The sequence below is a fragment of the Kogia breviceps genome, chromosome 1 (assembly GCF_026419965.1).
Source record: "Kogia breviceps isolate mKogBre1 chromosome 1, mKogBre1 haplotype 1, whole genome shotgun sequence".
Taxonomy (NCBI): Eukaryota; Metazoa; Chordata; class Mammalia; order Artiodactyla; family Physeteridae; genus Kogia; species Kogia breviceps.
The window spans coordinates 90665437-90942300 of NC_081310.1; the positions used below are offsets into that span (position 1 = coordinate 90665437).

General features: G+C 45.6%; 19 protein-coding genes and 10 non-coding genes across 60 annotated transcripts in view; 14 read left to right on the forward strand and 15 right to left on the reverse strand.

Moving 5' to 3' along the window:
- The first annotated feature begins 7521 nt into the window (after positions 1–7521).
- KLHDC9 (kelch domain containing 9) lies at positions 7522–9917 on the forward strand. The gene is made up of 4 exons (XM_059067209.2): positions 7522–8393; positions 8679–8838; positions 8930–9128; positions 9637–9917. The coding sequence occupies exons 1-4, from the start codon at positions 7522–7524 to the stop codon at positions 9801–9803; spliced, it is 1398 nt and encodes a 465-aa protein (XP_058923192.1). The 3' UTR covers positions 9804–9917.
- A 200-nt stretch (positions 9918–10117) lies between these two features.
- On the reverse strand, positions 10118–24512 carry PFDN2 (prefoldin subunit 2). Its single transcript, XM_059067531.2, has 4 exons — positions 24222–24512; positions 11264–11352; positions 11006–11129; positions 10118–10419 (listed from the first exon to the last, which is right to left on the reverse strand). Exons 1-4 carry the CDS (start codon positions 24294–24296, stop codon positions 10243–10245), a joined length of 465 nt encoding a protein of 154 aa, XP_058923514.1. The 5' UTR covers positions 24297–24512; the 3' UTR covers positions 10118–10242.
- NIT1 (nitrilase 1) lies at positions 24204–27274 on the forward strand. 4 transcript variants are annotated; one of them, XM_059067324.2, is made up of 7 exons: positions 24204–24482; positions 24983–25081; positions 25348–25602; positions 25714–25817; positions 26032–26165; positions 26333–26458; positions 26731–27274. In XM_059067324.2, the coding sequence occupies exons 3-7, from the start codon at positions 25358–25360 to the stop codon at positions 26995–26997; spliced, it is 876 nt and encodes a 291-aa protein (XP_058923307.1). In that variant the 5' UTR covers positions 24204–24482; positions 24983–25081; positions 25348–25357; the 3' UTR covers positions 26998–27274. The 4 variants fall into 4 exon arrangements, with proteins under 4 accessions (XP_058923307.1, XP_058923283.1, XP_058923291.1 ...); XM_059067300.2 differs by having other exon boundaries at positions 24361–24772; XM_059067308.2 differs by having other exon boundaries at positions 24379–24451.
- A 286-nt stretch (positions 27275–27560) lies between these two features.
- DEDD (death effector domain containing) lies at positions 27561–39198 on the reverse strand. 5 transcript variants are annotated; one of them, XM_059067355.2, is made up of 6 exons: positions 38706–39198; positions 36962–36994; positions 30066–30454; positions 29755–29862; positions 29303–29449; positions 27561–28754 (listed from the first exon to the last, which is right to left on the reverse strand). In XM_059067355.2, the coding sequence occupies exons 3-6, from the start codon at positions 30388–30390 to the stop codon at positions 28378–28380; spliced, it is 957 nt and encodes a 318-aa protein (XP_058923338.1). In that variant the 5' UTR covers positions 30391–30454; positions 36962–36994; positions 38706–39198; the 3' UTR covers positions 27561–28377. The 5 variants fall into 5 exon arrangements, with proteins under 5 accessions (XP_058923338.1, XP_066895694.1, XP_066895709.1 ...); XM_067039593.1 differs by lacking the exon at positions 38706–39198 and adding an exon at positions 38546–38654; XM_067039608.1 differs by lacking the exon at positions 29303–29449 and having other exon boundaries at positions 38706–38821.
- Positions 39199–39300: 102 nt separating this feature from the next.
- On the forward strand, positions 39301–58560 carry UFC1 (ubiquitin-fold modifier conjugating enzyme 1). 2 transcript variants are annotated; one of them, XM_059067520.2, is made up of 8 exons: positions 39301–39476; positions 39613–39693; positions 54676–54810; positions 56599–56666; positions 56904–56967; positions 57493–57569; positions 57822–57912; positions 58116–58560. In XM_059067520.2, the coding sequence occupies exons 3-8, from the start codon at positions 54688–54690 to the stop codon at positions 58194–58196; spliced, it is 504 nt and encodes a 167-aa protein (XP_058923503.1). In that variant the 5' UTR covers positions 39301–39476; positions 39613–39693; positions 54676–54687; the 3' UTR covers positions 58197–58560. The 2 variants fall into 2 exon arrangements, with proteins under 2 accessions (XP_058923503.1, XP_058923496.1); XM_059067513.2 differs by lacking the exons at positions 39301–39476; positions 39613–39693 and having other exon boundaries at positions 54285–54810.
- Positions 58561–59185: 625 nt separating this feature from the next.
- Positions 59186–65351, forward strand: USP21 (ubiquitin specific peptidase 21). 2 transcript variants are annotated; one of them, XM_059067035.2, is made up of 14 exons: positions 59186–59380; positions 59758–59877; positions 60203–60823; positions 61616–61675; positions 61834–61954; positions 62176–62287; positions 62467–62622; positions 63129–63193; positions 63451–63554; positions 63737–63823; positions 64110–64188; positions 64419–64526; positions 64633–64747; positions 64987–65351. In XM_059067035.2, the coding sequence occupies exons 3-14, from the start codon at positions 60224–60226 to the stop codon at positions 65075–65077; spliced, it is 1698 nt and encodes a 565-aa protein (XP_058923018.1). In that variant the 5' UTR covers positions 59186–59380; positions 59758–59877; positions 60203–60223; the 3' UTR covers positions 65078–65351. The 2 variants fall into 2 exon arrangements, with proteins under 2 accessions (XP_058923018.1, XP_058923008.1); XM_059067025.2 differs by lacking the exon at positions 59758–59877 and having other exon boundaries at positions 59189–59380.
- Positions 65352–65458: 107 nt separating this feature from the next.
- PPOX (protoporphyrinogen oxidase) lies at positions 65459–69971 on the forward strand. Of its 7 annotated transcripts, none has more exons than XM_067039638.1 (13): positions 65459–66132; positions 66604–66698; positions 66848–66982; positions 67116–67231; positions 67414–67546; positions 67845–67989; positions 68096–68286; positions 68714–68774; positions 68958–69076; positions 69154–69264; positions 69364–69513; positions 69627–69669; positions 69753–69971. In XM_067039638.1, exons 1-13 carry the CDS (start codon positions 65949–65951, stop codon positions 69893–69895), a joined length of 1626 nt encoding a protein of 541 aa, XP_066895739.1. In that variant the 5' UTR covers positions 65459–65948; the 3' UTR covers positions 69896–69971. The 7 variants fall into 7 exon arrangements, with proteins under 7 accessions (XP_066895739.1, XP_066895754.1, XP_066895746.1 ...); XM_067039645.1 differs by lacking the exon at positions 65459–66132 and adding an exon at positions 66161–66431; XM_067039646.1 differs by lacking the exon at positions 65459–66132 and adding an exon at positions 66199–66286.
- A 90-nt stretch (positions 69972–70061) lies between these two features.
- B4GALT3 (beta-1,4-galactosyltransferase 3) lies at positions 70062–76116 on the reverse strand. 11 transcript variants are annotated; one of them, XM_059067257.2, is made up of 8 exons: positions 76015–76116; positions 75042–75187; positions 74420–74694; positions 73656–73891; positions 72487–72677; positions 72257–72379; positions 70962–71066; positions 70062–70828 (listed from the first exon to the last, which is right to left on the reverse strand). In XM_059067257.2, exons 3-8 carry the CDS (start codon positions 74679–74681, stop codon positions 70555–70557), a joined length of 1191 nt encoding a protein of 396 aa, XP_058923240.1. In that variant the 5' UTR covers positions 74682–74694; positions 75042–75187; positions 76015–76116; the 3' UTR covers positions 70062–70554. The 11 variants fall into 11 exon arrangements, with proteins under 11 accessions (XP_058923240.1, XP_066895792.1, XP_066895785.1 ...); XM_067039691.1 differs by having other exon boundaries at positions 76020–76115; XM_067039684.1 differs by having other exon boundaries at positions 75042–75266; positions 76015–76108.
- A 7903-nt stretch (positions 76117–84019) lies between these two features.
- On the reverse strand, positions 84020–92275 carry ADAMTS4 (ADAM metallopeptidase with thrombospondin type 1 motif 4). Its single transcript, XM_059066953.2, has 9 exons — positions 91141–92275; positions 89710–90033; positions 89326–89458; positions 88597–88767; positions 87582–87868; positions 87288–87474; positions 86859–87034; positions 85750–85925; positions 84020–85254 (listed from the first exon to the last, which is right to left on the reverse strand). Exons 1-9 carry the CDS (start codon positions 91762–91764, stop codon positions 84828–84830), a joined length of 2505 nt encoding a protein of 834 aa, XP_058922936.1. The 5' UTR covers positions 91765–92275; the 3' UTR covers positions 84020–84827.
- Positions 92276–95198: 2923 nt separating this feature from the next.
- NDUFS2 (NADH:ubiquinone oxidoreductase core subunit S2) lies at positions 95199–105567 on the forward strand. The gene is made up of 14 exons (XM_059067230.2): positions 95199–95638; positions 96442–96548; positions 99777–99967; positions 101493–101613; positions 101793–101905; positions 102161–102235; positions 102406–102483; positions 102628–102713; positions 102918–103037; positions 103745–103874; positions 104558–104653; positions 104833–104916; positions 105060–105117; positions 105310–105567. Exons 1-14 carry the CDS (start codon positions 95544–95546, stop codon positions 105345–105347), a joined length of 1392 nt encoding a protein of 463 aa, XP_058923213.1. The 5' UTR covers positions 95199–95543; the 3' UTR covers positions 105348–105567.
- Positions 105568–105745: 178 nt separating this feature from the next.
- On the forward strand, positions 105746–109390 carry FCER1G (Fc epsilon receptor Ig). The gene is made up of 5 exons (XM_059067674.2): positions 105746–106239; positions 108122–108213; positions 108372–108407; positions 108847–108867; positions 109022–109390. The coding sequence occupies exons 1-5, from the start codon at positions 105927–105929 to the stop codon at positions 109082–109084; spliced, it is 525 nt and encodes a 174-aa protein (XP_058923657.2). The 5' UTR covers positions 105746–105926; the 3' UTR covers positions 109085–109390.
- A 2281-nt stretch (positions 109391–111671) lies between these two features.
- On the reverse strand, positions 111672–112904 carry APOA2 (apolipoprotein A2). The gene is made up of 4 exons (XM_059067661.2): positions 112885–112904; positions 112654–112729; positions 112233–112365; positions 111672–111857 (listed from the first exon to the last, which is right to left on the reverse strand). The coding sequence occupies exons 2-4, from the start codon at positions 112703–112705 to the stop codon at positions 111731–111733; spliced, it is 312 nt and encodes a 103-aa protein (XP_058923644.1). The 5' UTR covers positions 112706–112729; positions 112885–112904; the 3' UTR covers positions 111672–111730.
- A 1867-nt stretch (positions 112905–114771) lies between these two features.
- Positions 114772–119401, forward strand: TOMM40L (translocase of outer mitochondrial membrane 40 like). Of its 6 annotated transcripts, none has more exons than XM_059067418.2 (10): positions 114772–114925; positions 115146–115396; positions 115688–115755; positions 116056–116148; positions 116424–116525; positions 116673–116778; positions 116970–117092; positions 117206–117282; positions 117475–117577; positions 117717–119401. In XM_059067418.2, the coding sequence occupies exons 2-10, from the start codon at positions 115282–115284 to the stop codon at positions 117854–117856; spliced, it is 927 nt and encodes a 308-aa protein (XP_058923401.1). In that variant the 5' UTR covers positions 114772–114925; positions 115146–115281; the 3' UTR covers positions 117857–119401. The 6 variants fall into 6 exon arrangements, with proteins under 6 accessions (XP_058923401.1, XP_066895877.1, XP_066895882.1 ...); XM_067039776.1 differs by having other exon boundaries at positions 114790–114925; positions 115246–115396; XM_067039771.1 differs by having other exon boundaries at positions 114847–114915.
- Positions 118553–122768, reverse strand: NR1I3 (nuclear receptor subfamily 1 group I member 3). Its single transcript, XM_067025373.1, is given in 14 exon segments — positions 118553–118627; positions 118629–118713; positions 119577–119685; positions 119880–119916; positions 119918–119961; positions 119964–119990; positions 120086–120177; positions 120179–120235; positions 120267–120355; positions 120579–120677; positions 120679–120749; positions 122380–122430; positions 122433–122494; positions 122761–122768. Coding segments are annotated over 14 exon segments (876 nt in total). The 3' UTR covers positions 118553–118582.
- Positions 122769–135623: 12855 nt separating this feature from the next.
- PCP4L1 (Purkinje cell protein 4 like 1) lies at positions 135624–159049 on the forward strand. The gene is made up of 3 exons (XM_059067690.2): positions 135624–135874; positions 157250–157304; positions 157921–159049. Exons 1-3 carry the CDS (start codon positions 135866–135868, stop codon positions 158061–158063), a joined length of 207 nt encoding a protein of 68 aa, XP_058923673.1. The 5' UTR covers positions 135624–135865; the 3' UTR covers positions 158064–159049.
- Positions 159050–169681: 10632 nt separating this feature from the next.
- On the reverse strand, positions 169682–173823 carry MPZ (myelin protein zero). The gene is given in 6 exon segments (XM_059067369.2): positions 169682–170065; positions 170167–170227; positions 170376–170511; positions 170753–170966; positions 171210–171376; positions 173711–173823. Coding segments are annotated over 6 exon segments (939 nt in total). The 5' UTR covers positions 173778–173823; the 3' UTR covers positions 169682–169771.
- Positions 173824–177046: 3223 nt separating this feature from the next.
- SDHC (succinate dehydrogenase complex subunit C) lies at positions 177047–205288 on the forward strand. Of its 2 annotated transcripts, XM_059067502.2 has the most exons (6): positions 177047–177113; positions 182180–182236; positions 184476–184577; positions 194399–194460; positions 200834–200997; positions 204420–205288. In XM_059067502.2, the coding sequence occupies exons 1-6, from the start codon at positions 177094–177096 to the stop codon at positions 204522–204524; spliced, it is 510 nt and encodes a 169-aa protein (XP_058923485.1). In that variant the 5' UTR covers positions 177047–177093; the 3' UTR covers positions 204525–205288. The 2 variants fall into 2 exon arrangements, with proteins under 2 accessions (XP_058923485.1, XP_066895917.1); XM_067039816.1 differs by lacking the exon at positions 200834–200997.
- Positions 205289–207088: 1800 nt separating this feature from the next.
- Positions 207089–210120, reverse strand: CFAP126 (cilia and flagella associated protein 126). The gene is made up of 5 exons (XM_067025378.1): positions 210094–210120; positions 208789–208851; positions 208503–208583; positions 207816–207992; positions 207089–207426 (listed from the first exon to the last, which is right to left on the reverse strand). Exons 1-5 carry the CDS (start codon positions 210118–210120, stop codon positions 207154–207156), a joined length of 621 nt encoding a protein of 206 aa, XP_066881479.1. The 3' UTR covers positions 207089–207153.
- A 36078-nt stretch (positions 210121–246198) lies between these two features.
- On the reverse strand, positions 246199–246271 carry TRNAV-CAC (transfer RNA valine (anticodon CAC)). The gene has a single exon. It is a non-coding gene; the product is annotated as a tRNA-Val (tRNA).
- Positions 246272–267087: 20816 nt separating this feature from the next.
- Positions 267088–267159, reverse strand: TRNAE-CUC (transfer RNA glutamic acid (anticodon CUC)). The gene has a single exon. It is a non-coding gene; the product is annotated as a tRNA-Glu (tRNA).
- Positions 267160–267422: 263 nt separating this feature from the next.
- On the reverse strand, positions 267423–267494 carry TRNAG-UCC (transfer RNA glycine (anticodon UCC)). Its single transcript has one exon. It is a non-coding gene; the product is annotated as a tRNA-Gly (tRNA).
- An 840-nt stretch (positions 267495–268334) lies between these two features.
- Positions 268335–268406, reverse strand: TRNAD-GUC (transfer RNA aspartic acid (anticodon GUC)). The gene has a single exon. It is a non-coding gene; the product is annotated as a tRNA-Asp (tRNA).
- A 240-nt stretch (positions 268407–268646) lies between these two features.
- Positions 268647–275853, forward strand: LOC136793542 (uncharacterized protein DKFZp434B061-like). The gene is made up of 5 exons (XM_067025384.1): positions 268647–268704; positions 269692–269872; positions 270166–270572; positions 274213–274562; positions 275503–275853. Exons 1-5 carry the CDS (start codon positions 268647–268649, stop codon positions 275851–275853), a joined length of 1347 nt encoding a protein of 448 aa, XP_066881485.1.
- On the forward strand, positions 269000–269082 carry TRNAL-CAG (transfer RNA leucine (anticodon CAG)). The gene has a single exon. It is a non-coding gene; the product is annotated as a tRNA-Leu (tRNA).
- On the forward strand, positions 270713–270783 carry TRNAG-GCC (transfer RNA glycine (anticodon GCC)). Its single transcript has one exon. It is a non-coding gene; the product is annotated as a tRNA-Gly (tRNA).
- Positions 274902–274973, reverse strand: TRNAE-CUC (transfer RNA glutamic acid (anticodon CUC)). Its single transcript has one exon. It is a non-coding gene; the product is annotated as a tRNA-Glu (tRNA).
- Positions 275237–275308, reverse strand: TRNAG-UCC (transfer RNA glycine (anticodon UCC)). Its single transcript has one exon. It is a non-coding gene; the product is annotated as a tRNA-Gly (tRNA).
- Positions 275854–276158: 305 nt separating the features above from the next.
- TRNAD-GUC (transfer RNA aspartic acid (anticodon GUC)) lies at positions 276159–276230 on the reverse strand. The gene has a single exon. It is a non-coding gene; the product is annotated as a tRNA-Asp (tRNA).
- A 593-nt stretch (positions 276231–276823) lies between these two features.
- The window catches only part of TRNAL-CAG (transfer RNA leucine (anticodon CAG)), an 83-nt gene continuing 42 nt past the window's right edge, over positions 276824–276864 (forward strand). The window contains exon 1 of the tRNA in view: positions 276824–276864. This exon is cut by the window's right edge and continues 42 nt beyond it. This is a non-coding gene — a tRNA (tRNA-Leu).

A 276864-nucleotide genomic window follows, 5' to 3' on the forward strand; every position in this document is an offset into this window, starting at 1 on the left:
CTCACTACCTACCCTCCTCCTACCTGCACTCTGGGGCCTAAGAATGGGAACAATTCAAGTCAAGGCAGCATCCTTAGCATGTAAATTGTCTGAGTGGCACCACTGCATGCATCCCTGCATACCTGAGTTCATTCGACAGACATTAGGTAAGCACCTCTTCGTGCCAGGCTCCAGGGAGAGGACAGAGACACATAATACATGGTCCCTGCCTTCAAAGAGTCCTCAGTTAGGACAGGCAGACACATAAACATTATAACATACTATGTCCCTCCATCATGTGTTCCCTATATGTCTCTGTATGTATATATGCCATGTCCATACCGGGGCTGTCTCTATGTGCATAACCGCAGATGTTCATCACCTGCATGTATCCAAGCATCCGCTTGTAATCTGTGTCTGTCCCCATGGCAGGCTGCACACCTCAGCCAAACCGGTTGGAGTGGGTTGTGCTGAAACTTTTGTTTGTGTCAGTGGGACTTGGAGGTGAGTCAGGGAGGGACAAGGATGGGTGGGGTGTTGTGGGGGAGAAGAAGAGTGAGAATGAGGGTCAGACTGAGTGAGTGGGGGAAGGAGGGAGTGGGTCAAGGTGGAAAGGGCTGGGGGTGGGGCATCAGGAGGACGGGTTGGGGGAAGGAGTAGATGAGAGAGCTTCCTAGCGACTAATATCCTATTTGTCTGCGGTGAGATCCCAGGTCAAAGAGTCAGAGGCTGGCAGGGAGACCCTCGGGCTTTGGGAGAGACAAGAGTGGATAATAAATCAGAGTGGAACTAGTTGGAAGCACAGATGTGGACAAGATGTCTGTAATCCATTTCTGTACAGCTTTGTTTCTCTGTGTGATATTAAGCTATTCTTTTTTTTTTTTTTTTGCGGTACGCGGGCCTCTCACCGTTGTGGCTTCTCCCGTTGAGGAGCACAGGCTCCGGACGCGCAGGCTCAGCGGCCATGGCTCACGGGCCCACCCGCTCCACGGCATGTGGGGTCTTCCCGGACCGGGGCACGAACCCGTGTCCCCTGCATCGGCAGGCGGACTCTCAACCACTGCGCCACCAGGGAAGCCCCTATTAAGCTATTATTGATCTGCTCATTGCCTTGGCTTCTTTGTACAGAGAAGTGTTGGGAGGTTGACTGACATTGTAGTGGAAGATTACTGATAGGGGACTTGATTCCGTCTCCCAGGACCAAGGCTATTTCAGGTAGAAGCTTCAAGGTCCCTCTTCCTGCTCCCCCCTAGGATGCTCCTTACCCACGGAGGGCTGGGAAGCGATCCCCACACAGAAAACAGGGACTCCTGTTTTCTCCACTGTTTTCCTCCACTGAAAATCACATTTGCTCCCCTGCAGCTGGAGCTTCACTGTGCCCAGTATTAGGATGGTGGCATCCTGCTTTCCAAGAGATTCCATCTAAACATTGCCATGTGCTGCGCTGTTCCTATCTGCCTATCCTGCAGGCCCACTGATCCCCAGTACCCAGCCCCATCCCTTAATGACAACCACACTTCCTGGTTGCCTAACAACATCACTTAGAGTTCAGGAGCTGGATTTGCTTGTTCCTAAAGAGTCCTAAAGCTAGAGTGAGGAAGTAGCTGAACATACGGCACATTTGGGCCCTGTATCTCAATAGGCCACTGTGTGCAGAGCCCCCTCCTCCTTGCTGTCACCCCATGGACTCCACAACTTCTGTAAATACATAGTCATAGAATCAGGGACCAGGGCATGGGTAAAGAGAGAGATGCCTTATTCTTTGACCCTGTGGTCTCTGGGTAGGCTAGCACTTTTAGAAGGCTCTAAAAATAGGTCCTGGCTGGCCCAGGACAAGAGTAGGAGCCCTCGTGGAAATCAGTCTTCCAAGTGCTGACAAAAGCAGAGGAAGATACAGTGGTTAGGAGGAGGTAAGAGCAAAGTTTAAGTGGGGTCCTAAGAATTTGATGAGAGAATGGATTCTAGTGAGGAACCCAAGCTGTGCTCCTCTGCATTCTCCCCTTCCCTGTCCCCACCCCTGACCACAGAAAGAGCCAGGCTCCTCCCAGGGAGCCCACCTGTTGAGGAACATGCATGTAGGCAGCCCCCAAGGGCCAGCCCAGCCTGCAGAGCCTGCACCACCAGGGCATTTTCAGGTAACACCTGGCCTCTGTAGTTTCTCGCACTCATCTCCAGGTATCCAGCTTAGATGCTGAGGGTGTGGTTCCTCTCTAAACCAAAGACTGACACTTCCTAGCCATCAGCCTGGGCTCCTGCCACCGCCCAACTTGGCTTCCCTAGGGGAAAGCCTCCTGAGGCTCTGCAATCAAACATCACCCTTGGAACAGGCCCTGGGGGAGGCAAGACGGCTGCAGAGCAGAATATGGGGCCGCGGATGGAGAAAGACACCATGAGACCCAAGGGCTGTGGAAGCCTGGAAGAGGTGGGAGCTTGGGGGAAAGAGCAGGGAAGACCTCGAGGGGAGAGGGCCAGTGTTGAAAGGACTCTGAGGGAAGACATTAGAGGAGAGGGGTAGAAGCTGAGAGGACATGAGCAGCAGTTGAGAATCAGGGGAACCAGGAGGACCTGGGGATTCTCGTAATTCGAGAGTAGATTTTCTTTTGAAATTTGTTAGCAGAGTCCTCCTTCTGTATGGTCCAGGAGTATTCACCTCTCCATCACATCAACTCTAATTCCCTCCTTTCTCTCCACACCAGAACCCCAAGTTACCTCAAACCTGCAGCTCCACCTGTTGTTTCCATTATCAGTGCTCAGCACTCAGCAGGCAGGTGTAGCTGCCCTGGTCAGAGGCCAGGATGTGGTGCAGCTGTAGAGGAGCCCTAGTATCAGTGCCCTGGGCTTTCTCTGCCTCATCCTGGAAAGCAGGGGCTGGGTCTTCAGGTTCCAAGACACCCCCAAAGCCCCAGTGCAGCAGGACTAGTTCTTGGCCTTGCTCTCACTGCACTAAGAGACTTGGACCCTGTTCTGCATCTGTTTTCAGTCCTAGAGATAGCAAAGTTGGGAGCCTTTGAGCTGAGGATGGAGGAGGTAGGTCCCAGGCTGCAGGAGAAGCAGGGATGGAAGCCGAGTAGAGCATGCCCCTGAGTCCCTTCTGAGCATTTTCTCCGCACATCCCAAGATGGACTTCATGCTTTCCTTGCAGGAACCCCTAGTAACTGCCCTCCAGCCTCACCCTGAAGCCTTCCTGAACCTCAATTTTTCCATCAGTTCTAGAAGTAGCATAAAAGAAGAAGGGCTACAGATCAAGACACAGAGCAAGAGTCCCTGGCTAATGATAACTAGTGAGATAACTAACTAGTGATAACTAACTAGTCCCTCGCTCGTGAAAACTATAGCAAGATCAGGAAGCATTGGTCCATGGGCTATAAGGAAAGGTAGAGGAACAAAGACTGGAGTCTAATCTCCCCGTGCCAGCCTGCTTCTCTCCCTGGGCCCAGGCCTCCATGCTCTAAGGTCCTCTGTGGGGAAATCCTACTCCCTGAAAAGGCCCCTTTTGCTGAAGCTCACTCAGGACCTCATCAGTAATCAATACCCTATGACTGTGCCCAGGGACCCCAAACTGGTTCTACAGTTCTAGCATACAGCCAAAGGGGAGAAGCCTGGCCACTCCTAGAAGGTTCCAAAGCTCCTTGCAGAAAAGTCAGATGGTTGGCTCTTTCCAGCAAGAGAGAGAGGGAAGGGGCGACAGAAGGGCAGAGACCCAGAGAGAAAAACACAAAGTAGATATGGTGAGAGAGATCTCAAGGCACCATGAGACAGGTCGAAACCTAGAGATACGGAGAGGGAGAAACACACAGACACACAGATACACACACACACACACACACACACACACACACACACACACGAGTTATTGAGGGGGGGTAATTCAAAGAGATAAGAAGTTGAGACAAAATCTGAAACAGAGACAGAAAGACCTAAAGAGAAATTTCTGGATGCCTACTTGCCCACTGCTGGGATCACTGAGGTACTTCCCTCTTCCACCTTCAATTTCCACCACTCAACAATACTTTCCTACTCAATATTGCCATGTCCCTCAAAAACTCAAGTTTTTCCCCATCCTTATCCCACCTCTCTCATCGTTCTCGAACTCATCTGATTCCCACTCTCCTCCACCCCAAGTCTGCACCCAGTTCTACTTCTCTCACAAACGACTTTCAGCTCACGTCTCAATCACGTCTCAAGATCTGGCCTCTTGAAATCTCGTTTCCTGGTCATTCCTCTGTCCTTCTGTTTGCCCATGTCCTTATTCTGGCTGAGCTGAGAGCAAAAAGCCAAAGTGGGGCCAAGAAGGCATGGAGCCAGGAAATCAGCTAGGCAGAATGAACTGTGGGAAAAATGTAGAAAGCCCAGAGGACAATAAAGGAAGAGCCAGAGACTGCCTGAAGGATGGGACAGCCTGGGAGATGTAGGCAAAGGAAATTGAGAGAGTCTTGAGAGTGTGACCAAGATCCCTAGGGTCCAATTGTTGGCTTTCTGTGTGTACTGAACAATGTTGAGAACCAGGGATGGTTCCAGGTTCAGAAAATGAGGTTAAGGGAAGCAGAAGTTAGACTAAAAGTTTTGTGAAGGTTTGAGACAAGGGTGTATAGATTGGGGGCTGGGACAGACATCTAAGACCAAGAAGCTGAGCTGCAGGGATCCTTCCTTGCCAGAAACAGCCAACTGAGGAAACCAAACTCATAGGATCACATCAGGATTCTGAGACGTTCAGAATGATCAGCCCCCACTCCCACTCCTGGACAGGGGTTGTCCCTGTCCCTTTCAGTTTTTTATCATTGACGGGGTCATTATACACCACTTTTGATGCTGCCCTGGGGTGTCAAGTGTTTGTCAGACAAGTACAAATTGGCTTATTTTCTTCCTCTCTTTTCTTCTCCTTCTTCTTCTCCTTCTCTTCCCCCCGTTTCTTTTCTGCCTCCTCCCAAATATGGGCTTACTTCAGACTAAACAGGGGAGGTAGGATTCCTCCCCCAGGTCTATGTTTGGAGCAGCAATAGATAGACACCTCTAGCTACTAGGTGGAACTGGAGGAGGTGCAGAACTGGGATGGAACAGCCAAGGAGCAATGTGAGGTTCAGGCTCCATGTTCAAGTGAGATGACAACTGCTGAGTACTCAGAGTCACAGTGGCAGCTGGGGAGGAGAAGGAAAACAAAGCTGGGAGAGAGGAGCTGGAAAGGCCCTTGGGGTGGGGAGTTCCCTGTTCTATCCAGGAGAGGCAGAAAATGAGTCTGGCAGAACAGTCAAAGACTTAAGCAAAAGCAAGAGCCTAAAATGGGCATATAAGCCAGTACAGTTAAAGCAAAATGACACCACCCGCCAGGCAGCTCCTCGCTGAAATCCTAGGAGTATGACAGACCTGAATCCAGCGGTTGGGAGGTTAGCCAGTCAGAAGATTTAGGGAAAAGGCTGGCTTTCAGATTTCAGCCAAGGATGTTAGAAGTTAGTGATTTTTTTTTTAACCATGGTCTGGAAAACTGAGGATCCTCTTTGTCAAAATCAGGGAAAGCTATAGTTGGGTGGGCAGAGACTTTTTTTTTTTTTGTGGTACGCGGGCCTCTCACTGTTGTGGCCTCTCCCGTTGCGGAGCACAGGCTCCGGACGCGTAGGCTCAGTGGCCATGGCTCACGGGCCCAGGCGCTCCGCGGCATGTGGGATCTTCCCGGACCGGGGCACGAACCCGTGTCCCCTGCATCGGCAGGCGGATTCTCAACCACTGAGCCACCAGAGAAGCCCTGGGCAGAGACTTTTAAAGCTACTACTGGGTCTCAGCTTTAAGGTAGAGGTGGGGAACAGGTCCTGGTACCTACCAGTCTCTCTAAATGTGCCTTCCTGCCCATGCTATTTTCTCTAAGGACCAAGAGTTAGGATCTGGAATGGGAAAAGCCCTGCCCTGAATTACATGTCCAGCCTCACTGCAGCTCTAGCCACTCTCTATGGCCTCAGTTTCTTGGGCCTGATGGGGATCAAGTTGATGAATAGAAATCAAAGGCAAAAGTAAGCAGTCATCACTCTCATTTACAGACCAGCCCTGGGAGACACAAGTCCTGTTTATGTCCCACCCCAGCTATGCTGGGAGTAGAAATCTGTCTGCATTTTCACCAATAGCTAAAACTAGTCAGCTTGGATCTGGGCCTCTTCATTCTTCACTGGGTCTTGGAGGGATAGAGTTAAGAAGAAGCTCAAGGACCTGGCTTGAATAAATGGAAGATACCAGGGAGGGGCAGGAGTTTGTTTTTCTCACTCCTCGCCTGCTTCACCCCCACACCCCCATCCAGCTTCCAGCTTCTAAGACTAGGCAGCTTCTGCCCTGGATCTTTTTTTTTTTTTTTTTTTTTTTTTGCGGTAAGCGGGCCTCTCACTGTTGTGGCCTCTCCCATTGCGGAGCACAGGCTCCGGACACGCAGGCTCAGTGGCCATGGCTCACGGGCCCAGCTGCTCCGCGGCATGTGGGATCTTCCCGGACCGGGGCACGAACCCGTGTCCCCTGAATCGGCAGGCGGACTCTCAACCACTGCGCCACCAGGGAAGCCCTCTGCCCTGGATCTTATCAGGAGAAACTCCCTGACCTTAATTCTGAGTTCCAGATGCCACGGTACCTCAGTTTCCTCCTGCTGTATGAGCTTATGAGAAAAGAGGAAATAAAGAGTTACTCTTCCTATGACTCAATAGTGAAAAGTTCTCCAAGGTTCAAGTATGCCTAAGGTATTTTCCGTCACCCTCAACCCAATCAATCTCTCTCTCTCTCTCTCTCTCTCTCTCTCTCTCTCTCTCTCTGTCTCTCTCACACACACACACACACACACACACACACACACACTCACACACACACACCCCACACACCACTCACTCACTCACTCTACAATGTGCCCTGAGAGACTGGGTTCTACTACCCTCTAGTGGCCAGAGAGGAAAGGGCTGTCCCACCCAGTCAATCAAGACCTTCAAGACTTTACCACGGTCTTTGTTCTGGAAGACACCTAAGGGATAAGCCAACAGCACATTTAATAAATGAGAAAGAAGAGGCCTGGAGGAAAATAATCACTTTGAGAGTCAGGGTATAGTTGGGACCGGAACTCAAGTCTCCTGACTCCCAGGTCAGTGCTTAATCCACTTGCAGTGCCTCCCCTCTGACTTTTGCCTCCCCCTTCCTAGCTTATCCCTGGGGAGGTCAGACGAATCAGAAAAACGCCCAAAACGCCAAAGCCGGGCTTCCCTGGTGGCTCAGTGGTTGAGAGTCCGCCTGCTGATGCAGGGGAAACGGGTTCGTACCCCAGTCCGGGAAGATCCCACATGCTGCGGAGCAGCTGGGCCCGTAAGCCATGGCCGCTGAGCCTGTGCGTCCGGAGCCTGTGCTCCGCAACGGGAGACGCCACAACAGTGAGAGGCCCGCGTACCTCAAGAAAAAAAAAAACAACAAAAAACCACAAAAACAAAAAAACGCCTAAGCCAAAAAGGATATGGTTCCTCCTCAACCCCTGCAGAGCAACGCCTGCACCTGAAACGTCATAGTCACAAGTGAATTTACATCTTGGATAACATGGGTCCTTCTGAGGAACTGGCTGTCCTCGGACTTTCCGAATTTAACAGACTTTCAAGATTTTTATTGACCTCGCACAGCTCTTGTCGCCATGGTAACAACACTAATTCATGGTGGCTACCCAGGTCTCCTGTCTCCACGGTAACCGGTGCTTTGCGACCTTCAGTTTGCAGCGGTCGTGCTGCAGCCGCTGCAGTGGTTGCTGGGCGACGGCGGAGAGAAGCAGGTGGCTTGAGGTGGGGACCCGGATGGGTTTCCGGTAGGGGTGTAGGGGCGGTTCCGGGGAAGCCTGCGCCCCCAGGTAGGGGTGCTGCGGGCCGCCGGCCCCGCAGCCCGCCCCTCCCGGGGCCCATGGCCGGGGCGGTGGGTGGGACAGGGGGCTCAGGCTGGACTTGGCGACCGGTGGCGCGGGACCCGCTGCTGGCGCGGGCCTTCCATTCATGCACCGAACTGCGGGGACGGTTCTATCTGGTGGGGGGTCTCCTAGCCGGAGGAGCGAGAGAGCCGAGCAGTGATATGGTGGTCTTCGATCCGGATGGGGGCCAGGCCGTGCGGGTGGGAGCCCGGGGCGGCCCGAGGCGCAGCCACCACGACGCGGCGCCAGTGGCGGGGCGCTGGCTCTGTGTGGTGGGCGGCTGGGATGGGTCGCGCCGCCTGGCCACAGTAAGCGCCCTGGACACCGAGTGCGGTGTGTGGGAGGCGTGGACCGCGTCCCCCGGCAGCTGCCCCCCTGCCGGCCTCAGTAGTCACACCTGTACCCGCCTCTCCGACCGAGAGCTGCGGGTGGCAGGCAGGGAGGGCGGGACTCGCACTCAGCGTCGTTATGGAAGCATCTACACGTTAAGGCTGGACCCTGGCGCCCGCACCTATTGGTATGACACCCCTTGCCCAAAACCTTTCATGCTCCCTCACTTACACTCTGGAAAAACAGCTTCGCAGGCAATTTATCTAATATCCTCACCCTAGAACCCTCCTTCCCCGGGAATCTTCCATGTCTAAGATAGCTGAACTATCTTATCAATATTACCCTCCCTCTCAACCGAACTACATATAGCACTGTCCCATGTCTCCTTTCTATCCTTGGCAAGGGGGTTGGGTAATAGGCAGTACAGCACTTACATTTTCCAGAAAACCCAACTCAGGCCTGAATTTCACAGCTATAAGGAAGAAGGCTACCACACAGTCTCACGTTCAGGTCACTGCGCTGCCCTGCTCCAAAGTCCTGGGCCCCACCCAGGTCACCAGCTATTGCTCTTTGGGGGCTGCAACTCAGCTGAACCAGAAGTAGCTGGGCATTGGAGTCATGGGAAGATTAAGGTATTATCTACTCACATCTTGCTAAGGGTGGAAGGGGGCTAAAATTGGGATGCCCAAATCCCTCCAGACAGTCCCTTCTCTCTCCCCCAAGGAGGAACCACCTGTTGCCCCCCGTTTGATGGAACAGCTTGCAAGTCTCGTGAGCAGTGGGCAGGGGTCCCGGCAGGGGCCTCGAGGACTCCGGCATCACTCATGTTCTGTGGTTGGGCCCTTTGCTGTGCTGTTTGGTGGAGAAACTCTGACTAGAGCCCGAGACACCATCTGCAATGACCTCTACATCTATGATACCCGTGAGAAGGGGCTTAATGGTTGAGAAGGGGAAAAGGTGGGAAGATAGGAGAACCTGAAGACTACAGAGAGAAAGAGGATGGAGTAATGGGGTAGGGAGAAGGAAGATTTAGTTGACAAATTAAAGGAATACACAGAGGGCTTCCCTGGTGGCGCAGTGGTTGAGAGTCCGCCTGCCGATGCAGGGGACGTGGGTTCGTGCCCCGGTCCGGGAAGATCCCACGTGCCGCGGAGCGGCTGGGCCCGTGAGCCGTGGCCGCTGAGCCTGCGCGTCCGGAGCCTGTGCTCCGCAATGGGAGAGGCCACAGCAGTGAGAGGCCCGCATACCACAAAAAAAAATAAAAATAAAAAAAATAAATAAATAAAGGAATACACAGAATGTTAAATTTTGAAGAGGCCCACAAATCCAATGAGGAGAAAAATAATGAGCAAGCTTTTGGTCTTGTTAAGAGCCCCATGGGAGCCAAAGTGCTACTGCCTCAATAACCACTCTCTGCCCTTACCCAACAGGAAAGTCTCCTTCTCTGTGGTTCCACTTCCCCTGTGCAGACCACGGGCTAAAACGCGTGGGCCATCGGACCTGCCTTTGGAATGATCAGCTCTACCTGGTTGGGGGTTTTGGTGAGGATGGCAGGACAGCTAGTCCACAGGTTTGCATTCTGGACCTCTTTATCTAAAGAATAGTGCCAAGATACACCACCAAGCCTCTGTTTTGTTGCAGACTCAAAGCGTTATCACCAGAGCTATCTGCCTCATTTAAAATGCTGATTAAATTTCAACCTGACAGTTAACATTTGTTTCTGAATCTTTTGGCGGGGAGGGAAGTAAATAAGGAGATGCATCTTTATTTGCAAGGTAAAGGATAAAATATGGGACCTAGTTTGATATTGTGAGCCATTAACCAGATGGACCCAAAACCACAAATCGTATTCTTGCCCATGCCCCATGCAAATTCTACCCCTAATACTGGGTGAAAGCTTCAGGCTAGAGCTAAGCATTCTGAACAAAACATTTAATTAACAAAACAAAATTACAATAGCAGAGAAAATAATAACAATAAAGAGAAATTAGAAGAAGTGGGAATCAGGGTAGAAAAAAATGCAAAGGCCTTGGTCTCTAGGAGACCAACACTCCAGCTGAGCTGGACTTAGCCCCAGCCCCTTCTGAGTTTTCCTTGGCTGCTGGCTTCTCGTCTTCCCCCATGAGACGAATATTGTGCTTTTCCCGGAATTCATTTAGTTCTTTTCCCTTTGCCTGAAGCTGCTGTGCCAGTGTCTCAATGATCTTCTGTATCTAGAGGGCAAACGACAGGGATTATGTAAGCATTTCAGGACTCCCTTCCCCCATCTGTTACAGACTGGTTGGGGGAAGTGAACGAGTGATGATACCTCTAACCTCAACTTTAACCAAGTATTAACAGTAGAGCCCAGACACAAAAAGTATTCCTTTCTTAAAAACAAGGTTTATAAACTGTAGTATACATAGAATCACCTGGGCTGCTTATTTTTAAAATGCCACTTCATGGCTCCCATCCCCAAAGGTTCTGAATCAGTGGGTACAGGAGAGGGTCCGGGAAGCTGCATTTTTAATTAGTCCTCCAGGTGATTTGGATGCACGTAGCCATGGACTACACTGTGAGAAGCTCCACTCTAACCACCTCCCCTCCCCCAATTCAGCCAGAAAAGAGGCATAGTCAGCAACTCCTTTGTCTAAGTAGTTAGATGTAGCATAGCTAAAGAGCATAGGCTAATAGGCTATTTATGCTGCTTTCAACACAAGTTCCTACCCACACTTTCCTCCCCCACATTCCCTAAAGCCCTGGCCTCCCTTTCCTTACTCCTTGGTTGCCCAGAGCATCTACACAGGGATTCTTGCTCACCTGCTCCTTGTTGTTCTCCAAGGCAGGCAGCACCTCTTTGACAGTCCGCTCCACCAGTACCCCTCCAACCATGCGGTAGCACTTGCGGGTCTCATCTACCTCCTTCAGAGTATCGATCACTAGGCTGAGGTAGGAGGACAAGGCAGGATCTGATAATTCAGTCCCACTCTGCTGCAACCCTCTCTTACAAAATGCCCGCCCCCCCAAAAAAGGGGCCCATCCAACTCTCCTGTTGTTTGCATCTCCTGGCTTCCTCACCTGTGCTCATTCAACTCCATCTCCAGCTCAGCTGCTTTGGATGCCAGGCCCCGCTGTTCCTGCCGAAGGCGGTTGAAGCCAGCAATTACCTAAGAAGGTGAGAAAGAGATAAAGGTGAGAGAGGGGACAGTGGAAATGGCAGAGGGTCAACATAGGATAGCAGGCTTTACAAAGATGCAGTAGTAGACACCTATCTTGGAAAAGGAGTAGAACAGTTTGCAGTTTCTAAATTAAGTCTGTCTGGAATTCCATTCACCCAACACTGAGTGCCTACTAGGTGTGAGATATTTGCTAGGCCATCTCGCAACTTAGTTTGGTGAGGATTAGGCATTTGTTACATAGGAATGGGGGTGGAGAGCTACTGGAGCACCTACAGTGGAGCTTAAACTTGCAGGTAAAGAGGGCTGTCAGGAAAGGCTTTGTAACGAGTAACTTTTAAAAAAAATTTTATTTATTTATTTATTTATGGCTGTGTTGGGTCTTTGTTGCTGCACGCGGGCTTTCTCTAGTTGAGGAGAGCAGGGGCTACTCTTCATTGTGGTGGCTTCTCTTGTTGTGGAGCACGGGCTCTAGTTGTGCAGGCTTCATTACTTGTGGCACATGGGCTTAGTTGCTCCGCGACATGTGGGATCTTCCCGGACCAGGGCCCGAACCCGTGTCCCTTGAATTGGCAGGCAGATTCTTAACCACTGCGCCACCAGGGAAGTCCCATGTAACGAGTAACTCTTGTTTGGGTGTGCCCAGCAGCCCTCCCATTAGGCAAGTGCCCCTCCTAATTCACTGGGGTTCTTGTGAGGGTACTAATCACAGGACCCTTGCTCTTTGACCACAGGGGCAGTGACCTATATTCTATACTATAGGAATTGAATTTTGGGTAGAGACAAACAGGTACAGAAGGCAGCTGGAGCTAAGACACCTATAGTTGTCCTATAAAGATGATCCTCCATTCCTATTCCTGAAATCCCCAAAGCTGCCCTAGTTATTGAACTCTGTGTGGCCTAGTTGTTTAATGTTCCTTTTCACTGTGTTCAATTCTGTGACCTACCACCATCCTTCTAAAACACTCTTTTAAAAAAAATAATAAATAAGTTGCCCAAAGCCTGCATCTGTAGCCTCTAAACCCTAGCTGATACAGGCTTCCTGAGACATAATGCCTTAACTGAAGCATGAAGGATGAGAAACTGGGGGGTGGGGGTGGGTTGGGGAGTGGAACAAAAGAAGCATAATAACACACATAAAAGCCCAGAGAAGTGATTACCACCAGCTTCTTGTTCCCCAGAAACTGAGCAGAGAATTAAACAGTGTGAAAATCAGACAGGGTACTAATACCACCACCAGCATCACTTCTAGTATAGGGCTCTGATGACTGTATTTGGAAAGAAATATCAGATGAAAGACAAAAGACCAGGTTTCAAGTTTTGTCTCTGCCACATATTGGCTTTATGAACTCTGACAGACTTTAAGCCCTGTTCATTCAACCCTGGCTACACATTAGAATCATCAGGGGACCATTTTTAAAATGTGAATAGTGGAGCCTCAGAACAATTACACAATCACTGGGAATGAGGCCCAGGCCTCAGTATTTAAAAAAAGATCTCTGGGCTTCCCTGGTGGCGCAGTGGTTGAGAGTCTGCCTGCCGATGCAGGGGACATGGGTTCGTGCCCCGGTCCGGGAAGATCCCACATGCCGCGGAGCGGCTGGGCCCGTGAGCCATGGCCACTGAGCCTGCGCGTCCGGAGCCTGTGCTCCGCAGCGGGAGAGGCTGCAGCGGTGAGAGGCCCGCGTACTGCAAATAAATAAATAAATAAAAAATGATCTCCCATGAAATTCTGATGTGCAGCCAGAACTGAGAACCACTGGGTTAATCTCTCTGAGCCTTAGTTTTCTCACCTGTAAAAGGCAGATGATACCTACTTCATAGGGCTGTTGTATCACATGAATGAATCAATGTGAAACGGCTTTGTAAGCAGTGAAGTGCATTAATTACTATTATGACCTCTCCAAACCCAAAGTGTACCTTGGACCCTCCTGGTCCACTGAGAGCAGTGAGCCCATTCATTCAAACCACTGCCAAATCTCTCACTCTCATTTACATCATCTCTAGTCTCATTGCCATCACTGACTAACCACCTCATCTTTACTAGGATCCCTTATCTCTAGCTCTTTCTCTCAGCAAGATTCATACACAGTAATATAACAATGACTAACCACTCATCTTTACTAGGATCCCTTATCTCTAGCTCTTTCTCTCCGCAAGATTCATACACAGCTAATATAACAATTGACTAAACCACTCATCTTTACTAGGATTCCTTATCTCTAGCTCTTTCTCTCTGCAAGATTCATATACTGCTAATAAAATCCAAATGACTGTCCTGCACCACCCCTACAGCCCTTCTACTGCCCAATAAATGAAGGAATAAATTTGACTAGGAACTTGTCATTCAGCAACTTGTTTCCTTCTCTCATCCATCATCCTTTCATCTCAATCTGCTTCATCCACTCATTTCAGCAAACGCCTTGGAAATCTCACTCATCTACAAGCTGTTTTTCCTTCACCTTCATTGTCTATATCAAAACTTCCATTTATAATTAGCATTTTCTCCACTGTCAATGTTACAGATCAAAATACTTTCCTCTAAGAAAATTCCACAACTAAACTAGACTCTAGATGTTCTCCTAGCACCCAGATGACATCCACTCTTCTGCATGTATGTCATATTTAACACACATTAATGAACTCAGCTTAAATGTCTAAAATTTCTGAGGCCTGAACTTATTTTCCTTAGTAATTAGTAGGAATCTACTTTCAACCACCAATTTAACACAACTACAGGCAAAAATATTTTAATTCCAACTTTTCTTCAAATACTTTTGCTAATTAACAACCCGTATTTCCTCTTGGTCCAGTTATAGAGTTTATTACAACACCAAACTAAAGTAAATATATCTAAGTGTATGAGTTATCCACAGTTGTTATGGAAAATTTCAGCCACTGATGCACTTGAAGGAAATGAAATCTCTTAGCAGCTAACTGACAACTAACTTTTAGTTAAACGCAAAATAAGCTGATATTAACCTGCCATCTCTGAGGTCTGCCAGGTAATGAAGACAGAGAGGCTGTGCTCTATTCCCACATTCTTCCTCCTAAAATACAACTTACTAGTGGTTTTCTCCCCTATGGCTTGACCTAATTTTCCTTCCCTTTCCCTTATTTCGTGTTCTCCTAAAGCAGTCTGACATGAGTAGGGATGGCCAGGTCACTGTTGACTCTCTCAACCCTATTAAATCATCTAACATATAAACATCCCTGATGAAAAAGAATCCAATTAAAATAGCAACTATTCTTCCTTTTTTTTCTTTTGGCAGTGCGGCACAGCATGTGGGATCTTAGTTTCCCCGACCAGGGATGGAACCCATGACCCCTGCAGTGGAAGCATGGAGTCCTAACCACTGGACTGCCAGGGAATTCCCTATTTTTCCTATTCTAAAGTAACTTCAAGCCTTACAACTATGCAGAGCTCTTTACATTTTCATATTTGGCATGTACAAATAATTTTACACAGGACACGATCATCTTTTTGTTGTTGTTGTTCCCAGTGATTAAGAATCTGCCTGTCAGACATAGAGAATGGACTTGAGGACACGAGAGAATGGACTTGAGGACACGGGGAGGGGGAAGGGTAAGCTGGAACGAAGTGAGAGAGTGGCACTGACATATATACACTACCAAATGTAAAACAGATAGCTAGTGGGAAGCAGCCGAATAGCAAAGAGAGATCAGCTCTGTGCTTTGTGACCACCTAGAGGGGTGAGATATAGAGAGGGTGGGAGGGAAGCTCAAGAGGGAGGGGATATGGGGAAATATGTATATGTATAGCTGATTCACTTGGTTATACAGCAGAAACTAACACAACAATGTAAAGCAATTATACTCCAGTAAAGATGTTAAAAAAAAAAGAATCCACTTGCCAATGCAGGGGACACGGGTTCAAGCCCTGTTCTGGGAAGATCCCACATGCCACAGAGCAACTAATCCCGTGTGCCGCAACTACTGAGCCTGCACTCTAGAGCCTGCGAGCCACAACTACTGAGCCCGAGTGCCACAACTACTGAAGCCCACGTGCCTAGAGCCCATGCTCCGCAACGAGAAGCCACCGCAATGAGAAGCCCATGCACCACAACAAAGAGTAGCCCCCGCTTGCCGCAACTAGAGAAAGCCTGCACACAGAAACAAAACCCAATGCAGCCAAAAATAAATAAATAAATGAATAAATTTATATTAAAAAGATATAACTGAAATATAGCATTGTATAAGTTTAAGGTATACATTATGATTTTATATATATATGGAAATGATTACCACAATAATGTTAGTTAATATATCCATCACCTCACAGTTACTGTTTGTGATGAGAACTTTTAAGATCTATTATCGGGGCTTCCCTGGTGGCGCAGTGGTAAGAATCCGCCTGCCAATGCAGGAGACATGGGTTTGAGCCCTGGTCCGGGAAGATCCCACATGCCTCAGAGCAACTAAGCCCTTGTGCCACAACTACTGAGCCTGCGCTCTAGAGTCCGTGAGGCACAACTACTGAAGCCCACACGCCTGGAGGCCGTGCTCCACAACAAGAGAAGCCACCACAATGAGAAGCCCATGCACTGCAAGGAAGAGTAGCCCCTATTTGCCACAACCAGGGAAAGCCCATGCAGCAATGAGGAAACAGTGCAGCCAAAAATAAATAAATAAAATAAATATTTTTTTTTTTTTAAAAAAAGATCTATTCTCATACCAACTTTCAAGTATACAGTACAGTACTGCTAACCATAGTCACCATGCTATACATTAGATCCCCAGAATTTGTTCATCTTATAACTCCAAGTTTGTACCCTTTCACCCCCTCTAATCATTCCCCCACCTCCCCCTCCAAGCAACCACCAATCTGTTTCTATGAGTTCAGTTTTTGGTTTTTATTCCACATATAAGTGAGATCATACAGTATTTGTCTTTCATTGACTTATTTTCACTTAACCTAATGCCCTCAGGTTTCCTCCATTTTGTCACAAATAGCAGAATCTTTCTTTTTTACAGGTGAATAATATTCTCCTCTGTGTGTGTGTGTGTGACATTTTATCTGTTCACCCACAGAACATGGTTTTCTAATTTTTAAGGCCTATACAGCATTTACACCCTATTGATATATTTTTTAAAGCTAACTATTCTTCTCTTGTTGGGAGATTTAGGTTATTTCCAATTCTTCTGTAATAAATAGCATTGATTTTAAATATCTAGACAAATAGTACAAAAATTTTACAGCCGTTTCTCTTGAATCATATTCCCCAAAGTAAGATTAATGAGTCAAAAGGGTATTAACATTATTATAGTTTCTACTGCATGTTGCTATAAAGTTCTCCAAGATGACCAGATGATTTACAGTGCTACCAGTAATGTCATGATTGTACCTAATGGTAGCTTATATTATCTTTGTTAATTTAATAATTTTTAGAGCAGGAAGAGATCTTAATTCCAGAAACCTTGGAATCATCCTCAACTCACTATCCACACCCAATTAATCTCTAAATCATATCTATTAATACTAAATACCTCAAATCCATCCACTATCATGTCTCACCTGTACTACTGGAGCTTCCTAGCCGAGTTCCACACTTGCCTCCAGATCGGCCCCCTTCAATCCACTCCCTGCACTTCAGCACAAGTAACCTTAAATTTAAATCTAACCATATTATTCCTATGCCTAAACCTTCAATGGTTCCCACTGCTCATGGGATAAAATCCAAGCTCCTGAAGACAGCAGAAAAAAGTCCTATAAGACCTGGTCCTTACTGACCTCTCCCAATCAGTCCTTCTCCCACCTCTTACAGTCAGCACTATTGCCCAGTAGAACCACTTGTAGTTCCTATTCATTTGCCTTCAGGTATTTGCATAGAATCCACACCCTACCTGGCACACTTACCCAAACCTCTCTCATTGCATTTTTCTCTGCCTAACTCTAATTCTTTTTTTTTAAACTTTTTTTTTTAAGTGTTAGGCTTTTTTTGGCTGCATTGGATCTTCCTTGCTGCATGAGGGCTTTTCTCTAGTTGCAGCGAGCAGGGGCTACTCTTCGTTGTGGTGCACGGGCTTCTTATTGTGGTGGTTTCTCTTGTTGTGGAGCACAGGCTCTAGGCACATGGGCTTTAGTTGTGGTGAGCGGGCTCAGTAGTTGTGCCTCACGGGCTTAGTCACTCCGTGGCCTGTGGGATCTTCCTGGACCAGGGATGGAACCTGTGTCCCCTGCATTGGCAGGCGGATTCTCAACCACTGTGCCACCCCCTAACTCTAATTCTTTCTTCAGGTTTCAACTTAGATTCTTCTAGGAAGCAGTTCTTGCCATCCCCAACTCCCATGTTAACTCTTTCTATGGGCTCACATGTAAGCGTATAGAAATTCCTTATATTTTTTGATAGAAAACTTTTTCTATTTTCATGTATTGTGTTCCTTATTTTCCACCATGCATCCTGCCTTCTAATCTTTATTGTTATCTTCTTTGGAAATTTAAAATATGCAAATACAACCTCTTTTAAAATATCTGTATCTGGGCTTCCCTGGTGGCGCAGTGGTTGAGAGTCCGCCTGCCAATGCAGGGGACACGGGTTCGTGCCCCGGTCCGGGAAGATCCCACATGCCGCAGAGCAGCTGGACCCGTGAGTCATGGCCGCTGAGCCTGTGCATCCGAAGCCTATGCTGCGCAACAGGAGAGGCCACAACAGTGAGAGGCCCGCGTACCGAAAAAAAAAAAAAAAAAAAATCTATATCTTTCATAATCCTACAAGAACCTGCCTTCCTTCCACAGTTTGCATAGTAAAGGAGCACTACTATGTGCCAGGTACTGTGCTAGACTTTTTTTTTTGGCTGCGTTGGGTCTTCCTTGCTGCACCACCAGGGAAGTCCTGTGCTAGACTCTTTATTTCATTTAATTCTAAAACAAACAAACAGGCTTCCCTGGTGGCGCAGTGGTTAAGAATCTGCCTGCCAATGCAAGGGACGCAGGTTTGATCCATGGTCCGGGAAGATCCCACATGCCGCGGAGCAACTAAGCCCGTGCGCCACAACTACTGAGCCTGCGATCTAGAACCTGCAAGCCACAACTACTGAAGACTGTGCACCTGGAGTCTGTGCTCTTTAACAATAGAAGCCACCGCAATGAGAAGCCTGGGCACTGCAACGAAGAGCAGCCCCCTCTCACTGCAACTAGAGAAAGCCCGCATGCAGCAACAAAGACCCAATGCAGCCAAAAATAAAATAAATAAGATAAACAAGTTAAATTTTTAAAAGTTCACACACAACTGTAAAAAAAAAAGTCAAACTATTTCCACTTGATTTATTTTGGTTTTCTTTTCTTTCTTTTTTGTTTAATTAATACCATATAATTTTGATAACTTTGGGGAAAATCTACAATCATTACATTTATCCCCAAAAGGTCCTTTGGTCTTCTTATCTACATGATATTTCCTCTTATCGGGTTCAATGGAAGAATAAAAGAGGTAGAGAATTATGACTGGATGCATCTGGAAAAGCATCTTCTGGGCTATTGCTGCACTAAATATCTTCTTTTCAGTTCAGTGCCCCCTTTTCTGACATACTCAACTCTAAAAATTTCTTCGACCTTATCAAATGATGATTTGATCATCGTCAAATGATGATTCTCATCCCTTCTCTTCATCAAATATTTTAGGACTAGTCTACATGCACTGCCTCCACTTCCTCACCTCCCAATTCACTTTATTTTTTTGGCCAGGCCATGAGGCTTGCAGGATCTTAGTTCCCCAACCAGGGACTGAACCTGGGCCATGGCAGAGAAAGCACTGAGTCCTAACCACTGGACCGCCAGGGAATTCCCAAGTTACTTTTTTTTTTTTTGGTTACTTCTTTTTTTAATCTAAGTTTTTTCAAAAAAAATGGAGATATCCGCCGCCTCATAGGATGTTGAGAGGATTCATTAATTACATCAAGGACTTAGGACAATATCCAGCATATAACAGATTGTCAATAAATAGTGCCTGCTATTATTATAAAACAACTCCACCTAAATGTCCTATGGATACCTTAAACTCAGGTCATTCAAAGCTGAATTTTCTTTTACTCCATTTTAAATGGCTCTTCTTGTCTCCCCTATTTCTGCTAATGACATGACTCTAGCCTGGTAGGAAACCCTGGTTTCATCTTTGGACACACCCTTAACCCATCAACTGCCAAATTTATTGCCTCTACCTCAGCAATTTTTCTTAGGCTTACTGACATCACCCTAGTTGAGGCCTTCATTACCTCTTGTCTGAACTACTGCAAAAGTCTTCTAAATTATCTCCCCATTTTTGGACTCTCCAAATCCATACTATACCTTGTTGCTAATTTAATTCTTTTAGCACTTGGGTGACATAGAAAAATATTCGTGATATACTATTAGGCTTAAAAAGCAGATTATGGGGACTTTCCTGGTGGTCCAGTGGTAAAGAATCTGCCTTATAATGCAGGGGCTGGGGGTTAGATCCCTGGTCAGGGAACTGAGATGCCACATGCCAAGGGGCAACTAAGCCTGCGCACCACAACTACTGAGCTCAGGCGCTTCAGCTGGGGACCACGTGTGGCAAACTACACAGCCCACATGCCCTGGAGGCTGCATGCCACAACTAGAGAAGAGAAAACCCACATGCCACAACTAGAGAGAAGCCTGCATGCCACAACAAAGAGCCCGCATGCCACAACTAAGACCCGATGCAGCCTAAAATAAATTAAATAAATAATAAATAAATCTCTTTTTAAGAGAAAAAAGCAGATTATGAAACAGCAAATAGTGTATAATACTAATTTTATAAAATTAAATATGTAAAATATACATGCCCTCTCTTTCCATCTACACACACATACACAAAAACATAAAGGAGGGGGGAACCTCTGAAAGGATATATTTCAAAATGGTAAGAATAGTTACCTCTGGATAGTAGGATCATGGGTAAAGTAGGATCATGGGTAATTTATTTCTTATTTTGTACTTCTTGTGTTTTCTACATTTTCTAAAATGAATGTGTATAATTTTATGTAATAAGAAAAAAAAATCAATAGTATAACATATATCCTTCTATGACTCCCTCACTGCTTACATTAAAAAGTCCTGAATTCTTTGCCATGCAAAGACTCAGCTTGCTTTAAGGACTATATCTTTCTAACTTATAACTCATGATTTAGCTAAACTAGTCACTGCACTTCATGTCAATCTATGCTTTCCTCAGATCTCTTCTTACCCTATTCCCTATATTCTATTTCTACTGCCACCTGTTCAAATTTATACAATCCTTCAGGCTCAGCTCATATATCTCTAATAGGATTATGGTATAAAAAATAGGTCTGTCTGATGCTCAAGCCCCTCCATTAAAAGCCCTGCTCTCCCAGTTACTGACTCTGGGTAAGTTAGCTAAAGCCTCTGAAACTCAAACATCTTGAGGACAATACTGCTACTTCAAATGGCAGTAATTAAGTAACAAGATAAAACAAGTAAAGTGCCTAGCACAATGTGCCACTTGCCTCCATCTTGTCTATATGGGTCAAATTTGCACCAGTGATAAGTATAATATTTTTTACCCAGTGTTCTCTCTGGAACACAAACAAAGGCCAGAGAATGTTAAGCAAGGAAAGCCTCAGAACTCAATTACCACAATTCTAAAGTCTCTTTTGAGAGCTTCTTTTTCTCTACCACCCCTTAACTATTGGTTTCACTCCTGTTCTACTTCTTTTTTCACTTTCTGTACAAACTGTAGGTGATTTCATCCACAGCCATGGCTTTGTCTACCATCCATAAACTTATAATTCTCTAATCTGTATCTCCAGCTCAGATTTCTTTCTGTAACTCAAGATTATAAATCAAACCACCTACTAAATGTCTCTACCTGGATATCCCACAAGAAACCCAAATTCAAACTTGTTTTCTCCCCAAAGCTGTGCATCTTCCTACATTCCCTGTGGCACCATCAAAAACAGAAACCTGAGGGACATCCTAGATTCCTCTTTTATCTCTTTTTCTCCACTTTCAAGTCTTGCAGTCCATCCCAAACTTTAAGTCCACCCGCATCCCAAACATGTCAGGCAGTTTCATGCCACAGTGTTTTTAAACACATTGTTCCCTCTACCTAGAAAATCCTCCATTTCCTTCTTTGCTTGACTAACTTCTCTCATCCTTTAGAACTGAGCTGAAGGATTGTCACTTTTACAAAACAAAGTAATTAACACTTATTAAGCACGTAATATATTCCAATCACTGTGCAAAACACTTTGTATGCGTTGTCTAGCCTAATAATTGAAATACAGTGAAGTAAGCACCATTAGGTTTCCACAGAAGGAGAAGACCAAAAGAAGTAACTCATGGGAGGTCATATATAGGTAGTAAAAAGTAGAAATGTGATTCAAATACAGATCTATCTGAACCCAGTGCACTCATTACACTCTTAGCCACCCCACTATACCACACTTCCCCTTCCCACCCACCCCCCAATCTCATAATCTCCTGCTTAGTTAAAGGTCCCTCCTCTAGCTGCCATTAAGAAGGCCCGTGAGGAACATTATAAAACTTACTGTTTCGGGCTTCCCTGGTGGCGCAGTTGTTGAGAGTCCGCCTGCAGATGCAGGGGACACGGGTTCGTGCCCCGGTCCGGGAAGATCCCACATGCCGCGAAGCGGCTGGGCCCGTGAGCCATGGCCACTGGGCCTGCGCGTCCGGAGCCTGTGCTCCGCAACGGGAGAGGCCACGACAGTGAGAGGCCCGCTACTGTTTGGCAACCTAATCAAAAAATGGGCAGAAGGCCTAAATAGACATTTCTCCAAAGAAGACATACAGATGGCCAAGAAGTACATGAAAGGCTAGCTGCTCAACATTACTAATTATTAGAGAAATGCAAATCAAAACTACAATGAAGTATCACCTCACAGCAGTTAGAATGGGCATCATCAGAAAATCTACAAACAACAGATGGTGGAGAGGGTGTGGAGAAAAGGGAACCCTCTTGCACTGTTGGTGGGCATGTAAACTGATACAGCCACTATGGAGAACAGTATGGAGGTTCCTTAAAAAACTAAAAATAGAACTACCATACCACTCAGCAATCCCACTACTGGGCATATACCCTGAGAAAACCATAATTCAAAAAGACACATGCACCCCAATGTTCATTGCAGCACTATTTACAATAGCCAGGTCATGCAAGCAACCTAAATGCCCATCAACAGATGAATGGATAAAGGAGATGTGGTACATATATACAATAGAATATTACTCAGCCATAAAAAGAAACGAAACTGGGTCATTTGTAGAGACGTGGATGGATCTACAGATTGTCATACAGAGTGAAGTAAGTCAGAAAGAGAAAAACAAATATCGTATATTGACGCATATATGTGGAACCTAGAAAAATAGTACAGATGAACCTGTTTGCAGGGCAGAAATAGAGACACAGATGTAGAGAAACAAATGTATGGACACCTAGAGGGGAAAGTAGCAGGGGAGGGGTGGTGGTGGGATAAACTGGGAGATTGGGATTGACATATATACACTAATATGTATAAAATAGATAACTAATAAGAACCTGCGGTATAAAAAATAAAATTCAAAAAAAAACCTGGTTTGTCTTTTCTCAAATGAGTCTGTGTGTTAACTTGAAAACAAGGTCTATTTCATTTATCTTTTTCCCTGTACCCAGCAGAATGTCTGACACATGGCAGACCCTCAAAAAGTATTAAGTTCCTTCTCCCTTGCCTTTTTCCCCCTAAGTCAGAAACTCTTCTTTCCTCCCCCAAATTCCATAGCACTTCATATCTCTCTTAGATATATTTCTGCCTCACATAAGCATTTTGTATGTCATATTTTTCTCACCAGACTATAAGCTCTTTGACTGTAGGGGTCAGTTTTAAAGATCTTTATGCAAATACCGCTGCCTATAGTAACTGTTCAACAAATAACTGATAAATGAAACTATAATTTAAAAAGCTGTTGTGGGCTTCCCTGGTGGCGCAGTGATTGAGAGTCCGCCTGCCGATGCAGGGGACGCGGGTTCGTGCCCCGGTCCGGGAAGATGCCACATGCCGCGGAGCGGCTGGGCCTGTGAGCCATGGCCGCTGAGCCTGCGCGTCTGGAGCCTGTGCTCCGCAACGGGAGAGGCCACAACAGTGAGAGGCCCGCGTACCGCAAAAAAAAAAAAAAGCTGTTGTTTTGACTACGTTTCCCTATTACGCAGGTTTCTTCCCACCCCTAGTAAACACTAGCCCCACTATTAGCAAACCATGGTTCACAAGCCACAAGGGGCTTTTCTGATTAATTTATCAAACGTTTCCCGGTGCTAGGCACTAGGGGAAATGCATGCTCGGATTTTTAGTAAAGGATTTCTGGTCTCTAAAAAAAATTCAATCAAGTAATGACTCCCGAATCAAAATAGTATGAAACACTAGACTGTTCGAGTATGTGAATCACGTGTCTCTGCAGAGCGATGACGATTTTCAACGTGGTTTCAGGGTCCAGTAACAGACTACACTCCCAGCCATTGACTAATCCCCTGGGGTTCGTTAGGAGCTGCCTTGCCCAGCCATACCCTGTTTGAAGGTGCGGAGGAAAATAGGGAAAGTGACCACCCATCTTTCCTCAGACTTGCGCATCCTCCCAGACACTGCTTCTCAGAGCTTTTCTATCCCCCAGGATCACTCAACACCCCGAGGGGGCGTGGCTTTCAACTACCAATCCGCCTACTCTCTCCCCGGGGGCTCGGCTAGCTTCTCCAAGGACCCTCCCCTCTCTGGATGGCCACACAAATGTGGGACTGGAGTAAAGGTGTGTAAAGGAAGCCACAGGCTTCCCCCCTGTTCTCACATCGACTCCGGACCCAGCCGGGTTGCCCTCCTTCGCGTTCCCTGCTCCCCACCTGCTCTGCTGACACCGTCCCCTTCACCGCGCTGCTCCCGCTGTTCTTCCCGGTGCGACCGCTATTCTCCGCCATCTTCACCGCCTGCTGGGCTTCCGGCCTGCGTAGCTCAGCCCACTCGCCCTGCGTCACGTCCGGTCTCGCAGTTACCGCCCTCTCGCCCCCGGCGCCCCCACCTCCAGGTCGCTCTTCGGTTCGGATCCTACGAATCGTTTTGGCCGTATCTTCATGTAGGACCTACTACCTATCCCAACCGCCGCGGTGACTCTCACCTGCCATGCTTTAACTTGTGCAACAGAGACGCTGCCCGTGGGAGAGGCGGGGAAGGACGGGTTAACTGGAGAGTAGGGCGCGGGTTGGGCCCTGGCTGATGAGGAACGAGGGAGGGTGAACTTCCCCTCAGAGACTCTGGTGGGGGAAATATGCCCTGCGTCAATAAAACTGTGCAGGTGCACAGTCAAGAACAGAGGCTGGGAAAACCAAGGAAGTATCTTGGAGATGACTTGTGAACTGCGGAAACATTTGACTGAGGAAGGAGGCTTCAATTTAATGTGAGATCAAAGCCCTTTCCTCCATCTTCCCACTTTATGAGCTCTTCCGGTAGCCCATAATTACTTATGGTACAGAGTGTTTTGAAGACTTGGGGGGTTTTACAGGCGGGGCCCTGATTCAGCTTCACAGCATGAAGAGAGAAGTCAGAGGATCTTAGAAATTTATTGCTTTAGAGTGGGGTTGGTGTCCTGATTTCTCACCTTCTTCAGGTTGGGCTTCATCATCAGGCCTCCTCACCAGCTCCTGTCCCTTCTTTTGTGTCCTGGACTCCGGATACCTCGACTCTCAGTACTTTGTGCTCAGCCCAGGTAACATGTTTTGTTGTGTTCTCAGTGCCTGGCACATAGTAGATGCTCAATAAATGTTTGTTCAATGTACGGATGGTGGGAAACACTGGGGTGCCAACCATCACAGAACATTTTATCAGTGGGTCATTGTGCCATGGGTCACTGTGCCCTGTAAGAGCAGATTCAAAGGAAAGTCCAGCCTTCCTCCCTCCCCATTTTAGCCTCTTATCATTAAACTTGGGTTTCCCCATGCTAGTCAGTCTGAGTTCTGCCTGTGCCATTCACAGACTCAGAGCCATGTCTGTCTCCTCTTCCTCCTGGGAACTACCCCTGGTCGCTGTGTGCCAGGTAACATCGACACCAGACAAGGAGCAGAACTTTCTAACATGTGCTGAGCTGATTCGGGAGGCTGCCAGACTGGGCGCTTGCCTGGCTTTCCTGCCTGAGGCATTTGACTTCATTGCACGGAACCCTGAAGAGACGCTTCACCTGTCTGAGCCACTGGGTGGGAACCTTTTGGGAGAATATACCCAGCTTGCCAGGTATCAGGGAAAGGGGGAGGGAGAGGTAGTTTCTTCCTGGGTAATGTCCCAGGATTGCCAGATATGAGGGTAGAGCCTTGAGAAGAGTTGTCAGTGTCCCCTCCCCCTCAGGGAATGTGGACTCTGGCTGTCCTTGGGTGGTTTCCATGAGCGTGGCCAAGACTGGGAGCAGACTCAGAAAATCTACAATTGTCATGTGATTCTGAACAACAAGGGTGAGACTCTTGAGCCTGCCTCTTCTCAGGCTCTTCTACCTAAGATTCTCCAGAATTCTGTGTTGTTTCTCAACTCTGTTTCCTTGGCCAAGGGTTTTAAGGGTGTTTGTATTTCTGTTCCTAGCCTATAAGCTATCTCCTCTTTGGGAGGAGAGGAACTAAGCTGGGCTTCTAGAGCACCAGCACTGAGTACTCTTTCTTCCTCTTACTCAAGGGTCAGTAGTGGCCACGTATAGGAAGACGCATCTGTGTGATGTAGAGATTCCAGGGCAGGGGCCTATGCATGAAAGCAACTCTACCATACCTGGGCCCAGTCTTGAGTCTCCTGTCAGCACACCAGCAGGCAAGGTGGGAGTTGTGAAAGGATGAGGGTGGGAGAGGAAAAAGAGGGAGGGGAATAGGAATATTTTGAAGTGGTAGTAGAGGATAGAAAGCCCTACGGAGTGGAGTAGCAGGGTTATGACCAGATGCTGTGACAAACAGGGCTGGGCCTAAATAGGCTGTTTTCATTCCAGATTGGTCTAGCTATCTGCTATGACATGCGATTCCCTGAACTCTCTCTGGCATTGGTTCAGGCTGGAGCAGAAATACTTACCTACCCTTCAGCCTTTGGATCTGTTACAGGCCCAGCCCATTGGGAGGTAAGAGGACACCTTTAGAACATAAGGGCCTTCTCTTTACCTCATTCTCCTTCCTTGGCTCTACCAGTTAAAAGATTTTCTTCTCCTTCCTACCTAGTGGGAAAATTCATTTCCCCAGATTGTTGCCTCTCAGAAGTTAACATAGTAAATCATTCATAGGCAATTATCAGAATGGTCACAGTGGGTAGATTGGCCTGTAATGTCCATGGCCTATCACTTCCCTACTAGCTGCTACCTGTACTTAAGTGAACGCCTATCTCCTCCACCCCCAGGTGTTGCTGCGGGCCCGTGCCATAGAAAGCCAGTGCTACGTAGTGGCGGCAGCACAGTGTGGACGCCACCATGAGAAAAGAGCAAGTTATGGTCATAGCATGGTGGTAGATCCCTGGGGAACAGTGGTGGCCCGCTGCTCTGAAGGACCAGGCCTCTGCCTTGCCCGAATTGACCTCAATTATCTGCGACGGTTGCGCCAACATCTGCCTGTGTTTCAGCATCGTAGGCCTGAACTCTATGGCCATCTGGGTCACCCACTGTCTTAAGACTTTTGACTTCTGTCCGTTGAGGCCCCTAATGTGAGCTGGTGTTGCTGTGACTTGTAGGCAGGACCCAGGTACAGCTCCCCTCACTTGGAGAACCTTGTCTCTCTTGCTGGAATACAGGCTCAGCTTCTTGGGAAAGAAGAAACTTTCACCTGAGCTCGAATTTCAGTTTCAGAAAGGTGGAATTTTATATAGTCACTGTTTATTTCATGAAAACTGTGAAGTTATGCTGAGGGCTGAGCAGCACTGGCAATGAAAAAAATATAATAATCATAAAGTCTGTGTCTGGATATCTCTTTTGGGAGCTGAAAGGGGAGGTGGTTATTGTACCAGCTGGAGTAGACTCCAGTTCTAGGCCTCCTGACTCATTCAACATGCCTCCCTATCTAAATAAAAGTGCGACACTCAGTGCATGTCCCAACCCCATGCTCCCAAGCTTGGGGGTGGGAGTGGGGGGTAGAGGGTGGGGAAAGAAAAAGAAGGAAGGAACTGATATTGAATCATTTCACTTTCACCTATGATGCCCTTTGCCCAAGCCAGAAGAAAGCAAAGGGGAAAAGGGCTGCAGGGTACATTATTTATTTTCTCTTGAACATGGAAAGAAAGTGTCACACTCCCCCTTCCCCTTTTTAGGGGGAGTGTATTTTAATCAGCAACCTCTTCTCCATCTACCCTGTGTATGTGTGTACACACACACCACAGTTGGGAGGGTGCTAGGCTGACCTAGTCCGCTTACCTATTACTCCTTTGAAGAGGGTTTGACAAAGAGGAAAAAGGAAGGAGCCACACCAGGCCGAGGTTTCAAGCCATGGAATGGAGGAAACGAGGCAGAGAGGAGCAGCACCAGAGGCCAGGAGAGAGTGGAAAGGGCCACAGCTTCTTTGTTTTTAAAAAATTCTATAATTTGGGAGAGGGTGGTGATTAATTTCCAAAATACACTTCAGGGTCCCACCTTCCACACACAGCTCCCTACTGACAGCCCTTTGGTTTCTCAGACAAAATTTAAGAGCCCTCATAAAGCCAGAAGTACTGATAACCCCTCAATGCACCCAAAAGCAGTGATCACTTCAATCCCTTACAAAGACTATGTTCTATAGACTTTGCTTCTCCCTATATATTTGTCTTATGGCTCAGTGGCAAGGTGGCTGTAGAGACACACATGAGGGGGGTAAGTGGAAAAGGGAAACAAAGGGAAGCCCAGGCACATGGGTGCAGGGAGGGGTGGGGAACACCACTTCCATTTTTCATTTGTCTTTTCCTTAAAAAAAAAAAGGCAGGGGTGTGATTGGTTGGAAGGGTAGAGAACAAACCCCAGAACGGTATGTAAGCTCCAGAGGTGGGTGGTGAGAAGTCCCCAGAGAAGTGAGAAGGGGAAAAAGGTCAGGGCAATGCTTGCAGCATCAAGTTCCTCAGGAGTTTCTGTCGGCCCAGCTCATAGTCCTCCTCGTCCACATTCACCAGCAGCTTGATGGCCTCATGGCCCACAGCCTGCTTGAGGGAGTCTGTGATGAAGACACCTTTAAGTGCCTCTAGTAACGAGCCATTGATATAGTCGCGCCAGAATGCGTCGAGGTAGGTGAGCTCAGAGAACTTGATGTCACAGATGATGGAGCCCAGGTCCCGGGACTTGAGGATGGTGTTGGCCTGGTTAAAGCGCTCAAACTGGCGCTCAAGTGGGTCCTGCTTGTTAGAGAAGACGTTGCCCTGCAGAGCAGTCTCATGCTGGCAGTATTCAGCCCGAACCCTCAGTCTGATGTCTGTGGGGAAAAGAAGATATGCAGAAGAGGTTGCAGTTTACACCCAAGTTTGAAAGGTTGAATAGAACAGCAGAGTAGCAAAGTTGGGAACATCATCTGAAGAGGTAGCTTCTCTACCTCTTCCCAGGACTAGTTCTTTTCTATGTACCTCTGAAATCCTTGCCTGAACTCAAGAGGTTCCCTTAAATGGGCCATTCTCAGGTCAGATTACTTCCATCACTCACAAGTAGCACCTTGATTCTAGGAGATATTTTCCTAATTAACAGACACAGAATTTCACTTTAATACTCTATCATGACTTGGGTCATCCTACAATAAAGATGTCATAACAGCATCCCTTTCATCTAGTATTACCTAGAAAGAGTTGAAATGTACTCTGCCACAAAAGTAGAGGAATTCTCCTCCCAGAGACTATACCATTCAATCTCACTTTGCAACAGCAATCAAACTGAGCCTTACACTGAATAGAATAACTGCCCAGTATTCCAGCAGTTCTTTGTATTTCCCTTCAAGTCTACTCTACCTCTAGAACCCCTGAACTTCCTCACCGCATGTCTGCTTTTCCTTGGGATCTGGTGTCACTGACTTCCGGCGTTTTCGCTGGCTCCCAAGTGTGGCTCTCCCTCGAGCTGGCCGCTTGCTACACATCTGAGGGCCCGAAGTGGGGCAGCACACCACAGGATAGTGGGGAGGCACTGACCAGAGGGTAAAAAGGGAGACATAGTAGGGTAAAAGCAAAAATTCAAACACTTCACTTGGAATGAGGAAGGATCATTTAGACTTAGCACTAAAAGCATTATCAATAATGTGACCTGAAAGGTGGACACAATGTGGGAACAATTACAGGACCCAGATGAAGCATTAACACCTCATCTGATTTTGGGAGGGCCAGATATGGGGGGGGGAGACACTGTCATTTAGGCTGGCAAAACTGGGAAAAGATGGGTCCAGTGTCCTCTTTCTTGATTATGGAAATGAGGGGGAGTTAATATTGTCTCACCTGTTTTAGGGGGGTGGGGAGGCCTCGGTTCTGGATCGCTGAGGGCTCTGGGTGTCACATAACGAATTGATGTCTCTTCCAGATATTTGTCTACAAGATCAGGGCACACTGTAGGGGGAGAGGGATTCACTCAGGAAAAGATATACCCTGCCCTTCTCCTAGTCCAACCCTCCAATGGGCCTCATAACTTAGTCTCCTCAGTACTCCCCAGCATCAATGCCTCCTTCTGCTTGGACTCCAATGCTGCTCACACAGGGCCGCCCACAGCTCTTCCCTGATTCCAGTGTCCCCAGCCCCCAATGCACCCTCACCAGCCCGTCTCCTCTTGAGGGTGACGTAGGGCAGCAGGTCATGGCGAGTGATGATGCGCAGCAGCTGCAGCACCTGGCGAAAGTTACTCTCATCACAGCGGCCCTGGCGCTCCAGCGCCAATAAGAAGTCACGTCCATTTCGGATGAGGCCACGCTCGTGGTCATCAATGACATCAACAAAGAGGAAGGAAAGAACTCGTACGTCTCTGTGTGTCAGGTGGGTGCCCACGATGTCAAACATGCGATGCAGGCTATACAGCCCATGCTCTTGCTCACCATGCTCTTCGGGCCACACCTGGCTTGCCCTCCGCTTTAGGCCCGCCATGCTGGGGGCTCAGGTGCACAATGCTTTCCAGAATCCCTGCTCAGCAGCTGCAATCCCCACGATACTGTAAGGAAAAGGAAAGATCCTGTGAATCACTCAATGTCAGGAATTAGTCATCCATTCCTATATTCCCAGAGCCCAACACAATGCCTGGCACAGTGTAGTGCTTAATAAGCGCTTATTAACTTTTACAAAGTATTTATTTATTTATTTATTTTGACTGCACCACACGGCATGTGGGATCTTAGTTCCCCGACCCTTGCATTGGAAGCACGGAGTCTTAACTGCTGGACTGCCAGGGAAGTCCCTACAAAGTACTTATTAAAAAATACAGGGCTTCCCTGGTGGCTCAGTGGTTGAGAATCCGCCTGCCAATGCAGGGGACACGGGTTCGTGCCCCGTTCCGGGAAGATCCCACATGCCGCAGAGTGGCTGGGCCTGTGAGCCATGGCCGCTGAGGCTGCGTGTACGGAGCCTGTGCTTCGCAACGGGAGAGGCCCGCGTACCGCAAAAAAAAAAAAAAAAAAAAAAAAAAATAATAATAATAATTTAAAAAATAAAAATAAAAAAATACAGCCTAGGGCTTCCCTGGTGGCTCAGTGGTTGAGAATCCGCCTGCCAATGCAGAGGACACGGGTTCGTGCCCCAGTCCAGGAAGATCCCACATGCCGCGGAGCGGCTGGGCCTGTGAGCCATGGCCGCTGAGCCTGTGCGTCCGGAGCCTGTGCTCCACAACGGGAGAGGCCACAACAGTGAGAGGCCCGCGTACCGCAAAAAAATAAATAAATAAATAAATTTAAAAAAAAAATACAGCCTAGAGCTCTGTATATCCAACAGATGCTGCCCTAAGTCCAGATCCTACTGGAGAAAGATAGTAACTTCTGCTAAGTAAGACTTGTTAACTGCAATTTTAGCACTACATATTCCGCAGAATTTGCTATTAAATATTACCCCAATTGTTCCTCTGGCCTCCAAAATACTGCTTTTGGTCCCTTGTGCTCTCCCTGCCAGCACCACCAATCAATTCATCCCTTAAATGTAGGTGAAATGAGAAGTACAGAATTCGCTCTAAATTCTAATATAGAAGCTGCATCAGATGAACTTAGGGGCTGACAACAGGGAAACTGAAAGCTTTTAGGGTTAGAACTAGTTTTAATTCTGCTATTTCAGGACTTCCCTGGTGGCGCAGTGGTTAAGAATCCGCCTGCCAATGCAAGGGACACAGGTTTGATCCCTGGTCCAGGAAGATCCCACATGCTACGGAGCAACTAAGCCTGCGAGCTCCAACTACTGAAGCCCACACGTCTAGAGCCCGTGCTCCACAACAAGAGAAGCCACCAAAATGAAGTCTGCGCACCACAACAAAGAGTAGCCCCTGCTCGCCGCAACTAGAGAAAAAGACCATGTGCAGCAACAAAGACCCAGCGCAGCCATAAATAACTAAATAAATAGAAAAAAGAAAAATGGGACTTTAAAAAAAAATTCTGCCTATGTAATTAACAAACTGTGTAGCTGTGTGACCTTAAGTCACTTAACTTGAAAGTCTCACTGTCCCCATCTACAAAACAAGGATGAAAGAAACTACTCCTCGGAGTTAAGAACCCAATAAGAAGATGCATGTGAAATCACTGTAAAACTTATCTAAATGGTTATGATATTTCAAAGAGATAAGCATCCTTGGCCTCTGCAGCCCAGACTCATCCCTCCGCAAACCTAACCTCATTTTTCCTACAATCAAACCAAGTCCAGGAGAATAAATGCTAAGAAAGTTAATTAAATATCCAACAAAACTCATGGATTTAAAACAACAAATATCACTAAGCGCCTAGGTTGAGCATTCTTGTAAGTCTCCTATGCCACCTGTACTCGCCTGATGTTCACACACCATTTGGATATGTCACCTTCTAACCTTTCCTCATGGTTGTCATTTACCATTCCCCTGTCAATGACCAATCACAGTCCTACATTTATTATATATTTTGGCATTTAATTCACAAATTTCCTCCATCATCCTGGGTAATATCAGTGACCCAGCCAATAACCAATCCTCAAGTCCAACAACTTTCACCTCCTCTCTAGCCACTCATATTTACTGCCCTGGCAGAGAGTACCATGCAATATTGTTCCACCAGCTGACCACAACCTCCAATCATCCAATCAATTACAAATTCCTGTTGATGCTACTTTCTATTTCTTAAATCTGCCTCACCCTTCCACCTCTACCACCACCATGCTGATTCAGGCCCCAGTAATCTCTCACCTGGATTACTGCAACAGCCTCTCTAAGGCTGTTGCAGCCACCAACCCTAACCTGCCTAAACCAATCCCCCACGTCCAGCTGAATTATCTAAAATGCACAACTAACCACATCACTTTTCGGCTTAAGACCTCGCTACAATCCCCTCCTTACCAATAAGAACATTCCAAACTCCTTACCCAACACACCAAACCTTCCAAGATCAGGCCTTGCCTACTTTGCCAACCTCATAACTCACTTTTTATTCTCTAACATTATCCGTTTGTTTATAGTTCACATACATCATACAATTCATTTCTCTGTAACTTTCTTCAGACTATTCTCTTTGCCTGAATGCCCCTCTCTCTTCTCTTCCACACCCCCCATTACCACCCTTTTTCAGATGGTTAACTCCTACTCATCCTTTAAGAATCAGCTCAGATGCCATCTTCAAATTCATTCTCTACACCCCCATGCTGGTATAAGTAGTCCTCTTCTGTGCTCCTATGGAACACTGTACATATTTCCCTTAAACCATTTATCAAAGTGTACTAAAATTATTTGTGTATTTATTATCCTATTAGATCTTAAGCGACTCGTGTAGAGGGCCTAGGTCATATTCATCTTTATGTCTCTAGTGCCTAGCAATGGATAGAGGCTGGCATATAGTAGGAGTAACCTGTGTTGAACTGAAATGAATCTCTAAGAGATCACCACAAGCAACACCAATTAAGAAAAAAACTCACAAAAATCCAAGAGTGAGAGGACCCCATTAAAAGTACACACAACTCAGGTATCATGCATATGCTCTAACTGGCTATAGCCTCCCCCACATTACAAAACTACCCATACCATAGCACCCTACTCAACAGCGAGACAGGCCGTTCTGTCCATTTTATACTCCAAGAAACTGAGGCTAGGTTAGAAAGAGAATAAAATTATAAACTACTTCAGAAAAGTCAAGTTGTTGGGGGACTCAGAAAATTGAAGAGCAAGTAGGACCTGGTTCTCTCTTTTAATCCTGAAACGTTAGCACAGAGAAACTCATACCCTTAAAAAAAGGGGAGGGCTTCCCTGGTGGCACAGTGGTTAAGAATCCGCCTGCCAATACAGGGGACACGGGTTCAAGCCCTGGTCCGGGAAGGTCTCACATGCTACGGAGCAACTAAGCCCGTGCGCCTCAACTACTGAGCCTGCGCTCTAGAGCCCGCGAGCCACAGCTACTGAGCCCACGTGCCTAGAGCCTATGCTCTCCAACAAGAGAAGCTGCTGCAGTGAGAAGCCCGCGCACTGCTACAAGAAGCAGGCCCCGCCCGACGCAACTAAAGAAAGGCCGTGCTCAGCAACGAAGACCCAACACAGCCAAAAGTAAATAAATAAAGAAAGAAAAGAAAAGGGGAGGGCCACCCTGTAATCACCTAGCCCCATACCATGGGTTTAGATATGTGGACAGGAAATATAGCCCATATCTAGTTATAAGAGCCCAGATGTCCCACCCAAAGCATGGGAAACAACTGGGAAAACAGCGATTCAACTATTGACTGGTTTTCCTTGTCTCTTCCTCTTGTTTCACCTGCTGCAGTCACTGGCTACAAATAGAGGGGACTGAAGGAAAACAAATTCTTGCTCATAGCAGGTAACATGAGAAAACTGAGTCTCCTCAGAGCCCCTACAACTTCTCCTTGTTCCCTATCCCACCTGTTCCCCTTGGCCAGCTGTTCATTATGTGGATCCCATAAAAAACAGATGGGCAGGTTTCACATTCAACCAATCAGAAGAGCAGGCTGCTTCAGAGCTCCCTAATTCAAAGTGTCCTGACTATAAACCCCAGGAAATTAGGAAATATTGTCCCCACATACCTGGTCACTGGAAAATGAAGCAGAATCCAGGAAAGCACTGTGGTCCTAATTATGTATCAATGGATGCAATTCTACAATAGGTCTCAATCCTGAGGGTTAACTCCCTAGATCTGAGGATAAAACAGCCACCTTTAAGTCGTAGATTCTAGGCTGGATCAAAGTGACAGGAATTATCAGAGCTTCTAGGTCAGTGGTTCTCAACCAGGGGCGATTTTGCCCTCCAGGGGAATTCAGCAATGTCTTGACTCATTTTGGATTGTCATGACTGGGAGGGTGGTAAGGGAGGGTGCAACTGGCGTGCAGTGAGTAAATGCGATGGATGATGCTAAACATCCTATAACGCACAGGACAGCCTCTTACAACAAAGAATTATCTGGTCAAAATGTCAATAATGCTAAAGATGAGAAATCCTATTCTAGATGGAGCATGATGAAGGGTCAAAAGGAGAGACAGCGTGTCGCTTCCATCCTATATCTGGAAAAGGAAGTCATTTGGTCCCTCCAACCCAAACCCATCAAACAATATCCCAGAAGAAAAGCCAGTCAGACAAAGACTCATTTAACTTAACTAAGGAGTTCCATCCCACTCCAACCTTGGCTTCTCTATCACCTGCTGTTGCCATTTAGGTGAACAGCAGGTGACAGGACTACACTCCCTTCCGCCCCATCCCAGGAGGTCTAACTTGACCTAGTTCAATCTCAATTTCTGTGCAGATCAGAGAAATGCCATCCTCTGCAAGACAGACAGAAAGGATCCTGCACTTAAACCTTGTAGCCATCTTTAAAGTACCAAAACTAGACCAAAAGCAGACCCTTCCTTGTTAGGCTGCTGATCAGACTTATACTGCTTATGCAATGAAGCAAAATGTAGAAGAGGCAGAAGTTTCCCAAGGCCATGCTTGTCCTTGGGAGAAATGTCAGGAGGCTGGCATGCAGACTAATAGGCAGCCCTCCCCACTTAATTATCATCTAGGATGGTGAGTTCACTCACTCAGCAATCCAGATGGGGGTTCCAAGAATCTATCTAACTTCAGCACTAAAAGAACGTGGCCAACTTCCTCTTAAACCAAAATATACTCAGCTTTCTGTGGCAGTGAATCAAAGGAACTCAGCTTAAATTATACAAGGATCCTAGATGAAAAGTATCAGAGCAGTGAGGAGAATGTACCCCCTCTAAAACTGAAGATTAGAAAGAACTTCAGGATCTTGGTGCCTGAAATATTGCCAGACACCAAGAGAGAAACACTCCAGTAAACAAGAGTCCTGATCCTGCTGGCTGATTTGGGTCTATCTGAGAGCCTACCGTATGGATCGCCCTTAAATAGGTTCCCAAGACTAATTCTTTATTCTGATGAATTGCTGCATTTCCTGGAGCTGCAGGGTTTTTTGTTGTTCGTTTTCTTTTGGGAGGTCCAAGCCAGCCAAGGGCCAACAAACAATCTATATGTATCTACAGGACTTCCTCTTGATTAATCGTTATCTATTATATTTCTACTTCCATGCAAAGTCTAGTCTCATCCCAACCAGGGATGAGATCTTTATTTTTTGAGGTACTTGATTCTCTCAGAAGCCCTTAGGAAGTCATGTGGAAGAAATAAAAAGAGTGATGTCTTGAAATGAAAACAACAGTCTAGTTTCATCCCAAAAGAACTAGAGGTATTTGACTCTCTCAGAAGCCCTGTGAGAGGGAAAGTCATGTGAAAAATCTAAAAGAGAGTGATGTCTTGAAACTTGAAACGTAAAGGACATGGAAAACCTTAAAGATGACTAAGACAACTACATAAAGAGCTTTCTTGCTGGTAGGACCAAGAAAATGTAACCAAATATCTGGAAGTCAGAATTACAAACTGTGTTTTCAAAACGAAGATTCCAGAACAACTAGGAGAAAGAGTAAGCTAGAGGAAAAGCCTTCCCAGGGCAGGTGCCTCAGCAACCCTCCAAGGGCAACATTTAGTAGACACTGTACTAGAGTACAAAGTTCCATATGTTTAAAAATGTTTCTCTGGGCTTCCCTGGTGGCGCAGTGCTTGAGAGTCCGCCTGCCGATGCAGGGGACGTGGGTTCGTGCTCCGGTCCGGGAGGATCCCACATGCCGCGGAGCGGCTGGGCCCGTGAGCCATGGCCACTGAGCCTGCGCGTCCGGAGCCTGTGCTCCGCAACGGGAGAGGCCACAACAGTGAAAGGCCCGCGTACCGCAAAAAAAAAAAAAGTTTCTCTCAGAGCTGACCACGAAGCCTAGATAATAACAAAACAAGGTGGAGTCTTGCCCTAAGACACCTAATTTCTTTTCTCCTTTCCCTCCTATCAATCTCCAGTGACCCAAAGGGACAATGACTGCAACAGATCTTACACACTGAAAACCCATTTTCCCTGTCAGCTACCCCATTACTGAGCTCAACTCCCAATATGCCATTTCCATTTCATGCCATTTCCATTCCCTTCCATTGTTTGAAAACAATAAAAAGTTCCAGACTTACCTTTGCAAGAAACTTAATTTCCCAGGTCTCTTCCTAGCACAAGGTTGAAAGCCAGCAGCAAAGCAAAAACAAATAAGAGGGGGAAGCGTCAATTTTCAAGCTTTATTTTGAAACCTCAAAGAGGTAGTCAATCTCAGCTGCAAAAATATACAGACAACCCTAAAGCCATTTCAATTGAAATGATCCACTCCAAGCTAAATGAGAGCACTCACTCCCATCAAAGTCCCCAGGCTTCCCTAACCTTCTATTACCCAATTCACAACACAATACCAACTCCAAGAATTTCCAGTCTCAGTGGCTTAGGGCAAGAAAGGTCCCAAATTCAACAACTTGTGGGAAAACCAATTATCCTCTGACACCTCACCTGACTCCTCAATTCCTTATGAGGCCCACCTACTTTGTTACAGTATTAACATTGACTTTCATCTAAAGATGAACTAGGAGGAAAGTGGTTACAGCCAAAGAAGGCACTTTCTTCCCATTACTTCACTTATGAGACCAGAACTATCCTCCAAATTCTCACACACAGTGAGAACAAAATATCCACTGGGGCAGCATCCAGTCAAACATCTACATTTCACCAGGGAACATTTTTTATGTATGGATACTGACTCCCACTCCTAGCACTTAAACAGCAAAAGAAGGGTCTGGAAACGAAAGCACTCATTTAATTAGCATGGCTGCCTAGACATCATGCTGTGTTTTCTGTTCCCAGCAAACAGCGTTCCAACATAGCATGGCTGTTTCCCCATTCTGGCATTGCTAATTGTTTAAAACTAGAAAAGTCCTTTACTCCTTCCACACTCCAGCGATACCAGGCTCCCCATTTTCTCTTCTTTTTGTAACCAGGAAAAACAAGGGAGCAATAAGCTAGGCAGCTTTTGGAAATCCAGTTGAACCCTCATCCAACCCCAATTCTCCAAATCCACATGACCATTCCCTTCTGCCCTTCCCACCCTAGTAAAAGCTAAAGGCCTGGCAATTAGAATTGGCTGTAACTGATGCTGCTTAACTCTGCTCTCTCTTCCTTTCTACAGGGGAAAGGGAAACCCCTGAACCTCTATCACTCGTGCAGCTACACTGTCCTATCTCCCATCCCATTCCCCTTCCTCCCAAACTTTCCTCCTAGTCTCTCACTTTCTCCATTGCCTCGTCACACCAACACGCTCTCCATTCCCCAAACCTCCGTCCTCTCCTTTTCCACCCAAATTCTCCCCTAGGCCCTTCCCCCTCCCACCTCCAATTTAACACTTTCAGAACCTCCCCCCAAACGTCTCAAATCCAATCTTCACCTTTTCCCACCTCTCCACAACACCCCTTACAAGAGTCCAGTCCTTCTTCCAACCACATGCCACAAGCCCCCTTCCCCTTCACACCCTCGGCCCCTCCTTCCCGTTCCTACCCCCTCAGCCCGGCGGGACCGCAGCCCTACTCCCCACCTCGGCCTCTCTAATACCCCTAGCCTGGCCCAGCCTCGGCCCTTGTTTACGCCCCTCCCCTGCCCCACTCCTCCGCCTCGACCCTGCCCTCTCCCACAGTTGCCACCTCCCCCGCACGCCCCCCTATGCCACTCCCCTCCCCCACCTTGCAGCGTCCCGTCACCTCCCTCTCTTCAGGTTCTCAGGCTAGACGTCGCCACCGCCTCCCCCTCCACTTTCCTTCCCCAAGCCCTTTGCGGCCCCGCCCGGCCCCGCCCCGTCCCGCTCGACTCCCCCTCCCCACTCCGGCCGCCCCGCAGCCTCACTCTCGGCTCAGGCTCGGCGCCGCCATGTTGGATCCATCCGCGCCGCTCTCCCGGGCTTGTCTCACGGCGCCGCATCCGGGCTCCAGCCTCCGCCGCCGCCGCCGCGGGCGTGGGGGAGGGGAGAAGCGGGCGGGGGTGGCTGCATCCTGAACAGCGCCTCCCGGAACCTGGCCGGTTAGTGGCGGCTTCGAGACCATAGTGAGGCATGAGCCGGAGTAGCCATGCTAGTTGAGGGCAGCCTGGCAGCGGCATTAAACGAGGAGTGGATAGCTTCATTTCGGTAGCGGAGAATAGAGATTGGCAGCCATCTTGCTTTGGGGCAAGCTGGCAACGCAAATTTTTCTTCAGGACGGCTTCACGGCCGTAGTAAGGCATGAGAGAGGGTTGCGTTCTTGAGTGTGGAAACGTTGGTGGGGTCGGAGCTGTCTGGTATCGACCTCAAGATCCATTGAAAGACTGCGACTGGCAGCCATGACGCATAAGGGCGGAATATTACGGGGGTTGGATTGCCCCGCGAACGTGGGGGAAGGTTCATGATCTGGGTTTGACCTTTGCTCTGAGCTTCCTGGTAACCCGGACGTTCCGTAAACTTGGGTCCGGAACAGAAAGTGCTGCCTAGATGCCCTCTCGCATTTCACTTTTTGAGCGTTTGGTTTTTGAGCACCCACTTCCTGAAGGAAGTGTCGCCTGAGCTGAATACTGGACTGATGGGAATTGGGGTGGGGGGCTAGGTACCTTCTGGAGCTGCCAGCAGCCTGGTTTGGTTGAAAGGTAATAGATGAGTCCCGGAGGTTGGGAGGGGCCTGTTTACGCAAGGCCTTGTTAATTAGTTTACTGTATCCTAAGGGTGATGAATAGGTTTTGAAGAGTCTTAGCAGAGGTGTGAACAAATATATTTGCGTTTTAGAAAGATCACTGGTTGCAGTGAGGAAAATGAATTGGAGGTCGTGAAGTTGGAGGCAAGAACAATTGGGAAGCTCTTACCCTGGTTAGAGACTACAGCGGTCTGTCCTCTAGAAGGGGGGAGTGCAGATGGGGAAAAATTGATCGGAAATGGGTATGAGGCTGAGGGAGAATCCAAGGTATTTCCCAGTGTTCTGGCTTGGGCACCTGGGGAATAATGCCATTTTCATTGTTGTTTGGGGTGGGGGAAGAGTGAGTTTTAGGTGCCTGTGGGATATCCATTAGATAATAGAATATTAGATAAGGTGGGTTGGGAGTCCAAAAGGAAAGTTTGGGGGGCGGGGGGGCGCCCTAGATTGTGAATATAGAAGGTTGTTGAAGCCATGGAAGTGACTAAAATGGCCTAGAAAGAGGAATTTGAGATGACATGAGGGAAGAGAGAGGAAAAGAGGACATTGAAAAGGAAAGGAAAGAAGAAACCAGGAGAGAAGTATCAAGGAAACTGGTCAGTGTCAAACATAATAGATCAGGTAAGATGTGGACTAAAATGTGTCCATTGGATTTTGCAACAAGTAAGTCTTTTAGTAATTTTGGAGAAAGCTGTTTCAGAGATACAGTGGGGGTAGAAACAACATTGAGGTAAATTGAGTGACTGGAAAGACACAGTGTGTAAAGAATTTCTTCACGGTGTTGACGGTAGAAAGAGGCTAGCAGTCGGGTATAGCATAAGGGAGAATTACAAAGAAAGGGAAGGAGTTTTAGATATCTGTGGGACAGCCAGATGGAGATGTCCAAATGGCAGGTGAAGGTACAAATCTAACACATGGGAGAAAATTATAGTAAATGGAAAAAAAGCAAGTGCAGAAGAATACTTACATATTTACACAAGCGTTAAAAAATTAACTATGAAGAGTGGGCCTGGGAGGGATGAAACTTATGCTTTTTATTTTAGATTCATCTTTACTGTTTGAATTTGTTTTACTGTGTACATAACATATTACTTCTATAGAAAGCTGCTTTTTAAAAACTCCAATGATGTGTAGGTCAGAATTTCGGGATCATGAACATTTCAGTGGTAGTTGAAGCCATAGATTTGGATAAGCTCCCCAGAGAACAGCAGAGGGCTAAGAAGAGTGCCTTGGTGAATTCTAACATTTAAGGCACAAGTAGGAGAACCCTTGGAGAATCTTTGAAAAGGAACAACCAGTGAGGAAGAAAAACACTGGATCCTAATTGTCACAGAATCAGAAGGAAGAGAGTGTTTCAAGAGAATGGAAGTTATTAAAAGTGTCAGATGTCCCCAGAAAGGCAGCTAACAAGAAAGGTTAAAAACTAGCTCCAGACTCAGGTTTGCTGGGAACTTGGCATAAAGGTCAAATCCAGATCTTGAACCGTCACCAAATATCACGTGGAATTCAACCCCCATGCTGTTCCATCCTTATACGTCATGGTTGCCAGTCCCAGTTTTTCAGTGGTTCTTGAAGTCAACACCAGCCAGTTCTGGCACCAATATTTCCACAGTCAAGAATGCTTCCTCTCCCATTCTTCACTATGGCTCTTAAGCTGCCAGCAAGAAAAACTTGTGTTGCCAGAAATGGTAAAGTTAAGGAATCGAAAGTAGGAGTAGGGACTTCCCTGGTCGTCCAGTGGTAAAGAATCCGCCTTCCAACGCAGGGGACATGGGCTCAGTCCCTGGTTGGGGAACTAAGATTCCCACATGCTGTGGGTCAGCTAAGCTTGCACGCCTCAACTAGAGAGCCTGCATGCTGCACACTACAGAGTCCGTCCGTGTGCTCTGGAGCCTGCATGCCACAAATACAGAGAGAAAACGCGTATGCCACAACTAGAGAGAAGCCCATGTGCACTGCAATGAAAGATCCCATATGCCACAACGAAGACCTGACACAGCCAAAAAATAAAAAATAATAAATTAATTTTTTTAAAAAAAGAAAGTAGGGGGCTTCCCTGGTGGCGCAGTGGTTGAGAATCCGCCTGCCATGCAGGGGACACGGGTTCGAGCCCTGGTCTGGGAAGATCCCACATGCCACGGAGCAACTGGGCCCGTGAGCCACAATTACTGAGCCTGCGCGTCTGAAGCCTGTGCTCTGCAACAAGAGAGGCCGCGACAGTGGGAGGCCCGTGCACCGCGATGAAAAGTGGCCCCCGCTTGCCACAACTAGAGAACCCTCGCACAGAAATGAAGACCCAACACAGCCATAAATAAATAAATAATTAAAAAAAAAAAAAAGTAGGAGTATAAGTTGGAGTTGAGAAGGTCAAAAACTAGCTAATGATCACATGGATTTTCCTAAAACCACCCAGATAGGAAGAGTTGGCACAGAGAGGTTATGTAATGGGCACTGGAGTTCTCAGTAAGCTTGAGGGATAAAGGGTACTAGAGCCAGATGGCATAAGCTTAAAGAAGGAAGAGTTTTTACAAGAGGATGAAAGCACAATCATCTGAAAGTAGCAGTGGATTGCAAAGAGAAGGATGATACCCTGTCACCCTTTCCTACAGGAGTGGAAGAATGAACAACCTCTACTTTACACGGTTGAAGGGAAGAGATATCCATTAGAAAAAGAGAGAGGGGCTTCCCTGGTGGCGCAGTGGTTGAGGGTCCGCCTGCCGATGCAGGGGACACGGGTTCGTGCCCCGGTCCGGGAAGATCCCACATGCCGCGGAGCGGCTGGGCCCGTGAGCCATACCCGCTGAGCCTCCGCGTCCGGAGCCTGTGCTCCGCAGCGGGAGAGGCCACAGCAGTGAGGGGCCCGCGTACTGCAAAAAAAAGAAAAAAAAGAAAAAGCCAGAAATGTCTACTCCTGCTTCACCACCACCCCATACTGGAGCTCTGTTCTTTTGTAAACAACCCCCCCTATATTCTCATTTTCTTCACAGATTACTCCGTAACTTTTCCTAGTGGACAAATCATCAGGACAGAGGTAGCTAGCTGTGATATATGGAAGGGGGATGTGCCCCACCCACATAAGCCCACAAAATAGGCAGACGCAGGCACTACTTCTTAAAATAGAATCATGTTCTCTCCCTACCCATATCCGGAAGTGGTTTGATACCTAGCAATCTTGACATCATGGTAGTAATTCCTTTCCATGAGCCCGTCTTCTAAACTTAACCCAGCCCCATTTAGAAGATTAGAGAGGAGAGTCCATGCTGAGGACTGCCTTCTCTAATAGTATGATGTCCTATCTGCTCATTGCAGCCTCTGGGGAAAAGATAGATAGCCTTCTTCACTCAGAATGGAAAGCTAAAAGAAGGACTGGGATTTTTCTTCATTAGGCCTTCAAAGTAATCCCTCTTCCTCTATAGGACTGGAAGGACCTAATCCTTTTCCCTGGGGCCAAACCTTAACTAAATTTTACAAATTCCAGACATTGGGACAGTTGCCTGGCCAGCTGTTCCTAAGTTAGTCCATTCATGACTGCATTTGTAGGCAAGTTTTCTGTTTGGGGGGCCTTGGAAATTCACTCTAAAACATGAAGCCTTTGGGAATTCCCTGGCAGTCCAGTGGTTAAGACTCCGTGCTTCAACTGCAGGGGGCACAGGTTTGATCCGTGGTCAGGGAACTAAGATCCCACATGCCACGCTGTGTGGCCAAAACAAAAGACAGACAGACAAAAAACATGAAGCCTTGAGATATAATAGGTGCTGAAGAGATCATAATGCCAATAAAGAGAGCTGAGCAGATTTCCTGAGGTGAAATGGGATAAATATTAACTAAACCAAGGAGACGGGCACTCTCATGCCCAGCACTGAGAAAAAATATTTCAAACACTAAGATTTTTTGGTAGTTGTAGCTAAGCAGCTGTTCCCCTTTGGCTTAAACTGTACATCATCTCCGTAGTTAAAGCAAAAACTTCATCTCTTGCCTGATGTTCTTTTTCCATGAGAAAAAGAACTCCTTACTTCAACTAAAAACTCGAGAAAACTCTCAGAAGATTGAGAACCCTATGTAGGATTCTCCTGTTCCTCCGCCTTTCATGTCCCTTCCTTTATATCAGTTCGTCTCTTCCTTGGAGCTTCATCTGAGATATAACATCCCTCCAGCTTTCAAAGATGGGCCCCTCCAACTGGACCCTGAATCCCATTCTTTTCTGCTTCTCAATACACTCTATTCCCACAATTATCTCTTCCTTCACTAGAATCATTAAACTGACATCCTTCAGCTACCTTTCACATGCTCCCATTTCCAGAATGTCCTGCACTTCATTCTCAATTCACTCTAATTTTCAGTCATTAGAAACGCCTTTTTTTTTTTCCTGTACTTAGAAAAATCTCTTTGTTACTTCCATTTATTGGTCCTATTTTTTCCCTCTGGATCAACACATCAGAGCTAAATGTCAGCCCTTCAGATAGCTACTATGTCCCTACTAAATATTTTTTTTCCCAGTCAATGGTACTACCAATTCAAATTATAGTAGATCTCTTATCTTTTTTATCTTTTTTTATGGTATGTGGGCCTCTCCCTGCTGTGGCCTCTCCCGTTGCAGGGCACAGGCGCCGGATGCGCAGGCTCAGCGGCCATGGCTCACGGGCCCAGCCGCTCCGCGGTATGTGGGATCTTCCCGGACCGGGGCACGAACCCGTGTCCCCTGCATCGGCAGGCGGATTCTCAACCACTGCGCCACCAGGGAAGCCCTCTCTTATCTTTTTTAATCTGAATACGCTATTGAGGCTGCTTCTCCCAGTCCATGCTGTTCCCCAGCTCTACCAGCATTAAAATCTTTTTAAACCAGACATTCCCGTAAAGAATTCTATACCATGTTAGCAACCTATTGTCACAAGTATCCTCTTGACTCTTCCAGGCCTACTCTGATCCCTATGTCCCTGCCTGGGCTTTCCTCTTGAACTTTATCCTACAATGACTTGCTGACCTGACAGTCCTCTCTAGGTCTTAGTTTCCCATTAACTCCAAGCTGCTCTAGCTACTCATTTTCACCCAAGCATCATACTTGCTCCTAATTTCAGTTGTACTTCAAACCTAGCTGTAAGCCCTTAGCTAGAACTCCAGTGTCTGCTGGCTCCTGAATAGAAGGGTAGGGACCACAATCAGTCACTGAATCCTAATGATCTGCTGTCCAAAATTTTCCTTAACCTGTTCCCTTCATTTGCCAGCTCTGACCCTCACTAATATGACTTTGGGCAAGTTCCTTCTCTGAGCTTGTTTTCTCATCTGTAAAAAGGGCAAATATAAAATAACATTCATGTCATAGGTCCCTGTTTTAATGATTATATTAAATAATATATGTGCAGTGTCAACACAGGGCCTAGCTCATTGTAAACAGTGGATAAATGTTACCTAATATTTATATATAACAATTTTCACCAGGTTTCAGAAATTCAGGTTCTTGGTTAATGCTCTCTGCTGCCCCCATGGGGATGATTTTTCCAAGTCATTGGTTATCCCACAGGCAGGCCATCACAAAAAACAGCCCTGTCTTACCAACCCCACCAGCTAATTAGAGAATTAATTCTCTTTGGTTGGTTTTTCAGTCAAATAAAAATGATTCTATATTCTAGAAAATTCACTATCTATTTCAAAGAACATATCAGGAAACTGTTTTCCTGAAGTCGAGATGTACTGTCTCTATGATGTTCTAGTCTGTTAATCTAGTAACACTGACAAGGAAAGTCATTCAGTCATTTACTTAATAAATATACGTTAGGCATTTACGAATGTCAAGTACTGTGATAGGCATATAGGATAGGATACACAGTGGTGAACAAAACAGACATGGTCCAGGTCTTCATGGAGTTTACAGTTTACATGGGTAGACTGACACTAAGGAAAGAAAATAGCAAATATATCATTTTAAATTGAGATAGGTGCTATGAAGGAAAAGAACAGAATGCTGTGACAGAAAAATGATCAGGGAAAGCTCTCTCTGAGGAGGTGACATGGAAGCTGAGACCCAAAGGACCCAAAGGAGCCAGACTTCTTGAAGAAAAGGGAGGAGGACTTCCCTGGTGGCGCAGTGGTTGAGAGTCCCCCTGCCAATGCAGGGGACACAGGTTCGTGCCCCGGTCCGGGAAGATCCCACATGCTGCAGAGCGGCTGGGCCCGTGAGCCATGGCCGCTGAGCCTGCACGTCTAGAGCCTGTGCTCCGCAACAGGAGAGGCCACAACAGTGAGAGGCCCGCATACCTCAAAAAAAAAAAAAAAAAAGAGGAATATTCCAGGCTGAGAGGATTCCTGCTAAAGGCCCAAAGGCAAGGAAGAGCCAACACCTTGGGAGACTGAATCACATCGCCATGAACCACTGTAGGCATCTGGGGATCGCTGCTTTCTTTTCTATTCAAAAATACACTTTAATAACTTCTACAGTTTTACTAAGAATCAATAGTCTTAGTTTTTTAATTTCCAGAATTCACCATCTAGAATGTCCCTCTTTGAAAATGTGGACACTTGCTATGTTGTGTATTCCTCAGATGACCTAGACAGAAAACAATTTCACTTACAAATATTTCTGATTTCTAGAATACCATGTGTCCAGGCCCTGAACTCATTTAAAATGCTAAGAATACTGTTACCATTTTAGCTAATCATTAATGAACTTATAACTAACAAAAAGACTTTTCATAACTCATTTTACCTCATTTCTTAATGTTTTCTTCCAAGCTTTAGCTATTTATAAACATTTTATATAGCTAAAATAATGTAATTATCATTATTGCAGATGATAGCTTATTTACATAGATATAATCATGAGAATCAACTTTAAAATTATTACATATAATAGAATTTAGTAAAGTGGTGGTTGGGAGGGGAAGTAACATGTAGAAATAAATATCCCTTATATATAAACAATAAGTTAAAGGTATAATCAAAAAAAGACCCAATAGTGACAAGTCAGATAAAATGCCTAGGAATAATTAACAAGAATGAGCAAGATCTGTAAGAAGGAGAAAAAAAATTTTTTTCCCTGTGCCACATGGCTTGCAGGATCTTAGTTCCCTGACCAGGCATTGAACTTGTGTCCTTGGCAGTGAAAGCACAGACCTCTAACCACTAGACTGCGAGGGAATTCCCAGTATGAATGAAATTTTAAAATGCTACCCACGGGTGGTGCAGTGGTTAAGAATCCTCCTGCCAGTGCAGGGGACACGGGTTTGAGCCCTGGGCCAGGAAGATCCCACATGCCATGGAGCAACTAAGCCCGTGTGCCACAAGTACTGAAGCCCATGTGCCTAGAGCCCCCAGGCTCCGCAACAAAAGTAGCCACCACAATGAGAAGTCCGTGCACCGCAGCGAAGAGTAGCCCACGCTATCAGCAACTAGAAAAAGCCTACGCACAGCAATGAAGACCCAATGCAGCAAAACTAAATAAATAAATGTATAAATAAAATAAAATAAAACGCTACCCACATAAAAGAGAACTTGATCAAACAGAAAATAATATCATGCTCTTGGATAGACCCAAATACGTGAGGAAATTTTGTATTGATAAAGGTGTCACCTTAGATCAGTGGAAAGATTATACATACCCTTTAAAATTACTATCTAAAACGTAATGGAACGGTGCAGGGACTTCCCTGGTGGTGCAGTGGTTAAGAATCCGCCTGCCCATGCAGGGGACATGGGTTCAAGCCCTGGTCCGGGAAGATCCCAAATGCTATGGAGCGACAACTACTGAGCCCACGTGCCACAACTACCGAAGTCCGCGCGCCTAGAGCACGTGCTCCACAACAAGAGAAGCCACCACAATGAGAAGCCCACACATCACAACAAAGAGTAGCCCCAACTCGCCGCAACTAGAGAAAGCCCACATGCAGCAACAAAGACCCAATGCAGCCAAAAATTAATTAATTAATTTAAACATTTTTATTAAAAAATAAATAAAACATAATGGTTCAAAAAGGTTGAAAGTAAAAGAATTGGAAAAGATATACTGTGCAAATATAAACCAAAAGGAAATTATATGATAACAGATACAGTAGACTTGAAAGCAAAAGCGTTACTAGAAATAAACAAGGGCACTTCATATCAACAAGTCCAATTTACCAGGAAGTTTTAAATTTGTGTGCACTTAACTTCAAATTATATAGAGCAACAGAGCTACAAGGAAAAAAATAGACAAATTCACTATCATAATAGGAGATTTAACGTACTGCTGTCATCCACTGATAGAGGATACCTCTTTCAGAACCAGTAGACCCCCCCAAAAAAAAAATTAGTAAGGATATAAAAAACTTAAATAACATGAGCAGCAAATTTGATTCAACAAGCAGATATATAGTCACTGTACTCCAAAACTTTAAATTACAAATTATTTTCAAGCACACTTGGAACATTTTAAAAACTGACCATATTGTGCTATAAGGCAAATTTTAACAAATTTCAAAGTATTAAAATTATACAAAGTGTGTTTCTTGACTTGTAGTTAAGCTACAAATCAGTAACAAAAAAGTAACTAGAAGTTATGAAATACACTACTTCTAAGTAACCCCCCAAAAAATCACAATTGGAGTTAGAAAATAATTTGAACTGAATGATAATAAAAATATTACATACCAAAACTTAGATGTGACTAAAGCTGTGCTTACAGGAAAATGTATAGTCTTAAGTGCACATATTAGGAAAAAAGAAAAGCTGAAAGTTCATAAGCTTTGCATCCATTTCAAGAACCTATATAACACAAAACAACTATACTCCAGTAAAAATTAATTTTAAAAAAAGAACCTATATAACAGTAAATTAAACTCAAAGAAAGTAGAAGAAAGAAAATGTGCACATAGAGATGTCTGGAAGGACGTATACTTAAAATGATAGCAGTTTTTGTCTCTTGGGGTAGGATTTTGAATTAATTTTATTTTTCCGTATTGCTTAAATAAGCTGGAACAAACAAAGCCATTTTCATTTTAAGAGAAAAAGTACTAGAGGAAAACATGGGATAACTTTAAAAAAATAATATAGACTGCTGTGGTGACTCAACACCACAAGTTATAAGGAAAAAGACTGGTAGACTTGACCTCATGTATGAAAAATTTCCACATGGTTAAAAATACTATGAACAGGGCTTCCCTGGTGGCGCAGTGGTTGAGAGTGCGCCTGCCGATGCAAGGGACACGGGTTCGTGCCCCGTCCGGGAAGATCCCACATGCCGCGGAGCGGCTGGGCCCGTGAGCCATGGCCGCTAAGCCTGCGTGTCCGGAGCCTGTGCTCCGCAACGGGGGAGGCCACAACAGTGAGAGGCCTGCGTACCGGAAAAAAAAATATATATATATACTATGAACAAAAACAAAGAGATGACAAACTGGGAAAAATATTTACAACTCATCACAAACGGCTAATCTCTTTACTATATATATTTTTAAAACTCATACAAATCAGTAAGAAAAAAATGAGTGACAATTACAAAGGAGCAAAGGATATAAGAATTTACAGAAAAGGAAATACAAATGGATCCTAAACCTATGAAAAGATATTCAGCCTTACTCATAATAAGAGAAATGGACATTAAAATTGTCTTGAGGGCTTCCCTGGTGGCGCAGTGGTTCAGAGTCCCCCTGCCGATGCAGGGGACACGCGTTCGTGCCCCGGTCTGGGAGGATCCCACATGCCGCGGAGCAGCTGGGCCCGTGAGCCATGGCCGCTGAGCCTGCACGTCCGTAGCCTGTGCTCCGCAACGGGAGAGGCCACAACAGTGAGAGGCCCGCGTACCGGAAAAAAAAAAAAAAAAAAAAAAAAAAAAAAAAAATTGTCTTGAGATTCCATTTCAATCATGAAATTGGCAAAAACAACTCTGTTGTTAACATTGATTTTTTTTGGGGGGGGCAGTGGGGAAACTTGTCATTTCATATATTGCTAATAGTAATACAAATTGGTTTAATCTTCCTAGAGGCAAATTGGCAATATTTAACAAAATTTAAAATACACAAATCTTTTGAGGCAACAGTTCGATATCTAAGTATTTATTACATATGTACTAAATGATGAGTAGGCAAGGCTATTAACTGCAGCACTCTTCGTAATAGCAAAAGACAACCTAAATAAACATCCTGAGGGTCTTGTTGAATAAATTATAGTAGATCCATACAATGGGATGCATCTACAAAAGAAGAACGAGGGGGAGGGGGGAAGAATGAGGTAGTTTTGTATATATTAATATAGAACAGCCTCCAAAATATATTATTCAGTGAAAAAAGCAATGTGCAGAAATGTGAATAGTATGCTATGGTTTCTATAAAATGTTTTAAAATAATGTGTATGTGTGTACATATTGGTAAGTGCATAGAGTATATCTGGAAGGATATACAAAAAACTAGCTGGAGGGGAGAGGCCCCTGGGGAAGGGAACTAAGTAGCCAAGGAATGGGATAAGAGGGAGACAACGTTTCACTCTATATCCTTTTGTATCGTTTGAATTTTGAGCAGGTGTATGTATTACCTATTCAAAAGTAAATATTTTAAAACCACATCTATGTACAATTTTGTGTTCTGATTTTACACTTATTTTATAAATATTTCTCTATAGCATATTCCATATAGTTAATATAACATTAACAGTTTCTAGGAGCTTTCTTCCCTCTTCCGTTATAAATAATGATCTAGATATTTTGTGTCATTAATATAATACTATATTCCCTCATGCCTTCCTGCCTTACACATGTTCTTCTTTCTGCTTAGAATGCCATACTTACCCTGCTCTCTCCTTGCCCGCACATTCAATGTGCTCATCCTAAGAGTTCCAGTTCAAATACTAACAGCCTTACCTGATTCTCTCATGAATACTTACTCAGACAGTACTTTGTATACCTCCAGAATAGAGATTTTTTATTTTATGGTAATTGACTGCTTATTAGTTTTTCCTCCCCAAAGAATGCGTATTTTCATCTTTGTTAACCAAATCCTCTGACACTCCCAGCCCTTGCCAAGATCTTACTAGCTAATAGTTTGCAGTTAAACTCAAAGTCCACAGTTGCAAAATCTCTAGGGATGATACCAACACCTCAGAGGGTCCTGTGCACACATCAGCCCATTCCAGGGAGGGGGTTTGTTATCTCATTTATGTTCCTGCAGCTCTACTGTTTGTTCCTGCAATCTCTCTTTGTGTTTTCAGAAACACAGGTTCATTACTGATAGCCGTCTTCCCTTTTAGGGCCATGAATAGCCCCTGCCACCACCTCCACCCCCTCAGATCACTGGTGCTAATTTCACATTGGCCTGGAAATGGTAGAAAGCTGGTTAAGGATGTGATTTCTAGAGCCAGACTGTGCTTGGGCTTGAATTCCAATTCTACCATTTAGTGGCTGTGTGATATAGGGCTTTCTTTCATTGAACCTGACTGTTCCTCAGTTTCCTCAAATGTAAATGAGGCTAATAACAGTAACTATCTTAAGGTTGTTGCCAGAATTAAAGGATCTAATTTTTAAAAACGTTTAGGACAGTGCCTAGCACACAGTAAGCATTGTATAAATGTTAGTTTTTATCATTCTCTTTACCAAGTTCTCTAAGTGTGAAACTAATTCCCCACAGCATAACAGAGATCATGTTACAGTTTACAAGAATTCTTTGCTGAAGTCTCCAGAATAATTAAAGGCAATAACAAAGGAGAAAATTTTACAAAAGTGGCCACCCATCTACACTGATCCTCTATAACAGGAGTCCCCAACCTTTTTGGCACCAGGGACCGGGTTTCATGGAAGACGATTTTTCTACCGACCGGTGGGGGGGAGGGGGGAGGGAGGGGTTCAGGCGGCAATGCGAGCGATGGGGCGCGGCAGATGAAGCTTTGCTCACTCGCTGCTTACCTCCTGCTGTGCGGCCCCGTTCCTAACAGGCTGCGGACCGGTAACCAGTCCACGGCCCCAGGGGGCTGGGGACCCCTGCTCTATAGGGTGGCTCCCTCCCTGTAGTAGAACCAGAATTTCCCTCACCATTCTGAGTAATATTCCAGAATATCAGAGTCCAGACTAACCCCTTAAAGACCAGAAGGAGGAAACGTTTTAATTCCTTTCCTAATCCAAGGTTTATTTCCCTAACACAACATTTATTTCTCGTTTTGTCCCAGGAGCTACCTTTCTCCATAATGACTGACAATGGGATTTTCAACTACTTTCAGAGGCTCCCTCATGTACTCAACAGTACTATCCCATCAAATCCGTGGTCTGATGTTAGTGTATTTCCCAGAATTGAGTTTTCCAATCAATTTTGTCAGGTTCCTTTTTATAGCTGTTTTAGGACAATTTCCCATGAAGGCAAGGACTCTGCCTGCCTTGTGTACTACTGTTTTTCCAATGCCTGAATGTAGTATGAACTCCATAAACACTTGAATTGTGTATGAATGAACCCTTCCTTTGCAAAAAGATGAAGCTCAGGCTTACACACTCTTCTTTCAGTCTTCTCAACCTTAGCTTCCGATCTCTTGTGAGAATTACTTAAAGCAAGAATCAGCTAAATTGATAATTTAAAAAGAAACTTCTCTAAAATAAATACACTCTCCAGAGATGCAACTATGCTTACAATAGAGACAGCCGTCATGCATTATGATCTCTGCTTTACAAAGTGGTCTAATAAGGTGATTTTCAAAAAAAGAAAAGGTAAGATGCAGATTTAAAGCAACAGCTTGTCTGATGCTTACCTAACTCATCAAGATATTCCTTTATTTTAAAAATATTGATTAAGCACTTACTTTGTGCCAGGCATTACAGTATTAATTTATGAACAAGACCGACACACAGTCTCTACTGTGAGCTTACAGTGTTTCAAGACAATTAAACAATAAAGTGTGATGTGTTGTTACCATAGAGGAAGTATTCTAAGGCTAGAGGTCTTCTGCCTGCACTTGAACAAGAGCAGCTCTGCACTGATCATTTTTATATTTTGAGATTCCAAATGAGATTTTTTGTTGTTGTTAACCTGGCTCCAGTATTACAAAAAAGTTTGAAAATTACTGCTATTTATTTATTTATTTCAATTATTTATTTGTGACTGCATCGGGTCTTTGTTGCTGTGCGCGGGCTTTCTCTAGTTGCGGCGAGCGGGGGCTACTCTTTGTTGCAGTGCGTGGGCATCTCATTGCAGTGTCTTCTCGTTGCGGAGCATGGGCTCTAGGCACGCAGGCTTCAGTAGTTGTGGCACGTGGGCTCAGTAGTTGTGGCTCACGGGCTCTAGAGCACAGGCTCAGTAGTTGTGGCACATGGGCTCAGTAGTTGTGGCTCACAGGCTTAGTTGCTCCACAGCATGTGGGGTCTTCCCGGACCAGGGCTTGAACCTGTGTCTACTGCATTGGCAGGCGGATTCTTAACCACTTAGCCACCAGGGAAGCCCTGCCATATATTTAATGTGAATTTCATCCTGAAAATCTATTATGTGAATGAATGAAGAGACACTGCATATATAGTTAAAATCACCCTATAAGCATTACTATCCTCCTTTTATAGGTGAGAAAATGCAGTTTACAGAGTAACTCTCCAAAGTCTTTTTCCCCTCCAGTTTTATTGAGGAATAGTTGACAAATATAATTGTATAAAGTGATGGTTTGATATACGTCTACATATAAATCAGATACATGTGATAGTTTTATATATATATATATATATATATATATATATATATATATATATATATATATATATATAGGAATGGTTACCAAGATCAATATCCACATCCATCACTTCACATAGTTTACACGTGTGGTTAAGAATGCTTAAGATCTACTCTCAGCAACTTTCAAACATATGATACCATTTTATTAATTATAGTCACCATGCTGTACATTAAATCCTCAGAATTTATTCTTTTTATAACTGAGAGTTCGTATCCTTTGACCTACGTTTCCCCATTTCTCTCTCCTCCGTCTCTAAAGTCTTATGACAATTAAATTGCAAGCCTCATTCCGAATCTCTGCACTCTACCACACCACAGAGCCTACACCCTAAATGGAATAAATCTTTATTTCTCTAGGAGAAAGAACTCTAGTGAGATATTACAAGCTTTGACTTACCCTTATCCAATATCCAATATTTCAAAGAAAGAAATATATAGTATGCAAATAAAAGACAAAAACCACATCATCATCTCAGTGAATAAAGAAAAAGCATTTGGGAAAAAAATCCATATCCATTCATGATAAAAAACCTTCAACACTAGGAAGAGAAGGTAACTTCCTTAACTTGATAAAGGGCATGGAAGAGACAATGCTTTCCCCCCTAAAATCAGAACAAGACAAGGTTGTCTGCTATCAACACTGTACTGGAGTTTTCAGCCATTAGAAATTAAAGTTGTAGATAGACAATAGAATTTGATGATTAATGGGATATGATCCAAAATTACTGCCATGGGTTGGAACGATTAACACTGCAAACAAGATATGTAAGTTAAGGCCAAAAATAATGTGCTTAGGTTTAAAAACCAACTGGAAGATACAAATTTTGCAAAAGGATTACTGGGTACCTACTGTGTGCCATGCACTAGAGATAAGAGACATGATTCCTTCCTAGATGAGTTCATTCCAGACCCAAAAATGCCTAGGCTACACTAAGACAAGTCTTCCCGTGACCTCTAAACTCCTTTAGCATTTATTAAGAATTCTCTAATTCAATTGTGTTAACTGTTCAGGGCTGAGACCGCATATACTTTGATTCTCCGCGGTTCCCAATAATTCTCAGGAGTTTACTACCCTCCTAATGGATCACTGCATTGGCCCCCCGCTATCTCAGCTGAACTACAAGGAAGTTAAAGAAGTTTATTCGAAGCCGAAACATGTGACTCGCGCGTTTTAGGATGACAGCGCCTAGAACTGCCTGAAACTGTAACTCTTCAAGTGTCCGGAAGCGTTTTCTGAGATTACGTCTCTGAGCATGAGCGGAAGTCACCCTTTGAGCAATCTGCGGTTTAATTATATTCAGGACAGAGCCATCCGTTTCCATTCTTTTCTTCTCGTTGCACCCATAAGCAAGTGATCAGGTGACAATTTCTCTTCGTTACTATAAAATAAAGATCGTATTCAAAGAAGTTTCAAGGCAGCCCAACGCCCCATCGTCCAGTAGTAAAGATGGAGGCGCCCTGAATGTAAACTACAGGTAATACCACTTCCGTGTTTCTCTTGAGCCCTGGTCCAAGATGGCGGATGAGGCCACCCGGCGTGTTGTGTCTGAGATCCCAGTGCTGAAGACCAATGCCGGACCTCGAGATCGGGAGTTGTGGGTGCAGAGACTCAAGGAGGAATATCAGTCTCTTATCCGGGTCAGTTGTGCTTCTACTGCCAAGCGCGTCGCAAAAGGGTTGCGGGTAATCAGGTGTCCTTCGGAATAGGCTCCGTGTGGAAGCCGCTTCCGGTTTTAAAGTTTAACTTTACGAATTCATAGATATTGGACGACTGCGGGGCTGGGGGACTTAAGGAGGTGCGGTGGGGAGGAGGTGCTTCCTAAGAGACTCAGGTCGGAGTCACGGTGGGGCCAGACTTTCTGACTGAAAGCAGCAGTTATTTGGGGGATATACCGCCCCGGAGGATGACGTGTCCTGGCCCCAGGTGATTGCTCTCCTGGATGTAGGGGAGGTGGTCAAAAGGAATTCCTGGAGCCCTAAGTCCCGGTCCGCGTCTCTCCGCTCCCTCTTTCACTTGTCCTGAGGGAGGAATACACGTTAGAGCTAAAAATTCAAGTAGATATTAGTTGCAGAGAGACAAGGAGCTGAGCTTAGGTTTAGGAACGAGCCATCTTCTGAGCTAATCTCCCTTCTGTGGAAGGAGAAGAAAATTTGACTTTCTTGCGGTGGTCTCTGTTTCAAAGGCTAGCAGCTTTCCTGATGCATGTATTCATTCACCAAAAAAAAATTTATTGTATACCAAGTACCTAGGAAGGGCATCCAAAGCCGAATAAAGTTGAGCCTACGGAGGTGGACAGAAACATATCATGATAATACATTATGTGGAGAAACAGGGAGAAGAAGTCTGAGAAGTTGCTAAGATGTTTTGAAGCAGGAGGTGAGATACCGAAATCCAGTTTGGGTCTGGTCAGGGAAGGCTTCCTAGAAGAGGCAATGCTTGAGCTGAGGCGTAAAGGGTGAACATAAGTTAGCCTGATAAAACATGAAGGTAAGAGAAGAACATTCAAGGCAAAAGGAACAGCATGAACAGTCATAGAAGCTAGAAACACCATGACATATACGAAGAAACACAAGTAGATCAGAGTTGTTAGAGCATCAAAGTGTGGCAGGGAGTGGTAGATAAGGCTTGACAAATAGATTTGAGCACTTGAATTTTATCTTGGAGGCATTGGGATACCTTTAAAGGATGTTAAGCAGAGGAGTAACATGATGAAATTTGGGTTTAGATCAATCACTGGCAGTAGAGAGGAAAATAGAATTGACAGGGATAAGACTGAAGTTAGGAGGCTGTCATTAATCCAGGCAAAAGAAAGATGATGATCTAAACTTGGGAGTTATGGTGAAGATAGAGAGGAGAGGTAGATTTAAAGAATATTCAGAAGGTAAAAGTCAGCAGGACATTGTAAAAGATTGGTTTGTAGAGTAAAGGAGAAGGAGGGTCAAGGATGATTCCCAGGTTTTGTGGGGTTTTTTTGCGGTACGCGGGCCTCTCACTGCTGTGGCTTCTCCCGTTGCCATGTGGGATCTTCCCGGACCGGGGCACGAACCCCCGTCCCCTGCATCGGCAGGCGGATTCTCAACCACTGCACCACCAGGGAAGCTCCCGATTCCCAGGTTTTTGGCTTGGGTGTCTGAATGCTAATACTGCCAACTGAGATTGGTGCAGTGGAGAAACAAGTCTGAAAGACTAGAGAGAAACTCAGACTGCCAAGTTTGAGGTACCTGTGGAATGAAGGTAGAAATTTCAATACAGTTGGATAATGGAGTTGAAGCTTTGAGAAAAGCTCTAGATTAAAGATAAAGATTTAAAAGTCATCAGCATATGGGTGCTTAAGAGAGGAAGTAATCACACACTTTTCTTTTGAGGGAAGGGGGACTGCCCTTGACCTCAACACCCCCCTCAAAGACCTCATTCTCTACTTTTAGTACGTGGAGAACAACAAGAATGCAGACAATGATTGGTTCCGACTGGAGTCCAACAAGGAAGGGACTCGGTAGGCAGACCCTCTTGGGAGGTGTGAGGGTGGGGATGTCACATAGCTTGAGCATTTTGGTGTCCCAGAGCCCACTGCCAGGCCTTTCCTGCCCCTTTCTGGTCTCCACTCCCACAACTCCAGAGTTCCCCAGTTCCCAACCCACGAGTCTCCCAGGCTGGTCATCTAAGCCAAGAAGATGTCATCTGAGTATTAGAAGAATGGGAAAATTGCACTGAGGTTTGGTCTATGTTACAGGTGGTTTGGAAAATGCTGGTACATCCATGACCTCCTCAAATATGAGTTTGACATCGAGTTTGATGTGAGTATGATGGAGTGGGAATTGTGGAGGTTAGTAGAACAGGAGGGATTAGGTGATTGTTAACAAGCTAACCTTTCTTGGAGGGACCAAAGATAACTTTTTTTTTTCGGTACGCGGGCCTCTCACCGCTGTGGCCTCTCCCGTTGCGGAGCACAGGCTCCGGACGCGCAGGCTCCGGACGCGCAGGCTCAGCGGCCATGGCTCACGGGCCCAGCCGCTCCTTGGCATGTGGGATCCTCCCGGACCGGGGCACGAACCCGCGTCCCCTGTATCGGCAGGCGGACTCTCACCCACTGCGCCACCAGGGAAGCCCTAAAGATAACTTTTTAAATGGGAGGGAAAAGCTGAGGTTTGAAACAAGTATAGGTTATAGTTACTCATTTCCATGTCCGGAATCCTGGTGTGTGACTGCTGCTTGATGAGTTTATAGAACATTTCAGTTCAACCAAAAAAATGTGTATATCTGATTAGATTAGTTCCTTTCTATTCTGATTCTGTTTTATTAAAGCTTTATAATTCTTCCAGATTCCTATCACATATCCCACTACTGCTCCAGAAATCGCAGTCCCTGAACTGGATGGAAAAACAGCAAAGATGTACAGGTAGGACTGAATAGGAGATGGGAAAAGGTCAAAGAAGGCCTTGGGGAAGAACTCTCTGAGGCAGGAGTTTTCCCAGAGTCTGCAGGCCTAGAGAGACTCCAGGTCTCCCTCTGCCAAGCCTGGGCAAAGCACTTAGCTGACCTTGTTCTCAATTCTGATCACCAGTAGTCTTCCTGTGCTCTCAAGAGCCTGCTGTGCTTTATGGTATACCTTGCATGTCAACACCTTCTGATCATCTTGTCCCTCTCATAGGGGTGGCAAAGTATGCCTGACTGATCACTTTAAGCCTTTGTGGGCCAGGAATGTGCCTAAGTTTGGACTAGCTCATCTCATGGCTCTGGGGGTAAGTTTGGAGTATTTGGTATATAAGGGGAGAAGGGGTTAGGTTCTGAGTGGTATAAGAAAAGTAACTGAGAGTAAACAAGGAATAACAGTGATTTCCTTTGGGCGTGTTCTCCTAGAATTATCTCTAGGAAGGAGCTTCTGATGGAATAAGAGGCATTGATTGGGTGGTAGTAATCTCACAGTGTCTCCCTTGTATTGCAGCTGGGTCCATGGCTGGCAGTGGAAATCCCCGATCTGATTCAGAAGGGAGTGATTCAGCATAAAGAGAAATGCAGCCAATGAAGGATCAATCCACTGAGGCAGGACAGAGGGACCTTCGATAGGCTATGTTCCTGTTTTCCTGTGCATCATTCTTTCTACTCATCTAACCACTTACCCCCACACCCCTACACCCATAATTGTTACTAAGTATCACTAGTTGCAGCAGACACTGCTGAAAACAACAACGGTATTGCTGCTGAATTTCTAAGTTGGGCTACACAGGAAGGAGAAAGACTAGGGCCTTGAAAAACCAAAAGGCAATTTATATCCCTTGTCCAGGTGGAGCAGTGTGAGGTCCTGGAGGGATAGGGCGTGACTGAAAGTGGGTACATAGTCTTTTTGGTTTCTGGAGATAACTAACCAATAAAAGCTTCTTCCTCCTGTGGCTGTGGTTCTCATTGGTGGCTGTTAATAGAGGGTGAGCAGGCTTAGGGTCAGCAGGCTAAGTAAGACCCAAGGCACATGTACAACTATACTAGTTCGGGAGGGAAGGGGAAATGGAGGATGCTCTGGTCTGGAGCTGGGGAATGAAAGGAAATCCTGACCGCTCTCCCTGCTGCTGAAATCTGCTTTTGTCCTTTAGCAGGGAGCCTACTGCTTTGGCCTGCAAGATGCTTGACGACTGGTTTTTCAGGGCCAGTATTCCCTGCCCTCCAGGGATCTTCCCAACCCTATGTGGATACTTCACTGGTCTGTGGGCTGGATCCCAGGCCCTGCATTCGCACCCCTGCTCCCTGGGAAGGATCTGTGCTGCAAGCCAGGGGGCCATACTACGATTGTCAGATCTATATCCTTTAGAGCCTCGGGGTGGGGCGATGGGACTCTACTTTAGGGACTTGCTTTGGAGCGATGGTTTAAAGACAATTCTTGCCAAAGCTGGGAACTGGCGGTCCTAAAGTTGGCTGTGTTTCCATGGTGTCGGCGGCGGAGCCGAGGGGGTGGGTTCACGCAAGCGCCGAGGAAGCCGGTGGGTGGAGTCTGAGTGTGGTTGCGCAGGCGCTCTGAGAGACAGTGAAGCCGGCGGCCGGTGGCCGGGCGGGACCAACAAAGATGGCGGCGGCCCCTGCGGTGGGAGAGATCTGGGTACTAGCTGCGGCTAAAGCTGCAGCCGGGCCCGCGGGGCCGCTGCACGAGGGTAGTAGGGGGTGTCCCTGAGCTGGGGCCTGGCCCCGGCTGGCCTCCCCCGCCGCCTCACCCGGGGACAGGTACGGTCCGGGGCGTTATGGCGTGGGGGTGCCGAGGGAAGACTATTCCAGACCCGAGAGATCGCCCACCCCAAAGGCAGAGACGCTGGGGGCCCGGCAGGCCTTCGAGAACTGGGCAGGAGGGACCAGCATCCATGGATCGTGTAGAATATGCCGCTGGACCCCGTAGCCAATCAGCAGCCTTGGCCTTTCTGCCCTCGAGGGGGGCGGACCCGGTTGAAACCTCCTGTGGTGGGAGATGTACAGAGATTAGGGGTCAGGGAGTTAGTTCGTCCTCCCTCCCTGCCACGGCGCCTGAGCCCCGACACCACTTTGGAGCTCAGAGGTGGGGGAGGGAGTGATTCGCAAGTAACCTTTTTAGTGTGCTTTATTTGCAGCCAGGAGGGGCAGGGGTTTGAGAATGGAATGCTGTCCTTGGGGCTGTTATACTTGGATCCACACCGCTATTTGACCAGAGGTCCCAAGTGACCCAGAGCACATTCCACTTGACTAGGCAGGTATGTGGGAACCTTCATGAGCACCTAGATTATAAAGACAGCCAAGATAGGAACTCTTTATCGTTGGCTTTCCAGTAAAGCAGTATTCTGAAGGAAGGGCGTGAGGAATGTAGAAAGAGTCAAAGCCCTGCCTGCTATCATTCATTAATTCATTTACTTATGGATACTAAGTGTTTACTTTGTACCAAACACTATACTAGGCACTGGGGATACAATGATTGATATGATAGACATGGTTCCTGCCCTCCATGCATGTAGCTAGTATGGCAGCGTAGGTTCCCACCTCCCTCCATATTCAAACGCTGATCGTCTCTTCTCCTCCCAGGTCCAGCCTGTGGTGTCCACAATGCCCCAGGCTTCTGAGCACCGCCTGGGACGGACCCGAGAGCCACCTTTTAATGTCCAGCCCCGAGTGGGATCCAAGCTACCATTTGCTCCCAGGGCCCGAAGCAAGGAGCGCCGAAACCCAGCCCCTGGGCCGAACCCTATGTTACGACCTCTGCCTCCTAGGCCAGGTCCCCCTGAGGAACGGCTCAAGAAACTGGAGTTGGGACGGGGACGGACCTCAGGCCCTCGTCCCAGAGGCCCGTTTCGGGCTGATCATGGAGTTCCCCTGCCTGGCTCACCACCCCCAACTGTGGCTCTGCCTCTCCCATCAAGGACCAACCTAGCCCGTTCCAAGTCTGTGAGCAGTGGGGACTTGCGTCCAATGGGGATTGCCTTGGGAGGGCACCGAGGCACTGGAGAGCTAGGGGCTGCACTGAGCCGCTTGGCTCTCCGGCCTGAGCCACCCACTTTGAGACGTAGCACCTCTCTCCGCCGCCTTGGGGGCTTTCCTGGGCCACCCACCTTGCTCAGCATACGGACAGAGCCCCCTACTTCCCATGGCTCCTTCCACGTGATATCTGCCCGGCCCTCTGAACCTTTCTACTCCAATGACAAGATGGTGAGGACTTGCCAGCACACGCCTTCCATGCCCATGTACCTCTATGCCTCCAGCTTTCTTGCCATCATATATGGCTTTCCTTTTCCCTTTTTGCCAAGTTCCTTTTTCACCTCCTTCATTTCAGTAGTTTGGACTCTCCTCTCCCTTATTTAAGGACCCTTAAGTCTCATAGACCCTTTCCAGGGTTGTTTGTGACTCCCCAGAATGGTGTGCCATTTTAGTCCCCAAGGAATAAACCATTTGGAATTCTTTGGGTCCCCAGGCCCTTACCTTCTCTTGCTGTACTTTCTCTCCTAGGATGCTGCCTAGGCCTAATTAATCTCTGGAGCTGAAGAGGGGCGGGTTCAGAACATCTGAGCTCATGTGGTTGCCCATTTCCCGAGCTAAGTGAGCTAGGCTGATTGCAGTTGGAGCCGTCAGGAGAGGGTGCAGGAAGGGGCCACGGGTGCAGGAGGGGGCCTTGGGGGTAGCAGGGTGGGGGTGGGGAGCAGCTGGGCAACCATGCCAGTGTTTGAGAAGTTGCCCCAGGAGCTGCATCGCCGGCTAACTGGGCAGAGGAGTAAGTGGGGAATAGGTGGGACAGCCATGGCTGAGTCCGTGGTAAACTCAGCTGTGATAGGCTTACTGCTCACGTCCATTGAGGTAGGGAGACCCTAATACCCAGTGACGGAAAAAGTGTAGAGTTTGGGGGTGAAGGATGGGGTGGGGAAGGCAGTGGGCAGCATGCTGTCGAAAGGTTAAAGTGCCAGGTGGGATATATGGGAACGTGCTGACTGTACCCTGACCTTCCAGGCTCATCACACACTGCTTCTGGGCTCTGGTCATGTTGGCCTCCGAAACCTGGGGAACACGGTGAGAGACATTCTCCTGTCTTTCCTAACAGGAATGTGAACTGGTATTGGGGGCAGGCATAGGGAGGGAAACTTGGGGAAGGACAGCACTGAAGTTCTCCTAAGGCTTCCTAGGCACTGGTCTGGGGAGGTAATGGCACTGTCTTTACTGCTCCCCAGTGCTTCCTGAATGCTGTGCTACAGTGTTTGAGCAGCACTCGGCCTCTTCGGGACTTCTGTCTGCGAAGGGACTTCCGGCAAGAGGTGCCTGGAGGGGGCCGAGCCCAAGAGCTCACTGAAGGTGGGGCAACAACTCCTGCTCCCTTCTTTCAAGTCCTCTTTTCCCCAAACCCTTGTAGGTCCATCTGCCAGTGCCAGTGGCCCTAACCCTGAAAGCTGGCAATTGTATCTTTTTCCCAGGGCCTGATTTCCTAGAGGTTGTTTTCCACCTTCTAAGCTTCCTCTTGCTTCCTTCTTCTAGTCATTAACCATTGTTTCCCTTCCCCACTCCCACCCTAATAGCCTTTGCAGATGTGATTGGTGCCCTGTGGCACCCTGACTCCTGTGAAGCTGTGAATCCTACTCGATTCCGAGCTGTCTTCCAGAAATACGTTCCCTCCTTCTCTGGATACAGGTGGGAGAGCTGGAGGGTATGGAATTTCTCTCTGGCCTTGTCTGGGGGTAGGGCCAAGCAGCATCATTCTGAGCCTTGAGACGCTCTTCATCCAGGAAGTGGGGACAGATGTCTGGGCAGGAGTTAGTGACTGTGGACTAGGCAGGGGTCAGCTGCCCATGTTCTTTGTCTGACTGCAGCCAGCAGGATGCCCAAGAGTTTCTGAAGCTCCTCATGGAGCGGCTACATCTCGAAATCAACCGACGAGGCCGCCGGGCTCCGCCAGTCCTGGCCAATAGTCCAGCTCCCTCCCAACCCCGCCGTGGAGGGACTCTGCTAGAAGAACCTGAGTTAAGGTAAGGTTGCTCCCCTCCTTCTTCTCCACAGTAGTTTATCAGCAGCATTCATCCTTCACAGAAGTGAGCTAGTCAAGATTGAGGATGTAGGGTCCAAGGAAATACTTAGCTCAGAAAATGGTTTGAGAAGCAGTGCAGAAGTAGGAAGAAGGCAGGAGGAGGAGGGAGGCTGAGGGGCACAGATGGAGGCAGAAGATAGTGCTATGGCTGTCACCATATTGACGGAGGAGGGGATAATTAATTTACAAGGTACCTAAGGGGTCTGAAGCCAGGTGGAGGAAGATGGCATGTTCTTCCCTTGTCCACATTCCTTTCTTTTCCTCTCACCTTGGATTTCCCCGGAAAGTCCTCTGAAGCTTTACTCCTTTGTCTCTTTCTTGAAATTTAGAGAAGGAGCTGGCGTATGGGTGGGGTACAGGGCTCTGTGGGTTATTTCAGTGGTGTTGGGGGTGCCCGGTGTCCCTGCTGTCTCATGGGTGCTCCCCACTTCCCTTGATCTGTCCTAGCGATGACGACCGAGCCAACCTAATGTGGAAGCGTTACCTGGAGCGAGAGGACAGCAAGATTGTGGGTATGGAACGAGACAAAATGATGGGGAAAGTTAGTGTGTGGGGGGGTGTGGGCTTGGGAGAAAAAAATCGATCCTATCCAGGGGTGTGGGAATAAGACTGGATGACGAAAATGTGGAGAAGTTGTGAGGAGTTTGTGAGGAGTGTCGGTGGTGGGAAAGGAAGGGTCAGGCAAATGGGTGGGAAGAGATGGGAATCCAAAGAAGCATCTCAGGCATCCCACAATGACTGTTTCTCCTGCCCCTTTGCTTCTGTCTAGACCTGTTTGTGGGCCAGTTGAAAAGTTGTCTCAAGTGCCAGGCCTGTGGGTATCGCTCCACGACCTTCGAGGTTTTTTGTGACCTGTCCCTGCCCATCCCCAAGGTGGGATTCCAGAAGATTCCAGGGGTGGATGGGACATGGGTTCTGTGACCCAACCCTACCCACCCCCAGTGTGGGAGGAAACCCTGTGGGTCTCTGGAGCACAAATGAAGCTTGGATTAATTGAGAAGAGTTGGAAAAGGAAATTCAGAACATGCTGACCCTTCACTCTCCTTTCCCCCCAGAAAGGATTTGCCGGGGGCAAGGTGTCTCTGCGGGATTGTTTCAGCCTTTTCACCAAGGAAGAAGAGCTAGAATCGGAGAATGCCCCAGTATGTGTGGGTTCACAAGGGATATAGTAAGGGTGGGAGACCTGGGGGGGCTCCATATAGGTAAAATGGGTTGCATGATGCCTTAGTATGAAGAATAATACTTACATGTCTGGGTTTCTGTAGGAGTTTCAGATATGTCCTGGGATTCCCAGGGCAAAGGGCAGTGGCCCAAAGGATACAGAAGTAATAGGGAGCATAGTAAATTTGTATGTGAGTCAGGGTGTCAGAAAAGCCAACTGAGGTGAGGAGCACGTTAACCTTATAATATTATTTGACATTTACTCAGGTGTGTGACCAATGTCGGCAGAAAACACGAAGTACCAAAAAGTTGACAGTACAAAGATTCCCCCGAATCCTCGTGCTCCATATCCTAATCTTCAAATTCTTATTTCTCCCATTCATTCTTTTTCCTCATTCCCCATGTTTGCAGAGGCTGGACATTTGGGAATTCAGTTTTCTTTAGGAAAAGCCTGCCACTCCACCTTTCCCTACCAAGCTCCCCATGTGTGTTCAGGGAGGGGAGTGGACAACATTCAATTCCTCAGCCCCCCTCAGAGGCCCTCTGCCTCCCAAATTCTCCTTAACCAGAGCTTAGATCTTAATCGATTTTCCGCCTCCCGAGGCTCCATCAAGAAAAGTTCAGTAGGTGTAGACTTCCCGCTGCAGCGACTGAGCCTAGGGGACTTTGCCAGTGACAAAGCCGGTGAGTCTTGTAGGGAAGGTCCTGAGGAGCTCCCATGAAGGGGAGGGAGAGAGTGGGAGTGGGGCACAGCTCTGACTATAGAATTTGGTCATCTCTAACCCTGAAGGAAGCCCCGTATATCAGCTGTATGCTCTTTGCAACCACTCGGGCAGTGTCCACTATGGCCACTACACAGCCCTGTGCCGGTGCCAGACTGGTTGGCATGTCTACAATGACTCTCGGTGAGAATAGCCTCCTATTCAATTCCTGCCCCATTCCCGCTGCAGCCCTGACACCTTTCCCTAATACGAAGCCCCAGGAGAGCACAGTGCCTGGTAAAAGGTGGGCGGTGGGTGGGTGTGTGTGGGGGTATGGGGGCGTCTTTCCTGATCACTACCGGGATGCTGTGAGGTTGATCGTGTGGAGAGGGGGGAATATGCAGGAATGATCACACCTCTTTCCCCATCTCCCTTCTTCCTAGTGTCTCCCCTGTCAGTGAAAACCAGGTGGCATCCAGTGAGGGCTACGTGCTGTTCTACCAGCTGATGCAGGAGCCACCCCGGTGCCTGTGACATCCCCTTTAAGCCCTGGCACCTGTGAAACCCTTTCAACACCCTCAAGCCCCCAGGCTCCCCATTTACCTCAGAGACGTCTATTTTTGTGTCTTTTTAATCGGGGAGGGGGGAGGGGGTGGTTGTACCTCCCATTATTTTTTTTATTAAAAAATACCCTTCCACCTGGAGGCTCCCTTGTCTCCCAGCCCCGTGTACAGAGCTCCCCAGGCCCCTGCCCGTGTACAGCCCCCAGACCCTCTCAGTCTCACTTTTTTTTGTGAATAAATTTATTAAGAAAAAAATGATGTCCTTATTTGTATTTGTGCTTAAGGGGAGGTGGAGATAACAGAACTAGGCCGAATTGGAGTCTTCCTGGGACTCAGTTCCCCCTCTGGACAGATGGGGGCGCGCTCAACGCCGTGGGGGTGGGAGTGGGGTTAGCGGTGCCGGACCAGGACACGTTGATGCCCAGGTTTGACCACGCAGTGAAGGTTTACATTGGGAGGAAAAGGGAAGGCGAGTTTGAGACTCGTGAAGCTGTAGCGAAGCCTGGAGCTAGGGTGCAGGCACTGGATAGATGGGTTTTGCCGGCGTAGGGGGCTGCCCCCTCGAGAGCGAGGTGCCCAAGGACCCCTGCTGATAAACACGGTACGTTGCCGGGCCGCCCTAACTCCCGTAGGTCCAGGCTGTTGCTAACATCAAAGGAGCTGTTTACGGAGCCACCTCCCCACGGACCACACTCCAGTGTCCCTATCTACTCTCCCTACAACCAAAGCTCATGAGGCCCTCCTTCCAGAGTTTTCAGCCTAGCGGGGACTGGGAAGCTCGAGCTGGGGAATGCTAACCAGCACGCAGCTCTCGCCGCTCCAGCCTTGAGGGGAAGTCAGTGATGGATAACGCTGCTCTCTCCAACCTGGCATCGAACCAGTTAACTAACCTCCACCTCCACAGAGCAGCCTTCTACAGGGGCCAACCCTCCGCCTTTGCGGGAGGAGGAGCCGCTGCCGGCTCAGTGTTTTCATTGGTGAGTGTGATCGGGGCCTTCCAGGACCCACCAATCCAGGAGCAGGAAGGTAAGGTCAGGAGTGTGCCGCGAGAATTGAGTGGACGGAGAGTCGGAGAGGCCGAAAAACAGGGGGTGTGGGGGGGCGGTGGAGGCAGCGGACTGAAACTCTAGGCCTAGTGGGGGCGAGCGGGAGGGAAAGCGCTTCAGAAGACAGGCGGCAGGTCGGAGTCCAGAGCCCTGCGCTAGCAGATAGCGTGGGTGTGGCCCTTATCCACCTCCCAGCCCCCGCCCCCGGGACGCCGGCGGCGTGATGTGTTGAGACCTTTGTCTCCTCCTTTCCCCTCATTTTTCTCGTTCCTCTCGTGGGTGAGTCCTAGGCCCTGGGCAGGGACCTCACAGTTCCACCACCCCATCCGTGGGCTCTGCCTTAGTTCCCCCTAAAGCAGCGAATGGCCGGGGGTGGAACGCGGAACCCGCAGGTTTCCTGGAGAGCAGGGCGCTTCTGGTCAGCCTGTCCGTACCGCCTCCACACCCGCAGGCTTCACCATGGGCCGGACCGTGGTCGTGCTGGGCGGAGGGATCAGCGGCTTGGCCGCTAGTTACCACCTGAGCCGGGCCCCTTGTCCCCCCAAGGTGAGTGACCCCCCTCCGTGCCAGAGGGAGCCTCCTTTAATACTCCTCCTCCATTAACAGCGAGGGAATGCGCCGCCCCATTCCCCTCCTGACCCTTTACGCCGCCGCCGCCGCGGCTATAGGCTGCAGTGTCTCCCTCTTGTCTCCAGGTGGTCTTGGTGGAGGGCAGCGAGCGCCTGGGAGGCTGGATCCGCTCGGTACGAGGGCCAGATGGGGCTGTCTTTGAACTTGGACCTCGAGGAATTCGGCCAGCGGGAGTCCTGGGAGCCCGGACCCTGCTCATGGTGAGCGGCTTGTGGAATGCCTAGGAGAGGTTGTGGAGGGACCTTCACTAGAGGATAGAGTGAAGGGGAGCAAGTAGATTTGGTGGTCAGTCCTTTCCTTAGTTTATGCTCTTTCTGAGGACGTGTGGAGCAGGTTTCCGAGCTTGGCTTGGACTCAGAAGTGTTGCCTGTCCGGGGAGACCATGCAGCTGCCCAGAACAGGTTCCTGTATGTAGGTGGCGCCCTGCACGCCCTGCCCTCTGGCATCAGGTAATGCTATCACCTCCTTACTGCCATCCTTCTCCTCTGCTTTCATCCTCACATCCCTTTCATTTCCTCATCTTCCAGTTTGTCAGCCCTCCCAGCAAAAGGGGCCAAATGAATGGAAGTGACCCCCTGGAGCTGGGGGGTTAAATCAGAGCTCCCTCTTCACTGTGCCTTCCTCCATGCAGGGGGCTACTCCGCCCTTCACCTCCCTTCTCCAAACCTCTGTTTTGGGCTGGGCTGAAGGAGTTGACTACTCCCCGGGGCAAAGACCCTGATGAGACTGTGCACAGTTTCGCCCAGCGCCGCCTTGGTCCTGAGGTAACACGGCCCAGAAGCCCCCAAATCCCTCCCTTCGTAAACCAGCTGCAGATCCCCGTACTTGAACCTACCACTAGGGCCTCTTCTGTATCATCTGAAAATGCCCTCTTCTCTTCATACCCAGTAGACCCCCAAACTCAGTGTTGGGGTGAATGCCTTCATTTCCTTTCCATCCTTCTGTAATAGTGGGACTGCTTTCCAACCAAACCCCACCCCACCCCTATTCTCTGCCAAGCAGGGACAGTGGAAATTAGTGCAGCTTATTCCTTGGCGTCTCAATCCCAGTCTCACCCTTAAGGTGGCGTCTCTAGCCATGGACAGTCTTTGCCGTGGAGTGTTTGCAGGCAACAGCCGTGAGCTCAGCATCAGGTCCTGCTTTCCCAGTCTCTTCCAAGCTGAGCAATCCCATCGTTCCATATTACTGGGTCTGCTGCTGGGGGCAGGTGAGGGGGGACTTGGTTCAAGGGTTGAAGATATTAAGGACTGCCGGAGTGAGGGACTGGAAGCAAGGGGTGCTATTTTAATGATTCTCTGCTTCCTCCTCTGCAGGGCGGGGCCCACAGCCAGACTCAGCACTTATTCGCCAGGCTCGGGCTGAGCGCTGGAGCCAGTGGTCACTCCGTGGAGGGCTGGAGACATTGCCTCAGGCCCTTAACACCCACCTGACGAGTAGGGGTGTCAGTGTTCTCAGAGGCCAGCCAGTCTGTGGGCTCAGCCTCCAAGCAGAAGGGTGCTGGAAGGTAGGAGAGCCCCCTGGAGTGTAATGAACCTGTCTGTCAGAGTTTCCAACTTTGTCTAAATGCTTTAGCCGGCAGGACTGGAGTTTCTCCTTGTTTTCCTGTCCTAGAAGCTATTTAAATATGGGCTACTCCACATTCCTAGGCCTTATTTGTGGACCTTCTTCCAAGACCTGTTTGATCCAAACCTGTGGATAGAATATATATAGTGGCTCCCAGCTAGGGGAAAGAACCACTGAGCTCCACTAAACATTTCAGAGTAACCCACTGGCTTTTGTCTGGCCCACTTCCTGGAGTAGTGGGGGGATGGTTTTTGTGCTGACTACTTAGTCTCTTCATCCTGAGTCAGCACCCAGTCTCTCTCCTGCCTGGGGAACTAAGGCAAAATTCCCATGATCTCTGTGTCTTTTAAATGTTTTCTTTCTCTCAGGTGTCTCTAGGGGACAGCAACCTGGAGGCTGACCACATTATTAGTGCCATTCCAGCTTCAGGTAATGTGGTAGTCACCCTCCCCTTCTCCAACCAGGCTGAGGCAATGTAGCTTCTTTCTGGGCCAACAAGATCATGCCATGCCCCTGAACTGGTCAACCCTGTGGGAGTCTAATCCCAAGGAGGGTTGGTAAAATTGTAGTGTGAATGCCTCCTGAGGCAGGCCTCTGCCTGCTCTCCTCCAGTGCTCAGCAAGCTGCTCCCTGCTGAGGCTGCACCTCTGGCTCGTGCTCTGAGTACCATCACTGCTGTGTCTGTGGCTGTGGTGAATCTACAGTACCGAGGAGCTCGTCTGCCTGTCCAGGTGTGACACAGAACAAGGGGAGACGTGGGCTCAACTGGAACTCTTCCCTCCTGACCCAGTCTCTTCCTTTTCTCCAGGGATTTGGACATTTGGTGCCATCCTCAGAAGACCCAGGCATCCTGGGAATTGTGTATGACTCAGTTGCTTTCCCAGAGCAGGATGGGAGCCCCCCTGGCCTCAGAGTGACTGTGAGAGAAGGCAGCTTTACTTAGTGGGTGTTTCCCAAGGGCTCCTCTGTGCCCCAGTGTAGTAAGGCCAGGCTGGTCAGTGCTGTATTCCCTCCTTAGGTGATGTTGGGAGGTTCCTGGTTACGGACATTAGAAGCCAGGGGCAGTGTCTTATCTCAGGAGCTGTTCCAAAAGGAGGCAGAGAAAGCAGCTGCCACCCAGTTAGGACTGAAGGAGCCACCAAGTCACTGCTTGGTCCATCTACACAAGGTAAACACTCCTCAGCTACCCACTGGAGGCAGGGACTGGTACATTTGTTACTGTCCACCCAGGCCTGGGACATCAGTAATAATCTTTCACTGTATCCCCTCTTCTCTCCCCAGAACTGTATCCCCCAGTATACTTTAGGCCACTGGCAAAAATTGGGTAAGTTGGGAAAGCAGCTGGGCCGAGAATAGCCATGAAAATAGACCCCCAGCTGTAACATTCCTTTTATCTTTTCCTCCCAGAGTCAGCTACCCAATTCCTGGCTGCTCAGAAGCTGCCTTTGACTCTGGCCGGAGCCTCCTATGAGGGGGTTGCTGTCAATGATTGTATAGAGAGTGGGCGCCAGGCAGCAGCCCGTGTCCTGGGCACAGAACCTAACAGTTGATCCTCAAACCCCACTTCTTCCTGCCCCTGCTGACAGGGATTCTCTCACCCACGAAAATAAAAGTTGCTGGAGCTTGGCTTGGTCTGGCTGTTCTGTCTCCTGTGGGCGTGGGTGGGGTGGGTGAGCAAAGGTAGGTAAAGGGTGCTTAGGATACAGAAAGCAGGAGCAGAGGCAAGACAAAGTCCTTTATTAGAAAATATATCAAAATCCCAGCCCCCTGAGCAAGGTCCAGAAGAGGGAGCTACTCCAGCACTGGCAGCAAGTACCCTGGGAGGGGCTTCCTTCAAACACACTTCCTGGGAACCATAAATAGAATAAATATTCACAGAGGTCCCGGGAGAAGTCAGATCACTCTTCTCTCCATGGAAAAGGAAGGGATTGGGGATCCAGCCCTGCTCTTACCCCATGGGCAGGGGACTCCTAGGAGTCATCACAGAAAGTCATGACATCAAGAATTCACAGTCATAAGCCCTGGCTGGTGACCCTAGAAAGAGGGACCCCAGGGCTAGAGGAGCCCAGCTCCAGTCCAGCAGTGAGGAGAGGCCCCTGCCCCCAGCACGGCAGTAGAGTTCATTTCCCCCACATCCCCTCTAAGCAGTGAGGAGCTGAGGGTGGGGAGAATACAACTCTTCTGATTCAGTTTCATGATTAAGGAGGAGTCAGTGTGGACCATGGGGAGCTGTGTGGTTGGCAGCAGGCAGAGAGTCGGGCCTGGCTGGGGGCCGGCGCTGCAGCATCTCCTGACGGAAGGCCTGGGAGGAACCAGGTGGGTAACGGGGACCAGAGGGAGTCTGAGGACCCCGAGGGTCAGTTCCAATGTCTGCTGTGATGTTGGTATAGAGAGGGCCCAGCTCTCGAGCCAGCAATCGGTATGTCAGTGAGTTCATTCCATCTTGAGTCCAGGAATTCCGGGTTCTGACCAGGAGGTCAAATCTGAGGATTAGAGATTGGAGACTAAGACCTGGAAAGGAACAGCCAGGAATCTAGGAACCTTCAGGAACTGCCTGGCTAGGGTGCAGAGTCCTGAGGATCCAGTAATAATTCCCAGGCAGCTCTCCCATCCTACCTGTGGGGATTTTCCTCGTTGCCCTTATCTCCTCGGTGCTTCACCATCTTATAGTGTCCCACAGATGTGGGGGGCCGAGAGATCTTCATCCCAGCCAGGCGTACCCTATGGGAAAAGTGAGGGCAACTTGGAGGATCCAGAGCAGAAGAAAGCTGCTGACAGGTATGCAAGAAGAGCTAAGGCTAGCAAGGACGGAATTGCACGTTTCTTTATACAAACAACAGCTATTACTAACTAGGCAAAAAAAGTGCCAAGTACTGGAAGGGGAGAGAGTCAAACAGAAGGAAATGGCTGAAGAGAATGTAAAAGCCTGGATGTATCCAGATCCTCAGGGCCTACTGCCAGGCACCCTGGGGGCTTTAAACAATTGGCAGAGGTAGATTTGCACCTCCCACCTTTGTTTCCTAAATGGCTCCCAGGAGCTGCCCCTGCAATCTGGAAAGGACCGGGAGAGGAGCCATTTTCTCAAAAAGGTAGGGCAAGACTGGGAGTCACAGACCCAAGCTCAGCAGTTCTTATTTAGATGAGTAGCTGAGCTGCCTCACCTCTGCCACAACCCCTACCCCTCACCCACATTAAGAAAAGAGTGGAACCAAGTAATCAGGACCTGGAAAGAAACAAACTCCCACTCTGACACACAGAAGCAAGAAGTGAAGATAGCCTGGGAAGGTACTGAAAGAATACATACATTTAGAAATTGCTGGGTGCTTTACACACATACAGAAGACAAGAATTCATAGAGATGTCATACCAGAGGACGAAGGGGGAGGAGAAGCAATGGGTCCAGAATATCAAGCCCAAATAGTCAAATGACAGATAGGAAATTGGGTCAGCTAAGGCTGAAGGTCAAAATGTTTCACATGCTAAAAATAAGCTGGCATCATGCCAATGGCACAGGCTTTAAAAAAAAAAAAAAAAAAAAGTGGTTCTGGGCTATGTGGAGCTCTCCCAGCCCTGAAAGGAAGTGTGGTTTGGATGCAACCCTAGCAGAGGCAGGACTAAACTGTCTCTATGCCCCTTTCCAGCTCTGGAATCCCGTGATACTATAGCCTAGTGATCTGATCTTCTCTCCCAGGAACATTACTAACCAGATCTAAGAGACTGAAGGATAAAAGAATGGGGAGCAGCATGCAAAGCCTGACCTGGGTAGACTGAAAAGACTAAGGGAGAGGAATGGGCACAGTGCAGGACCAGAGAGCTAAAAGTTAGTGGTAAAGGGCCATGGCTAGGGGTGGTCTCAGAGGACAGTGATCCAGGCTGGGGTTAGGGACAGAGGTGGTGGCAGGAAGTCTGACCTGGTAGCAATGTCATCATCCTCACCACCCCAGCCCCAGTATTCATTGGGGAAGCCATTCATCTTCAGATACTGGTCAGGAGTGAGCGCCGAGACCCCTCCAAAGTACTGGGGGTACGGGAGGCTGGGGAGAGAAAAATTCTTGGATTCCACAAGTCTTCTGGGGGGCCATCCCTCCTTCTTCCACTAGGTGGTGAATTCCTGCTTCCAGTACCCTCTCATGCCCTCTACCTGTATCCAAACTTGTTCATGGCAACAGCAACATGCCGGGGTCCTCGGGGGTCGCACACATAGAGATTGTGGTCATTCTCTGGCAAGAGGTCCACATCATGCAAGAACAAGCAGTCCCATTCTTCATCACGCAGGGCCTCCCGCACCCCAACATTCAGCAGTTTTGCCCTGTTAAATGTTCCATTTCCAGCCTGGAAGATAATGGCGGAGGACCAAACTAGGTCTATAGGTAGCATGGAAAAGAAGCATAAAAGTGAAAAAAGGGAAATCAAAGTGGGATATGGGACAAGGAGAATGAAGAGAAACACAACATCTTTGTTTTTTCATTCAACAACAAATTTTTTGAGCATCTATGTGCCTAACACTTACATGCTGCTATTTAGCATTTAATCCCGACAACAAACAAAACATGTGGAACAGGTGGTATATTAGTTATCACTCTTTGCCTCATTTTAGCAGGTTGGGTATCTTGCTCAAGGTCACATATGGAACAAGTGGCGGAACCCAGAATTTTGGCCCAAATCTGTCCACTTCCAAATTCAAGAACGGAAAAATCATGGAAGTTTATAGGACAGTGGGAATATCCTTAAGGAGAAGTATGGGACTAACAACGTTGGCAGAGCAGTGCCAGTTGCTGCTTTATTTGTGTGTGTGTGTGTGTGTGTGTGTGTGTGTGTGTGTGTGTATGTGTATATATATATATTTTGTGTGTGTGTGTGTGGGGGGGTGCTGCATTGGGTCTTTGTTGCTGCATGCAGGCTTTCTCTAGTTGCGGTGAGCAGGGGCTACTCTTTGTCGTGGTGGCTTCTCTTGTTGCGGAGCACAGGCTCTAGGTGCGTGGGCTCAGTAGTTGTGGCTCGTGGGCTCTAGAGTGCAGGCTCAGTAGTTGTGGCACACGGGCTTAGCTGCTCTGTGGCATGTGGGATCTTCCCGGACAGGGCTCGAACCTGTGTCCCCTGCATTGGCAGGTGGATTCTTAACCACTGCGCCACCAGGGAAGCCCCCTGCTTTCTCACATTCAACAGTCTGACCCTCTTTTTTTTTTTTTTTTTTTTCTGTCTGACCCTCTTAAAATTATTTCAGGGATCCATTATTTGAGAGTGGAGTGGAATTTGTTTGAGGCTTCCTTATAAGAAAGAAAATCAGAAGGGTATGGGAACTGGGGGTACCTGGTGGATGACATAGATGCCATAAGCAAGCTGCTGGCGTTGCAGGAACGGGTGCAGGTGGTAGAGCAGCAGGCGCAGGTGGTGCTCCCGGGCACGATGGGGCACAATGATGGCTGTTCGGGACCGGGGCTCACACCCTGCAGGGCGGTACCGGCCCCCCGGTTCCACCCGGGGATTCCTCTCCACAATCTCTGCCAGAGACGGCACTGGGCTAAAGGACACGGACACGGGACCCACTGTTGGGAGGGAATGGCAAGGTCAGGGATTAGAAGGGCAAGAACTGTCCCTGGCAGTCTGATTCAGGGGCTCAGCTCCCCCGAGGGCTTGCTCAGAAATCTCACAAAACCTTGAGTTCGCCATCACTGGGACAGCTTTGCAAAGTCTGGAAGGTGAAGGCTGCTTACCTAGCCTACCTTCTTATTTAAGGGTTCCGTAACTCCCCCTTGCCTCACAAGTTTAGAAGCCTACAGTTAGGGGATGGAGAGAACAGATGGACTTCCAACTAACTCACTAAACTAGGAGTGATCTACAAAAGAAGCAAGTCCTAGCCTGTGGCAAGAAGAGCCCATAAATGGGCTGTGGCTCAACCCAAGAGCCCAGTTGAAACTCCAAATTTAGAGTCCATTCTATCTCAACCTCAGCCTCCCTTCCAGTTACGTGACCCTCCTGTTCTAAGACCCACTCCTGCCATCCTATTGCTGTCCAAGCCTCCCTGTGCCCACACCTTGGCCTTGCCTTCACTTCTGCCTTCCTTCTGCACTCACCTAAGAGAGGAGATCGTTCTGGACAGTAGGGCAGACCTTGAGGAGCTGGGGGGGCCCCTGGGGCAACAGGGGCCCCAGGCAGGTGACTGAGGTTACTATAGACATCATGGGGATGAGAGTAGTCAAATGTCGGCTCCTGCTCTCGGCCAAATAGAGCGCTGAGGCTTCGGAAGCCCCCCAGTGACAGGTACATCATGACAGCCAGCTGGGAGCCCACAAGCAGGGCCAGAGTGCAGGGTCGCTCCAGCAGCCTCCGCAGCATCCTGGGGTGTAGTCTGGAGAGGGAGAGAGGAGAGTGCTGGGGCAGGCAGGAAAAGAGCAAGCCAGCAGAAAGAGATCATTGGGCAGGGATGAAGGTGGTGCCAGGGGTAAAGAGGAAAAGAACAAAGTCACAGAAGGGAACACACAGGTGTATGGAAAGAAACAGAATGCTACCACTAGCAGACCTACCACCTGTCACTTCCAGCCCAACTTTCACTCTCCTCCACCCCTCCCTCAAGCCACTCCTATCACCTACTATCAGTCCCCAAGAATGCTTACATCATTCATGCCCCAAGTCCATTTCAGAGCATTCTCTGGAGAACCTCCCTTCCAATTTTAGAGGGGGTAGATATAGACTCACCTAGGTTCAAGCTGTCTTCTTCAGGATCATGGGGACTCCACGGGGTCCCGGGGGAGCAGAGATGTGAGGCATTATATAATATTGGAAATGTCACAGAGGACAGAGAAAGGCTCCATCCAGCACTCCAACAGCAATCTTAGGACCAGCTGAAACAGAAGTGGTCAAGGATATCCAGCCACCGGCAGAGGGGCAGAGACGAGGATCAGGGTGAAGCCGGTTTCCCAGCTGGGGAAGGGAGGGGAAGTGGTTGGAGAGAAAAGGGGCGGAGCAGCAGATACTACGTCCTTGGCCTCTCCCCCGTAACCCTCTAGTGTGTCGGATTCACTCTGTACTTAACCATCCTCCACCCCAGCAGGACCAACCTGTTTGGAGAGTAGGGACAGGGAAGCTATTGGAGATCTTACTTTCGCCAGGGGGTGAGGCAGTCTTAACAGGACTGTGGAGTGGCCTCAAGAGAACCCAGGGAGGCGGAGGAAACTGGCTCCTTTCCGTTCTTCACGTTTCTGGGAGCTAGCTCCGCAGGTGCAGGGAGCGTGACCACCTGAGAGCTGCATGCAAACAACCTCGGAGCGCGGCGGGGAATAGGATGGGGGTAACACTCCCTACCTTTTTCTACCTTTCCCCGGTCCTATCGGAGGTGAGGATCAGGGGTTATTGGTGAAATGAGGTAGGGAGAGGAAGGGCTGGGCAGAACCTGTCAGAGGTACCTGGGCTAGCTCACCTAGAGGGGCGTGGTCAGTGCTCTGCAGGGGATTACAGCCCAGTTGTTTCGCAGCACCCTAATCCCACCCCAATCTCCTCCTGTGTTTGCTCTCCCTTGCAATGTAAGCCCACCGGCCTCTGTCCATACTTGCACTTACGTCCCCCTCCCTGCTCAAGGCTGTCTCCAGCCTTTACCCAAAACTTCTCACCTTCCCAATTTCCCCGAACCTTTCTCCCGTGCCTCTCACCCCACCAGCCCCAGACCACACACCTGACCTTCTGCAGCCAGTCGTCACCACCACCCCGACAGCCGGACAGAAACCGCTGCCGCCATCTTGGAAGCGGGAGCTGCGGGGGCGGGGCCTCGCGTCACGGGGCGGGGCCTCGGGTGGAGCCGCCCTGGCCCGCGAAGCGCAGGGTATGAGCACCGCGGGGCCTGTGGGCCACGCATGGAGCTACCGCGCAGGCTTCTCGGGGCTCGATCCCTCGGGAGAAGGTGCGGAGGCTCATCCCCACCGGACTGACTTCCAGCGGGATTCCACCCCTCACCCCTCACCCCTCACCCCTGTGAAAACATCAAGTCAAACCGGGACCTTTCTGGGGCCAACACGTACTGAAAGGCCGGTGCGTCGGAACACCTCACTATCGCCCCAAGTTGACGTGAGCCCCTTTCCCAGTGTGTCAGCGGCGCCCCCTTTAACCTAGTGCCACTTATTATCAAAATTATTTCTTGCTCAGGGTACATCGTTGCAAACTGCTCTGGCGCATTTTTGTATCCCCAAGATATGCCGCAGGCCTTGAAATAGAAACGGTTAATAAAACAAAGAAATGTTGAGTGTGGAGGGAAGGGCAGCGTCCGCTTTCATGTAAAAATGTGTTTCCCCAGATGTAAGAGTAAGATGGACGCTTCATTAATATGCAATATGTTTTATCTTGTGGCTTCTACTACCCCCTTAGCATATTGTGCTCCTTAGAAGCAGATCATCACACTGAGGAAACTTAAATAACTCGCAATGTCTGTCTCAAAAAGCTCATGTTCTTTTGTGCGGGGTCGGGGTGGGGGTGAAGGGGGGCAGGGTAGTTGTACACAATATAGTGTGATAAATATGATAGCCTAAAAATTGCACCTCATTCACAAGTTGAAGTTTGGGAAACGTTTCCCAGAAGAAGTGATGGCTAATGGGAAACCTGAAGGACTTGTCTATAGCATGTCCTTCTGTTTTATAAGATTCAGTCTCCATGGAGCTATTTTACAATTCTGTGTAGGTTAACTGATCCACATGCAAATTCTGTCCTGTCTGAGAGAGGTTCAATTAACCCCCTACTCCCCTCCCCCCAGCATTGTAGGAAAAACAAAACAAAACAAAACGATTTTGCCTCCATTTTCGTATTTCTGTATTTCTGATCTGTAAATGTGTCTGTTCTTTAGATTTTTTTTTAACGAGTTATAACATCTGCTGGTTTCCTTATGAGTTAAATAAAATCTTTTAACAGGTGTTCATTTTTATACGTGTGTTGACAAAAACTCTCTCCTTGACCAAATTTTAGACAGGCTTTCCTGAGCCCTCTTTTCTAATAGACCTCATCCTTGGGCCTGTAGCCATTTTTAGCAAGAATCCTGCTAAGTCAGTTTAGCAAGAATCCCCTCACCCTTAATTTCTGATCACCCTGGCCTGCCTTTAGCAAGAATTCTAAGCTGGCTGAGCAAGAGTCTCCCTATTCTTGCTGTAATTTTCCATCTACTGACTCATTCTGCTCATTGGCTATAACTATCCACCTGTCCTTACTGTATTCAGAGTTGAACCCAAACTCTCTCTGATTGGGATAGCCTTGGCACCTATTGCAATAGTCCTGAATAAAGTCTTTCTTACCATTTTAACAAGTGTCCGAATAATTTTTTCTTTAACAGTGTGAGAGTCATAATTCTACCCTTTTCTAAAAATTATCTTTTAACAGATGAATAGTGTTCTAGACCCAGGAAACCATAGTGCAAAAGTCTGGAAATGAGGAAGAAATTAGGGAGTTGGGGAAATTTAAAAATGGATCAATAGGCTAAACGACAGAGTCAGGGAAATTGTGAAAGATGAAACTGAAGAGGTAAATAGGTGCCAGATAATGAAAGACTCCATAAACCACATTAAAAGAGATTGAGTTTTATCCTGTGGGCAAGAAGAAAGCCTTAAAGTGCTCTAAACAGAGAGTGCTATGATCAGAACTAGGAATTTTACTCCGGTGGAATCGTGGAGCATTATTGGAGTGGTCAATACTGGAAGCAGGGACCTATTAAGGAGGTTACTGCAGCAATCCAGGAGTGAGATGAAACTCATGCAAAACAAGGTAATATCAGTGGGACTGGAAGGAAGAGGACACCTTTGAGAACTTTTAGGAGGCAAATAGGACTTAGTGATTGGCTGGATGTGTCAAGTCAGGGAGTTAGAAGACTCCAAGAGCACTCCTGGATTTCTTTTTTTAAATTAAGTAAGTAAGTAAGAAAGTAATTTATTTGGCTGTGCCTGGTCTTAGCTGTGGCATGTGGGATCTAGTTCCCTGACCAGGGATAGAACCTGGGCCCCCTGCATTACGACCGCGGAGCCTTAACCATTGGATCACCAGGGAGGTCTCGACTCCCAGATTTCTAATGTGGACCACTGGGTGGATGGTGGCGACATTTAATGAGAAACAAAACTCAGAAGAGGCACATTTGGGGGAAACAGTAGAGAAGACAAGTTAAACTTTGGACCTCATGAGTTTGAGGTGCCTGTGGAGGCTCAGAATTAGGTAATACTGGATTTGAATACAATGGCAGCTTTGAAACCCACTGGCTGTGTGATGTTGAGCAATACACTCTCTGGGTTTCATCCACACAGTGAACCCATCTTAAGTGGTTTTGTGATAATTAGTGAGAATTATGGAAAAGGGCCAGCAGAGAGCAGATATTCAATACATCTGATTTTGATTTTGAGCACAAAGTAAGAGCCAAGTAAAAGCCCTCATTTTTTTTTTGAAGATCTCACTGTGTAGTGGAAAATACAGAAAATTGAAATGTAGTTCTTCTAGAGGATCCTTCCTCAGCCTCTGCTCCTCCACGGTGTTTTACTCTTGTAAAACTGAACTTCACCTTCTTATCCCTCCTATCTACCATCTTCTGATAACTCCTCTACCTTCATTTGCAAGCTCCCTGTTTTCAAGAACCTTCATCTCTACTCCTTTTCACCCAGGCCACATCCTGGGCTTAGTCATCCCCTAGAATTGCTAGTTTTTGAAACCTTAAATTCTAATATGCTGGTTTCCACCACAACATCCTATCTTTCTGTATTCTGAATAAATCCTGGGGCCCCTAGAGGCCCAGTCATGACACACAACATAACAGAAGAAACGCAGTCTAGTAATAAAAAAAGAATTTAACATAATTTAAATCTCTACTTAGTTTCTCAAGGAAACATCAGAGGTATGGGGGAGGGGAGAGTGAAGCAGGAGCACATTTTAATACACAGCTCAATGTCTTTAAAATCCTCGCTCCCCCACTTAACATTTTCTACCAAGATGGTAGCTTCTCCCCGAAACTACCCCTTCCAACTCTACTCAGTTGCTTACAGTATTATCCACCAGCTTCAAGTCTGTTCACTTTACTTTCATTTTGCGTAATAGAGCAGAGCCTGGGAGCTGACCTAGCAAGCAAAAGTTCTTTTTTCTTCCACCACTACCCTACTCTCCAAAAGCCCTTATAGATTACTTCTAGAAGGGGAGGCAGACACCTCCTCCAGGAACACTTCCTTGACCCCATATTCCATGCGCCTCTTCTATCATGGCACCTATCACACAGGTCTGGAATCTTTGTCTTACCTGACTGTCTTAGCCACCAGACTATGAACCCTCTGAGGACAGAGACCATGTCTTCCTTTTTCTTATCCCCTGAAAGTAACCTAGAACTTTTGGCACAAATTCTACAAAATAGCCCATTTTATTTTATTTTATTTATTTATTTATTTTTTGTGGTACGCGGGCCTCTCACTGTTGTGGCCTCTCCCGTTGCGGAGCACAGGCTCCGGACACGCAGGCTCAGCGGCCATGGCTCACGGGCCCAGCTGCTCCGCCACATGTGGGATCTTCCTGGACCGGGACACGAACCCGTGTCCCCTGCATTGGCAGGCGGATTCTCAACCACTGCGCCACCAGGGAAGCCCCCAAAATAGCCCATTTTAGATCTGACCTAGAAAGTTCCTTGGTATACTTATTTTCTCATGCTAATGCAGGAGTGGGAAGGGAACAGGGAATGGAAGAGATTTGAGGGGAAGAGAATCAGCATGTATTGACACTTACTAGAAGCCACACACAGGGCCAAGCATTTACATCATTATATTCTTAAGTTCTGACAACCTCTCCATAATGCAGGTGGTAATATACCCATTTTACAGATAAAGAAACTGAGGCTCACAGAGATCAAGTAATTTAAGATCATGCCATTACATCTTGCTCTTGCAAAGCTTAGATTCAGTCTGACTCCAAAAATCTGTGTCCTTTCCAGGCACTGTGAGAGAATTATTTGATTCTTGTTTATAACATAATGGCTTATTTATTGAACAAATAAGTGGGATGAACAATTCATTCTCACTGGGGAATTAGGTCAATTAATATATTTCCTCTGACCCATTTTCAGGCCCCAGTTCGCACATTTTCAGCTTCTCAATGCTTATTTGCATCTACATTATCAAGAGAGTGTGCTAATGTATCTCTATGGAGTTGGACACCTGTATGTCAATGTGTGTCACTGTTTGTGTATTTGTTTATTACTGGGTTTGTAGGGCCTGTTATTGGTTGCCCAAAGACTGTGAGGGATGCCTTCAATCTATACTTCCTCCCCTCCCTTTCCTTCCTAGAGCTACTTAAGTACTCTGGGCCTGTCCCCATATAAGGTCCTATCTGAGGAAGTTGTTCGGTATTGTTGTTCCCCCCCTCCCCCCATCTGCCTCTTTCTGAACACTTTTAGAACTGGTGGTTTCCCGCAGCTGTCAGCTGGTTACTCTTGCTGCCAATGATTTTAGCTTGCCCCCAGCGACAGTCAATGGGGAAGGTGTTCAACTGGTTCAGAAGCATCCTCTGAGCCAATAAAATGTTACTACATTAAATTCTACTTTCTTCCCCTTTCCTCCCCCACAAGTCCTGACCAATGGGATGCTGGTTTTGTCAATTACTATCAATCTGGTATTTTAGAAAACAAAACACTGTAATACCATATGGAGATTAAAGAAGTGGAGCCAGAGATGGAGTAGAAATGTAACTGAGTAGCTGCTCCCACAGCACCCCTCAGGAATGCTGGCTCTCCCACCCCCACCACACAAATAGGGGTTGGACAAATGCCCAGATTTGCTCCGCTCTAATCACTGAAGTTGAGAATCTCAGGGACAGAAAGAACTTAAAGAAATTGGCTCAACTCACAGTCATTGCTTCGACCTCTTCCCCTGCCTTGAACACACAGGCACACTTGCCATCCCATAAAATAGTTGTCCATCTCTCCTTGAACTTCTGCAGGGACGAGGCTCTCTCAGCAATCACCGACTCTTCTTCCTCCAGCTCATCACCATTCTTTTTCCCTTAAGGACCAGATACTTGAACTGTCTCCATGCCTTCTTCCTTCCGGTTATTCCTGTTCCTCCTCCTGCTTGTACACCCACACCGTAGCTCAGGCCCATGAAGGCAATAAGTAGGCCAACTGAGGAGTCAGAGCTCATCTTGGCTCTTTGAGGGAGGTATGCCCTCCCCACATCCATAGCAAGAACTTGTTGGACTCCTGACATCAGGATATTAGGCAGTCTACAGCCTGGGTTTGGGAAGGGTGGTATGGGAGAGAACATTCCAGGAAGGGGTGAGGCCTTGCTAGGGATTTAGGGCCAGGATACCCATCAATTCTCTTTGAGGAGCAGCTCTCTCTTCTCTTCTCTTTCACTGTATGCCTCCCCCCACCCACCCATCCAATCACACAGGTGGCCTCTAAATTCAGTAACTTTCTGCGAAAAACTGCTTCATGGCAGTCAGAAGCCTACTCAGTGAGTAAAGGGCTTTCTCTTAAAATAATGTATATAAGTGATTTATTACCGTCGGCACTAAAGAAACATAAGAAAGGCTATCATGATTACCTGTTCCTCAAGGTCCAGCCCAAGACTCACCCTCCTTAACCCTCATAGCCCATTAAGCCCAGGCATCAATCTCTGTACAGTTCAATTTGCCCTTATCATACAGTTCTTTGTACCATCCAATATTTCTCTTTGTGGAGGTATAGTACAGAACCTTCCCCCAGATTGCAGTGAGCATCTTTATTTGTGTATTGTTTGCATTTGTACTTTACATCTACTTAGCACAGAACTCTGCTTATTGTACCATCAGCTCATAGTTATTGGCAGTCCAATTTTGCTAATCAGATGAAATAGTTGAAGATCGCTCTGGCCTTGTCCCACTCTCCTGTTTCTCCCTCCTCTAGCCTGGTTGGTAGGAGGACAGGAGGAGGGGCCTGGGCCCAAGCACAGCAGTGGGGGCCATGCATATGGAAGAAAAGAGGCCAAGCAGAGTAAGACACCGCCCTGTTCCCAGTGCTGCCAAGGGAGTAAGTGCCATACTTGGTGGTACAAAGTCCAGGGCACTGTGTAAGGCGTTGCCTCGTACAGAACTTGAGGAGCGAAGCCCAGCCCCAGTGAGCAGAGTGCAAACAACTGCTACACTCTCCATGGCTTTTGCCTTAAGCCCCTAGTCCCAGCACTATATGCCGAGCAGTATTGGGCAGCCCACCTAAGAGCTACTACGGCAGAGTGAAGCACCCCTAGTTCCCCAATTTCCTCCTTTTCCACTCCTTCCTTAGGGTCTTCTTTACCTACAGTTCCTCCCTCACCTCCACATTCAGCCCTTCTCCAATGCCTAGCAGTCCTGCTACTACCAGTCAAGACTCTAAATTCTTGCAGGGTCCACCTGCCACCCTTTCCCAACCCTGTTCCTTAAGCAAAGTCACCTGCTCAGACGGAAAAGTAGAACTGATTTCTGCCACCACTGAACACCTGGCTCCCCCTCACCTCAGCTCCCTCTCCATGCTTTTTTTTTTTTGCCCTCCTGGCTATCCCCTACTCCTCTTATTAAATTCCATTCTAACATCACATCTTCAAAGAAGTCTGCTGGGTTTACACTGGTTGATTCTGGGGACCCTGTACCAGTCACTCAGTAGTCATAAGGATAACCTCTCACATGGGTGCAGCCTTCACTATTTTCTCACATGGGTACAGCCTTCACTATTTTGAAAATATTGTAACATTTGTTCAGAACAATCCTGTGGGAACAGGTACTTTTTAGCCCCATTACACACATGAGCAACCTAAGGCTCAGCATCCGTGACTTACCCACCACTACCAGCTAGGAAGATGCTGAACCCCAACTTAGATTCAGACCCATCAGCTCCCGCTCCAGTGCTCTTTCTATAACAGCTCCCCTCAGCCCCCTCAACTAGCACTCTCATTACTAAGTGCTTGTTAGTTTTAACGCTTTTTTTTTTTTTTTTCCTGTGGTACGCAGGCCTCTCACCGTCGTGGCCTCTCCCTCCCGTTGCAGAGCACAGGCTCCGGACCCACAGGCTCAGCGGCTATGGCTCACGGGCCCAACCGCTCCACGGCATGTGGCATCTCCCCGGACCGGGGCACGAACCCGTGTCCCCTGCCTCGGCAGTCGGACCCCCAACCACTGTGCCACCAGGGAAGCCCGCTTGTTTTTTTTTTTTTTTTTTTTTTTTTTTTTGGTACGCGGGCCTCTCACTGTTGTGGCCTCTCCCATTGCGGAGCACAGGCTCCGGACGCGCAGGCCCAGTGGCCATGGCTCACGGGCCCAGCCGCTCTGCAGCATGTGGGATCTTCCCGGACCGGGGCACGAACCTACGACCCCTGCATCGGCAGGCGGATTCTCAACCACTGTGCCACCAGGGAAGCCCGCTTGTTTGTTTTGACAGTAGTGTTCTAGTTATCTTTCACATTCATGTTCTTGTCAATTGTGCTTGTAGCCAAGTGTTTATTACGCCTGGCTACATGTGGTTGGGAGCCTCCAGAGATCAGGGACAGAATTGTCCTTTCTCTGACAGTCCTTCACAATCCAGGCTAGGGTTCTGCCAACCAAAGGAACTGGGCCTGGGGGACAAGGGCAGGCACCACTGACGCAGATCTTTGCCACCTTCAAATGCACTGCAGACTCCATGGACAGTGGAGCCGAGGACGTAAGGTGGTGATAATAATAACTGACAGCAGCTGACATTTGTTGAGCACTTACCAAGTGCTAGGCATTATGCTAGTTCTTTATTTACATTAATCCTTATAACAAATTTCCAAGGGAGGTATTATTATTGTCAAATGAGGAAACTAGTGTTCAGAGATGTGGAGCCAGGGTGCAACCCACATCTGTCTGACTCCAAAAGGAGCACATAAATAGCAGAATTCAATTTATATTTAAAAATATGATAATCCCTTACTCCCTGAAGGCCTATCCTACCCTTGACTCTTCCTCTCCCAGAAAATAAAATTCAGGGAGAGGAAAGCTAGGCAGGAGGAACCTCATACACACACACACACACACACACACACACACACACACACACATCTTCTCACACACAGGTGCACACACACACACACACACACACAGAGATCACTTACGCCTATCACCACCACCCTGGATTTCCTAGACAGGGTGAGGGCTATGAGGACAGTGGGTCAGTTTCCCCAGGACCCTAGCCCTTATCCCCTTCCCTGGTGCTAAATAAAAGTGAATAAATACTAAATAAATACAACCGGGGTCTACCCTGCCTTCCCCCTCCCTCCTGTGACCAGCAGGGCAGAGGGGGCAGTTTAGATAAGGGACTATCTCCCAGCCCCTTCCATCCACCAGCCATCCAGGGCAGGAAACCCGGGCAGGGCCAGCCTGCTCGGTAGGGCAGAGAGGAGAGGCGGGCTCATCTCACAGCCCCTCCCCAACTGTGTCTCGGTGAGAGGCAGCTGCCGAGCCCCCTCATTCTCCCAGCCAAGTCCGAGGCCCCGGTGCCCAGAAAGGGCAGCCGGGACGGTGAGGTTATTTCCTGCCCGCCCAGGAGCGCCGCCGGAGGATCTCCAGAATCTGTGCCTTGCGGTGCACCCAGTCCTGGGGAGGGGGGCGTGGCGTTGAAGGGGCTGGCCAGGGCACGAAGAAGCTGTAGCGAAGGCGTACGTTCTGGGGGTTGCCAGCCACCAGGACCTGCAGCGTCACGGGCTGAGCCAGGGGCCCGTGGCCGGACAGTGTCTCCGAGGCTGCAGTGGCCCCGCTGTAGCGCAAGTTGACTGCCCCGGGCAGGACCACGTCTGTGGGGGAGGGTATCAGCGTGTATTCACCATTGAGGGCATAGGAGCCGTCGGGGAGCTTCAGGGCCAGGTAGAGGCTCCGGACACCAGGGGTACCCTGCTGCCGGACCAGGATGTGGGTGGCCCCTGCGGGGATGGTGACCACATTGTTGTATCCGTATCTGTGTGCAAGGAGTAGAAGAGAACTCAGCATCTTCCTGAACCCTCTCAGCCTTTCTGAGCTGTGTTTGTATGACTGTATGTGTGTAGAAGGTTGTCTCCCCAGACCTACGTGAGCTGTCCAGCCTAGATCCGAGCTACATGCAAATGTGCCCTCCTTCCTCTGCTCTCTGGGCCTTTACACCTGCTGCCCCCTTACTGAGGTGCCCATCTAAGCCCCGCCTCCTTGGTGCCTGTCCAGTTCCTATTCTTCTTCCAGCAGGGAGGTCACCTCCTGGGAATCCCTCCCTGATGCCCACAAGTGTCCTCACAGCAGCCCAGGCTGACACCTTTGAGCAGGTGGGACACTGCGCTGTAACTGTGAACTCATCTGTCTCCCCTACTAGACTGTACGTCAGCTCTTTGAGAGGAGAAGCAGTGTTGAGTTCACCTATGTATCCCCAGGGCCCAGAACAGCGTCCAGGAAGGTGGGAGGAGGAAATAAATAGTGAATGAACCTGAATTTTCTGAAGGAGCCAGACTGCTTGCTGCAGCTAGAACCATCCCCACCGCACACCATGCACTTGTCAAATTTCTTTTTGGAGCCAATGACGCGGTCACAGCCGGCATGGATGCAGCGGCCCTGGACACAGACTGAGGAGCTGTCTGGGGAACAGGGGGTCCCATCTACCACCTGAGGAGAAGAGAGGGAGTGATGAAAGTGTCTTCCTTAGTCAAAACGGGTTGGTAAGTCGAACAAGACCCATATCCCATCAGGGAGGGGATGCCAGAAAAGTTGGGTGAGGGAGGGGATGTGGATGGAGTGTGGAGGGAACCCCAGCCACTGTAAGGGATGATAATCATAAAAGCCACCATTTTCAGAGGACTCATGATGAATCAGGCACTGTACTAAGTGCTATATAAATCTCACAACCACTATTTGAGGTTTGTAGAGATGGAACACTGAGGTTTAGAAAGATTAGGAGCTTGCCCAAAGGTTACACAGCTGGCAAGCAGAGAAGCCAACACGGGAATTGCAGGTCTGAGTCCCAACCCCAAGCCCTAAATCTTGGTGGTACCGTCCCAGCTGGACACTAGAGGGCAGTCAACCTGCAGGCATTCTCCCCAGAACAGGGGTGAAGGATGCAAAACTGCTAGGCTTGTTCTTCCTTCTTCAGCCTCAACCCAGGGCCCTATCACAGGGGGTGCAGGGACATTGCTGTCTCCAGGAGGCCTGTCCAGTGAGGGACTGGCCATCCATGAGCTCAATGAGGCCACCACTGTAATTTGCCAGAGGAGCCCATGGGAAGGGGGTCAGAGAAGTGCCCAAAAGTCCACATACTTCCATTCTCACAAAATGGAGCACTGGAAGATGGGGAGAGGGAGGGAAAGAAACCAAGGGAAATGGGACAGGCTAGAGCTGCCTGATTGGCAACTTATCCAGAGTCCAGGGCTAGTTTTCTAAATACCCACGGACAGAGAAGTCTGACTGGACCCCTGGGCTGGCCGAGCATGGCTGTGAGAACGCCAGCAATAGTGCTGTTTTGGATCTCTGCCATGAGAAAGTAGAGGGCGGGTTGGGCAGTGTGTGAGCTTAGACAGGTCCCTGGGGCATCCTGGTCCTCACCCGTGGCTCCAGCACATAGTAGTAGCCGAGTGCCCGGGCCTGGCAGGTGAGTTTGCACTGGTCCCGGGGCGCCACACCTGTGTAGCGAGGAACCCAGTCCATGGGCCCTGGGAAGTTCTTGAAGAGGTCAGTGCGGTGGTTGTAGGCAGCACACTGCTCTTCACGGAAGGTCAGTGCTGTAGGGTTAAAATGGACAGTCAGAGCCCCTCTCTCCTCACGCTGCCCCACCAGCCCCTCCACCTAGCCTCTCAGACCTCCAGACAGTATGGCAGCTCTCTCGCCCACAGACTACCTGTCACTTTCCTGAAGGGTAAAGTCACTCCCCTCAACAGCAGGGACAGTCAACACCTCCCTGGTCCCTGAACTCAAGGGACAGTCCTTTCTGTCCTACCAATCCCTCCCCAGGCTCCCATCCCTCCCATCCCTCACCTGAGCCAGTTGGGCAGTCCTGGGCATTGCAGGAACGAAAGCGGGTATGGCGGCCCTCACAGTACTTGCCACCATTCCGGGGGATGGGCCGTGTGCAGTCCCGGGAAGAGAACTGGACACCACCTCCACAGCTCCGAGAGCAGCCACCCCATGATCCCCAGGGGCCCCAGCCACCAGCCTGTGGGATCTGCAGAAGGACAGAATGGACGAGTAGGATAAATATACTCTCTCGGGCTCAGGGCCACTCCCTCCTCCCCCAGGCCCTCTGCCCCTCCCCTGCCCTTGGGATCTCACATTGAAGTCCTGGAGCTGGTCCATGTGGAGGCAGCGGCCACCCATACAGGCCTGTGCGGGCCCACAGGGGGTACCATCAGCCCAGGGTGAATGCTTGGTCTGGCACATGGAGTGGCCATTGAGATGGCCAGAGCACCAGAGGGCTGCACAGGGCGGCGGCAGCTGCGGACAATGGTGTGAGTCAGGCCCAAAGGTCAGCTGGCACTGGCGGTCAGCATCGTAGTCCTTGCCGGGGAAAGTCACAGGCAGATGCAGGGGAGACTCTGGCTTGTCTAAGAGACAGTGCCCTGGGAAAAGAGGCAGGGGTATGAAGTCACCAATAGGTTGAAGGGGTGCCAGCCTTGGGCTCCCCAGGGCCTGACAGATCCTAAAATCCAAATTCTAGGACTGGAAGAAGCTTTAAATAGCAGCTAAATTTGTTCAATGCTTATTATGTGATGAACATTGGCTAAATGCTTGACCAACAGTATCGTGTTTAATCATGGCCAAAGCCTATGAGGTAGCTACCGTTATTACGCATATTTTACAGATCAGCTACACAGAAGTGAGGTAACTTACAGTCACACATCTACACACATCTAAAGAACAGGATCAGGATAGGAACTCAAAGCACTAGATCTTCCTACCTATTCTAACCAGCTGCAGAATTCTTGAGTCTGCTTCTCATCAACAGCCCTGCCCAATCATAGTCATACGGCTAGGCATGCACACCTCAAGTGACAAGGCAGTCACCTCTTTCACAACTAGCCCCTTCCACTGTTGGACATTTGTGGCCCTTAGAAGGTCAGTTTTAATTCTATTGAGCCAAAACTTGCCTCCTGTAGCTGTGCTATTTATTCTGAGAGGAAGTAGAAACCACACAAAGGCAGCAGCATTTCTCACCCCGTCCCACACTGCAGAGGAGGCACATTGGAAGGAGTCAATTTGGCCCATGTGAAATGCAGCAGAAGAGAAAGTACAGTGGGGGGCAGGAACTGGGTGCTGCACCAGGGGAAGGGGAGTGCCATCTGCTTACCATAGCCATTGTCCAGGAAGTCAGTGATGAAGCGGGCACTGCAGGGGGACCAGGGCTCCTCGGGATCCACGTGAGCCATCACAGGAGCCATGACATGGCGGGAGGTACTCCCAGGTCCATTCAGACCAACACATGGCTTTGAGTTGTCATGGAGCATGTTGAAGACATGGCCTGTGGGAGCAGAGGCCCTGTTAGGGTCCAAGGGTCTCATCCCTGTGTCTTCAGAGGGTTGCAGGCCCATCATAAGCCTGGTTGCAGCTACGGATGGCCAGATCCATTCCCCATCCCGACCTGCCCCCAATGTCTTTCTGGTGCTCCAAGGGCTTCTCAATATGTTGCCCCCCTTGCTCTGTCTCCCCTCTCCCCATGATACACTCAGGGCTCCTCCCTACCCATTTTCCTTATAGCCAACATTCCCAACCCTGATTCCATCCACTCTATCACTGACTCTTGTGAATAATCTCTCTCAGTACTGTGCCACCTCCCCTCCAAACACACACACACAGTTCACAGTAGATTTCTACACACTATCTCATTTAATAGAAAAATCTAAATGTTTGTCTACATCCGGAGCAGAGAAAGGTAATGGCCCTGGACCTAGGCCTGTGGAAAAGGAAGAAACACCTTGTGACTTGCATTTGTACCCTGGTGAGCTCACTGTCCCCTCACCTCACCCCTGATAGCTCTCTCACTCATCACAGGTGCCCCATGACCCCACCCCTACCTTACCCAGTTCATGAGCAGCAGTGAAGGCTGACTGGAGTCCATCATCCTCCACGATAGCACAGCTCCGAGCTGGGTCACACACAGTGCCCACATCAGCCATGCCTAGAGTGTCACAAGTAGAGACCCCACACAGGTCCTGTGGAGAGGGAGATCAGAGACAATACATGAGGAACCAAGACACCAGCATCCATTGAGCTGAGATCCAGATTAGTGGAGACCTGGGCACTGCGTATCCAGCACTGTCAGGGCCCAGATAGCACTGGCAGTGTGGCTGGGGCCAGGCACCATGTTGAACAACGCCAGGGGCACCATTTACATCACAGTCTGGGCAGTGGTGCTTCTTGGAGTTGTGCAGTGCATGGCCTGAGGTGCTGATTGGGGCCTCACCTGACGGGTAAACAGAATGGCCGTGTCAAAGTGGTCAGGGTCCGAGTCCTCGGGGGTGTTGAGTCCTCGCTGCCAGGCACAGAAGCTGCGCAGGGTCTGGGCGGCACTGGGCCCTACTTGGGGCCCTTCCTCACCTGGCCCCAGAATCACTAGCCGAGTCACCACCAAGCTGACGGGGTTGCGGATGCTTGGGTGCTTGAAGGCCTTGGCCGCTGCTGCCATGACCGTCAGCAGGTAGCGCTTTAGCCCAGCACCGTGAAATGCCGCCATCTTGTCATCTGCCACCACCAGGGTCTCCACAAATCTACTCAGTGAAGCAAAGCGCTGGAGAGGAAAAAAGGGGAGGAGGATCCTGAAATAGCCTCCCAGACCCATGGATCACTTCTCCCCTCCCTTACTTCCTGGGTCTGGAACTCAGCAGAGCCAGCTGGGCCACATACATCCCACGGGATTCCTGATGGGTCTTGGTGGGGCCTCCCCCCCAACTCCAAATCCCAGGGCTTTTGTGGTAACGCTGAGAAATCATCTGCTGATTCTGAGAAGGGGAGGGGATGGGGATGCCACGTCCCAGGGCTATGTGGGCCCAAGAGGTGAAAAGCAGCTGGGACTGCCTCTGGGAGGGACTTTGGGGTCCCCCATGCCTGAGTGTGTCTGGGGCTGCAGGACTGGAGCTAGAGGGCTGGGCTGCAACGTGTCTGCCCTGTGTGGTTGGAGGAACAATTCAGTCAGCAGCTAGGGCCAGGGCCAGATCTCAGCGTGGCGGGTGTGGAGGGAGCGTCTGGTCTGGATTAAAGCTAGAGAGGGAGGGAGGAAGGAAGGGAAGAAGGGGGGAGACTGGGAGTGGGAGGGAGGAAAGGATGGAGCCTCAGGCAGCCTTGCAGTCAGTCCGCAATGTGGGAAGGGGACGGACCAGAAGGGGGTTCAGGATGCCTTTCCTCCCCAGTCCACTCCTGCCCTAGTTTGCAGTTTGCCAGAACAATTTTGAAGACAGCATCGGAAGCCAGAGGCCAATCTCTTGGGCCTCAAACCTCACTCCTTTAGCTGGTGGTGAAAATCATATTTGGGGCCCAGAAAAGAGTCAAGGCCAAGGGGCTATCAGAAGGGCCTCATTGTTGGGGACTCTGCCAGTAGGATGCCATGGCCAGGCAAGGTCGGGGTGGGAAGAGAGAGCGGTCATTCCCAGCATAGCGTCTCTGACCCACCTCTGGGAAGCCCCTTGGGATCAGTGGTCTGGCTAGGAGAAGGGTTGAGGCAGGGAAAAGCCAGAGCCTTCCCAGGAAAGGAGGACAGTGGAAAGCGAAAAGGCAGGCAGAAGGGAGGGAAGCAGCAGACTGGCCAGAAGTGGAAGTGGGTGGAGAGAAGATGAATAGGGGTCAGTAGGACAGACATGGCAGGAGGACATTGCAGGACACAGACTCCAGGGCTGCCTACCTTGGCTCTTCGTGGGCTGGAACTGGGGTTCCCAGGAGGAGCCTGGACGTTGCAAATGGGGCCCTGGCCGCTGGCAGGACTCTTCCGGCGTAGGATGTGAGCCCCAGGCCCACCGGCAGAGTTAGGGGTGCCTCCTTCCAGGGGCTGGATGTGGAGTTCGGTCCCTCGATACTGCAGCACCCCTAACAGAGCTCCCCCATCCCAGTGCAGAGATGCCACCGACTCCGGATCTCCATTGATGGTGCCAGTGAGGTAGGTGCCCGGCTCCGCCCCACCCAGTAGCTCAGGCGCCCGGCCCAGGTATTGCACCGTCAGCCCCTCCACCCGCACGCCGGGGTCCTGCTCCAGCTCTAGTAGCAGCGTCTCCCCAAAGGCCGGCAAGCGGTACCACAGCCTGGCAGGGGTGCCCAAACCAGGCAGGACGCTGTCGTTGAGCTTCTCTGGAAACACGATCTCCTCCTCCCGGGGGAGGGGGCTGGCCGGCCAGGCTGAGGGCAGGAGGGAGGCCAGTAACAGCAGAAGCAGCCCGGAGACGGGCACGGTGGGAAGCAGCAGGCGGGGTTGGATTCCCCGCAGGCAGCACTCCGCCAAGCCCCTCCCGGGATGCAGGTCCGTCCGGGACATGGCACTGGTGCTGAAGCTGGGAGGGACCGAGGCCGTCTGGGCACCAAGTCCTCCTCGCCCTGGCTTTGGAAAGCTCCTCTCTGCAGCCTGGGGGCTCGGACCCCTGCCAGGGTCAGAGGCAGAATTTTCAGAGGGTCTGGGGACCTTCAGAGGAGATGGAGAAAACTTGGCCCTTAGGCTTAGGAGAGGTGCCTAGTGGTCTGGTTCCTCCAAACTCTCCTCCCACACCCTCCTCTCCTGGATCTTTGTTTCTCCCTGCCTGTCTTCTGCAGCTTCTCTGGCCTCTCCCTTTGCACTCCCTCGGACTCTGTCTGGCTTCGCTTCTGTGCCTGTCCTCTCTCTGCCTCCTTCCGCCGTGCCTTTGTTTCTGTCTTTCTCCTCCTCTCTCTCCCGTGTCTATGTGTCTGTGGGTCTCCCTGTGAGTTCTTCCCAGCCTTTCTCCGCGCCAGCTCTTTTAAGCATCCTGAGCCACTACGATTGGCTGAGCTATAAGCCATTCAGCCAGGAGCTCTGATGGTAGGACTCAGATGGGTGTTTCATTGCTTCCCAAAAATCTAGTTTTTGTTTTCCTTTAAAAAAAAAATGGGACTTGCCCAGGGGAGGGGAATCTCTAGCAGCCGGATGGCTCATAGGCATTGGGCCAGCTGATGACATAGTCTTTTCCCAAACCCCACAGTCGGCTCTCAGCTGTCTCTTTCCCTTTTTGGTGGGACAGAGTCCCAGGAGGGGTAGGAAGTCAGGGAAAGGGCCTGGACAACACGCGAAGAAAGGACCATGGTCCCAGGAGAATTCTAGCTCCCACTGTCTAACCTGGCACATCCTCCCTTTTCTCAGTGATCCCTCATGATGCCCTCTGCCCCTAGAGGCTGGTTTCCAGGGCCGAGGGAACTGAGTGAGCTGCCAGGGAAAGAGGGTGGGGAACAGGTAAGGAAGCATCAAGAGGGCAGAACAAAGAAAGGAGGTGGCTTGACACTGCTCAGGATGGGACCAAGAAGCTGGAGAGAGTACAGGAGGCAGGGAGAAGGGGCAGGCAAGGAGACAGTGATCAGGGAGTGTACTGCCCAAAGGTAGGATGAGTCTGCTTAGAATAGGCACAGGGAGCTGGCAGAGGACAAGGCAGGAGGGGTTAACGACTCTTCCTTTTATAGAAGGAAGATCTAGGGTGGCACCTCCTCTTCCCTAACGTCTCTTCTCTCCCTCAGGATCCCCTTTCCTGAATTACCATTCCCCGCCCCCTCAGAAGCCCAGACAGCCATTCTGCCTCCAGCCTCCATTCCCCCCAGAGCTCCCCCTCCCCACTTCCTGACTCCCCATTTCCCTGGCCCAGCTCCCAGTAGCTTCCCCCAGGCTCTTGGCCCTGCTCCTACCCACTCCCAACTGCCCTAAACCCTCCCCCAGCCTCAAGTCAGCTAGCCCCCAGCACAGGAAAGATGTGCTCTCTCAGGAACCCAGAAGTACCCTATGTCAATCCATCAGAGGGAATCCCCACCTGGTTCCCCTTTTCGGCCCCACCTTGTCCTAAGAACCCAGTGGTTCCTGGAATACCTAGTAATCTTTTACTTCTCATTCCCCATGGGACAGGGAGCGGGTGGTTGCAGCATTGTGTGTACAGGAAAATTAGGGAACAGAGAGAAACAGGAACCCAGTGCCTGGGATGGAGAGAGTGCTTGGGGAGGAAGAGGTAATGTTAGGGAAAGGAAGCAAAATGATTCCCTTGGTTTGGGACTGGAGAGAACTCAGCAAAGAAGTCTTGGGGGTGGATTCTCGAGACAAGGAAGGAAAGGGTTCAGAAGTAGGGGCAATTTCTGCTCACCCCATGCTATGCCACTCCTTTCCCCAGGATATCCCCAGGAAGGAGAGTACAGTCAGCACTTTCCTTTCCCAGAGGCAGACCACCTGCCCCTGCCCCCATTCCTCTATTCACTCTCTGCCTAGTCACCTCCTGTCCTCCACATCCCATCCGCCAGAATACTTCCTTTTCCACTCCCTTCCTGCTCAGGTTGCTAATACCTGCCCTGGTGACCATCACTTCCTGTTATCACCCACCCCCTTCTGACTGCAGGACCCACCACATGCCCTGACCCTGGTCCTAAGTGGAGGGGGTTGGTGCTGCAGGAGTCAGACAAAGGATGGGCGACCAGAAGAGGCAGGAGCAAGAGGAGCTATCACCAGAGGACTCTTACTGCCCCTGTCCACCCGCATCTGAGATGAGGACAAAGGGGGCGAGTAAGCAGCGAGAGACAAAAGGCCTTAGAGTAACAGCAGCAGTGTGTGTGTGGGGGAGTGTTGGCAGCAGGGAGAAGGCACAAAAGATGCAGTGTCCTAGGCAGCCCCCCAGGATCCCTCACCCTAGTTCCAGCTTAAGTTGCCCCTAGGGCCAAGCAGCCCGGAGTCTATACTGACTTCTCCTAGGCTGGATCAGGGCAAATAAATGCAGTCCCCACATCGTCCTCCCTCACTATCACCACATTCACTGTGTTTCAGCTATACCGGGAAAGAAGGCCCAGGGAGAGGGTGGTGAATGAGGGGGGCAGGGAGGCACAGCCTCTGCCTAGCGCTGTGAGGGCTGCCGAGCCCACCCAGGTCCCAGTCAGTTCTCACAGCCAGGGATATGGCCTCACCCTTTGGTACAGTTCCCATTAGGTCAACTCCCAGGCTAGAAGTCTGGCGTTCCCCTCTTTCTTTATACCTAAGAATTCCCTGTCCCTGCCACTCTCCTGGTCTGTCTGCCTCACCCTGCTGTCCTGCTGGTGGGCTGTGGCCCAGGCACCCTGTCTGGAGGAGATCTGGGGAAGACCTCTTTCCAGGCCCCAAGTGGGAGGGTTGTGCAAAGTTAAGGGGTGGCCCAGCTGGAGCTGGGCTTGGAGGCAGAGAGAACAGGAACTAGCTCCAAGGCTGGAACTCCTCTTTGTCTTGTCCACACAGGATTAGAATCAGACTCTGGTGATACTACAGTTCTAGGCCGTTGGCCAGTACAGAGGCCGGGTCAGAAAGATATGAGGTAAAAGAGATTGACCCAGGATGGAAGTGGAGTGCGAGGCATCGCTAAGGGCACTTCCTGGATCTGTAATTCTGTGGGTTCTGGAAGCCTGGCAGATATCAGGGTCACCCATAGGGGACCTCCTCTCCTCATGAAGTGGCTCCTACACACCCCAGCAGCCCGTTCCAATGCTGGTGGCCTTTGCATCCTACTCTTTTACTTTGGCAGGAGCTCTCAGACACGCCCAGCCCCACTTGGGCCCCTTTTCCCTAACCCATTTAGGCCGTCTGGAAATTAGCTAGCTGTCCCGGCTCCGAATCTTTTGGATTCGGGGATAAGGAGGTAATTGGCAAAGCCCGGGTCTACCCCAGAGGGCAGGGCTCAGACACAACCAGAGAGCAGGGCTACAGCAGCGGTACAGCTCAGACGAGGAGTGGGGAAGGGCCCCCATGTGAGTGTCTGCCTGGCTCCGGGCGGCAGGGCACTTTCTAAGGCGCGCAGGCAGCTCGGCGATGGTGCGCCGAGGGGCGCCGCTGCCCGCAGCAGGAACTGCAAGTTTCTCCTGCTCAGCCTTAGAAGAGCCCACCAGGAGCGGTGGAAAGCAGGAGCCCCAGCCTCCGGTATTTAAGCGAAAGTGAAGCCGGGGTGCAGAACCCGGATGTTGTCAGGTTCGCGCTCGGCGACCCCGCCAGCTTCCAAGAGGGCGGCTGCGTGGTGCCAATAGGCAAGAAGCCCACAAGGAGGCGCGCAAGAGGCACTTCCGCCCGGTTCTCCTTCCCTCAGTCTGTGGCGGGGCAAGATGGCGACGCTCAGGGCTCTATGCGGCCTCCGGGGCGTCGCGGCCCTGGTGCTGCGGCCCGGGTCTGGGGCCCGACTGCCGATTCAGCCCACCAGGTGAGACCAAGGGCAGCCCTCGATGCGCTGTCCCCAGGACTAGGGTTTCTCGAGTCCAGGGACTCCACGGGCCTTGTGACCCCCCCTAGAAAAGAATGACCCAGGCCTGTGACCCCTCGCCCAGGCCTGCTCTATCGAGTTGCAGGATCCAGTGGTGCCTGCCTTGGCCGAGGGAGGAAAGAGGGTTTGAGCTCGATCTGCCAGAGGTGAAATCAGTTGGAGGGAGAGTCTGCGCCTCAGTGTTAGTGATAATGTCACCCTCCCCTTATGTCCTGCTGCTTTTCCCAAACCCCTTCACGGGTGGGGCGTGACTGGTGAAAAGCCTCCTTAGACGCTGTGGAAGAAGAGGAGAGCAACCCCGATAGACTTAAAGGAGAAACATAAACCAAGAATCCCCGGGTTGGCCCCAGTGCATTGTTCTGGCCATACTTGAGCAGAGCTAAGGAGCCAGCATGCCCCACCCCTCTTTCTTTTCTTACTCTTGGGTTGACTTTGAATAAACACCTTTCTTGAGTTCATATTCACCAGGATGGGAATATGAATATGAGCAGAATTTAAAGCAGCTGGGATTCCCCAGCTTTGCATGCGTATGGGTGATAGGTGAAGTGATTTCAGGAATAAGTTGTTAGGATGGAATCTCTCGAGTTCCAGTTTGTTCTACCAAAGCGACACAACTCTGTGTCAGTGACTTGGCATTGAAGAATCCAAGACACCTTTTCCTGGGCCCACCGGAAAGTGAATGGGAACAGAGGAACCAAGCACTGTTCAGGCCCTTTGTCTAGGATCTGTTATTACCTCCCCAGAGGTGCTCGGCAGTGGCAGCCAGATGTGGAATGGGCAGAGCAGTTTGGGGGCGCTGTCATGTACCCCACCAAGGAAACAGCCCACTGGAAGCCTCCACCTTGGAATGGTGAGTGCCCAGTGCCATTGCCCCAACCCACACCCCTCCATGCCCCAAACTGATTTCTGAGTGCTCTTGAGCTCTCTGTGTGAGGCAAATTTTAGTCGCCAACTCTTTTTGCTTCTTTAACCTTGCAACTCAACAAACGTGACAATAGTGATAATAGGAGATATTTGTCAAGTAGAATATTCCAAGAGAAAAGAAAGAGAAGGTCCCAGTCAACCCTTGAAGATCCCTACCAAATTTATATCTTTAGCTTCAGCTTTTTCCAGAGGTTCAGTATATTTCCATCTCCCTCTCTTGACAAAGTGGTTTTTCCCACTGGCACCCAAATGAAAACCTTTCTGAATACAAAACATTTTTCCCCCTCATCAAAACTAGCTCTTCCTTGTGATTTTTTTTGTTTGTTTGTTTGTTTGTTTGTTTTTTGTGTGTGTGTGGTATGCGGGCCTCTCACTGTTGTGGCCTCTCCCGTTGCGGAGCACAGGCTCTGGATGCGCAGGCTCAGCGGCCAATCTTCCCGGACCGGGGCACGAACCCGTATCCCCTGCATCGGCAGGCGGATTCTCAACCACTGCGCCACCAGGGAAGCCCTTCCTTGTGATTTTTAATTTAGATGAGTGACTCCCTCATTCTCCTAATCCCTCAGGATTGAAACTTTTTAGTCATCTTTGGCTCTTTTTTCTCTTTTGCCCTCCGTGTCTATGTCTAATAACACGCAGATTCTTTTTTTTCTGCGGTACGCGGGCCTCTCACTGTTGTGGCCTCTCCCGTTGTGGAGCACAGGCTCCGGACGTGCAGGCTCAGTGGCCATGGCTCACGGGCCCAGCTGCTCCACAGCATGTGGGATCTTCCCGGACCGGGGCACGAACCTGCATACCCTGCATTGGCAGGTGGACTCTCAACCACTGAGCCACCAGGCAAGCCCCAGATTCTTTTTTTTTTTTTTTTTTTCTGTACGCGGGCCTCTCACTGTTGTGGCCTCTCCCGTTGTGGAGCACAGGCTCCGGACGCGCAGGCTCAGCAGCCATGGCTCACGGGCCCAGCCGCTCCGCGGCATGTGGGATCTTCCCGGACCGGGGCACGAACCCGTGTCCCCTGCATCGGCAGGCGGACTCCCAACCACTGCGCCACCAGGGAAGCCCGAGCCCCAGATTCTTTAATAATGTTTCACATCTGGTCATTTCTCCCTTTGTTGTTTCGATTTATTTTGTATTAGACCTTATTTCGTAAGTCTCTTTGATGGGTTCTTGCCACTGATATAGTCTCTCTCCAGCTATCCTATACAGTGTCTATGCCTTTATCTTCACCAAACATCAGTTTAGCATGTCATTCATTCTTTTGCTCGAAAACCTTCAAAGGAACTTCCAGTTAACCTTTCAAAAATTTAACAGTAACAACAGCTGAGTGCTTACCATGTGCTGAGTGTTTTTGTATGCATTATTTCACTTAGTTGTTACAAAACCCTATGAGAGTGATACTAATATTATCCCAATTTTGAGGAAATTGTGGTGTAGAGAGATTAAAAAGTGGTCGAGGACACAGGTGGATTTGTACATGGGTCTGTCTGACTCCAAAGCCCATGGTGAAGAATTTTGGTTGCATAGGTAGACTCTGGTTTCAGATCTCAACTCTCCATTTACCAGTGAATAAAGTACCTACTTCATAGCGTTATTGTAAGGATTAAATGAGATACAAGTAACATAAACCACATAATGTAGTGATTGGCTCATGCTAAGTCCTCCCTAAGTGTTATTAATAATACTGATAATTGGGGCTTCCCTGGTGGTGCAGTGGTTAAGAATCCGCCTGCCAATGTAGAGGACACGGGTTCAAGCCCTGATCTGGGAAGATCCCACATGCCGCGGAATAGCTAAGCCCGTGTGCCACAACTACCGAGACTGCGAGCCACAACTACTGAAGCCCGTGCGCCTAGAGTCCGTGCTCCTCAACAAGAGAGACACCGCAATGAGAAGCCCATGCGCCACAACGAAGAGTAGCCCCTGCTCGCCACAACTAGAGAAAGCCCATGTGCACCAATGAAGACCCAATGCAGCCCAAAATAAATAAATAAAATAAATAAATTTTAAATAAATAAATAATACTGATAATTGAACCACTACCCCCTACTGCCTGCCAACACTTAATCTTCTGTCTCTTGGCAAACAAGAGTTCCACAGATATTTACTTTCTTGTTTCTAAGATTTGACATGTGTTCATTCCATAGCATGGGATGCCTCTTCTCTCTACCTATTTGAATCATTCCCTGTGTTTAAGAACGAGCTCAGGGCTTCCCTGGTGGCGCAGTGGTTGAGAATCCACCTGCCGATGCAGGGGACGCAGGTTCATGCCCCAGTCCGGGAAGATCCCACATGCCATGGAGCGGCTAGGCCCGTGAGCCATGGCCGCTGAGCCTGCACGTCTGGTGCCTGTGCTCCGCAACGGGAGAGGCCACAACAGTAAGACGCCCGCGTACCGCTAAAAAAAAAAAAAAAAAGAACCAGCTCATATCTTGCCTCCACGAGATCTTCACAGTGTTCTTTCCTTTCTTTAAATACTTAACGGCTAAGCAACTTGGCAACTTGTAAATTTGACCTGTGTTACTAGTTTCTCACATGTACTTATTTCCCAAATTAAATTGTAAGCCTCTTGAGGGTATAAACTGTCAATTAGTAGTAGTAAGAATTAAGTATACATTTCCCAATTAGTTGGCCATTCAGCAGATACATCTGGAGAGCAGTGTTTGTGGTTAAGAGTGTGGAGTCTGGAGCTGACCAGGCTGAGTTAAATCCTGACTCTGCCACTTACTAACTCTGACAATTCATTTAGTCATTCTGGTCTCAATTTCTCCAATGAGATGAGGATAATGATAGTATCAACTACTTATATGGTTGTTAAAATAATTAAATTAATTAAAATAAGTAAAGTGCTTAGAGTAGTGCCTGGCACATAATAAGGACTGTATAAGTGTTACCTATCGTTATTATAATTTTTTTTTTAAAGGTATCCTGAGAGACACGGAAAGAGTGAGGCTCATGGTCCCTCCCATCAGAAAGTTTAATCTCCCTTCCCTTTTTCCCATCTAATGGTCTTCTTCCTGGTTATGATAAAGGTTAGGAAATCAGCAGGGTATGGAATGGTGAGATGGAAAGTCTCCAGGGAGATGCTAACTCCTTGCTGTCTTTTGGGGGTTCTCAAAGGAATTACCATTTGGCTCAACTATTTCCCACTTCTCAGATGTGGACCCTCCAAAGGACACGTTGGTGTCGAACCTGACCCTGAACTTTGGGCCCCAGCACCCAGCAGCCCATGGAGTCCTGCGGCTAGTGATGGAATTGAGTGGGGAGATGGTGCGCAAGTGTGACCCTCACATCGGGCTGCTGCACCGAGGCACTGAGAAGCTCATTGAATACAAGACCTATCTGCAGGTGTGGGGGGTGAACGGGGACCTGTTGACAGGACCTGGAATGCTTTAACCTGGGACTTTGCCATTTCGCTGCCCTAAAACCCTAGGGGAGGAGGGTGTTGAGAGGAGTAGCCCATTCAGGTTATTAGGACGGTTTTGGTTGGGAGGATGGAGGGATGTGGCAGGGGATGCTTGACTTGAATCATGTGGATTTTGTTTATCTAACAGAAATACTTTGGAGCTGGAGCTACACTCCTAGCTCTTCTCTGGCTGACTTTTGGCTGACCCCTTTATCCTTACTCTAGTGCCTCAGTTTCCCTGCTCTTATGTCATACTAGTACGTCAAAGCTGGTGTCCCTGGGGTCAGGGAAGGAGGAGAGAGACGTCAACTCCCCAGGTTTAACAGCTGATTCTTGTATCTTCCAGCATTCTAAGTTTGTTTTCGAAATACTCAGTGAGTCAGAGTGACCGGGAGGGAGTTTTTAACAGAGTTTGCTGTTTTTAGGAGAACTCTGTGACCCAAATAATGAGGGTCAGATTTGAAGAAATGGATCTGGGATAGGAATCTGAAGTTTTTTTCTTAACTATCATGAAGAAAGCCCTTGATAACAGAGGACGATGGGGTTAGGATTTAGAACCAGCTGACTAGAATGTGATTCCCCCAAAGAGTCCAGGCAATGATGGTTTCTGGTCCCAGAGTCCATGGAGTTAACCCCTGTAGCTTTATCCCACGTCACAGTGACATCAGGGCAAGAACTGGCTGTTCCAAGGAGAGGTGCCTTAGCTCCGCCTCCTTCCTGGAAGCTGAAGCTGGTTCAGCGTACAGCTGGGACTTAGCTTTCTTGGTATTCTGGGGAAGAAGCATTTCTACCTGACTCTTCCTACAGAAACAAATCCCATTCTTCTTGGTGTTCTTAATTTCCTCCTGAGATTACCTTTCTCCTGCAGTATTTCAGAGAGGCGTTCTTCTTTGACAGAAGCGTCACTTGGCCCAGAAGACTTGGTTGGCAGTGGTGTGCTGGAGCTAACTCATACTGGCTCACGAGAACAGACTCTTAAATTTTCAGGAATTTTGTGACCCAGTTGTTAAACACAGCTGTTATTAAAAATCAGATTATAGTAGCTTGTGATCTAGTATATTAAAAATCGAGGTAAGAGGTATCAAAATCCATGCCTTCATTATTTCACTACATTTTTCTGTGCTGTGCTCTTTAGTTATTTACTTCTGTTGTATCTGTATAGTGGAAATATTGTGTAATGGTGTGCTACTCAGCCCAGCGCTGTCTGTGGTCAGTTACATAATGTTGGTAGTTTAAAGTGGGACTTCGTAGGAGTATTTTCACCATGGAAATTGGCAAACACGACAAATCAGCGTCCCCCCACCTTCACCCCTTCAGTGTGTTTCATCCTGCCTTTCTGAGGCTCCTGAGATTGGGAAGGTTTATGCAGCACTGACCTCTGATGCCCACTGAGAGCAGTGCTTGTAGCAGCCAGACTGAGGGTTCCTTGGCCTGTTAGATGTGATCCTGATTCCTCCCTCTTCCCAGGCCCTTCCATACTTTGACCGGCTAGACTATGTGTCCATGATGTGTAACGAACAGGCCTATTCACTGGCTGTGGAGAAGTTGCTCAACATCCAGCCTCCTCCTAGGGCACAGTGGATCCGAGGTACGCCCCATCCCCTTCTTCCTGTGGCCCACTGAGAGTACAGCATAGTGCCTCCGCCCCCCATCTTAGGAGCGCCGAACCGGAGCTTAGTATGCAGACCCCAGACTGCCCAGAGCTGCTCTGTCAGCCTGGCTCCTTGGCTCCTACATCCTTCTCTTCTTGTCTTCACCTCTCTACAGTGCTGTTTGGAGAAATCACTCGGCTTTTGAACCACATCATGGCTGTGACCACACATGCCCTGGACATTGGGGCCATGACCCCTTTCTTCTGGATGTTTGAAGAAAGGGAGAAGGTATGAGAAGGAAGAAAGAATAGGAAAAGGGAAGGAGGTGCCAGAGGTAAAGAAGGTATGAAAGAGACGAGAGTGAAAGGAGAGAGAACATTTAGGGGGAGAAGGTATATGTAACCTGGGTTATATTCTTGAGGAGCTCTGTGTCATGAGGGGTTGGTTGGGCACCAGCAGGCTGGGGGCGGGGGAGTAGACCATCATGGTGTTGGACATAGGGGCCCAGGACTTTGTCACTAATTCCCAGTGTGTCCTATCAAGATGTTTGAGTTCTACGAACGAGTGTCTGGGGCTCGGATGCACGCTGCTTATGTCCGGCCAGGAGGTGTGCACCAGGTGAGCAGGCTCCCCTGCCTCTCTTCATGTCCAGTCCTTGCTTGTATCCTCTGTGGCCACTGGAGGGCAGCCCTGGCTGATGGAAGCGCTAACCCTGTATCCCTGAGGCAGGGCTGGCTCTCCTTAGTGGAGACTCTGCACTCACTATCGATTCTCCATTTGTCTTCTAGGACCTACCGCTTGGGCTTATGGATGACATTTATGAGTTTTCTAAGAACTTCTCTCTTCGCATTGATGAGCTGGAGGAGGTAAGATAGGAGGAGTCAGTGGGAAAAATCCCTCTTTTGCCCCAAGAGGATCTGTGGGATTTTAATCCCCAGTTATAAAGAAATAGAGAGGTATTTGAAGAGTGTCATGAAGAGTGTTCACACACCAGCTCTCTTGCTCAACAGATGCTGACCAACAATAGGATCTGGCAAAATCGGACAGTCGACATTGGGGTTGTAACAGCAGAAGACGCACTTAACTATGGTTTTAGGTGTGAGGAATAAGACTTCTCTCCTTAGGGGCGGGTGGGTTCCAGCTTAATCTCTTGGCTTCAGGTGTGGCGCCTTCCTTGCCATGCTGTCTTTGTATCCCATGCCCAGAGCGTGCGGGAGGGAGAGGGGAGACTGAGGAAGAGAGCATGCCTCTTTTCTTGGTTTGTGGAAAGTGACCCTTGGTCCCATTATACTCTCTACAGCGGGGTAATGCTCCGGGGCTCGGGCATCCAGTGGGACCTGCGGAAGACCCAGCCCTATGATGTTTATGACCAGGTGGAGTTTGATGTTCCTATTGGCTCTCGAGGGGACTGCTATGATAGGTGAGGCCCAGATCCCTCCTTGGCTCATTTTTGAGCTAGTTTCCCCTGTCTAACTTTTCTCTTAACTACTTTCTTCTTTCTCATACTTTCCAGTATCTATTGGAGCTCTGGTGTGTGTTAAACTAGGGGGCTTTTCAAAGCACTTGCACATATGGGACATTTTATTTTACCCTTACATTCTTCTTATGTCTTAGATGGAACTAGTTTTGGCTGCATCTTATAGCTGAGAAAGCTGAAGCATAAAAGTTAGAGATTAGCCTGGGATGTTATTCTGTTAGTAGTGCTTGAGACTAGAATCCTCCTGATCCAGTGCTATTTCTACTAGATTCTAAGCTTCAAATTCCATTCCTCTTTACTGACCCCAAGAAAAATTTGCTACTGTTTTCTTTTTGAATCACTTTGACTCTCACCTGTTCTATACTCCAAAAAATGTTTAAGAGGGTAATTAAAGAGGGAAATACTACAGGACATAGTCTGAGAAAACTAGGAGAGGATTTGGTCTGAGAAAACTAGGAGAGGGCCCAGTACTCGAATCAGAAGACTAGGTTTTATATGGGTGGCCAGGCCAAGCAAAGATGCTGTACTAGGAGAAAAGAATGAGGAGTGTTACCTAGCACTCTTCAGTTCGGCCAAGGGCATCCTCCCAGCCTCACATCTGATCCTCTGGCTGCTCTTCTCTTGCTCTGAGTCTGTCTCATCTACTTCAGGTACCTATGTAGGGTGGAGGAGATGCGCCAGTCCCTTCGAATCATCTTACAGTGTCTGAACAAGATGCCTCCTGGGGAGATCAAGGTTGATGATGCCAAAGTGTCTCCACCAAAACGAGCAGAGATGAAGGTTAGCTATAGGGGGAGGGAAAAGGGGGAAAGGGGGCAGCGGCTGGGGAGGAGTATCTTTGGATTAAATCCTACTTTTCAGTTTTCCTTTTTCAAAGAATTCACTGTATAAGATTCTTAACCTCCCATAGCCACCTCTCTTTTTCTATAACTTCTCTGCTCATTGACTTACATGTGGGAGTTTAGACTCCCTGGGGGTAGAGATTTTTTTTTTTTTTTTTTTTTTGGTGGTACATGGGCCTCTCACTGTTGTGGCCTCTCCCGTTGCGGAGCACAGGCCCAGCGGCCATGGCTCATGGGCCCAGCCGCTCCGCGGCATGTGGGAACTTCCCGGACCGGGGCACGAACCCATGTCCCCTGCATCCGCAGGCGGATTCTCAACCACTGCGCCACCAGGGAAGCCCGAGATTTTTTTTTTTTTCCAGTACGCGGGCCTCTCACTGTTGTGGCCTCTCCTGCTGTGGAGCACAGGCTCAGCGGCCATGGCTCACGCGCCCAGCTGCTCTGCGGCATGTGGGATCTTCCCGGACCGGGGCACGAACCCGCATCCCCTGCATCGGCAGGCGGGCTCTCAACTCCTGCGCCACCAGGGAAGCCCGGGGTAGAGATTATTTTCTGTGTGTGGGTACACCTACCATACAGTTTAGATCTGGATTGTTGATGCTCCGTTTTTCCTCTCTCCAGACTTCTATGGAGTCACTGATTCATCACTTTAAGTTGTATACTGAGGGCTACCAAGTTCCTCCAGGGGCCACATACACTGCCATCGAGGCTCCTAAGGTGAGGCAAGAAGGGGAAGGAAAAGACAGTATGTGGAGTGGGTGACTGGAGATGGATGTTCAGATAAATGCTTGTTCATCAGTGAGAGAGAGGACATGAGGGTGAATAGGGAGGTTTTTGTTGGCAGAGGAAAGGGTTCTTCCTGTTAATGGAGGCAGCCAACCTTCTTCCTTGGACAGGGAGAGTTTGGGGTGTACCTGGTGTCTGATGGCAGCAGCCGCCCTTATCGATGCAAGATCAAGGCTCCTGGTTTTGCCCACCTGGTAAGAACCAACCCCAAAGATTCTAACACTAATACATGAATCCAGTAATTAATGACCTTGGTTGAGATTTTTATGAACTTTCACTCCTCCTCCTCCTACCCTGCTAATCTTGCCTAACACTATTGCTGTCTTAATCTCTGCAGGCTGGTTTGGACAAGATGTCTAAGGGACACATGTTGGCGGACGTCGTTGCCATCATAGGTACAAGGCCTGTTGTGTAGTAGAGGTGTTCTAGGCAAGGGAGTTTGAGACTCTGATTGGGGACAGAAACTGAACACTTCCTGTTCAACATAGACTATGGGCATAGACTGAAATCCTCAGTTTCCCGAGCACAGTAATGAGTTCTAGATTCTTGGTAACATCACTTTTTTTCTCCTCCCCCTGACCTCCTAGGTACCCAAGATATTGTGTTTGGAGAAGTAGATCGGTGAGCACGGGAACAGCATTGGACCTCCCTGCCTACCTGCTTTGTCTGCGGAGCCTGTCCGTTGTTGGGAATGGGACTGTGTGTGTGTGTGTGTGTGTGTGTGTTTGTGTGTGTGTGTGTGTGTGTGTACAGATACATGAATGCTTAGCTGTCAGGCTTTCTGTGCATGTACTGGAAAAGGAGAAATTATAATAAATTAGCCGCCTTCTGGCCCCAAGCCCAAACTTCTGGTATGTGTTTCTCAGTATCTTACTGTCTTTCACTTTGATGGGAAACTTATGAGTGTTAACCCTTTACTTCTCCGTTGGACTCAGTCCTTAGCAGTTTTTCCTATTCATCTCCGCCCCTTTTGTGACTCTTGTCCTTTCCACTTCTCCATTGCCCATTTCCTCTTTTTCCCTTACTTCCTCCCTGCCCAAACCTTGCTGCCCACACTAATTGGTAAACTCTTCAAATCAAGACTGGGTACAAAGTTCCAGGTGGGAGAGAAAGGGGCTATCATGAGGTCTGGGGCAAGTTATCAGAGCTCTGTCTCTGAACAGGGCTAGAGTGAGATGGTGGGTTTAGATAGCCTTTCCCAAGGATGGGTGTTGCCTCTTTCCATGGTAGCAGGGGCTTGGTCACTGAAGGACGGAGACCTAGGAGAGCAGATCTCCTAGCTCCCTTAGTTGGCCCTTCCGGGAGCCGCCCGGTCTCTTGTGCAGGAAGGGGAAGGGGCCAGAGCTTAGAGGAAGGCGTGGCAGGAAGGGGGCAACTCTGTGGTCAGGGAGCTGCTCGCAGAGCACAGCTGCACAGTGCCATCAGAGCGTCCGATCCCCAGCTCATGGCCCCTCAGCCCCTGCCCAGGATGTGTCCAGCAGTGGCCTTGCTCTTACTCCTTTTGGTTGAACAAGCAGGTAAGAGGGTTTGGTGAGGGACAGCGAGCTGGGCTCCAGGGTGGGAATCAAGGGCATGTGTCTGAGGGCTGAGGCAGGGACAGACAGAGGGAGGCTGGCACGGGGAGGATGGGCACAGAGACCCTGAGGCTGCTCCTGCCCAGTCTCTGTCAGGGCGCAGGAATTGTAGTTCCCTCCTTTCTTGTCCCCTTCTTACTTTTTCAGGACTAATCACACATAAGTCTTCAGTTTGGCAGAGGAGGGGAGTTGGGTGTATGACATGAAAAGCTGGTCTGGGGAAAAATTCCGTTTCCCATGATCAGCATTTTCTGTGGGGTGCCTTTGGTCTTATCCACTGGGAGCTGATCTCTAGCTGGTTAAATAATATTTGTAAAGCCCCCTTTAGGAAGGCAGGGGCCTGTCCTTGTGTTTAGGAGTGAGGCAAGGATAGCCAAGTACGTGATTGCGGCTTCTATGGGTCATCGCTAAGGCACAGTTGATGTGAGGGTGGGCAGCATACAATGCCCAGTTCCAGAGAGCTGAGCGTCAGCTGAGAAATGGAGGCAGAAATGGGAAGTCCTCTGCAGCTCTGAGGCTCCAGGCGTTCTCTAAACTCTCCTCGCTCTGTCTGGGTTGTCTGTGTTTTGAAGAGGGATAGTTACAGCTGGGGTTCAGGGAGGAAGAGGTTAGTGAAACTTAAGGGAAAGTGGGGAAATTAAAAGAGATGGACTGGGATGGAGTTCCACCAGCCCAGCTGTGAAGATGGAGGGAAGGACTAAGTGAGCGGCCAGTCTGCTGCCATGGGACGAGGGAGCAGGGGCACTGAGGCATAAAAGAGAGGGCACAAACTTGGAAAGCAGAAAACCTGAATTTGAGTTCCAGCTCTGGCACTTAACGCTGTGACCCTAAATGAATTACTTAGCTTTTCTGAGCCTTGGTTTCATCATCTACAAAATGGCGATGATGTTTCCCTCATGGGGTAGTTTTGAGATTTATGTAATACCGTGTGTGAAAGAGCGTCACAGAATAAAACGTACTTCACCCATAGGTCACATGCTTGTGAGCCCTTCTGATAGGGGTCAGAGCAGATAGAGGCTGGAGCTCAGACTTTATTTGATTTTTTTCCTTGCACGAAACTTCCTCTCTCAGTGGCCCGGAATGAGTAACCGGGCAGAGTACCCGGAGCCGGAATCCATACAGCTTGTGGTCATTCCCTTGAGCCTGAGCTAAGACACTTGCTCAGCCTTATGTGCAGAGCCATTGGTATCTATAAGGCCAAGGAAAGCAGGCACCTTTTTACATATTACATACATATTTTTTCATATTTAAGTGTCTTAACTTGGGGGTGCAAAAAGCGATGTGGCTGAGGCTAGATGACCCATAATAGAGTGATTGCCTTCCCTCCTTTCCTCAGCTCACATCCTTCCTGTCCAGCCCTTAGCCATAGGTCACAGGACTTAGCAGAGACACCACTGTGGTTTCTTTGCTGAAATTTGTCACTGCCTCCGTTCACTTTACCCCCACCCCCGGGCTGAGGTTTTGGTCTTGGCTCAGTGAACTCAAATGGGTCCCTTGAGGGCTATGGAGTGCTCAGTGGTGCCTGAGGAACCCACAGTGCTAAAAAGAGAGGGTTAGGGGCCGAGGGGGAAGCTCTCAACTCCCAGAACCTATAAGTTCCATCACAACAGAACTGTTCACACTTCCTGTCCTACCCCTACCCTAGGGTGAGGAAGAAGGGGGCGAGTTGAGAGAAATAGGAATCTAGAGAGGAAGATGAAGTTTCTTCCCTGGGACGGTGCCCTTCCAAGTCTCATCCTACCTCCCAGAGCCCTTTCTTTCTCTCCTCTGAGCACCAGATCTTTCCTGCTGCCCCTGAATCCATGGGTACCCTCTGTTCCCTCAGCGGCCCTGGGAGAGCCTCAGCTCTGCTATATCCTGGATGCGATCCTGTTTTTATATGGTATTATCCTCACCCTGCTCTACTGTCGACTCAAGGTAAGGCTGGGCAGTGTGGGGTGAGGACTGGAAGGAGAAGTGTGAGGGTGGTGGCAGCATGGTTCCAAAGAGAGGGAATAAAAGGTTCCCGTACAATGTTTGGAGGTGGGGTTGGGCCACTAACTTCACCTTTACTAATGGCCTTTCCCCTACTCCAGCTGCAGGTGCGAAAGGCAGCTACAGCCAGCTATGAGGTATGGGCCCTTCCTTAATTGGGTATCAACAATTTTTCAGTCTCTCAGCCCTTCTGGGGCTTTAGCCTTGGGATCTGCGGCCTCTGGGGGGCATGGGACTCAGGTGCTGATCTGTATAAGCTTCAGAGGTCCCCCCTCTTACCTCATCCTACCCACCCTGCCACCTAGCCAAATCACAAGTAAAATATTCAACAGGTGACGAGGAAGAGTCAAGTGTAGAGTGACAAGGAGTACATGAGAGAGTTGTATGTTGTGTGTATATGTGTGTTGGTAGCCATATGGGCAAATGTGCATTCATGCCCCAGAGTATCCATGGGAGTGCCCTCTAGCCCAAGGGGGCCAGCCACCCCTGGCCACATACCTCCCTGGGTAGGGAAGAAGATGCTGAGGGGCCCTGGAGATGTGGGTCTCTAATGCCTTGCCCCTTTTACCTCTGCAGAAATCAGATGGCATTTACACGGTGAGTGAACCTGCCTCCTAACCCCAGCCCCAGGAAGTCAGCAGAAGAGGGTGGGCTTTTGAGTGAACTTTGGAAGAGGGAGAGCCTCTGGGGGTAGGTAGGAGGTGCTGTGATGGGCTCAAGCTCCTGACTATCCTCTGACTTCCACCTCCAGGGCCTGAGCACCCGGAACCAGGAGACTTATGAGACCCTGAAGCATGAGAAACCACCACAGTAACTTTAGAACAGATGCCCTTGGTCACTTCCTCTTCCAGTCTCCTCCCAGCCCTCGTAGCTGGCATCACATATGCCTCCCCGCCGTTAATGCCAGCTGACCCTATCCCTGTAATGACGCTATGCCCCCCATTAATAGACACCAGTGGTTCCTCCTCCCTGTCAAAGACCTCAGATGCTCTTCATTAATGTTTATATTCTAGTCTCACCTCTTAATGCCAGCCTTCTCCTCTTCCCCATCCCCAACTCCCACTAAACGACGGGAAGGGAAGGGATGAACATCAATAAAGTTACCACAGACTGGACTCTATTCATTCATTCATTTAACATACATTTACTCAGCCTCTACTAGCCTAGGCTGGATGTTGAAGATATCACAAGGCAAATCTAGTTCCTGACCTTCCATAACTCATAGTCTAATAGACCAGAGCTGTTCTGCTTGATTGAGGGATGAATGCTGACTGTGATTGGGGGAAGGATGAGACCCTTGACCCCCAGGCTCTCTAGCAGGGTGCTAGGGCAGGGAGTCTAGGCACATTAAGAGACATTTGAACCCAAGGAGTGACTTCTGCACCCAGCTTGGCCCTGTGTGTCTGACAACTGAAACAAGGTTGGGTTGCAGAGAAGCCTGGCTGTCCAACCCCAAAGAGTCACCAGTCCAGATCAGAGTGGGCTTCAGGGAGCAGTGTAGCACAGCTCGCAATATACATGCATATGGGCATTAGCATAGCTGAAAAGCCAAACATGCAGAAGGGACGGTGTGACCAAAGCTTGTGTGATGCTCCCAATAGAAGGTTTTATGGGAACAGTGTTTTCAGTGGATTCTGGGGCAAGAGGGACCTGAGGGAGCCAGGTCTGGGTTGGAGGAGGGTAAGGCAAAGGGGAACAAGTCAGGTCCAGATGGGAGGCCAGGTCCTCCAACTGCATGGGTGAGTGGTGAAGGAACCCCCCTTCTCATTGCCTGTCCTGTTTCTAGGCAGGATTCCCTGGTAGTATCTGACTCCCATCTGATGCTGCCAGTTTTACCTCTGATCCAGCAGCCCTGTCCAAATGGGTCCAGAGTCTCCAGGCTTACCCCTAGCAACCCCCTATGCTGGGCAATACTTTGTACTGCACGGTGACTTACACTTTTCAATGTGTTTTCCATCTTGTTGTACCATTTGATCCACCCATTAACACTGTGAGGAAATTCAGGCTCTTTGAAGTTAATTAACCTGTCCAATGTCATCTTGCAAGTGATGGACAGATCTCTGTCCCTGCACTTTTTTCCACATGAGGAAAAAAAAAAGATACTCAGAAAGAAAGTAATCATGAGTGGTAAGGGTCTTAAAGCCCAGACTGAAGAGGTTGATCAGTATACAGAAGAGTGGGGGAGGGTTAGATTGGGAGTTTGGGATTGACATGTACACACTGCTATAGTTAAAATAGATAACCAACAAGGACCTAGTGTATAGCACAGGGAACTCTGCTCAATACTCTGTAATAACCTAAATGGGAAAAGAATTTGAAATAGAACAGATATATGTATATGTATAACTGAATCACTCTGCTGTACACCTGAAACACAACATTGTTAATCAAGAAAACTCCAATGTAAAATAAAAATTAAAAAAAAAATATATATATATACAGAAGAAATTGGAGCTATCTCTGGTGTCTGGGGAAAAGGTGATTTCAGATGAGATATGAGGAATGAGTCAGGGTAGAGAAGTAACTATTTTAAATATAAAGTGGAAGTAAACTTTTATTGAAAAATGCCCATTTTCCCATTTGGGGATTGTGAGTCTCCTGCATCAGTCCAGCCTGACCTCCATTCCATTTTAATTTAATCCAGGTATCACAGCTACCAAAATTTCTCAAGTCCCACATGTCCATCAAGTTGGAGACCTGTTAGGCCTTTAACTGGCTACCACATCTACTAGTTCCAGGCTCTAAGATGGCTACCAGAACTTGGATCAGTTCCATGAATAGCACCCAGATAATAATAGTGGGGGAGAGGCTTGGAATGGGTGTTCCCAGACAGGGGGTCTAGGTGAGAGGTTTCAAATGGAAGGATTAGAGCACCTTCAGGGAGAAGAGTCTTTTATTGCAGGATGGGGGGAAGCACAGTGTTCCCTTGGCTCAGAAGGGAAGGGAGGGGCCTTGGGTGACACCTTTGGGCTCATTTTTGGGAAGCTTTCTCCTCTTCATAGTATAATAGAGGAAATTCTGAAGGGTGCTCTCATTTCCCGTGATCTCCAGGAGTCTAGGGATTCAGTTCATGAATCTTTCACGCCTTTCAAGGTACCATGTCCACAGCAAAGTCTCTTTAGTTTCTCCTGCAGGGCCATTCCCAGGCCTGTAGACAAATTCCTGGGGTTTGCAGAAGAATCACAGGCACCCCTACCCTGTCATTTCCATCACTGGTCTCTTCAACCCTTTCTCCACCCCTTCACACCAAAACCCCTCTCCTGTTAGAAGCAGATTTCTCTTTGTTCTCCCTCCTACTCCTCCTCCACTTCCCCTACTTTTCCCAGTCCCCAAAACATACCAGGCTCACAACTTGATTCTTTCAATATTTATCGTAGAAAACAAGGAGTAGGTAGGAAGAGGAGCTCTAGGCCTGGCCAGTGGGTGTTCCAGGGGCCAGCTGGGGATGGAAGACAACAGTCTAGACAATGCACTTGGCAACAGGCTGTGTTTTGAGGTCCATAAAACTGCTCAAGAAGTTAGCCAGATCAGTTCCAGCCTTCTTGACCAGGGGCGTCAGCTGCTCCTGTGCCTTCTCAAAGTAGGTCCTGGATATATGAGGGATTAGAAGTCAGAATGAGGGACTGGTAGGGGCCTTCTTGGTAGTGGGAGGTGAGACCCAAGTCCCCAAACTCTAGTGCCTGGTCTATCCTGGCATGGCAAAGCTCCTAGGAGGAGAGGCAAGCCCTCCGCTGGGCAGAGGAACAGATCATAGAGAGAGAAATTCAAAGCCCAGTTCCTGCTACCCCTATCTGTCCAAGAGGTCCATGGGATCTGTGGGGTGATGAAGGAATTTTCTCTACAGTTTAAACCTCATCCTCACTAACCCCCACTCTTTAGCTCAATGTTCTGTAGGACCTCCCAGCTTTCCCTCTTTCTCTCCATAGCCCCCTGGTCCGTGAACCCCCTTTGTTGAGACTTACTTGGCCTGGATTTGAAGCTCTGAGCCCTTGGCCTTCTCCAGCAGGTCCTTGCCATAGTCGGTCACAGTCTGGAAGTACTGAGAGAACAGGCTCTGCAGATTCAGCTCCTCTGCCTGTCTCCGAACCAAAGCCCCTGCACATACACAGAAACACACACACACACACACACACACACACCCTCAGTCGAGTCCCCAACAATGAGTCCCACATCTCTGCCAGTATTCAGCCTCAGCTCTCAGCTTTCTCCCCGAACAGGTATCCAACTCCAGGTCTTTGGATGCGCTTTCTGGGCTTTAGAGAGGCAATGATATTTCTTTTATGCTCTCTGGTTGCCAGACCTGGGCATAGGAGAACAGACAGATGGGCAGCTAGGACCCAAGCACTTTTTCCTCCTTGGGACCCCTCTTCATATCACACCCACCTTCAAGGCTACAGATGGTAAGGAGCAGCACAGTCATTGCAAGCAGCTTCATGGTGTTAATGGAAGGGAAAGTGGCCTGTGAACAGGTGGGGGCAGGGAAGGTCACTGAAGCGAATGGGCTTCAGCCCCTCCCCAGAGACCCCTACCTACATGTCCATGCCAACCTGGCTCCCCCCCTTTCTACAGTTAAATCTTCGGATGCTGCCCACACCTCTTACTCCCTTACTTTACCTAGTCAGCGTTGCTGTCCTTGCCGTCTGTGCCTGGCCTGGATAGGGAGGCAGGGGCTATATATTTGTATGCTTCCCCACCCCCCTGTCAGGTGACAAGTACTTTGGAGGAGTCCAGTGGGGCAGGGGCTATACTGGAGTAAACAAGTTAGAGAAATGGGGGGAGGAGAGGACAGCACATAGGGGACTCATGGTGAGGGGGTAGGAGGCAGGAGGTGCAGGCCTTAATGGATGCCAAAGGGGTATACTTTAGGCTTATTCAAGATCCATTCCTTTGGGGTTTGGGCCCAGTAGTCCTTGGATTTGAATGCTTCAGGAAGCAGGATTCCTAGTTTTTTTTTTCCCCTGGAAAGCTCTGACATATCAAGCCCTCAGCCCTTGGTATCTTTGTCCCATTAGGGGTATATTTCATCTCCCAACCCTATCCCCCATCACTGCAACTTGGCAGAGAGGTATTGGGGAACAGAAGAAAGGGCATAAAATCAGAGACAGGGGTGAGGGGAATGCAGGTTAGGACAATAAGTGTTAGGGCCAGAGGCCAGGTGTGATTGACTCTGTACCTTTTTGAGTTAATGTGTAATGAATGAGATGGGAGAGAAAACACTAGAGCCCAGAATGACCTTCATGAGTGCTGATCAGTGAGCACAGCCCACCCCCAATAAAACAAATACAGAAAGCAGCCGCTGCCCTCCCCCTGGAGTGCTCTGGCAGGAAAAGAGGTGAATGAGAGGCTTCTACCAAGGATAAAGGTTGAAGGTCTCTGGGCATTTGATCACCTTACCAGTTCTAGGCAGTGGTCAGCCAATATGAGTCAGCAGGAGCCATAGCATCTCTCTGACCAAGGCCCTGACCCTTGTCCCAGCCCTGACTGTGAGGGAAGCAGAGGTGCATTCCCCAGGCCCAAGGTATTTGAGTGAAATCAGCTAAATAGATATCAGAAGTATTTGTATCTTTCATCCTTTTGCCCTCAAAGTATACGTAGAGCATGCCTGAGAGATGGGAGTGGTGATGTGAGAGCTAGTGGGGAGGCAACCAGAGCCTAAGAAATCTTATTCTATCTTCAACTATTCCCCTGTGGAGCACTTAGTTCTTGAAGGGCACTCCATTGACTTGTCTGTAGCTTTGGAGTGGAGCGCATTGAGGGCAGAAGTCCATATTCCTCTATGTTATTTGCCAACTCTGCCTAAGGAACCAGGGAAGGAAGGATTAACTTCAGGGGTCAATTGTTTCAGGGAATAGTTCTGCTAGAATTAAGGCTGCAGCCCCTGCTCCTCTACCCCAAATTCTCACACCCATTCCCATTCTACCAAGAGGACAAGATAGCCAACTTTGAGAGGTGCAGACCTCCAGGAGGGAAGTGTATGTCCATTTTCCTACGGAGAGCTGTACCTGTGCGTCGAACTCATTTGGAGGTGTACTGTGTACTGTTCAGGACTGTGAGGAGGAGTCCCCAGGGCCTGGGAGGGTCGGCGGGGGGGGCGCCTAGGGGCGTTCCGAAGCAGTGTTCGAAAGAAGTTTTCACAGTCGTTCCTTCCGCCATCCTTCACAAAACGCGTCTCCAGGCTATATGGTGGAGGGAACTTCGGTGGCTCAAGCTCCAAGATGCTCCCTCTAGTGTCTTGCACGCTCAAAGGTTTTTCCCGACCTTGGAAAGGCAGGGGGACCTAAGGCCATCTACTTTAGTAAGTCTAAGCAGCTACCAACAAGTCCCGTCTGTCTCTGCAGTACCGGGGTTGGAGCTCTCAGGACGGGAGATCTGCCACTCCTTTGCGTCCTCCTCTCCCACTGGCCCATGCTCAGCAGCCAGGCAGCTTTTTTTTTTTTTTTTTTTTTTTTTTTTTTTTTTAATCGATTGGGCGGAGCCCAATCAAGGGAGGGTTGGGTCTCTGAAATCTTTCTTTCGCCCGGTTCCAAGATGGTGTTCATGACTACGCTGGGAATACAACGTGAAGCCGCAGTTCTGCCATCATTCAAGATGGCTGCCCCCATCAAGATGACCGGGGTGTGCCTGGGGGAAAGGGGCAGCATGATGGTATGAGACGGTAAGGGTTATTGCTCCATTGCAAGCCTCGCCTTGAGGCATAGGAATGAAGAGCAGAAAGGCTAGGAAGCTGGGTGAGGTCTGTGATGGAGGCTAGGATTAGAGAGTGGGGGAGGGTACAGGGGTGACAGGTGGGGGTGAGGGATTAAAGATGGGATGGGAGTGTGCCCGGGGTTCAAGCTCCCCATCGGTGCCCTCTCCCCCCACTTTTCCTGTTCCAGGTCTAGCGTCGGACCATGTGGAAGTTTCTGGGACTGGGGAGCCGGATAATGGCGGGTGGGGCCCGTGCGGGGTAGAGGGAGCAATAGCGTCCTTTCCCAGGCGAACCCCGGCCCCTCCCCTGACCTCTGGACTGAAATGGGGAACACGTTGGGCCTGGCACCGATGGGGGCTTTGCCCCGCCGGAGCCCCCGTCGAGAGGAACCTCTCCCCAACCCTGGGAGCTTCGATGAGCTGCACCGGCTATGCAAAGGTGAGAACTTGGCATCTGGTTGTCTCAAGTTGAAGGGACAGGGAAGGGGAGGGTCTTGAATGGTGGGTGTCCAGTGATGGGAGCAGAAAAGGGGAGATCACAGCTGGGGCGTGCAGCCTCAGGGAGGATCAGGTGCTCAGTGGAGCAGAGCACTTCCTGTTACAGGACTTGAAAGGAGGTCAGTTCCTCCAAAGCAGTTTCTATGGGATTGAAAGGGGAGACTACTTCATGGGGTAGGTGTTCCTTGTCTGTTCTTATTCCTTCCCTTCCCCTCCCCTCCATCCGCTTCAGATGTATTCCCAGCACAGATGGAGGGAGTGAAGCTCGTTGTCAACAAGGTTCTGAGCAGCCATTTCCAGGTGCTCCCACTTTTCTGGCCCCTCCTTTCAATTCCTCCCTGCCTGTCTCTGGACCCTCTTCTCCTTTCCTTTGTGCTCCAGCCTTAGCCAGGCTATATGGGACAAAGAGAGAGAATATGGGGGCTCTCTTTACTTCCTTTGCCTGTGGGGCTTGTTGCTTTTAATCTGGTGACCCTCTGTATATGTTGGAATGTTTGTGTTTCTTAAAAGACCTGCTGGATGGGGACAAGATGAAGGGTGGGATGGGGGATTGAAATAGAGCAGAAATGCTCTCTCCTCCATTAACTTCTTTTTCCTCAGGTGGCTCACACTGTGCACATGAGTGCTCTGGGCTTGCCGGGCTATCACCTCCATGCGGCCTATGCAGGGGACTGGCAACTTAGCCCAACTGAGGTGAGGGCTCCACACACCTGGGTTATCTCCCCAAAAGCCCAGCTAGGACCCAGGTGTAGAGGAGGAGGAAATGTGTGTGTTATGGGGAAGAATGGGCAGGGCATCTCTGTGTTTCTGCTGAGTGGGAGAGGGTGGGGAAACCTTTCTGTGATGAGCTGGGAGTTTGTCCTGTGGCTCCGCTAGGGGGCGCTGGGTACCGTTAAAGCAAGCCAACATTTGGATTTAGGCTGAATGGTACCACCCAGCTCAGTCTTACTCTGGACACTCTCCAACAGGTGTTCCCCACTGTGGTCGGGGATATGGACAGCAGTGGCAGCCTCAATGCCCAGGTCCTGCTTCTCTTGGCAGAGCGGCTCCGAGCCAAGGCTGTCTTCCAGGTGACCCAAGGTTCCTGCCTTCATCGACTGAAGCATTTCCTCTTTCTCCCCCATGAGTGTCCTGCTCTGGGGGCTCAGGGGGAGGAGCAGAGGCAACAGTGATCATAAAGAGGGAGGGAGATTTTACTTCTCCCTCTCCCTACCCAGACGCAGCAGGCCAAGTTCCTGACGTGGCAGTTTGATGGCGAGTATCGAGGAGATGACTACACAGCCACTCTGACCCTAGGAAATCCTGACCTGATTGGGGAATCGGGTGAGGAATTGGTACAGGGTTCTTTTTGTCTTGGCTTCCCACTTGCTAATGCTGGCTATGACTCTTCATTGTCTGTACAGTTCAGGGATTAGAAAAGAAACTTTCTGGGGCAGGCTGGGGTAGGGGGGCTGCTGGGGGGTGAGGTAGAGGGCCTGTCTCTATGAGTGACTCCATGTCTCCCCACCCCACAGTGATCATGGTCGCTCACTTCCTGCAGAGCCTCACTCATCGGCTGGTGTTGGGAGGAGAGCTAGTTTATCACCGGCGGCCAGGCGAAGAGGGGGCCATTTTGACACTGGCTGGGAAGTACTCGGGTATGGGGTGAGGAGGAATAGTGACAGGGAGGGAAATTCTGGACTTGGCTGGGGTCCTGGCCCGTGTTCTATTACAGTAACGCTCCTTTTCACTTGTACTTTGGTTTTGACAGCTGTACACTGGGTAGCTACCTTGAATGTGGGATCAGGTGGGGCCCATGCAAGTTATTACCACAAGGCAAATGAACAGGTGAGTCTACTGATCCCATCCCCTGCTGCAACGAGTCCCTCCCAACCTCCACAGGCCCTGCTGACCCACTATTCTTCCTACCCTCGCTGCATATACGGTTCACGCGCACCTTCATTCTGCTGATACCAGGTCAGGACTCCTCTAGTCTTCACTGAGACAGGTCTCTCTCCCATCCTTGCCCATGGTTCTCAGGTTCAGGTTGGAGTGGAGTTTGAGGCAAATACGAGGCTACAAGACACAACTTTCTCCTTTGGTTACCACCTGACTCTGCCCCAGGCCAACATGGTATTTAGAGGTGAGGGTTATTCCGATGACGCTCGGAGGTGCTGAGGGATTGGGGTGGGGGACAGCGGGAGGGAAGCTCCACCTTACTCTGCTGACCCCTTTCTCCGAGCCCTGTTAGATAACCTAGTGTATATCCTCTTCCCCAACAGGCTTGGTGGATAGTAACTGGTGTGTGGGTGCTGTGCTGGAGAAGAAGATGCCCCCCCTGCCCGTCACCCTCGCCCTGGGAGCCTTCCTTAATCACTGGCGCAACAGATTCCACTGTGGCTTCAGCATCACTGTGGGCTGAGGTTGTCCCAGAGCCAGCCCCCATAACAGCTGGAACCTCTGAGTCAGGTGCCCTGGGGCCAGGAACTAGGCCCCCTCTCAAGAGCCCACCTTGCTGGGTGACCTCTAGGTCCCAGGAGCAGAGTGGGGACAATACATGCCCTCCTCCGAACTGGAGCTGCCACAGAGGCAGCTGCTGAGGCAGTGGCTTGAGGCTCCCACCTCTGCCATCAGCCCCAGTTTCATCTTCCCATACTCGTATGGCTCTGGACTAAGAGAGAAGGATTAAGGGGTCAGTCTGGCTGCATATTCTCCGCTCACTCCCACCTCCTTCATTTCCTTATGGATTAAAGCTCCTAGCCTCTTCCTCTTTAGAGCAGAAAAATCTGCATGGGATTAGCTCCCCATCCTGTTTTCCATCCCAGAGTTTCCCAAGGCTGGGAAAGAAGGGCTGAAGGGCTAAATCTTTGACCTCAGAAAGTGGGGCCCACCTATTCCCAGATGGAACTTCTTTACCTCTTAGCCCTGAGGCTTCCTCCTTCCCCGTCTTCTGAGCTTCCAGAGAACAGCTTTGTCCCCATGGCCACCTGTCATTCTCCCCATTACCGCATGAAGAGGCAGATATTGCTTTAATCTTTCATTGCAACCAGTGGGCTCCCTGTTTACTGGCTCCAGCCTCTGGTCCGAGCATTTTCCCCTTTCCAGTCCAGCGTGTCCAGGTGGGCTGGGGAAGGAGGCGAACTGGACCTCAGCTGCAGGTCTCCTGGAGCACTGGCACCATGGTGGACAGCCCCCTGGATGTTCTCGATTTGGTACCAACACGCACTGTTAATGCTTCGGAGATCAGCCAACAGGCCCAGCAGCTTCGCATATAGAAACCTTTGGGGTCACCAGGGAAGGAGGAGAGAGATAGGCAGTTGAGAGTCTTATCCTGAGGCCCTGACCCCCTAAACTGCCTCTCTGTGAAGCTAGGTCTGAGCACTAGGGAAAATATTCTCTGATGTGACAAATGTATCAAAAGTTCCAAAGGTCCCCAGTGGAGCCTCTATCTGACACTGACTTCTCTCACCATGCCGTTTTTCTTGAACCCAGAGCTCAGAGGGCCTTGTGTGAAGAAAGTCCCAGACTTTGCCAGATATTCAGCTGTGTGAAATCTGAGTATCTGGCCTTCTAGAGCAGGTTCTAGAAGGTGGGTGTGTTCTATGGTATAAAGCAACCCTCTTCTGGCCAAACTGGTACATGGAGGAATAAGCAAAACAGAAGTGGAGTGTACTTCAGAGCCTGGTTAGATCATGGACTGTTGAACCAGGGACTGGCGTTGGCCATGAAACTGAATAACCATAACTTCAAGGGGAATGAAAAATTAAAGGAATTGGACCAATGGAGAGGAGGGGAAGGGCCAAGGAAAGAGAGTGAACAAGATTCTTGAAAGGCTGTTTTAGTCTGGAGGAGTTGGATTGGTGAGGTGATGGATGTCATCAATCTCAGGAATGCTATTATACCGAGCCTGTGAGCTACTACTTTGCATCTCTCCTGAATAAAAAAATCTGGAAAAAGTGAGATGAAACAGCAGTAGGAGCAATTTGAATGCCGGAACTCTATGAGATGGGAGGAAATGACTAGACCCCCAGGGGCCCTGGTTTCCCAAAGGAAAGGACAGTAAAAGCACTCATCCTGAATTCAGTGTCTCCCTAACTCCTTCCCACCCTGGTGCAGCCTCCACGTGCCCAGTCCCACTGTACCAGTCCCGGGGATTTTGCTGCTGGCCTTTGATATAGCTCTGCAGAGTCAGCGCTCTCTCCTCTTGCAACTGATCAGTCCCCTCTTTCTTGGTTATCCCAGGCCGGTCTGTTAGATAGGGAGTGGGGAAGGACAAGGTGGGAGGTTGCGGGTGGCCTGCATGGTGCCCTGGGGAGCCAAGACTGGGATAGACCCATTCCACAGGTTTGAAGACTAAAAGGCCTGGATGGATGGATTCAGGGAGCTGGGAGTTTGGGCAGAGGTGGTGGAACAAAAGCTTCTGGTCTTTGAGGGATGCTTCCCAGGGGAGAAGAGGGCCATGGCAGCCATGAACACATACTCCAGGCTCCTGGAGCTGCAGTCAGCGCAGTGTCCTATGGAAGCCGAGAACTCCAAAAACTCTTCCTAGAACCCCACTGTGGGAGATACCAGGCTTAGGAGCCTTCGGGTCACCTCGCCACATACCATACTGAAGGGATGCATGCCCTCTACTGTTCTAGCACCATCTCACCATGCACTCCATCTTCTACTGTGTAGCGAAGAGGCCCGCAGAGGAAGTTTTGTGTTGGGAGACAGAAAGTGGTATTGAGTGCAATGTGACATTTCTACAGCTGCTTCCTTGAGAAGGGAGATCTGGTCCTCCATGGGCCAGAGCAGGAAACCTGCTCTTTAGACTCTAGCCTGAACTTCAGAGAGGGAGAGGAACTCCCAGGTCTGATTGAGATACTTTGAAAAGCTGGGAATTCAAGACCTGGTGATGGATGAACAGAGGAGCTGGAGGCTGCAGAGATCAGAGCCTGGGTGAGAGGCCCTGGTCCTAGGGATCTCTTTTAGGCCTCTCCAGCTTTATCTTGGAAGGGTTCCGGGCTAAGGAGTCTGCCTTGGCTGGGGTTCTGGAGAAGTCCTGTCCTCTATTGGTGCGTGGCACCCAGCCCCCTCCCTCAGGCCAGCCTCCTTGGGCACCCTTTTGGTCATATTTCAGCTTGAATCCTGTAAATGCTCACCCTGAACTGCACAAACTGGTCAAACGTGGCGCCCACGTGGCGAGTCTGGGCCCCAGCAGTGTCTGGACTAGCTCTGCTACTCAGCTGCATCGATGCTTGCTTGCTGTGCCCGTCGCTGGGCCTGTCTTGCTCCCTGCAATGCCCGGGCTTCTGCCGATGGGACCATTGTGCCTGGGGAAGGGATGTGACAAAACTATTGATACTAGCAGAGAGCACCTTTCTCTGTCAGCCCCTGGTCTGGGGCCCTCGGACACTCTGCGTAATGAAGGATGCGGGGAGGGAGGAGAGTTCTTGAGGCCTCCTTGGGCTTGGCTGAAGTCTCAGGGGCTCCAGGTGGTAGGGGATTCCTGTACACTTTCCCAGACCTGTGAGTCACTGCAGCAGAAAACAATGCACTGTGGGAAGGGAAAAAAGGATGGACGATAAAGTGGGAACAGTATAAGGAGATGTTTGGCTTCTGGGGGAGCACTGAAGAGGGAGGGCTCGTGATATCAAAAACATCACCTTATGTTTGCATAGCTTTATAATTTCAAAGCTTCTGAGGTTAAGTCTCACTGAATGAAACAATCCTGTGGGTGGAGAGGGCAGGTGTTATTGTCCATATTTTTCAGAAACAGACTGACATTCCAGTGACAGGTCCAAAGTCACAAAATACTTATGTGATGTAGACTGAATTCAAGATTTTTTAAAATTTTTTATTTTATTTTTATTTTTTGCGCTGTACACGGGCCTCTCACTGCTGTGGCCTCTCCCGTTGAGGAGCACAGGCTCCGGACCCACAGGCTCAGTGGCCATGGCTCACGGGCCCAGCCGCTCTGCGGCATGTGGGATCTTCCCGGACCGGGGCACGAACCCGTGTCCCCTGCATCGGCAGGTGGATTCTTAACCACTGCGACACCAGGGAAGCCCCTGAATTCAAGATTTTTTACTTCTACAGTTTCCTTTCCACTGCTCCGTATTGAAAAGCAGTGTGATGTCATGGAGAAAGCAAGGGTCTGGTGAATACTGACTCTACAACTTTTCAGCTGAGTGAGCTTGGACATGTTGATTTCTGTTACTTTAAGTTGATTACGAGTTACATTATCTTTTGGGGGCAGAGCCTTATTACCTGGCACAGAGAAAAAACATTAAATAATTCAACAATTATCAAGTACCTACTAAGTGACAGGCACTATATTTGAGAGACGGAAGAGTAAAAGCAAGCCATATAAATATCTAGGGGAAGAGCATTCCAGGTAGAGGCAATGGCCAGTGCAAGTATATGTTACAACAGTCTTGAGAAGAGTGTGCTTGGTGTGTTTGAGAATGGCCTTGACGTCAGTGTGGCTGGGATGGGTTGAGCAAGGGGAAGAGTAGGAAGTAAAATCTGAGAGGTGGTATGGAGGAGCTGGACCATGAGATCATGGACCATAAGAGAGAGGAGGAGCCCTTGGAGGTTTTGAGCAGAATAGTGACATTGTCTGACTTGTTTCAAAAAGCTTACTCTGGGGCTTCCCTGGTGGCGCAGTGGTTGAGAGTCCGCCTGCCGATGCGGGGGACACGGGTTCGTGCCCCGGTCCGGGAGGATCCCACATGCCAAGGAGCGGCTGGGCCCATGAGCCATGGCCGCTGAGCCTGTGCGTCCGGAGCCTGTGCTCCGCAACGGGAGAGGCCACAGCAGTGAGAGGCCCGCGTACCACAAAAAAAAAAAAAAAAAAGCTTACTCTGCCTGCCCTGTGGAGAATACGCTGTGGGAACAAGGGCAAAGCATAGTCAGTGGAGGGACATAGTGGATTCTCGGGATGGTAGAGGGCCAACTCACTGTCCTTCTTCATGCCAGCATCTAGGCACTTCTGCAACCTGCAGGCTGGGCCTTGTTGACCTTCCAGCTTCCAGCAAAGTGGCACGTGAGACTGGTGCTTTTGCTGACTATTCGCCTGAGAGGACAGAGTCATTGTGAGGGTTGGGGACGGCAACGAGCAGGTAGGTATGTGAGGGGCTGAAATGAAATGGTCAAAAAGAAACCCTGGTGGTAATTCCCTGGCAGTCCAGTGGTTATGAAACAGGAGGGAAGGGGGCAGGGCACAACCTTTGAAAGAATGACATAGCCCAAGGACATGACATAAACTGATTAGAACCAAATGGGTCCAAGAAGGCAGACAAGCCGAGTTCCACTAGACCTTGAGCCTCAGTATACGCTCACTGTAACATATCAGCAAGCTAAATGACACACCCACAGGTGCCATAACAGTTCCACGGCTGACCATAAGGATCAAAAAGTGGGTGGTGGCCCAGTTCCTGGAAATCCTTACCCCTTCCCGAAATAGCTGGAATACTCCTCCCACTTATTAGCCTATGAAATTACCCACTCCTATAAAAACTGACAATCCCATACCCTGGTGCATTTCTCACCTTCTGAGATGGCCCACACTCTGTCTGTGGAGTGTGCTTCTCTCTAAATAAATCCACTTCCTACCTATCGCTTTGTCTCTTACTGAATTCTTTCTGCGATGAGACATCAAGAACCTGAGCTTCATTAAGTTCTGAAACCAGGTATGTGATCTCAGTTGGAAGACCGTAGATTTTGGCCGGGTTCGAGTCCTGGCCGAGAGGGTTCAAGTCCCAATCTGGGTCTAGGCTGGGTTCGAGTCCCAATCTGAGGTGCACGGTTTCCGTTAGGACTATGTGCTTTCACTGCTGAGGGCCTGGAGGTCAAATCCCTGGTTGGGGAACTAAGATCCTGCAAGGCAAGGGGCCAAAAAAAAAAAAAAAAATCTGTGGTGACATGGGCTACTCTGAGCTGGGCGCAGAGGTCCCTAGGGGTAGAGAGGATACAATACATCTCAAACATTTCCATGGGGGCACAGAATCAGTCAGGAAAGCCTAGTTGATGCTGTACTAGTTTGGTGCTTTGCAGGTAGTGAGTACCCTTGACTAAGGGGTTGTGTCCATAGGACAAGCACTCAGCCTTCCCTCTGTTATTTTGCCTCATGTTTATACAAGTGTTGAGGGTGGCAATTTGTAGCATGCTAGCCACAGGGTAGTTAGGCTTCAGGATGCAGGAGTGATGTAACTGGACAAGCTTGGGCATGTTCCAGGGCTTAAAGGCTGCCTGGCAGGCAGTTTGGGAGGGCGTTTCTGTTGGAGAGGAGGTACTCACCTGAAGAAACCCTTGCAGTCCTCAAAAGTCAGGGCATGGAAGTGATTGCCTGTGGCTCAGTTCCTGCGCACCACACAATTCCTCGGCTCATCTTCCTCACTGGCCATGGCTTCAGGTGTTGCAGTGGCTGTCACAGGCCCTTGAAAGTCAGAGGGGTTATCAGTCAGCTCTGGACCACCCTTGACCTTCTTCCCCTTCTGCAGAGCCTCTTCCCAAACCTGCCCTCGGCCTGACCCCCTGCATTATCTGTACTTTATTGCTTTTAGTCTCTGGACCCCGAAAGTTTTCCTACCTGCTTCTCTTCCCACTCTGACCCTGCTTTCCCCTTGAGCTCAAGAGCTGCTAGTGTTTAGAGTTAAGGATTACGGCCCTCAGTATCTGGAAAACAAGGCTAGAAACTGCTCCTTATCAGATCCATGTAGATTTTCCCTATTGCTGAGGAGAGAGGGAGAGAGCAAGCTTTTTCACATGCAGTATGTCAACAGTAAAAGAATAGGCATAACAATTGTACAAAGCTCCCAAAAGGAAAGTTTTTCAAAAGGGACTGGGGTCTAATTAGGGCTTATGTAAAGAGCTAGAAGAGGTCCCACTTCCCAACAAGGGGGGGCTGAGAATTAAATCAGAATGGCCTCTAAAACATTAGATATATGGGATTGATCTGGGGGCTCTTGCACCAGAGCTGGCATCATGGGAGTGTGCCCTGTGCAGTCACACAGGCTCTGTGCTCAGAGGGATCTTGGGCTTGGTTTAATGCTCTGATGTTGCCGCTGTCTTGAAATTCTTTTTTTTTTTTTTTTTTAATAAATTTATTTATCTATTTTTGACTGCGTTGGGTCTACGTTGCTGCTTTCTCTAGCCATGGTGTGCGGGCTTTTCACTGCAGTGGCTTCTCTCGTTGAGGAGCGTGGGCTCTACGCGCGCGGGCTTCAGTAGTTGTGGTAATCGGGCTCAGTAGTTGTGTCACACGGGCTTAGTTTCTCTGCAGCATGTGGGATCTTCCCGGACCAGGACTTGAACCCGTGTCCCCTGCATTGGCGGGTGTATTCTTAACTACTGTGCCATCAGGGAGGTCCTGTCTTGAAATTCTTAATCATGTTTGAACAAGGAGCTCTGCATTTTCATTTTTCAGTGGGCTCTGCAAATTATGTACCTGGTTTGTATGGAGCCAAGATGAAGGACATCTAATTAATAAGTTTAGAATCAGAAGTAGGAGCCTTCACTGGGGTTGTCTAGTGCTCTATAGACACTGAAGAATATTTTTGCAAGTGTAAAAAGTGTGTATGTGTCCAGATGGCCAAGAAGCATTTGAAAATATGCTCAACATTGCTAATTAATAGAGAAATGCAAATCAAAACTGCCATGAGATATCACCTCACACCAGTCAGAATGGCCATCATCATAAAGTCTACAAACAATAGATGATGGAGAGGGTGTGGAGAAAAGGGAACCCTACTACACTGTTGGTGGGAATGTAAATTTGTGCAGCCACTATGGAGAACAGTATGGAGGTTCCTTTAAAAAAGTAAAACTAGAGCTACGGTATGATCCAGCAACCCAACTCCTGGGCATATATCTGGAGAAAACCATAGTTTGGAATGATACATGCACCCCAATATTTATTGCAGCGCTGTTTACAATAGCCAAGGCGTGGAAGCAACCTAAATGTCCATTGACAGATGAATGGATAAAGATGTGGTACATATATACAATGGAATATTACTCAGCCATTAAAAAGAATGAAATAATGCCATTTGCAGTAACATGGATGGACCTGGAGATTATCATACTGAGTGAAGTAAGTCAGACAGAGAAAGACAAATATGATATTGCTTCCATATGGAATCCAAAAAAAATGATGCAAATGAACTTATTTACAAAACAGAAACAGACTCACAGACATAGAAAACAAACTTACAGTTACCAAAGGGGAAAGATGGGAGGGAAGGATAAATTGGGAGTTTGGGATTGACAGGTACACTCTACTATATTTAAAATAAATAACCAACAAGGACCTACTATATAGCACAGGGAACTCTGCTCAGTATTCTGTAATCAGCTAAATGGGAAAAGAATTTGAAGAAGAATTGATATATGTATATGTATAACTGTATCACTTTGCTGTACACCTGAAATCAACACAACATTGTAAATCAACTATAGTGCAACATAAAATAAAAATTAAAAAAATTAAAAGGTGGGAATTTCTAAAAGAAAAGTGGGTATGTGTGTATACACATGCACTCTCTTTCCCAACCTTTATGAACAGAAAAAGTAATTTCAAAAGTTATTTGGATGTTTTGGTGATGGGTAACATGTTGGATACATCTATGTTGGATAAATCCTATCCCACACACACTGGAATAAGGTCCAAATCTTAGTCTTTCACTTTGAAAGGTCTTTTTCACTGTACATTTCCCTGGGTGTTTGTTGTTTCTGCACTAATATAGTCTTCTCCCACTAGAATACAACATTTTTTCTTTTTTTTTTTTTTGCATATCATCTGCTTCTTCAGTTAAGGGTTAAATTATAATTAATGATGCTCTAACAGTGAGTTAAAAGCCCAAGTGGAGGCTAGAGCCATAAAAATACACTTAGAGAGACAGAGACAGAGAGAAGAGATTGGGTTAATAAGATCCTTGTTTAGGTCCCCTTCATCTCAAATAGATGCAACATCCAACTATGTATAACTTACTGCATTTTGAAGTAAGCTGAGCTCCAGAGAACACAGGTGCTTGGATCTGGTCCTTGGGAGTCAGTGAGCATATTTATGCATATGCATCTGTTGGTATCTTTGCTTTAGTGAGACTCTGTGAGAATTCATACTAACTCATTCAATCAAAAAATACTGACTGAGAACCTACTATGTATTAGACACTAAGGATAAAAAAGATGAATAAGATGCTCTCTTGCCCTCATGGAGTTTAAAGGTGCTAGTGGAGAGACAGACCTTTAAATAGATATAAAGAAATATAATCAGTAACTGCCCTGGTGGTCCAGTGGTTAAGACTCAGCACTTCCGCTGCAGGGGGTGCAGGTTCGATCCCTGGTTGGTGAACGAAGATTCAGCATGCGGGCGGCACGGCTGAAAAAAAGAAAGAAAAGAAATATAATCCTATCACTGATGACGCTATGCACAGAGCATTCTGAGACTACAGAAGACGGGCACCTAATCCTGCTTTGGCAAAGAGGTGTTGAGGAGGAGGCAGGAAAGTCTTCCTGGAGGAGTGACGGCTGAGGTGATTTTTAAAGGCTAATGAGGAGTTAGCCATATACAAATAAAAGGTAGTTCGGGTAGAGGGTACAACCTGTGAAGTTCAAGAAGCCAGATACAAAAAAGTTAATATGGTAGAACCACGAACAGGTCTTTCTTGCTGGAGCATAACATTTCAGGCTGGAGTGGGAAGAGAAAAGTCTAGAGAGATGGGGTATGAGGCTGAGATGTAGGCAGGGCTGGTTCACGGGAGACCTCGTGTGCCAGAGAAAGCAGCTTAAGTCCATCAGGAAGTTTTTAAAGGGTAAGATGGGAAATGACATGGTCAGATCTATTCTAGATATCCAACTACTGGCTGTTTGGAGGATAGATTTGAGGGGGCAGGACTGGAGGCAAAGAAACCAGTTAGAAACTCGTGCCATAAAGTAGGTGAGGGATTAAGCCTGATCTAGGAGAGTGGTAGGATATAGTGGAGGAGAGGGTTTTGAAAAATACATGGGAGGTGAAATAATTGGAACTTGGTGATTACTAGAATGTCTAGGTTGAGAAAGAGGAAGAATTAAAGATGACTCCAGGTTCCTAGCATGGGTGATTGAGTGGATGGTGGTACCACCAACTGGGTGAGAGACTACAGGAGGAGTATAGGGCCCTCCCTACTTGGGTCCCTATCCTTTTCCACAGTTGCAGATTTACTCTAGCAATAAGTTATTAAGTACCCACTCTGTGGTGAGGCACTATGGAAAGGGATAAAAGAGAGGGTTCCTATTATCAAGGAATTTACTGTCTGATTATGGAGATTGCATAAGTAAATGGAACTCCTAGATCTTACAAGGAAATATATAATCAAACTCTAAATTGTGTGGTAAAGATCATGTATCATATTATAGGTATTAATTGCTTCATTAATTTGTTCTTATTATGAGCAGCGTACTGTGTAAGAATCCTTACCAGTGTTAACCCTAAAACATAAGTAATATCACCACTTTACAGATGAGAAAACTGAGGCCAGAGAGTTTAAATAACTTGTACAAGCATTACTATACCCAATAGTTTATTAGATGACTTCACCTGGATGTCACATAGGCATCTCAAATTCAGTATATCTACAGTGAAGCTTTATGATCCCTAAAGCACAAGCAACATAATAAAAAAAAGAAGTGGTACTGCATCAAACTAAAAAGCTTCTGCATAGCAAAAGAAATGATCAACAAAATGAAAAGGCCACTTACAGAATGGGAGAAAATATTTGCAATCCCCACTTCTGTTAAGGGGTTAATATCCAAAATAAATAAGGAACTCATACAACTCAATAGCAAAAACCCCAAATAATCCAATTTTAAAATGGGCAAAGGACCTGAATAGACATTTTTCCAAAGGAGATATTCAGATAGCCAACAGGTACATTAAAATGTGCTCAACATCACTAATATTTATGGAAATGCAAATCAAAACAACAATGAGATATCACTTCACAACTGTTAGAATGACAATCATCAAAGACAGGAAATATAAAAATTGTGAATCACTATGTTGTACATCTGAAACTTATGTAATACTGTTCATCAACTATACCTCAATAAACACACACACACACACACACACACACACACACGAAAAAAGAAAAGAAATAACAATTGTTGGTGAGGATGTGGAGAAAAGGGAAACTGTGTGCACTGTTGGTGGGAATGTAAATTGGTACAGTCACTGTGGAAAAGAGTATGGAAGTTCCTCAAAAAATTAAAAATAGAACGACCATATGATTGAGTAATTCCACTTCTGGGTACCTATCTGAAGGAAACAAAATCACTGTCCCAAAGGTATAGCTGTATCTCCATGGTCTTTGCAGCATTATTTATAATAGCCAAGACATGGAAACAACCTAAGTGACCATCAATAGATAAATGGATAAAGAAGATTTTATATATATATATACATAAATAATATATAATATCTATTTAATATATGATATATATTTAATTCAGCCATAAAAAAGAAGGAGACGCTACCATTTGTGACAACATGGATGGACCTTGAGGGAATTATGCTAAGGGAATAAGAGAAAGACAAATACTGTATAATCTCACTTATACGTGCAATCTAAAAAAAAAACCAAACTCGTTGACTTCCCTGGTGGTCCAGTGGTTAAGACTCCGCGCTTCCACTGCAGGGGGCACCGGTTTGAACCCTGGGAGAACTAAGATCCCGCATACCACGCAGGGCGGCCAAGAAAAAAAAAAAACCCAAACTCATAGAAATAAAGATCAGATTAAATCAGATTGGTGGTTGGCAGAGGTGGGGGGAGAGGTGAAGCTGGTCGAAAAGCACAAACTCCTAGTTATAATGTAAATAAATTCTGAGGTTGTAGTACACAACATGATGACTATAGTTAACAATAGTATATTGTATATTTAAAGGTTGCTAAGAGAGCAGATCTTAAAAGTTCTCATTACAAGGAAAAAAATTGTAGCTGTGAGGTGAATCATTTGACAATATATACATATTAAGTCATTATGACGTACACCTTAAACTTATGCAATGTTACATGTCAATCGTACCTCAATAAAACTGGAAAAAATACAAACAAAATGGAAATCATTGTCACCTCCCCACAAACTAATTTCTCCTACACAACCTAACTTGGTGACTATCCCAACATGAGGAAGTATTGGGTTGGCTAAAAAGTTTGTTTGGGTTTTCTTCTAAGATGTTATGGAAAAACTCAAATGAACTTTTTGGCCAAGCCAATAGAAAGAGCATGTGGCTTGGAGTTATACAGACTTAAGTTCAAATTTTGACTCCAGCTCATTACTTTTTTTTTTTTTTTTTGATTCCTTTCCTAATTATTTGAAGTCACTGAGACCCAGCTCCAAGGGAGTCAGATATTATCAGGCTGGGCCATTCCCAGACTGGGGAAGGGAGGCTGACTTCCTTTTCCTAGCTCAGTACTGATTTAGGGAGAAGTTCAGGCTAGAGGAGAGATGCTCTGGCCCAGGACTGCCCCTTCACCTGGGGCCCAGGGATTGCCCTGAGCCTTCTTTTTTTTGTTGTTGTTTCCTGACCAGGGATTGAACCTGTGCCCTCGGCAGTGAAAGTGCAGAGACCTAAACTCTGGACTGCCAGGGAATTCCCTGGCCCTGAGCCTTCTTGTTCTTGGAGAAGTCCACCTTGCAGTTCTTTGAGATGGGGTTGTCTTAGGAACACACCTCTCTGACCTTGCTCTTCTTATGTACAGAAATGCTCCCCAGGCTTCATGGTCTCTCCCACTGAGCAGACTGAGACTGGGGGATGTGCTGCAGGATGCCCCTGGCATTCATGATGAACAGGCTTTCAGGGTTAACTGATGTCCTTACCCTCTTCCAACAAACCTGTCCTAGGCCAGGCTCTGAAAAACAACTGTGTTGGTTGTAGCCTAGTAGGTTAAACTCTCTGAACTTTGGTTTTCTTATCTGGAAAAAAGGGTTTAATGATACCCACTAGCTGGATTTGTTGTGAAGATTAAATAAAGTGATATATGTAAACTTCCTTACACAGTGCTTGGAACATGGAAAGAAGTCAATACATATTCATTCTCTTACCCTCTTCCTTTCCTTCTTTTCCACTGCTACCCTCTCCTTGATGTCAAACCAGAAGTCGGGGAGTCACCTAGCCCCTTTTCTCTCCCTCCCTAATAAAGATCAGATGCCATGCCCTGTCATTCCTGTCTCCTGGCCTCTACATGCCCACTACCTCTTAGCTGAGTTCAGGCCCTCATCATTTTCCACTTATCACTGCAAGTAGTGGAATTAAATTATTAAATTAAATTATTCTCCCTAAGACCAGCTTCATCTATTTCCAACCCATCCTCCATGCTGTTGCTATTTCTAAAATGCAAATTTGATCATGTCTCTCCCCTGCTTAAAATTCTTCATTTGCTTCTCATCACCTTTGGGATAAAATCCAATCTCTTTGGCATGCCACACAAAGTGCTTTGTGATCTGGCCCCTATTATCACTCTGCCTTCATCTATCCCACTTCCCTCCCCTGACCTAACACATCATACTTTGTGCTTAAGCACTTAGAGTTCCCTGAACAAGCTATGCTCACACACCTCTGAGCATCTGCCCTTATTATTCGGCCTGACTGGAACTGCCACATACACCCCACTTCCAAGCCACCACACATCCCCCCCAACCAGGTCCTCTTGATCCTTTTGGCCCTTCGGACCTGAGTACAGCAGATCACCTCTGGGAGCCTGTGGGTTAGAGCTACACATCTGCTCACACATTTGTCACAGCACTTATCACATTGCAGAGCAACTGTCACTTTCTGACTGTCAATCAACTGTGAGTCGAAGTCAAGAGCTGCATCTTTTATTTTTGGATCCTTAGGGTCTTGAATACTCCAAGCACAGATAATAAATGTTTACAGAGTGAACAAATGGGCTGGGATATGAATTAAGGTCTGATTCCAAACTCATGCTCATTCTATGTGGCATCATGTTATTATTTGTGAATGCATTCATTCATTAAACAAATACTTAATGGGTATCTATTTTTCCAGGCATTTTTTAGTAAGGTACATTCCATGTCATCTGGGTACATTTCCTGTTTCCCTCTTAGCTTCTGTCTTTCACAGCTGATTATCTTTTGCTGTTCTGAGTTTCTGACAGGATACTCATTAGTCTTTTAGTCTGATTCCTGATTCCTTTCTGACTTCTGAACAATTGCTCCCTGCTGTTCTTACCTGCCATGTTTGCAGTTGACATGTCGTCAACCTCACTCAGGTGTCCACTGAGCCAAATTTCCAGTCTGGGCCTGCTTTATCCTATTTGGCCTCCCAAGTTTGAGCACAAACACTTCTTTGAATAGGAAGGGTTCAGGCTACCTCCTTTCCTTTGTACCTTGTAATCTGGTTTTGATCTTTAAATTCACCAAAGATCTCCGGTGACCTGTTGAATTCAATGGGCTTTCTCTTATGTTTCTCCCAATCAACCTCCCTATTGCTTTGACTCCCTGACAACCACATTATCTTCTTTGAAATGTCTTTTCTCCCTAGCCTCTATGATGTTATGCGTTCCTGATTCTCAACCTGTACTTCTAATAGCTCTTTTTTCTTTCTTCTCTATTGGATTCTCATTTTTCCTAAGGCTATTGGTTATGGAAAACTATGGGTTTTTCTCTAAGGCTCAATTTCAACCTCCTCACCTTTATTTTTCTATGTTCTTCCCTAATAGTTCATCTAGTCACAAGGCTCTGGTAAAATGTAAAAATAGCTCACATTTTAGCATCACAGTTTACAGAGTGCCTTTACATACCTGATTTCATTTATCCTCATTCTAGTATGTGAATGTCTTCACAAATTAACTCCAGTTCCATGCATGGGATCTGGCTATTCTTAGTAGCTCCTTATGATGCCTGTTCAGATTATTATTCTCATTCTATTCTTTTTTCTGGACTTTCACTGCACTTGCCCAGACTTCCACCACAGCACCCATAATAATATTGCACCTTCGTGTTCACATGACCATCTCTCCCCTTCTAGACTGTAGGTTCTATGTCATGTGGGTCTTCTTTTCCCAATACCTAGCATAAGTCCTGGCCATAATGTGTGTTTAATAGCCAGTGAATAATTGAATAACTCCCAATTTTCTGGTCCCGATTCCAAGAGTCACTTTGTTTTTTTTTTTTTTGTTTTTTTTTTTTTTTTTTTTTTTGCGGTATGTGGGCCTCTCACTGCTGTGGCCTCTCCCGTTGCGGAGCACAGGCTCCGGACGCGCAGGCCTAGCGGCCATGGCTCACGGGCTTAGTTGCTCCGCGGCATGTGGGATCTTCCCGGACCAGGGCACGAACCCGTGACCCCTGCATCGGCAGGCGGATTCTCAACCACTGCGCCACCAGGGAAGCCCCCAAGAGTCACTTTGAATCCTCTCCTAAATCTTTATTGATTCCTTATGCCTTATGTTTCTTGATGTTGTCCCTTTTCTTCTGTTACTGTCACTATAGTCACCCAGACTGTTGCACTTTGTACAATTATGACATCCCCATCTTTTTCTCCCTGCTCTTGGTCTTTGTCTTGTCAAATCAGTCCTATGTTTTCCTTGCACGAATAATCTAAAAATGCCATTTGTACAAGGGTAAGGTTTAAATTCCTTATTCTGACATTCAAGGCCCTCACACATCCCCTGCCACTTCCCTATCATAAACCTCAGTCTTCTTTCACCATTTTTTTCTTGTTAACACCCAGATGTCAGATCGACACCCTTTCCTCCTTCCCCCCTTCCTTCTAGCATTTGTCTAAATTTTACCCTTCCTTTATCCAACCCAAATCCCATTTTCTCCAGGAAGCTTTTGACTCTTTCAGTCCTAGACAATGTCTTTCTTCTTAGACCTATACTATTTATTGTTATACAACTTACTGTTGTAGCATACTTGGGCATTTAATCACCTATGGCAGGGATCAGCAGTTTATGGCCTGTAAGCCAAATCTGGCCTGCTGCCTGTCTTTGCACAGTCTGTGAACTAAGAATGGTTTTTACATTAAAAATGTAAAAGAAGAAAAAGAATATTTCACAGTACATGAAAATTATATGAAATTCACATGTTAGTGTCCACAAATAAAGTTTTATTAGAATATAGCCACACCTATTTTGTTTAGATATTGTCTCTGACTGCTTTCAAGCTATAATGGGAGGATCAAGTAGTTTAACTATAGGGCCTACAAAGCCTAAAATATTTACTCTCTGGCTGTTACAGAAAAAGCTTGCTAACCTCTGATCTAGGATCTTGAATTCTCTCTATAATCTTTGCATCACTGTTCAAGAACTTTGGAGAGGTCTGATTCACTAAAGACAATCTTTTCAAGGCTAATTAGCTGTTCCTTAGACAGGTGGGGGAAGCCAGAGAGTAGGCTGCATACAGTAAGTAGGAGCTAGCTAGCCTACTTAGAATTTAGTAACTTAGGCAACCAGATTCCCAATGGAAAGTGAGAGTCAGAAGATCCCAGGTAAATGGGGGAAAAGATGTGATCTTTTCCATCTTCTCTGTTTCCAAAGTGGCAGAGAAAATGTAAACACACAGAGGGTCTAGCTAGAGAAAGGGTATTTGAGGTCTTATCTGAATCTGGTTGTTGAGAAGGGATCAGTGGTTGCTGGCTGAGACAAGCTCAGCTATTAATGACTCAGTTATTACAGGCCGTGAAAGAAACTATCAAAAGAGTGTAACAGCTAAAGCTGAAAGTGTTTGGCTTTGCCTGACTGAAGCTTTAAGTAGGCTAAAAGGTTTTACAATGCCTAGAAGTATCACAGGCAAGAGCATTTAAAGGATTTCTTTAAAGTAGAAATGAAAGCTAGATATTTAGGAATAGCAGTTGAAGTTATCAGAAAGTTCCTGACTTCTACCTAGGTGTTCTATTTTTTTTCATCTTGCTCTAATCATATTTTTTTCTTAAAACTTATACAACATAGTGATTATTTAGTAAAGTTCCATCTTATTGAAAAATAATCATATAGATTGGACTGTGGGCTTCATCTTTCACATCTGCTCCCTACATCTGGGCAGAATCCACTTGCTAGTTTTGGTACTCAAACATATACCACCAAATAGGTTCCTACCTGAATTGCAGGAAGAAAAAACCTAGACTCTAGGAGATAGGACTTGCATATTGAAATCTATTTTAATGGCAACAATAGGTGCAAGGTCATAACGTGTGTGGGTGTCTCCCTTTTTTTTTTTTTTTTTTTGTGGTACGCGTGCCTCTCACTGTTGTGGCCTCTCGCGTTGCGGATCACAGGCTCTGGCTCTGGACGCACAGACTCAGTGGCCATGGCTCACGGGCCCAGCCTCTCCGCGGCATGTGGGATCTTCCCAGACCAGGGCACGAACTCACGTCCCCTGCGTCGGCAGGCGGATTCGCAACCACTGCGCCACCAGGGAAGCCCTCTCATTTTTAAAATAACTTCACCACCACAGTGGAGCACAGTGGAGGGCACATTGTCAGACTGAGACTGAATGAGTAAACAGTCGTAAATTAACTTTTGGGGGGAGCTCATTACCTATTCAAGTAGACGCTAGGGGACCATCATTTTGTTGGAGAAGGGTTTTTCACATTATGTGGGAGGTAGAATTGATGAATCTTAAAATGTCTTTCAACTCCTTAGATCTGTGATCTTCCAAATCAAACAGGCACTTCAAAATTTCCCTGTTCTTTGCCACAGAATACCGTCCCCTTGCATCTCTCTGTCCCTCTTTTGCTCTCTCTGTCCCTCTCTGTCTCTATCTCTCCCTCTCCTTCCCTTCTTCCTTTCTGCCCTTCTCTTATTCAGACTGCCATCCTATTACTAAATCTTAATCTGTAACATCTCTTGGCTTTTACCCTTTCATTCAGTTTCCTGCTTTACATGCACCCTCTTGATCTCCTTCCAGCTCTTCTTTCTTCACTTTCTCAAACTCACACACTCCTTCCCTCCCTCTCTCTCTCCTTCCTTCGTGTACTACTCCTTCCTCTCCTTCCTTCTTTGCTCCCCCTGCTTCATTTCCATCTTCTCATCCCCCGACGGTCTCCCCCTCCTTCCCGCTCTCTGTCTTACCCTAGTTTGGAAATGCAGCAGACCTCTGAACCTGCCACCATTGGATGCCAGGGGCTGTCACTCTGCGGCAGGAAGAGCTCCTATTGGTCGGGCTGGAGGCTGGTAAGGAGCTGACTATAAAAGGTGGGGCCGGCGGAGGCTAGCGGAGCGGCTCTGACAGGACAGGGTCTGAAGGGGACTCACGGCAGGGAGCTGAGCGCCCGGAGCTGGGGTACGGGCACTGGAGCAGCGGCTCTCCGCACTAACTCTCCTCGCCTCGTCAGCGGGGCCCCTGCCTCAGAGCCCGGCAACTCGCGGCCGTCGCCCGTGCAGCCTGAGTGCCCCTTGTCTCCCCTGCACGTGTCGCGCCCCGCGCGCCCCGTCTGGCCGCCGCGATGAGCGAGGTGAGAGGCGCTGCCCGGCCCTGCCGCTGCGGACTAGGGCTGCGGCGCGGGGAGGCCGCGGCTCGGGGTCCCAGGGCTGCGAGGGAGGGTGCTGCAGCCCAGAGCCTCTGGGAATCCTCCCGTGATGCCCCCTGCCTCTCTGGGAAAGCTCCCACCTTGGAGTGCTGGGGAGCGATTGGAAGAGGGGAAGCTTTAAGTTCCCTGACTGTCGGTGGAGATTTAGGGGGACTGGAATCGATTGTAGAATGGAGGGCTGAGATCTCAGGTCGTAAGTTTTATCCTCAGGATACTGCCCTCTGCATAGGTCTTACTGCTCCGAGTTTACTAGGGCTTCCCTTCACTCCCCAGACTTCTGAGAAAAACATTAGCTTCTGTCTTCCCTCTCATAAGGGCTGTATTGCTTTTACACTCCTTATGTAGCATTCAACAGAGAACTCCAGCCCTTGCCCCCTGGGGTGGCCTCTTCGCCCCTTTTAGGAAGGTGGTATCGTACCCTCCACTCATTCAATCAAGAACCAACCGTTGGAGGGACCATTTTGATATTCAGAAGCCTTGTAGTTGGGGCCTGTCTGGCTCCTGGGGAGATGTCCCCTTCAAGAATAGACCTCCTTCTGCAGTGCTTGTTACACCCTGAGTCTCCACAGGGTCCGTGGTCATCCGAGCCAGACCCAGTCCATTAACTGTGATTTCGTCTATTCAAAGAACACTGTCCATCCGTGGGGGTCAAAGCAGAGACTGGGAAAGACCTCTCCCATTGTTTGACTGTATTTGTAGGCATCCAGAGACAAGGATCTTCCTTTGTAAGTGAAGTCAGTATGGGCAGTGACATCACAGGCTTGCTCTCTGCAACCCCTTTCCTAGTACCCAGGGTCTTGTGTTAAATCCAACGTCTCCGCTATATGCCAGATCCCAGCTCTGCTGCTTACTAGCTATGTGGCCTTAGGCAAGTTTACTAAACCTTTCTCTGCTTCAGTGTTTTATCTGCAAAATGGGGGTAATACTGGTCATTCTAACGATTAAATGAGATAATATATGCCAAGTACTGAGAACAGTACCTGGCAGAGAGTAGGCACTCATTGTATGTTAGATATTGTTATTATCTCCCTCTCTCTTTTAAAATTAAAAAAATTTTTATTTTAGAGTATTTCAGAAAACTAGCATGAGAAGTGTCAAGGATACAAGGTTAGTGAAGGGGTAGGACCCTGTAGCCGAGGTCTCAGTTTAGATCTTCATCTTTGGTAGGAACTCTGCTGGCTCCTACCAAAAGCCCTGGCCCAGGGAGCCAATTAGCGCCAACTACTATGTTTTGGTTGCCATGTCCACTAAGTTTATCCTGGAAAATTCAGCTACTCTGGGGGCTGCAGATGAACTAAAGTGGTTTCCTGTCCCTCAGATAGTTGTGACTGTGACCACAGCAGCCTTTCAGAAAGTAAGAAAAGGAAAAAAAGATTCAATCTTCTTTCCTTTTGCTTCTTTCAGCCCTAATATGAGAAGAGAGGTTTTCTTTGCCCTCTTTTCACTGAGGTCTAGAGTTCAATGCCCCCCTAGTGTTTCTAAATCTGAAAGTTGCAATTCAAGCCATCCCCTGGAGGTTTGTGATCTGAAGTCTATGCCAACATGAAGATGTGTGGTTAGCCTGTGCTTTTTAGGGGACGTGCACAGCCTCTCTGTAGGATACACTACAGGGGCTGGGATTTAGGGTGATATTTGGTGGAGTTACAAAGCTGTCACAAAGCAGTGTCAAGAAAAATAATTTGGTGTTTGAGGGGAAAGTCAAGTCTTGACTTAGCAGCTGTACTTGACTAGCCTCAATCAGGAACTCATTAGAACGATGAGAGTGGGATCCTTGGATGGGAAGTAACTGACAGTGTCTGCAGGGCTGCCTCGCCTCCCAGGCTGTCAGAGTGAACTGGTCCTAACTAGCAATTTAGCTGTCGAAGCTCCCTCCTAATACAGAGCTGAGCCTGGCTTCAGGGATGAGTATTTATAAAATCCAGAAGCAGCCACCTGGGCTTACACAGAGATCAGCTGTCTCTGAACCAGATCCCCAAAGGGACCTCTGCTTCCCTAGAGGCCAGACCCAGCCTGTTTTCTTCCTCTTGTAAAAACTGTGAAGAAAAGTGGAAGTGTTGCCCAGAGCTCTGAAGCTCTAGGGAGACTCCAAACTTCTTTATTTCTCTCAGCCCAGCCCCAGGGGTCTCCTCTTTCAGGCTGGAGCCCTAGCCCAGGAAAGCCCTGTGCACTCTGAATCTTATGTAAGCTTCACCTCCCCCACCTGCTTATTGTCTTGCTTCAGTGAAACTGCATGAAATGAGAGAATTTGGGATCCCTTTAAGAGATTCCCATTTCAAATGAAGAACAAAAATTGGGAAGGGGGTCTCCAGACCTAGAGGAAAAGTGTAGGGTCCTGGTGACGCTGCTGGGGAGGGTCTCTGGTTATACTTTCCCTTCCTGGCTCTTTGCTGTCACTCAGTACTGCAGCAGAGCATTTCCCTGTGAGTGTGTGTGTTCGTGTGCAGAGGAGCTGCAGCGGCTCATCTCCAGCTTGTCTGCATTCACAGCTGCAGGCAGGACTTGATTGCTGTGAATCACAGTCTATTTCTTATAGTTTAATAACTTTTTGCTAGTTTCGGTGAAGAATGGGGATAGGAGATGCATTCAGTCCATGAGAGCTCTTTCCTGTAATCCCTTGTCCTATGGTGTAGCTGGCGGCTTAAAGCACACTTGCAAGTTCTTCTGTGATCCTGTTGCACTTCTCAACTGTAAAAAGCCCAGCTGGAGGAATCCCTTGGCCTAGCAGTCATTCTGCTGAAATGGGGGTTATGGATGACTGGTAACTAGTTCCATGGTATCTGCCCCATAGTGTCTGTCCCCAAGCTGGTAGGGGATGGAGCAAGGGACAGATCAATTAGAAACCTCACTAGAACCAGTACTCCCTCCTTTATTATTCTGCTTGCTGTCCTCCTAGGTAATAGGAATTGGATATCACACTTTGGGGATCACATTCTCCTTCCTGTGCATATCTGCCTGAATCTACAACCTCCTCCACAATGGAAGTTTGGTCAGAGTGACATCATTCTGTTACGTCTTCTGTGAACAATTTGTTGGGGAACCTGGTAGGGACTTAGAGGAGATCCAAGTTTCTCTCTTTCTCTCTCATTGGTATTTTATTATGACGATGATTATGTTGGACATATAAAACAGAAGAGCTTGATATTAGAAAGCCTTCCACCTCTGGAAATATCTGTCTTCTGAAGTAAGAGGAACAATTTGGTTCTAGAACTTGCTCATCCCTTTCTTAGTCACCAATCCAGGTTGTTGGCTTTAACTGCTTGAGCAGGAGACTCTGGCTGATAAAAGTGGATGACTTAGTCATCCTGTGACCTGGGAATATAGACGAGTCTTCTTCCTAAGCTGCAGCTGTGATCAGTAACACCTTAGAATGTCAAGTCTCTATAGGGACAGGCACCCTTAAGTATTGTGGCTGGAGTCCGAATATGCAAACCTGATGTGTCTTTCATGTCTGTCCATGGAGAATCTTAACTGATAACAGTGATGGAGATATAGGGCTGCAAAGGCAGAGGAGGAAGTAGGATCAGGTCCATCAAGACAAGTCACTACCTTGTCTTTTCAAGGTAGTGGTTCTATGAATGCTTCCCCCTGTTTTCTTTCTGTTTTTCTATAGTTTCAAATTGTCTTTCATGAGTCTATGTTATAATGGAAAAAAATAAGCTTAGTTTTGCAAAAGTCTTTCTATCTAGAAGAAATACAGATTTTTTTTTTTACCAAAAAAATCTCAAATAATATAGCAAAACATTTTAGCGATATAATTTCAGATTTGTCAAGGAACCCTTAAGATCATCTGGTCCAATCTTCTCATTTTACAGATGAGGAAACTGAGGCCCAAACCTTATCTAAGTTTACACAGTATTAGAACCAACACTGGGCCATAGAACTGCTGCCTTCTTATCCCCAAAGAACTTTCCCTAAGACTCTTTTAACATGTGACTCCAGTGATAGAATGGTTTAATTTACATGCAACTTTGAAGGAATATATTACAAATACTTTCTATAGGAGATCTAAGCACTGTGATTTAATTAATCCTGAGCAAGAGGATAGAGAGAGAGGAGAGACCAACGCAGGATGATATGTACCAACAAGGTAAATTTTGGTAGAATACTAGACAGGGTAAGCACTATTCTTCCTTATGCAAGATGCCTAGTCACCTTACAAGTGGGTGCAATGCTGCTGGTGGGAATGCAAATTGATACAGCCACTATGGAGAACCGTATGGAGGTTCCTTAAAAAACTACAAATAGAACTACCACATGACCCCGCAATCCCACTACTGGGCATATACCCTGAGAAAACCATAATTCAAAAAGAGTCATGTACCAAAATGTTCATTGCAGCTCTATTTACAATAGCCAGGACATGGAAGCAACCTAAGTGTCCATCAACAGATGAATGGATAAAGAAGATGTGGCACATATATACAATGGAATATTACTAAGGCATAAAAAGAAATGAAACTGAGTTATTTGTAATGAGGTGGATAGACCTGGAGTCTGGCATACAGAGTGAAGTAAGTCAGAAGGAGAAAAACAAATACTGTATGCTAACACATATATATGGAATCTAAGAAAAAAAATGTCATGAAGAGCCTAGGGATAGGATGGGAATAAAACACAGATCTACTAAAGCCTGGACTTGAGGATATGTGGAGGGGGAAGGGTAAGCTGGGACGAAGTGAGAGAGTGGCATGGACATATATACACTACCAAACCTAGGGAGGATATGTAGTGGGAAGCAACCACATAGCACAGGGAGAGCATAGCACAGGGAGATCAGCTCGGTGCTTTGTGACCACCTAGAGGGGTGGGATAGGGAGGGTGGGAGGGAGGGAGACGCAAGAGGGAAGAGATATGGGAACATATGTATATGTATAACTGATTTACTTTGTTGTAAAGCAGAAACTAACACACCATTGTAGAACAGTTATACTGCAATAAAGATGTTTAAAAAAAAGTGTGGGCAATGAATGTGCTGAAGTGGAGTAGGTAAGTTAATAGGAGTGTAGGTAGGGGGAAGTCTGGAGGTCCTCTTTTCATGCATTCTTAGTTTCTGGTGTCCATCACTGATTTCTATAACTGCAAAGCAACAAGGACCAGAAGAAGAGGTTTTCTTTCAGAAAAGAAAGGAATGAGCAATTCTCTTAACTCTAAAGTATTTGACTTGGAGGATCCAGTGCAGAAAACAGGTATCTAAGTAAAATTGCTGTACCTGATAATCAAACAGGCGCTGAACATTTACTCCTCCTTCATTTGGCCACTTGACTTCCCAAGAGAGTGCAAAGGCTTTGGGAGAATAAATCTAGAAGAGGGAAAGAAGAACACATTACTCTAGCAAAGTAAGTGATGAATACTAAGTGTATGATTTTCTAAATCTGTACTCCAGACCTACTGCTCAAAGTGACTTGCCCCAGAATTGTTTTACCTGCAAGAGTAAGCCAAGTAAGAAGCAGATCCCAAACCACTTTTTCTAAGAAATCTGCACCCCTGCAGGTGCCTAGACCTTATCACATTCTCCTCCCTGAAGCCTGATTATTGTTTAATTCCAGGCTGATGCCGGAAGGCAGGCCCACCTAGGTTTCCCAACCCCCCATCCAGGGAGAAGAGGTGCCATTTACCCTTCTGTTGTCCTTGGTGCTGCCTCCCTCCCACACAAACCCCTCCAGCTGAGTGTTTGCTATGTAGGCTGTGGTGGGATTAATACGTTCATTTTGGGACAATAACGCCATGGGAGGGATGCACCCTGAAGATTACAGTAATAAATTATGCTTTGGCACTACTCTCTCTCCCCCACCCCCTACCCTCAGTATGGGGTGAAGGCACAGTTCCAAGCTGTGTGCAGATCACCATGAATAACTACTCATTAAATTGTGGCAGCCCATGCTGGGGGGAAATGGGCGGGGGCTGTTGACTCACTGCATACCATGAGCTGGCATAGCCAAAGAATTCTGCCTGACTCCAGTGAGGGGTACTGCTATTTCAGGAAACAGGGGTGGGATGACTGAGGGGGGAAGGACAGACCAGGGGGCTTGGGAGCTCAGACTGCTTAGGTTCTATTCCTGTCTCTAAGGTATTTGGGTTATATTCCATGCATTAGGAAACATTAGGAAAAGAATGTGTGTCTGTAGAACCTGAAGTAAGGATTCCCAGTTCTTTTTCTGTTATTATCTTGAGGGTGACCTTGAGCAAGTCTTTCTGAAGCTGTTTGAGGACTGCAGCTGGTTGCTGCACTGAAAGAATTGAAACAGTTCCAACAGTGCTCTAAAAACAGCAGCCCAGGGTCTTTCAGGGGCACCAGGGGATCCCAAAGTCCTCTCTAAGGATCTTTAGCAATGAACTTCATTTATCATTGGGGAGAACATGTCAGCAGGGATAAAGGGTCCCTGGGGGGCTGAAGTCTCTTTGTCACTACTTGAAAGCAGATGCACTAACTCCTGTCTCCCTTCTCTTTCTGCATCTCTAAAGCAAGCAGGGAGCTTACAAGGCCTAGGATTTATTTCAATACTAAGGCAAGAAAGGGGTCTTTGGGGCTCATATTTAGGATTTTTAGGATTCAGGCCCTTTTTAGTTTTCCCTGCCCTGGACTATAGGACAGGATTCTGAGTCCTTCTGCTTTTTCTTCTGAGTTAAGTGATTCTAACAGTACTATAATGTGTATATGATGTGTTTTCATTTGCCAAGCATCCAAGCTATATCATGCAAAAGCAGAGTATATGTGGTCCAGATACAATGAGGTGCTCCTTTGTTCCTGTCTGTTGCTGCTGTTAACAACCTATGATAACTCTTTAAAGACCCCAGTGGGATGAGGAGTATGGGGATATCTGGGTAGTTTACCTTTCCCATGGTTAGTTCTAAATTGCTGCTTGGAACAGAGAGGGTGACACTATCTTGCCTCTTCGCGTGACAATGGTTGCTGTGGCAACACGATTAAAGATGAAAGAGACAAAGAAAGGAAGAAATGCAGCCCAAGAAGGGGGCAGGGCGAGTAGGGCCTAGAGTTATAGGGTACCTATTCCCCAATAGTGACAGCTATAGGGAAAAAGCACCTAAGTCGCTACCACTTTGACTATTTTAGGTGCTTTGCCAATACTAACAAACTATCCTTCTGAGGCAAGGAATGGATTTACACAGTCACCTTTCTGATACAAAGGATTGATTGAGGAAATATGGTCTATTTGCTCCTGAGCACTAATCATCTTCTCCCTGTGGTCTACAAAAAAAAAAAAAAAAAAAAAAAAAAGATAGGGTGTGTTTGTGTCTAAGTGTTCTTTGCAATGAAACATGAACATTAATGGAGGTGCTGTATTGGAGGTCCTCTCTGGTACACCTCTGACCTGGGAGTAGTTCCAGGAGGCTCCAGGGTTACAGACATGGGAGCTGCTATACAGAATACAATTTCTGCCCAAGTAGACTATTTTTGGGCACTTTACCAAAGGTTTAGAGCTTTTGTCAGCATTTCTGGGGACAGACATTGGGAATACAGGGAGATTGTGATTTCCAGGGTTGGTTTAGAGTAAAAAGAGAACAGTTATGCAACTCCTTTGGTAGCAGAATAATCCTCAAGGGCCCTTAGAGCCATCCCAGGTATTCCCTTCCTCCTTCAGTCCCACTTAGTGAAGATATACTCTGTGGCAGCTCTACTCTTTGATTCCAGGCCTTGAGCCAGGCAACACCCCAGTAACTTGACCTATTCTTATATTCAATCCAGAGTTACATTACTTCAAAATAATAACTATTTATTTTGATATATGCTAGGTATTTTGCATACATTTTTTCTAGTTCTTTTCACCTTTTAGGATAGATATGTTTTCTCTTCTGCAGATGAGATGTCTGAGCACAGCAAGGCTAATTGATTTACCCAATGTCACACAGCTAGGAATGGGAGACCTGGCATAGTCAATGCAGATCCAGGATATGAACTCGGATCTGTCTAACTCCACCTAATATGACATATTGCTTCCACCAGGAATTTGAAGCGTGAGAAAATTTTAATTCACATAAACAAATATCTACTGAGTACCTACTATGTGCAAGACATAGGTTGCAGTTACTACAAGTGATATACAAATAAATGGACCGTGCTTTCAAGGAAATGGACTCTGGTGGGGTGGTGAAGTTGGGGAAGGGGACGTAAGACAAATAAACAATAACTATAATACAGGTAACATGAAATACACTCCTAAACAAATTCTTCCCCTTCATCCTCAGCTGTTTTTCCCCTTCATCCTCAGCTGTTTTTTAGGCACATCTACTGAAGTGAGGAAAAGCAATGACCTGGCTTCACAATCTCTGAACCAGCTACAGAATGAGGCCCTCAGCTATCTGAAAACAAATTAGACTCAGAAATCGTGGTGAGGTGGCAAATAAAGCAGAGTAGGAGCTCCCTTCATTTGTTCAACATATACTGATTGTATATCGTGCTAGACCCTGGGACTACAGGAGTAAGATAGACACTGCTCCTACCCTCGTAGCGAGTTCCTCATAGGCACTCGCACAGAAATGGAGGAGACAGACATTAAATATCTAATCAATAAATTATTATTTAATTACATTAGTAACAAGTACTACTAAGGAGAAATACCAGGTGCTGTGAAAACTTATGAGGGTCCTAGCCTAGTCTAGGGAGCTAAGAAGGAGCCCTTAAGGAGAGCTCTGAAGGATAAATAGGAATTAACTAGGTAAAAGGGGAGCAGGGGTAAGAGAACCATGTGCCAAGGTCCTGAGGTGAGAAGGAACAGAGATGAGGTTACCGAGGTAATCAGAGGCGGCATAATGTAAGGCCTTTTAGACTGTGTTAAGAATTTTCTTCTAAAAAAAAAGAATTTTGGGGCTTCCCTGGTGGCGCAGTGGTTGGGAGTCCACCTGCCGATGCAGGGGACACGGGTTCGTGCCCCGGTCCGGGAAGATCCCACATGCCGTGGAGCGGCTGGGCCTGTGAGCCATGGCCGCTGAGCCTGCATGTCCGGAGCCTGTGCTCCGCAATGGGAGAGGCCACAACAGTGAGAGGCCCGTGTACCGCAAAAAAAAAAAAAAAAAAAAAAAAAAGAATTTTCTTCTTTTATCCTAAGAGCATCAGTAACCACTTGGGCTATTACCGTGGTCCACATAAGAAACAACTGTGTTAGGATGGTGGAAGTGAATGGATTAAGAGATATTTGGGAAATAAAGTTAATAGGACTTAATATTGAATTGAATATGCAGTGTGAAGGAAAGAAAGGTGTCAAGAACAATTTCTAGGTTTGTGGCTTGTACAACTGGATGAAATGGGGAATACTTGCAGAGGACTAGGTTGGGTAGGTAGGATTATGAATTTAGTTTGAGACACAAAGAGTTTGGGGTTCCCACAGAACATCCAAGTGGAGATGTTTTAAAGCTCAGAGGAGATTTCTGGGATAGAGGTATGCAGTCTGCCCTCTGCATCCACAGGTTCCACCAACAGCGGATTGAATTTCTGAATCTGAGGATGCAGAACCCATGGGTACTGGAGGGCAGACTGTACTGTGCCACTTTATGTAAGGGACTTGAGCATCTGTGGATTTTGGTATCCCTGGGGATTCTAAAACCAATCCCTCTTGGATACCAAGGGACAGCTCTACATTTGAGCCGTCAATGGCATTCTGTGCTGTTCAGTATGGTAGCCACTAACCACATGTAGCTATTTAGCTTATTAGTTATTAACAAATTATTAACTTATTAAATAAATTTATAAATTTTATTCCTCAGTTGCACTAGCCACATTTCAAAATGCTCAATAGCCCCATGTGCTTAGGGGATGCCATATATTGGACAGCACAGATACAAAACATTTCCATCACTGCAAAAAGTTCTTTTGCAGGGGTCTGCAAACTTTTTATGTAATGGGCCGGGTAGCAAGTATTTTTGGCTTTGTGGGCCCTGTGACCTCTGTTGCAGTTACTCAACTCTGCTATTGTGGTGCAAAAGCAGCCACAGACAATATGCAAACAATGGGCATGGCTGTGTTCCACTAAAACTTAATTTAGGAAAACAGGCCGTAGACCAGATTTGGCAGTGAGCAGCAGATTGCTGACCACTGTTCTATTGGATGGTGCTGTATAAATGATAACTGAAGTCATAGGTGCAGATAAGATCATCTAGGAAAAGAGAACAGAAGGAAGCCTAGCCCTAAACCTCAAGAGCCCTCAATACTTAAATGTTGACAGAAGTATCCAGAAAGATAGGAGAAAAACCAGGAAAAACTGTGATGTCCCAGGAGCCAAGGAAAGAATATGTGTCAAGAAAGGTGAAATGATTAAGAGTATTGAACACTTCAAGAGGTCAAGCCAAGTGGAGCTGAAACTTTTGCATTTGATTTCTTATCATAGAGCACATTGGTTTTCTAAAGAGGCATTTCAGTGGAGTAGGAGTAGAAGCTAGGTTGAAGTGGGTTGGAGAGTGTGTGGGAGGTGAGGAAATGGAGACAGTTAGTGTTCTGAGAAGTCCAACTATGAAAAGAAAAGAAACGTGGGAGACCCTGGCCCCCACCCCTTCCCCAGTCACCTTTCTACTCTATCTTTCTAACTGCTCCTTCTCAGTCTTTGTTAGCTTCTTGACCTCTCTTAACCTTTTTCCCCTTAAAAAATAACTTATTATTTAATAACTTATTACGTGACTTGTATAACTTAATAAGTTAATAAGGTATAGCTTACATGCAGTAAAATGTATTTTATCCGGATATAGTTCTGTGAATTTTGACAAACATATACATCATGTAACTGTCACCACAATCAAGATATACAGCAGTTCCATCATCCCCAAATTCCCCCGTTTTCCTTTATAATCACCCCTCCCATGACCTCAGCCCTTAGCAGCCACTGATCCGTCTGCTGTACCTATAGTTTTGACTTTACAAAATATGTCATATAATTGGAATCATACAGTATACGTGTATCCTTTCGGGTCTGGCTTCTTTCACTTAGCATAATGCCTTTGAAGTTCATCCATATCGTTGTATCTATCAGTAAGTAGTTCATTCCTTCTTTAATTGTTGAGTAGTATTACATTTTATGGATGTATTACAATTTGTTTACTCATTCCTCAGTTGAGGGACATTTGGTTCTTTCCAGTTTTTGGTGATTGCAGGTAAAGCCGTTATAAACGTTCACTTGCAAGTTTATGTGTAGACGTACGTTTTAATTTCACTTGAGTAAATACCTAGGAGTAGGATTGCTGGGTTGTATGAAAAATGTACACTTAAGAAACTTCCACACAAGCTGTTCCATCTTACATTCCCACCAGCAATGTCTGAGAGCTCCAGATACTCTGTATCTTTGCCAGCACATCGTATAGTCATTAAAAAAAAACCAACAAAAACACGTGTGTGTATGCATGCGTGCATGCGCGCACACACACGCACACACACACACACACAACCCCCCCAAAACAACAAAAACAAAAAACATTCTAATAGCTGTATAATGATATCTAATTGTGGTTTTAATTCAAATTTCCCAAATGACTAATGATATATATTTTTTCATGTGCTTATTTGCCATCCATGTATCTTCTTTGGTGAAGTGTCCAAATATCTTGCTCCTTTTTACAAACTGTATTCATACTATTGAGATTTGAAAGTTCTTTATATATACAGCAGACTTGTATATATACTGGATACAAGTCCTTTATCAGATTTGTGATTTGCAAATATTTTCTTCCAGTCTGTAGTTTGTCTCTTCATTCTCTTAGGAGTGTCTTTCAAAGAGCAGTTTTTAATTTTGATGAAGTCCAATTTATAATTTTTTTTTTTATGGATTGTGCTTTTGGTGTATCTAAGAAATCTTTGCCTACCCCAAGGTTGCAAAAATATTTTTCCCCTGTATTTTCTTCTAGAAGTTTTATAGTTTTAGGTTTTATATCCATTTCAAGTTAATTTTTGTATAGGGTGCAAGATAAAGATTGAGGGTTTTTTGCATGACTATCCAATTGTTCCAGCACTATTTTGAAAGGACCACCCTAACATTTTATTTATTTATTTATTTTTATAGATCTTTATTGGAGTATAATTGCTTCACAATACTGTATTAGTTTATGTTGTACAACAAAGTGAATCAGCCATATGAATACATATATCCCCATATCCCCTCCCTCTTGAGCCTCCCTCCCACCCTCCCTATCCCACCCCTCTAGGTTGTCGCAAAGCACTGAACTGATCTCCCTGTGCTATTCTGCTACTTCCCACTAGCTATCTATTTTACATTTGGTAATGTATATATGTCGATGCTACCCTCACTTCGCCCCAGCTTCCCCTTCCCCTTCCCCCCATGTCCTCAAGTCCATTCTCTATGTCTACGTCTTTATTCCTGCCCTGCCACTAGGTTCATCAGTACCATTTTTTTTAGATTCCATAATATATGCGTTAATATACGGTATTTGTTTTTGTCTTTCTGACTTACTTCAGTCTGTATGACAGACTCTAGGTCCATCCACCTCACTACAAATAACTTAATTTCATTTCTCTTTATGGCTGAGTAATATTCCATTATATGTATGTGCCACATCTTTATCCATTCATCTGTCAGTGGACATTTAGGTTGCTTCCATGTCCTGGCTATTGTAAATAGTGCTGCAATGAACACTGTGGTACATGTCTCTTTTTGAATTATGGTTTTCTCAAGGTACATGCCCAGTAGTGAGATTGCTGGGTCGTATGGTAGTTCTATTTTTAGTTTTTAAGGAACCTCCATACTGTTCTCCATAGTGATTGTATCAATGTATATTCCCAGCGTAGTGCAGGAGGGTTCCCTTTTCACCACACCCTTTCCAGCATTTACTGTTTGTAGATTTTTTTGATAATGGCCATTCTGACAGGTGTGAGGTGATACCTCATTGTAGTTTTGATTTCCATTTCTCTAATAATTAGTGAGGTTGAGCATCTTTTCATGTGCCTCTTGGCCATCTGTATGTCTAGTTTGGTGAAATGTCTATTTAGGTCTTCTGTCAATTTTTAAAATGGGCTGTTTGTTTTTTTGATATTGAGCTCCATGAGCTGTTTGTATATTTTGGAGATTAATCCTTTGTCCATTGTTTCATTTGCAAATATTTTCTACCATTCTGAGGGTTGTCTTTTTGTCTTATTTATGGTTTCCTTTGCTGTGCAAAAGATTTTAAGTTTAATTAGATCCCATTTGTTTTTTTCTGTTTTTATTTTCATTACTCTAGGAGGTGGGTCAAAAAAGATCTTGCTGTGGTTTACGTCAAAGAGTGTTCTTCCTATGTCTTCCTCTAAGAATTTTATAGTGTCTGATCTTACATTTAGTTCTTTAATCCATTTGGAGTTTATTTTTGTGTATGGTATTAGGGAGTGTTCTAATTTCATTCTTTTACATGTAGCTGTCCAGTTTTCCCAGCACCACTTATTGAAGAAGCTGTCTTTTCTCCACTGTATGTTCTTGCCTCTTTTGTCATATATTAGGTGACCATATGCACGTGGGTCTATCTCTGGGCTTTCTATCCTGTACCATTAATCTATATTTCTGTTTTTGTGCCAGTACCATACTGTCTGGATTACTGTAGCTTTGTAGTATAGTTCGAAGTTGTGGAGCCTGATTCCTCCAGCTCCGTTTTTCTTTCTCAAGATTGCTTTGACTATGTGGGGTTTTTTGTGTTTCCATACGAATTGTAAAATTTTTTGTTCTAATTCTGTGAAGAATGTCATTGGTAGTTTGATAGGGATTGCATTGAATCTGTAGATTGCTTTGGGTAGTATAGTCATTTTCACAATATTGATTCTTCCAGTCCAAGAACATGGTATATTTCTCCATCTGTTCACCCTAAACTTTTAATATTGGGGTTCCTCAAGGCTTGGTCCTAGACCCACTTCTTTTCACTCTAGTTGTGGTTGAAGAAGGAATTCAGATTGAGGAAGGCTTTTTTTGTTTTTTGTTTTTTGTTTTTCGGTTTTAAAGAAAGGAAGAGGTTTTATTTATAAGCAAGTCAAGAGAATTGATTATGAAGATTCCTGAGGAGGAGAAAAGGGGAATGGGATCTAAAGTTCAAATGGAAGGACAAGACATCATCTGAATGCTGATAAATGCCCTGGAAGGAGGTGTGGGGGTCAGGAAAGGGAGGATATTGTTGTGTCATATCCCTCTCTGGAGTCTCTCAAGGTCTGAGGACAAAAGACCCCTAAGCCAGCAGACCTCTCCTTTTCCTCCTTCCACACTGGAAGGGAGAGTCCACAACTTTGAACTGCAGAGGAAACAAAAATATACTCATGGGGAATTGGCAGCTACTGCCAAGATGATGGAATGGAACATTGGAGCATATCAGGCCCAGAGGTGAGGAGAAAAAGAATACAGGAAGGTAGGCAGGGAAAGAAACTAGGGCCCTATAGGGGAAGGCAAGAGTTGATGGGCCTCATAGTTGCTAAGTACATGTTAAGAAGTAAGAAACATTTAGTCCTGTGTAGGCAGTGAGGTTGAACTGAACCAAGCTTCAACTCACTAGAAACTTGGAATAACGGGCTTAAATGTAAGCAAGAGAGTCATTTGAAATGGAAACCAATAGGATGATCCTGCACATGGAATTCTCAGAATCTGAAAGGCTAGCATCTGGCCCTGAGAGTGAAAAACACACACACAGGCTATGGCTAACCCCCAGGGGTCAGCCCGGTATGTGTCAGGAGGCCCACTGGGCAAACATCAAGATGAAAGCCAGAATCAGCATGGCTAGCTCAACTAGTAGAGCAGGAATCTGAGTCAGTAAGCAAGGTCTGGGATCAGGTTCTCAAATTACAAGTAAGCTTTCCCCATATTGGGAGGATAGGACCCTCTAGAGTGTATATAAATAAAATGTTGGGGACTATGGATTGAGAGACTGGTCCTTGAATACAGCTGCCTAACTGTGGGAATGGAAGGAAATCATGACCTCTAGGACTTTCCTTCTTACCTAGGGATTGCTCTGCTGTGTGGGAGAACTTGTCTATTTAAATCAGTTTCACACCGGACATCCTTCTCATGTGGTATGTATGTACCACATGCATACACATGCTTACGCCTTTGGCTGGAGACTGGGATACAGCATAGCATAATGTTCAAGAGGGTGGACTCTGGAGTCAGACCACCTTGGTTCAAATCCTGGCTTTGCTACTTAGCTATATGACCTTAGGCAAGTTAATTAACCTCTTCTGGCCCTTAGTTTTCTTATCTGTAAAGTGAGACTAGTAACAATACCTATCTTATAGGGCTGTTGTAAGAATTCAACGTGTTAAAGTACTTAGAAAAGTGACTGGCACAAAGTAAGTATTATATCAATATATATGATTATTAATAAGATGAGGCGGGGGGGCATTCTAAAGTCCTTGATTTCTTCCAGTTCCCCTAGATGGGTCCCATAAGGAAAAGGAAGGATTTGCTAAACCATTTCACTGTTGTTATTTCTGGTCAAAGAGCTCAGTATTGAAAGAAGTAGAAGAGCACCTGAGAGTTTCCAGTAATGAGAGAAATTAGAATGAGAAGCTAGAATGAGAGGCTGAGAGAGTGCGGCTGAGAAACGCTCATCTGTCACAGCTCTTGTGGGTGAGCACTGATCCTCTGGAGTTGTGAGTTTTTGTAAGAGACACTCTTACAGCACATGTAGTTTCTGGTTCATACAGAGTGGACCTCCGTGCCTCCTTGGTTTACCAAAAATATGGTTAATCTGATGGCTGTCAGATGGATGCACCAGAGGACCTTGATTCATCTAAAATTGCTGAGTTTCTGGAAGACACACAGGAGGCTTGGGGCAGAGACCAGGAACCAGTAAAGGGCTGAGTATGACGTAGAGCGTGGGAGCTAACAACCTGTGATCTAACTGCCCCCACCTCCCACCTCAGAAAATCACTAACCACTAAATCCAGAAATCCACAGTGTTCAGAGTAGCTATTTGAGAACTGGCTGGAGAGGGTACAGGGAGGAGGGGCAGGTTGAAGCCCCACCGTATTACTTTTTAGCAGAAGGTGTGAGAGATTTCAAGGGGCATTGTGAGTAATAGAGGTTTTCTTCTCCTTTACAGAACCCTTTTCTAGTCTCCGTAGTGACCTCTCATAAAGTTAAGCCAAATGGAGCTGAGAACCCTTGGGTGGCTAGACAGCAGCTGAGCCATGGCTCCATTCCAGGGTCAGTAATCTCAGGAGAGACTCAGGAAGGTGACAGCTGGCAGGGTGGAGGGAAAGGGGTGGCAGGTGTGGTTCAGCCCTGACAAATATTCCAGCTTCAAGAATTCTCAAAGTTAGCTGATATGAGAAGGAAGGCAGAGGAAGGAACAGCTACTCAAGGGGAGATGTTTAGAACTGGGGTCCAGAGTTTCCTCCAAAGGAGAGGGATGAAAGAAAAGAATTGGTGGATTAAGGGAACAGGCTTAGAGAGAGAGAGAGGGATAATGGTTAAAGCAAGGATCAGATTCAGGGATTTGCTGGCAATAAAAAAGTAGGATTTGAAGTCAGAGATCATGGGACTATAGAACTTGCCTCTTGACCCGTGACCTTCTTGTCTGGACTATTAACTATTATACTATTACTAAACACCCCATCTATCTCATGCTTTTGCAGTGTGGACAGACCTCTTGTGATGACAGAGTGCCAGTGTGGAAAGCATCACCTAGCTAACTACTGGGTCATTACATTGATCATGTGCCAAAAAATAAAATAAAATAAAATTGACTACAGGAAGATCATGGGAAAAGAAAGAGTAATGAGTGGCCAGTCTCCCAAGAGTCTCAGGAACAACCCTTCCTCTCATGGAAACTTTTTTTTTTTTTGGTCAAAGGAGGACTAGCAGGAATTCCATAGGGTTTGGGGAACACCCTTGTGCATGTTCTTTCAGATTTTTAAATAAAAATGTACATATACATAGATAAGCAATCAATATATTTTACAAAAATTGAACCAAAGCAACTTTTCTTTTTAAATTTAATTATTTTTGGCTGTGTTGGGTCTTCGTTGCTTTCTCTAGTTGTGATGAGCAGGAGCTACTCTTCATTGTGGTGTGCAGGCTTCTCACTGCGGTGGCTTCTCTTGTTGTGGAGCACGGGCTCTAAGGCATGCGGGCTTCAGTAGATGTGGCTCACAGATTCTAGAGCATAGGCTGAGTAGTTGTGGTGCACGGGCTTAGTTGCTCCATGGCATGTGGGATCTTCCCGGACCAGGGATCGAACCCATGTCCCCTGTATTGGAGGGTGTATTCTTAACCACTGCACCACCAGGGAAGTCCCTGGACCATATCAACTTTTAAAAACATTAGAGTAGGGCTTCCCTGGTGGTGCAGTGGTTCAGAATCTGCCTGCCAATGCAAGGGACACAGGTTCGAGCCCTGGCCCAGGAAGATCCCACATGCTGTGGAGCAACTAAGCCTGTGCGCCACAACTACTGAGCCTGTGCTCTAGAGCCCGCAAGCCACAACTACTGAGTCCATGTGCCACAACTACTGAAGCCTGCGCGCCTAGAGCCCATGCTCTGCAACAAGAGAAGCCACGACAATGAGAAGCCCGTGCACCGCAACAAAGAGTAGCCCCCGCTCACCTCAACTAGAGAAAGCCCGTGCACAGCAACAAAGACCCAACACGCCAAAAAAATAAATAAATTTATTAAAAAAAACACATTAGAGCAGAAATTAACAGAACATTATAAATCAACTATACTACAATAAAATTTTTAAAAATAATAAAAAATTAGATAGTTATTTGATAACTGTCTGCTCTCTCCAGTACTTTGCAAGATGCTAGGAATACACAAATAAATCACAAGGCTTGAAAAGGCGGTATAAATGTGACCAATATATCCTTTGAAAATCACACACATCAATAAAGCTGTCTTTGTTTGGCCCCAAATTTTAACATCCAAAAAATGGGATTGTCCATCTACCTAACAATTTTTAAATTTATAATTTATTTTAAAAGACACTTCCCTATCAAATATAGTACTGCATCAGCGTTTTTTATCTTTATTTATTTATTTTTGGCTGCGTTGGGTCTTTCATTGGTGCACATGGGCTTTCTCTAGTTGCGGCGAGCAGGGGCTACCCTTCGTTGTGGTGCGCGGGCTTCTCATTGCAGTGGCTTCTCTCATTTCCAAGCACGGGCTGTAGGCGTGCGGGCTTCAACAGTTGTGGCACATGGGCTCAGTAGTTGTGGCTCGCGGACTCTAGAGCACAGGCTCAGTAGTTGTGGTGCAGGGGCTTAGTTGCTCTGAGGCATGTGAGATCTTCCTAGACCAGGGCTCAAGCCCATGTCCCCTGCCTTGGCAGGTGGATTCTTAACCGCTGTGCCACCAGGGAAGTCCCAGCGTTTTTTATCTTGATAATTTTTATTTTACTTTAAATTATTATTTTCTTCTTATTTCTCCCTAACTTTCTGTTAGAAAAATGTATCAGAGTTGTTCAATGCACATCCATATCTTTTCCAGCTAGATTCAGTAATTGTTAATATATTAGCTTATTTGTGTCAGCATGTGACGGTATTCAATCTTGTGGACATAGCACAGTGGCTAAGAGTGTGGAGTTGGTCTGCCTGTGTCCCAGAGCCAGTTCCACTGTTTTCTAGTAGTGTGGCTTGACCTTGGGCAAGATCTTTAACATCTCTAAGCCTGTTTCCTCAACTATAATATAGGATGACATCTCAGAGATTTCAGAGGATTAAATGGGATAGGGTTTGGCACAAAATAAATGCTCAGGAAGTATTATGTGGATACTTGTCTTATCTCCTCACTCAGCCTGGAAGATAGGGACAATATCTTGACTGGTTTTGCTTTATTTTTAAAAAATTTTTGGCTGCGTTGGGTCTTTGTTGCTGTGCGTGGGCTTTCTCTAGTTGCGGTGATCAGGGGCTACTCTGTTGAGGTGCTTGGGCTTCTCACTGCGGTGGCTTCTCTTGTTGCGGAGCATGGGCTCTAGGCGTGCGGGCTTCAGTAGTTGTGGTGCATGGGCTCAGCAGTTGTGGTGTGCGGGCTTAGTTTCCCCATGGCATGTGGGATCTTAGTTCCCTGACCAGGGATCAAACTGGCGTCCCCTGCATTGCAAGCTGGATTGTTAACCACTGGACCACCAGGGAAGTCCCTTACCTGCAGAATTTGACACAATTAATCACTCTTGTCTCCTTGAAATAGTTTCTTCACATGGCTTCTAAAGTACTATAATCTCTAGACTTTTCTCCTGGCTTCTTCTCAACTTTTCTTATTGATTTTTCTACATTTCTACAACCTCTAATCACCGGAATGCCCCAGGATTTGACCCTTTTCTCCTCTTTATCTGAACTCACTCCCTTGGTGATCTCACCCAGTCTCATGACTTAAATGCCAACCGCATCTTAATAACTGTCTAATTTATATCTCTAGGCAAGAGCCTTCTCTTTAACTCATCTTGAATATCCAACAGCTTATAAAAACATCTCCTGGTAGACAGTGGACTTGAGGATGGGGGGGGCACGGGGGGTGGGAAGCTGGGACAAAGTGAGAGAGTAGCATTGACATATATACACTACCAAATGTAAAATAGCTAATAGGAAGCAGCTGCATAGAACAGGGAGATCAGGTGTTTTGTGACCTCCTGGGGGGTGGGATAGGGAGGGTGGGCAGGAGACACACGAGGGAGGGGATATGGGGATATATGTATACACATAGCTGATTCACTTTGTTATACAGCAGAAACTAACACAACATTGTAAAGCAATTATACTCCAATAAAGATGTTAAAAAAAACACATCTCCTCCTGGATAATTAGGTAGGCAATTTCAAACTTGTCCAAAAACAAGCTTCTGATCCTTTCCCTAATACCTGCTCCTCCTGCCTGTCTTCTTCATTTCAGGAAATGGCAATTTCATTTTTTTTTTTCATTTCCTCAGCCCAAAAACTTTGGAGCTATCCTTGACTTGTCTCACTAGGCCACTTAACCAATAGTCGTAGCTTGAAAATACAGTTGGCCCTCTGTGTCTGAGGGTTCTGCATCTGTGGATTCAACCAACCAAAGACTGAAAATATATATTTTTTTAAATTCCAGAAAGTTTCAAAAAGCAAAACTTGAATTTGCTGCAAGCCAGCAACTATTTGCATAGCGTTTACATTGTATTGACAACTATTTACATAGCCTTTACATTGTATTAGGCATTATAAGTAATCTAGAGATTTTAAAGTATGTGGGAGGATGTGCATAGGCTATATGCAAATACTTGCCAATATACAAATAAATGCCATTTTATATAAGCTACTTGAGCATCTGTGGATTTTGGTATCCTTGGGGGTCCTGGAACCAATCTCCTGTGGAATCTGAGGGACAATTGTATACCTAGAATCAAACCACTTCTCACCACCTCCACTGACACATTTTTGATCCAAGCAACCATCATCTCCTGCCTAGTTTTCTGCAATAATCGCCTAACAGATTTTTCAGCTTCCTCCCTAATGCCCCTTATGTGCAAATTGAAGGTCTCTAATAGCTTCTCATCACCCTTATGATAAAAGTCAAACTCCTTTCTTTTTTTTTTTTTTTTTTTTTTCTGCGGTACGCGGGCCTCAGACTGTTATGGCCCCTCCTGTTGTGGAGCACGCGCAGGCTTAGCGGCCATGGCTCACGGGTCCGGCCGCATGTGGATCTTCCTGGACCAGGGCATGAACCTGTGTCCCCTGCATCGGCAGGCGGACTCTCAACTACTGCACCACCAGGGAAGCCCCTAAAAGTCAAACTCCTTGAAAAGACTCCCAAGGTCCGACAGAGTCTGCCTCCACTCCCAGTTATCTCTGATCTCATCTCCATCTGTCGTTTCTCCTTCCTCCTCCTCTCCACTCCAGCTACGTTGGACTTCTGCTATTCCTCAGACACTCTAGTCAGACTTCCACCCCAGGGCCCTTGAAAGCTCTTACCCACCATCTACAGCCCTTACTCCCTTATCTCCTTCAGCTCTTGGCTCAGATGGCACCTTTCAGAGAGGCTTTTCCTGACCACTCTGTATAAAACTGTATTTCTGCATTCCCACCTGGCAGTCACTACCTCCTGTCCCTGTCTTTTCTCTATAGCACTTATCACCACTTAACATAATAATAATTTTGTTTATTCATTTGTCTATCTATATCCTAGAATGTAAACTCCATGAGGGCAGGTTTTTTTCTGTTTTGTCCTCTACAATTTCCCTAGCACCAATCAATACTCGTTGAATAAATTTTGATGACTTTTCTCCCTCTCTCTGATCTCAAGACCCACTTCTTCAAAAGGGTAAGGGATGTACCTGGTAGTAGGAGGGCTTGAAAATGATCATGGTGAGTCTACGGGGATGGCACCTTAATACTTCTGTGAATATCTAATATTCTGATTTTTCTTTTCCAGCTTAACACCAAAACATCCCCAGCAACCAACCAGGCAGCTGGCCCAGAGGAAAAGGGTAAGTGGGGGTGGGCTAAGCAGTTTGCAGAGCAGGTAGATATAGGGACATGAAGACAAGTAGGGCTGTAAGCCTAGAAGCTCCTAAAGTCAGATGTAACAGGAATAAGAATGTGATAAGGGAAACAAAGCACTAGGTTAGGACTACTATATCTATAAACTTCCTTCCACTTTCTCCTAAGAAGTAAACCTGCTAGAATTTACTCTTTGATTTTAGACACTGGCTCTGGAATGCTTGGAAACAGGTACAGTGATAAGAAGAAACTCATCAAATAATCCCAGACTCTGTCTCAATCAGAACTTTAGGGAAAACGGGAAAGTGAGTGTGTTCTGGGACTCTGAACTGTAGGATTTAGGAGTAAGTGGTGATAGAAAACGTTTGTCATCTTGGTTCAAGGGTTGCAAAGCTCCTGAGTACCTACTATAGCTAATTCTCAGCCTAGGTACCCTGACTCAAGCTTCTGGGAGAGTTATCAGGCATTCCTGGTCCTAGCAAAGATTGGGGGACCTCACGGGGTCCAGCAGAAAGTGGACTTTAACCACTGTATTTGGGGCCTGGGGAAAGGGGCTGGGGCAATTCAGGTTTACTCATTAATGAATCTCTCAACTATCTGCAGGGAGAGCTGGCAATGCCAAGAAGTCTGAGGAGGAGGAGGAGATTGATATTGATCTGACGGCACCAGAAACAGAGAAGGCTGCCCTTGCTATTCAGGGCAAGTTCCGGCGATTCCAGAAAAAGAAAAAAGATCCCAGTTCCTGAATAACCAGCCTTACCCTTCACCTTGCTCCCTTCCCTCCCCTTCTCCACAGCTCTGACTCCCATGTATCTTTGTCTCTTTGTCCCTCAAACTTCTCCTTGAGGCAAGTCCAACCCTTATACATTATTTTCTCTGGCCCCTCAAGCCATCGCAGCCGCAGAGGCACAGGAACACAGGGAAGATGAAGAATTCAACAGGCAGCCACTTGCTTAAGGGTAGAACGTTTTCTCCTTGGGATACAGCTCCTTGATCAGTACCTGTGCCTGCCCTATGAGGTTGAAGAGCAAGAGGATTTGAGGTTGAGAGACGGACCCCTGACAATGTGGGAGGGAGGGAAAAGCCTTCAGAGTAGGGTGCCCGAGGGTGGGGCATATGCCCTGTTCCACTGGTTACTACATTCACACTTCAGGTAGCATTTTTTTTCCCTTCACATCCTTCTCATCAGGACTTCAACTTCCCTCCTATGAGCTAAGCCACAGTGGGGACTGGAGCCTCCCTTTCCCCTGGGCAGACCTAAATCAAGCTGCTCCCATGTTAGTGCATGCTGAGTAGATTAGTTCCAAGGAAGGGAGACTGGGACTGGTAGAGACAAGGAAAAGTTTCCTTCGTCGTCTAGTCTAGAACCGTAAGGGGCAGAAGTGGAAGAGGTTCAAGGGGCCACAGGCAGGGAAATGGGAAGATTTGGGAAGGAAATCGCCAGTTGATTTGGGAAGAAAAGAAAAATGAAGGAGGAGGAGATCTCTAAGGACACAAGTTACTGCTGGTAAAGGTGTACTATATGAAGGATTCTTGGGGCTTTGTTAACCTGCCTACCTCTAACCCCTCATGCCTAGCCACCCCCAGAGGCCACAAAAACCAAGTGACCCTTGTAGTTCCCACCTGCCCCACTGTGGAGTCAGAGCAGAAGTGGAACAGCCACTCTATGTGATTTTAGCATGTTTAATAATCATGAAAACAATAAACAAAATCCTCAGGTGAAGCCATTTGACCTCTACTTCTGTTTTTTCTTGGGAGGAATATGAATATGAACCTGAGCTGGCCTCAGGGAGGGTGGTAGAGCAATGACAAGGATTACATGATGGCTCAAGAAACTAACACAGACCGAAGCCCTCTCCCACCTTCCTTGTCCTCAGCTTGATTCACCACCCACGTTGTCTCTATTTGCTGCTATTTCGACCCCCGGTGCTCCCCTACAAGGGTGCTCATCTCTTTCCCTTTCCCTTTCCAGCGAGCACACGCTTTGTGGATCTGCCTCTGAAAACAAACCTGACCTTCCCTTCCTCCCTCTCCCCGAATGACCTGTGCTAGCTGTCCCTCCTGCATTGTCTTCCTCCCATGACCCTCCTCCCCTCCCACTGTGTTATCAAACTTAGGAGAAGAAGCAGATGACTCCGGGTCAATAGAGAGCACCACTGTCTCGCTGAAGATTTTAAACCATGAATAAAATGATGGCTTATATTGCTGAGAAATGATTTCTATACATTGAAACCAGAAGCCAGATGCTTGAAGGTCAAACAAGGAACACTTTCTCTCCCCCATTCTCCTCACTTCTTAGTACTGATTTAAGAATACAGAAGCTGGAACCATGCAGCAGCTCTGAATAGGAAGCAAGGAACAATATCCCTGGAAGCAAGCTATATTACAAAATTTATCCATGCTTAACAAGCCGTGGCTATAGACTATCAGGAGGATTAAACAGTAGTTCATGGGAAAGCCCTCTTCTCCTGTTGCCAGAGATGAGAAGGAAATTTTACATTTGAAATCTGTTCTGAGTGCAGTATAGTATTGATGGTGGCTTTTAGTCCTGGACTCAGGGGCAAATAAAAGGATAACCTCATTGCCACACCAGGTGTGTGTCCAGTATGTCCTGGTAAAATAGGAGGATTCCCTGTTCTCTGGTTCCGTGGACACAAGATGGGGATTAACTGTACTGCACCTTGGTCTGCCCCTATTAACACTAAAGTAAAACAGGTACTTCCTGTTCCTGGTGATATGAGCTTCTGAGAGTTGGCTGGTGCTAGGGCAATAGTGGCGTTCTCTGTCACCAGCCCTCTGCTATAGACTCTGCTGCTTGGAGGATACCTGCTGATTTGTTTTTTGCCACACTGATCCAGAGCATGATTTTTTTCCCTTCACTACTACTAGCTCCAGGGTATTATTCTTGTCCTCATGCATATTTTAAAGAAAGGGCATGGTAGCAAAAACCTAGTCTGTTGCTTTGGGAAAGATAGTTTGAACTGGAAAGAAAGGTTTAGGCATCTTTTGTTGGACCAGTGGTAGTTCTCAGTAAAAGTTCTGAAAGCTGGTTTCTCTCTGCCCAGGCTACTTACTTCTACCCTAGGGCACTCAAATTGAGCCTTTCCTCTCTGGCATATCTGTAACTCCTGCTTGGGGCCCTAGAATTCTGTCTTTGTGCCAGAGACACGATCCTTGAGTACTGATCACTGAGAAATTATTCCTGAGTGCTTTGTTCTGTGGAGCAAAAACCACAAGTCTTTGAAGGATCTGTGAATACTCTTATAATAATTGGTTTAACAGAAGACACACACATTAGAAACAGTCGAGGAAGAAAGCAAATGCAGTTGTCACATCTATATCGCTGATAACTCTTTTGGTACTTTTTCTCTGTGTAGGAGTGGCAGAGCTGGGAGTAGAGTCTCATCAAAAGTGAAAGAGGTCTGGAGATCTGAGTGGGGGATACTTTGAAATATGTTCCCAAAGCCCAAACTTGGAGGTGAAAGTCTTGGGAGAAATTCAGGCAACTAAAAGGACAAGGATCCTGCTTCCCTGGACAACCTACTTTCAGGGACTTGGTGTCATTGCTGGGTAGCGCTCTTGACCTCTCCTTGAACTTGCCCCAATATAGAGCCTCTCACTGTTGTGGCCTCTCCCGTTGCGGAGCACAGACTCCAGATGTGCAGGCTCAGCAGCCATGGCTCACGGGCCCAGCCGCTCCGCGGCATGTGGGATCTTCCTGGACCGGGGCACGAACCCGTGTCCCCTGCATCGGCAGGCGGACTCTCAACCACTACGCCACTAGGGAAGCCCGAGAGCCATCTTTTTCCACTTTGATCTCTTCCATCTTTTACTCTTACACTTAACCTCTGTCCTAATGTCCTTTTTGGGAGCGTCCCTTCCTGTCCACCTCTGCCTCTCTCTGTCTACCCTTGCTGTGTTTCCCTTATTTCTGGAGTTGTTTTCAGTGGGAGTGACTCATGGCAGCTTATTTGTCCCTACTGTACTCAACGCTGAGAACCAGTTCTCACTGGAATCACTCTCCAGTGAGCTGCTGTCTTCCAGTTTTAATCCTCTGCTGTCTGTGCCTCTGAAAACTGAGGGTTTGTGGGTCAGATGGTTTGTTAAGATGGATATCACTGGTGCCTACTGTTCTGGTTGTTTGGGTGGTAGCCCTGAGTCCAGATCTGCAAAGGCAGAAACTCACAATCCACGGATGTTCAGAAAGTCAGCCTGTTCCCAAGGCTTCAGGAGAGGCTTCTTCATTCCCTCCTTGCCTACTTCCCTCCTCCAGCCACTGGGTTAGGGTGGCATTGACAGCTCTCCCTCCTGCTCTCAGGATTCTAGTCTCCCCTTGGTATAACACTACTGCTACTACTAATAGGCCTTTCTTATTCCCTAATCACCTAGATCTTCAAGAATGAAGCAAGAGGGCCACCTCCCCTAGATCACTTGCGAATTACCTGCACATAATGTTCTGTTGACATAGGTTTCATCATATTCATTCCCCAAGTTGGGGTAACTCCCTAGCCTTATGCTACCTGCAGGGCATGAATGCTGATGACAATGATAACATCTAGATTTGTAAAGTACTGTGTGCCAGACCACATTCCAAGCAGTTTTACATATGTAAACTCATTTAATTCTTACAACCCTAGGACATATTATTTCCTTTTTACCTATGAAGAAGCTGAGGCACAGAGAGATTAAATAACCTTCCCAAAGCAAGTGAATAGGTGAGTTAGTATCAGAGCTCAGGTAGTCTGCCTCCAGATCTGTGCTCTTTGTACCACCTTGATAAGGGACTGGATGACTGAAGAGTAGAGAGCTTTGTTGTCGAGGACGTCGTTCAGCCTAGTTTAGATGGCAGAGAGGGCCAAGCTTCCCTTAGCTGAGCCCAGGTATATCTACTTGGTCCCGCATAGCCCACACAAGTAAGACCTAGACCCTCTGTGGTCCCCCATATCTCTAGGGGACCACCAGCTCTGGCTTTACCTGATTGTGCTGCTAGACTCCTCCCAGAATTCTATCAGTGGCTTGATCACATCCAGCTGCCTCCCCTGGTGCTCCAAGGAACATAGGGGCAGGCCATCTGGAATTAAAGGTGGTTTGAAGTGAAATGGCTAGAGAAATGGGGCACAGAACTTGGCAGGTAGGGCTGATACTCATGCCCAGAAAAGGAAGAAGGGTCAACAGACTCCTATTAGGGTATAAAGGTGAAGAGATGTGGGCATCATGAAATGAAACCAAACTTTTCTGTAACTCCTGGGAGGGCTCCAGGTGTCACTTATTCCCCAAGCCAGTTCTCAACGGGAGGATGTACTGCCCTCTAGGGGATGTTTTGGAAGTCCATGGGGGTGTTTTTTTGGTTGTCATGATATGTAGGGGTGTGGGGTGGGGTTGGGGGAAGGTTTCCTGGTATTGAGAGTTCAGGGGTGAAAGATGCTAACCATACTGCAATGACCAGAATAGTGCTGCACAAAATAAAATTGTCCCACATCCCACATGTCTTTTAAAAATACCATTGTGTATTCGTGTGAAAAACCTGTTATAATCTGAGGGTACCTGGAACCCAACTTCATTTTACATATGAACACAAAGTACTTTTTGCACCATTTAAACACTGAATTTTCAGAAATGCAACTAATATGTAGGTTGAAGGAACTTATAATTTGTTTTGTTCAGAACTTTTTCATGAGTTGCTTACCGTTTCAGAAATCCATGTCGTCAGTGACAATACTGCTTATGGTATTTGAGTCACTGATACATATGCCCCTACCAGTTTGCATTTGTTGCTGTGTATTTACAGTGATTCTATGTGTAGATTCAAGTCTCTACTGTGTTATATGCTTCCAGTGTAGTTATGCCTGTACATTACATATTAAAATACCGACAATTTTATTATAAATTAATCTTTTATTTTACCTTTATAATATGGTTAGAGTATTATATTTACTTTGTGAAATTATGTTTATAGTTTATATTACATATGAATATCATTCCTGGATAGTAAAATGGGCACTGTGTCTGAGGGGTTTGGGAACTGTTGCCCTAAGCTTTTGGAAAGCCATGTCCAGCACTAGCCTGAAGATTCAGGAATTCATCTTTCCCCTGCCTCCACCCCTTTTTTCTCTAAAAGAGTCCCCCAAACCTTACTGCCAAGCTGTAAGTCTTTACCATGAGCTGGACACTCAGAGAGGGACCACAGGATAAATAGAGGGGACTCAGCTGGAAGCCACACTTAATGCCTAGAAAGGAAAGCCTTTGAAGAACAAAAAGATCATGTCTGTGTTGTGATGATATCTGAATTGTGAAGCAGACAGTAGTAGACGGAGATCTGACCTGTGGGCAAGTTAGGCCTTCCTGCCTGAGTGCATATGGGGGAGAGGTTCCCCACTTGCTTCAACTGAACAGAGGAAAAAAAGGGAGGAAGGGGATGACTAGGAACTAACATGGATGGGGCTTCTACTCTATGCCAAGTACTTAGTGACATGGTTTACATATATTCTCAATTTCTTCTTTTAAGTACACCATAGGATAGATATCGACTTAACAAAACTCAAGGTTCCACAGTCACGTGATTTGTCCCAGGTCACAGAGAGTTTCAACAGGAATTAAAGCAGGACTGGTTTGATCCGTGTTTTAAGTTGCCAAAAACAGGGGTGAGTTCCTTCTTTAGACCATTCCTAATTTTTGGTTCTTTTAGAATAAGCAAAGAGGGACTTCCCTGGTGGTGCAGTGGTTAAGAATCCACCTGCCAGTGCAGGGGACACGGGTTTGAGCCCTGGTCCGGGAAGATCCCACGTGCTGCGGAGCAACTAAGCCCGAGTGCCACGACTGCTGAGCCTGCACTCTGAAGCCTGCAAGCCACAACTACTGAAGCCCACGCGCCTAGAGCCTGTGCTCCACAACAAGAGAAGCCACCGCAATGAGAAACCCGTGCACCACAATGAGGAGAAGCCACTGCTCACCACTAGAGAAAGCCCGCGCACAGCAACGAAGACCCACTGCAGCCATAAATAAATAAATAATTTTTAAAATGCTTTAAACAAACAAAAAAAATCTTCTAGATGACTCCAAAGCTGAGTGCCTGTCAACAGCAGAGACCAACACTGAGTCCCTAATATGTACTACTCCCTGGGGGGACCAGCCAGACACTTGATGTCAAGTTAATTACATTGGATTTCTTTCATCATGGAGGGGGCATAGATTTGTCCTCACTGGAATAGACGTTTGGGGCATGAATCTGCCTTCTTTGCTCATAATGCTGCTTCCAGCACCAACACTGGGGGAATTCACAGAATGCCTATTCATAGTTATGGCATTCCCCATAGCATTATGTCTAATCAAGGAACTTATTTCATAGCAAAGGAAGTTTAGTAATGGGCTTGTGCTCATGGAATTAAGTGGTCTTACCATGTACCCCATCATCTGAAAGCAGAAGCTTATTTGAAACATGGAATGGTTTACTGAATATTCACAGCAGCAATTGGGAGACAATACCCTGAAAGAATGAAGTTCTGGCTTACAAGATGCAATATATGCTTTGAATCAGAGACCATTACATGGTGTTTTCTCCTCCATGGTCAGAATACAATGGTTCCAGAGTCAAGGTGTAAAAGTGGGGGTGGCTTTTTCACTATTACACCTAATAACCAACTCACAGAATTTGTGTTTCTCCTGGCAACTTTGAGCTCTACTGGTTTGGAGGACTCAGTCTCCAAAAGGAGAATGGTTCTACCATTAGACACAATGGTTCCATTGAATTAGAAGAGGAGACTGCCACCTGGTCATTTTGGGCTCTATACATCACTGAACCAAGAGGCAAAAAAAAAAAAAAAGATTACTTGGCTGGCTGGTGTGATTTATCCTGATGACCTAGGGGAAGTTGGGATGCTGCTACACAATGGGAGCAAGGAGAGCTATTTCTGGAACCCAGGAGATTCTCTGGGGCACCACTTAGTACTTCCCTGCCTAATAGTAAATGTTAACATAGCAACCAAAAAAAAAAAAAAAAGACAGGACAGACCTTGAGTCAGAAATGGAAGTTTGGATCACTCTACCAGGTAAAGAACCCTGACTATCTGAAGTTCTGACTGAAGACATAGGAAATATGGAATGAATAGTTGAAGCAGTTCATAGATATTAATTATGGCTTCTTGACCAATTACAGAAATGAGGACTGTGGTAACTTGGCATATTTTCTGTTTGCTTGTTTTAGATATGTGTTTGTCTAAGTTAACCATTTTATTCATCTCTCCCTTTCTTCCCATTTTTACGTTATTATACTAGTTGTTGGAAGTGAACTTCACAATTTAATCTTTAGGTAACGAAAAATTCAGTGGAACTCTGGGTTTAAGGAGTAGCTAATATAGCCAGAGAGGGACATGATGACTGGTGGCCTGTTTGAGGAACTGTGAAAAGCTCTGTGTTGTACTCTGACTTTACCTCCCTTCTGCAACTTCACTCCCACACATAAATATTTGTCCAATTTCTTAGATGTTTTAAGGCAGAGCAGCAAATTCATGTTAAGGGTGGTTGGGCAGGTAAAGAAATGAGAGTAGTGAGAATTCAGGCCCTATCTAGAGGAAAAAAACTATATTCAGTTCAAGATGATTGTTGCCCTGTGACGCTCAAATGTAGCCTTAATTTAAATAAACAAACACACTTCATGTGGGACAAACAAAAGATGTCTTCCTGGTTGTTTCAATCTCTACTTTAAAATTAAGTCATGCAGTTTTCAAATAAGTAGGAAAAAAACCATTAGTGTGTTTCAAGGAAGCCAAGAGATAAAGTGTTATCAGAAAGAGGAAGTGGCCATTAATGTTAAATGCTGCTGAAAGGGTGAGGAGGACTGAAAAATGACCATCGAATTTGGTGAAATGGACATCATTAATGCCCTTGGACAGGAGCAGTTTCAGTAGAGTGATGGGGACAGTGTGTTGAAGGGAGAATGGGAGGTAGGAGATAGTGCCCTAGACTTGTTCAAGAAGTTTTGCTATAGAGGGAAGCAGAGAAATGGGACAGTAGCTGAAGATGCGAATAAGGGTGATATTAGATTGTTATGTGTAGGAAGATATTTCATTTGTGTTGTATTTTTCTCCATAATTACTAAGTGTCTTTTGGTTTCATTTATAATATATTCTGCCATTAAAGAGATTCAAGATTTTATGTACTTCCTTTAAGATTTCTGGACTTCCTGTCTTGTTTAAAGGCCTTTTCCATTTGAGGATTAAATGAATATGCTTATTTCCTCAGATACTTGTATTTTATTTCTTAATATTTAGATTTTATTTTTATATATGGCATGAGATAAAGATCTTTACCTTGTTTTCTTCTATACATATGTCAATTGCACCAATACATTTTGCTAAATAATCCACTAATTTACCACTGAACTGGAATGTTATTTTTATAAGAAAATATGTTCCCACACTTATTTGCATTTCTGGACTCTGTATTCTGGTCTACTGATAAAGACTCTTTAGCTTAGATATTCCCAACTTCATTGAGTTGTGACTAAGCTTCCTCTCCCAATATAGACTCTATTAACTTTTATTTTCCAATTTAAAAAACTGTGGTAAAATATAATTAACATAAAATTTACCTCTTAACTTTTTTTTTTTTTTTTTTTTTTTTGAGTTATGTGGGCCTCTCACTGTTGTGGCCTCTCCCATTGCGGAGCACAGGCTCAGCGGCCATGGCTCACGGGCCTAGCCGCTCCGCGGTATGTGGTATCTTTCCAGATGGGGGCACGAACCTGTGTCCCCTGCATCGGCAGGCGGACTCTCAACCACTGCGCCACCAGGGAAGCCCCCTCTTAACCATTTTAAATTGTATAGTTCAGTGGTACTAAGTACATTCATAATGTTTTGCAACATCACCATTATCCATCTCCATAACTCTTCATCTTGTAAAACTGAGACTCTATCCCAATTAAACAATAACTGCCCATTCTCCCATTTCCCCAGTGGCTGGCAACCACCATTCTACATTCTGTCTCTATGATTGTGACTACTCTAAGTACCTCATATAAGTGGAATCACAGTATTTGTCTTTTTATGCCTGGCTTATTTCACTTAGCATAATGTTCTCAATTCATTCATGTTGTAGCATATGTTACAATTTTCTTTCTTTTTACAGCTGAATAATACCCCATTGTATGTATAGATATACCATATTTTCTTATCCAGTCATCAATTGTCCAGGAACCTTTGGGTTGCTTCCACATATCAGCTATTGTGAATAATGTTGCTATGAACATGGGTGTACTAATATATTTTCAAGACCCTGCTTTTAATTTTTTTGGATATATACCCAGAAATGGAACTGCTGTATCATATGGTAATTTTATATTTAATTTTTTTGAGGAACCTCCATACTTTCCACAGGGGCTGTACCATTTTACATTCCCACCAACAGTGCACAAGGGTTCCAACTTCTCTAACCCTTGTCAACACTTTGTTTTGTTTTGTTTTTGATAGTAGCTATCCTAATGGGTATGAGGTGGTATCTCATTGTTGTTTTCATTTGTATTTACCTAATGGAATCTATCAGCTTTTATATTAAAATGAATTTGGGTTAATTTTTCTTTTAAGAGAAGTGGAAGACAGCCCTTGAAATAAATGGAAGCACTCTGGGTTTTGGCAAAGCTGCTGTTAAAAATCTTATCTTTAACCCCTTAACAAGATGAAGAAATGACTTATGAGAATCTTGGGTTTTTTCCTATCAGTAACCGCCCAGGGAAAAAGATATATATGTTTTTCCATAATTATTTAAGGATTCCAGGATATTAATGGTGTACCATTAGCATACCAACAAACCAGCTAATGAGCTATTAATATTATACCTTAAATGCACCAACAAGACAAAGTTGTGTGTGCATGAGTTTGTTGTGTGTGCAATGAGATTAGTGCTAGTTTGTAAAGTGTAATCCTTTAGGCAAGATTGAGAAACATCTTTAAAGGACTGATCCTTAATATCTTAGTTGTATATCAATTTATAGTTTACAAACGTTTCCATACACAGGATGGAAACATGTGATTCTTACAAAAATCCTGGGAATTCAGTAGGGCAGGTATCATTATCTCAGTTGTTTACAAATGCAGAAACAGGCTTACCTAAGCCAAGTGACTAACCCTGGGTCAGCTTGTGAGTGGCTGGAATATTTTTAAAATATAGATCTTGGTGAAGAAGCAATCTGTTATAACCCATGTAAACGCAAAGCCTGACACACAGCTTAGCACATAGTACAAACTCTGTGTACTATAGTACAAACTCACTGAATATTTGTTGAATGTATGAATGTGTCTTATGAGCCTATTTCAGAGTTCTTTCCATGATACTATGTAACCCCATGCCATGAGATCAAATTCTTAACAAGTGAAACCTGTTGGGGAGAAGAAGGAGTTGGGGAGGAGAGGGATTGGGGAAGGTGGGAGGTTGGGGATGGGATAAGGGGCAGGGATTATTCCCAGAAGAATGAGGAAATTGGAGATGGAGGCAGCAGCTTCTGGAAATGTCAGTGTTTATTAAACATTTAAGGAGATTTGGGGGTTTGAGAAGAAATATACAGAATGTAGAAAAATCCTAAGAATCCCCTGTGGCTAGGAGTGCAGCCTCTTCCCTTTCCCCCCTGTTTCCCATTTGTTTTTCCTGCTTTTTCTTTGGTTATTTAAAAGCTATTTCTTAAGGCTCATTTGTCCCCTCCTCAACCCCCTCACCTATGAAGATTCTTTGTCTCTCCCTCTCCTTTCCCGTGACCTTGAGTCCCAGAACAGTGGTCCAAAGTGGTCAGGGGGCACCATTCCTGTAGCTGAGGTTTGAGGATCAGGGGCCCCTCTGCTTGGGCTGGCTCTCCGTTAAGGACTTAATGGGGGGTGGGCAATTGCCAAAGCCACATGACGTCATTGGTACTCAGTCATGGGGGGAGGGTAGAGCATGGGCACAGATCAGATAAACAAACAAACGAACAAACAAGAATGGATTAAAAAATAAAAAATAACTAACAACCTAAATAAAACCTGAAGGAGAATCTGATCTGGGTGACCTGGGTGTTAGCTGGGAGGGCAGAGTCTGGAGCTGGGCCACCTGATGGAGGGGAGGGAGGGTCAGAGAGAAGAGGTTCAGAGGGACAGGCTAGGTGGTGCAGGGGATGGGGATATCAGGTGGCCTGGAGTTGAGGCAGGGCGTAGCAAGGTCCCTTTCTTCTCAGCGCCAGAGGAATGGGCACCAAACACACAGTCCCTGGGACAGGTGAAGCGTAGGATGGAGCCCTGGGCTTCCAGAAAGCCAGGGGGTGAAGGTGGGGGAGAATATGAAGTGCCTGGGGAATGAATTTTGGAATGAAACTTACATCTCAAAGGGAAGTGAGGGCAGGGCAGGGCTGGGGAGCTAAGGAGGAAAGCACCTAGACGGGGGATAAAGGAGCCTAGGTCCCCCTTTTCTGGCAGGGCCTTGGTGGGGGGTGGGGTGATCACTTTTCTGAGTCCAGGCCCATCATGTTCTTGAGGGCGTTCTTGAGGCTGGTTCTGCTGGGGGACTTGACAGCAGGCCGGAGCTCCGAGCTCTGCTCATCCTTTCGTAGCTCCATCTCTATGACCACCATCTGAGAGCCTTTGGAAGCCTCCGCCCCTGACCCCTTACCCCCCGCCCGGCCCGCTAACCGCTATTTCTTATCCTTGCGAGACTCCCCCAACCCTTTAGTCTTCTTCTCACTGGCAGCTTTGGTGCTTCTGCTGTGGTCCAGCATGGCATACAGCACTGGTGTCTGTGGGGAGGAGTGCACGCATCAGTCACCGGTCTGGTGGGGCTTGCCTGTTCCCATCCTGCCCCTGACTGCTACCCGGAGGCACCCCAAGTCCCGCTAACCTGCCGGCCGCGCTTCGACGAGTCCTTCGCAGACTTGTGCAATTTCCCCTTCTCCATGGCACTGCAGGGAAACGGGGTGCTATGGATTTGGCCCCTGTCGCAGAGGGGTCAAGGCTTCCTTTTCCCTTTGGCCCTCCCACCCATTGGGTTAGGCTCCGCCCAGATGGGGAGTAGTGGGTTGGGGAAGGGGAGTCGGCTCCGCCCCTTACCTGAGTCTCCTCTGCAGGGCCGCCTGCCTGCGTAGCCAGCAGTACCGAATCAGGTAGAAAAGCAGCAGCAGCAATAGAACCACCCCCAAAACACCCCCGATCACGGCTCCCAGCACCACCCCGTACCGAGTCGGCACTAGAAGGGGAAGGACAAGAAATGGGGGAATGAGCAGGGACAAATATCTTTGGTTCCTAGCCCCACACCTATTCCCTACGGCTCGGGTTGTAAGACATCCCAAGCAAGGCTGCCTTCTGCCCTCTCTCCCAGAGCCTGAGGGGCATTAGTCCCGGCATTTCGCCCTTCCCCCAGCCTCTCAGGGAGACCCCATCCCCTCTCTGAACTCCCTCCCATACCCACATCCCACTTCCTCTCACACCTTTTTCAAAGACATAGAGCGTGACCTGAGAGGTCTTGCCCACTATGTCTGGTGGGTTTTTGACGTCACAGGTGAAAGTGCCGTTGTCACTATAGTCCAGGTTGTGTATGACAATGGAGCCATCCTTCCAGAGAGGGTCCCCTACCCACTGAATGCGCTCTTTGAAGGTCCCCACCTCATCGATGTAGGGCTGTCCCTTGGCATAGTGGAAGATCTATGAGGAATGAGGGGAAGCATGTATTTCTAGCTTCAGGGTAAGGGATTCTGGGCTGGTGAGGGTAATGCTGGGGAGGGGGTTCAGCCCTAGTCAGGGTGACAAAGATTGCCACTTACCTTGCCAAAGATGGGGTTATGGCTCATAAAGGATTTCCCCTTCCTTAGCCCAAGTTCTCTTTTCTGTGGTTCTTTGAAGCACCCTTTCTGTTATGCAATCTCAGGATTCCCCCCAGGCACTCACCGAGATGGCATCGCGGCCTCCTTCTGGCTGGTAGCGCCAGGTGAAGGAGATGTCATCTGAGACCCACTCACTGGACCAGAAGGAGCAGTGCAGGGTCACCCGGGAGCCCACAGCACCGTGGACCTCCTTGTCCGTGTAAACCACAATGGCCTGGGCTGGGGAGAGCACTGCAAACATAGAGGGGGAATCAGATGCACATGTGGGCCCAAAAAGGGACATAGAGGGAGTGAGATCAATAGGAAGTCAAGCCTGAGTCAGAGGCCATAGCAAAGACTGGGACAGAAATGACGAATTCTGAGGTCCAGGTCTCTCTCGCCTAGTTGAATAGATGAGTGAAAATGCTGTGTTGGTTCAAGCTCTTCAGCATGTTCATAGAGGAAATGAAATCAGCAGTACCAGAATTCTCCTGAGGACTTCCAAGTTGAATTCTGTCTCCAAGTCTAACTTTCCCTTTGGATGAGTATCTAATTCTTAAGCTATCCCTTAGATGCAGGCTTTACAATTTTTAAAACTTATTATAAATTATACAGGTAGCACGTAGTGCATTCTTCTTATAACTATTCAAGAAATAGAGATAAAGGGAGCTAAAGTCTCTCTTGACCAATTCCTTTCCTGTAGTCCCCTCCCAGATATTACCAATGTTATCAGTTTAATGTGTAACCATTTTCTGTGTCAGACTCAATATAAACTCACGATACACATGTACTTAAAAGAAATAGTTTCTTTCTGTGAAGCTTTCTTCTCTTTTTTTTTAAACATACATTGCATTATAGTCTACTTTTTTTTTTTTTGCTTAAGAATATATGTATAAAAAGAATATATGTATCTGTTGGGAGTGTTCCACTTTGATGCATACAGATCAATATTATTTTTAACAGCTACATTGTATTTCACAGTACAGCAAACTCAAATTCCTTGCAGAAAAATGGAAGATAACTAGAGAATGTAAGTCTTCTTCCCTGACCCAGCTGTCTTCATTGCTGAATCCCTGATTGCCATACAGCTGCTCTTGATTGGGGCGTCACAGAGGGAAGGACCTCATATCCCTCTCAGGGGAAACTGGATTCAGAAAAGGACCCCCAAGCCCAAAGCTCAGATGACTCTGCATTTGAGCCCCTTGTGGTTCTGGTTTGACCCTCCTCACCCTCCTCTTGGCCATTTTGGCCCAGTGCCACTCCCAAGACTCACCCACACAAGGCCATTCCAGGGAGATTATGTGTGTGGGCTGGCCCTGGCTGGGGGCAACTGTAGACCCTTTTGTTCTATGGGAGGGGGAGGAAGCAACCAAATAAATAGAGACCCATTGTCTGACCACCGACCAATGTTGGGGGCTCATGCCTCCCCTCCCCTCACCACCCCCCGCACAGCTGCCCATGGTGCATAGTCCCAAATCTCCCACCTCAGCATGCAATACCAGTGACTCACCTCCTGGGACTCAGCCTTAGAGGCTTCTTGGGTATCTCAAATGTAACAAGGAAGGTTATTCATGGGATCTAACTTCTATTCCTCCTGTTCAAATATCAACCACTGTCCTTCAGCTCTGTTCAATGGTGCTATGAGTGGGACAGAACTCTCTCTCCCTCTTATACTCCAAGATTCCCTCTCCGCATTTCCCTCACCACGCCCTTCTCCAACTCCCTATCCTTAACATTTTCTCAGGATACTTCTGAATAGTCCAGTACAGTCCAGAAGAGTCTAGCTTCTAGGTTTAGGACTCAAGGAGCTGACAGCAGAGAATCTCAGACATTCTAACCAGCCCTTCCTCCCCTCCCCCCATTTGCCCTACTTCTCACCCACTGCACTAGGCTTCAGGGCAGTTTGGAGAAGGGAACAATCCATTCAGATAACCCTGCTTTGAACTTCTCTTCCTCACCCAGACATCTGCCATGGGGCAAGGAAGGGGCTGGCCAACTTATGTGGAAGATAGCTTTAGATGGGACAAGACCCTAGAATGTCATAGAACCCCCCTTCTACTCTGTTCACCCACATAATGGACAACAGATCCACAGAGAGAAACTGAGGCACCAAGAGACAAAGGATCGGAGGAGTTGGGACCACGAACCTTGGGCTCCTTCCTTAGATCACATTCCCTGACTTTTCTCTTTAGGGAAACTAAGGTTAAGGTACCTTCTGCACGACTAGGGAATGAGTAGGGACCAGAACCCAGATGTCTGAACATGTTCCTTCCCAAGCTCTAACATTGCTTCCTACTAGGTCTTCACCACCGCTTTGGGGGCGTGTTACTGGTTTCCAACCCGGGTCCAGTCAGGTCCACCTCAGGGAAGCTCTCTACACTCTTCCCTTTTCCCTTCACAGAATAGCTTTACCTTTACAGCCTCTCTCCAAACTATATATATTTTTTTGCTCTGCATAGAGTATCACCTACCTGCTCTTGCCCACTCTTTCTTTGATTGCCGTGAGAAGCACAGCGAAGAAAGGGGGAAGGTTGCTGAGAGACAATCTGAGCCCCGGGGCCCCCAGACTGGGGTGGCTCAACTTACCCAAAGAGGAGAAGAGTAGCACAGCCAGGATACAACTGGGGTTGGAAGGCGGAGCCCCAGGAGCCATAGCTGGGGCAGGGCTAGGGCCCGGAGCGTCTGCGGGGTTGGGAGAGTGGGGGACAGGGAAGTGAGCGGGGGGTTCCTGGAACCCGCTTAAAATCCCCCAGGGCCCCAGTATGAGGGGGCTGTCTTGAGCCAGTAGCCAATTGCAGCCTGGCATGTGCAGTTGAGAGGTGGTGGGGAGGGGGGCAGAGTGCAGGGAGCAGAAGGGGCATTGTGTCCTCTGGGTGGAGGGGTGGGGGGACACACATACCACCCTATACACTGAGGGCTTTGTGTCTGCTGGCCTCCCCCTGCCCCAGGCTGGAATGTCGGGGTGGGGGGTGAGGGAGAGAGACAGAAAAAGGGACACAAACACACTTCTCTGAGGGACAGATGGGTGGAGGAACCTGAATCCTAAGGCTGTGAAAAGGGATTCCTCCCTAGCCTCCATGCCTGAGAGTGGCTCCCCTAGAGCTCTAGGAGTTAGAGGCGGGTTTCCCCCAGATAACTTTCAAAACAGGATATCCCTGTTATCTTCACTACTATGGGCTGCATTACAGGCTTCTTGAGATGACCAAGTCCTTTGGGTGTCTTTTTTTTTTTTTTCCTATCTCTGCATCTTGGGTGATTCTTTCCAGATAAAAAACTGTTTCTCCATGGGAAAATATCCAGGGAAGAATCCCTTGATCTTTCCCTTTTTTTCAGGAAGTCCTTCACTGCCTCATGCTGCAGTTTAAGTCCATTTCAGTTAAGAGAAAGGCAACAAAATTATATTGAGTGCCACCCAGTTACATATATGAGTATGTGAATATGTGGGTATACAAGTAATAGAAAGAGGAATAAAAATTAAGATCCTCCTTCAAGGAGTTCAAAATTTAGTTTGGGGAGGCAGAGGGGAGAATCAGAGGACAAACCCATTAACAACGAAATATAATAAACCATGATGCTTGGTATATCAGACTGATGAACAAAGTGCTGAGAGTATAAGTGAGGGCACATAGAGCTACATTAGGAAAATTAAGTTATGTAACAGATTAAACACAAAAATATCAATAACTTTCATTTAATAAATGAAGTTCAGAGGAAGGGGGAGTCATGTCTAGAAGGCAATATTAGATGTGGACCAACCTTTAAGGATGCATGCCATTTTGAAAAGGAGAAATTGGCAGTGAGGGTATCTAGGCAGATAGAACAACAAAAGCAAAGACAAAGAGATAAAAAAGTGTGTGTGTGTGTGTGCGTGCGTGTGTGTGTGTGTGGTGGGTAGGTTTGTGAAGTTTTGGGACTATTCAGGGCTGATCTGGGGTCCTCAATTTTTACTCGATTTGGGGGATCTTGAACAGGCATCAGAGGAAAGGAGTCTGTACAAGAAAGTTGAAGCCAGTTTGTGGAGTGCCTTAAATGACAGACTAAAGGGGGTGGATTTAATTTGGTACATCCTAAGAATTTTGCTGTTGGTTTTGGGATGGTATTTGGGGTTAAGAATGGGAATGTCTACATGGTCAGAGCTGAGTTTTAAGACAGATACGTTACGTGAAACATTTGAAGAACTAAGTGAAAGAGGCATTCATGGGTTTGGTAATGTGAAGCTTCCGAGGGCCAAAGCAAGATCAATGACTGGAAGATCAATAGCAGAAAACTGTATTTTAACGTAACAACTTCCTAATGACTAAATTGTTTACTAAATGAAACTTGTTTTTTGAGGTACCCATTATTGAATGTGTTAGAACACACTCTTGAAAATCAACTGTCAGCAGCGCTACAGAGGAGATTCCTGCACTGGAGAGAAAATCAGGTTGGAGAGCCTGTAAGGTCCCTTCCAGTCCAGAAGTTTATTAAAATACTTGCTTTGCCAGCATTATAGAAATACAAAATAGTATATTAATTTGATGTAGAAATAAATGAATCTGTGCTATTTAAGTCCTGAAAGGAAAAAAGTACAGAAGCACTAAATATAAATAAGATCTGAATATTAATGTAACGAATATGTTTTTATTGCCGAACAGGAGTTGCTCTGGGCTGTCTGCTTCACTTCTCCTCACCCTTCCTCCTCAAAAGAGGCTCAAGAACTTTTGCGCTTTTCCATTCCTTTCCACTTGCTTGTTTTCTACCTTATGTTATAAGTGCTCTGGAAGTGATTGCTGTGCTTGGGTTCCTCAAAACTGTTTTTATGTATATAAATCAAAGCGAGTTCTCCCCCACCGCTACCCCAGGTTCTTCTGGCAGTGGGTGTCACCCACATAGCCCTGAAACAAGGAACAAGGGAGCGTTGTCTTTGGTTAGTGGGCATCTAGCTCACGCAGCAGCTCAAGCCCAGGAATTGTGAGACATAAAGCTAATCGAGGTGGTTAGAGGACGCTCCCCATCCTCGGAAATGGTGCTCTGAGAGGTTCTCTCCCCCACGGATCTCAACTTGTGCACTATCTCTGTATTGGTGAAGACAGTTCACATAAGAATGGGAAGGAGCCCAAAGTATCTTTACAAAAAAATTTTTTTTAATTGAAGTATCGTTGGTTTACTAAGTTGTGTTAATTTCTGGTATACAGCAAAGTGATTCAGTCATATATATATTCTTTTTCATATTCTTTTCCATTATGGTTTATTACAGGATATTGAATATAGTTCCCCATGCCATACAGTAGGACCTTGTTGGTTACCTATTTTATACATAGTAGTTTGTATCTGCGAATCCCAAACTCCTAATTTATCCCTCCTCCTTTCCCCTTCGGTAACTATGTTTGTTTGTTTTCTATGTCTGTTTCTGTTCTGTAAATAAATTCAGTTGTACCATATTTTAGAGTCCACATATATGTGATATCATGTTATTTGTCTTTTTCTTTCTGACTTACTTTAGTATGATAATCTTTTGGTTCATCCATGTTGCTGCAAGCCGAAAGTATCTTTTTCCCTGCATGTCTCAGTCATCCTATAATACTTTTTAGTCCCACCTGGGTGGGGGAAGGCGTGAAACTAGACTGAGAAGTCCTCAGTGAAGAATGTGGGCAAGTCCTCTGCTTTGTGGTGCTAAACAAAATGAGTGTGTTTTTAGAGGTGCTACCTGTGAAGCACCTCTAAAAACAAAAAGGTAAAACGTAGACTGCAGAATTTGAGCCAGCAGCAGCTCTGCGGGAAACTTGTCACTTTTTAGAAGCCAGCTGAGAGAGGCGGGGTCAGAGACTAACTACGCACTGAAGATCTGCGTAGAGTCGTAACTAGGGCTGAGCCGGAGAGGCTCCCAATCCTCTGAAAGAGCTGTCGTCACGTGACAGAAGCCCCTCCCCTCCCCTCTCCCAGAGGTGGCGGGGCCGTCGGCGTCACTTCCGTCCAGGCCGGAACCCAAGATGGCTGCGCTCTTGTTGAGGTGATTTTAGTATGGGGTGGGAGACAGTGCCGGCGGCTCTCGGGAGAGCTGCACTGGCCCCTCACATCTTGCTAACAGCTGTTTACCCCGTTCCTAGGCATGGAAAGGACCTGTGGGTGGAGGCCACGCGCTTTGGAAACCTAGAGACCCTTCCCCTCCCCTGGCGTCTCCCGTGCACCCAGTAGGGCTTCGGGGTCCATGGCCGATTATCTTTTTCTTACTCCTTGCAGATGGGTCGCGGGCCTCTCGCCGCTTCTGCTTTCCCACTACTAAAATAGTTTTTCCCCCACTTCTAAAATAGTTCTTCCCAGATTGCTCTCGGGGCTGCAGCGAGAGCCGAGCTCGAAGAAAATAAGTAGGTCTAATTTCTCTTACTTAGGGCTTGGGCCCCGAGGAGAAGGATCTTGGTGTACTTTACCTTTGCGTTTTACTCCTGCAAACACCAGCTGCTGGCAATGAGTGAGCACTGTCCCAGTTCCTAACGGGCCCCTGGCAGAGAGTGCGGGAGGCCTAGACGCCTATCGGGGTGACGATTAGCAATAGCGTTCATAGTGGTTGCTCTGCTGCCCCACAGCAGCCAGGAACTTCAATTTTTGTTTATTTTTTTTACTTGGTGGGTGAGGGGAATAGATGCCCCAGTTTTTTTCTCTGTAGTGTCAACTCCTTGTCCAAAGAAATACCCTAGATTGCCTTCCATTCTGAACTGTCCATTGTCGAAAAGGCCTCGTTCTCTGCTCAGAGCCTTTCTAGCTATAGCGATTTTAGATGCTTTTGGTACAAATCCCAGCACAGTTTCGTGCCCTCACTATTTTTGGAAACTATTTGTTATGGAAAGTTAGTTTTAATGCAGTTGAGATTTAATTCCTGATTTCCCCAAATGTCTTCTCATTTCTCTTTCCACTTCAATCACCCAGTGTAAAAATAGACGGACTTTATTTAGTTTTTCTCTGTGACAGAATGATTCCTCTTGGAGCTGAGATCAGGAATGGTTTATCTTAATCCTTCATTTTTCTTCCTGACTCTTATTTACAATTGTGTCTTTTTTCTAAAGCGTGTCAGGGCTAGTTTTGCCAGATTGCCTCCTTTATTACAAGTAGTTTGACCATAATTGAATGCTTTTGAATTCTTTGATAATATATTTTAGAAGATGTCACAGGCTTTTTGGTGGAATTAACGTTTAGCTTGTAATGATCATATTGGGTCTAAATAGTTCATTTTAGGAGTTTCATGATTAGCCCTTAGAAACCAAGGATCACTGTACACATTGAGTTTGTCCAGTCTGTATCATTTTGAGCTGTGTAGGACGGTCATCACTAGGATTCATTAGTGGTAGTACAAAACTCTTATGGAAAGGGCACCTTAAATTCTAGGAGCTAGTTTCTAGTTCTAGTAGTGTCACTAATTCCATTTATTTTGGACAGGTCAAGGTCATTGATTGCATGATTGTGGTTTCTTCACTTGTGAATGAAAATAGTGATAACTTGAACTCACTTAAGAGAAATACTGGCTAAACATTTTTAATGCTTGGTTAACTAAAAATTATTAGTTATCACAGTATTGTATGTCATGGCTTTTGAATAGTGCTCTATATTTTGTATACTCCCTAAAGTTCATGGACTAGCTAGGGAGGAATAACCAGCTAAGTAGCACAAACTCCATTGGCAGTCAGTCAGGGAATGACTTGCCAAAGCCAAGACCGAGATAGACAACTAATCTAAGAACAGCTAGGCTTCTATCTAGTAATGTTCATTCAGCTTAAGCACAAAGCCACCAAGTCATTAACCCTCCGAACGTTGCTCATCATATTAAATGCTACATGTGAAGCACCTCCAAAAACAAGGTTTAATTTTTTTAAAGTCTAAATTCTTAAGACTGCTTTTTAAAATAAGCATACTAATTCACAAATCATTTTTTTGAGCCTCTTCCAACTGTCATATTTTTATAGGTGCTATAGATGCAAAGTATTCCAGTTCTATTCTTGAGGAGCTCAAAGTTTAGCAAAGGAGATAAATGGATTAATTAATTAATAAGCAACGTAATGTTGATTTAGAGATATGAACAAGTGATGTGGGAGCATGACAGGTGCATCAGGTAAGGCTAAAGGAGTGGTGAAATTGCCATTTGGGAGTTGTTGGATCTTGAAGGATGAGTTTATCAGGCTGCGAGGGAGGTCCACTCAGAGAATAGCCTGAGCAAAGGCATGTGGTCAAAAGAAACTATGCTCTGTCTGGGGGTAATGTAACATTCAGTGTGGTAGAAGTATAGAGGGCTGAAGGGAACTTGTGGGAGAATGGCTCTGGAGAATTGGATTAGGTCATGTTGAGAAGGGCTTTGTTTGACTGCAGTGTGAACCTTATAAGTAGTGGGGAACTGTTAAAGACTTTCAGGCAGATGATTGATGAAGTCAGCTTTATTTTTCAGTAATTTAACTCTGGTAATATTGAATGGTAGGGAAGAGATTGGTGCTAGGAGATCAATTCAGGAGCTCCTGTTGTAGTCCTAGTGAGAAATGAAGAGAATGCAGACTAAAACAATGGACTGAAGTTTTCTAGATAGTGTTGGTAGGATTGGGTGATGCCTTGCATATATATGGGGGGATGTAAGAGAAAAGAAATCAAGAATGACTTACATTGTATCTTTGGAGTTAGTTGGGTGCTCATACAATTAATCAGAAATTTTGTATATAAATGATTGCTCTTCATTGTGTCCTTCAAGGTTATGTAAATATTTTAATGTTGCTGTTACCTCAGACATTTATGAAACTAAATATTGACATGCCATCAGATCAAGTTTAGAGGGCATACAAGAGAAACTCATTATATTATAGTCACATCTTGTTTTGGACCAAAAATGGATCTTATTCAATTTGATCACATAGACTTGGCTTTGAATAACTTTTGGTTTTTTCCAAAAGTCAAATCCATTTTCAGCAGATGAATATTTTTACACTGCAGAGTTTTAAAAAGAATGTGATATGAATTCTAAAGACCTTTGGGAGACCAGTGAAATATTACTAAGTTACATGTATGTGGTATATTGCAGTTTAGAGAGTGCTTTCCTATACATTTTCTCATGCAGTCCTCCCAACAACCAATAATGTAGGTATTATCAATCCTATTTTATAAATGAAAAAGCTAAAGCTCAGTGACTCACTAAATTACACAACTTATGCAGATCTAGACCTCCAGTCTGGCTTTTTTACTTTGTCCAGTGTTTCTTTTACATTACTGTTGTTGCCTCAGTACAGAAAAGAGTTTCAAAAACAATTTGAGCCATGATTACATTTTGGGGGAGACATGTATAATACATTTAGAAAGGGACAGGCAGTAACTAGAAATCAGTTCTGGCTTGTTAATTAAAAATAAAACAAAGAAAGTAGTATTACTTTCTAGCTATAACATATAAAGCACTCTTCCTGTGTGGAAAAAGAAATCTTTTCAGGGTTCCTGGTTTCACATGAAAGGCAAGGATAGATTAGATATCTACTCTTGTCATATTTCAAATAAGGCTATGCAGTTGTGCAACTAGTTTCTGTTAGGGCCTTGTGGAAAGTTTACATTGGTATTTGTCTGGGAGACAATAGCACTAGACAGAGAGTGCTGTAGATTCCAACCCACATCTGCAAACTCTTGCTGGGTAGCTGAGTGACTGGACGTAGCCTGGTGTGAGGAATGCATGCCCTGCAACTTCAGAGTCACAATTAGTTCAATTGATTTAAAGAGATTTGTTCCCACTTCTTTCTTTCTGGGAGCCTTGGGTACACAATGTCTGTATTCACCTCTTGCCTCCAAAGCTGTAAAGAGGGAAGAGCTGAAGGAAGTGTTGGTTGGATCATTTCTCCTTCAAATAGTGGGCCCTTCTAGTGTTCTAGTGTAGAGTGTAAGGTTCTTGAAATGTTTATGCATCTAATATCAATGGTACGAGGGACATCATGAGCTTTTTTAGAAGATCATTGGATCTTAATGTGATCTTGTAGCCCCACAGTGCCTTGCACATAGTGTATATACAATAAACTTTTGTAGAATCTCAATGTATTTGGTCCCAGAGCTTCACTCTGATAACTTTCTCAAATACCTTTGGAAAGATTCGATATAACGTGAGTTAAAGGGGTGTAGTGATCATGTGTTTTTCATAATACCATGTAGATGCTGGATCATTTAAATTCTCTTTAGATAGAATGCCTGGTTACATTTTAGTCTCAGACTTGAAAAGCAGTTCCGGTATTGATATATACATTTCAAAAATAGCAACTTTTTAGTAGAAAATTTGTGTTACCTTCTTCAAGTACCATTTCATGTGGATAGTAAAGAAATCTACATTCTCATATTGTCTGCACTATTATATGACAGGCTTTTTCACTTAAAGTTCATCCAGGTTGTCTGGAACTTGTTGGTAGTTCCTAAAATGACAGCTTAATACTTAGGACCCTGCCTCCTCAAACCCCTTGTTCTTTAAACCTTTTAAATTCATCCATTTGCATCAGGTGTCTGCTTTGGCTAAGTTGTATAGTACCTGATGTTGCCACTGGCTTATTCTGTACCCACCCCCCTTTTAAAATTTTATTTTATTTTATTTTTTATTTTATTTTTGGCCTTGCCTCATGGCATGCAGGATCTTGGTTCCCTGACCAGGGATCGAACGCCTGCTCCCTGCAGTGCAAGCGAGGAGTGCTAACCACTGGACCGCCAAGGAAGTCCCCCTCTCTTTTTTTTAAACCCCTGTCTTTTAAACATCACCTCCTTTAAGATCTAGCTTGAAAAAATTTGCTTTCTGTATTTCTTTGTTGAACATTACCAACTCTGATTATTCTTTTACCTTGTATTGTTTGTGTTCAGCTAAAACCTTATTTTGCATTTGTGAGTAATATTTGTGATTATTCTTAAGTTATTTAAAGTTGTAGCTTTCCAACTAGAAAAAATCTCAAAGATCCTGATACTGTCATTGTTTTCATCTTATTCCTAATTTTCCCCTCCACCCAGATTCTAATACAGTACAAAAATAGAGAAGTTGATATACTGAAGTAGGTCTCTAAATGTGTATTGACTGTTGGTTCTCTTATCTTTCAGACGTGTTGGCCATCATTGCCTCCGTGCCCACCTTAGTCCTCTGCTCTGTATCAGAAAGTAAGTTTCTAAATATGGAGATTATTATTATTTAACCTTTCTTTCATCAGGGAAAAGCAGTAGGTTGTTGACTGATTTTTTGGGGATATGTACGAAAGCAGGTAATTGTAGATGGTTGGCTGAAAATTTAGTGATTGTGGTCCCTATTTTTCTCATCTGGTAGTAGAAGAAGGAAGGATAAGAATATATCTTTGTTTTTTTCCTTAATTTTCCTCACTTTAAGCTTTTCTGCTATATCTAACTTTATTGATTTGCATTTGGGGCAGCTCCCAGGCCTTAGTCTTTATATCTCTTTCTTTCTGCTGTATTCATTTCTAGTCTACTGACTTCAACAATTGTCTTTTTGTTGTTCTTTTTCTTTTTAACGTTTAATTTTAGAAATATTTTGTACTTCCAGGGAGATCCCTAGTGGTCCAGTGGTTAGGATTCAGTGCTTTCACTGCCACGGCCTGGGCTCAATCACTGGTCGGGGAACTGAGGTCCTGCAAGTTGTGTGGTACTGCTGGAAAAAAAAAAAAGAGATAGTAGAAATATTTTGATAATTTGTACTTTCAGAAAAGTTGGAAGAATAGTACAAGGAGGTTCTGTATACCTTTCACCTACATTCATCAGTTGTTAACATTTTGCTGTGTTTACCTATCACTATATATTTTAGGTTGTGCTATATGAAATTGCCATTTTTGTGGGTCAAAACTGGCTTAGTATTGACAATTCAGTGTGGTTCAGCACAATTTAATTATTGGATGTTTTTCTCTGAATTCTTTGAGATTAAGTTGCAGACATCATGATCTTTTACTTCTAAATACTTCTCCTAAGGGAATTCACTGGCGGTCCAGTGGTTGGGACTCTGAGCTTCTACTGCAGGGGCTACCAGTTCTATTCCTGGTTGGGGAACTAAGATCCCACATGCTGTGCGATGCGGCCAAAAAAAAAAACTTCTCCTAAGAACAAGAGCATTATCTTATAAAACACAGTATAATTATACAAATGCAATTATCAAATTTGGCAAATTTAACATTGATGTAATCTTATCTGATATATAGTTGTTTTTCAGATTTTCCATTTGTCCCAAATAATGTACTTTATAGAAATACAGTCCACCTGTCCCCCATCCAGGATCTAATTAGGCTCACATATTATATTTAGTTGTCATATTTCTGTAGTATCCTTTAACCTGGAACTATTTCTGAGCCTTCCTGTGTCTTTTATGACATTGACATTTTTGAAGAATACAGGTCAGTTATTTTGTAGAGTGTCTCTTAGGTTTGTCTGATTGTTTTCTAATGATTAGATTCAGGTTATCCATTTTTGGCAAGTGTAATTACATAAATGATGTTGTATCCTCATTACATCACATCAGGGGCATATGATGTCATTTGTCTCATTAGTGATTTTAACTTTGATCATTTGAATACAGAAATGTCTGCTAAGTTTTTTCCCCAGTATGGAGTTACTGTTTTTAACTTTTGCAATTAATAAGTAATCTATGGGGAGATATTTTCTTGAGGGGGATAGATCATGTTTAATATAGGCACATAGAAAGTTAAATTGTTGAACACAGCTGTTTAACAGTTGGCTTCAGGGACTTCCCTGGCAGTCCAGTGGTTAAGGCTCTGCACTTCCACTGCAGGGGACGCGGGTTCGACCTGGCCTCCACCAGGTTCGATCCTGGTGGAGGAACTAAGATCCCATATGCCCCACAGTGCGGCCAAAAAAAAAAAAAAAAAGGAAAAAGAAAAGAAAAAGAAAAAAACAGTTGGCTCCAGCCTAGCCCAGTGACAAGGAAAACCAAGAAGCTATTCAGAGGTACTGAGCTGAATCCAGTTCTTGATTTTTGAGAACCTAAAAAGGAGTCTTGAAGAGCCAGATGAGAGCCGGTGGTAATGTATGAGATATCACCCATGGCCTGGGAAAAGGGTAATCCATTTATGTAAATGGTTTTGAAATACTATATTTGCCCTGCTGCCCAACAAGAAAGAAGTTTAGCCTCGATCACTGGACCTGTGTGTTGGGGTATTGGAAAGAAGAGTTATCCTCTGATATGACCTCATTGGGTGATTGAGGTTATTAATAACTGAGTCAAACTTGGCAGAAAGATAAGGTGAGTGGACAAACATGTTTTCCTAATACATAGGTTCATCTAGCCCAGCTTACCTTTTTGTATTTTAACTTTTTGTTATGTGAAAATTTAAACCAAGTTTACTTTTAATCATTTTAAAACCTTTTGGTTTTATTTTAGTGCTGTCCCTTTAGGAACCACAGCCAAAGAAGAGATGGAGAGGTTCTGGAATAAGAACACTGGTTCAAACCGTCCTTTGTCTCCCCATATCACTATCTACAGGTAAGGGCTCTGGAACCAGGGAATTTAGTAGTAGTGGATAAAAGTTCTGGAGGTTGGCCCATAGCCTCCCTGATTATCTCCCTTAGGGCTTTTTTTATAACAAGATGACTAAATTCTCTCTTCTGGCCTTAGAAGGGTGATCTAGCCTGCAAAATTACTATTTGGAAAATTCTGGTAAGTCAAAATGTAATTCCTATTAATTAAAAAAATTTATTTTGAAGCAATTTCAAATTTACATAAATGTTGCAGAAGTAGTGCACTGTGTTCCTCTATACCTTTATGCAGATTCCCAATGTGTTATAACATGTCTGAATGATTTAAGAACAAGTGCAGTAATGATGATACCCCATTATTCCTGTATTAGTTTTCTATTGCTGCTGTCACAAGTTAACTACAAACTTGGTGGCTTAAAACAGCACATTTATTATCTTAAAGCCCTAGGTCAAACTCTGGCTCATGTCTTATAGGGCTAAAATTAAGGTGTTAGCAGGGCTGCATTTGTTTCTGGAGGCTCTAGGGGAGAATCTGTTTCCTTGCCTTTTCCAGCTTCTGAAGGCTGTTCCGAATTCTTTGGTTTGTGGTCTTCCTCCATCTTCAAAACCAGCAATGGTGGGTCAAGTTCTCCCATCCTGTCACTTTGAACTAGCTTCATTGTCACATTTCTTCTCTAACTCCCTCCTTCTGCCAGACCCTTCCACTTTTAAGGACTTTAAAAGGATTATATTGGGCCCATATAGCTAATCCAAGATAGTCTCCTTATCTTAAGGTGAATTTATAGCAACCTTAATTTCACCTGCAACCTTAATTCCCCTTTGCCATTTAAGGTAAATACTCACAGGTTTCAGGGATTAGAATGTGGACATCTTTCTGCCTACCACAATCCCATAATACTTGAGTGTGTGTTTCCTAAATTCAAGGAAACTCTACATACTACAACCATCACAGTCAAAATTAACATTGATCCAGTGTTACCATCTAATCCTCAGATCTCATTCAGATTTTGCCACTTGTCCCACTAATGTCCTTTATAGGTCCAAGAGCCAACTCAGGGTCATGTATTACATTTAGTTGTCTCTTTAATCTCCTTCAGTATGGAACAGTTTTTTAGCCTTTCTGTATCTTTTATGATCTTGACATTTTTAGGATGTTTCCAGTTTGGGGTTTATCTGATGTTTTCTCGTGTTTTTGCATTTGTGTCAGGAATACCTTTGAAGTGGTGCCATGTTCTTCTTAGTGCATCCTATCAGAGGGTGACACATGTTGATGATTTATCCCATTGGTGGTGATGTAACTTTTTTTTTTTAACGATTTATTTATTTATTTATTTATTTTATTTATCTTTGGCTGCATCAGGTTTTAGTTGCGGCACGTGGGATCTTTGTTGTGGTGCACGGGCTTCTCTCTAGTTGTGGTGTGCGAGTTTTCTCTTCTCTAGCTGTGGCGCACAGGCTCCAGGGTGTGTGGGCTCTGTAGTTGTGATGCATGGGTTCCAAAGCACATGGGCTCTGTAGTTTGTGGCACACAGACTCTAGTTGAGGCACTCAAGCTCAGTAGTTGTGGTGCGCAGGGTTAGTTGCCCCGTGGCATGTGGGATCTTAGTTCCCTGACCGGGGATCTAACCCGCATCCCCTGCATTGTAAGGTGGATTCTTTACCACTGGACCACCAGGGAAGTCCCTGGTTGGTGATGTAACTTTTTATCACTGGTTAAGGTGTGTCTGCTAGGTTTCTCCACTATAAAGTTAATGAAAAAAGATGTTGGGCTTCCCTGGTGGCGCAGTGGTTGAGAGTCCGCCTGCCGATGCAGGGCACACGGGTTCGTGCCCCGGTCCGGGAAGATCCCACATGCCGCGGAGCGGGTGGGCCCGTGAGCCATGGCCGCTGAGCCTGCGCGTCCGGAGCCTGTGCTTCGCAACGGGAGAGGCCACAACAGTGAGAGGCCCGCATATCACCAAAAAAAAAAAAAAAAAAAAAAAGATGTTGTATTTATTAATTCTTATTTTGTGGGGAGGTACTTTGAGAGTATAATATTCTGCTTCTCTTCAGATGTTTACCCAGTAGCATCTTTTGATGGTAGTTGCCTAAATCAGTTATTACTGTGATGGTTGCCAAATTGTGATTTTTCTAATTCCGTCATACCTTGTTTATTACTATAGGGTAAAGCTTGCTTGCTTGCTTTCTCTCTTCTTTCTCTCTCTCTTTCTTCCTTTCTTTCTCCAGTATTTCTAACAGGAAAAACTCTTATGACACCAACTAAAGGAAAGACACTAATGTTTCCTCTCTACTCTCAATACTTCTGATACCAAATATGTACGGGTTTTCCCACATCAACCAATTTTTCAACTCTCCAGACACCAACTGGGTGTCTGACAATTCAGTTATGACACTAACTACTTGGAGTTAGCACAGACCCCCCAGGTTAGGGGCTCAGTGCCACAAGACTGCCTGCCACTTCGGGTGCCAGTCACAAGTCCCAGGCTGTCACCTGTGCTTCTGACTAATCAACTATAAATCAAGAGTTTTTACAACACCCTCTGTGGATTCAATAATTTGTTAGAATGGCTCAAAGAACTCAGAAACATTTACTTAAATTTACTAGTTTATTATAAATGATATTACAAATGATACAGATGAATAGCCAGGTGCCTTTTTAGTTAGTTCTATGTCTGGAAGGATCCTGAGCACAGGAGCTTCTGTCCCCATGGAGTTGCGGTGCACTACCTTCGTGTCGTGGATATATTTACCAGCCTGAAAACTTCCCAAACCCTGTACTTTGGGGATTTTTATAGAGACTTCAACACGTAGGCATGGTCAATTATTAACTTAATCTCTAGCCCTTCCCTTCCCGGAAGGAGGTGGGGGTGGGACTGAAAGTTCCAAGCTTCTGGTCATGGTTTGGTCTTTCTGGGGACCATCCCCCATCCAGAGTCACCTCATTAGAACAAAGATTACTCTTACCACCCAGGAAATTCCAAGGGATTTAGGAACTGTGTGTCAGGAGCCAGAGTCAAATACCAAATAAAAAGATACTCCTAAAAAAAAAAAAAAAAAAAAAAAAGATACTCCTAGCACCCCATCACTCAGGAGATTAATAAGGGTTTTAGGAGCGCTGTGTCAGGAACTAGGAACAGATAGATATATCTCATTTATTTATTTATTTATTTCCTTCCTTCCTTCCTTCCTTCCTTCCTTCCTTCCCTGGTGGTGCCTGCCAATGCAGGGGACACGGGTTCGAGCCCTGGTCCAGCAAGATCCCACATGCCGCGGAGCAACTAAACCCATTAGCCATGACTACTGAGCCTGCGCTCTAGAGCCCATGAGCCATAACTATTGAGCCTGCATGCCACAACTACTGAATCCCGCGCTCCTAGAGCCCATGCTCCACAACAAGAGAAGCCACCGCAATGAGACTCCCGCGCACCACAACGAAGAGTAGCCCCCACTCGCCGGAACTGGAGAAAGCCTGTGAGCAGCACCAAGGACCCAACGCAGCCAAAAATTAATTAATTAATTTTAAAAATATGTACATATATATTTTTTCCTATTATTGCACAATTCCTATTTTGTCCAAAGAGTTACACAGTTGGTCTGATTTATTTTGTTGTTCAGATTGTCCCCGACTTAGCTAGTAGGAGTTCTTTCAAGATGGCTCCTGTGAAATCAAGGTCTGGGTGCTAGATGTGCTCATTGCTACCAGGATATCATTGCTTCTAGGCTGTTTCAGTAGATAGAGCTATGAGATATATGTATGAATACACACATGTACATGTGTATATATGAGTATATACATATGCATACATACATCTATTTCTGTTAATTTGTTGTCTTCAGAAGTAACATTGATGGCTGTTATGCTGGTGTCTTCCCAAAAATCCCCTATAGATCTGTTCCTTTCTAGCTAGCTCAGCAAATCATCTTGAGCTCAGCTACCGTCTTTACTTGGGTTCCTGCCAGGAAGGCTGGTCATTTTTTAACCACCTCCACAAATACCACAACCCTTCAGATTTTTTCCAAGCCAGATTCCAGAAATAATTCTGATTGAACAGTAGAAATTGGATATTCTACTAAAACAGAAGATTAATAAGTGATCTCAATCCTTGCTGCTTTATGGTAAAACTTTATTTTAAGAGATGAAAGATGTGGGGGAGGATTATAATGATGAAGAACTTCTCAAATTATTTTGAGTCTATATTTAAAGCCCTGGCCTTTTTTCATAGGTCATGTAACAAACAGTAATAAGTTGATGAGATGAGACTTAAACTACTTTGTTTGCTCTTTGGTTATGAAACTCTAGACATATTTATAGGAAAAAAAAATAGCAGGAAACATAGAGCTGTTTCCAAGGTGAAATGTCTGGGAAAGATGTCTGAGATATCTGGAATCATATATTTTCTGTTGCTAACTTTTATAGATTTTTGGAGGTAGCATGGAAGTATATGGTTAAGTTAGCCCTTTCTGAAGTACTCTTTTTTTAAAAAAATTTTTTAAAAATAAATTATTTATCTATTTTTGGCTGCGTTGGGGCTTCGTTGCTGCACGCAGGCTTTCTCTGCTTAAGGTGAGCTGGGGCTACTCTTCATTGCAGAGCATGGGCTCTAGGTGTGCGGGCTTCAGTAGTTGTGGCTCATGGGCTCTAGAGCACAGGCTCAGTAGTTGTGGCGCATGGGCTTAATTGTGCTGCGGCATGTGGGATCTTCTGCGACCAGGGCTCGAACCCGTGTCCCCTGCATTGGCAGGCGGATTCTTAACCACTGTGCCACCAGGGAAGTCCCTGAAGTACTCTTTATCTCTTAATAAATTAAGTCAGTTTATCAAAGCAAAAGTGTATAGGGATTACGTTATTAGGAAAACAAGTCATTCTAAAGGACATTAGAAAAATAGTTTAAAAACTTAGAGTTAGAAACATTCTTAAATTTTAATTTAATCTTCAACCTCATTGGTTTTAAGCCTGCTACTTGGGGCTTTGGATATTCCATTAAGCTTCTGCGGATAGTTGTGTGGGGCTGGCCAACATGCAGATTGCACTGTAGGCCCTTAGTCCTGGATAACCAAAGCAACTTGACTTTAAGGATTTTGCATTTGAAGAAAGGGTGCTGCTCAAAAAATAATAATAAAAAAATAAAAATAAAAAAAGTTTAAAAGCCACTATTGTACCTAATGAGTGAATTTCCTCTGCAATATTTTCATAAATGGATGTCTACTTATGCTTGCACACCTCCAGAGAAAAGGAACTCACACCCTTTTCCAATTTGGGAATTTCTCTTATTAGAAAGACCCTCATTTTATTGAACTTACTACAACTTATATCTTCTGTACAGTGGTTCTAGTTCTACCTTGAACCATATAAAATAGATCTAAATCCATTTTTTTTCTGACAACCTTTATTGACGTTGAGTATCTTTTTATGTGTTTATTGGCCATTTGTATATCTTCTTTGGAGAAATGTATATTCAAGTCCTATGCTCATTTATAAGTTGGGTTGTCTTTTTACTTTTTAAAAATTGTGGTAAAATGTATATAACATAAAATTTGCCAGTTTAGCCATTTTTAAGTGTATAGCTCAGTGGCATTAAGTACATTCACATTGTTGTACAACCATCACCACTGTTCATCTCCAGAATCCTCTCATCTTCCCAAACTGAAACTATACAATAATTCCCATTCCCCTCTGCCCCCAGCCCCTGGCAACCACCATTCAAGTTTCTGTCTCTATAAATTTGACTACTCTAGGTACCTCATAAGGTAGAATCATATAATGTTTGTCCTTTTGTATCTGACTTATTTCATCTAGCATAACATCTTCAAGGTTCATCCATGTTGAAGAATGTGTCAGAATTTAATTCCTTTTTAAAGCTGAATAATATCCCATTTTACGTATATACCACATTTTGCTTATCCCTTAATTCATCCATGGATTTTTGTGTTGTTTCTATCTTTTGGCTCTTGTGAATAATGCTGCTATGAACATGGGTGTACAAATATCTCTTTGAATCTCTGATTTCAATTCTTTTGGGTATATCCTCGAAGTGGAATTGCCAGATCATATGGTAATTCTATATTTAATTTTTTTAATATAAATTTATTTTATTTCTTTATTTTTGGCTGCTTTGGGTCTTCTTTGCTGTGTGCAGGCTTTCTCTAGTTGAGGCGAGTGGGGGCTACTCTTCGTTGTGGTGCATAGCTTCTCATTGTGGTGGCTTCTCTTGTTGCAGAGCATGGGGTCTAGGTGCATGGATTTCAGTAGTTTTGGCTTGCGGGCTCTAGAGCACAGGCTCAGTAATTGTGACGCATGCGCTTAGTTCTGCAGCATGTGGGATCTTCCCAGACCAGGGCTCAAACCCATGTTGCCTGCATTGGCAGGCAGATTCTTAACCACTGTGCCACCAGGGAAGTCCTTATATTTAATTTTTTGAGGAAGCAACATACTGTTTTCCACAAGGGCTGCACTGTTTACATTTCCACCGGCGGTGCACAAGGGTTCCAATTTCTCCACATCCTTGCCAACATTTGTGATTTGCGGTTTTTGTTGTTGTTTTAATAATAGCCATCCTAATGGATGTGAAGAGGTATTTCATTACGGTTTTGATTTGCATTTCTCTAATGATTAGTGATGCTGAGCATCTTTTCATATACTTACTGGCCATTTATATATCTTCTTTGCTTTTTACTTTTTTGGTGGTATTGTTTGCAGCGTGATGTTAGATCACTTGCTGAAAACCATATATCTTATGTCTCTAGCTTTTCCTTGATTAACATTCTACTAACAGTCAAAAAAGGAAAAAAATTTAACACACTTCAAGTCAGTAGATATTTGTTAATTGCTCACAGTGTGCTTGGTACTTTTTTAGGAGTTGGAAATACAAAGATGAGTAAGATATAATCTGTGTTCAAAAGGATCTCAGTATTTCCTGAAAAAAAATTTTCCAAAGGGAAATCATACTGGCTCCTAGTGATCATCTTTTCTGTAAGTGAATTTAAACAATCTTGATTTTCTGTGCTTGACTCTTATCTAATGTTTGAAAGGAAATAGTGGGGATGATCTGTCTCTGCTGCATGATGTCTGAGGCCTCAACTAGAGAACACAAGGCTGGGACTGAAATAATTTGAAGATCTATTTACTCACATGTTTTGGGTTGATTCTGGCTCTTAGAAGGGACTTCGTTTTTCTCTCTATATGGATCTTGTTACATGATCTCTCTGCTGAGGCTATTTTGGGCTTCCATATTGCATAAGAGAGGGAGGGATAGAAGGAGGGCAAGTGATTTGGAACTTGTGCAGTGTCAGTTCTCCTGCATTCTATATCTTGAGGCAGTCAGTCATGAAGTCCTGCCAAGAGTCAAGGGGCTAAATATAAATACTGCCTGATGAGGAGTGACAAGATTCTGGAAGATCAGGTGAGACTGGAAATAATATCATGGTTATTTAGAAAATAAAATCTCCCTTACCTACTCAGTACTAGGCTAACCAGGCTATGGTTTTAACCATTTTTTTAATTAAAAAAAATTGTTTTAAATTAATTAATTAATTAATTTTTGGCTGCATTGGATCTTCATTGCTGCATGCTGGCTTTCTCTAGTTGCGGCGAGCAGAGGCTACTCTTCATTGCGGTGCGTGGGCTTCTCATTGTGGTGGCTTCTCTTGTTGCAGAGCACAGGCTCTAGGTGCACGGGCTTCAAGAGTTGTGGCACATGGGCTTCAGTAGTTGTGGCACACGGGCTTAGTTGCTCTGTGCTATATGGGATTTTCCCGGACCAGGGCTTGAACCTTTGTCCCCTGCACTGGCAGGCGGATTCCTACACTGCACCACCAGGGAAGCCTAACCATTTTTTAAAAATTAGGGTAACATTTGACTTTATCACTCCCATTTTCCATTTCAGTATGTCTAAAAGATTACTAGAGCAGTGCATATGTTCCATGTGTTAGCTCTTGGGATTTAATTCATCTTGCCAGGAGCCCTAAGTGCACTTTGAATGCTAAGCAATGTCATAATTTCCCCCCCCTTTTTTTTTCTTTCAAATCAATATTTGTTCTTTTTCAGTCTGATAACCATTCTCTTTGACAAATAAAATAGTTGAGCAATCTGCTTTGTACGCTGTCATCCATTAACATAAAATTGTCAACCCCAGTTAGGAGGCTGTCTTTCCCTGAATACAATTTTAAAAGCCCCTTGTTGTTGTCCTTGACATTTTTGCAAGCCTCAGCTCATTCTGGGTTTTAGTCTCCTCATTCTTCTAATCAAATTATGCCATTGTTCTCCGCTTATCCTTTGTTATGAGGCTTTTCTTCTGCCTTTTATATTTATCTTGTTAGTCTGAGTTAATCAGAGTGGTGTCTAGCCAGTTTTTTTGGTTTCTTTAGACATTACTCCTTTCTTACTGTGACTTTTTAATACATAGAATTTCCTTTCGTGGTCCTTTCAACCTACTTGAGTTGTTTCCCTTTAGAGTATGGAGTATGTGGTCTGATTATGCTCAGCATTCTGTATCTAAGCTGACTTTCCAGGATGAATGTTAACTTTATCCAAAGATGCCTGTTCTTTCCATTTCACTAACCAGTTCCCTCTTGAGCATGAGCACTAGGTCCAGAATGTAGCAGTGTTGGTTGTCCTTCCATGGAAATGCTTTGGCAGACAGACAAATCAGAACATGATTTGTTTATTTATTTATTTATATTAATTAATTAATTTATTTTTGACTGTGTTGGGTCCTCTTTGCTGTGTGCAGGCTTTCTCTAGCTGCGGCGAGTGGGGACTACTCTTCGTTGTGGTGCGCGGGCTTCTCATTGTGGTGGCTTCTCTTGTGGAGCACGGGCTCTGGGTGCACGGGCTTCAGTAGTTGTGGCTCGCAGGCTTTAGAGCGCAGGCTCAGTAGCTGTGGCCCATGGGCTTAGTCGCTCCGAGGTATGTGGGAATCTTCCTGGACCAGGGATTGAACCCGTGTCCCCTGCATTGGCAGCCAGATTCTTAACCACTACACCATCAGGGAAGTCCCAGAACATTCTTTAAAAAGGGGGTTGATGACAAAGTATTTTAAAACTACTGTGGATTAAGAACATATACTAAACCCAGCAAAATAGGATTTTAAATTTGGGATAGGTAATTTATTAGGGAATGACTGATATGTTCAATTTGGATATTTTGGGGTATATAATAAAAAAGATCATGGATGACTGTATGTTATATGAAACAGTGGATAAATAAAACACAGTTTTTTTTCTACTTCTGTTGTATGACTGGAGAAATGGAAGTACCCAGGTGGTTGTAATCTAGTGTTTATTTTCTAACTGTATGCAACTTTAATTGATATTTGTTTTTTTTTTTTTTTTTTTTTTTGCGGTACGTGGGCCTCTCACTGTTGTGGCCTCTCCCGTTGCGGACCACAGGCTCCGGACGCGCAGGCTCAGCAGCCATGGCTCACAGGCCCAGCCGCTCTGCGGCATGTGGGATCTTCCTGGACCGGGGCACGAACCCGTATCCCCTGCATCGTCAGGCAGACTCTCAACCACTGCAGGAAGCCCTAATTGATGTTTTTGACCCATGTTCCTTCTTCTTATGAAAGGAGGAGTTTGAGTTTTAATTGATTCCTCCTCTCAGCTCTGTTAGTGATGCAGTCTGGAAAAGGGAGTAATGCTTCTCCTTAAAGAAATCATTGTTCTTATTTTCAAATTAGAGAGTGGAAACACAGGAATGTGAAAGCTGTTTTTGTTTTGTGATAAATGGTTGCCTATTTCCAGAAGTGGTTTATATTCTTTCTACCAAGGTGGACTCTCTACTATGGTGTCATCTATTCCTTTTTTTAATTGCTTTTGTGTGTTTCTTTTCAGATGGTCTCTTCCCATGGTGATGTCCATTTGCCACCGTGGCACTGGTATTGCCTTGAGTGCAGGTAAGTATGTTTGTTTTTATGCTCACGTGAACACACAAACACACACACACATACTTATTTGAAAAACTTTGCTGTTTCTTTGGCTCTTGGCAATGCCTCCTTGGCAGTGCCTCCTTAGAAACTTGATTTAGAGAAAATGATAAGTCATTTAAGCTTATTATTTGTTCATTTCTTTAACAATTAATTATGAGTTCACACAATGCTCAGGTTCTTTTCTTAGCCAATTTTTTTTCTTTTTAAAATTCTTTTCTTATTTTTTCTTAACCAATTTTTAAATCATCCCTAGCATGTCCTGATAGTATGTTTATTGTCATTACAGAGAACAGATATAGAAATATAATGGAGATAGACTGGCTGACTGACCAAACACATCAACCTTATTCTTTCAGAAACTCAGTTTTAGCACCCAGTTTTCATCACCTAGAACTGATCAGGTGCAAAAACATTAACTCATTCTCCAATCTCAAAAAATCTTGGTTACAAATCAGAATGTCTATTTATTTATATAATATGAAATACAGCTGCAGAGTGAGTCGTATGCTGGCCTTAGTGCATCCTTTTCAGGTAGTAAGGTTTATTACAGGTAGGATGTACAGATTATAGTCAGGTTTCTGGAATCTGATGGATCTTTCCACAGTAGGGAAGTACTTTATAAGAGGATCAGCTGTATTCTAAAAGTTTTCTTTGCCTAGTGCTGGAGACATGGACATATTTTTGTTTTTCATAATATCCTTTGGGCCCCCTCCTAGGCTTCCGTAGAGTACGTTTTCACTGAAGTGGTCATCAACAGGACTAGTGGCTCAAATATAGGGATCCTGTATTTAGGGAGCTGCTGCTGAGACATTGGAGAAATTATCCAAAACTAAGTCTCTGCTATTTATTCACAATTAGATTAGTTTTGTTGGTAAGAAAGTAAAGATAGGAATTCCTATCTAAGATCCGATGTTATCATCCCTGTGTTACCATTCCTTAGGTTATTATATAACTTGTAATTATTTTATTTGCTTAGTTTTTATAAATCTCTCTCTTTTATTAGGCTGTAAACTCTTGATAGAGTAGGAACTGCATCTATCTTATTTACCTTTCATATCCTCTAGCACTCAGTAGGTGCTTAGTAAATCTTTTTTACTAAATTTACTAAATGAGTACAACCACGTAAATCACTTTGCTCATAGTGGTCATTTCAGATATGTTCGTTCTTTCTAACTTCTAATTAATCTCCTGTTATGCATTAGAAATTGGATAGTGATAATAGCCTCTACCCTCAAGGGTGTAAGAGTCTAAGGAGTAAGACAAATGAATATTTATAATGCACTGTGATAACTTTTTAATAGAGATATGAGATCTCAGAGGAGAGAACAACTCTGCAGGAATTGGAGAACTTGAAAGAAGGATGAGTAGGAGAATTCATGAAAAGGAGGTAGAGGGGGACTTTCCAATGGACAGACTACCTTATGCAAAGGCACAGGGTTTGGAAAGCATCCAGAGTCCTGGATAATGATAACTAGATCTGCTTGTTTAAGAGTTGTGTTATGGGAGAAGCAGCAAAAGATAAGGCTGGAAAGTGCACCAGACAATAAAGGACTTTGACTGCTGTGCTGAGAAATTGGAACTTGATCCCATTGACGATGGGAAGTCATAAAAGGTTCATGTTCTCATTTGTTTGGCCTAGACCAATCCATGATTAGGTATTTATTCAGACTATAGAGATTTTGTGGCCAATATATAAATTCTGAAAAGCATGTTGAACTAAAAAAGCATGATGACGCTAGTTTGACTTTATATAGAATTTATTGAGGAAGACCTTCACAAGCAGTCCTTTAAAAGATGGAGAGAGAAGGCTAGTAACACTCTTTCATTATTTAGATTCTGTAGGGATTAAAATACTCGTGATTTTTCATAGTGACAGACAGTATAAAAATCTAGGTGAAATTAGGTAAATTGCTTGAGAATGATAGGTACCTGAAGCTGCAATGTGGATGAGACTGGGAAAGGGTAATCAAGATGCAACATACAACAATAGAAAGAATGAGATTCAAAAAAGAAAATATGAGTGCCAAACAACAGATATTTTAGAGGAATACAACTGTAAATAAATTGTACAGTTAGGGCTTCCCTGGTGGCGCAGTGGTTGAGAATCCGCCTGCCGATGCAGGGGACACGGGTTCGTGCCCTGGTCCGGGAAGATCCCACATGCCGTGGAGCAACTAAGCCCATGAGCCATGGCCGCTGAGCCTGCGCGTCCGGAGCCTGTGCTCTGCAACGGGAGAGGCCACAACAGTGAGAGGCCCGCATACTGCAAAAAAAAAAAAAAAAAAAAAAAAATATTGTACAGTTAACTTGAATGGGTAGAAGAATGGTCCTGAATGTTTTGGATAGTCTTTAAAAACAGGTTAGATTGGAGAATCAGAACTTCATTAAAAGGTCACTTGACTGTATAGGCAAACCTACTGCTTAGGCAGTTGTTTCTTTTCTAGAAAAGCCAAAGGACTTATAGATATATAAAGTAACTAATGGAACTCTGAAATGACTGTTTTTTTTGTCTGGGCTTTTCGTGAGATGGGACCGGAGTTATTGATTCTCAAATGTGATGTGTTATACCCTCGTCATTCCCAACTGAGGCAGTTTAGAGAAAGAGAAAAGAGCATAAACTTTGGAGTTAGATCTGAGTTCAATTCCCACTCTGTCACTAACTAGCTACTGTATCATCACTTCCTTTTCTGGTTATAATAATGCTTAGTTAGGACTGTGAGAATTATATTAAATATATAAAATTCGAGCTGTAAATCAGGGTTCCCATGACCCCTTCCTCAGGTTTGATAATTTGCTAGAAGAGCTCACCATAACTCAGGAAGACACTTTATTTAGACATACTGTTTTTTGGGTTTTCTTTTTTGCCATGTGGCTTGTGGGACCTTAGTTCCCTGACCGGGGATTGAACCTGTGCCCCCTACATTGGAAGTGTGGAGTCCTAACCACTGGACTGCCAGGGAAGCCCCAAGACATACTGGTTTTTAAAATAAAGGATCAACTTCTTTATTTTATTTTATTTTTTAACTTGCTTCAGAACTTTTTTTTTGGCTACATTGGGTCTTCGTTGCTGCACTCAGGCTTTCTCTAGTTGCGGTGATCAGGGGCTGCTCTTTGTTGCGGTATACGTGCTTCTCATCGCGGTGGCTTTTCTTGTTGCGGAGCTCAGGCTCTAGGAGCGCAGGCTCAGTAGTTGTGGCGCATGGGCTTAGTTGCTCCGCGGCATGTGGGATCTTCCTGGACCAGGGCTCGAGCCCGTGTCCCCTGCATTGGCAGGTGGATTGTTAACCACTGCGTCACCAGGGAAGTCCTCAACTCCTTTATTTAAAAAAAACAAATGGAGGAGATACACAGGGCAAGGTATGGGGGAGCAGAGAGAGGAGTGTGTATGGAGCTTCCATGCCCTCTCTGGGCACACCACTCTCCCAGCACATCTTTGTGTTCAGTGACCTGGAAGCTGTCCAAGTCCTGTAGTTTAGGGTTTTAGGGTGGCTTCATTGCCTAGCCAAGGTTGATTGGCCATTGGTGATTAGCTCAATCACCAGCCACTCCCAGGTGTGGTGGGGTTGGGGGAGGGAGGTGGACAGGGAAGGGGAGGAAGGTATGGGACTAAAAGTCCCAATCCTCAAATCATGCCTTGGTCTTTCTGGCAACTAGACCCCATCCTGAAGCTGTTTAGCCGCCCGCCCCGCCTCCCCCCCAGCTACTAATTATCTCATTAGCATACAAAAAAACTTTCCTTTCACTCCAGAGATTACAAGGGTTTTAGGAGCTGTGTGCCAGGAATTGGGGGAAAAAGACCAAATACTTATTTCTTATTGTATCACATCTTCAAACAAGGAATATCAGTATCAGTAAGTTAATCAGAAGTGATTTTGGCCAAAGCTTTCCTCTTTACAAATGAAAAGTTTATGAGAGGAAATTAAATATGAAATTTCCTAAATCCTCCTCTGATGTCTAATGTACTGGGAGGCAGAAAATAGCCTCTCCTCCTAGAACCTGAGTGCCTGAGGAGGGACTCCTCTAACAGCCAAACAATTTAAATTATGAAAACAAAGCCACTGAAGCTGTCCCATCTAATCACTAAGAAAAATTAAATGGTGCTTTCCACTTGGCTGCCAAGACCAACTTCAGCCTGTTCCTCTGCAGTTAAGTGCTACATACAGATCTGTGTGGATTGTCAGTAAGTCCTGTTGCCACTTCCAGAAGCCATCATAAGTTCTTTCAGACACTTCTTCCCAGCAAGCCTCTGCAGATGTCACTGCCAAAGAAAATGAAAACATCTAAAAGGGACTTGGTGGACCTGTCCAAATGATTAAAACTCAGGTTGGCAGTACCTGATTGCTGTCTTAACTAAAGTGTTGTCAAACTAATCTCATATATTCTGCCTGTCTGCTTTCCTGCAGCCTTGTGGGTGGGGGGGTGCGTGGCAGGCAGGAGTATTCATGCATTGAGGGAAAACAAAGCATTTCTGAGAAGCATTTTCTCTTCTGGTGTCCCATGTCATCCCCTCTTGACAATTCAAGGACTAAGACATGGAGTAGGAAGGGCTGAGAATGAGATTTTTAGCTACAAATGATCAGACATTTTCTGAGAGGTAAAAGAGTAAATATTCCAACTATTAATGTAAATAATAATCACTACCAGGCCTGTATTAGGAACTTTATATATATGTATTTAATTTAATTCTCACAGTCCTAACAAGTCATTATTATAAGCAGAGAAGGACGTGATGATATAGTAGCTGCTTAGTGACAGAACTGAACTCAGATCTATCTTAACCAAAGTTGGTGCACTTTTCACTCTCTCTACACTGCCTCTGTCTGGAATGACTGGGATTCCTAACATACGACATATCACATTTGAGAATCAGTAATTCATGTGCCATCTCACAGAAAGCCCAAGAGAATAAAACAGTAATTTCAGAGTGCCGTTAATTACTTTATAAATCTGTAAGTCCTTTGGCTTTTCTAGAAACGAAGCTGACTGCCTGAGCAGTAGGTTTGCCTGGTCTCTCACTGAAGGTCTGATTCTCTAATCCGACTTGTGTGAAGGTCAGTGTGGAACAGGAAATGAGCATGGTAATGTCCAATTTAATTTCTGAGGTCTGAGATATACAATATCCACAACATATTAGTAGGTAACTGGTTATTTAAGAATAAAAGTTTTTTCTTTCCATTTACAAGGATAATTTTTTTCAAATAGCTACTAAATTGTTAGGACATAAATATTTAAGTTGTTTGAATCTAACTACTTAATAAACAGAACTGTTAGGTTTTTCTTGTGGCTTAAGGGCATCATGAAAAAAATTCCTGAAACACTGAGGTACCATGGAACTGAGATAGTTTGAGAAGGTTTGGGAGGAAGATATGACCCAGGAGCGTTCAAGGATCTTTGACAGCCTGGATAGATAGGAAGCTAGACGATCACAGGAGCGCCCCATTATTCTCTGAATTTCAGTGCAAACCTGAAGTTCCGAAACCTCGACAGCCACACATATGCCTCAGATACCAGGCTCAGCTCTGATCTGTGCACCAAATGTGACAGCAGTCTAATAACTGAGTCCTAGGAATGGCCACTCAGCAACACTAACCTCTAGGAGACCAGCCTCTGATGTGGCTGCCTCATCCTAGGGTGTGAACAGCATGTCTTCCTTCAGCCTTTGCTTCTCCTATGAATGCTATAAAATTCTGACGTATCTGAGGTTCCGTCAAAGAGCTGGAAGCCTTGGTAGTTATTCTCAGCACCAGCATTTTTCCAGACTGATGGAGAAATGGACAACGCCCAAAAGTCTTTAATTTTGCTGAAGTCCAATTTATTATTTTGTTGCTTCTGGTTTGGTGTCATATCTAAGAAACCACTACTAATCCAAGGTCATAAAGATTTACTCCTATGTTTTCTTGGTTTTATGGTTTTAGTTCTTACATTTAGGTTTCTGATCCATTTTGAGTTAAATTTTTGTATGGTAGAGATTTGAGTGATTTAAAATTTTTTCTCATTCTTTTCCTTGGACTGAATGTACTGTTATTATTACTTTTTTACTGAGATGATGATATAGATGCAGTCAGAGGTGGCTTCTAAAATGATGGGTGAAGTTTTTATAGAGAGAGATGTTGAAAGAAGGAGCAATATGCTAAAATATATGGCAAATTTAAGAGATTAGGGTCAGATTCTAAGTAGCGTATCTTCCACTGCGAATGTGAGCATTAGTTTAAATCTTCCCCATTTTAAAATGGTTTAGAATTGTGTGAAGTCCTAGGGGCTGTCATAGAACCCAGTTTTATGTGTTACATTGGTTGTAGCTGGTGTGTAGCTGTGATGGGCTTACTTTGTTTCTCCTCAGGGGTCTCTCTTTTTGGCTTGTCAGCCCTCTTGGTCCCTGGGAGCTTTGAGTCTCATTTGGAACTTGTAAAGTCCCTGTGTTTGGGGCCAGCACTGATCCACACAGCCAAATTTGCACTCGTCTTCCCTCTCATGTATCACACCTGGAATGGGATCCGACACTTGGTAAGTTAATTGTAGACTTGTACATTTTCTGGGTGAAAGGAATGGAGAGCCTGGAAGGATTTTCTCTTTCCTGGTCTGGGTTTAGTGCTGTTCTTAAAGTTAGTTGTGCTGGACCTTTGTTCAGGGGCCTCTTGGGGAAAGCTAAACTAGATGCCCTGTGCATTGCCAGGTAGCCCAGCTGGTGATGTAGCTGAGACTGGATGTAGGCCTGGCAGATACTTGCAGGGTCTCAGTGAACTCTTTTAGTTTCAAGAGGGATGTTACTAAAAGAGACCCGTGAAGCCAGGCCATGCATCTGGCATAGAAGGCATATTTATCAGACAAATAACAGTTACTGCTTTCAGTCTAAACTTCCTGCAACACAGAGTGACATATTTGGCTGGAGTCAAATATACTGACGTTTATTATCTTGATATTGGATTGTGTTAACTGCTTTTGGTTTTTGTTTGTTTTGAACTATTAGAGAGAATGGGGCCAACTTTAACAAGCAACTGGGTGCTAGGATCCCAATATTGAATTTAGGAACCTTTTGATAGCCTGAAATCTGACCGTGTTGCCGCCTACATGACCTTGGGGTCAGTTCAAACTGGTGTCTCCTTCTCTTTATTAAGGAATTAAAGCTTAATGAGACCTGCCCCAGGTCAGAGATGAATCTCTCCTACAGCATTTTAAGACTTATATTTTGTGGTCTCCCTACCCCTAGTCTTGTTTCCTTTCCCAGAAAGATAATTTCAGCTTCATTCTTTCTGGCTTTCCATTATTTCTCAACTTAAGCCATCTGTCAGTTGAATGCTGTTGCCTTAATTTGAAGTTTTGTAACTTCCACATCAGAGCCTAGAGATAAGCACTTTCTGAATTGTAGTCTGGTTCAATAAACAGTTTAATGGAATCAGAAAAGTGAGAGACTAAATGATCTATTAAATTAAGTGTATCTATCAGCTGTTCCCTGGGGCAGTGTTCAGTTTGATTCAAAATGACTTCACTTCCCTCGGGAGGAGGGAATGGAAAGAGAGGGCATTTCCATTAATGACTTCTTATTCTACAGAACAAAGCTCTCCAATGGAATCAGCTGATCAGCTTCCTTTGTTGGCATGCTGGCTCAGGCAGGGACTTGCCATATATTTGCTTTTTTCTCAGTATCGGGGGAGGGAAGGGGAAAAGGTTTTATAAAATGTCAGAACTCAGTCAAGGCTTTTCTTAATCCCTTAAATCTGCTTTTGTTTGTTCTTTTAGCAAGTCCTGGATCTGAGTGTGGGACAGGATTTTATCTGTTTTCTGTGACAGTCCATAGTTCTTGCACTCTGAGCTTGATAATTGCCTTGCCAGAAGATCTAGTGGGGGAGTGGAGGGTGGAATTGATATTAAGAGAGTAGGAAGCGACAAGGTATCTGGTATGCTAGAGAATATTCCCCCATTACCACCACCCAGTAGGACTCGATTTTTTGGTAAAACACTGTGCCTTTATAAGCAAAACAGCTTTTTGTGGAATCTGTTTGACTCCTAATCTTATCTAGGTAGAAGCTCTTTGGCAGCTGAGGTAGGGGCATCTTCTCATCTTGATTATTTTGGGGGCCCTCTAATTTTTCTCTGAAGCAATCCTAATTTATTCAGTTTTACATTCAGGGTATAGGTGTATATGTGTTTTGAGACAGTCATATGTGGAAAGTGTGAAACCTGAAGACTCTACTTTTGCCCTAGGGGATCTTTTAGAGTACAATATGTTAATGTCCCTAGGGCACAAGAGAGTCTAGATCAGTATTTTTTTGTTGTTTTTTTGCTGTACGCGGGCCTCACTGTTGTGGCCTCTCCTGTTGCAGAGCACAGGCTCCGGACGCGCAGGCTCAGCAGCCATGGCTCACGGGCCCAGCCGCTCCACGGCATGTGGGATCTTCCCGGACCAGGGCACGAACCCGTGTCCCCTGCATCGGCAGGCGCACTCTCAACCACTGTGCCACCAGGGAAGCCCTAGATCAATATTTTTTAAATTGTGTTTTTTTTGACTCAGTGCGTAGAAAATCAATTTAGTGGATTGCTACCACCAAAAAAAAAAAGAAATTTAAATAGAATACAACCTATAGAATGTAACACACATCATAATGATAAATAGTGTTTATTGTTTCATGAACTTTTATATATTATGTATTTTATGTATACACACACACACACACATACACACACACACACACATACACGCGCACACACACTGGGTACTAATTAAAAATATATTTCTTAGTTGGGGGTGTGGGTCACAGTCAAAAAAAATTGAGAAATAGTGTTCTAGACCCCAAAGAGTATTTTTAAAAAAATATTAGTCCTGGACTTCCCTGGTGGCGCAGTGGTTAAGAATCCGCCTGCCAATGCAGGAGACACAGGTTCGAACCCTGGTCCAGGAAGATCCCACATGCCGCAGAGCAACTAAGCCCAAGCGCCACAACTACTGAGCCCTTGTGCCACAGCTACTGAAGCCCACGTGCCTAGAGCCCGTGCTCCACACAAGAGAAACCCCCACTTGCTGCAACTAGAGAAAAGCCCGTGCGCAGCAATGAAGACCCAATGCAGCCAAAAATAAATAAATAAATTTATTAAAAAAAAAAAAATACTATGGGCTTCCCTGGTGGCACAGTGGTTGAGAATCCGCCTGCCAATGCAGGGGACACGGGTTCGAGCCCTGGTCTGGGAAGATCCCACATGCCGTGGAGCAACTGGGCCCATGAGCCACAATTACTGAGCCTGTGTGTCTGGAGCCTGTGCTCCACAACAAGAGAGGCCACGACAGTGAGAGGCCTGCACACCGTGATGAAGAGTGGACCCTGCTTGCCACAACTAGAGAAAGCCCTCACACAGGAACGAAGACCCAACATAGCCATAAATTAATTAATTAATTTAAAAAAATACTAGTCCTCTGATGGACAAATGTTCCTTCTCAAAGGGGATTCTGTGGTTGGCTATACCTAGGAAATCATGTATATTATATCCCCATTTTGGAGATTAACAGTGTGCATTAATAAATTGTTTGAGAAGTCTTGTAGTTAAACTTTTACCAAATTAATTTGACCATAGAACTTTTTTCCCCCATGTAATGCCTTTTAACATTCTGAGGAACTAGTTTTTGGAGAAACACACTTTGGGAAACATTGATCAGTTTTTTTGTTACGAGAGAAAGTTTTTATCTATTCATTCTGGAAGATCTTATGGCCTGAGGATGGATCCCTTTACTGTCATTGGAATAAGTGGGTGGTTGTTACTGTATTGTGGGTTTTGAGGAAAGTGAAGGTCAGGAATAAGGGGAGAAGAGCTTTTCTCTAGAATCATGCTGAGAGGAATTGCCTGTTTCTAGGTGGAGTTCCTTTCTGAGAAAGGAGCTGTGAGAGTGACCAGGACCCTGATTGCTGAAAAAAAATTTTTTTTTCTTATTTCTACAGATGTGGGACCTAGGAAAAGGCCTGACGATTTCCCAGCTATACCAGTCTGGAGTGGTTGTCTTGGTTCTTACCGTGTTGTCCTCTGTAGGGCTGGCAGCCATGTGAAGAGTCGACGTTCCCAGCATCATCTTCCTACCAGTTATTGCATTGACCCATCTTCCTGTTTGTTACTCTTATCTTAAGCCAGAGCAAAGTTATCTTGATTTGTTTAGACCCTTTTGTGCTTGCAAATCCCCTTGGAGCTCAGCAGTAAGAATACCTTATAGAACCAGAGTAGTGGAAAAGGATGCAGTTTCCCCCTTATTTCTAAAGATGGAATGACTGTAAAAACTCCCTTTTCCTGCCCCCAGCTTGCAGCCTACTCTGGGCCTGGGAGCCCTCATTCTCTCTCCATATTAGGCCTTGATTTGTGCTGAGGGTCAGCTTTTGGCTTCTTCTTTCTAAGACAGTGGAAACAATGCCACTCTGTGGCCTCTGCCATGGGGACTGGGAGTGGGGCTTGGGTTGCCACTGCCTGTGGGTTGCTGGCTTAAAGGACAGTTCTGTTAATTGGTCAGAGCCCAGGGTCTTTAACACCCACACAGTGTGACTGAAAGAAGAGGGGTGGGGGTGGAGGGGAATTAGCCTGTCCCAGCTAGAGGGAGATGAAGAGAGTAAGTTGGCTCTTGGAGCACATGCTTTGGGGAGAAGAAGATATATAGCTTTTGATGCAAGAGGAAGATCCAGAAAACTATCATTGAACCTGTTAAGGATTATTTCTCTTCCTTGCATTTCCAGAGAAACCAAGTCTCTTATTGTCATGTTTTCTAATCCAAATTCATGTGACAGCTTTTTCTGAAACGGAATTAAAATTATTATTTTGTCTTTGACTCTCCTTGATATCTTGAGAAACCAAGACAATGGTGGTTGGGGAGGAGCTAATTTCCTCCCCCTCCCGCTGGTCTCAGGCGATTACATCCCCCAATCTGACCTTTCTCAGGAGGGAAACAGTTTGTCCTACAAGTGACCACTGGAAAAATTTTCAGAGAATCAAATGCAAGTAGCCAGGAATTTAACATCTTGCCGAAACCTCAGAGAAGGAAGGAGCAAGAGAGAGGAAGTTAAGCATGTGGAGAGCTTTTTGGTTATTACAGGCCCCAAAATCCCACTGAGAACTGATTATTATAAGCCTTAAGGTACAGTTCAGCAAGGAACAATAGAGGGGACAGCCAAAGGACTATGAATATGAACTAAGTATGTCCATTTGGGGAGAAAGGAGAGTAGAGGTAAGAAAGGAGAGATTGTTGGAAACCTGGCAAACATTTATAGTTTAATGAGAAAACTTGCTACTTTTATAATCCATGTAGGCCAGGCTTTTGGGTCCCTAACTGCCTTGACAGCAGTGCTGTTTTGATAGTCTTTGGAAACTCTGGGGTGACAGATCTATCCTGTCTGTCACTGAGTTTTTAGCCAACCAGTTAAAGCTGTGGGTTGGAGAGAAGTAACAGTGGCTGTAATTGGTGTCAGTTGGAGAGGAAGACCTTACTTAGTTGCCTCAACAGTCTTCATCCCAGCTCCCAAGCAGTCTTTGGCTTAAAGTGATGATCACTTCTCCCTTTCTGCCACACTGGCCCTGGGAAGTCTTTGTAGCCTTCCTTCAGCGTGTACATGTGTCCTCTGTACTTGTCCTTGGAGTTAGGCATACATGTTCATGCGGGAACAATTGGGCACTGGAACTGGGAAAGGTTTGGCAAGGGCATTAAAGTTAACAGCCAGTGCCAGGAAGATGCAGAATGGGGATAATGATAAACAGAAATTGGAGGTTGGGAAATAGATAAGGGACTTTTTTGGTGGCTTATCATTCAGGTGATTGGGGTTGGGGGAGTGGCAGTGTGGTCATCATGTATGTTATTCTGTCCTAAATTTCTACTTGTTGTCTCCCTTTATTTCTCTTCTCTGTCTTCCAATCACTTCTTTATCTTCAGTTTTCAAATTATATTTGTATTTTTGCTTGAGTTTTTTTCTTTTCTTTTTTTTTTTTTTTTTTTTTTGTGGTACGCGGGCCTCTCACTGTTGTGGCCTCTCCCGTTGCGGAGCACAGGCTCTGGACGCGCAGGCTCAGCGGCCATGGCTCACGGGCCCAGCCGCTCCGCGGCATGTGGGATCTTCCCGGACTGGGGCACGAACCCGTGTCCCCTGCATTGGCAGGTGGGCTCTCAACCACTGTGCCACCAGGGAAACCCCCTTTGCTTGAGTTTTGATTTTATAATTCTAATTTGTTTTCCTTGTGTGTTCTGTCATCAGATAATGAAGTGTTAGACAAGGATTGTGTCTTCTACTCTGGCTTCCTGTACCCTTTTCTTCCCCACATTCTCCAAATGCACGTACACATACTCAACTCTAAATGATTGTACTTCTGACTTTGAAGTTGTAGTTCATGCTCAGGATAAAAAGTGAGCGAGTAGGGGTGACTGGTTATTTCTGGAAATGACTCAATCCTTGTAAAAATGTGTTCTACCCCCAAGCCACTGTCATGTTCTTTTCCCTGCTCTATTTCCTCCAACCCTCCTCCTAGTTATGGGTTAAAAGAGGCAGACGTAGCAGGAGGGAAAAATCCAAATCAGTAAAAGATTCAACAAACAATGTTTATTTTCCAAATTTGCCTTTATTGCCATCCATAATTTCCCTGACTGGGGGGTCTTGCTTACATCACTCAATCTCTAGACAGGTTTTCTCAGTGTGGTCCCTTAGACCCTTATGGAGCTCCAGGTTTGCATTTCTGGACCTCGGCTAAATTAGGACCTGCACAGTGTTCTAGCATACATGGGCTTCCAGTTGGACTCTTTGGAGAGCTGGGTGGGCTTTGGGGACCTGGAGTGTGACCTTCAGAGGGGTGTGAGCATTGGAGTTGATCTGGGGAATTGAGAATTGATGCTGGGGAGCTTGGAATTATGGTTGGACTTGTTGCTTGCTGTACAGTCTTTGTGATAGACTTCCCAAGTTTCTTCTGACTGTCTGGATCATGGGGCTGTCAGGGGTGGAATAGAAGAGACAGTTATGTTTCAGGTTAGGCCTAGATCATTCCCAATCCATCTCAGAATTCTAGATCCCTTTCTCCCCATTCCATGAACAAAAGGTCAGGTTTCAAATAAGAAGAGTTACATTTGATACTGTTAACTTCCCCTTGAGATCAGCTCATTTTGTACTGTGTGGAGGGGGTGTGAGTGGGAGGGTGTGGATAAGATGCCCTTAGCTTATCCCTTCAGGCCTCAGAGGTGGTTTAAGGACTAGATAGAGTAAGACAGAATTGGTTAGAGGTTCCCCCTGCTGGGATTATGGTAGTATAACATTAGGCATTTTTGAGGTTGAAAAGAATTGAAGACAACAGGATTGAGATTAGATGGGAGGGACAGATACCTTGCCTAAGATTTCAGGATGTAGCCCATTGGAGGCCTTGAGTAAATCAGGATTTTTCTGTATCCATTTGGTAAGGGAGGCAGCACCAGCAGCTGTACGGGAGGTCAGGGTCACCCGAGCAGGGGGTACCTTCAGAGGCATTTGCCAGGTGCCCATGAAGGAACCCCAAGGACTTGCCTAAAAGGAAAAATGGGATTCCTCAACAGGGCTTCTCACTCCCAGTAACTGACCTATTGGTGGGCCATTTGTCTTATTTCCATCCTTTACCTTTGGGAATGCATCGTCATGAAACAAGATTGAAAGCATAATTTCCCCACTCTTCCTTTTCCCCCCTCTCTCATTTAGGCTACCCTAATTTTTTCATCCCCTTATCTCTGCTGGCTTAAATTCCACATCCTTAGGTTAAGTTTGGCAGCGTACCCACTGCATAAATGTTATCACCTGAAGGTGTTCATTTTATACAGATCATTCATCTGTTTAAGAAATTCTGGGTGTTAAACACAACCCTGTTCTGTTGGATAAACTGGCTGGAAGTTTGGGGGCACTCATGTTACAATGTGAATTAGATTGCACTTTAGTTTTCCAAGTAGTAGCTGCAGGAGATTGCAAGTCTCCCTGCTCTGTTACTCCAGTTCTGTGCCTCAGTTCTTTACCTTTCAAGATGAGAATGGAGATGAGTTATCTCACCTTGGAACGGGGCACTGAAGGCAACAGATGACCACGATCATTGGCGATAATCTGAGTGTAGCCTTCATGGGAAGAAATCCTCTGGGGTAGAGGTGGGGAGAGAAGTGCTTGTGAACATGGAGTGGAAAAGTGGAAGAAAGTATTTGAAGGGCTTGAATTAAGGACTGAGGGAGAGGAGGATATGGGAATTCAAAGAAGGCTGAAAGAAGTTAGGTACCAGTGAATTACATAGAGTATGATGTAAAGAACCAGAAACTGGCATTGTGGTGTGCTGAACGTGGAATACCTCTTTTGTTGGCTTGGCGAGAGACCAGTTCTGCAGATGCTTGGGTGAGAAAGCTTTTTCATACTGTGGAGAAAAAGATGAAAATCCCTATGAGACTCAAAGACCCCAAGCCCAGGAAATGATAGCTAGGCACAGTTCTTTAGATTTGAAGACCAAAGGCATGAACAACCATGCTAAGTAAGCTTTAACTCACTTTAGAGAGGATGTGATTTGTTTCATCTGTGTGCTGTCCAACATGGAGCCACTAGCCACATGTGGCTATTGAGCATTGGAAATGTGACTAGTCCAAACTGAGGTGCTTTGTAAGTACATTTGACCCTTGAACAACATGGGTTTGAACTGTGCAGGTTAACTTACAATAAATAAATAAATATGTACTTCTCAATAAATATGTATTACAGTACTACATGATCAATAGTTGGTTGAATCTGTGGATGTGGAGCCCTGGTTATGGAGGGCCAACTGATTTTGAACTGTGTGGGGATCTGTACCCTAATCCCTGCCTTGTTCAAGGGTCAACTATATAAAATACAATGGATTTTGAAGACTTAGTACAAAAAAGAATGTGAAACATCTGATTATAACTTAAAATATTAAGTGTTGGAAATAATATTTTGGACTTAACTGGGCTAAATTATGTTATTAAAATTAACTTTATTCTTAATTTTTTTCACGTAGCTACTAGAAAATTTAAAGTTGCATTTGTGACTCACATTATCTTTTTGTTGCAGTGCTGGTCTAGACCAGAGGTCAGCAAACTCTGGCCTGGGCCAAATCCATCCTCCTGTCTGTTTTGGGATGGCCTGAGAAAGCTAAGAATTGTTTTTATAGATGAACATTTGCAGTTGATTTGATAAAGGGGAACACTAACTTTGTACCCCAATTAAGCGAAATATTTTCTCATCCTATAAGAATTTCATGCTTTTCATTGATATTACAAAAAATTGCACTCAGTTTTTGTATTTTGAATTTTGTCAAAATTTTATGGAAAAGTGTTTTCTCTCATACCTATATAATATCTCTGATTTTGTCACTCGACCCACAAAGCCTAAAATATTTACTCTCTGGCCCTTTTTAGAAAAAATTTGCTGACCTCTGTGTTAGGGCCTACAAGCTTAACCCAGAGATACCTATTACTTGTCCTTGGGCCCTCCCTCCCCTGAGGAGCTGAGGAGGTAAAAAATTACTATTTCACCCCACTCTCAGCTGTATATTCAGTCATCAGAATCCTATGGGAGGGGTCAGACCAAAGGTGGAATCTGGAAGGCAAAATTAAACGTTAAAGAAATGGAAAAGAGTACTTACTTGGTTGGCACTGTAGTTAGTGGCCATGACCCTGCCACTTCCTCTGTTTACCTGTGTTGCCTGGCAACCGCAAGAAGGCAGACCTTTTCCGACTACCTCCCAATTAGCAGGGGCTGCCTTTTCCTTCTTGTTGATCACTTTCTTGGCTGACACTGCCCCCAATCTTTGCCCCTGAAACTTAAGTTCATTTTCATTTTAGAGATGTGAAGGACAGAATAAATAAATGTGAGAAAATTGGTTGAATAGTGGCCCTGACTTTTTTCTAGCATAACTTCCCCTGCTTAAGAACTTACAGGTTGGCTTTGACTGGGGTCTTTAACCACCATAACAAACCATGGAGCTCCAAGAGCTGTGTTCATTGGGCAGTGTGGTGTAATGTACCATAGACTTTAGAGCCAGACACTGGGGTTTGAGTCCTTACTCAACACAGGAACATAGGAACTGTATGGCGTTAAACAACTGACGTCCCTTCGCTGAATTTCTGTAGTCATTTGTATTGTGGAGATAATAGAACAATTACAGGGTAAATGAGGTGAGGTGAATAAAGTATCTAGATAATGTCATACCATGGTAGGTACTCAGTACTGCCAAGACCCTGTTTACAGGGTCCACTACTTCATTTTCTCAGAATAACAAAGGAATGATGTTTTTATTTATTTATTTATTTATTTTAAAATAAATTTATTTATTTATTTTTGGCTGTGTTGGGTCTGTTGCTGTGTGCGGGCTTTCTCTAGTTGTGGCGAGTGGGGGCTACTCTTCGTTGTGGTGTGCGAGCTTCTCACTGTGATGGCTTCTCGTTGCAGAGCATGGGCTCTAGGCGTGTGGGATTCAGTAGTTGTGGCTCATGGGCTCTCTTAGAGCACAGGCTCAGTAGTTGTGGCACACGAGCTTAGTTGCTCTGCGGCATGTGGGATCTTCCCAGACCAGGGCTTGAACCCATGTCCCCTGCATTGGCAGGTGTATTCTTAACCACTGTGCCACCAGGGAAGTCCAGGAATGATGTTTTTAAAAGCAGCTCATTCAGGTTTGTCCCCAGAAAGAAAAATATATCCTTAGTCCTTAAATGACTCCTGTCTCTTCTATCACTCTCTAGAATCACAGAGCCTAAAAACCAAGGTGCTTGATGTTGGCTGGAATGAGGTGGAATCAGGAGCTGGTGCCAGGAGATTGAGCAGGGATGGTGAAAGAAAGCTGTAGTGTGGAAAGTATCAGATTTAGAAAATTAAGTGGTGGTGCTATGACACAAACCTAATATTTGTTGGACTAGGAAACCTCTGAGACTAATCTAAAATGGTATTATCAGAGCCATCTACTGGGTTGTTAGGGAGAAAGTGGAATTGTGTTTTCTGAATTATAAAGTTTATACATAAGGTATTAAAATGAAAGGAAAAAAACTAAGAAATAAGTTGTCCAAAGAAATAGATTATGGAGAACCAGGAGAGCATTTTCATGGATGATTGTCAGTCCCTTCTCCCTTCCTTCTTCTCCCAAAGTCCTCATCCCACCCAACATACCAAGTACAAGAACACTCCTACACTTCTAGAGATGGAGATAAAAACAGCTCTTGTTTTACAGACTCTGGCAGTTAACAGATGTGCTTATGTGAGGTCTGGAAAGGGAACTCATGTGCTTAGTCCCTGTGGTTCTCATTACTCTCTAGAGTGATAACATTTTGGTTCCTAAAGCCACAGTGATATTTAAGCAAGCATCGTTTCTCTGGGAACTTCTGTCTTTAGCCGGTATGCTTTTCTGATAGAGATGTAATGTTATATGATGGCTTCAATCTTATTTTTTTAATTAACTAGTTTTTGTTTAATTGAAAAAAGTGTACATGGGAAAAAATTCACTTTTACAGAAAGGTATTTAATGAAAAGCAAATCTCCATTTGACTTCAACTCCCAGTCTTGCTCCTCAGAGGCAACTACTGTTATTATTTTCTTGTGTCTCCTTCCAGAAATATTCTAAACATTCTAAGATTAATGGGAGCAAGCCGTTCACACTGTTTTGTGATTTGCTTTTTTGACTATCTTGGGGATTTTTTTTTTCATGATAGTATATTATTTCATTTTAGGGTGTACCATCAAGTATTTATTTAGTCTCATTTGGATGACCATTTAGGTTATTTCCAGTCTTTTGCTGTTACATACATTGCTGCAATGAAAATCTATATCTACATGTATATCTTTATGAATAATATAGAGAGAAATATATGTATATATCTTTAGGAACATATGTGATTAGTAGGATAAATTTCTAAAAGTGAAGTGTAAAGTCAAAGGGTTTATGAATTTAGAACATTAGTAGACAATGTCAAATTGCCACCCAAAGACACTGTACCAGTTTATACATCTGCCAACAGTCTGTGAGAGTGCTTAGTTCTCCACTCCCTTACCAATGTTTTTCCTGTTTTTGTCAAATCTAATAATAAAAACTAATGTAGTTACTATATGCCAGGCACAGTTGCTTTTTATCATATTTTCTCATTTGGTTCTCACAAGAACCCCAGCCTAGGAAACTGGGGCATGCACAGTAAGGAGTAGAACCTGGATTTAATCCCAAGTATTCTGACTCTAGAGTGATCAGTTTTAACCATTAGACTGTATTGTTTCTTAAGCTGTAGGTGAAACCTGGTGTATTCTTGTTTTAAACTTCCGTTAATTACAAGGTTTTTTCCTTATGTTTAAATGTTTTATTTCTTTTTTTCCCCTGAAAATAGCCTTTCATGTTTTTTGCCATTTGTTATTGAGCTGTTGATCACTTTTATTAATCTATTTGAACTTTATGTATTAAGGAAATCAGCCCTTTTGTCAGTTATGTTGCAAACATTTTCCCCCAGTTTGTCATTTAAATTTATGTAGTCAAACTTATCACTCTTTCTTTCTGTACTTCTGGATCTTATGCTTTGAAGGCTTTTTGTAAATTATAATAGTTAAAAAATAATTTACCCCTGGTTTCAGTTTTTATATTTAAATTTTTATTCTGTTGGAATTTATTCTGGTGACTAAACTGAGGTCAATCTCCAGATACCTAACTAGTTGTCTTGGCATCATTTATTGAATAAGCCATCTTTTCCCTAGTGATTTGAAATGCCACCTTTATTGTATTCCCTAATATATTTGGGTCTGTTTCTGGATCCTCTAACCCATTGTTCTGCAGGGAGAGGTGACCATTTTAGGTTATTTGTGTCTTCTTAAAATCCATGGTTCAATCCTGGCTGGGTCCTGTGTGAATTCTCCAATTAGAATTTCACAGACACTAGGAAATTGTAATATAAATAGTAACAGGCAATTTCAAGCTTCTAATAAAATTGTATTGAATTTTAGCCTTTCTTCAGATTGACTGGTTGACTTGAGGTACAGCTGTTGTTCTTTCCTTGAACCAGATTTAACTCTTTCGAAGTTGGAAGGGCTCATGAAGGCCCCACTCAAAAAATAGGCCTCACGATATTTTCATCATTTGATTCGGTTCTCTGATACCTGAAATTAGACCATTAGGAAATCTTTTATTTGGGTTGAGATCATCTGCCATTGGACTACAAGTTTACTTTGTGTCTATAGGAAGTGTATAAACTACCTAATCGAGGGCAACTACCAACCTGAGCACAGGAGTCAGATTGCCTGGATTAAATTCTGGTTCTGCCTAAATGTGTGACCTTGGCATGTTACTTGGTCTTTCTGGGTCTGAGAACCCTTGTGGTGTGAAATGGGGATAATCTGAGTTTTGAGAACATTTGTAACATGCCTAGTAGGGTGCCTGATGCATAGTGAGTGTTCAATAATTTTAGCATTAGTATTAACTCAAGACTGCCCAGTAAAAAGAAGTACCTATTCAGGTTACCTGAAACAGAAAAGGGGGGAATTTATTATAAAGTTATGGGATATTTATAACAGATTCCAAAAGTAGAAAGTATAGTTTGGGCCTTAAAGGGTACTAGAATAGAATCTGGAAGATAGAACATGATCAAGAAGAGGGATTTTTTTTTTTTCTCCAACTCATTGTTCTCTGCAATGCCTTGTTCTTATTTCTCTGCAAGTCAGCCAGTATGATTGCTTCCTCATTGACAGCCACCATCCTGAGATTACTTGGGCTTGTACCTTTCTTGCAGCCTAGTAAGAGTCTTACTAATACAATAGGAGGGAATGGGAAGAACAAAAAGAATGCTGGTCAGTTTAAGTGGAGAGAGACCATAGAAGGTAAAGCTTTTGCTTTGAACCAGTGGATCTTCTTTTAAAAAATAGGTAATAACTTTCCCACAGCTATCAGTTTTTTCTGTAGTTTTCCAAGGTTTTGTGCATATTCAAGAAGAGATATAATAAATAGAAATATATATTTTATTCATCACCATTACATTTTACACAAATTATAGCATAACATACTACTTTCATTTTAAGATTAAAAATATATTTTGAATATCATTAAATATTAGTGCATAAAGAGCCTCCTTGCTTTTTTTTATAGCTGCATAGTATACATTAATGATGTATTATAATCAGTTCCCTATTGTTGAACATTTAGTTTGTTTTTAAACTTTTGCTATCACAGTGCAGCAATGAATAACTTTCTACATGTGTTGTTTTGCACTGTGTGAGTATATTTGTAAGATAAATTTATAGAAATGAAATTGTGAAGTCAAAGGATATGTGCAGTTTGATAGATAGTGCCAAATTGCCTTCTAGAGGTTATATCCCCTCCAGCCATGTATCAAGAGTTCTCTGGCAGAACTCGAAGCCTTGATAGATATCTGATGAGATCTCCCAAGTTTGCTTTTATCCCACATCTCTTCCCAGACATTAAAGAGATTCACAGCAACTTCTCCCTCAAAAATTTGCGTTGCTAGGTAAACTACCTCATTTAGTGATTTCTAATTTATAATAGCCAAAAGTTAGCAACCTGAACTTTCAATGTATTTTTCTTCCCATGGCAATTTTTTTTTCTTTTTCACCACGCAGCTTGCAGGATCTTAGTTCCCCGACCAGGGAATGAACCCAGGCCCTTGGCAGTGAAAGCGCAGAGTCCTAACCACTTGACAGCAAGGGAATTCCCCACCATGGCAATTTTAAAACCAGAAAAATCATTAGTAACCTCATTAGTAAAAACTTGAGCATCTCATCTATTACATAGTTTGACCAACAGCTCTCCAAATTTTCTTCCAGATGGTTCCAAAGTACCTTGTATGCTAGTTCACTGGGGCAGGTGAGAGTGGGTCTTGGATTGGAGACCTGGCTTTTGCCTGTTTTCCTGAACTAACAGGATCTTATCCAACCAAGCTACTGGACCAACTTTGAACTATTTACACCCCCCTGTTTTCTATATATTCCTTTATAGGAACTGAAGACAGTTCTGTACACAGTAAGCACTGAAGAAATGGATGGCTGCAAATATAGACACTTTCAAAATTTTCTATAGATTACAAATTTTTTATCCTCTTTTCTTTCCTTTGAGGAACCTAAGGCTCCCTCTATTGGAGACTGCTATTACATCTACCTTCCCATACCCCATAAAAGAAGAATATTCTTTTTTTTTTTTTTTTTTTTTTTTTTTGCGGGCCTCTCACTGCTGTGGCCTCTCCCATTGCGGAGCACAGGCTCCGGACGCACAGGCTCAGCGGCCATGGCTCACGGGCCCAGCCGCTCAGCAGCATGTGGGATCTTCCCGGACCGGGGCACGAACCCGTGTCCCCTGCATCGGCAGGCGGATTCTCAACCACTGCGCCACCAGGGAAGCCCAAGAAGAATATTCTTGATAAGAATACTTCCTGAGGAATCTAGAGAACAAGCTGTAGACGACCACAATGACTGAAGAGACATCAGTATCTCTCACTAGTGGGGAGAATTAAATTTATGTTTACTTGAATAACCAAGAATAAACGATGGTTCTAATGGAAAGAGTGTAGTTACGTGATAGCTATGTGCTTTGACGATATACACAGTGGCCATAAAGTCTGGGAAAAGATATTATTTCTTTATTGAAATATAATACCAATAAACCATTAATATGTATTCATTTATGTTTCCAGATTTCTTGGCAACCCTGTAAATATAGTACAGATAACAATGAGAGATTAGATATGTGAGGTAGATTAGGTAGTATGTGAGAACTACCAATAGAATAAGCCCTGATTATCATATACAGATATTAACTAGAAATAAAAGGATTTGCCTCAAGTTAGGTGCTAGGGGAAAGCAATGGAGGCTGGTGGGGGGAGTGACTGATTAAGAGATTCCTAGATAGGGCTTCCCTGGTGGTGCAGTGGTTGAGAGTCTGCCTGCTGATGCAGAGGACATGGGTTCGTGCCCCGGTTCGGGAAGATCCCACATGCCGAGGAGCGGCTGGGCCCGTGAGCCATGGCCGCTGAGCCTGCGCATCTGGAGCCTGTGCTCCGCAACAGGAGAGGCCACAACAAGAGGCCTGCGTACCGCAAAAAAAATTTAAAAAAAAAAAAAAAAAAAGAGATTCCCAGATAGTTTCAGTGTTGCTCTATATTAGCAAAAACTCCAGTCCTCCTGTGTTTCTCCTTTACTCTCACACTACTATCTCATTAACAACACTTCTGTCACCACACAAGGTTTTTTTCCCCACATCAAGTAATTCCATGACACCAGCTGGGTGTTCTATAATTTAGCTCAATTCTAACACTGTCTACCTGGAGATAGCATCAGATTCCACAGGTTAAGGGCTCAGTCCCACAAGACCACCTGCCCCACTACCCTTCAGATGCCAATTGCATGTCCAGGTTGTTACTTGTGCTTCTGATCAATCAGCTGTAAGTCAGAGGTTCCCATGACCCCCTCCTTGAGTTTAATTAATTTGCTAGAATGGCTAACAGAACTCAACAAAATACTTGAGGATACCTGTGAGGATATGATAAGAACATCCAGATAGAAGAGATGTTTAGGGAAGGTATGTGGGAAGGGGCGTGGAGCTCCCATGTCCTCTCTGGGTCTGCCACTCTCCCTGGACACTCTCCAAACCCTATCTTATTGGGATTTTTCTGGAGGCTTCATCACATAGGCCTGATTGATCGTTAATTCCATTTCTAGCCCCTCTCCCCTCTCCAGAGAATGGGGGATGGGGTTGAAGTCTAAGCTTCTAATCATGACTTGGTCTTTCTGGTGACCAGCTTCCATCCAGGAGCCCACCAATAATCACCTCATTAGAACAAAAACCACCCCCACCCCTATTACCCAGGAAATTCCAAACACTGTGTCAGGAACCAGGGTCAAAGACCAAATGTTAGCACAAAAGATGTTCCTAGTGCTTTTATCACTTAGGTATTTACAAGGGTTTCAGGAGCTCTGTGCCAGGAACAAGGGACAGAGACCAATATATGTATTTTCTATCATCTCACGTGCTCATATAGACAATAACAAAAAAGAGACAGAACTTATGTATTGTATAAAAGTATTAGGATGAAGTTAGCCATTAGAACAAAAATACAAACTCTTAAATACCAGAAGTTATGTTAAAAAAAAAAGTGGGGGATGGGGAGAGGAGGAAGCATATGAAATAGATCACATGGTGAGAGACCTACATATATTAAAAATATGTAACTTAAAACAGTAAGGCAGCTCTAAGGCCTTAGAGCTGTATCAACAAATACCTAAATGGGCTTACCACACCTGTTAAAATGATTTTCACATTGACTACAAAAGCAAATTCCAACACTATGCTGTATAAAAGAAATATATCTAAATTGAAGAGATTCAGGAAGCCTAAAAATAAATGACTAAAAACGTACCAGAATTATTTTCTTAAATTAAAGCAGGCGTTGCAATTGTAATTATCCAAGAAAGTAGAATTCTGACTAAAATGGTTTAAAAGAGATAAAGAATTTTTTTTTTTTTTTTTTTTTTTTTTTTCGTGGTACGCGGGCCTCTCACTGTTGTGGCCTCTCCCGTTGCGGAGCACAGGCTCCCGACGCGCAGGCTCAGAGGCCATGGCTCACGGGCCCAGCCGCTCCGTGGCATGTGGGATCTTCCCAGACCCGGGCACGAACCCGTGTCTCCTGCATCGGCAGGTGGATTCTCAACCACTGCGCCACCAGGGAAGCCCAAGAATTATTTTAATTAATTTTTTTATACAACAAGTTCTTATTAGTTATCCATTTTAAACATATTAGTGTATTTATGTCAATCCCAATCTCCCACTTCATTCCACCAACCCCTCACCCCGGCCGCTTGCCCCCCTTGGTGTCCATATGTTTGTTCTCTACGTCTGTGTCTCAATGTCTGCCCTGCAAACACGTTCATCTGTACCATTTTTCTAGGTTGCACATATATGCATTAATATACGATGTTTTTCTCTTTCTGACTTACTTCACTCTGTATGACAGTCTCTAGATTCATCCACATCTCTACAAATGACCCAATTTCGTTCCTTTTTATGGCTGAGTAATACTCCATTGTGTATATGTACCACATCTTCTTTATCCATTCATCTTTCGATGGGCATTTAGGTTGCTTCCATGTCCTGGCTATTGTAAATAGTGCTGCAATGAACATTGGGGTGCATGTGTCTTTTTGAATTATGGTTTTCTCTGGGTATATGCCCAGTACTGGGATTGCTGGATCATATGGTAATTCTATTTTTAGTTTTTTAAGGAACCTCCATACCGTTCTCCATAATGGCTGTGTCAATTTACATTCCTACCAACAGTGCAAGAGGATTCCCTTTTCTCCACACCCTCTCCAGCATTTGTTGTTTGTAGATTTTCTGATGATGCCCATTCTAACCGGTGTGAGGTGATACCTCATTGTAGTTTTGATTTGCATTTCTCTAATAATTAGTGATGTTGAGCAGCTTTTCATGTGCTTCTTGGCCGTCTGTATGTCTTCTTTGGAGAAATGTCTATTTAGGTCTTCTGCCCATTTTTGGATTGGGTTGTTTGTTTTTTAATATTGAGCTGCATGAGCTGTTTATATATTTTGGAGATTAATCCTTTGTCCATTGATTCATTTGCAAATATTTTCTCCCATTCTGAAGGTTGTCTTTTCGTCTTGTTTGTAGTTTCCTTTGCTTTGCAAAAGGTTTTAAGTTTCATTAGGCCCCATTTAGTTTTGTTTTTATTTCCATTACTCTAGGAGGTGGATCAAAAAAGATATTGCTGTGATTTGTGTCAAAGAGTGTTCTTCCTACATTTTCCTCCAAGAGTTTTATAGTGTCCAGTCTTAAATTTAGGTCTCTAATCCATTTTGAGTTTATTTTTGTGTATGGTGTTAGGGAGTGTTCTAATTTCATTCGTTTACATGTAGCTGTCCAGTTTTCCCAGCACCACTTATTGAAAGAGACGGTCTTTTCTCCATTGTATATCCTTGCCTCCTTTGTCATAGATTAGTTGACTATAAGTGCATGGGTTTATCTCTGGGCTTTCTATCCTGTTCCATTGATCTATATTTCTGTTTTTGTTCCAGTACCATATTGTCTTGATTACTGTAGATTTGCAGTATAGTCTGAAGTCAAGGAGTATGATTCCTCCAGCTCTGTTTTTTTCCCCTCAAGACTGGTTTGGCTATTCGGGGTCTTTTTTGTCTGTCTCCATACAAATTTTAAGACTTTTTCTTCTAGTTCTGTAAAAAATGCCATTGATAATTTGATAGGGATTGCATTGAATCTGTAGATTGCTTTGGGTAGTATAGTCATTTTCACAATATTTATTCTTCCGATCCAAGAACATGGTATATCTCTCCATCTGTATCATCTTTAATTTCTTTCATCAGTGTCTTACAGTATTCTGCATACAGGTCTTTTGTTTCCCTAGGTAGGTTTATTCCTAGGTATTTTATTCTTTTTGTTGCAGTGGTAAATGGGTGTGTTTCCTTAATTTCTCTTTCAGATTTTTCATCATTAGTGTATAGGAATGCAAGAGATTTCTGTGCATTAATTTTGTATTCTGCAACTTTACTAGATTCATTGATTAGCTCTAGTGGTTTTCTGGTGACATCTTTAGGATTCTCTATGTATAGTATCATGTCATCTGAAAACAGTGACAGTTTTATTTTTCTTTTCCAACTTATAATCCTTTTATTTCTTTTTCTTCTCTGATTGCCGTGGCTAGGACTTGCAAAACTATGTTGAACAGTTGTGGTGAGAATGGACATCCTTGTCTTGTTCCTGATGTTAGAGGAAATGCTTTCAGTTTTTCACCATTGAGAGTGATGTTTGCTGTGTGTTTGTCATATATGGCCTTTATTTTATTGAGATAGGTTCCCTCTATGCGCACTTTCTGGAGAGTTTTTATCATAAACAGATGCTGAATTTTGTCAGAAGCTTTTTATGGGGCTTCCCTGGTGGCTCAGTGATTGAGAATCTGCCTGCCGATGCAGGGGACACGGGTTCGTGCCCCGGTCCGGGAAGATCCCACATGCCGCGGAGCGGCTGGGCCCATGAGCCACGGCCACTGAGCCTGCGCGTCCGGAGCCTGTGCTCTGCAACGGGAAAGGCCACAACAGTGAGAGGCCCGCATACCACACACACACACAAAAAAAGCTTTTTATGCATTTATTGAGATGATCATATGGTTTTATTCTTCAATTTTTTAATATGGTGTATCACATTGATTTGCATATATTGAAGAATCCTTGCATCCCTGGGATAAATCCCACTTGATCATGGTGTATGATCCTTTTAATGTGTTGTTGCATTCTTTTTGCTAGTATTTTGTTGAGAATTTTTACATCTATGTTCATCAGTGATATTGGTCTGTAATTTTCTTTTTTTGTAGTATCTTTGTCTGGTTTTGGCATCAGGGTGATGGTGGCCTCATAGAATGAGTTTGGGAGTGTTCCTTCCTCTGCTATTTTTTGGAAGAGTTTGAGAAAGATGGGTGTTAGCTCTTCTCTAAATGTTTGATAGAATTCACCTGTGAATCTATCTGGTCATGGACTTTTGTTTGTTGGAAGATTTTTAATCACAGTTTCAATTTCATTACTTGTGATTGGTCTGTTCATATTTTCTATTTCTTCCTGGTTCAGTCTTAGAAGTTTATACTTTTCTAAGAATTTGTCCATTTCTTCCAGGTTGTCCATTTTATTGGCATAGAGTTGCTTGTAGTAGTCTCTTAGGATGCTTTGAATTTCTGCAGTGTCTGTTGTAACTTCTCCTTTTTCATTTCTAATTTTATTGATTTGAGGCCTCTCCCTCTTTTTCTTGATGGTTTATCTATCTTGTTTATCTTCTCAAAGAACCAGCTTTTAGTTTTATTGATCTTTGCTATTGTTTTCTTTGTTTCTATTTCATTTATTTCTGCTCTGATCTTTTTTATTTTTAAAATAAATAAATTTATTTATTTATTTATTTTTGGCTGTGTTAGGTCTTCATTGCTGCAGGCTGGCCCTCTCTAGCTGCACCAAGCAGGGGCCACTCTTTGTGGTGGTGTGCGGGCTTCTCACTGCAGTGGCCCCTCCCACCGTGGAGCATGGGCTCCAGGCTCACAGGTTTCAGCAGTTGTGGCACGTGGACTCAGTAGTTGTGGCCTGCGGGCTCCAGAGTGCAGGCCCATCAGCCATGGTGCACAGGCCTAGTTGCTCCACAGCATGTGGGATACTCCCAGACCAAGGCTCGAACCCACATCCCCTGCACAGGCAGGCGGACTCCCAACCACTGCGCCACCAGTGAAGCCCTCTTCTGTGATCCTTATGATTTCTTTCCTTCTGCTAACTTTGGTTTTGTTTGTTCTTGTTTCTGTAGTCCCTTTAGGTGTAAGGTTAGGTTGTTTATTTGAGATTTTTCTTGTTTCTTGAGGTAGGCTTGTATTGCTATAAACTTCCCTCATAGAACTGCTTTTGCTGCATCCCATAGGTTTTGGATCATCATGTTTTCATTGTCATTTGTCTCTAGGTATTTTTTTATTTCCTCTGATTTCTTCAGTGATCTCTTGGTTATTTAGTAACATATTGTTTAGCCTCCATGTGTTTGTGTCTTTTACAGTCTTTTCCCTGTAATTGATTTCTAATCTTACAACATTGTGGTCAGAAAAGATGCCTTGATGTGATTTCAATTTTCTTAAATTTACTGAGGCTTGATTTGCGATCCAAGATGTGACCCATCCTGGAGAATGTTCTGTGCGCACTTGAGAAGAAAGTGTAATCTGCTGTTTTTGGATGGAATGTCCTATAAATATCACTTAAATCTATCTGGTCTATTGTGTCATTTAAAGCTTGTGTTTCCTTATTAATTTTCTGATTGGATGATCTGTCCATTGGTGTAAGTGAGGTATTAAAGTCTCCCACTATTATTGTGTTACTGTTGATTTCCTCTTTTTATAGCTGTTAGCAGTTGCCTTATGTTTTGAGGTGCTCCTATGTTGGGTGCATATATATTTATAATTGTTATATCTTCTTCTTGGATTGATCCCTTGATCATTATGTACTGTCCTTTCTTTTCTCTTGTAACATTATTTTAAAGTCTATTTTATCTGCTATGAGTATTGCTACTCCAGCTTTCTTTTGATTTCCATTTGCATGGAATATCTTTTTCCATCCCCTCACTTTCCGTCTATATGTGTCCCTAGGTCTGAAGTGGGTCTCTTTTAGACAGCATATATATGGGTCTTGTTTTTGTATCCATTCAGCGAGCCTGTGTCTTTTGGTTGGAGCATTAAATCCATTCACGTTTAAGGTAATTATTGATATGTATGTTACTGTTACCATTTTCTTAATTGTTATGGGTTTGTTTTTGTAGGTTCTTTTCTTCTCTTGCGTTTCCCACTTAGAAAAGTTCCTTTAGCATTTGTTGTAGAGCTGGTTTGGTGGTGCTGAATTCTTTTAGCTTTTGCTTGTCTGTAAAGCTGTTGATTTCTCCATCGAATCTGAATGAGATCCTTGCTGGGTAGAGTAGTCTTGGTTGTAGGTTCTTTCATCACTTTAAATATGTCATGCCACTCCCTTCTGGCTTGTAGAGTTTCTGCTGAGAAATCAGCTGTTAACCTTATGGGAGTTCCCTTGTATGTTATTTGTCATTTTTCCCTTGCTGCTTTCAATAATTTTTCTTTGTCTTTAATTTTTGCCAGTTTGATTACTATGTGTCTCGGCATGTTTCTCCTTGGGTTTAGCCTGTATGGGACTCTCTGCGCTTCCTAGACTTGGGTGGCTATTTCCTTTCCCATGTTAGGGAAGTTTTTGACTATAATCTCTTCAAATATTTTCTCGGGTCTTTTTTTTTTTTTTTTTTTTTTTGCGGTATGCAGGCCTCTCACTGCTGTGGCCTCTCCCATTGTGGAGCACAGGCTCCGGACGCGCAGGCTCAGCGGCCATGGCTCACGGACCCAGCCACTCCACGGCACGTGGGATCTTCCCGGACCGGGGCACGAACCCATATCCCCTGCATCGGCAGGCGGCCTCCCAACCACTGCGCCACCAGGAAAGCCCTCGGGTCTTTTTTCTCTCTCTTCTCCTTCTGGGAGCCCATCATGTGAATGTTGTTGTGTTTATTGTTGTCACAGAGGTCTCTTAGGCTGTCTTCATTTCTCTTCATTCTTTTTTCTTTATTCTGTTCCGCAGCTGTGAATTCCACCATTCTGTCTTCCAGGTCACTTATCTGTTCTTCTGCCTGTTATTCTGCTATTGATTACTTCTAGTGTATTTTTCATTTCAGTTATTATATTGTTCATTTCTCTCTGTTTGTTCTTTAATTCTTCTAGGTCTTTGTTAAACATTTCTTGCATCTTCTCGATCTTTGCCTCCATTCTTTTTCCGAGGTCCTGGTTCATCCTCACTATCATTATTCTGAACTCTTTTTCTGGAAGGTTGCCTATCTCCACTTCATTTAGTTGTTTTTCTGGGGTTTTATCTTGGTCCTTCATCTGGTACACAGCCCTCTGCCTTTTCATCTTGTTTATCTTTCTGTGAATGTGGCTTTTGTTCCACAGGCTGCAGGATTCGAGATAAAGAAATTTTTACCACAATTAAAAAAAGAGAAAGAATTACACTTAATATGGGAGAAATAGAAGCACATTAATAATAGGAGACTTTAAAAAATCAGATCTAGAGAGATAAAGTGAACAAGAAATTAGTACAGATACAGACAACCTAAACAATGTAATAAATAAGATCGATTTAATATATATTAAACTCTGAACCTTGATAATAGAGAATATGGCTTTCTTCCCCCCCAAATGCATATAAAGGATTCACAAATATCACAAAAATGTGGCATATTCACATCTTAGGCCACAGAATAAATCTCAATGAATTCCAATTTAAATTTCCAAATGGGAAATTTAACAACTTGCTGTTAACCACTTCTGGGTCAAAGGAGAAATGTAAAACAAATCAAAAATATTAATAATGAAAACAAGAATCTATGGGAAATAGTTAAAACAGCTATTAGAGAAAGATTTAATATTAAATGAATAGAAGTTAAAAAGCAAATATAGATGAACATTATGACTCAAAAAGCTAAGGAGAAAAAAAAACAAGGCAAACCAATGTTAGCAAAGGAAAGAAATTAGTAAAAAGAAAGGCAATGTTAATGGGTTTGAAAACTACAACAACAAAAAGTAGAACTTTTAAAATTGGAAATTAAAATTCTCTTTTAAAATAAATAAATCCAAAACTGTTTCTTTGAAAAAATTAAATTGATAACTTCTTAACTAAAGTACTCAAAATAAAGGGGGGGTGTGAAGACAGCACAAATAGATAATGTTAGAAAGAAAGAGACACAGAAAAGAAAAATTTTTAAATATTCTATGTAAATACGTTTCAAAATCTACATTAAATGTATAATGTTGTATAAAACCCCAATTTAACAGAATTGACCCCTGTGGAGACAGAGTAAAAACAGACCATTTATTATAAAAGAATTAGAGAAACTGGTTAGAGTTACCCCACAAAACAAAACAGATCCAGATAGCTTCACAGAAGATATTATCAAATTTTTAAAAATAATTCCTTAACTTTTTAAGCTACTTTAGAGCATGGCAAAAGAAGGAAAATTCGCAAATTCACTTTATGAAGTGGTTGTAACATTGATTCCCAAACTTGAATTTTGGAACCATGACAAAAACTAAACAAAAAACACTATAGATCAACTTCACTTATTAATATTGATACAAAAATCTTATATAAAATATTAGTAAGCAGAATCCAATAGTATGTTAAAAAAATTGTATCATGACCAAGTGGATAATACTCTATGGATGCAATGATGGAGAGTCAAAGGAAATCCATTAATATAGTTTATCATATTAATTGATCCAAGGTAAAAAAAATGCTCATCTCCACAGATGCATTAATAAATTTGAATACATAACACCACCAAAAAGTAAAAAGACAACTGGGGGAAAAAGTTATACCACAGGCAAAGATTTAGCATCTTTGATAAAAACAACAACAGGGACTTCCCTGGTGGTCCAGTGGGTAAGACTCCACGCTCCCAATGCAGGGGGCCCAGGTTCGATCCCTGGTCAGGGAACTAGATCCCACATGCCACAACTAAGAGTCCGTGTGCCACAACTAAGAAGCCCAAACACCACAACGAAGATCCTGCATGCCACAACTAAGACCCGGCACAGCCAAAATAAATAAATAAATATTAAAACAAACAAACAACAACAACAACAAAACTTCTAAAAATACAGAAAAAAAAGACTAATCCTATAGAAAACTGGTTATAATGAGGCATGTCACAGAGAAAGACATACAAATTGCTGTTAACCATATGAAAATTGTTCAGTATTGCTCATAATTTTAGAAATATTGAAATTAAAACTGCATGGAGATACCACATTTTACCCACGAGACTGCATAAATCCAAAAGTTTGATAACATACTCTGTTGGTCAGTCTATGAGGAAACAGGCATTTTAATATGTTGAGTATGGAAATGTAAAATGGTACAACCTCCATGATGGAGACTTTGGCAGTATCTAGCTAGCACAATTATCAATGCCTTTTGATTAAGCAATTCCATTTTTAGAAATCTACCCCAAAGATACTCTAGAAAAAGTATGAAAAGTGGGCTTCCCTGGTGGCGCAGTGGTTGAGAGTGCGCCTGCCGATGCAGGGAACACGGGCTCGTGCCCCGGTCCGGGAAGATCCCACACGCCGCGGAGCGGCTGGGCCCATGAGCCTTGGCCGCTGAGCCTGTGCGTCCGGAGCCTGTGCTCCGCAACGGGAGAGGCCACAACAGTGAGAGGCCCGCGTGCCGCAAAAAAAAGAAAAGTGTCAACTATTATATGCAGCATTATTTGTAATAACTACAGACTGGAAACAACTGTCAGTAATACGGTATCTCCACACAGTGGAGTACTACACAGCTGTGAAAAGCAGTGAGGAAGATGCTGCTGTGGAATGATCACCAGGAAATACTTTAAAGTGAATAAAGTAAGGTGTAGGACATGTGAATAGTGTGCTATTGTTTATGTTAAAAGGAGATATAAATTATATGTGTTTCTAATAGAGAAATGATGGAAAAATAAGTGGTATGATTAGTGATTACCTTTAGGTAGAGAGGAGAAATAATGCAGAAAAGACAGGGGTAGAAGATAAACTTCTTTGAATATACCTTGTTTTGCAGAGTTGATTTTAGAATCATGTAAATATTTTACATAATTATAAAATTTTTAAAAAGTAATTCCTAAAATAAAAAACAAATGAATTCTCATTATTTTCACAACAGTTTTTTTTACAGAGATAATTGGCTAAATACAACAGCTATATAAATGAGTTAATACCTCTACTTCCTCTAAATGTCACAAATTTCATAACGTTTTCTTTCTTGAGACTAGGTCTCCCTCTAGTGGAGATTAGTTTTACAACCAGTCCCCTACCCCCTACACTACAAAGGAAGAAATCTTTTGCCCATTGTCTCCTGCCACCAAATCCTTAAATTACATAAGTGTTAGAGTCATGAGGAGGAGGATGTGATGGAAGATATTGAGCAATGGGATAGCAAAGAGTCAGGGACAGAGTCAAGTTTTTAAAAGAAGTGGCAGGGAGGAGAGACTTAAGAGCCAAGAAAATTTGGTTATTCAACCCAGAATGGGGAAGGAACTTCAACTTCCTGTTGTTGGAGGATTGCCACCACCTCTGCGCAGAAAAATGTGATTAATATGTCAGTGTCGCTGTGTACACAGGGAAATAGCTCCCCCTAAGGCATTGCTTTAGGGAGAAACCTGGGTGAGAAATAGTGACGAGTAGATGAAGAGTGATTCTCTTGAGCCAGATAAAGTGTGATGGGAGTCAGTTCCAGGCATCTCTCCCATCCCTCAGGACTCTCCCAGAGTCCCACTGACCCTTGAGGTCAGATGCATGAAAGCTTTGCCTCCTTGGAAACTGATCATGGGGAAAGGTGCTGGCACTGTCACTTCAGTTCCTGGTAGGGAGAGGAGAGTCAGAGACTAGCCCACATTGACAGTGGCCTCTGGGGATATGATGGGAGGAGGGTCCTTGTATTCTGGGCTGTCCTAGGTCTCATCTGACCTCACACAGTGGAAACTACTCAGAGCAAAACTCCTTTAGAGTAGAACCTCTCCTAACATCTACTCCAGTTTCTAAAAGTATATGCCATTCTTTCCCTCTCTCTGTCACAGTGTGGTCTTACCATCTGTAGAGAATGTTTGAGGCTTGCCACCTCAGCATGTATCTCCAATCTCCTTTACAGTTTTAAATAAGAATACAAAAAGAAATGAACACTAAAAACAGTCTAGTTTCCTAAGTTCATTTTTCTGGTCCTACAGTATCTAACTCCTTGGTAGGGAGGGATAAATTAGGAGTTTGGGGTTAATACATACACACTACTATAGATAAAATAGATAATCAACAAGGACCTACTGTATAGCACAGGGAAAGCTACTGAATATTCTGTAATAACCTATATGGGAAAGAATCTGAAAAAGAATGGATATATGTATAACTGAATCACATAGCTGTATACGTGAAACTAACACAACATTGTAAATCAACTATACTCCAATATAAAATAAAAATTTTTTAAAAATCCACTTCTTGGTATATGCCCAAGAGAAATGAAAACATATGTCCACACAAAAACGTACACATGAGTATTCAAAGCAGCAATACTCATAATAGTCAAAAAATAGACACAACTCTAATGTCCAAAAACTGATGAGTAGATAAAATGTGGTATAATCAAACAATGGAATATTATTCAGTAATAAAAAGAATGAATTCATGCTATTATTTCTCTCATCTAGTAAACAAACAAAGAAATGAATTACCAGTACATGCTACAACATGGATGAACCTTGAAAACATTACACTAAGTGAAAGAGGCCAGTCACAAAGGATCACATATTATATGATTCCATTTATACGAAATTTCCAGAATAGGCAACTCTGTATGGACAGAAAGTAGGTTAGTGGTTGCATAAGGCTGAGGAGGGACCTGAGGGTGATGGCAAGTTGCTACGGGATTTCTTTCGGGGACGAGGAAAATTTTCTAAGGTTGTGGTGATTTTTGCACAACTCTGTGAATATACTAAAAGTCAATGAAGTGTGCCCTTGAAATGAGTGAATTGTATGGTCTATGAATTATATCTCAATAAATCTGTTACCAAATAAATAAATAAATGAGTAAATATCCCCCCCTACCCCCAACAAATCTAACTCCTTAATTCACTTCTGGGGGCCTGCTTTTCTACATATCTAGCCTAAGAATACTGTCCAGGAAATTACTCATTTGAATGATTATTTCAGCCACTTCCCACACCTTTCTTTGTTCTGCCTTCACTTCCTCCCTTTAAAAGGTGAATTGAAATCCTAGATGAAAAAAAATCGTCCTAACTAGGTGTGGTGACACTTCCTGTGGGCAAAATATAAGAAACATGTTGCTAAAGGCCAAAGTTCTTAATGTAACAAGAAGTAATGTGAACGTTATACAATGAAATATTATTAGCCTTAAAAAAGCATGAAATTCTGACATGCTACAACATTTGGATGAACCTTGAAGACATTATGCTAAATGAAATAAGCCTGTCACAAAAAGACAAATACTGAATGATTTATTTATATGAGGTACCTGTATTTAGAGTGATCAAATATCATAGAGGCAGAAAGTAGACTTCTACTTGGGGGGGAGATGGGGAGTTATTGTTTAATAGGTACCGAGTTTCAGTTTTGCAAGATGAAAAAAATTCTGGAAATGGATAAGGGTGTTGGTCATACAACAATATGAATGTACTTAATACGACTGAACTGTACACTTAAAAAGGGTTAAGATAGTAAATTTTATATGTATTTTACCACAATAAGAAAAATTTTTTAAAGTGTTGTGTAATGTGAACTTCACTGAAGACTGTCAAGTAATGAAAATAGGTACCGATGAATGATGCTAGGATAAGATCTCATGTTTCATTTTAACAAGTACCAAGAGGAACACCAGAGCTCTCCAGAGTTCTGTGTCCCTCCTTGTTACATACATAAGTCACTCAATCATCATTCATACCTCTTCTCTGAGAACATATTGCCTCAGACCACTCCCAAATTTTACTCTCCTTCTTCGTTTGTCAGAAATAAGGCACAGACTCAGTAATTTCCTAGAAAGTCTAGATCAGAGTTTTTATCCTCACAGTTATCAAAAATTTTTGAGCAATTAAATTAAAGCCAAAGTTTTTAAACTTATTTTTGCAATAGCCCCTTGTAAAATGAGAATAATATTAGTACATTTTATATATGAGAAAACTGAAACATAGGAAGGTTAAATAATTTGTCCAAGATGCACAGCCAGTAAATTGCAGAACCAGTTTTCAAACTTCCAAACTGACCTGTTCCTGAAAGTCCAGACCCTAAAATCTGAAATCTCGAGCCCTCATTTAATCTGATTGGATATGTGAAACAAAACAAGTTTCTCCTATGGGAAGTCTCAGTCCAAGTGTACATTAAAACTCTTCAGGGATTCCCTTCCCTGGTGGCTCAGTGGTTGAGAGTTCGCCTGTCGATGCAGGGGACACGGGTTCGTGCCCCAGTCCAGGAAGATCCCACATGCCGCGGAGCGGCTGGGCCCGTGAGCCATGGCCGCTGAGCCTGTGCGTCCGGACGGAGCCTGTGCTCCGCAACGGGAGAGGCCACAATAGTGAGAGGCGTACCGCAAAAAAAAAAAAAAAAAAATCTTAAAACTCTTCAATAGAGGAAAGGGGATATAATATAGAGCATTACCTCAACTTATTTGACCACTGGACTTATTTTTCATGGAGCATCTCAAGGAATTTTCTTAGCTGAAATTTTGCAAAACTTTACATGTGATACAGAATATTGCTTTTGTCTTTTTCAACTACTTTAAGAGAATATTTGAATTACTTTCTCTCATTTGGAAAAAATTTTTAATTGAGATTAAAGAGAAACTTAATGATTTGCCTAAGGCCATAACCAGTTAATACTGGAGCAGTAATTAGACTCTAGGTCTTCTGGCCACAATTTCAGGGATTTTTTTTTTTTAATAATAGAAGGAATATATTCACATTGTAGAAAATCAAACAAATCAAACAGAGATATGCAAAGACTCCCCCTCCACCACCCCCCAGCATTCCAACCTCACCTTCCTTGGGGAAAAAACTATTCTAGTTAAAGTAGATTTGGCTGCAAGTGACAGAAAATTTAAAATGAGTAGCTTAAAAATATAGAGAGGTTTATTTTGCTCCCATGAAAATGTCCAGAGGTATGCAGTCCTGGGTTGTTAGGGGAGCTCTGCTGCTTGAGAACCTCAGGGTCTTAGATTCCTTCCAGCTCATTCTTTCTCCATCCCAAGGGTGGAACCCTGATTCTCATAATCCAAGATGGCAGTAGTTCCAAAGGGCACGCAGCAGCTGTCTTTTAAGGAATGATACTTGAAGCTGTCACACAAAGATATTTCCATTTTCATCTCATTGGCCTGAACTTAGTCACCGACCATAGCTAGCTGAAAATATAGCAGGCTAGGACATATACAGTTTTTATTCTGAGAGGTTATATGCCCAACTAAAAATTACATTACTAGAAGAAGTGGGAGAAATTATGTCAGGGAACTGTTTCTGAAACTAAATAATCGTCAGCACTTGTTATGCATCCTTTCAGATTGTTTTCTTGTACTATACACATTACTCTGCAACTTGCCTTTTTCATTTAATATATCACTGAGGTATCAGAGTCCTCAGCTGAAAGAAACACAAATCAACTCTGGCTAATTCAGCGGAAAAATAACTTATTAAAGGATATTGGGTAGTTCATACGATTTCTAGGGAGATAGAGAATTAGACTTGGATTTTAAGTTATTCCTGTTAGTCCTGACGAATCAGTACCCTGAGCTGCCACTGCCACTGGGCACGACCACTGCGACTTGCATATCTGACTTACTCTGCCCTCTGCCCTGGCCCCATGGGCATACGACCTACGCAGTCCCATAGGGTCCTGCACTGAGAAAGTCTGTGCCCTCGGTTTGTCTGTTGTTCCCTCTTGAAATTCTTAATAATTTTTGAACAAGAGGCCCCACATTTTTATTTTGCACTGGCTCCCACAAATCATGTAACCAGTCCTGCGTTCTGGACATTGGGTGCTACTATTTGAGTCACTGTGACTACCACCTCTAGAAACTGGCTGAAGCTGCCCCTGTTGCCATACCCCTCACCAGGCTGCGTTCACTGCCTTCCCTGCTTCTTCCCCTCACCTGCTTCCAATTCAAGATGTGGGACAGGTGGTCTAATCTGCAGATTTCCTAGCTGCAACGGAGGCTAGAAAACTGAATAGCTGGCATTTTATGGTGGGATGAAAGCTGTATCCTACAAGGCAGAGGCAGCGGTGGTTAGGTGGGGATCCCCCAGACATAGGAAGTAGGTTCAGAGGCTCAATAGTCAAAAGGAATCAATAAAATAGAACCACAAAGTATATATAAATTTATCTCACTTTCTTAAACAGTTGCCTAATATTCCATAGTGGAGACATTTATTCAGTCATTCCCCTGTTAATGGGCATTCAAGATATTTCCACTTTTTGCTACCACAATATTGTAATAAACATCTTTATACATTTGGCCTTCTATACTGATGGTTTTATTTCAGTAGGCTAGATTCTTAAAAGTAGAGTTGCTGGACAAAAGTGAACATGTATTCTTATTTTTAGTATATGTTGCCAGGTTACTTTTTTTTTTTTTTTTTTTTTTTTTGGTGTGGTACGCGGGCCTCTCACTGTTGTGGCCTCTCCCGTTGCGGAGCACAGGCTCCGGACGCACAGGCTCAGCGGCCATGGCTCACGGGCCCAGCCGCTCCGCGGCATGTGGGATCTTCCCGGACCGGGTCACGAACCCGTATCCCCTGCATCGGCAGGCGGATTCTCAACCACTGCGCCACCAGGGAAGCCCGCCAGGTTACTTTTTAAAAAATATAGTAATTTATATTCCCACCAGCAAGATACAAAAGTGCTGTTTTCTCCCATCCTTTTAGTTCCTGAATATTATTACTCTTTTTCTTTTTATCAATCTGATGAGTGAAAATGATATATTATTCTTTTAATTTTTGGTTTTTTGACTACCAGCACCTTTTCATATGTTTATTGGCTACACTGAATTTCTTTTTTACAAATTGCCTATTCATATCCTTTACTCACTTTTCTATTAGTTTGTTTCTTTTTCTTATCAATTTGTAGGCACTCTGTGTGTTAGAGATACACTTTTTCAGTCATATGTGTTAGAATTATTTCTCAGAGCATGTTTCTAGTTTTTTGGTTTTTTTTTACTTGATTTAGGGTATCTTTTGTTTTAATTTCCTTTAAAAGATAGTTAAATATGTCTTTTCCTGTATGGCTTCTCCATTTGTTTGGTTATTCTTGCTTAAGAAGTTTTCATTGTACATTTATGTGTTGATTGGTTATAATAAGCACATATTTCTTTTGTAATAAAAATATTTTTTTAAAAGGAAAAGAAGTTTAAAACCTTGAAAGAGTAGCCTGAAGACCTTTATTCTTAGGTCCAGTTCTATTACCAACTAGATATGGCCTTGGACAAGTCACCAAGCTGCTATTTCATTGTCTTAATTTTACAAATGAAAGGTAATAACATCTACCCTGCCACTTCACGGAGTTGTTGTAAAGATAAATCAGATTTTTTTGAAGTATAAATATGGGTTATAAAAATATAAGGTATTATTATTATATGTTTTCCCTCTTTACTTGAAAGGTAATGTGATGAGTAAAGAGATCACTAGATTAGGAAGTCATGTTCCATCTTATGCCAATTACTAACCAGTATGCCTTTGCACGACTTGTTTAGCTTCTATGAGATTCAGTTTCCTCATCCTTAAAATGAAAGTGTTGGTCTCTAAGTTTCTTTCCAGCTTTAAGGATCTAAAGATATTATAGCGAAATCCCTAACAAGAAAGTTATGTAATTTTTTTGGTATTAAAGGATATTCTTAGGATTAAGTGTTTAAATATGTATCTTGAAGATACATAAATGGAGAATGGATTGGAAGATGACAACTATGTATGCACTGAAACTGATTAGGAGCCTTCTGCAGTTGTTTAGGTGAGCGGTGATGGTAGATTGAACCAGGGTGAGAGCAAAGGAAAATGTAGAACAAGTGAGCTAGCCTTAAAAGTCTCAGTTGATCATTTGGCCCATCTTGGATGTTTGTTAAGTCACAGCACGCACTCAGATGATGGACGGATGTAGGTCCAAAACCAAAATTAATCTTCCTATTTCCCATTCCGATTCACATTTGTTCTCCAGTTTTATGTCTTAAGACTAAGACTCTTTCTAGTGCAGACCAATATTTTGACATAAGTAGTGGCTCACAATTTACTCAATTACATTAAGATACACATGGGAAAAAAATGTAGCCTATTGTATAATTGATCTAACCTGTTCTTAAGCCTCTATCCTACAAGATGTGGAGAAATGGGGGAAATTTTAACTGCCCAGTTAAAGATCTCTAAGTTTTTTCTTGTTTAAGTTGTGGTGGTGATTGTGTTTCCAAAGATGACAATATCTCCCACCCCATAAGCTCTTTTGAAATGTGACCTGGACAATTACCCCTCAAGAGGTAGAGTCTATTTCCCCTCTCTACAAATCTGGGAACTGCTGATATGGAAGTTCCAGGGTGGAGCCTTAACACATCTGTAGCTTCTGCCTGCCTTGGTTGGAACATTCCCTCTTGCTAGTCCGTGCCATGTAAGAAGACCAGTTACTTTGCCAGAGGTAAAGGCCATGTGGAGAAAGGCCTAAGGCTATCTTGATCATTCTAGTTCCAGCCAAATTCCCGTCTGAGCCCCTGCCAACCAGCAGAACCATAAGAAATAATAAATTGTTATTTTAAGGTACTAAATTTTGAGGTGGTTATACAGAAACAGATAACAAAACATGGTGTTTGGGAGTCCTATAGGAATATGCTTGGTCTTTCATCATTCCTCTTAAATTTTCAACAGGGTTGCAGCTAGATATTCCATACCACATGCTCTTAAATGTGATGCTGACACTCCTCCCACTGAGGAGTCTATATTCTCTCCTCTTGAATTTGGGTGGGCCTATGACTAAGGTGGAAGTGATGCAAAGTCAAAGGTGACAGCTTCTGCTTGGTCCTCTTGGGATGCCACATCTTGCAGTCCAGCCACCTTGGATCTGAGGAAGCAGAGAGACCTCATGGAGAGTCCACTTGTAGGTGCTGTTGCTGACAGCCTCAGCGAGATCCCAGCCAACAGCCAGCATAACATCCAGACATTTGAATGAGCAGCTCCAGATGATTCCAGCCCCCAGCCGTCAAGTCACCTCTGGCCTCCAAGTCTTCCCAGCTGAAGTCCCAGAGATTTTAAGCAGAAACAAACTGTCCCCAACATACCCTTTCCAAATTCTTGACTCTGGAGTCGTTTGTTACACAGCAATAGATAACCAGAACACTCTCTTATTCTCCTCAAGGTGGCATCTAGGTGAAGGTGGACCTACCATGACCTACGGGTAGCAGAAAAGGGAGGCAACCCTGTGACTGGCAGTTGGCACCTTACTGTTCTCAGATGTGTTGGGCTGACCTTGTCCCTGGGTGCCATGTGCTAAGTTGCAGCTATTTCTGTTGGGCCTTTTGCCATCCTGACATTAATTGCTCAAGTCCATTGACCCATCCCATTCATTTGCCTCTAGCTGCAAAGTCTCTGCCCAGTAAGCTGTTTTCTCTCATTCCCAGACTTCTACAAAAGACATTTGTTCTAGTTTAGGTGTCTTCCCTTGGAAGGAGACGGGAGTTAAATCTATTCAGAATCTATTTCTCTCTCCTCCACCCCCCACCAGCAACTCCCAGTGTGACTGTATTAGACCAGATGGTGGGTCAGGTTCTCACCTCCTACTCTTAGGGGGTTCTTGTTTGTTTTATTTTGTTTTTTTAATCCATTCCTCAGGAGTGGGAGGCTCAGAGTCCCTTCCAGCACTAGCCCCACCTTCAGGGTTTCATTAGAATATTTGGGAGTGTTCTGCAAGGGGTGTAGGCAGGAGCAGCTGTGTTTAAGGTAGCAAGAAGTACTGCTGACACCTCAAGCTCAGTTTCTAGCAGTTTCCCCACTGCCTCACCTTGTTGTCAGAAACCAGGCAATTCACCTCTTCCATGGTAGGGCTGGGGCTCACATTCTCTTGTTTGACTTGGACCTCACAGCTGCTCCCTCCAAGGACTCCAAGACAAAGTACACTCTTTATAGGCCTGGTCTCAAGTGATGCTCTGATTTAAAAAGGGATTTGTGGACAATCAGTACAAATGACCTGGGTTTGGGTCTAGCTCCATCACCAGAATGGGAACTTAGGCATATCTCTTTACAACTTTAGTTCCTCATCTGCAACATTTTGATGATTATCTCATAAGATTGTTAAAATGATTAAATGACATTGTAAACTACTGTGATACAAAGTAAATGTAAAACAAACGTTAGTCATTATGATTGGAAAGTGTATATTAGCACGTTAAAAACTCCGAAAGCTATATAATTAGAGAACTACTGAACTCTGTTGAACCAGAATTTTCCTGGTCAATACGTCCACAGGAACACTTTTAAATAGCACACCTATAATTGGGATTAGGTGGAGATGGAGGAGCTGGAGTGAACGGACCCGGCTGGAACACTCACGTGACTATGAAGTGTTCAGATCTATGGGATCGCCACTCTCCTCGGAGCAATGACAAGGCCCGGTCATTTCCAGCTCCTGGGGCCGAAGTGGGGACGCCAACAGGAGGCTGCCTGCGCTGTGCTCCACTTCCCTCCCACCGATGTGTGGCCGGTATCGTGTCACGTTGCTCCCACTGTCGGGAACCGATCAACACTTCCCAGGTTTCCGGTCCTGACTCAGGCCTGACTTGCGGGAAGGCTCCCCATCGCGGTTGCACTGGCAGGAGCAGGGGCGGTGCCGCCCGCCGGCGTGACGGCGGGCAGGGGGCGGGGACGTCCGAGGGCTGCGGCCAATCTGCCTTCTCAGACTTCCGGGAAACCCTGGCGCGCCTTTTCGCTAGGCCTCAGATTTACGGCCTTGAAATAGGTTTCTCGGTTTGTACCGTTAAGCCGAAGGTGGCCTTTGTGCAGGCAGGGTTCGTGTCCCGGAGACGGTCTCTCAGGAGCCCGGATTTCAGATGTGTCTGGGGACCCCTGGGCGTCTCGGTTGACTCGCGCGCTGCCCAGCTGTTGGCCCTCGGAGTCTGCAGAAAACGAGGAAGGAGGGGTTAGGTGCAACCTGGACGCCCCCAGGAGTAAGAAGGCGAAATCACGCGACGAATTAATTTTTGGAGATATTCGCGTTTTTATTGTTTAGTTAATGTGTCCATATCTTCTTTGTCTTTGTAATGAAAACTTATAATCTCGTCTTTGCCTAACCAGATTGCTCTTTTCTCATATTACGTCTTTTTTTAAAATTTTTTTTACCGTGTTTGAATTCGTCTGCCCACTCCAGAAAAATGTCCACTGACATTTTCACTTAAAGTTAGGTCACATACACTACTCGTTTTATTTAGTCTTAATGGTATTTTTTTTTCATCTTAAAAACATTTGATAGTTTTTGAATATGTGATATATAAAAATAATAAAAATAAATCCACCCACTAAGAAAGTTAATACAGAGAACAAACAGGTGGTTGCCAGAGGGGAGGGTGGGAGAGGAGAGAAATAGGTGAGGGAAATTAAGTGGTGCACACTTCCAGTTACAAAGTAAATGAGTTAGGAGTATGAAATATACAGTGTGGGGAATATAGTCAATAATAATGTAATATCTTTGAATGGTGATAGATGGTAATCATTTTGAAATGTATAGAAATATCGAATCACTATGCTGTGCATCAGGAACTAACATAGTGTTGTATAGATCAAATATACCTCAAAAACAAACAAACATACTAATAGAAAAAGAGATCAGATTTATGGTAACCAGAGGCAAGGTCTGGGGAGAAGCAGAATTGGATGAAGGTGGTCAAAAGGTACAAACTTCCAGTTATAAGTTAAATAAGTACTAGGGACATAATGTACAATATGATAAATGTAATTAACACTGCTGTATGTTATATATCAAAGTTATTTAAGAGAGTAAATTCTAAGAGTTCTCATCACAAGGGAAAAAATTTTTCTAATGTTATCTTATTTTGTATCTATATGAGGTAATGGATGTTCACTAAGCTAATTACGGTAATCATTTCATGATGTATATAAGTCAGATCATTATGTTGTACACCTTAAACTTATACTGTGCTGTATGTCAATTATATCTCAATAAAACTGGAAGGGGAGAAAAATCGTTAAAACAAAAAACAAATGAAGACTGGCTTTGAAAATTCCCTGAGCAGACAAAACCAGTTTAGTTACACAGCAAAGCTTAATTTAGCTTATTTTGCAAAGCAAGGGAGACTAATTTGACCTTGGTCACTTCTTGCTCATGCCTCTGGAAATCATAGGCACAACTTAAACTCTTCGCCAAAATTGATATGAGGTAACCACTAACCAATTCCCTATCACTTAAGAAAATTCTAATATTGTAACCAATCACTGTGAATAAGAAGCAGTCACTGCCTCCTCAAGCTGCTTTGTAACAATACAGTTGGCCCTTCCTATTCCTGGCTTCCACATTCTTGGGCTCAACCAACCAAGAATCAAAAATATTTGGAAAAAAAATTCCAGAAAGTTATAAAAAGCAAAACTTGAATTTCTCGCAAGCCAGCAGCTATTTACATGGAATTTATATTGTATTTACAGCTATTTACATAGCATTTACATTATATTAGGTATCATTAGTAATCTAGAGATGATTTAAAGTAAATGGGAGGACCTGAGTAGGTTAGAGGCAAATACTACACCATTTTATATAAGGGACTTCAGTGTTCAAGGATTTTGGTGTATGAGTAGAGGTCGTGGAATCCCCCACAGATATGGAGGGATGACTCTATACCCCTGAGTTTTCCTTCATGTTTTGGAGTGAGTGCTCCTGGTTCGTGAACTTTCTTTTTGTTGTGTGCACAATAAACTTTTACTACTTCAGTGGTTCATTGGTTTTACTTCTGCTGTTTCTGAACTTTTGACAAAGTATTGGGTTGGCCAAAAAGTTTTTATTTTCACCCAGAACTTTATTGATCAATGTATACACCATTTTGTTCCACTACCTTCTGCCATTTTTCAGGCAACTTTATAATTCCATCTTCCCAAATTTTTTTATCTTTTTGAGGAAAGAACTGTTCCAAGTGCCTTTTACAGTCTTACAGGGAATTGAAATTTTTTCTATTGAAAGAATTTTGTAACGACTGAAATAAATGGAAATCCGAAGGTGCAATGTCTGGTGAATATGGCGCATGAATCAACTTCCCAGCCAAGCTGTAACAGTTTTTGCCTGGTCATCAAAGAAACATGTGGTCTTAATTTATGACAAAGGAGGCAAGAACAATGGAGAAAAAACAGCCTTTTTAATAAGTGGTGCTGGGAAAACTGGGCAGCTACATGTAAAAGAATGAAATTAGAACACTACCTAACACCATACGCAAAAATAAACTCCAAATGGATTAAAGACCTAAATGTAAAACCAGACACTATAAAGCTCTTAGAGGAAAACATAGGAAGAACACTCTATGACATAAATCACAGCAAGATCTTTTTGACCAGCCTCCTAGAGTAGTGAAAATAGAAACAAAAATGGGACCTAATGAAACTTAAAAGCTTTTGCACAGTAAAGGAAACTATAAACAAGACAAGAAGACAACCCTCAGAATGGGAGAAAAAATTTGCAAACGGAACCAACAGACAAATGATTAATCTCCAAAATATACAAACAGCTCATGGAGCTCAATATCAAAAAAACAAACAGCCCATTTAAAAAATGGACGGAAGACCTAAATAGACATTTCACCAAAGAAAACATACAGATGCCAAGAGGCACATGAAAAGATGCTCAACATCACTAGTTATCAGAGCAATGCAACTCGAAACTCCAATGAGGTATCACCTCACACCAGTCAAAATGGCCATTATCCAAAAAATCTAGAAACAATAGATGCTGGAAAGGGTGTGATGAAAAGGGAACCCTCCTGCACTGCTGGTGGGAATGTAAATTGATAAAACCACTATGGAGAACAGTATGGTGGTTCCTTAAAAAACTAAAAATAGAACTACCGTATGACCCAGCAATCCCACTACTGGGCATATACCCTGAGATAACCATAATTCAAAAAGAGACATGTACCACAATGTGGTACATTGCAGCACTATTTACAATAGCCAGGACATGGAAGCAACCTAAACGTCCATCGACAGACAAATGGATAAAGAAGATGTGACACATATATACAATGGAATATTACTCAGCCATAAAAAGAAACGAAATTGAGTTATTTGTAGTGAGGTGGATGGACCTAGAGTCTGTCATACAGACTGAAGTACGAAAGACAAAAACAAATATCATATATTAACACATATATATGGAATCTAAAAAAAAAAAGTGGTACTGATGAACCTAGTGGTGGGGCAGGAATAAAGACGTAGACATAGAGAATGGACGAGGACATGGGGGGGCAGGGGAGGGGAAAGCTGGGGTGAAGTGAGAGTAGCATCGACGTATATACATTACCAAATGTAAAATAGATAGCTAGTGGGAGGCAGCAGCATAGCACAGGGAGATCATCTCAGTGCTTTGCGATGGCCTAGAGGGGTGGGATAGGGAGGGTGGGAGGGATGCTCAAGAGGGAGGGGATATGGGGATACATGTATGCATATGGCTGATTCACTTTGTTGTACAACAGAAACTAACACAGTATTGTGAAGCAATTATACTCCAATAAAGATGTGTAAAAAAAAAAAAAAGAAGTGTGGTGTTGCGGTATCCTGATGGAAGGTTATGCATTTTCTGTTGACTAATTCCAGACACTTTTTGTCGAGTGCTGTTTTCATTTGGTCTAATTGGGAGCAGTACTCGTTGGAATTAATTCGTTTGGTTTTCCAGAAGGAGCTCATAATAGAGGACTCCCTTCCAATCCCACCATATACACAACAGCACTTTCTTTGGATGAAGACCGGCCTTTGGTGTGGTTGGTGGTGGCTCATTTCACTTGCCCTACAATCTCTTCTGTTCCACATTATTTAAAGAATTTTTTAAAATTAATTATGGCTGCGCCAGGTCTTAGTTGCGGCATGCGGGAATCTTCGTTGGGGCATGTGGGATCTAGTTCCCTGACCAGGGATCGAACCTGGGCCCCATATCTTGAGAGCACGAAGTCTTAACCAGTGGAACACAAGGGAAGTCCCCTGTTCCACATTATCGTACAGTATCCATTTTTCATTGCCCGTTACAATTTGTTTTAAAAACGGAATGTTTTCATTACATTTAAATAGAGAATCACATGCAGAAATATGGTCGAGAAGGTTTCTTTCGCTTAACTTATGTGGAACCCAAACATCAAAGCGATGAACATAACCAAGCTGGTGCAAATGATTTTCAGTGCTTGTTTTGGATATTTTGAGTATGTTGGCTATCTCCTGAGTGTTATAACGTTGATTGTTCTCAATTAATGTCTTGAACTGATTACCATCATCTTCAACTGGTCTACCCGACTGTGGAGAACTGTCCAGTAAGAAATCTCCAGCATGAAACTTCGCAAACCACTTTTGACACATTCGGTCAGTCATAGAACCTTCTCCGTACACTGCACAAATCTTTTTTTTGCATTTCAGTTGCATTTTTACCTTTCTTGAAATAATAAAGCATAATATGCAGAAAATGTTGCTTTTTTCTTCCATCTTCAATATTAAAATGGCTACACAAAAATTCAGCAATTTTGATAAGCTTCTTTTTAAAATGCATGCTGATATGACAGCTGTCAGAATATGATCTAACAGGGTTTCCCTGGTGGCGCAGTGGTTGAGAGTCCGCCTGCCGATGCAGGAGACACGGGTTCGTGCCCTGGTCCGGGAAGATCCCACATGCCGCGGAGCGACTAAGCCCGTGAGCCATGGCCGCTAGGCCTGCGCGTCCGGAGCCTGTGCTCCGCAATGGGAGAGGCCACAACAGAGAGAGGCCCGCATACCAAAAAAAAAAAAAAAAAAAAAGAATATGATCTAACAAAATTGTTTCAAATGAAGTTAAAGATAACTAAGTACTACTAGTGCCATCTGATGCAAAAAACCGAACGAACTTTTTGGCCAGCCCAATATATACAAAGAAAAGTAAGTTTCCTTTCCAGCTCTACCCTCAATTCCCCATTCCTTTTCCCAGAAGCAAGAATGGCTATTAGTTTCTTGTCTGCCTTTCCTAGGTAACTAAACACGTATACATGTATCTATATGTGCATAAATATATTTCCTCAATTTTTCCTTACCCCAATACTACATATTGTACACACTGCTCTGCACCTGAGTCCTTTTCAATTAATATATCTTGGAGACTTTGAACAAGTCTAAAAGCAGGATGGTATGCAAGATGAAGAGTGATTTAAAACTGTCCTACTATGGCTGGGCTCTAAAGCATTTCCATCTCTTTGCCAGTGTAGGCAGATGGCCCAACCATGGGAATTATGGACGCTTTTCCGGCCCTTGACATGCATTGGCTGTTTCTTTCCAAACAAAGGGAAAAGTTTGCTCAGTATTTTTACTGAAGTTTGGCAGGTTGTGATACCTGAGATTCCTGACTCAGCTAGATGGACCCTGTTTCCCCAGCAGTGTGTGTAGCATTCACCAGAGGTCCCTAAGCCTGGGTAGAATTACTGGCCTGTGCAGAGGCCTTTTTGAAAGCCAAGGCTGCTTTTATATCAATGGGAGATCCCTGGGGCCTCCCCAAACAGGAAGTAGTTGTGCAGACTACTCATTTCAGTCCCAAAGTGCATGTGACCCAATCATTTTTTAAAAATTTCTTAGATAAGCTTCACTGATTCTATCCTGAAATTCTTCAGAAGGCTCATCATACTTTCCTCAGACTGAGGTGACAGCAGAGAAGGGAGTTCAGTGAGAAGACCACCTTAGGGAAATGCTGACTAAGCTCAGGGCCAATGCTTACTGAAATTTACCTCACAACCTCCCAGGGAAGCCATGGTCTTGTTTGCTCTCGTATACAAGGCCTGTCTCTCTGCCCCTGGATTTCCATTTTGTGTCCCACCAAAGATCAGACTGGAAGATCCTGGTCAGTTTGGGTGGTGCAGACCTATCACCCTACTATTTCTTTGTGCTCTCCATAAAGCCCTTAAATATTCTGACCAACCAGGATGAACTCTTTTCAAGGTCCAGAGAACTCTGAGGAATTGGCCCATTCTCTTCCTCCCCAGCTGCCCAGGTTACTGGCATATGCTCAGAAAGGTGCTAGTGGAATGGGTAACCTAGCACTGCTAGAGTAGTTGGTCCGGGACAAGGGTGAGGGAGAAGAATCAACCACTTTGGACTCAGGATAGAAAGGAAAGCAGGGCCACCAAGGGAGCTGTAGTTATTCCTTCCATGTTGCTATTTAGCTGTAGTTTCTCTCTTCCATACCATCAGTGAGCCCCAGTGAAACCACAGGTTGTTCTGGTTATTTGTATTTTTGCTCTCAGATTCATTCTCTACCCTACCTCTGCCCTATTCTGCAATGCAGGGAAATGCATTTCCCAGGCTCCCATATCATGCAAAGTGAAAATGAAATTCCCTACAATGTCTCACAAGGCACTCTACCTCCCCCTAGCTCATTATGATCCAGCTACACTGGTCTTCTTGCTATTTCTGGAATATAATAGCTAGCTCCTGCTGTAGGACCTTTGCACTTGCTGCCCCTCAGCCTAGAAGCTTGTTCTCCAGATTTCTACATGGCCAGTTCTCTAACTTCTTTCAGGTTTTAACTCAAAGTTACTTTCTCAGGGGCCCTTTCTTGGCCACACTATCTCAAATTTCACACACACATCCCAGACATTTGATATCCTGCTGCCCTCTTTATTTCTCCTTAGTATTTATTATCATCAAACGTATTACATATTTTATCTTGCTATCATTTGCCTCACCCACTAGAATGTAAACTACATGTGGGCAGGGATTTGGTTCTGTCTTTTTTTTGTAGTTAATGAATCCCTGGAGGTTAGAACAGTACCTGGAACTTACTAGGTACTCTATAAATATTTGTTTAATAAAATGTATGATGGCATTGTTTGTCATATCTTGGAGTTGGTAACAACCTAACATCTATCATGGGGGAAAGAAAAGTAAAATGGGTGGGTGCCCACTATGAAATTATTTACAGCAGTCAGAAACAAAGGACTAAATGTACACACAGAAACTTGGGTAGAACCCAAAGTCACAATGCTGAGTGAAGAACATACACAAAATTAGGAAACAATTACACACAAAACAACTACACAGTCTACAAGGATACATACAAATTCAAAATACATATCAAACACATTAGAAAGGGGGTGAAAGTAGGGAATAGGGATAAAAGAAAGTAATAAATTAAGACAAAAATAAATAAAGCAAGAGAGGAGTCTTGCACCCATCCATGTGGATCAAGGGCAATGATTTGAGATTAACACTGTATCTGAGGTCCATCCCAAAATTATTTAATGTTGTGAATACATAGTTTAGTTTCATACAATAAGAAACTTAAAAATATGTATTTGGGGCTTCCCTGGTGGCACAGTGGTTGAGAGTCCGCCTGCCGATGCAGGGGACACGGGTTCGTGCCCCAGTCCGGGAAGATCCCACATGCCGCGGAGTGGCTGGGCCCGTGAGCCATGGCCGCTGAGCCTGCGCGTCCGGAGCCTGTGCTCCGCAACGGGAGAGGCCACAACAGTGAGAGGCCCACGTACCGCAAAAAAAAAATAATAATAATAAAGTATTTGTATGAGTATCCAGAACAGACTTCAAATACATATTTATTTATTTTTTTCTGAGAAATATTAAAACAAATTTTTAACAGCTGTATTAAGGCATAACTGACATACAGTAAATTGGACATATTCAAAATGTACAGGTTAAGTTTTGGCAAATGTATCACTCTATGAAATCATCCTCACAATGGGGGGCCAACTTGCCCATTAGGCATGGTAGGCATACACCTACAAAAATATTTCAACTTATTTTAAATCCAAAATGCCTTAATTTTTTTAAAAAATCATTTAAATTCAAAATAAAATAATGAAAATTTACAAATGATTTTATATAATATTAATACCTTCATCTTTATACCAATGCATCTGTAAAATATCTTATATTAATAAATTATATATTTAAGTCATTTATTATATATAATAGTATATTATATTCAATTATATATTATGTTATATATAAATGAACTATATTAATACATATAAATTTTAAATTAAAGAAAAGATTTTTAACATTTAAACATTATTTTTTATGAAGAGTCCCAGGAAGGTCAAAGTATCTAGGGCCAATGAAAGTCATAATGCAGCCCTGTCACAATTAAGATAGAGAACATATCCATTGTCCTCCCCCAGTTTTCCCTTTCTAATCCTTATTGCCTGCCATTCTGGTTCCACTTACAAGCAGTCACTGATCTGCTTTCTGTCATTATAGTTTTCATTTTCTACAATTTTATATAAGTGGAGTCATATAACACTCTTTTTGACTGGGCTTCTTTCACCCAGCATAATAGTAATAATAATTTCTTTTTTTTTTTTTTTTTTTTTGCTGAGCAGCATTCCATTGTATGGATGTAACCATAATTTATCTTCACTTGTTGGGTGACGTTTGGGTTGTTTCCAGCTTTGGGCTGTTACAAATAAAGCTGCTATGAGTATTCGTGTACAAGTCTTTCTATGAGCATACACTTAATTTTCTCTTGGAAATACCTTGGATTAGAATGGCTGAGTCTATAGTAGTAGTTTAACTTTCAAAGAAACTGTTAAACTGTTTTCCAAAGTGGATGTAACATTTTACATCCCCCCAACCCCCATCAGTGTATGAGTGTTCCAGTTCTTCCACATCCTGGACACCTGGTATGATAGGCATTCTAATACATGTGTATTATATCTCGCGTTTTAATTTTGCATTTCCCTAATGATTAATGATGTAGAACATCTTTAGATATGATTATTTGCTATCCGTCTATCTTCCTTGGAGAAGTGTCTGTGCAAACTGCCGGGACTCTGTGTGTGTGTGTGTGTGTGTGTGAAAATAATTTAATTAAAAGAAAATATACATTGTTTCCACCTGATTCAGAACCAAGGGCTTAGGGCCTTAGGATTCCCTGTGGGGAAAGACTCAGAGGAGGGAGGGAGAAAGAATCTCCATGGCTGTGAACTTAAAACTGAATGCATGTGGACAGCTTAAATCGAAAAAAGAAAGAGGCAGGTATTTTGGGGGTGGAGAGCAGAGCGACTTGTAACACTGGCTCTGGAACTATGTGCCATTCATTCCTCTTGACTGCAGGGTGAAGATACCCGCCCTTCAGCTAAAGCGAGATAATGCCAGGCACACAGCTGGCTCTTGATACAGGTTTGCAAATTCTCTGGAGGAGACAGCGCCTTGCAAACCCAGCTGAAGAAGGAGCCTGAGCAGAGTTTGAATAAGGGACCAGCCTGAGTTTCAGGACACCGCCCTGAACCAGAACTTGGTTCTGGGGATCCGGATCGGAACCGATGACTTCATTAGAGTGGCCAAAAGTGCTTTACCTCTCTGGTGTCAGAAAAGATAAGATAAGAGAGAGAAAAACTGGAGGACCGCCGCGGGGTCAGTGCTTCAACCAGCGAAAAAAAAAAAAAAAAAGGTTTCGCGTTTTGTTGTTTCCGCCCGGTTTCGAACCGGGGACCTTTCGCGTGTGAGGCGAACGTGATAACCACTACACTACGGAAACAGCCGACAGTTGTTCTTTCAAAACCTAGTCTTGAAATGTAGGAGCTCGTCACTGTGTCCCCGCCAGTAAGAAAAGTGCCGGGGCGGGTCGACCACAGCCTAGGCTCAGCCAGAGGCCTGGAAAGTGGCAGGCAAAGCCCGGATGCGCGCCCGGCATTAAGGCTACAGCACCAGGTGAGCTCGATGGTGCCTCATCAGGAAACTTCCAGCACAAGTGGAGCTCCAGCCAGTGTCGTTGCTGTTGAAAGCCTGAGTTTGTGGGCCAAAGCTCCAGGCTTCCTCAAATGCTCGTCGTGCAGTTTTCCGGATCCTGCAGGTCCCGGAGGAACGCTTGGTGGGGAGCTGGACCACCCTGGGGTCAGGTCACCCTCTGGCACTTACCGCTTGTCCCCTGTTCCGAGACTGGAGAAAAATGGTGCAGTAACTACAGGTAGGAAGAGACTTAGGGGACAGACTCGGCCAAGATAAGGAAAACCAGCTCATATGTGAAACAAATATACACCTTTAGTTTGCCCAGTACTTACTTTAGAAAGCAATTGTAATGGAAACACTGTTTTCTCCTTCCTACGTCTTTCTTCCCTTTACTACTCACACCAGCACTTCACTTCTGGTCACCAAGTGTGTGGAGGTTCTTGCCCCACACCAAGCAATTCTTTCTCTGACACCACCTAGGTGTTCCACAGTTTAACTCAATTCTGACACTACCTACTTGGAGATTAGATTAAAGGCTCAGTCCTACAAGAGTGCCCTCACCCCCTTCATATGCCAGTCTCAAGCCCAAGTTATCACCTGAACTTTTTAAAAAAAGTTTTCTTTACAGCAGGTTCTTATTATCTATTTTATACATATTAGTATATATGTCAATGCCAATCTCCCAATTCAACACATACACACGCACACACACACCTCACTTGGTTTCCATACATTTGTTCTCTACATCTGTGTCTTTATTTCTGCCTTGCAAACTTGTTCATCTGTACCATATTTCTAGATTCCACACATATGCATTAATATGCGATATTTGTTTTTCTCTTTTTGACTTACTTCACTCTGTATAACAGTTTGTAGGTCCATCCACGTCTCTACAAATGACCCAATTTCGTTCCTTTTTATGGCTGAGTAATACTCCATTGTACATATGTACCACATCTTCTTTATCTATTCATCTGTCGATGGGCATTTAGGTTGCTTCTATGACCTGGCTATTGTAAATAGGGCTGCAATGAACATTGGGGTGCATGCGTCTTTTTGAATTATGGTTTTCTCTGGGTATATGCCCGGTAGTGGGGTTGCTGGGTCATATGGTAACTCTATTTTTAGTTTTTTAAGGAACCTCCATACCGTTCTCCATAATGGCTGTGTCAATTTACATTCCCACCAACAGTGCAAGAGGGTTCCCTTTTCTCCATACCCTCTCCAGCATTTGTTGTTTATAGATTTTCTGATAATGCCCATTCTAACTGGTGTGAGGTGATACCTCATTGTAGCTTGATTTGCATTTCTCTAATAACTGAGCAGCTTTTCATGTACCTCTTGGTCATCTGTATGTCTTCTTTGGACAAATGTCTATTTAGGCCTTCTGCCCATTTTTGGATTGGGTTGTTTGTTTTTTAATATTGAGCTGCATGAGCTGTTTATATATTTTGGAGATTAATCCTTTGTCCATTGATTCGTTTGCAAATATTTTCTTCCATTCTGAGGGTTGTCTTTTCAACTTGTTTATAGTTTCCTTTGCTGTGCAAAGCTTTTAAGTTTCATTAGGTCCCACTTGTTTATTTTTATTTTTATTTTTTCACTTGTTTATTTTTGTTTTTACTCTAGGAGGCTGGTCAAAAAAGACCTTACTGTGATTTATGTCAAAGAGTGTTCTTCCTATGTTTTCCTCTGAGAGTTTAATAGTGTCCGGTCTTACATTTAGGTCTTTAATCCATTTTGACTTTATTTTTGTGTATGGTGTTAGGGAATGTTCTAATTTCATTCTTTTACATGTAGCTGTCCAGTTTTCCCAGCACCACTTATTGAAGAGACTGTTTTTTTTCTATTGTATATCCTTGCCTCCTTTGTCATAGATCAGTTGACCATAAGTGTGTGGGTTTATCTCTGGGTTTTCTATCCTGTTCCATTGATCTATATTTCTGTTTTTGTGCCAGTACTATATTGTCTTGATTACTGTAGATTTGTAGTATAGTCTGAAGTCAGGGAGTCTGATTTATCCAGCTCCATTTTTTTTCCCCCTCAAGATTGCTTTGGTTATTCAGGGTCTTTTTTGTCTCCATACAAATTTTAAGACTTTTTGTTCTAGTTCTGTAAAAAATGCCATTGGTAATTTGATAGGGATTGCATTGAATCTGTAGATTGTTTTGGGTAGAATAGTCATTTTCACAATATTGATTCTTCTAATCCAAGAACGTGTTATATTTTCTCCATCAGTTTGTGTCTTCTTTGATTTCTTTCATCAGTGTCTTATAGTTTTCTGAGTACAGGTCTTTTACCTCCTTAGGTAGGTTTATTCCTAGGTATTTTATTCTTTTTTTTTTGCAATGGTGAATGGGATTGTTTCCTTGATTTCTCTTTCTGATCTTTTGTTGTTAGTGTATAGGAATGCAAGAGATTTCTGTGCATTAATTTTGTATCCTGCAACTTTACCAGATTCATTGATTAGCTCTAGTAGTTTTCTGGTGGCATCCTTAGGATTATCTATGTATAGTATCATATCACCTGCAAAGAGTGACAGTTTTACTTCTTCTTTTCCAATTTGTATTTCTTTTATTTCTTTTTCTTCTCTGATTGCCGTGGCTAGGACTTCCAAAACTATGTTGAATAATACTGGTGAGGGTGGACATCCTTGTCTTGTTCCTGATCTTAGAGCAAGTGCTTTCAGTTTTTCACCCTTGAGAATGATATTTGCTGTGGGTTTGTTATATATGGCCTTTATAATTTTGAGGTAGGTTCCCTCTATGCCCACTTTGTGGAGAGTTTTTTTTATCATAAATGGGTATTGAATTTTGTCAAAAGCTTTTTCTGCATCTATTGAGATGATCATATGCTTTTTATTCTTCAATTTGTTAATATGGTGTATCACATTGATTGATTTGCATATATTGAAGAATCTTTGCATCCCTGGGATAAATCCCACTTGATCATGGTGTATGATCCCTTTAACGTGTTGTTAGATTCTGTTTGCTAGTATTTTGTTGAGAATTTTTGCATCTATATTCATCAGTGATATGGGTCTGTAATTTTATTTTTTTGTATCTTTGTCTGGTTTTGGTATCAAGGTGGTAGCCTTGTAGAATGAGTTTGGGAGTGTTCCTTCCCTGCAATTTTTTGGAAGAGTTTGAGAAGGATGGGTGTTAGCTCTTCTCTAAATGTTGATAGAATTCACCTGTGAAGCCATCTGGTCCTGGACTTTTGTTTGCGGGAAGATTTTTAATCACAGTTTCAACTTCATTACTTGTGATTGGTCTGTTCATATTTTCTATTTCTTCCTGGTTCCGTCTTGGAAGATTATACCTTTCTAAGAATTTGTCGATTTCTTCCAGGTTGTCCATTTTATTGGCACAGAGTTGCTTGTAGTAGTCTCTTAGGATGCTTTGTATTTCTGCAGTGTCCATTGTAACTTCTCCTTCTTCATTTCTAATTTTATTGATTTGAGTCCCCTCTCTCCTTTTCCTGACGAGTCTGGCTAAAGGTTTATCAATTTTGTTTATCTTCTCAACGAACCAGCTTTTAGTGTTATTGATCTTTGCTATTGTTTTATTTGTTTCTGTTTCATTTATTTCTGCTCTGATCTTTATGATTTCTTTCCTTCTACTAATTTTGGGGGTATTTTTGCTCTTCTTTCTCTAGTTCCTTTAGGTGTAAGGTTAGATTGTTTATTTGAGATTTTTCTTGTTTCTTGAGGTAGGCTCATACTGCTATAAACGTCCCTCTTAGAACTGCTTTTGCTGCATCCCATAGGTTTTGGATCATCATGCTTTCATTGTCATTTGTCTCTAAATGTTTTTTGATTTCCTCTTTGATTTCTTCAACGATCTCTTGGTTAGTTAGTAACATATTCTTTAGCTTCCATGTGTTTGTGTTTTTTACGTTTTTATCCCTGTAATTTATTTCTAATCTCATGGCATTGAGTCAGAAAAGATGCTTGATATGATTTCAATTTTCTTAAATTTACCATGGCTTAATCTGTGACCCAAGATGTGATCTAACGAGGAGAATGTTCCGTGTGCACTTGAGAAGAAAGTGTAATCTGCAGTTGTCAGATGGAATATCCTATAAATATCACTTAAATCTATCTGGTCTATTGTGTCATTTAAAGCTTGTGTTTCCTTATTAATTTTCTGATTGGATGATCTGTCCATTGGTGTAAGTGAGGTGTTAAAGTCTCCCACTATTATTGTGTTACTGTCGATTTCCTCTTTTATAGCTGTTAGCAGTTGCCTTATGTTTTGAGGTGCTCCTATGTTGGGTGCATATATATTTATAATTGTTATATCTTCTTCTTGGATTGATCCCTTGATCATTATGTAGTGTCCTTCCTTGTCTCTTGTAACATTCTTTATTTTAAAGTCTATTTTATCTGCTATGAGTATTGCTACTCCAGCTTTCTTTTGATTTCCATTTGCACGGAATATCTTTTTCCATCCCCTCACTTTCCGTCTATATGTGTCCCTAGGTCTGAAGTGGGTCTCTTTTAGACAGCATATAGATGGGTCTTGTTTTTGTATCCATTCAGCGAGCCTGTGTCTTTTGGTTGGAGCATTAAATCCATTCACGTTTAAGGTAATTATTGATATGTATGTTCCTATTACCATTTTCTTAATTGTTTTGCATTTGTTTTTGTAGGTCCTTTTCTTCTCTGTGTTTCCCACTTAGGGAAGTTCCTTTAGCATTTGTTGTAGAGCTGGTTTGGTGGTGCTGAATTCTTTTAGCTTTTGCTTGTCTGTAAAGCTTTTGATTACTCTATAGAATCGGAATGAGATCCTTGCTAGAGTAATCTTGGTTGTATGTTCTTCCCTTTCATCACTTTAAATATATCGTGCCACTCCTTTCTGGCTTGCAGAGTTTCTACTGAGAAATCAGCTGTTAACCTTATGGGAGTTCCCTTGTATGTTATTTGTCGTTTTTTCCTTGTTGCTTTTAATAATTTTTCTTTGTCTTTAATTTTTGTCAACTTGATTACTATGTGTCTCAGCATGTTTCTCCTTGGGTTTATCCTGCCTGGGACTCTCTGTGCTTCCTGGACTTGGGTGGCTCTTTCCTTTCCCATGTTAGGGAAGTTTTGACTATAATCTCTTCAAATATTTTCTCTGGTCCTTTCTCTCTCTCTTCTTCTGGGACCCCTATAATGAGAATGTTGGTGTGTTTAATGTCCCAGAGATCCCTTAGGCTGTCTTCATTTAATTTCATTCTTTTTTAAAATTTATTTATTTAGGTTGCAATGGGTCTTCGTTGCTGCACACGGGCTTTCTTTAGTTGCGTCGAGCAGAGGCTACTATTCATTGTGGTGCATGGGCTTCTCACCTCAGTGGCTTCTCTTGTTGCAGACCACAGGCTCTAGGCACACGGGCTTCAGTAGTTGTGGCTCGGGGGCTCTAGAACGCAACCTCAGTAGTTGTGGTGCACGGGCTCAGTAGTTGTGGCTCACAGGCTCTAGAGTGCAGGCTTTGTAGTTGTGGCACACGGGCTTACTTGCTCCACGGCATGTGGGATCTTCCTTGACCAGGGCTCAAACCCATGTCCCCTGCATTGACAGGAGGATTCTTAACCACTGTTCCACCAGGGAAGCCCTCATTCTTTGTTCTTTACTCTGTTCCATGGCAGTGAATTCCACCATTCTGTCTTCCAGGTCACTTATCTGTTCTTCTGCCTCAGTTATTCTGCTATTGATTCCTTCTAGTGTATTTTTTAATTCAGTTATTGTATTGTTCATCTCTGTTTGTTTGTTCTTTAACTCTTCTAGGTGTTTGTTCTTTAATTCTTCCAAGTCTTTGTTAAACATTTCTTGCATCTTCTCGATCTTTGCCTCCCTTCTTTTTCCGAGGTCTTGGATCATCTTCACTGTCATTATTCTGAATTCTTTTTCTGGAAGGTTGCCTATCTCCACTTCATTTAGTTGTTTTTCTGGGGTTTTATCATGTTCCTTCTTCTGGTACATAGTCCTCTGCCTTTCATTTTGTCTATATTTCTGTGAATGTGGTTTCTGTTCCACAGGCCGCAGGATTGTAGTTCTTCTTGCTTCTGCTGTCTGCCCTCTCTCTCTCTCTCTTTAAATTAAAGTATAGTCAATTTACAATATTGTGTTAATTTCAGGTGTACAGCAAAGTGATTCTACATATATATGTGTATACCTATATTCTTTTTTATCTGATTCTTTTCCATTACAAGATATTGAAAATTGTCCCTATGCTATACAGTAAATCCTAGTTGTTTATCTATTTTATATATGGTAGTGTGCATCTGTTAATCCCATACTCCTAATATATCCACCCCCCCTTCCCCTTTGGTAACCATAAGTTTGTTTTCAATGTCTGTGAGTTTGTTTCTGTTTTGTAAATAAGTTCATTTGTACTATTTTTTAAATTCTACATATAAGTGATATCATATAATATTTGTCTTTCTCTGACTTACTATGATAATCTCTAGGTCTATCCATGTTGCTGCAAATGGCATTATTTCATTCTGTTATGGCTGAGTAATATTCTATGGTACATACATACCACATCTTAAGTCAATCCTCTATCAACGGACACTTGGGTTTTTTCCACATCTTGGCTATTGCAAATAGTGCTGCTATAAACATGGAGGTGCATGTATCTTTTTGAATTAGAGCTTTCATCTTTTCCCAGTGTATGCCCAGGAATGAGATTGCTGGATCATATGGTAACTCTATTTTTAGTTTTTTAAGGAACCTTCATACTGTTTTCATAGTGGCTGCACCAATTTACATTCCTACCAACAGTGTAGGAGGGTTCCCTTTTCTCCACACCCTCTCCAGCGTTTATTATTTATAGACATTTTGCTGATGGCCATTCTGACTGGTGTGAGGTGATGCCACATTGTAGTTTTTATTTGCATTTCTCTATTTTTTTTTTTGCATTTCTCTAATAATTAGTGATGATGAGCATCTTTTCAGGTACCTATTGGCCATCTGTATGTTTTCTTTGGAAAAATGTCTATTTAGGTCTTCTGCCCATTTTTTAAACTTTTTGTTGTTGTTGTTATTGAGTTGTATGAGTTGTTAGTATATTTTGGAAATTAAGCCCTTGTCGTTCACATTGTTTGCAAATATTTTCTCCCAGTCCATAGGTTCTTTTCATTTTGTTTATGGTTTCCTTTGCTGTGCAAAAGTTTATAAGTTTGATTAGGTCCAATTTGTTTATTTTTGCATTTATTTCTATTGTTTTGGGATTCTGACCTAAGAAAATATTACTACGATTTATGTCAGAGAATATTTTGCTATGTTCTTTCTAGGAGTTTTGTGGTGTCATGTCTTCTGACCCACCAGTTATAGATTGGGGGTTCCAATGATCCCCTCATCAGGTTGGATTAATTTGCTAGAGCAGCTCACAGAACTCAGGGAAACACTTACTTGTATCAATTGCATCAATTTATTAAAGGATATGATAAAGGATACAGATGGACAGCCAGATAAAGAAATACATAGGCAAGGTCTGGGAGGGTCACCTAGTGCAGGAGCTTCTGTCTCTGTAGAGTTGGGGTGCATCAACTTCTCGGTGTGGATATATATATTCACCAACCTGGAAGCTCTCCAGACCCCCATGCTTTTGGAATTTTATGGAGGGTTCATCACATAGGCATGATCAATCATTAACTCCATTTCAGTTCTGTTCCATCTCTGATGGATGGGGCTGAAAATTCCAAGATTTTAATCATGGCTAGTCTTTCTTGTGACCAGCCCCCATTTAGTAGTCATGCAGGAGCCCACCCAGAGTTGCCTCCTTAGAACAAAAGGTTCTACTACTCTTATCACTTAGGAAATGATAAAGGTTTTAGGAATTCTGTGCCAGAAGTCAGGGGCAGAGACTTATTTATTTATTTATTTATTTCTAATTTAAAATTATTTTTTTTTCTATTTTATCTTCTCTCACAGCCCACCACTCCTGGTCTCTGGCCACAGACCCCTTCCAGCAAAATGATACACAAGTTCAAAGGTACTGACACATTACTAGAATCCCAAGCAGTCATTAACCATCATTCCTGTCCATCATCATATTGTATGAGAATGTCTGCTGGGACAAGGCCTCTCAGATTTACAGGCTTTCATTCCATCTTGTCAAGTTCCAAAAACAGGCATGGTCTCAGCAAACATGTGGCTTCACCCTTTCAGGCATCTGATATAATGAGCTGAGGTGATATCATTTCTTGCTCTGAGCCTCTTTCAAGGTGTTAATATAATATTGGATTTTTGCCTTATTACATAATTCATTTACTCATAACTTTACTGTTAGCTACTACTATTCCTCCTTCTCTCCATTTATACCCAAATTCTTTTACCTTTGGAAGGGACTAAGTTCAGCCACTGTGCTGGTCTATATTGCAGGCAGTAATAATAGTCCAGCATGTGCCTCCCCATCAGTCCACTTCTATTCAGATAAGGTAAGGTTACATAGGTGCAGAACTAGTGGGCTATCTTAACCACCAGCCAATATAGCTGCATTCACTGTTAGCCCCAATTTTGTTATATGGGATGAAGGCACATCCTGCCCCATCAGGCACTTAGGAATTATGACATAAAGATCAGAAACACAGTTGCACTTTTTGCTTAGGAATCATCCCTATTTTCAGCCCTAGTTGTAGCCCTGGTCCTGTGACCACTGCATCAGGTAGGGGGGACAAAAAAGTTGAGATGATGTGGGGAAGAAAGAATACTCCATCCTTCCCCACCCCCATCCCCCAGATACACCAGTAAAACAGAGAAATCTACCTAGTGGGGAGACTCCTTTAGTCCCTCTCATTTTGAGTGTAAGCACACGTTGACTCGCATTTAGCATGTCTAATTAACTTTGCTTGAAGGCCGGATTTACATGCCTTCTGTTTTACAATATTAGGTAGGGAAAATGTTCCCCAGTCAGATACAGTGTCCACCCCCATAGTACAATCAGGTAGAATACACACAACTGCTTCACATAAAACCTGTTCAAACATACCAATTCTACAAACCTTTCCTGTAATTCCATTAACTCCTACACTCCTAACTGTAGCCTCCATTAGGAGTTCATCAACAGGTTTTGGTCTTACAATACTAGGTAGGGGAAGTGTTCCCCAGCCAGACATAATATCCATTTCCAGGAAACATTCACGTAAAGGAGACACAACTTTACATGAATCTTATTTAAACATTTCCACTTTTATAATCTTATCAGCACTCACATTTTTATATTCTCTCAGTCTAACTGTAGACCATATCAGGGTTTCACCAATAGATTTTGGTATCATAGTGTGTGGGGATCCTGTATCAAGGGGTCCTGGAAACTTCTTTTTTCCACCCCTTGACCATTTTGCCCACTCTTGTGCAAAAGGCTTTGGGTCCCCAGTGAAGGGTTGAGCCAAGGGACCCTGGCCCTTTTTGTCAGTTTTTAACTTGATTAATCTGCTTGACCACAGACCCAGGCGATTCTGAGTGGGGTTTCTCATCAAAATCTTTTCCTTCTGGCTTTAAAAAATTCCTCTAAACTGGGGTAAATGGAGCAGAGTTGTTTGGGGCCTTTTGATGTTAGGGAACCAGCAAGGGGTTCCCTTGATCCACCCAACCTTCTATAGTGCTGCATCAGCACTTCTGTTTCAACACCATCAATGTCTACCATATTCATCCCATTTTTAAATAGCCATCTAAAGATTTCCACCCTGTTGGAGAGAGCTGGAGAGTTCTTTGACTCTCCTTACTGTCTTTCTCCATTTTCTTTTTAAAAAATTTATTTATTTATTTATTAAAATTTTTTTAACATCTTTATTGGAGTATAACTGTTTTACAATGGTGTGTTAGTTTCTGCTTTACAACAAAGGGAATCAGTAATACATATACGTATGTTCCCATATCTCTTCCTTCTTGCGTCTCCCTCCCTCCCACCCCTCTAGGTGGTCACAAAGCACCGAAGCACGGGGCTGATCTCCCTGTACTATGCGGCTGCTTCCCGCTAGCTATCCGCCCTAGGTTTGGTAGTGTATATATGTCCATGCCACTCTCTCACTTCGTCCCAGCTTACCCTTCCCCCTCCCCATATCCTCAAGTCCATGCTCTAGTAGGTCTGTGTTTTATTCCCATCCTACCCCTAGGCTCTTCATGACATTTCTTTTCTTAGATTCCATATATATGTGTTAGCATACGGTATTTGTTTTTCTCCTTCTGACTTACTTCACTCTGTATGACAGACTCCAGGTCTATCCACCTCATTACAAATAACTCAGTTTCATTTATTTTTATGGCTGAGTAATATTCCATTGTATATATGTGCCACATCTTCTTTATCCATTCATCTGTTGATGGACACTTAGGTTGCTTCCATGTCCTGGCTATTGTAAATAGAGCTGCAATGAACATTTTGGTACATGACTCTTTTTGAATTATGGTTTTCTCAGGGTATATGCCCAGTAGTGGGATTGCTGGGTCGTATGGTAGTTCTATTTGTAGTTTTTTAAGGAACCTCTATACTGTTCTCCATAGTGGCTGTATCAATTTACATTCCCACCAGCAGTGCAAGAGTGTTCCCTTTTCTCCACACCCTCTCCAGCATTTATTGTTTCTAGATTTTTTGATGATGGCCATTCTGACTGGTGTGAGATGATATCTCATTGTAGTTTTGATTTGCATTTCTCTAATGATTAATGACGTGTTTGTTGGCAATCTGTATATCTTCTTTGGAGGAATGTCTATCTAGTTCTTCTGCCCATTTTTGGATTGGGTTGTTTGTTTTTTTGTTATTGAGCTGCATGAGTTGCTTATAAATTTTGGAGATTAATCCTTTGTCAGTTGCTTCATTTGCAACTATTTTCTCCCATTCTGAGGGTTGTCTTTTGGTCTTGTTTATGGTATCCTTTGCTGTGCAAAAGCTTTTAAGTCTCATTAGGTCCCATTTGTTTATTTTTGTTTTTATTTCCATTTCTCTAGGAGGTGGGTCAAAAAGGATCTTGCTGTGATTTATGTCATAGAGTGTTCTGCCTATGTTTTCCTCTAAGAGTTTGACAGTGTCTGGCCTTACATGTAGGTCTTTAACCCATTTTGAGTTTATTTTTGTGTATGGTGTTAGGGAGTATTCTAATTTCATACTTTTACATGTATCTGTCCAGTTTTCCCAGCACCACTTATAGAAGAGGCTATCTTTTCTCCACTGTATATTCTTGCCTACTTTAACAAAGATAAGGTGACCATATGTGTGTGGGTTTATCTCTGGGCTTTCTATCCTGTTCCATTGATCTATATTTCTGTTTTTGTGCCAGTACCATACTGTCTTGATTACTGTAGCTTTGTAGTATAGTCTGAAGTCAGGGAGCCTGATTCCTCCACCTCCATTTTTCGTTCTCAAGATTGCTTTGGCTATTCGGGGTCTTTTGTGTTTCCATACAAATTGTGAAATTTTTTGTTCTAGTTCTGTAAAAAAAATGCCAGTGGTAGTTTGATAGGGATTGCATTGAATCTGTAGAGAGAAAGAAAGTCTGAACAACTAAAATACAAATGTATACCAGGAAACCCATCTTACCTCTGGTACCAGGATCAAAATTATGGGGCCCAGTGTAAAATGAAAATGTGAGCCCCCTGTTCAGAAAACAGCAAGAAAAATGCTGTTCAAGGTAGTGAAATATAACACTTTTCCCTTTTTTTTCTGGGGTCTCTCTCTCTTGACTTGTTATGGTGTTTTTTATTTGCTATTTAATGTCATTCTATGTAAAGAAAAATTAAGAATTTAAATACTATGAATTTTACTTATTATCTTTGTATTGTTCAATGCCAGTTTTTTTTTTTTGTGGTACGCGGGCCTCTCACTGTTGTGGCCTCTCCCATTGCAGAGCGCAGGCTCCGGACGCGCAGGCTCAGCGGCCATGGCTCACGGGCCCAGCCGCTCTGCGGCATGTGGGATCCTCCCGGACCGGGGCACGAACCCGTGTCCCCTGCATCGGCAGGTGGATTCTCAACCACTGCGCCACCAGGGAAGCCCAATGCCAGTGTTAAATGTTGACCAAGTTCTCACTATTGCCCATTTCTTATCCTCTGCTTTATCTTGAGTTAACTTTAGTCAGGCTTCTCTACTCTCCACAGGCCCTTAAACTTTGGATTGCCCCTGAGATTGAACAAGCACTAAAATGCAGAATATGTCCCTTTCACCAGCTTATCCTGAGAATCAGCTGGCCAAAGGGAGACACATTTCCTGGGAAACTGCTCTGATCATGCCATCTATTCACTCTCCATTGATTCCTCAACTTCCCCTTAAAAGTTTCTGGTAAGTTCTACTTACCCCTCGCTCTGAAAGAAACACCTTTTTCTGTTTGATTTTGAGATGCTTGCAGATTTCTGAGATTGGAACATTCTCCCCATCGCAATAGTCCTTTTGAAAAGTCTTTCATTATCTAAGTCTAGAGTTGTTTTTATTTGACAATGAAAATATAAAAGCATTTAATAAATATGCAGAATCACTGAAACGACACAATCCATATTTCATAGCTCCTATGTGCACATGAATTTTTGTCCCTACCAGAACAGTGGAAATGCTGTACAGGACTAACTCAGCTGCTTTTATTTTACTTCTTGATACACACATACTACCAACATTTTCTATCTTTGGCTTGCTGATAAGTAGGGACTTAAAGGAAAAGGAACTATGGGTTGTTCTGTCTTTCTCTTTCCTTCTATGTCATCATTTTCAGCATAAGTGGTTGGCTAATTCAGGGAAGTGATATGATAGGATTCCCTGGTTGTTTGTTTTTCTTAGAATGTCACTGCCTTTTTGCGTCTGAAGCAAGTTCTGCTTTGAAGGGAAAGTGCGGCCTCTGGAGCAAGAAGGTCAGCTTATTCAGTCATAGAGGCAATGTATTTACCTTATACTACTCATCTTAGGTTTTTGAATTCCCACTGCATAGTGGGTCCATCTGGAATTCTGTGTTCATCAAGCATAACAAGTGCTATATACAAATGGGTGACAAGGAAGGCAGATAAGAATGTTGCTGGTATCTGCTTATCGAGCAGCCTCCATTGTTCCATCCGACTCCAGTTACAAAACGCTCGGTCAAAGATAAAATTATTTAACATTTCAGGGACATTTTTCAGGCATCCCTAAAAGTTTCTAATATTGTTTGAATCATTCCCAAGATATTTTTCTAGAAGGTGCTGTCCTTTTTATTGCCCTTCCCTGGTGGTCTACAGCTTAGGACTTGGCACTTTTACCACCACGGCCCGGACTCGATTCCCAGTCAGGAAAGCTAGTTCTGTTTCTGATCACCCACATTCTGTTGTTGCTATGGCTGCTGCGGCTTCAATGCCTGAGTCTTTACCGAGGCTTGCTTGCCCGCACCCCAAGTCATCCGGTCTTGAGGTATATATTTATGAAGGGAACAAGGTGACTGTGAAAAATGAAAAATTCCTCTGTACAGCTTCCAACTCTCTTACATGTGCCTCACCACACTGGGAATTACTGATTTCTGTGGCTTGTCATCCCCCACCCTCACCGTGCAATATAAGTAATTTCTACATGAAACGAGTGAGTTATTGAAAATGGTTTATAAATCTATTAAGGCTTGATTGGCATAGGCACAGTTTTAGTAATGGATATAATTCCCTCCCCCGCCCCCCCAGTTCATTGAAACCCTAAGAGCAGTTACATTCAGAAATGTAGACAGCCCAGGTAATTTTACCAGATCCACAACTGTTTCTGCTGGTGGCTGCAGCTGGATATTCCCAGTTGCCCCATTAGGAAGTTGAAACCATGTACTATGCTTCTTTATGAATTTTAGTCATAGAAAACCACACTTCATCTATTTGATCTTTTATAAAAATAAGAACACATTTCTACATGATAATTGGTTAGTTAACTTTACCTGTAAGGCAGGAACTGTAATAAAAAGATCAAGAATGGCCTTCCGTGGTGGCGCAGTGGTTAAGAATCCACCTGCCAATTCAGGGGACACGGGTTTGAGCCCTGGTCTGGGAAGATCCCACATGCTGCGGAGCAACTAAGCCCTTGCACCACAACTACTGAGCCTGTGTTCTAGAGCCCGCGAGCCACAACTACTGAGCCTGCGAGCCACAACTACTGAAGCCCGCGTGCCTAGAGCCTGTGCTCTGCAACAAGAGAAGCCACCGCAGTAAGAAGCCCGCACACTGCAATGAGGAGTAGCCCCTGCTCTCCGCAACTAGAGAAAGCCTGCGTGCAGCAACCAAGACCCAACGCAGCCAAAAATAAATTTTAAAAAAAAGATCAAGGATGATATTATTAAAATGGCAAGTTACATGACAACAGTCCTTCCTTGGCTCTCAAGAGATGTTGTCCCACAATTCTCAAAGTTGACTTCAGGATAACCTGGAGAAGTTTGAGAGGCATGAAGACTTTCGCGTGCCACCCCTTAATCTGAGGATCTCCAAGTTCAGCATTGGTGGGCAAAAATCAGGAGCCATGCTGTCACTTGCGTATCTCAAAGATTGCACGCAAGCAAGCCTTTGCTATAACAGAGGCGGTGGGAGTCTCAACTGCAATAGAATATAGGTGACCAGAAAGAAAAAACAGCTTTCCCTGACTGGAACTTGAACTTGAGCTGCGGTGGTCAAATCCTAGCCACTAGACTACTAGGAAACAGGGTCAGGAGGCTGCAGTCAGCAACTTGTGGAAAAAGATCTTAGGAATGATTCAGATATGTATTAGAAAACTTTCAGGGATGTCTGAAGAATGTTTTGAAGTGGTGTGTGTGGTGGTGGTGCAGTGATTGCCACCTGGCTCAAAGGGTGGAAGGGAACTTTAGTGGCAGAAAAGTTGGAAGAAATATTGTGACAAGTCAAGCCAGGCAGGAAGAGGATAATTTTTCCTACAACATTTTTGTCACTGACTCTCTGACCTCAGGGCTTTCTCTTCTTTCCTTCCTTCTTTCTTTCTTCCTTCTTCCTTCCCTCCCTCCCGTACTACCTTCCTTCCTTCCATTCCTAAAATTTGTGTGCCTCTCTCCCTTCTGTAGTTTCCCCATGTTTGAGGAAAACATGTCCCTTTTTGCCCACCCTTCCCCTAAAAGGACAATATTCCTGATCTTCTCCAAATTTACCTCTCCCCATTGCAGAGGGAGAAACATTCAGGGTCAATGGGAGATGCCCACCTGGAACTGCACCCTTCTTCTTGGCTGTGCTGTTATTTGTGACCTGGGAATGACCTGCACAAATGCCTGAATTCTGATTAGGCTTCTTCTCCCATCAGTACTGCTGAGGTGGATTAGGCCTCCAGTGCATACAGGCAAGGATCCACAGGTGGTCAAAGGAAGGCTGTTTGCAGGGGTTTGAACAGAGCTTGGACATGGGAGGTGAGGTGCCCTTTCAGTGCAGAAAGGAGCTACAGTTGATAGAGGGTCCTCCCTGTGCCATCATGCTTAGGCATAGAAGTGTGAGGAGTCCCATGATTCTAAATGTAAAACTGGCCTCACAGATTCTTCAGAAGGTATTTTTGTCAAGGTAGGAAGAAAGAGCTTATTTTATTTTACTCTTTATTAACTTAATTTATAAGTTTAAAATATTTAAACATATGGTATGTGGGCCTCCATTTGTACTCATTCCCACAGCTGCAGATATTAGGGCACACTGACTTCTCTGACTTTCCACGCCCACCCATGTATCAAGCTATCAGCTCCTTGCCCTGACCACTTGGCTCTAAGATCCTTCTTTCCTAAATTGAGTCATCTTTCTCCACTCCCCCCACCAGGAACCTTTTCCCGGGTCCCACCCCTAGTGAATCACAGCACCCTTGGAAATAAGCTCAGAACCTTTCCTACCCACTGTATCCATTAAGCATCAAGTCCTTTCTGTTTCATCCTCTGTGGCTTCCCCTCCAGTGAGGACAATGTCAAGTTCTTTGGGGAGTGTTTTCACCTCAGTAGCTCAAGCAGTTGCCAGGTAGTCTGAAGGTACAGGGCTAATGGCTGTGCATTTCCCTCTTAAAATTGTATTCAGTATTATGTTTCCAATTTTTAAAAAAGATTCCTTTAACTTGAGGAACACTCAGATTTCCTACTAGAAGTTAATGAGAGGAGGGAGAAAAGGGGGCCTGTAAAGTTTCTTGGATGTTGGACTGGATGGATGGTGTGTTAGGATCTCCTAGAAAAAGAACCATTAGGGGATCTGTATCTATCTATATCTATATCATCTATATTTATATCTCTATCTATCTATATCTAGAGAGAGAGAGATTATAAAGAATTAGCTCATTTGGTTATGGATCTGCAGTGTGAGTTGGCAAGCTAGACACGCGGGAAAGCTGATGGTTTGGTTCTAGGTGGAGTCTGAAGGCCTGAGAACCAGGAGAGCTGGTTCAAGGCCAGCAGGCTCCAGACCAAGGAAGAGCTGATGTTCCAGTCGAAGTCTGAAGGCAGGCAAACCCCAATTCCCAGTTTGAAGGCAGTTAGGCAGGATGAGTTCTATCTTACCAGGGGGAGGACAGTTTTTTGTTCTATTTGGTCATCCAGCAGATTGGATGAGGCCCACCCACATTAGGGAGAGCAATCTGCTTTACTCAGTCTTCTGATTGAAATGTTAATCCCATGCAAAAACATCCCCACCGAAACACTTGAAATAACATTTGACCAAATATCTGGGCAACCCATGGCTCAGTCAAGTTGACACATAAAACTAACCATCACAGATGGTGACACCATTATACTAAGCACACACAGAGAGAATTGCTTTGGTTGGGCTTTAGTTTAGGATAACTTCTTTTTCAGAGCATTTTTGCTTCTGCCCTATCTGGATGTAGTGCAAAGATGCTTTCATCTGGTTGCATAAGAGGGATGAATTAAGAAAGAAAAAGTCCCTTCTGGCAGAGAAACAGCAGGGCTGGGCAATAGTAGGATAAAACACACTTCCCTGGGAGTGCTTGAACCAACAATATATTGATTTACAGTTAAACCTGCTGAGCATTGGACATCAGGGACCACATTGAATTTTTTTTCTTTTGCGGTACGCGGGCCTCTCACTGCTGTGGCCTCTCCTGTTGCGGAGCACAGGCTCTGGACGCGCAGGCTCAGTGGCCATGGCTCACGGGCCCAGCTGCTTCGCGGCATGTGGGATCCTCCCGGACCAGGGCACGAACCCGTGTCCACTGCATCGGCAGGCGGACTCTCAACCACTGCGCCACCAGGGAAGCCCCACATTGAATTTTTTTTAAGTGAAATTCACATAACATAAAATTAACCATTTTAAAGTGAACAATTCAGTGGTATTTAATACATGCTCAAGGTTACACAACCACCATCTCTATCTAGTCCAAAACATTATCATCATCCAAAATAAAACTCCATATCCATTAAGCAATTATTCCCTAATACTCTCTCCTCCCAGAAACCAACGTTACCTCAAAAAATTTAAAAAGTTACAAACGTCCAGGAGTGGGATTAGAACCAATGACCTTTACACCTAATAGCCTAACACACTAATCACTTGCACCACAGAAGCCAAGGCAGCATATTCATCCTTGCAGATTATATTCACAGATGTTTAATCAAACACCACGTTCCTCCGCTAAGATTTCCACTTCTTCACTTTCACATTGCAAGTAGGTCTGACTTGTGTGATTCTAAAAACTAAAACAAGAAATCATCCCTGCATATGACACTAGGATCCTTACTTCCTTTCTTCCCAATTCCAGCAGGAAGTGACTGCCTCTTTCTCCCGAAGTTGAGACAGAGACACAAGTAAAACTGAATTCACTACTTGAGGGAAGTGAGAATGACTTGAGGGAACGGAGAACGGCGCGGGGGTGGGTTTTCGGCAAATAGTTCGCTGCTAATTTGAACTAATGACTTCCCCGCTTGGGAAGTCAGCCTGATGTCCTAATTTCAGTAAACGTCTTTGAAGCCCAGTTTCATTGCCTCTTTCTGAATTTTAAACCCAGATGCTGGGTTTATTAAAAGACATTAGTTCAATATGGCAGTGAGCTCCGAAGCTCTCCCTGAATGATTCTCAAGGAGTACCAAATACACCAACTGGAGGTGAGCAACATCTGGGGACCTGAGAGACTGTAGAGACTGAATACTCCCCCCCAATACTACTCCTATTAACACGTAGTAATACAAAAATATTGCTGATGGGCCATGGCTCGCCATAGAGAATCACTAGTTTTTAATGAGTATCACTATAATTTTTTATCCTGAAACATGAAACCCACCTGCAAGTTACTTTGAATCAAGAAAATCAGTTTTAGTAATGAAGGTAGTTACCCCGGATTCTTTGGAATTCTAAAAGCAGTTAACTATTCAGAGTTCTGCGCAGACTGGGCAATTTTACCAAATGCTCTGACATTTCTACTGTTGGATTCTGCCATTCAGAAGTTCCTCAATAGAGAAAACCAGAGTGTCGATTACACTTAATGTCTGAAAAAGCCTACTTATTGATTAATAATTACTTAATAATCATTAGTGTTATAATATTAATGTATTAGTATTATCACATTTATCATATAATTAATTATATAATGAAAAAAGTACTTAATATATTACTATTAATGTGATTAATATTATATTAATATCAATTAATTATTAATTTACCTATATAATCATATGGTTAGTTTTTCTAGAAAAAAATTTTGATGCTGCTATGTGTAAAACCAGATCAGAAATGATATTCATAAAATGAAAAATAATACTATGTCATTTCCTAGCTAGGAGGTAAAGCAGATACAAATGGAAGGCACCACTTCCTCCAGGGAAAAAGTTGATTTGATTCAAAAGGCTTTTGTAAAAATTCCATAGACAAGTTTTGCTAGAGGTGCAAGAGGCATAGAGAAAGTCTGGGTCCACAGAGTGGAGAGGCTTCTTTTTCTTTTTTTTTTTCTTAAAAATTTTTAACAAGAGTCAGATGATCAAAGTCCTACTTAAAAAAAAAAAAGGAAAAAAATAGCAGCTAAAGAGTCTAGAAGGGGCTTCCCCGGTGGCGCAGTGATTGGGAGTCCGCCTGCCGATGCAGGGGAGACGGTTTCGTGCCCCGATCCGGGAAGATCCCACATGCCGTGGAGCGGCTGGGCCCGTGAGCCATGGCCGCTGAGCCTGCACGTCCGGAGCCTGTGCTCCGCAACGGGAGAGGCCACAACAGTGAGAGGCCCGCGTACTGGAAAAACAAAAGGTCTAGAAGAAGAACTGAATGCAAAAACTTCCACATGAATAGAAAGGTAACTGCGAAGTAAAATAGTAAAACAGAAATGACAGGAGCTGGAAAATGATAAATAGATAAATCTCAGCAACAAGGAGAATGCCATTTCCTGGTAAGGAAGGATGGTGACAAAGAAAAGACATAGTGGTGTGAAAAAGGTGGAGAGTTGTCCTGGAAACAGAGCCCGGGTGGAAAAGAGGAGAACAAAAGTCAAGTCCAGAGTGTAAAAGGAGGTTATGTGAACGTATCCTTAACAAATGAAATTACCACAGTGGTGCAGCCATCTGGCCTAAAAACAATGAGGTCTGCGATTTACTATGAGAGCATCATCAGAAGACAGGTACAGGGGCGGAGAGAAGGATGGTGTATCCTGGGTACACAGATGGTAAAGTGGAATGGGAAATTATTAGAAATCATATCTACGTGAGAGGTGTATGTCTGTTTGGTTGGGTGTGGGGAGGGAGGTATTCTCGGTAATATTCTGCCTCCCTGTGATAGGATTAAGAGCACTGAATGGGAATAAGCATGACTTATTCCAGTCATGCAACTGGAACAAGATGATGGCTGGTAGTCCACCCTGTCAGGCATCTGCCTCCACAGCCTCCCACCTGCTTGGCTAAGTTTGCAGGACTGGCCTGGTATTTGCCTGCTCTCTCACTTCCGCTGCCCGGTGGTGTAACTACTGGCACGTGTCCAGATTCATTTTCACATCTCTGCCGCCCGGGTGCCTTTGATCCCCCTCTGCTCCCATGGACCGCACAAGACCAGGACGCCCTTGGAGCACACCAGCGGCACACGGGACTCACAGGCAGCCCAGGAGCTGGCATGCAATGGGGAAGCTGCCAGGATCGGTTACTGTCATAAGCGACGAGATATGGGAGGCGAGTCCCTGCAGGTCGCCCGACATGGAGATGTAGATCCCTCTCCCACACCTTACAATGTCGCCGTCGCAGCTGCGGCCGCTGCCAACACTCAACATTGCCACCCCGGGCCACCCCCCCCCCCCTTTACCACAAAAAGCAGCTTAAGCACCAGAAAAACACCAGTACCACCACCGACTCCACCGGCAACACCAGCACCAGCAACACCAGCACATCACGGGTAAAGAAGGGTTGGGTGGTCAGACTTGAGGGGCATCGTGGAGGAAGCAATGCTGCTGTAGAGTACAAACAAAGGGAAGGGCGTTTGCTCGTGGCCACAGCCACGGCGGGGAGAGGCGCTGCCCCGGCCACTCGTGTTGGGGCTGAGGCAAGCGTCCGAAAAGGAAGACACGGGCCGTCGGAGGCCTCGCGAGGGCGCGCGCCAGTGCGGCCAAAAGGCTTGGCCGGGGAGGGAGGGTGGAGGTTGCGTGGCAGGGCTTGGGCTGGAGGTGCAGGGCGCCGGGTGGCTGTGGTCCCGGGGCGCCGAGGCCGCGGAGCAAGCGTGGCCTAAAAGTGCCATGTGGACGGTGGGAGGTTGAGAGGAAGAAGAAAGGCTTCCCTGACCGGGAATCGAACCCGGGCCGCGGCGGTGAGAGCGCCGAATCCTAACCACTAGACCACCAGGGAGCGTCGGGCTCTAGCCGTGCTCCTGCTGGACCCGTAGCACCCGCTCGGCGCCACCTTGGCGCCAAGACGCGGCCTTTCCAAGTCCAGCCACGCGCCGTCGCTGGCAATCCACGTGTCCTCCCGCCCTGCCTGCTTGCAGCACCCTCAGAACACTGCGTGCCTGCTTCCCGCACACACAAGAAAAGCCGCTGGGGCCAGCTAGCTCCCTGCTCCCAGCTCTCCCTCACAGGCCCCCCGCGGAGCTCGGCAAAAGGTCAGCCCGCTGCGTTGGCCGGGAATCGAACCCGGGTCAACTGCTTGGAAGGCAGCTATGCTCACCACTATACCACCAACGCTGCACGGACCGGGCCGCCCCGAGACGCCGGCACCGGGCTCGCCCGAGCGCACTTTCGTCGCTTCCTCCTCCCCCTCCCCATCCTCCCCCTCCTCTTCTCCTCCCCCTCCTCCTCCTCGACTCCTCTTCCTTCTCTCCCTCCTCCTACTCCCCTTTCTCTTCCTTGTCCTCCCCCTCCTTCTCAGCCTCCGCCGCCGAAGCCGCCGCTTGGAGCAGCCCTGCCCCGACGCCCCGCCGGCCGGCAGCTCTGTGATGTCACGGGCGCCACCAAGGCCCCCCGGCGCCCCACCCGCGCCAGCCCTACGAAGCTGCACCAGGCCACCCGCCCGACCGCCTCAGGGGGGCGCTCTCGCTGCCTTGCTGCTCCAGGTCCCTCGGCTCCACGCCGCGGCGCGCCCCCGCCCCCGGGGCACGCGTCTGCCAGTCCCCGGCTCGCCAAAGCCCTTCTCCACCGGGCGCTGGGCCAGGCCACTTCCCGCACCGACAGGGGACGGCACTCATCCGCCTCCCACCCGTCCAGGCAGCTGTGCACCTAGGCCGCTGTGCATAGTTGCGCAGCTGTGCGTCGCCACGCAAGGAGCCTACTGACACAGCCACTTTGGGCGGGCCGCAGTGTCCTCGGGCGCTTGTGGGGTCCAGAGGAGGCCGTCGCTCGGCCGTGGCGACGGAGCGCCCGGCGAGGCGGAAGGGCTGGAGGGCTGGAGGGGGTCGAGGGTGGGCAGGCTGGGCACGCGCTGGCGCCCTGCGCTTCGCTGGAGGGCGGAGGGACGAGAAGAAGGGCCCTTGGGAGCCAGGCGGCAGGACAGAGAGCGGCGCCAGCCACCAAAAGAGGGCGTGTTGCCTCCCCGTCGGGGAATCGAACCCCGGTCTCCCGCGTGACAGGCGGGGATACTCACCACTATACTAACGAGGACGGCGGCGACCACCCCCGCACACGCCCGCTCTCGGGCTGCCTGCCGACGCCTCCCCCTGCCCTCCGGCCCCCTGCCCTCCGGCCCCCTGCCCGCTACGGGCGGCCGGCGCGTGCCCGACCCGACCCAATGCCACACCAAGCGCGTCCTCCAGAGCAGCAGCCCCCGACCCCGACAGGGACTCGGACCCGCGTGGCGCTGAAAACTCCGAGCGCGCGCTGCCTGTTGCCTCCAACGCGGCGATGGCGCCGGGAGGAGGGGCCCGGCCCGAGACCGAAAGCAAGGCTGCGAGGAGGGGCGGTGCGCGCGCCGGGCCTTGGCCGGCGAGGAGAGGCGCGGGTGGGGGGCCGGCGGCAGGGGCTGGCCCGACGCGGCCCGGCTGCGTCCGGGGCCAGCGGCGGGCGAGGGCGCCACCGCGGCGGAGCCAGGCGCGTCGTCTGGCCTTGCTCCCCGTCGGCCGCCGCGCGCCCGCTCCGTCGCTCAGCCACACGGCCGCGCGCCTGGCGCGGAGCACCGCGTCCCGCCAAGGGCACCGGGGTTCGCGTCGCGTCCGGTCCCAGCCAGCCGAGCGGCCACGCGCACGCCCAGCCCCGCCGTCAGGATGGCCGAGCGGTCTAAGGCGCTGCGTTCAGGTCGCAGTCTCCCCTGGAGGCGTGGGTTCGAATCCCACTCCTGACAAGCCAGCCTTTTGGCCCGCCCGACAAAAGCACCCGGCCCCCCCATGGCAGCGCTTTACTGCCTTCCAGTCCGTCGCGCCGTGCACTCTTGCGGCCTCTCCAAACTCCGGCCCGGACATCCACGCCTCTCAGACGCGGGACCTTCTCAGCCGCGGCCAGGGGCCTGGCAGAAACGGCCCGCTACGAAACCTCCGGCGACGGGCTTTCCGGACAAACGCCCTCCCCGCCGGTTCCTATGCCCCCTCCTTCCTGCACCCACACCTGGAAAACCTTCAGTCCTTCGCAGCACATCTTTCCTCCCCTGCTTGCGGCTGCTGCTGCTGCTGCTGCTGCTGCTGCTGGTCTTTCCTGCCTGCCTGTCTGCCTGCCTGCCTGCCTGCGTCCCTCCCTCCCACTCCCGCTCCCCCCCGCCCCCACCGCCACACGCACAACGGCCGCGTGTGGAAAGCCCTCCACGCCTCGCCCACCCTCCGACTTCTGCCTGGTGAACAGCGGACTCGCTCTCACAGCCCTTCTTCCACTTCCGCCACCAGCAGCTCTCCGTCTTTCCAACATCCTGTCCTTCCCGTCAGCCCCAACGGCCCGCCTGCCCGTTCCATTTCCTCCACAGCCACACCGAGGTGGCCGCCGACACCACCTTGCCGGCCTGTGGTGCGTGCCCCTCGCTGCTTTTTCGCCTTGGGGCCCTGGCCGGACCACACCTGCTTGCCTGCCTGCCTGCTGGCCAGCCAACAGGGGGCCCTCCCTGCACGGGGCCTGGTGCACGAGTCGCTCCCAGGAACGGTGCTCCAGTGAGTAGTGAGCGGAAGCCCTGGATGCCCTGTCACCCACCACACACGTCCGGCCCCCAGCACGAGTCAGCCGCCTCGGCGCCCCAGCGCAAGTCCCTCGGGGAAGCCGCGGCTCCGGCAGCACCCAGCCACACCCTGGGTCGCTCCCTCCGTCACCGGGCTGTCCGCGAGCCAGCAGCCAGTCTGCCAAAGTGCTTCTCCTCACAACCAACGTAGCAGAGCGGGACACCGCGGGAGGGGTGGGCGCAGAGCGCAGAAGCGAGGCTAAGACACCTTTGCTCTTTCGGCCTAAGCGCCGCTCGGCGGCGGCGGCGGCGGCGGCGGCGGTGCCCGGGGTCCACCTCCCACGCTCGCCGTCCCTGCACAGCCCCGAGCTCCGATCCCTGCCCCCGCCCGCCCTCGTACGCCCCGCACCGGCAAGAAAGCCAGCCGCCAGAGGGACTGTGCGTCGGGGCCCGGCGGCGGCGGCGGCGGCGGCGGTTGAGAGGAACGTCGGTGCTCAGCCGCAGCGGCCACGCCTCGCCCGCCCTGACTGAGATTCGGGCGCGGGCCAGGCCCGTGCGGCTCCTGGCTTCCTCTGGCGACAGCGACGGTCTCGCGGCGGCCGTGGACGGCAGAGAAAGCGCAGGGCGGGCCGAGCCCGCCCGCGTCCCTCCGTCCCTCGGTGCTTGCGACCGCCTCGCGCCCCGGGGTCGCCAGCGTGCCCGGAGCCTCTCGTTCAGGTGGCCCGTCGGCCTCCTGCTCAAATGGAGCACATGCCCACGGGACGAGCAGTGACCAGGATCCGGCGGTTGGCGGCGAGCACCGCTGGGGCCGCGGCGGGCGCCGGCGGCCATCAGTGCATGGGTGGTTCAGTGGTAGAATTCTCGCCTGCCACGCGGGAGGCCCGGGTTCGATTCCCGGCCCATGCAGCCACAGCGCCCCCTTTTGGTTCCCGCAGCCCCAAAGCGGAGCTGGGCTTCCCCGCTGCCACAATCAAGGCACCGGTCCTGCCAACAGCTCGCTCACCACCGCACCTTCAGGCCCCGGACCTTCCCACGCAGACGCCCCCACCCCACACACACCCGGGAGCCAGGCCTCCAGGACCTGACACCTTGCGGGCTCAGCCACTCTTACGCCCAGACCCCTTCCTTGTCCTTGTTCTCTTCCTTACCCTGACCCCGCCTGTGTCACGCTCTTCACTGTAAGAAACACCCCACACTGGCACCCGCACAGCCCAACCTCTTCACCTTTGCACAACCAGGAGCAAGGGAGTCGCCACCTCTGGCAGTGATCCATCCCATTTTCCTGGAGAGTCCCCAAAGCGTTCACTTGCACGAGGAGTTCAAAAGAAGCCCACACAATCATCGCAGACTGCACTCGAGTTTGACCCTCCACAGAAATACGTTTCCAACACCGGCCCGCTCCTCCACCGCTACTGCCACCAGCACCATCAGCACGACAAACACCACGCCCTCCCCTGAACCTCTGCTCCCACCAACGGCATCAGCCCTCGGGACAGCACCACCAGCACCACCACCTCAGCCTCCAGCCTACTCCCACAAACACCCCCACCCCACCCCATCTCCCCACTTTTCCCCGGATCCTTTCCAAATCCTACGTTGTCAAGGATCCTGCCCTTGCCTCTGTGCCGTTGGCCTCCTCCTTTTGCCCACTTCGCCTTCTTCTCCTTTTCATAGCAGTGCGGTTGCGGTTGCTTTACAACATTGTGTTACATTCAGGTGTACGGCAAGATGATTCAGTTACATGTCCTTTCCCAGGTTATTTTCCACTATACCTTATCACGACATATGTATACATTTCCCTGTGCTGTACGGTGAATGCTTGCTGCTTATGTGCTTGATGTATATAGTATTTCCTCTCCGTTCATCGCAGCTCCGTATTTTTCCCTGCCCTGCACTTTCCCCTTGGGTAACGAACAGTGTGTTTCCTATGTCTGTGAGTCTGTTTCTCTTTGGCGCATACATTCGTTTGTGGTACGGTATAGATTCCACATTTCTTTGTGCTTCTCTGCCTGCCTTACGTCGCTAAGTGTAATATCCTCTGGGTCCCTCCTTATTGGTGCAAATGGCAATATCTCGCTCTTTTTGTATGGCTGAGTAATATTCCACAGCACGTACACACCACGTCTGCCTGTGCCAGCCATCGGCGTTGATGGGCACTGGGGTTTTGTCCATGTCTTGGCTGTGGCCCGCAGTGCTGCTGTGGACACGAGGGTGCACGGATCTCTTCAAGTGACACTTTCTCTCCTCTGCCGATGTGTACCCACGATGGGGGTCGCTGGATCATATGAGAGCTCATATTTCACCTATTTATTTAGTGTGTTGTTTTTATTTATGCATTTAATAGTTATTTATTCATTTACTTATAAGAACTAGTAGCTGTAATTTTGGAAGAAAAATTGATTAACAAGATTGAGTTAGTTTCAGGTGCACAGCAACATGGATACTGTTTTCCGTGTCTCATATTGTTTCAGGTTGCTTTCCGTTATAGCTTACTACAGGATATTGAATATCATTCCCCGTGTGATTCCGGAAATCCGTGTCGCCTACGTCTTTTATATGAACTACGGTGTATCTGTTCATCGCCGCTCCTGACTGATGTCTCCACCCCTCCCTTTCTCCTCGGGTAACCATCAGTGTGTTTTCTATGTCTGTGAGTCTGTTTCTCTATTGCACAATCGTTCTTTTCTATTATGGTTTAGATTCCACGGATCTTTGTGCTTCTCGGTCAGACTTACTTCCCTAAGTGGAATATCCTCTAGGACCATCCTTATTGTGGCACATGGCAATATTTCATTTTCTGAAATGGCTGAGTAATATTCCACAGTACATATATACCCCAGCTTTTCCTGCCAGCCGACCGTTGATGGGCACATGGGTTTTTTCTACGTCTTGGCTGTGGCACGTAGTGCTGCTACAAACACGGGGGTGCGTGGATCTCTTCAAACAACAGTTTTGCTCTTGGGCGGACGTGTACCCACGACGGGGATTGCTGGATCATCTGGTGGCTCATGTTTCTCCTATTTATTGTGTTCGTTGTTTTTATTTACTTACTTACTTTTTTCTTTCTTTTTAAAACTTTTTTTTTACTTACTTGCTTTTAAGTACTAGTACTCGTGGTTTAGGAAGAAGAGTTGATTAACAATACTGAGTTAGTTTCAGGTGTACAGCAAAGGGGATACTGTCTTCCATGTCTAATATTGTTTCAGATTGATTTCCATTATACGTTATTGCAGGATACTGAATATCATTCCCTGTGTTATTCTGTAAATCCTTGTTGTTTGTCTCATTTATAGGAAGTACTGTGTATCTGTTCATGGAGCTCCCAATTTATCCCTCCACCCCTCCTTTTCTCCTCGGGTAGCCATCAGTGTGTTTTCTAGGCCTGTGAGTCTGTCTCTGTTTTGCACCCATAGGTTCGTTGGTAGTACTTTTGAGATTCCACATATCTTTGGGCTTCTCTGTCGGACGTGCTTCACTAAGCGTAATCTTCCCTGGGAGCATTCTTGTCGCCGCAAATGGCAATATTGCATTCTTTTTTACTAACGGCTGAGTCATACACCATAGTACATGTATACCACCTCTTCTCGTACTAGCCACCCGTTGATGGGCACTTGGGTTTTTCTCCATGTCTTGGCTAGTGCAAATAGTGCCGCTATTTGGTGAACTTGGAGGTGCTTGTGCCGTTTTGAACTCTTGTTTCGTCATTTCCGGGTACGCACCCAGGAGTGGGATTGCTGGATCATACGGGACCTCTCCTTCGGCCTCTTTCAACCTCAACCCCTGCTGCCCCCACCCCCGCCGCCACACACACCTGAGACTGGATGGTTACCCCCGATGAGAGGTGATGTATGTCTCTGGGGCAGTAGAATGCCCCCACCCCATTCGGACCCCGCCTAGCCCCTGTGGCGCCCTCCGTTTCTGTCGTCCTCTTAGCTGCCTCCTACCCACCGCCCCCGGTCCCAACCCATTGCTTAGCCCGACCACCTTCCCGCACAGCACACCAGTCTGGGGCGCTCACCCTCCACCCCACCGCGAAGGGGTCCTCTCCCACCATCTTCCTCGCCCCACAGCGCACTCACACACCCCGCCCCTCCCCCCAGCCTGCAGGCTCAGACCCCGCTCCCCGCCACCTTTTCCTTGTGTCCCAGGCCCGGCTGTCACATGTCCCGCCCGGAAGTCTCACTTCCGCCGCTGCTCCTCAGACCCACTGCTACTTCAGGCCCACCCCGCGCCCTGATCTCACGCACCCGCACACACCTGCCGGGCCAGGTGCCGCCACCACCCCAAGCTTCTGCTGAGCCCCTGCCTGAGTGGCCAGCCGCTCTCCCGGGCCAGGTCCCCGCCAGCCCAACACCTCCCGCTCCTGCCCGCGCTCCAGCCAGACACCCCAGGCCCTTCCTCGCACCTCCCGGCACGGCACGCGGCCCGCCGCCGCCCTCTCTCCATGGGGTCGTCCTGCTCCGTTCCCTAACCGGCGTGGGGTGGCCACCGACCACGGCCACAAACACCGTCATCCCACACTGTCAGCCACCCCCAAGGCACCGGCAAGGCGTTCAGGAAACCTGCTGCGGTGGTGCGAAGCACCCGTCTGCCCTCCGGTGCTCCTTTCCACGGGAGATCCGGCGCTGTCGGAAGGCACCGCGTGTGACACCGCCCTCGCCGTCGGCGCCGCCGCCGACGTCGCCGTGGGGGAGAAGCGGTGCTGCTGGAGAGTCCAAACACGGGCGGGCGCGTTTGCTCGTGGCCACAGCCACGGCGGGGAGAGGCGCTGCCCCGGCCACTCGTGTTGGGGCTGAGGCAAGCGTCCGAAAAGGAAGACACGGGCCGTCGGAGGCCTCGCGAGGGCGCGCGCCAGTGCGGCCAAAAGGCTTGGCCGGGGAGGGAGGGTGGAGGTTGCGTGGCAGGGCTTGGGCTGGAGGTGCAGGGCGCCGGGTGGCTGTGGTCCCGGGGCGCCGAGGCCGCGGAGCAAGCGTGGCCTAAAAGTGCCATGTGGACGGTGGGAGGTTGAGAGGAAGAAGAAAGGCTTCCCTGACCGGGAATCGAACCCGGGCCGCGGCGGTGAGAGCGCCGAATCCTAACCACTAGACCACCAGGGAGCGTCGGGCTCTAGCCGTGCTCCTGCTGGACCCGTAGCACCCGCTCGGCGCCACCTTGGCGCCAAGACGCGGCCTTTCCAAGTCCAGCCACGCGCCGTCGCTGGCAATCCACGTGTCCTCCCGCCCTGCCTGCTTGCAGCACCCTCAGAACACTGCGTGCCTGCTTCCCGCACACACAAGAAAAGCCGCTGGGGCCAGCTAGCTCCCTGCTCCCAGCTCTCCCTCACAGGCCCCCCGCGGAGCTCGGCAAAAGGTCAGCCCGCTGCGTTGGCCGGGAATCGAACCCGGGTCAACTGCTTGGAAGGCAGCTATGCTCACCACTATACCACCAACGCTGCACGGACCGGGCCGCCCCGAGACGCCGGCACCGGGCTCGCCCGAGCGCACTTTCGTCGCCTCCTCCTCCCCCTCGCCCTCTTCCCCCTCCTCTTGCTCCTCCTCCCCCTCCCCCTCCTCCTCCTCGACTCCTCTTCCTTCTCTCCCTCCTCCTACTCCCCTTTCTCTTCCTCGTCCTCCCCCTCCTTCTCAGCCTCCGCCGCCGAAGCCGCCGCTTGGAGCAGCCCTGCCCCGACGCCCCGCCGGCCGGCAGCTCTGTGATGTCACGGGCGCCACCAAGGCCCCCCGGCGCCCCACCCGCGCCAGCCCTACGAAGCTGCACCAGGCCACCCGCCCGACCGCCTCAGGGGGGCGCTCTCGCTGCCTTGCTGCTCCAGGTCCCTCGGCTCCACGCCGCGGCGCGCCCCCGCCCCCGGGGCACGCGTCTGCCAGTCCCCGGCTCGCCAAAGCCCTTCTCCACCGGGCGCTGGGCCAGGCCACTTCCCGCACCGACAGGGGACGGCACTCATCCGCCTCCCACCCGTCCAGGCAGCTGTGCACCTAGGCCGCTGTGCATAGTTGCGCAGCTGTGCGTCGCCACGCAAGGAGCCTACTGACACAGCCACTTTGGGCGGGCCGCAGTGTCCTCGGGCGCTTGTGGGGTCCAGAGGAGGCCGTCGCTCGGCCGTGGCGACGGAGCGCCCGGCGAGGCGGAAGGGCTGGAGGGCTGGAGGGGGTCGAGGGTGGGCAGGCTGGGCACGCGCTGGCGCCCTGCGCTTCGCTGGAGGGCGGAGGGACGAGAAGAAGGGCCCTTGGGAGCCAGGCGGCAGGACAGAGAGCGGCGCCAGCCACCAAAAGAGGGCGTGTTGCCTCCCCGTCGGGGAATCGAACCCCGGTCTCCCGCGTGACAGGCGGGGATACTCACCACTATACTAACGAGGACGGCGGCGACCACCCCCGCACACGCCCGCTCTCGGGCTGCCTGCCGACGCCTCCCCCTGCCCTCCGGCCCCCTGCCCTCCGGCCCCCTGCCCGCTACGGGCGGCCGGCGCGTGCCCGACCCGACCCAATGCCACACCAAGCGCGTCCTCCAGAGCAGCAGCCCCCGACCCCGACAGGGACTCGGACCCCCGTGGCGCTGAAAACTCCGAGCGCGCGCTGCCTGTTGCCTCCAACGCGGCGATGGCGCCGGGAGGAGGGGCCCGGCCCGAGACCGAAAGCAAGGCTGCGAGGAGGGGCGGTGCGCGCGCCGGGCCTTGGCCGGCGAGGAGAGGCGCGGGTGGGGGGCCGGCGGCAGGGGCTGGCCCGACGCGGCCCGGCTGCGTCCGGGGCCAGCGGCGGGCGAGGGCGCCACCGCGGCGGAGCCAGGCGCGTCGTCTGGCCTTGCTCCCCGTCGGCCGCCGCGCGCCCGCTCCGTCGCTCAGCCACACGGCCGCGCGCCTGGCGCGGAGCACCGCGTCCCGCCAAGGGCACCGGGGTTCGCGTCGCGTCCGGTCCCAGCCAGCCGAGCGGCCACGCGCACGCCCAGCCCCGCCGTCAGGATGGCCGAGCGGTCTAAGGCGCTGCGTTCAGGTCG

What these genes read in the sequence shown, in the direction of transcription:
- USP21 (XM_059067035.2), top strand. Translation starts at nt 60,224, where the DNA reads ATGCCCCAGGCTTCTGAGCACCGCCTGGGACGGACCCGAGAGCCACCT. An exon ending in TCCGAAACCTGGGGAACACG is followed by an intron (nt 61,676 to 61,833) that starts GTGAGAGACATT and finishes ACTGCTCCCCAG; the next exon opens with TGCTTCCTGAATGCTGTGCT. An exon ending in CATGTCTACAATGACTCTCG is followed by an intron (nt 64,748 to 64,986) that starts GTGAGAATAGCC and finishes CCTTCTTCCTAG; the next exon opens with TGTCTCCCCTGTCAGTGAAA.
- ADAMTS4 (XM_059066953.2), bottom strand. Translation starts at nt 91,764, where the DNA reads ATGTCCCGGACGGACCTGCATCCCGGGAGGGGCTTGGCGGAGTGCTGC. An exon ending in CACTGCTGCTCATGAACTGG is followed by an intron (nt 88,768 to 89,325) that starts GTAAGGTAGGGG and finishes CTGCTCCCACAG; the next exon opens with GCCATGTCTTCAACATGCTC. An exon ending in ACTATGTGCTGGAGCCACGG is followed by an intron (nt 85,926 to 86,858) that starts GTGAGGACCAGG and finishes TCTTCTCCTCAG; the next exon opens with GTGGTAGATGGGACCCCCTG.
- LOC136793542 (XM_067025384.1), top strand. Translation starts at nt 268,647, where the DNA reads ATGGCGCCGGGAGGAGGGGCCCGGCCCGAGACCGAAAGCAAGGCTGCG. An exon ending in CTCCCAGGAACGGTGCTCCA is followed by an intron (nt 269,873 to 270,165) that starts GTGAGTAGTGAG and finishes TTTCGGCCTAAG; the next exon opens with CGCCGCTCGGCGGCGGCGGC. An exon ending in GCGCCGCCGCCGACGTCGCC is followed by an intron (nt 274,563 to 275,502) that starts GTGGGGGAGAAG and finishes CCTCCTTCTCAG; the next exon opens with CCTCCGCCGCCGAAGCCGCC.
- PFDN2 (XM_059067531.2), bottom strand. Translation starts at nt 24,296, where the DNA reads ATGGCGGAGAATAGCGGTCGCACCGGGAAGAACAGCGGGAGCAGCGCG. An exon ending in ATGGAGTTGAATGAGCACAG is followed by an intron (nt 11,130 to 11,263) that starts GTGAGGAAGCCA and finishes CTCCTACCTCAG; the next exon opens with CCTAGTGATCGATACTCTGA. An exon ending in TGGAGAACAACAAGGAGCAG is followed by an intron (nt 10,420 to 11,005) that starts GTGAGCAAGAAT and finishes TTTGCCCTCTAG; the next exon opens with ATACAGAAGATCATTGAGAC.
- DEDD (XM_059067355.2), bottom strand. Translation starts at nt 30,390, where the DNA reads ATGGCGGGCCTAAAGCGGAGGGCAAGCCAGGTGTGGCCCGAAGAGCAT. An exon ending in TCCCCACCCCCCTAAAACAG is followed by an intron (nt 29,450 to 29,754) that starts GTGAGACAATAT and finishes CCCTCTGGTCAG; the next exon opens with TGCCTCCCCACTATCCTGTG. An exon ending in CAAGGAAAAGCAGACATGCG is followed by an intron (nt 28,755 to 29,302) that starts GTGAGGAAGTTC and finishes TTTTCCCCACAG; the next exon opens with ACATCAGACTGAGGGTTCGG.
- APOA2 (XM_059067661.2), bottom strand. Translation starts at nt 112,705, where the DNA reads ATGAAGCTGCTTGCAATGACTGTGCTGCTCCTTACCATCTGTAGCCTT. An exon ending in TACCATCTGTAGCCTTGAAG is followed by an intron (nt 112,366 to 112,653) that starts GTGGGTGTGATA and finishes GTGTATGTGCAG; the next exon opens with GGGCTTTGGTTCGGAGACAG. An exon ending in GAGCTTCAAATCCAGGCCAA is followed by an intron (nt 111,858 to 112,232) that starts GTAAGTCTCAAC and finishes TCATATATCCAG; the next exon opens with GACCTACTTTGAGAAGGCAC.
- KLHDC9 (XM_059067209.2), top strand. Translation starts at nt 7,522, where the DNA reads ATGGGTCCTTCTGAGGAACTGGCTGTCCTCGGACTTTCCGAATTTAAC. An exon ending in CCTGGCGCCCGCACCTATTG is followed by an intron (nt 8,394 to 8,678) that starts GTATGACACCCC and finishes TGAATTTCACAG; the next exon opens with CTATAAGGAAGAAGGCTACC. An exon ending in GGAGTCATGGGAAGATTAAG is followed by an intron (nt 8,839 to 8,929) that starts GTATTATCTACT and finishes CTCTCCCCCAAG; the next exon opens with GAGGAACCACCTGTTGCCCC.
- NDUFS2 (XM_059067230.2), top strand. Translation starts at nt 95,544, where the DNA reads ATGGCGACGCTCAGGGCTCTATGCGGCCTCCGGGGCGTCGCGGCCCTG. An exon ending in GCACTTAACTATGGTTTTAG is followed by an intron (nt 102,714 to 102,917) that starts GTGTGAGGAATA and finishes TACTCTCTACAG; the next exon opens with CGGGGTAATGCTCCGGGGCT. An exon ending in GGACGTCGTTGCCATCATAG is followed by an intron (nt 105,118 to 105,309) that starts GTACAAGGCCTG and finishes CTGACCTCCTAG; the next exon opens with GTACCCAAGATATTGTGTTT.
- UFC1 (XM_059067520.2), top strand. Translation starts at nt 54,688, where the DNA reads ATGGCGGATGAGGCCACCCGGCGTGTTGTGTCTGAGATCCCAGTGCTG. An exon ending in AATATCAGTCTCTTATCCGG is followed by an intron (nt 54,811 to 56,598) that starts GTCAGTTGTGCT and finishes CTCTACTTTTAG; the next exon opens with TACGTGGAGAACAACAAGAA. An exon ending in TCCAACAAGGAAGGGACTCG is followed by an intron (nt 56,667 to 56,903) that starts GTAGGCAGACCC and finishes TCTATGTTACAG; the next exon opens with GTGGTTTGGAAAATGCTGGT.
- PCP4L1 (XM_059067690.2), top strand. An exon ending in AGCTGGCCCAGAGGAAAAGG is followed by an intron (nt 157,305 to 157,920) that starts GTAAGTGGGGGT and finishes AACTATCTGCAG; the next exon opens with GGAGAGCTGGCAATGCCAAG.
- CFAP126 (XM_067025378.1), bottom strand. Translation starts at nt 210,120, where the DNA reads ATGGCCACTAACTACAGTGCCAACCAA. An exon ending in TCGCCAAGCCAACAAAAGAG is followed by an intron (nt 208,584 to 208,788) that starts GTATTCCACGTT and finishes CCTCTACCCCAG; the next exon opens with AGGATTTCTTCCCATGAAGG. An exon ending in CTTCAGTGCCCCGTTCCAAG is followed by an intron (nt 207,993 to 208,502) that starts GTGAGATAACTC and finishes TTTTCCTTTTAG; the next exon opens with GCAAGTCCTTGGGGTTCCTT.
- PPOX (XM_067039638.1), top strand. Translation starts at nt 65,949, where the DNA reads ATGGATAACGCTGCTCTCTCCAACCTGGCATCGAACCAGTTAACTAAC. An exon ending in GCCCTGCCCTCTGGCATCAG is followed by an intron (nt 67,232 to 67,413) that starts GTAATGCTATCA and finishes TCCTCCATGCAG; the next exon opens with GGGGCTACTCCGCCCTTCAC. An exon ending in TAGTGCCATTCCAGCTTCAG is followed by an intron (nt 68,775 to 68,957) that starts GTAATGTGGTAG and finishes GCTCTCCTCCAG; the next exon opens with TGCTCAGCAAGCTGCTCCCT.
- FCER1G (XM_059067674.2), top strand. Translation starts at nt 105,927, where the DNA reads ATGGGTGTTGCCTCTTTCCATGGTAGCAGGGGCTTGGTCACTGAAGGA. An exon ending in CCTTTTGGTTGAACAAGCAG is followed by an intron (nt 106,240 to 108,121) that starts GTAAGAGGGTTT and finishes CTGTTCCCTCAG; the next exon opens with CGGCCCTGGGAGAGCCTCAG. An exon ending in TGCTCTACTGTCGACTCAAG is followed by an intron (nt 108,214 to 108,371) that starts GTAAGGCTGGGC and finishes CCCCTACTCCAG; the next exon opens with CTGCAGGTGCGAAAGGCAGC.
- SDHC (XM_059067502.2), top strand. Translation starts at nt 177,094, where the DNA reads ATGGCTGCGCTCTTGTTGAG. An exon ending in ATGGCTGCGCTCTTGTTGAG is followed by an intron (nt 177,114 to 182,179) that starts GTGATTTTAGTA and finishes CTTATCTTTCAG; the next exon opens with ACGTGTTGGCCATCATTGCC. An exon ending in GGAATGGGATCCGACACTTG is followed by an intron (nt 200,998 to 204,419) that starts GTAAGTTAATTG and finishes TTATTTCTACAG; the next exon opens with ATGTGGGACCTAGGAAAAGG.
- TOMM40L (XM_059067418.2), top strand. Translation starts at nt 115,282, where the DNA reads ATGGGGAACACGTTGGGCCTGGCACCGATGGGGGCTTTGCCCCGCCGG. An exon ending in GAGCCAAGGCTGTCTTCCAG is followed by an intron (nt 116,526 to 116,672) that starts GTGACCCAAGGT and finishes CTCCCTACCCAG; the next exon opens with ACGCAGCAGGCCAAGTTCCT. An exon ending in GGCCAACATGGTATTTAGAG is followed by an intron (nt 117,578 to 117,716) that starts GTGAGGGTTATT and finishes CTTCCCCAACAG; the next exon opens with GCTTGGTGGATAGTAACTGG.
- NIT1 (XM_059067300.2), top strand. Translation starts at nt 24,720, where the DNA reads ATGACTTGTGAACTGCGGAAACATTTGACTGAGGAAGGAGGCTTCAAT. An exon ending in GAATATACCCAGCTTGCCAG is followed by an intron (nt 25,603 to 25,713) that starts GTATCAGGGAAA and finishes CCTCCCCCTCAG; the next exon opens with GGAATGTGGACTCTGGCTGT. An exon ending in TCAGCACACCAGCAGGCAAG is followed by an intron (nt 26,166 to 26,332) that starts GTGGGAGTTGTG and finishes TTTTCATTCCAG; the next exon opens with ATTGGTCTAGCTATCTGCTA.
- B4GALT3 (XM_059067257.2), bottom strand. Translation starts at nt 74,681, where the DNA reads ATGCTGCGGAGGCTGCTGGAGCGACCCTGCACTCTGGCCCTGCTTGTG. An exon ending in GCATCTATGTCATCCACCAG is followed by an intron (nt 72,678 to 73,655) that starts GTACCCCCAGTT and finishes ATTATCTTCCAG; the next exon opens with GCTGGAAATGGAACATTTAA. An exon ending in ATGAACAAGTTTGGATACAG is followed by an intron (nt 72,380 to 72,486) that starts GTAGAGGGCATG and finishes TTCTCTCCCCAG; the next exon opens with CCTCCCGTACCCCCAGTACT.